General features: G+C 40.7%; 2 protein-coding genes and 1 long non-coding RNA gene across 3 annotated transcripts; 2 read left to right on the plus strand and 1 right to left on the minus strand.

The window, feature by feature from the left end:
- Positions 1 to 29,202: 29,202 nt before the first annotated feature.
- Positions 29,203 to 97,598, plus strand: Ano5 (anoctamin 5). The gene is made up of 22 exons (XM_036185118.1): positions 29,203 to 29,607; positions 36,775 to 36,818; positions 39,586 to 39,639; positions 44,198 to 44,239; positions 46,371 to 46,484; positions 51,403 to 51,471; positions 58,105 to 58,389; positions 65,664 to 65,777; positions 68,306 to 68,421; positions 75,333 to 75,467; positions 76,203 to 76,308; positions 76,405 to 76,465; positions 78,696 to 78,847; positions 79,920 to 79,994; positions 81,863 to 82,085; positions 84,196 to 84,365; positions 85,456 to 85,553; positions 86,882 to 87,012; positions 88,386 to 88,591; positions 90,475 to 90,653; positions 92,497 to 92,602; positions 96,481 to 97,598. Exons 1-22 carry the CDS (start codon positions 29,379 to 29,381, stop codon positions 96,700 to 96,702), a joined length of 2,931 nt encoding a protein of 976 aa, XP_036041011.1. The 5' UTR covers positions 29,203 to 29,378; the 3' UTR covers positions 96,703 to 97,598.
- LOC118582347 lies at positions 96,216 to 113,819 on the minus strand. The gene is made up of 3 exons (XR_004944758.1): positions 113,709 to 113,819; positions 111,327 to 112,306; positions 96,216 to 97,472 (listed from the first exon to the last, which is right to left on the minus strand). It is a non-coding gene; the product is annotated as an uncharacterized LOC118582347 (long non-coding RNA).
- Positions 113,820 to 128,726: 14,907 nt separating this feature from the next.
- Positions 128,727 to 171,382, plus strand: Slc17a6 (solute carrier family 17 member 6). The gene is made up of 13 exons (XM_036185131.1): positions 128,727 to 129,331; positions 129,605 to 129,822; positions 132,538 to 132,790; positions 134,205 to 134,323; positions 153,072 to 153,186; positions 154,317 to 154,404; positions 155,790 to 155,876; positions 158,456 to 158,598; positions 161,691 to 161,840; positions 166,459 to 166,591; positions 167,354 to 167,464; positions 168,293 to 168,420; positions 169,279 to 171,382. Exons 2-13 carry the CDS (start codon positions 129,737 to 129,739, stop codon positions 169,612 to 169,614), a joined length of 1,749 nt encoding a protein of 582 aa, XP_036041024.1. The 5' UTR covers positions 128,727 to 129,331; positions 129,605 to 129,736; the 3' UTR covers positions 169,615 to 171,382.
- Positions 171,383 to 288,358: the final 116,976 nt, after the last annotated feature.

A 288,358-nucleotide genomic window follows, 5' to 3' on the forward strand; every position in this document is an offset into this window, starting at 1 on the left:
TGAGCTGCTTGCAGAGCTCTGGCTGGTGAGCTAAAGACGTCTATTCCCAATGCTGCCAGAGATGAGCAGTGTGATCTTGAAGAGAAAGTTAATTAATTTTTCCAAGTGTGTAAGCTTAGCTGAGTATTGATGAAAAAAAAAAAAAGAACCCTATCAAATGAATTTCTGTGATTTTTGAAGGGACTTTATTGAAAAAGTTTAGAAGTCGGAAAAATCAGAGCAAAATTCTATCAGTTATTCCCAATTCACTATGTCAATAATCCTCAATCAGTAAATCTAAGGGATCTTGAATTTCCCTCCTGTAATATAAATTCACTATACTGAATTTATAAGTCAAAGGTGGATTAGTGGCTCAGCAGGACTCAATGTGCTGTCTTCTAAGCCTCAAGCTTCATTCTCTGTGTACATTTGCTTGTTTGGCCTTTCAATCCCAATCCTGCACTCTGCTTTGTCAATCACTCCCCATCTGATCATCATTGCATTGAATTAGACAGGAATCAAGTAGTTATTTCCTTTCCACTAGGTACTAGGAAACCTGCAATTGTTTTACAAAGCATTGCTGCAGTATTTGACATATTTTAAATGTTCCACAAACATGTACCAAATGGATGCCTTTATGAGTGAGTTTCAACTGATTTCCCAGTAATTATTATGTCAACTGACAGCACAAGCTGTTGCTGTGTGTTCTGCTAATTTTTAACAATGAACCAAGTTTACTCTGTGTGTGTGTGTGTGTGTGTGTGTGTGTGTGTGTGTGTGTGTGTGTGTGTGTAAGAGAGAGAGGGTGGATGATTGACTCTGCCACATGGGTGCAGGAACCAATGGAGGTGGAAGAGGTCTTTGGATCCCCTGGAGCCGGAGTTACAGGCAGTTGTGAGCTTCCCAGTATGGGTGCTGAGAAATAAACGTGAGTGCTCTGGAAGATTGTAAGTGCCCTTAACCACTGAGCCATCTCTGCAGCACTAAAACCAGTTTCCCCTTAACTGTCTCATTTTCTTATCTTGGAAACTGGTGAAACATCTCATAAAATGTTTAATAGGATAAAGTCAAATTCTAAAAAAAAAAGCCTCAAATTTTATTCTCATTAATGAAATTTATACAGCTTTCTCTAACTATTTTCATTTGAGCACATACCCCAACACTATAAATTCTAGACATCGTGCAAGAGACAAAATACAGAGAGGGAACCTGAGACAGGTAGGCTTCTCTTAAAGTCATTCATATCTTGTCATTTTCATAGTGGCCATTATCACCACCACCACTACCACTTCCACCAAGGACCAGAATCGTAACACTGAGTTCACAAAGGCAATATGTGGTACTTACGTGGTCTAAGCAGCTAGAAGAGGTAGGACAGGACAGGTCACTCTCATGCCACATCCAACCTTCCAACAAGTCAGAGCTCCAAGACCCTTCTCTAGAGTCTAGCCTAGTAATTCTCTCTGATCCTTCCCCTCCATGCACCCTTCCAAATCTGCCATATCTAGCCTGGGTCCAGTGTCCAGGCTTAGTCTGGCTGCCCCCTGTCTGTGTAGTAACCCATGTATAGGATTCTGCCAAAACCCATCAACCTTCATGCTGCTGCCCAGAGATCCCTCCCACAATGCATCCAACCTCTCCACCCAGCCAAACCTACCCCCACACTCACACACACATACATGGGAGTGGGGGAGGGGAATCAAGAGGGAAAAGAGAGAGAGAAAATTATAAAAGCAGTCTTTAAAAAATAAATTGCTATAAATTCAGTGGCTTATTAACAGCATAAACCCTCGTTCTGAGGGCTGTGAACATGAGAACATGGTACCAGTGCAGTCCTCAGCATCTGGATTGCCTTCTACCCACTGCGTGTGAAGAGCTTACTCAGTGGAAACAAGGACTCAGGGCTCTCCTTCTCTCTCATAAAAGCACTAGTCCACTTATGAGGGCTCCATCTCATAACTTCCTCCCAACCTCTCTCCCTTAATACTGTTGCAATGATAGTTAAGATCTTGGCAGGGATTGTGAGAAAAAGCAAACACTCAAGGAAGACATTTCCTGGAAAATCAAATCTTCTGTTTCACTCCATATTTTCAAAGTGAATTTTAAAAAAAATGACAAATCAGCTTAGTTTATATTTTAACAGAGCCAGTGAGAAACCCTGGTAAAGAAGCAAATGCGTCACTGCCGGGGACTTCTGCCCACGCAGAGCACACCCTCACCACTGGGTGCCAGGAACCTTGCCATGACACAAATGGGCCGAGTATCTTCCAAATACTGACCCCACAGGGCTCCCCAAAGCCATGTGTGACTTGTATTGGGTAGAGCTTTTAATCATCATGTTCCTAATCACTATCCCCTCCATGGAATAAATATCGTCAGTTTCTCTATGTAGCATCTCTAGGTAAAGGTTATAAGGAAAGACTGGTCAAGAGTTCTCCACAGAATTCTAGAGAGCAATGCAGCAATGTGAATGCAGGGACACACATACATGTAGATCAGTTTACACAGTTAACAAAAACAGTCCTTGAAGGCAGTGAATCTACAATATAAACATTTACAGGTAGTACGTTTATCTGCATATAAAGACTCCAAACAAAAAAGGTCTAATTACAATAGGACCTGGCACCCGTTCATTGCCCCCCAGCCCCCAAGCACAAACACTCAGTTCACATGATAGATCATGTTTCTTGCAGCAACTGGGCTGCTTTCCACGTGTGGATGAAAGTTCAGGAGAAGAATTCCCCTTGAATATTTCTAACTGTGTCAATGCTGGTAATGGGCCTTGGTGTTGTAGACCAATGAAAGCTAGGGCTGGAAGGACTGTGACAATTTAAAATTGCTGACCAGACACCCAAAGCTGGGTTGCTGCTCTTAAGAATTGTGTTGTTTTGTTGTTGAGGTTGTGGTTGTTCTTCTCCTTTATGGATAAATCTTGAACATCTATTCCTATAGTTCTGAGTCACGCAGTCTGTGGGTTCCCCCTGCTGGCTCTTTAACTGTTAGAAGCTTGAAACACTTACACCCGAATGCTGAGTATCGGTTCTAGAGAGAAAAGGGGCACCAGAAGGGAGCCTGATCCCGGGAGCTTCCAGTCTCTGAGGAAGAGTGTTGTGGAGGTAGAATCACGTCTCTTTTAGGTGGCAAGCACTGAGACATGGCCCACTGGTCCACATGTCTCACGTGTAAGGTTTGGGGACTGACTACTAATATTTAATGTTGCTGGTTTTATAGGAAAGGAGGCTGATAATGAACAGTTACCACCCTAGGGTACAGTGGTGCTTATCTATCTTAGATGGAGCTCACTCTCTGGAACGGACAGCCATCAGTCCATCTGCTCAGCAGCCTCATACACCGGTCCCATCTTGTACATGGTTTACCTCTGGATTCCACCAGTTGTTTGAGTCTTGAGTTTCCGCTTCAGAGCACATTCTCCAAAGCCCACTATGGTTTATTCCGTATCTCATATTACAACTGGTTCCAAGTGTTTTCGTTATTTTGATGAAAAAGAGAAAATGTGCCTGATGGTGGATGCTATAAGAACTCTAGTCTAGGATTTAACTGCTTATAATGACACATCTCACGTTGCTTAATATTCAAATATGTGAAAATACATATAGAACCTATTCACAATAAAGAGACTAATAAAAGAAAGCACCCTACCATGTGGATTCACTTTTGAATCCATTTCTACAGCTGCAACAGGAGAGAACAGAGATTAGTAACTCATAGAACTTATCAGGCAAAGAGCAGAAGAAAAACCTACTATCTGGGAATGGAATGAAAGGAATAGTTGAGGTCATTTCAGTAAAGACTTCATAATCTCTTAGAGAGCAGTCTGCTGCAGGCTGGAGTGCAGAAACCCAAACCTCCTTTCACACAGTTTTGGTAAAAAGCAAACCTTCATTCAGTCTGTTAGGTGCTGCTGAGAAACCTGAAGCTGCCTTCTGGCTCCTTGATAATAGAGATCTCAGGTACCCGGGAACTCACAAAGCACTAGTGACCTTTATGCTGCTTGGATATTTAGCATGAAGCAAAGCTTATTTGGAGGGGTGGAAATGGGCTAAGAACAGTTAAATAATGGTTTCTGAGAATTTTATATAATGTTCCTTTCCAAGTTCAGGTTCTTCCCTTCATCTGCCCTCACTCCAGAAGCCCCCTTTCCTACATCTAATGGACCTGGCCCTTCTTTTGCAACAAGATTACAGACTGACATGGTAAAGACTTCTGCTTGGTGAGGACTCCTGGGTCTAAACTATGACTCACACTGGGAGGTAGAGACAGAAGGATAGAGAGTTCAAAGCCACTCTCCACTATATTAGGAGCCCAAGGTCAGCCCTCTTTGGAAAACAACAATAACAACAAAAATAAGTAAGTAGATAGATAGATAGATAGATAGATAGATAGATAGATAGACAGACAGATAGACAGAAACAAAAGCAAATTGTGACTCAGCCACTGAGCAGCTCTTGGGCTAGCTCCTAGTGCTGGCAAAACATAATTTTGAAAAACAACATTTTTCTTTGGTGACAATTATATCATAATATATTTGCATGGAAACACTTGTAGGCTTTTCCAGCTATAGTGTTTTAAACGACAATAAACACAAGCCATAGCAACCACAGCTGGGGTATGAGTGTTCAGCACAACTCAAACATGGGCAAGGCCCATGCTCCCAGGATTTCCTTTGGGTGAGGATCTTGCATATGGACCTCCTGCTTCTCGTTAAATGCCAGTGAACTGAAACGTCAAAGTCCAAGCTACGTTATGAATAACTGACAGCATGGATAACTGATCGGCCTGAGCCATTTCCACAGACAGTGGGCAGCTGGTGTCAGAAGGAAACAGCTGCTTAGGTCACAGCTGCTTGAAAGAGCACACAAGTCCCCAGGCTCAATGCACCATGGGTGTGTCCCACAGGATGAGTGTGCTCCAGGTGTGAAGGGATCATGAATGTCCTCTTACATTTTGATATTCATATCCTGGCCCTTTGAACAAAGCTGAATTTATCTAAGGATGTTCTACAGGATGTCACTTGGTGCCTTAAAGAGAAACAAAGGAGATGGGGGAGGTTTCCCATAGTTATTTGAAGACTCTTGAATGAAATAAAAGCATGGTTAAAGGGTTTCTTCCAAGGCTTTCATTTTCTCAATGTTCAGCGTTCGCTGTGAATTTACAGATGACTGCAGCTACATTTGTATTTAATAAGATTTAGTACCATATGCTAAGGCCATTCAGAAATGTATTAGGGCAATTTTGATTATTGTGAAAGCTGGGAACCTTCCTTTGTGTTTCAAGGTCAGGCACCGTGGATAACTGCCTTCAAGTAGTTGGAGCAACCCCACGTAGCAAGAATGGCCATCACTGCCAGTAGCCTCTCCTTGGCATCAGAGTAGACTGACACTTTCCAGAGAGATGTGACTAGTGTGCCTTTGATTTAAACAGTAAGCTTGATCTGGAGAAATGGCTCAGAATTACAAGTGATGCCTGGACTTTCAAAAGATTAGAGTTTGGCTCTTAGCATCCACATTAAGCGACTCACAACCACCTTCAACTCCAGTTCCACGGGATCCATCATCCTAATCTGGCCTCCATGGGTACCAGTATTCCAGTATTCAAGTACACACACACACACACACACACACACACACACACACACACACACACACACACAGACAGAGAGAGAGAGAGAGAGAGAGAGAGAGAGAGAGAGAGAGAGAGAGAAGGAAAGCAAACTTATTCTGCATACCTTAAAATATAGGTTGTAGCACTAACCAACACTCTTTCATGTACATATTTCTCTTTAACTGGAGTTCAGAGTAACCAAATTATTTCAATATCTGAAATTAAGATGGGGAAGTGGAAGAAATATTCAGTGACCCTGCCTCAGACTGAGTGGGAAGATGAGTTTTACCTCTTTATATTTAAATACTAAGATAAATCTGTAGTCAAAGTCCTCTCTCTCAAAAGGTGAAGAGCTTTAGTGGTTTTTCTACCACTGGGATTGGAGCTGGGATTCTGACCAAGGAAAGAAGATACAATTAAAAAGAGATTGGAAAAATCTGTCCACACAGGCTGGTGAGCTGAACCTGTCATCCCAGCTCTTGGGAGGTTGAGGCAGGAGGCTCCACGGTAATGGTCATCTTTGCCTACATAATGAGTTGAAGGTCAGTCTGGGACACAAAGGATCATTCTTCAATTTTTTTTCTCTCTTTTTGATTTTTTCAAAACAGGGTTTCTCTGTCTAACAGCCCTGGCTGTCCTGGAACTCACTCTGTAGACCAGGCTGGCCTCGAACTCACAGGGATCCAACTGCTTATGCCTCCTGAGTGCTGGGATTAAAGGCGTGCACCACTACACCCCGCCTCAAATTGTTTTCAATTAAATTTTTTTAAACTAAACCCATGGGAGGCCTGCCCCTTTCTGAATAGAAGCAGAGGAGGAGTGGATTGGGGGTTGGTGGGGGAGGGAATGGGAGGAGAGGAGGGAAGAGAAACTGTGGTAAGGATGTAAATGAAATTAATTAACTAAATTAAAAATATAAAAAATTAATTGAAAATATTGACACTCAAATACTTGTGCAGCTAGTCCCCACTGTCACCGCCTCTCTACTGTGAAACCTGCTCTCTGCATTTTCACAAGGTTGTCTCCAACTGTCAGTATCTCCAGCTTTCTCCCGGGTTTCCTGCCTGGTGTATAGGCTGTGATCTGACCTCATCACTAAATACAAAGAGGATTTTTTAAGACAGTAAAAGGAGGGGAAGACAAGACAGATGAAGTCTGTATTCTGCTGACCTCCTCCCCCAATAAGAGCTGTGGAGTCCCTTACAGCCAGCTGAGTCACCTTGGGAGAACCACTGGTACCGCTGGAGGTTCTGTTTCCTCTCTGAAATAGAATTACTAAAAATATCTGCCTCACTGATTACAGGCAACATGAGATCCTCTGCTGTTAGTCCTGCCATATTCAGTGCTCAGTGATGGAGGAATCTTCTGTGTCCACTATTAAGAGTAACCAGGCAGGGATTCTAAATATTATCCTAAGTCTCTAGCAGGAAAACTCCATTAAACTAGCTGTACGCTTGGATTCAATTCAGAATTTGGATCCTTTACATCAGGCCGTAAACAGCTCTATACTACACACAAGCCAATGAAATAAAGTAGAATAAAAATCAATAAGCCGGATTTAGACCCAATTACTCTTCTCTGAAAGGACAGCCTAAAAGAAAACTCACCAAAGAGACCGCAATGCTCCTTCATTTTGGTGTAGATGGTGTGTGTGGGGAGGTGGGGACAGAGTATCAGATGCCCGTGGGCACTTGCTCTAGGTCATGCTTCTCACACCTGCTGAATCCTTGGGTGTAAACATGTAGACATTGGTCCTTGCTCACCTTAACAGAGAGAGGCCTGCAGAGGATATCTTAAAGGCTTTACATACTTAGATGGGAAGAGAAAAGGAATTATAGCTCCCCTATCTACATGGGGCCCAGCTCTTCTCTTGGGTTTGGTTGCTTCTTAGGGCATTTTCAGAAGCCAGGGCGTGGGTGCTTACAGCCCCAGGAGCCATACACCTCTGAGCCTCTGCCTCTGCCTCTGCCTCCTGTTGTCCACATCCACTCTGTCTGTGTCTAGGCAGGCTGCACTCTTCCTTCTTGTATTCTTCTGTGGATTTTTCTGGCTCATCACACCCAGGGCCCAAGTGACTCTCCTCTCTGTCTCCTTGAGACACAGGGGACTCCGTCTTCAAATCCTCCCAGAGTGTGAATAGAAGCATGGGATCCTGAAGGACATCAGGGAACAGCAAGCCAGGCACCTGCTTACACCTCCATCACCAGATCTTCAGAAGTCTTGCTCTACCACTGCTACAGAAGTGAAGAGGGTGTTTAGGGAGGTGTCGGGGCCAGACAGAATTCCTCATTGCTCAATCCAGTTGTCAATCTGAGGCGATCTAGATTCACCTGGGCCTCCATGGAGGATTATATTAGTTAGGTTGACTGAACTGGGAAGTCCCATCCACTGTGGAGACCATTCCCTGGGTGAGATCCTAGACTGTATAAATAGAAAAGGTGTGCAGAACATTGGCATTCATCTTCCTGTGCTTCTGCATCATGGGCGCATGATGTATAGCAGCTGCTGCAGGCTCCAGCCACGTTGACTTCCCTGCCAGGATAGACTACCCTTGAACTATGGGTAAAAATAAGACATTTCTTCCTTATGTTTTGTTGTTGTTGTTGTTGTTGGGGTGTTTTACCAGGGCAATGGGAACCATCACCAAGATATTCATTTTCCTACAAATATGTATCTGCCTGCTTTCAGTTTCTGAACTCTTTGATAGGGTGTCTAGCTAGTAAAGGTCTTCAGTTTGTCTAATCTCTAGTCTTCTCCTTGACACATACTTTTTAAGGCTTATCCATCCTAGAGCTTCAAGACTTACAGGAATAACAGAAGGTGACATAAAGTCTACCAGCAAAGTCTAAGATATAAACAATCTCAAGTCATAATATAACAGGAGCAGAGACAGGGTCCAATATCTAATGACATTATGAACCTTAAGTAAAAAGTCTGACATTAATTTCAGCATGGTACCTAAGGGTCCATGAAGGTTTACTCTCAGCATGCGACACAATCACCTCTTGATAGTAGCCATCCAGTTTCTCTCTCTAGTAACAAATTTGTCTGTTCGTTATGATATGATTTATCTGTGTAACAGTTCTGGCTGTCCTGGAACTTGCTTTGTAGACCAGACTGGCCTCAGACTCATAGAGATCTGCCTGAGTCTGCCACCTCAGTGCTGGGATTAAAGGCGTCGCCCGCCGCCGCCACCACCTGGCTTCCAGTGAAGAATTTCCCCTCCACAAAACCGTCTTCTCCCTGTGACACTAAATGTTCAAAATTATTAGTAAAATATATTAGTTTGTCAGTCTGCTTTGGTTCTAGTTGTTATGAATTTAAAATGAAATGAAAACAGAAACTCCCTCTATGAACTTAAAAAAAGCCTGTCCAATTTTTATTAAAGATTTATTTTATTTTATGAATTCTGCACATGTCTCTGTTTGTGAGTATGTGTGCATGGGTTTGGGTACCTGTGTAGACCAGGAGACAGCACTGGATTGCTTGCTTGCAACTGGAGATACAGTCAGTTGCACCACCCAACCAGGGTGCTGGGAACTGGACCTGGGTCTTCAGCAAGAGCACCAAGTACTTTAACCTCTGAGTCATCTCTCTCCAGCTCTAAGAAGGGCTTCTCAACCGAGCATCACAGTTTACCCTTGGCTTTCTCTTACTTGATGTGTACTCAAAGTGGAAAGAAGATTTCCAAAGGAAAGTATGCTTCTGAAGCTTTGCTTTCTGAGTCTTTTAGCTTCCAGTCCTTTGCCTACCTCAGGAAATAGTCACCAAACCCTGATTTACATAGTTCCTGTTTCTGAAATGATCCTGTTTGAATGGAATTGTACTGAGCTGTACATATAAGGTAGTTCTCATAAATGTGTTTTTATTAAAAATTAGACTCAGAAGACTTTACTCTCCAAGTCAGTAAATTAAATGTAAGTAGGCAACTGTTTGGGTGTCTTTGAATACACATATACCCTCACAAAGCTATATATGTGCAATTGCTATAAAACACCAAGTGAAACACTGCATAAAATTTAACTATATTATTAAATTGTTATTGCCAATACAATAATAATAACAAGACAGACCTTAAAATACTCAGCTGTAACTATAAAGCCATACCAAGAAGCTCCAAGAGAACCATAAATTCAAGATGAAGTTCCAAGAAATAAAATTCTGCTTCCATAAACAATTATGAGCAAAAAATAAAGGGGGCACCAGAAGGGCTCAGCTGGGGCCTCTCAAAGTATTGCAATGATTTCTAATTTTGAAGATGGATCCCCGAAAGGGAAGTTTTAAAAGCTATCTTGGATAAGACAAGCAGGCAGAGGACTGCATTTTGCCTTTTTGAGACAGTCTTATTCTATTGTCCAGTCCTGAACTCACTATGTAGCCCAGCCTGGCTATAAACTCAGGAATCTTCTTGCCTCAGCATCCGGAATGCTCGGAGGACAGGCATGAGCCACCAGACATGACTTAGAAGTTGATTGTTGTAGCTGAAGTTTTCTCTGGTCCTGCCCAGCCCTGCAGACCTCCCAGCTGCTTATAAAATAATCACTCAGAAGCATATATTAATTAAAACTTCTCAGCCATTAGCTCAGGCTTACTACTGACTAGCTCTTACATTTAAATTCAGCTCATTTCTGTTAATCTATATGTCGCCATATGTTCCATGGCTTTACCTGTGTGCCATTACGTGCTGCTCCCTGGACTGCGGGCTGGCATATCTGACTTCCCAGAATTCTCCTTGTCTGCTTATACCACCTATACTCCCTGCCTGGCTACTGGGCAATCAGCATTTTATTAAACCAGTGTACAAAGCATTATCCCACAGCAGATTGTAGTCCACAAGTAGTATCAGTGATGGACCAGGGAGTGTAGACTACATCCTTATACTAATGCTCCACTCCACTGAGACAAAGGCTGAATTTGGTTTACGGAGTGGGGTGGTAGCATCAAAGGCCTTCATGACTAATCCATCTTAGTCAAAATAGTTACTTATTCTGGCATCTTCTGACAAGGGCTGCTTTAAAAGGTTGGGAGAAAAACACAGCTACTGGATTGAGACACCTGACCTCCCATAATCACTGGAAGATGGAGTGGTATCTTACTTGATAATTATCTGGCAAAGGGATAATTTCCCTATCTTCACAGAGGCAATGTTTGGGTCATAAAACTATCAGGCAGCTTTTTAAGAGATAACTTCCCAAAGAGAATGGAAATGGTTTAGGATTACAACTATTCAAAAATAAATACTAGTAGAAAAGGCAAGATGAGTGGACATTAAGACCACCTTGGCCACAGGACATTGGGTCTCCCTGGTCAGGGCCATTCTTTGGCACACACACATGATGACCTTGTGGGAATAATGTCAGAAAGAGTAAACCCCAGTGACAACAATACATAACCATTACAGAAAGATGGCTAATGTCCTGGAAAAGCCTCAGACAAGTCCTCATAGGTCACTGGCTCTCATCCTGCACTTAGATTTAAGAAGTGAACACACAATTTCAAGAATGAAAACTTTGACCTAATTTCACCTCAAAAGTAAGTGCTCAGAGTTTGCTGCAAACTGAAAGGCTTATCTAGACATCTTAGTTTTATTTTCTTGTGTTACTTATATTTTACTGCATGGGTGCAAAGCCTTTCTCTGAGTGTCTATACACGTTCATGTTTATAATATACAATATACTTTTATCAAAATGTGTGTTTGGGATAGTAAATCAATTTCAAGTATGTAAAAGCACAATGACAAATAATTATAAGTACCAAAAGAAAGAATAATGGAGATGAGGCAGAGGTAGAAGTAGAGACAGAGCACCCCCAATGACGTCCCCTCACATACACTCTTCCTAACTGAATTTCCCTGGCTGTGTCTCCCTCACTAGCCTACCATGAAGAAGATCTTGTCCCCTGTACCACTTACACTTCTGAAAATTGTGTTATGATCACAGAAGACACACTGAGATCAATAATCTGTTGTTCCATCTATAAAAGGTTTTGGCTCCTGAAATAGATGTCACATTTCTTATAGCAAGGACCAGCCACTGATGATGTTGCACCATAGACTCTCAGGATTTGTAACATATACCTTGTGGTTGGCTTTAAATGATGCTTGATGTCAGTTCTAAAAACTCAATGGAAGTATAAACCATAGTCAGAGAGTAGATTTATCTAAGTTTCCTTTTAAATAATACAAGACATAATACCCATAGAGTACTGATAGTTTAAGATTTAAAATGTTCATTTTACATCCAGGAATATTTACAAGTTTATACTTTGTATCTTTGGGGGTGTGTTAATTAATGTAGTTGTCACAAAATTATTATTCCTATTTAAACAGAAAGAAACAAAGCTGCTGATCATATTGCCAGAGTATCATGCGAACACAAGCACCTTTAGTGGAAATGGAGAGAGAGTCTGAAGTGCTAGCTTGGAGCAGGCCCCATTTTGATCAATCTCTCTGCCTATTTAGAATTAAGGTCTGAGTGCATGAAATTGGGGTCCCTTTTGGCAATGTGATTTTGCATTGTGTGTGTGTCTGTCATTTCTATTTCAGCATCCTGTCCTCATTGACCCATATGTGGCGACGGCCTCGGTTTTAGGAGGCCAAAGTTCTTTATCAAAGGGGAAATTCCATGTGCACATACAATCACATGAAATGCAGAGATGGATGGGAAAGTATCTGAGATGTTTTCCAAGTGTTTTCTTTTAGAGAATGTTTAGACTGAGTTTTAATATTTTCTCCTAATATAAATCAGTTTGCCAAAATTTGTGCATTTTCTGTATATTCACAAGAAAATGTGCTTGCATTCCTTAAACACACATCCCCTGGTAGTTTCAGATCCTGCAGTTACCCATCAGAGCCCATAGAACAGTAATGAACCAGATATCTGCTTTCATTTACTACACAGACTAGTGTAATACCACCAATTCCACAGCATGAAAGTTCTTTCCAAACACCACAAAACCTGCCTTGATTTTACTGACTGTATTTCCTACCTGGGGACTTAAGTGAAAGGTCATTCAGAGGAAAGGTCATAATCAACATTGCACCTGTACTCTTAGGTGGACAACGGACATGAAAGGAAGATCTGAGACAAAGAGTCCCTCAAACAGTCCAAGCCCCATTTCTTGTTTCTATAGCCTGCCAGTCTGTTCTGAAACCGGGGCCCAAGACTTCAATACAGAACCTCACTTTTAAAAAATAACAATGTCTTAACCTTGGAGCAGCAAAATACCTTTACGAGCATGTAGTCATGAGCCAAGAAAACCACAGGGATGCCTTTTGTCTTGGGCACCCTCTTTCCCAGTGGCTAAGCATCTCCAAGGCTGCAGACAGATTGCTCTGGCTTGTATTAATTACTTTTCTCATTGCTATGACAGGACACCTGGAAAAAGCAACTGAAGGAGGAAGGGTTTATTTGGGCTCACAGGTTTGAGGGTATAGTCCATCACGTCGGGGAAAGCATGCAGATGGGATGTAATGAGGCTGGTAACCCTGTGTCTACTGTATGGAAGAGACATGCTTTGTTTTACTTCCTTTCTCTGTATTCTATATTTTATTTATTCTTTGAGAATCTGATACTATATATAGTGTAATCTGATCTTTTCCACCCTACATTCCTTACCTCCAACTCCCCCAACCCCTTCCCATGTCCCAATGGCATGTTCTCTTGCTGCTGCTGCTGCTGCTGCTGCTGTTTTAGTAACCCATTAAATCCAACTAGTGCTGCCTATGTGCAACATGGGTTAGGGCCATCTACTGGAGCAAGAACAACCTACCAGTGACCACATATCCAGAGAAAAATTATTCTCCCTTTCCTTACCCAGCAGCTATCAATTATGAATAAACAGCTCCTTATTTAGGAGGGGGGCTCATGAGCCGCTCCTCCATTCATGCTGTTGGCTAGTTTGATTTTATGTTGGTAACCATGGTTTCTGCAAAGTCATGAGTGTAACAATCATGCCATGTCCAGAATACTGCAGTCCACAGTGCTCCTCCCCACCTTCCAGTCCTTACATTCTTTCTGCATCCTTTCTCAGAATGTTTTCTGAGTCTTTGGGTTGGGAGGAGACTAATACATTTGTCCCATTGAGGCTGAGCCTGACCATCACTTACCCTCTTGCCGTATCTTTTGTATATAATCCCCAAGCCAAATGTGGGTCTTACCTCAATTAAACCTCTCTGGACACACCTTCAGGAATATGCTCAGAAGTGTGTCCAAACCCAGTCAAGCTGACCATGAAGATTAACCATGATAATGCTATGCAAACACTAAGCACCTGAACATGTTCCCATGTGTGTACATTAGAGCAGGATGTGCATCTTCAAGAGGCCTGTGTAGTATCACTTGCATTGTGGGTTTGACCCCTCTCTTTTGTGGCCTTTCTACAAGATCATGGAAGAAATACCCTAAAAGGAATATCTGGTCCACTATGGTTTTAAAAGGCAAACAGTGTCACTTTACCTCATGAATATTCCATGTGCCTTATAAAAACTTCCTTAAAATCCACAACATGAGTCCCCCTGGGCTGCTACCCTGCCCCTCTGAACTTGCCACTCCCATCTCTCTCTAGAGTGATTTGCTTTGGTAGATAAAGTTCCATTGAAACCATGTCTCTGCTCTGAATTTTTCCTTTTGAAGAGACAAGAAATGAGAGGGATAACTCTCTACATGTATGCTGGAAAACTTGGCCATTTATAGATGCTTCTGTTCTAACAGTGGGATTTGTGGTCACAATATGAATCGGAAGAAATTGCTCCAAATGAACATCTTTACTTGGATCATGTAGCTACCCAATCCTAGGTTTAAAGATAAAATTCATAGTGCACAGCTAAAGGAGATAGAAGCAAGGACACTTCACTGGGCAATGGATTTGTATTGCAAGGTAAGCAAGCAGCCAGAAGGCATTAACGACCTGTAAAGAGATCTTTCCTGCAGATTGCCTCAGTCCCTATTCACTCTAATCTGAACATTCTGCTCAGTTTCCAGGAAATGGTGCCCCTGTCCTCCAGTATCTATAGCCCTCTACAGGACATAATGTCATGTATATAAGTTATTAACCAGCCAATGCTGGTACAGCTCTTCCTTATAACAGTCCCTTTTGCTTTAATCCTAGAACATTGGGATATGCCTGTAGGTAGGGAGAATTTTAAGTAGCTGATGCAAGAGGTAGATTTTGGAATTAGAGAAAACATTCTGCCACTTATAATGGGACATTAATTAAACCAAGGAATCCCCCCCAAATGCATGCCATCTTCTGTTTTGGTATATTATCTTAACTATGTAAAGATGTGTTACATTTGTTTATGTTAAAGAATATTACTTTAACTGTGTAAAGATGTGTTATTTTGTTTACACTGCTTTTGTTTAATCATGTAAGGATGTGTTGCATTTGTTTTACCTTGCCTGCCTAAGGCACCTGATTGGTCTAATAAGGAGATAAAGAGCTGAACAGCCAATAGCTAGGCAGAGAAAGGATAGGTGGGGCTGACAGGCAGAAGGAATAAATATGAGAAAAAAATCTAGGCTTGGCAGAGGAACAAGAGAAGGAGAGGAGAGGAGAGAAGGAGGGAGACACCCAGGAGCAGGCAGGCAGCCACCAGCCAGCAGACATGAGAAACAGTGAAAGTAAGATCTACAGAGGAAAGAAAGGTAAAAAGCCCAGAGGCAAAAGGTGGATAAAGAGAAACAGGTTTAATTTAAGTTAAAAGAGCTAGAAAAAAAAAAAAGCTAGGCTGAATTCAGAATGAATAATAAGTCTCCGTGTCATGATTTGGGAGCTGGTTGGTGGCCCAAAAGAAAAAGCCGGGTACAGCCTTCTTCACTGTGCCCAATCGTGAAGGGAACTGCTTGGCTTTCCCTGTTCAGAGGCTCTCATGCTCTTATTATAAAGTGAGGGTATTTCTCACACATGCAGTCATTCTTTGTTGTTATCTCTTTAAAAGAGAGAAAACAATTCTAGGACGTGATTTGAATTTTTTAAAACTCTGTTTCTGTTGCATGACCATGTGGTAGCAAAGCCATACACTTGGTTTAATGTGGGGGCATCTGAGATCTAGCCTTGGTGGCCCCTCCTAACTATGGACCTTTAGGCAAGTTCCTTAACTCTCAAGTTGGAGAAAGATTAAAAAAAACAAACAAACAAACAAAAAAAAAAAAACAAAAAAAAAAACATTACATGCATTTCACCCTTTCCTACTTGCCAATTAACTTTTTTTGTAGGCCCAAATTTCTAATTTATTACCTATCCTATAAAAATGGATCCAGGCCCTTTGAAATCTGGCATAAGATTTATCAGTAGAGGGTACATGAGGAGCAGTTCAAGGTTGAGGAAGTCACACATCTTGGACCATCTCCTTCAGTACAAAGGCTCCCCAGATGTCACATCCTGATGTAGGGAGTACCAATGGCTCCCGTGTGCAGAACCCCAGCATTTCTTCATGCAGGCACATTTGCTGAAAGGTCTACCTAAAAAAAAAATTCCCAGGAAAACACCCATAGCCCCTGGAGAGTAATTTTCTCTTAAGTTTCATAGGAGAAATTCTTATTAATTTCTAACTACTGAGGCATCACAGTACCATACACTGGTCTCCATCACAGTCTCCTTCAAGGAGTAGCTCAGTCTAGGGGTGGGAGTGGGGCCTCTACCTAGACACTGCCTCATTCCTGGAGCTTTATGGTGCTCTGTCCCACCTTTCCTGAGTCCTTCAGCATCTGTTTTACCTCTTCCTCACCAAACTCTACTTGCTCCTGCACCCTTGGTGCTTAATAATCTTTAAATTATTTTCTAGTTGAAGTTAGCATGTGCTTGTGTCTTCTGATTGGATCTTAATTGATGCACAGCTTCACAATGTTTGAGAGTCATCAGTTCTGTGCTGATGGTGTTGCTGTTAGGAAAGGGGCCTTCTAATCTCACTGCTAAGCCTCCCTGAGGCCCATTGTTTGTGGACTGAAATGTCAATAGAGCAAAGTGAGATATCAGCCAGGCCTTTGGGAGGGGTAGACTGTTTTTCAAGGATGGATAGGCCTTCCTGCTATCCAATTGAACGCCCCCCCCATAATGAAGAGTTTTAACTTTGTTCCGAAGTACCTGGAGTTGCCCCCTAACAGCACACTGCAATATTTTGAGCTTTAGATAGTCACATCTGCCTAAATTTTTTATAGTAATTCTGCTTTGGGGAGGCTCCACAGGCCACTGCTGGATCCAATAACCTACTGTAAGGATTCATGTTACTTATTGAAAGCTGCTCTGTTAGTTTGAGGGATAGAAACAAAGGGAGATGCATCAGATCTCATCAGATGAGACCCACAACACACAGCTTCCTTCTTGTTTTTGTCCTGTCCTGTTGAGTCAGAGACAGACAGCGTTGTTTTGTGGACCAAAGTGTCTACATATGTACATATATGCATGCATGAATGCAGACAGTGAGGAGAGTTCAAATGAGATCTGATGTCTAGAATTGTTATTGGTGTTCATTACCTGGACAAGATCAATGGAGCTGCATACGGTACTGGATCCCTGGCAGCCTAGCCTGTCTGGATGGTGAAGAAACATCATATGGCCCGAGGAGACCACCATGAACAACCTTGGTAGCATCAACTGTCAAGGCACTCAGCATGGATAACAAGTTTTGCAAATGCGTAGGCCCAGCAACCTGGGAAAAAAGCCAGACCCTGGTCTGGACAGGCCCTGTGTATGCATGCATGTGTGTACGTGTGTGTGTGTGTGTGTGTGTGTGTGTGTGTGTGTGTGTGTGTTTGAGTGTGATGACTCTTCTTGGTTGTCAACTTGACCACATCTGGAATTAACCAAAACCCAAATGTCTGGGTACAACTGTGAAGGTTTTTTCTTAATTCATTCATTTGAAATGGGAAGACCTGTCTTCGGTCAAAATCATTTGCAGTGGGAAGATCCACCTTAGGTCTGGGCCGCAGTTCCTGCTGGCAGCTTCTATAAGGATGTGGAAGAAGGAAGAATTTGCTCTCCGCATGCTTGCCTTCACTCTCACTGGCAAGTCCATTCCTTCACTTTGGGATTCTGGCCTATACTAAAGACCAGCTGAGATATCAAGCTTCATGGGCTGAACAGCTACTGGGTTCTTGGACTTTCTGTTAGGAGCTCACCATTGTTGGACTAGCTGGACCACACCCAGAGATGTGATTCCCTCAATCCTGGGCACATATAGCTCTCTATATAGATTTGTTCTCTCAATTCTATTCCTACAAAGCCTAATATAGTGTGTTTATATTTACATATGTATGTACATTTATGAATGTATGTACATCTATGCACATGTATGTTTTCTATGTGTGTGTATATGTACATATGTGCATTATGTATGCACATTTATGAATGTATGTACATAGGTGTATACACATGTGTATTTTCTATATGTGTATGTTTGTATGTATGTATGTATGTATGTATGTATGTATGTACATATGTGTGTTTGTTTGTTGAGGTAGGTGTCACTTCGTAGCCCAGGCTGGCCCCTAACTCACTTCATATCAAAGTTGATCCTTCTCTCTCTGCCCTCAGATGCTGGGATTGCAGGAACAAGCCACCATACTTAGCTCAAATTTCTTTTTTATTCATTTTTAAATTTATTTTACATACTTACCAACCACAGTTTCCCTTCCCTCCTCTCTTTCCATTGCCTTTCCCCACCTCCCATCTACGCCCATCCACTCCTCCTCCATTCAGAAAGGTAGTCCAAATTTCTTAATACTAATGCAGCAAATATGCTGAAGAGCTAAAGCAGAGGAAACCCTAGTCATCCTCCTATTAAAGGTCTGTTTACTCCATAGGCCAGTGTCACTAATAGATAATAGATTGCATACATAAAGCAGAAGCAGCAAGAAGTAGAGAGGATTCCTTTACCACTTTTGACATATTCCTCCCTAGCTTTGGGACCCAAGGTCTCCCAGGGTGTAAAATGTTATTTAGAGCCAAGTCTGTTCTGTGGAATGTCCTTCCTTTCCGTTGTATAGAAGCGTTTTCATTCGTGTGAGCTCAGGTCTTGGAGATGAACCTTCAGAAGCATTGTGCAAGCCTCCACCTCTTTCAGCCCTCCCCCACTCCAGGAAGGGTCAGGAGATCAGGATGCCACTGCCTCGCTGGATTCTGTGGTTCCATGGTCTCTGATGTCCCCTTTCTTCTTCTTCTGAATATTTTCAAACGTTCACCAACTAGATCATTGGCTACATTTGTATTAATGTATTCAATTATGTTAGGAACAGATCCAGGGAATTTCAAAATGTAATTGTTTATGGTGAGTAGGCAAGAGGACACAGTGCTGACTATCTGGAACAAATGTAAAAAAATATTGTTTCCATGGACACCTTCTTATTGGATTTGGCTCAGCTACACTGTGTTTTGGGGAAAAGCAAATAGAATTAGAGTGAGTTAGTCAAGGAAAGCAAGCAGACCACCCAATACACTAGGTAACCCACCCTGATACTCTCTTTGTACTGCTGGCCCATCCTTTGGTGTCTGTCTAGTTAACTGACTTATCCCTTATTTTGGTCTTATGTAAACCTTTATCCTTCCTTTCCCACGTAAAGTCAGGCAGATGAGAAGAACATTGACTTTGAGGAGAAAATATAAGTGCTCCTTATACACCTGTGCATGATCCTGCCTGCAGACATATATCTTTTCCTTCACAATATCCACATCCTCAGTGGTCTGGCCTTGCTGCTCCTATCCTATATAAAGGCATCCCCTACCTACCTGAGTTCAGTTCTATCATTACTCTTCTGGAAGACCATGCAAGTGATTAGCCCTCTCTTGCCTTTCCTCTCTGACATATTGCTGCATGTTCTTGGATCATCCCATTGGTGTTTAAACATACCCACACTAATTTCCATTTAAATACAAAGATTCATCCCCCGAGGCTTCATCTCTAGGTGGTTACCACATATCTCTTTATATCTCAGGCAGAGTTTAGTTGACCCCAAACACACAGCTCTCACCCCAAAGACAAGATTGTATTACTGAGACAAGTCTGGGGAGCCATGGCCTGGACCATGTGTTTAAGTGGCCTGGAATAACATGCTCCTCCATGAAGATTTTATTAGTTAAAGAACAAAAGAATCCAAATCAAGGCATTTACCAAGCACATTATTGGGAACCACAGGTAGGCGGGTTGTTGCAATACAGATACTTCACCACAGGTCTCAGATGTTGTGTGACAATGTACTTAGAACTGAATGTAGGTAGGAAGGGAGTACCCTTAGATAGGATGGAAGCAGCATGGTTGGACAAGCTGTGAGGATGTGGAAATCATTGGGGTCAGCTGAAGCTAATAAGAGTACATTTCAAAGGTTTTGATAGTCACACAAATTTTAGCCAGACATAGGGATTGACAATGAATGGCCAACATGTAGACTCAAGACAGTGCAAGATCATGTGCCTTTGCATTACAACATTCTTGCTAGTCATAATCACCAAGTTCTAAAGAAAAATATATATATATATATTTGGGGGTGAGGTGCTCATGTCATAACCCATATGTGGAGATCAGAGGACAATTTGTGGGAGTCAGTTCTCTCATCATGTGAGACCCAGGAACGGAACTGGAGATAACAAAATCACTTCCAGAGTGTAGATTCATTGTATTTGAAGGCAATGTTTTATAAAAAACTTGCAGGAAGTAGCATTTTGTGAATTTCAATCTTGCTTCTGCTGTTGACAGAACAGTGTGTCTTGGGGAAGAGAAATGTCTCAGGTGGAACAGAGAGTTAAGCTAGGGTTTGACAGGAATTGACAAATGGCAGGGACGCAAACCAACACAAGCTCTCTACTTTCACCAAGTTAGCCTGGGTCACAGGTTAGAATCCAGGGATGCTCTGTTGTTTCACACATGTGTCAGTATCTCCACTGTGTCCACTAGACTCGGAGTTCCTGAGTAGCTGAGCTCAGGGCACAGATGGGAAAACTGAAGCCTGTGTTAAAACTTGTGAAACAATCAAAAAACTCTGTGAGGGCAGGTGCAGAGCTCTGGAATTAGAGGAGAGAAGGAAAATTTCTTGGAAGGGAAGTCCCACAGAAATAATGCAGTACTCATGTAACAGCGGAAGCTGACTCCACACCTTGTCTGACCTCCATCAGCTGCTTTCACTTGTACTCCTGCTACACCATCAAGAGATGAGATTTGCAGAGGAGGGAGGAGGGGCTCATTTCCTGACTCTGTAAATGAAAGTCGCCCCCCCCCCCACCCTGTAACTGTCCTAGCAATCTTCATTCCTCATTGGAAAATGGGAATTTCGGGTGGTTTTTAAATTCCTCTGCCTGAATTCAATGTCCTGCCAGTCCTTCAATTTTTGTAACAAATTTGCGAGTACTTGAACCCTCGATAAAAATTTTATAGATAAAATTCACTTGCACCCAGAAATCTTAAGGCAAAGAAAGCGGGAAACAAAACTCATTGTGACTGCCTCTTTTTAAACACCAGAGGGCACTAAATACTGAAGAAAAAGGCAGAAATTTGGCAGACCTCACTAGAGGGATTATAGACAAAGTCAAGATATGAAAGTATGGAGACCTCGGAGGAACCCATCTGTATACAGTATTTGCTGCTTCAACACAGAGGTGCATGTGGCTTGCAATCTAGAGAGACATGCTACTCCCTGAATGTGATGAAAAGTAGACATATAACTGAGATCTTCTCTTAAGGATGGAGAAATCTCCATCTGGATTGTAAGTCTTGCCCCCTTCTCCTCCCTGTTCACTAGCTTCCTGTCATGGAGCCTTGTTTCTTTCTGTCTCTGGCTACAGTTCACCCCCTGGCCCCACCATCACAATATAGAAGTGAGGAAAGTATCAGTACAGAATTGTAGCTGCTCCCAAACCACTAACACCCAGAATATAGATTGAAAATTTTGTTATTACTAGAAGTCATGAAATGCAGAACCAGACAAATGAACATTTACAGCATTGAATGTATAAAGCATTAGTTCAAGTCTGTAACAAAATGGAAATTAAAAAAAACCAAAAAACAAAAACACGGTGTTGGTGTGACAATATTTGCTTTAGAAAGAAAATTGGTGTCTGGGAGCTATTTTTAAAAAAGGAAGGGGAAAAGGAAGCCATGAAGTTAGGAGGGGTGGGGTAGATTGGTGAAGACTTAGGGGGAAAATTTGGGGTTGAATATAAACAAAATATATAAATGTCTCAGAGAGTAAAATACTGTATTAAAGTAGAAAAATAATCCTTTATAATTGTATCTGCATATAATATGATTATAAATATTTTCTTAAAATTTAATTAAACTAGCTGGACATGGTGGCACATGTTTTTAATGCCAGCACTCAGGAGGCAGAAACAGGAGGATCATCTCTGTGAGTTCAAAGTCAACCTGGTCTACAAAGCGAGTTCTAGGATAGCCAGAGATGTTATATAGACCAGAAACACTGTCAAGAAAGAAAGAAAGAAAGAAAGAAAGAAAGAAAGAAAGAAAGAAAGAAAGAAAGGGAAGGGAAGGGAAGGGAAGGGAAGGGAAGGGAAGGGAAGGGAAGGGAAGGGAAGGGAAGGGAAGGGAAGGAAGGAAGGAAGGAAGGAAGGAAGGAAGGAAGGGCGAGCTATTGACAGCTTGATTATATAAAATGATAGTAAAATATTATTTTAAAAAAAGGAAAGAAAGCCCTGTGTTCTGCTTTCTCCCCTTCTGCTCATCATGTCCTCACTAACAACATCACCTCTGTATTCCTGTAGTGGATGGATTGAAATCCACCAACCTAGCAATGCTACTTCTCATTTTGAGCCTCTCTCCTTCCTTAGCTTTGAACCTCAGGAGTCACTTGGGGACATCCCCATTGTACTCTTGACATGCCCTGCTAGTTTTTAATTTTCCTTTGGACACTTCCTTACATGGTAGTACCTAAACTGTTCCACACTCATTCTGTACTTTTTTGTCGTTCTGAGAAACTGGAAACTGCCAAGTCAGCGCTGCAGGGTCCTCCTAGCTTCCCATTCCCTATGTGCCCGGCCCCTGTGCTGAGAGTGGAGATGCTGCTTCCTACAGCATCAGCATCGTTCTGAATCTCACACCAACAACAGCTCAGGAGTCTTTCATGGTCCTTTCTGTTCTTAGAACATAGGGATTGAAGAATAATGCCCCAAATTTCCTTTACTTAAGCATATATGTTTAAAATCATTGGAAAAAAGTCATTTGGCAAATACTTTTATTTCCTTCAAAGCAGTTATAATACTGAAAGATTATTTTATACAATGATAGTTATATTTGATTCAAATTGGCTTAATGGAAAGAGCTAAATTGAAGATCGTTATATGCTTTTAGTGTATTTTAATGTGACTCCAAATTAGAAATACTTTCATTTCCTGCCTTGGTTTCTTACAATGCTTAAAATATTAAGGACTTTTGTAATAGCATTTATTTGTTTATTTTGTATATGACTGTGTTTGTGTTGGGGAGCTGTGCATGCCATGATGTGTCTGTTCTTCCTTTTACCATGAGGGTCCAAGGGCTTGAACTCAGGCCATTGGGGCTTGACATCAAGCACCTTTACTGGCTGAGCCATGTCACTAACCTTAATTTTTTTGAAAATAAAAAAAACACTGTAATTGAATGTATAAAATAAATATCTATGATGCACTGATACAAATAAATCATGGAATGAATGAATCAGAAACAAGAGACAACTTTTCTATGCAGAAGAATTCTGAATAACTTACATAGTTCCTTAGTCTTGAGAAAGTGAGGCATAGCTTCCGAGCCTAAAGTTAAGTTGTGTACTGTGATTTCCTTCCAAAAGATGCAATATATCACAGGATGGGGCTACTAGCATTCTCTTGTTAAATGAGCAAGGGATCACTAGATGGTTGGTGAAGCCCTTACCCTCCCCACCGGTATTTAAGCAAAGAGAGGAAAGAGAGGCACAGGGCATACATTTGTGGATTATTACCCTTCTTTTATTCTAAAGTATTAAACTGAAATCACTCACAGATTTTCAAAGTCTCAGAGATAAACACCCCATGATCACACCAAATAAAGGCGTGCCACATGGAGGTGTATGGTACACAGCTGGATGGCACTCATGCATTAAAAAAAGTATCAACCAAGCCAAGTTCAAACACCTGTAGCAAGTTCTCCCTCCCTCTCTCCCTCCTTCCCTCACTCTCCACACCTTCCTACCACCATCCTTCATCTTTTCTCCTATGATCTGATGGTCTGAACATCTTTAAAGTCAAATTCACTTTGGGAAGTGGAAGGCGGAGGAGGGAGAGCTGCCAGCCACCGCCATGACAAGCGAGATGTAAGGTACCGGTAAGCCACGAGCCACGTGGCAAGTTATAGATGAATAGAAATGGGTTAATTTGAGATAGAAGAACTAGATACCAAGAAGCCTGCCATGGCCATACAGTTTATAAGTAATATAAGCGTCTGAGTGATTATTTTATACGTAGGTTGTAGGACCGCAGGGGCTTGGTGGCACCTGGAGAAAGCTCTCCAGCTACAAGGAAGAGAGAAATATATGCCATTTATAAACAGCCACATGAAGGACAGCGAACTAGGGGGTGGAAATAACTTCATAGAAAAAGAGTGAGAAAGCCCAGAGTTCCTGTTCATGCATGCCTAGGCTTGGACAAGTGTTCAAGAAAAGGAAAAAGATAAAAATAATTAAAAGGAAAATTTAAGCTTTTCTTCATAATTCAGAAAAGCAAGTGGGCTTAGCTATTAGCATGGCTGGAAATAGGAAATGCCTGGCTGAATAATTGCAGATGGGCATACTCTGACAGGAGTCATCAGTTCTTTGCTCTTGGTGGCTAAAAGCCCTACCCATGTATGTCTGGCTGTGCAGACCCAGCCCTGAGATTGATCTGCTGGCAGTGACTGACTTCAGTGAAGTCTGATGACTTACCAGCACTTTGCACTGAGTATAAAAGTCTCCTCTTCGCTGTCTTTGGACTTTCTTATGATAGGGCTGGATCATAGCCTTGCTCTCCATGTCAAATTAACATATAATTAAGTAGGGTGGGCTCCTGTTCTTTATGAGAGACCGTTATTACAAAGAGAAATTTGCTTGAAGGGACTAAATAAAGAATTTGATGAGCAACTGTCTACTTAAAGCATGAAATTATGAACTACAGCAGGCTCAATTAAAAGTGTGCCCAACATTTGGAGAAATCAAAAACATCCCTGCCATTTCAGATGCCCCTGGTAGACACGGTGCTATCACTGGGTGGAGCACACACATGAAGATTTATTTAGAGTAGATAAACCCCAGATTTAACCACCGGGTCACTGAAACTCTTTAATTTCACTCACTGGGTATCACTTACTGAAATTGCATATAAATTATAAACCTTGAAAATGATCTGTCTTTATTTAAACATACTTTATAAGTATTCTGATCAATTTCCTTATACATAAAATACATGTTCTCACTAACTTGGAGCTCTTACATTGTATTCAAATTGGTTTTTTAAACTTAAGTTTGAAAGACACTTTTGGGATTTTAATAGTAAGTATATTTGGGGGAGCCTGAATTGGATGACAGCATATTTGAATCAAGCATGAGGTCATCTTTGATGGATGTCTACTGTTTCTCAGAGGCTTTAACTATATTGCCACAGTGCCAACATCCACTTGAACACTGAGTTAATGAACACTCTAATCAACATAGAATCCACTGGATATTAAGAATTGGTTCCAATATTCTAAAAAAATGTTTGTATTGACATTTTTATGTGTCATGTACTTAATTTTTTAAGTTTGCAAACCTTCATGTTTGCACCATGGATTGTAATAAGTATGACATACTGATCAAATCAATCTCCTTGAAAAAATTAAAGGTATTAGTAGTAAAAAGTTACAGCATCTCCTCAATAATAATAAATACAACAAAGTGAAGACACTCTAGGTTTTATTTATTTTTTAAGGTTTTTCAAAATTTTATATGTATACATGTATGTGTATGTACATATGTGTGCAGGTACCTCAAAAGACCAGGATAGGGTTTTAGACCTCTTGGAACTAGAGCTACAGATTGTTGTGAGCCACCTGACATGAATGTTGGGACCTGAACTCAGATCCTCCTCATGAGCGACAAGAGCTCTTAAGCACTGGAATATCCACCTGGCTCACTCAGATAAGTAAAGAACAGTGAACAACCTTGTGCAGGATGAACAGTTTTCTTCATTTTGTAAATAATAGAGCTGCCACTCAGAAAGGTTAAAAGACACGAAGGCATACTGCTAAAATGTGAATGGGACAGTGTTTGTAATTTGCTCCACTGAGCCATCAAGTGATTAAACCCCCATTAGAGAGCACTGCTTGGGAGAAAGAAAATCAACTTGCAAGGATGGGCCAGCAGCAGGAATGTGGAAGCAAGGATAAATCTGGGGTGGTTTCCCAAATTGCCCATCGTGGCTTCAAACTAAATAGAAAAATGACAAAAAAAATACTCTAGTTATAATTTTAAAATATTCAACAAAATTAGAACTGGCTTGTTTCCATTTTAAGTAGTGATGTGAAGATGACGGCCTGTGCTCTTGGGACGCCTGGATCCTCTTCCTTTTTCTTTTTCTTTTTAATAGTGTTGTAATGTGCATAGTTCTTTATCCTCTCCTCAGGCTCAGATTTCTAAATGCTTTTTAAAGGATACACTGGCTACATTAGCCTGGATTTCTCCAGTCACAGAGCCTGGAATGAGACACACTACAAGAAGACTCCTCAGGGAAATGAGAGCTAGGAAGAGCATGCTGTCAGCTGGGGACAGTCAGTGGGTGTTCTGGCCTCACAGGGATCTCAAGTTTTGTTGATTGTACCAAACTCCCTTTGTTCCCATGTCAGCCTGTAACTCCTATCCCAGCTACCAAGGTGTGACAGAAGTTGTTCTTGGTTACTTCACATTTAGTTCCTTGTCTATGAGATGGTCAGGATCTCTTTCCTGAAATAGGTAGAACTTTCTTTTTTTGGGGGGGGGTAGGTGTGGGGGTTGGAGCCAATGCAATGGCTAGTCTTTTTAGCGAGAAATTTTCTATCATGTTCTGAAAAGTTAATGCAGGGCTCAGTGGGCCAGCTGCTGGGACACCAGCTTATAATGAGTTCCGCAGTTTGGTCATCACTAAGTCTAGCCTTTGTGCAGCCTAAACCAGATGACAGTACAGTTGTCCTCTTCAAGATGCTTCACTTGTTGGTGATGGATGGGACTAAAATAGAATCATGGTGCCTGAAGCTGCCTTTGGAGATAGCATATTGTATGGATCCAGTCCCTTCTCTGTTGCTATCATTATTTTCCTTTCCAGCCCCTGCAGCCTGTTCCTCATCAGTAGGAACATCACCTCCAGAAGCCATGGAGCATGTTGCAATGGCACTAGGCAGGCCCTTAGGGTCTCCAGAGCACCCACTCAACAAGTAACCTTGAAATCAACTTGCCTGAGACAAGTTGGTGGTGCTTTCTTAGAAGCTGTCTTTGCTTTGTTTCCACTGTGATGTGGCAAGCTGGTTCAAGTCTCTGCTATGTCTTCTCTGCTACGATGGACTAAAACCTGCCTATAGATTCAATGAAAGCCTTTTTCCTCTAAGTTGCTTTTTGTCAGTGTATTTTATCTTAGGAAAAGAGAGGAAGCTAGAACAAATAGCAGGTTAATCTTGAGTGACAACGTGTCTGGACTTAGAATCACCTAGGAGACACATCTTTGCATGCTCCTCTGATGATGTTGCCACAAAGATTTAACTGAAGTGTGTAAGGAGAGGACAAAGAGGAAGAATCAAACAGTTCTGCCACAATTAAGTTTCAAACACAGGTCCAGGTGCCTATTTAACATATCAGAGCTGACCTGGCCTCCAAGTTCTCCCAGCATCCCTCAGTCCCTACCTGTTACAGGATGTGGCTCTCATACCCCACCCTCGACCCTGAACTCTTCAGCCCAGGGACTGGGCTGCCCTTCCCCCAGAGACTCTTCCCTATATAATCCAGAATTTTGGTTACCCACCTTTTGTACCTTTGACCTCCTGGCTGCTGCACCCGATTCCCCTTTCTTCCCTTTTTCTTCTCTTCCTGCCATGACAGGAGTGTTTCTAGATGCTCAGCAGGAGAAAATCTGGACTGTACAGAAACAGAGCCTGGAGCAAAATCACAGCCATCCCAGAATCTCCAAAAGGTGATTCTCCATTTCAGAACATCCTAGAACAGAGAAACATACATAAGCCACGCACCCAAGTCACGCCAAGTTTTTTTTTTTTTTTTCTTTTTTTTGGTCGACTATTCCTTAATTCTCAAATCACCTCAATCTAGCCCTAGACAGTCTAGCCTGCTGCATTGCCAAGGTGCTCTGCTCAGGTGCCTGACCACCTCACCTTCAGCCCATCATTCATCTATTACCCTGTCAGTAATTCTTATCTCCTAATGACTATGGGGCTGCCAGGTCCAAATGTGTTCTCTGGGGATTCCTCTGCTTCATTTTCAAGGTAAGGAGCAGAGTGAATTTAACATTCATCCCAGCATGCTCTATGGAGTGCTCCCTGCATACCCTAGAAGGTATTATTCTTATCTAGACTGTAAAAGATGTTCCCATATTTCCCCCATCACATGCATCGTGAGTGTACATGTAACTAGTCATACCCATTTAACTTTGAAAGAACACAGACTTGAGTCAAACTCTAGCCACAATGGCTAACCTTTCTCCCCACTGTAGAAATGCCCCTGGTTCAGGATCCAGGAAGCGTCCTTTAAAGAACTAATGGCCGAGTTGCCGCAGACACCTAGCCAAGAGTCTTCTGGAACCTTGGAGAAGACCCACGTCACGCTCATGCCTTAAAGGGAGAGGTGCTTTAAGGGAAGTGACTCTTTTTCTCACCCGACAGAAAATAACTCCCAACTGGGAAGAAGCTTTTGCCCTAGTCGGCCTCACATTGAATGGAAGGCCAAGCAATCCAGGGGAACCAGGCCTACTAGTAGGCTGAGGCTGCCCACCAGAGGGGATGTGAGGAAGGTTGGAGACGGCGAAGTGTGGGTACCTACCCTGAGTGGGTGGACCGGTTGAAACAGGAAGCTCTAAGCCTGTTGAGTATGGAGCTGGAGGGTCAAGAAGGAAGGGAGCCAGGAGATTCCCAGGAGTCCACCAGGGCTGGAATTCCCAGGGAAGCTGGTAGGGTGGAGGGGCCAGGAGTCCCAGAAGATGTAGATGTGGTGAGGGCCCCTGAGGAGGCAAGACAGGTGGAGGGGCCTGAAGTTGCCCCGGATGAAGACATGTTGACGGTCCCCGAGAGGGCAAGTCAGGTGGAAAGGCCTGGAGTCTCTAGGGATGTGAACATGGTGAGGGTCTCCAAGGAGGACCAGTTGGAAATCCAGGAGGAAGGAAGAAGGGTGCAGTTGCTGAGCATCCAGGAAGCAGAAAGTGGAATGGAATCTGGGCTGTCTGGAGAGGTCAGCGAATCGGTGGTCCCTAGGCACAAGTTGCTAGCAAGGCCTAGAGGGAAGTGGAGGAATCACCTGCATGAATTGGAGGAGCAAGTGGCCAGGCAGCAGGATCAAGAAAGCTATTCAGACAAGCCTAGCAAGGACCAAGAGCAGTACATAGAGCCCTACTTGGAGGGGACAGAGCAGCGCTATCGCTCACGGATAGTGAAACACAAGGACTTAACTTCCAGTCGCTACCGTAAGAGTCTGGGCAAGTACAGCCTGGAGAGGAAGCCCAGCCTGAGACACCGCCAGGAGTCTTTGGCTCAGTGCCGCTTTTCCCTGACTCCTCCTCGCTCGTCCCTGGCTCCCCGTGGGGCTGGAGCTCCCTGGGCGTCCCAAGTGCCTCAATCGTCCCGGATGCCCCAGACGCCCCTGGTTCTGGATTCAGCGCAGAGGACGAGCTCCAGCGGGATACAGCAGCCTGGGCTGGGATACCGGCGGCCTACCATCCGCTTCAGCCTCTACCCCAAGTCATCTCGCCGCCTGTCGCAGAGGTCTGCCTCCCCTTGCTTCTCATACATCAGTGCCTACAACGAGCTGGCAAAGATGGGCGACCCGGACCTGCTGGAGATGGTGGAGGAGGAAGGTAGGACCTCAGGCCAGCGCTGAACAGGCGCGTGAAACTTCTCCGCGAGCGGTTTCTGGGGGACGTTGGCAGCTGTGGGTCTCTGTCCCGGGGACGTTCGCAGCGTGGCGAGCCCCGTGCTGCGCCCACCGTGCCTGCCAGACGGTGGGTGACATTCTGCGGCCCCGCGATGTCCCCTGATGCACCTGAGCGCCCGGTACCTGCAACCTGTGACTCCCTAGGATATCCGGGCACCTGTCTTGGACTCCACTTCCCCGGAGTGATTAGCGTGGTGGCGCCCTGGCCAGGGGATCCCACTCTGGGAAGGTGGGTTTTCCAAGGAGAGTGCATAGATGGTGACCCTCCTGTAAGGATCTGTCTGGCCCTGAGATCTTCCGGATGTCAGCTCTTTGCAGACCTTCAGACATGTTTTGAGATGGTGATTATGGGGTGGACAGACCTTAAGGTCTAACGGCTTTTGAGAACTCTATGGTGTGTGTGTATGTGTGTGTGTGTGTGTGTGTGTGTGTGTGTGTGTGTGTGTGTGTGTGAGAGAGAGAGAGAGAGAGAGAGAGAGAGAGAGAGAGAGAGAGAGAGAGAGAGACAGAGACAGAGAGAGAGAGAGAGACAGAGACAGACAGAGATGGGGAGGGGGGGGCTTTAACTGAAGTCTTACTTCTGTTAAGAACACTTGTCAGTTTCTACTGGGGTTTGCACTGTCTGTCGGTTTATAGTTTAGTTAACACATTTTTCCTAAACATTCAGTTTTCCTGCTGGAATCACCAAGCCTCAATTTTCTTAGTATTCTGTTTGTTTGTTTGTTTGTTCTATTGTTTTTTCCCATTATTTAAAAATAAAATGTGTTTGGGTGTTAGAAGAGGGGAGGGTAAGATCTCTCATTCTGTGGCTCAGCCAGACTTCCAACTCCTGGCAGAAATCCTGTCTCAGAGTGAGTGCTGACATTAGAGACCCAAGCCACCACCCCTGGATCCATTAAAGAGAAAAATTAGAAGATACAAGTATAGTCTTACTACTAGGTCTTAAAGGGACCAAGAAATATTGTTATTGTCTCCCACACAAACACCCTTTATTTTTCTTTCTGAAACTGGTCATGGCGTAGACCAGGCTGGCCTCAAACACACAGATATCTGCCTGCCTTTGCCTCCCAAGTGCTGGGATTCAAGGCTTGGGTCACCATCACACTGCACTTCTCTCTTCCCTTTTAAAAATGGCTTTTTTGAGACATAATCTACATCCCACAAAACTTACCATTAAAGTGGACAGTTCATGGTTTCTGTGTATTGATGGAGTATTGTGACCATTGCCACAGAGTCATTGGACACCATCCTCATCATTTCAGCTGATCCCCTCTTTGTAGCCATTCCCCATCCCCAGCAGGCAGTGTGCTTCTTGTCACTGTGGGTTTCCTTAGCTCAGGTATTTCAAGTAAGTGGAATCATGAAGTTTGTGCTCATGGTATGTTTTTGAAGTTCAGTCACATAGCGTATGATTCCTTACATTTGACAAGTGGAGGAAGGCCACACCCATTCATTTGTCAAATCCTGGACATAAAGCTAATTTCCCTCTTTATGCTTACAATGAATAATACAGCAATGAACATCCATTTGTCAGTTATTGTTTAGACATTGGCTTTTTTGTTTTTCTTGCATCTATCACAGGAAGTCTATGGAATATGTAGTCACTCTGCATTGATTATTTTAAGACATGGCTACTAAGTGTCTACACATTTTTTAATCCCACCAGTGGCTTCTGTTTCTCCTTTGAAGGAAACATAGGAAACAAAAAGTATATATGATGTGGTACTTTCTGGGTAATGAATAGAAAATATCTCATTGCACCCACATGGAGATGAAATATTTCAGTCTTTCAGGTATTTGCAGCTCAATGTGATTTAGTCTCAAAGTGAGGCTACATAGTGGAAGCTGTGGAGTTAGCAACCCTGTGGCAGGAGGATATAAGTAGCTTCTGTCTCCCTTAGAAATTTCATAATGTAGTAGCCAGGCAGTGGTGGCGCACATCTTTAATCCCAGCACTCAGGAGGCAGAGGCAGGCAGATCTCTGTGAGTTCAAGGCCAGCCTGGGCTACAGAGTGAGCTCCAGAAAAGGCTCCAAAGGGACACAGAGAAACCCTGTCTCAAAAAAAAAAACCCAAAAAAAAAAAAAACACCAAAAGAAAAAGAGAAAAAAGGAAATTTCAGAATGTTCATGAAGCTCATATCTTTTCACGGCAAATGCCACTGTGGTGCATGTAATCACAGCTATCCCTCTGATTTGAATGGAGGTGGGAGAAAATTGTATTGCTTGAAAGTCTAATGTCTGCACCCTGTCCATATCTCTGGACTGGCAGCACGAGGGTCCAGAGGTCAGGACTGGGCAGCAGGGTTCCTTGCACTCTTGGTTTTCTGGGAATGAAATGAGAGTGCCCATGCGTTGCGGTACTGGTCCAGCTGCCCGTATGTCATAGTCACTTTCCTATTGCTGTGAAGGGATGCCATAACCATAACTTATAAAAGAAAACATTCATGGGGCTTCGAGTTCCAGACGGTTAGAGTCCATGACCATCACAGCACAGAACGTGCCAGCAAACATGACATTGGAGCAGGAGCTGAGACCTTACATCCTGATCCACAGGCATAATTCGGGGAGGGGGGGAAGGGGGAGAACTAAATGGAATGGAAGTGGTGTGATCTTTTGAAACCTCAGAGCTCACCTCCAATGACATACTTCCTTCAAGAAGGCACACCTCTTAATCTCTCCCAAACAGGTCTACACGGACTGAATTTAAGTGTATGAGCCTACAGGGGCCATTCTTATTCAAACTACCACACTGTTGTTTGTGCTTCTGTGACTGCTATGGACAAGCTAGCACTGGAAAAGGGAGATTAAACGTTTCGGGTTGGAAGTTTAAAAGCTGAATGTAACGTCCTATTATTATAGCTATATTCAACAGTGTCTCTAATAAACCACCTGCCCCTTACGAGGTTAAGTTCCCATGCAGTTGTCAGTTGTTCTCAATAGGAATACACTTAAGAAATCTGCTGTTAGGTGACATCAAAAGCCTGAGTGGTACAGCTTCCTCCTGCATGCCAGGTACAGCACAAACTTGGGAACACTAACCCATCTGCAGTCTGATAGTGACCGAAACACTGTTTATGGTGCTGTGTTTTATTTTGTGCTGCTGGTAAGCATGTAATGTGAGATGATCTCTTGGCAAATGCAAGAGCTATTTGGGGCTTTGGTTTTGCAAGAGAGCATGTTCTTAGTAAGGTGCTTTCAGTGGAAACTTGCCACTCAGTCTGTGCTGGCTTTCCTCTTTAGTGTGTGAATGATGAGTCTCCTCAGTGGTTAGTACCACCCTTCTCAGCTCTGGTTGCTTGCCTATGGCAAGTCTCCTGTGCTGGGGGAATCTCAACGTGCTCACATGTTGCTAGCACCAAGTTTGACTGCCTCAGGCCCCTTGATTTTTTTTTAAACATTAAAAAAATTGTTTTTATTTATTTTAAAGATGTTTTTAGATTTGTTTATTTAATATGAATGAGAGTTTTACCTGTGTGTATGTGTAGCACATGCATATATGGTTTTGTCAGAAACCAGAAGAGGGTATTATATCCCCTGAGACTGAAGTTACAGATGGTTGTGAACTGCCACATGAGGCTTAGAGTTTCAGAGGGTTAGAGAATGGAACCTGATCCTCTGCAAGAGCAATATGCGCTCTAAACTGCTGAGCCATCTTCCCAGCCCCTTATTTTGTTTATCTTTAATTGCATGTCTATGTGTCTGTCATGTGTACGGGTGCCTATTAGATGCCAGAAGACAGCCTCGGGTTCCTTGGAGCTGGAATAACAGGCATTTATGAGCTGCCTAATATGGGTGCTGGCAACAGAACCTTGATCCTCTGGAGGAGCACTGTGTACTTTGGACCTCTGAGCCTTCATTCCAGCCCCAGGCCTCTTGTTTGGGGTATAAGTGTATCTGAGATGTGAACATTTGTGTGTGAGATGGCTAGCAATCTCTGTGTTTGGTTGTGTGTTCATGTGTATGTATGTATAACATATTAGGGGAAAAAATCTATCCTCCTCAATATTGCTCCTCAAAAGATTCCACACACAGAAAAGCACTCATGAAGTGGTTTGGGGCAAGGCTAGAGCGAAGAATGTCTGAACCACCACAATGTGAAGTAGCAGCTGGGCAGAGCCAGTGGGAAGCAGTTTACTCTGGAGAAGGAAAGTGTGAGATTAAAGGGCAAAGTATGAGGGGAGCACAGGGAGATCGGGAGCCGCACAGCATCCTTTGTCTCATGTCAAGTTCAGATGAGAGTTTGAAAATGTCTATTCTGCCTAATTGTGTGTTAAACAGAGCAAAGGAAGCAACAGGTAAAGGAGGGTTTCCTGTTTAGAGTTTTCGCCTTTCTCATTATAAAAATGGAGCCATAAAATGCTCTGTGCACCTCACTGAAGGATGTCCTCTTTGATGACTCTGTGCCAGGACCCTATTTGTGTATTGCACTGTTCTTTGGTGTAATTGTGACAATTTTTGTCTTCAAGAAAACAAACCTTCCTGAATTGGTGTCCCCTGTTATCATAACTCGAGAGACAAATATATATCCCTGAGAGTCTTGCCTCACCTCTTTGTCATAAGGCTTGTTAATTAATTTTTGTTACTTTAATGGAATGTCTGATAGTGATAGTATATGAGGAGCAGAGTAATATTTAGATGTGCAGGTTGAGGGCTCTCTGGCTATGCCACATGTGACGATGGCTGATAGATACCATTGCAGGAGCAAATGCAAGATAACAATTTGTGGTCAGACACAGTGCCCGAAGGACTCAGGGCATTGACGTGCTCTTATCCTGACAGTTTGCTCTCCTAAGGAATGACTGAAGCTCCTCTAGAATTAAAGTAACTTCTTCCAAATGTGATGCCTGTGGTGTCCCAATGTGTGTAGAGACTCTTGCCTCCCTCTCAACATTGTCATACTAGAAGCCAGACTCCTGGCATGTGAAACTCTGGAAGACACACTCAGACCATATCCAAACCTTAGCACAAAGGCATGTAAAAATGAGCAGTCTTCAGTCACAAATCTAATGAGAACTGTTTGTGGCACTGTTGAATCTTGAGCTACATATTGAGGCAGTATTCACTGGGAAAGCCCTTGCAGTGTGGTTTTGTATGTGATATACCTTTCAGAGTATTTGTTATTTCTGTTTTCCTCTCTTGCATGAAAAAGTCCACACTCAGCAAAATGCAATCATTGTTGGTTGATGTTCATGTTGTGCCTACAAGTGTCAACATTTTAAGAGCACCTCCTGTAACACAAGACATGAATATACAAATAATTATCAGGACTTTATTCTGAAACTTAACCCAACTAATTAATTTATGTAACTTTGGAAAATGATTTAGGAACACAAAATATCCCAATAATAGCAACAACATCAACAAGGATCTCCTACACACCAAGTGTACACATCAGCTCATTGAATGTTCACACACCTTATGGGATGAAGATGGCATTGCACCATTGATGTGTCAGCTAAAAGCTTTGTGTTCATACCGTACTCTTACAAAGGAAGCTATGGATGCTGTGTTTGTTTGCCAGGATGCATTATCTCCCTGTGTATGGTACCCAACCTTTATTTGTAAGGAACACAGTCTGAGGACGAAGTGGGAGCCTGAAAATGTAGTTAGTAGAAAACCCTATTATCTTTCTATATCATGACTCTGTTTAAGTTTAAATTCTAAATTAGTCAATATGAGATGATCACTATAGCTAACAACAAAGAATGACTGTCACCACATACTGTAATGTTATGTGAATATGGTCTGTCTCTTTGCCTCATAATGATTAATGCTGTTGTGCTCAGCCTTCTGTGAGTCTTTATGAACACCATTGACTTGCACAGCTTCTGAAAAGGTATTGAGATTCCTACATCACTGTCAACTGTGAGATTTTTCTGGTTTCTATTGTTTCCTAGATTGTGAAAACCCCACATAACTGGTAGTTTTATATTTTCTACATTTTCAGAACTTTTGCTAACTCTTCCTGGAGTTATATTTGTTGGAGATGGTCAGTAAGTGGTAACATTTTATATCACTTCTATTGAGATATTTCTCTAAAAATATATTGTTGTATAGGAAATTATTGATTTGAGAGATATGTTTCAGTGTATTCCCAAATCGCAGTCCTCTGAGATTAAGAATCAAATCTGCATGTGACAATCTGTAGTGTTAGGACCTTGCTGAGAATGTGTGTCCAAATGACTAAATACTTGACCACTATGAAGATGTCTGGGTGCTTAGAGAGTAATTTTGTCTACTTAAAACATTACAGAACTCAGATAAATCCAGAAAATAACAGTAAAATATATTATCTCTCACAGAGCAAGAGGTAGACGTCTATGATTCCCACTGGATGGGCTTTTCCAAGGCTTGGGCTCTGGTTGATGAGTGTATTGTTCAGAGTTACATCTGTTTCCTGGTGAACGAGATTGTGTCTTTATGATAATGAGTTTTTAGAAAGAGACATCCTTTGGAGGTTGATTTGAACATTTTAGCTCCCAGAATATCTTACGTTATTTCAGTCATTTTTCTTTGAATTTTGTTTGGTTTGTTGAATTCCTGTTTCTTTCTTATGAAGACTTTTGAACAAGAGTAGTCTGTAGATTAAATTCTAAATGGTCTTAGTAAATAAGAAACACAGAGCCAAATACAGAGTTACAGCCTAAGAGATGAGAGCACTAGCGCATCCCAAGACTACCTTTAGTTTACCAGTTGCTGCCATCTCTTCCCCTGAGAGAAACCTTCTCCTGTGTGACCTATCTTTTTAATGCCTTTCTGTTCTACCTTCTCATTGGCTCTAAACCCAACCACATGACTTTCTCATCACTGCCTGTCTATACAGACCTCCAGGTCTCTATGGTTGGTACTGGGATTAAAGGTGTGTGTCACCATGCTTGGCTGTGTCCTTGAACAGAGACTCTGCCTGCTATATGATCGAATTAAGGGTGTGTGCCACCAGCACTGGACTTCTGCTAAATGACTTGCTTTTAGCTCTGACCCCCAGGCAACTTTATTTATTAACATACAAATAAAATCACATTTCAGCACAAATACAATATCACCATAGTGGTCAACATAACAGATCTTTCTTTTTCTTATTTCTTCTAGGCTTAAGATCCAAAGAAAAAGAATATGCTTTCCAAAGTGCTGAGGTAAGTCCAATGTCTGTGTATTAGCTCACTATATGTAAAATACAAAGATGAAGTCAAGGTTAGCACCTCAGCTATGTAGCTGTCTTGGACCCTACTTATCCACTCCTATACTATAGTCTCTCTTCTCCCACTTGCTCATCTTTTAGTGTGAGACAGATCCCATGCCTCATTTACTATTTAAATTTAACACATTTGTATTCTCACTCAAGAAAACCTACCCTTTCTGAATAGTTTGGCTGTCAGCCAGTTGCTTGATTTAAGAGTTCCACAAGTTCGAAAATTCCTTTAAGAACTAAGTTTTAAACTGGAGAGGAACATGCTAGTGTCGTATTGGGAAGCAATCATAAGTCTGAATTAATATTGAGGTTTCCTGTATAATAAGTTCAGATGTGTTGGGATTTGATCTGCAAGACGATGACTTTCAGCCTAACACCATGGGGAAGTGTAATGCTGTTTTGTATATGACATCTGTTTACACCACGGTTGTTAGTGTGGAATATATTATTATCAAGGGCTATGTCTGGTTCAGGTGACTCAAAAGAGAGGAGACCATTTTAAACTAAAACAATAAAATCAGATACAGTTGGTCTCTGTATCTGCAAGTCACAGATGTGTGTAGTCACTTGGAGAGAGGAAAAGAGAAATAATCCTATAACAGCATGTTGTGCATCTCAAATACACACAATGGAGTAATGTGATGATTTGTGAGTCTTCTGAATGAATAAGACCACATTTTGTTTCTTGCAGAAGTTTGTGACATCCATCCACTTATCACTGTTGTTCCATTTTGTACCACTTAATTGGTTAGTGGCTGGGGACTGGGAAGGAGGCACATGTAAAAGGCATGCCACTATTAAGGGGAACCATAGGCTTGACCATAGGAAGGATTCTTCTTATGCATAACAGGTCTAGGTCAAGGGAGACAATGAAATGCTTAGAAAAGAGTTTTTAAAAAGAAGAAAACTATATTAGTTTATGTTTCAAGGTGAAGACATAATTGTAGTTTGGGGGGCCAACTCAGAACAAGTTTATCTTTTCCCTAAGGCTAGAGAGACTGAAGTTTGCTGGCAAGTTCCTGTGAGGTTACTGTGTGGTTCTGTTCAGCCATTTCATATGTAAAACAACTGTTCTTTCTTATGATCAGAGAATGCAGATGTGGAATTGCAAGGCTGTGGGAGAGAGTAAAAACAACCTGAGTTCCTTTATTGTCGTCATAGTAGAAATGTACCATTTATTTTTACTTACTTTTATGGTTTTTAAAAGATTCCTTTTGTTTTTATTAAAATGCGTATGTGTGTGTGGTGCACACATGTGTTCTGGTGCCCATGGAGGCCAGAAGAAGGTGCAGGAGTTACAGGTGGTGCTAGGAACCAAGCTCAGGTCCTCCAGGAGGGCAGCAATCATTCTTAACCTTTGAGACATCTATCTCTTCATCATTTGTTTGTAGAGGCTACCATTTCAGAACTGTCTGATGGGTTAATTTTACTTGATATTTTGTTATAGTTTGATGAACAAGTAGAATTCACAAGTGTAACTTAGGTAGGCTGAAGTAGTTTGAATTTACCTGTGCTTAGCACTGTCTTTCTTAATCCTTGCTAGGAAGGCAGAGAGACTGGTGTTGTTTCCTGGCAATTTCACTGTGTAAGCTCTACAGCACAGGAGTGCATTCCCAAAAGCTCCTGAGGTATCCTTAATCCATACTAACTGTTTTTCAAAACCAATTTGCCCAGAACCAACCAGTCATAGTGAGATGCTAGATATGATGCTCCCAAAAGGAGATAACTGAGTACCCAGTGTGGATATGGACTTCAGGTTACTTCTGTTAGCTGGGGCTGCTCCTGATCCCATTCCTGGAAATTCAGAAAGTGGGCAGGTGAGACCTCAGGAGCCAGTTCTGTGGTGTGTGGACCACTGAAAAACAAGTGGATTGAAAGCCTATGTGCGGGCTGGAGAGATGGCTCAGGGGTTAAGAGCACTGGCTGTCCTTCCAGAGGTCCTGAGTTCAATTCCCAGCAACCACATGGTGGCTCACATCCATCTGTAGTGAGATCTGGTGCCCTCTTCTGGCCTGCAGGCATACATGCAGGCAGAACACTGTATGCATAATAAATAAATAAATCTTTAAAAGAAAGAAAGAAAGAAAGAAAGAAAGAAAGAAAGAAAGAAAGAAAGCCCATGTGCAAGAAAGCAGAAATGTTTTTAGTTGCAAGTTGCTTATGTGTATCATATGTTCACAGGGATTTTTCTGGAATTGTGTGCTTTAAAAAAAAAAAATGATGTGTCATCTTCAAAGTTACAAATGTTTAATTTCAAGCCAATGCCAAGAAGCATGAAATATCTAGCCAGTGATGCATATTCCCTGTTGGTACTGCCCAGAATCCTAAAACTTCTAGAGCTCCTGGTTGTTTTACTGTGATGTACAAGTTTTTAAGCATTTCACCTGTTGCAGATTGTCTCATGAATTAGTAGAACTTCCTTTACAATAGCCCTTTTCCTTTCTCCGTCCCTCCCATCTCCCTTTTCCTTTCCAACCATACACAGACACATGTACAGATACATGCACACATGTACACGCATGTACGTATATTTGCAAATTTTTATACCATTTCAGATGGGGAAATAGAGTTCAAATTTTATGGTGCAGTATTTCTACAGAGAGAAACCTGCTGTTCTTGCTTTGGAAAATTAAATGCTATGTTTTTTTAATCAGGCTATCCTTAACAGCTCTGTATCTCCCTCTCCCTCACCTACTTCTTGCTATTGACAGAACCTGGACACCAGAGAGACCAGCTTCCTCATCTCTAGAGAGCTACAGACATTGGTAAGCAGTGATTCATGCTTCCTTTCTTGGATGAACAGACAAAGATGTCCTTCTGTGGCCTGAACTGGAGATACTGTCTCTTAAATCCCAGGTCTTCATGTGTGCTATCTGAGAATGTATTACTTTTGGAAAAATTCTTTAAGAAAAAAATTACATCAGACATGGTCATGAGAATGGCATACAGAGGGCATCAGTTTTCACTTTAATAAGTCCTGGTGTTGCAGAAACTTCATCAAAGCCAACCTGTGTTTATGGGGGTGGGGGGTCTTGGACTTGGAACCTTCTTACTCCATTACAGTATGCTTCCTTATAAATTGATGACTAAGAATAATCATAATTTAAACTTTAAAAATTAAATTTATATCCAACTCAGAAGTTATTTGTAGCTGGTGTTTTCTCTCTGGGTCCTGCCAAGCCCCAGTAGTCCAACAGCCCACTTACAAAATAAACAGACATTTATATTCTTTAAACTGTTTGGCCTAATGGCTCAAGCTTTTTGTTAGCTGTTTTTATATCTTAAATTAGCCCATTTCTATTACTCTATAAGTTGCCATGTGGGTTGTGGCTTGCAAGTACCTTACATCTCGATTGTCATGATGGCAGCTGGCAGCATCTCCCTGCCTCAGCCTCCCAGAATTTTTCTCCTCCTTGTACCACCTGCCCTATCCTTTTTGTCTGGCTGCTGGCCAATCAGAGTTTTATTTATCAATCAATTATCCACAACAGTTATTGAACTTTAATTTGATTAAGTTTAGGATTTTTATTTTTTATTTACTGACTAAATAAGGGTGGTATTTGGGAAGACAAGCAATGGAGTTCAGGTTTCCTCTGGCATTGTCTTTGAGGGTCCTTAATTATGCTTAGTAGCCATGTCTCCTCTACATGATTTAGACAACTCCAAGTACTTTCTTGTATCTGGTGACCTCCAGGGTCTATGTTGCCTTTTTACTTCATAGAGTGCGCCCCAGCTGCAGCATTCCTAATGTGTTTCTTGGGACTCAAACTGGAGATGAAGAAAGTAAAAACTGTTGCCAGCTTGGCATCATATCCTGGGCACATTGGGATGCTTTAACCTTGATTATTTGGCTTAAAGTGGGTTTGCTCTTGGGTTTCTCCACTACAATGTTTCTGTGTGTTTCTCTTCTCCTATACTGTACTAGACTCTGGGTCAGTATGCAGTGTGCACGTAAGGGCAGAGGTTGTGCTTAATCTTGAGGGTAGATAATAGTAATTTTTTTTTTACTGTCACAAGCAGTAAAAGCTTGAACCCAGGGCATTCTAGATAAATATTCTACCATTAAGCTTCATTCCCCTTCCCTAGAGTTCTTCTATGGCCTTCCCTTCCCTTCCCTGCCCTTCCTTCCTTCCTCTGCATCACAGATATTTATTTTATATCTTGTGTTACAAACTCAGAAATACTCTAATTCATTGCATTAGAGAGCTTTTTAGTGAATTCTGTATAACTTCAACACACTCCATTATTGTGTTCTGTTTTATTTTTGATGTTTTCTTCATTTCTGATACTACAAGATACTGCAAGTTCCTCTTGTACATTTCTTTCATTAATCCTAGAATGAATCCCTCCTTTGGTTTTCATTACGACCAGTTACCACGAAGTGTATCTGTCTCTGTCAATATCTTTTTAGACATATTCAAAGTTGGATGATTTAAGGTGCACTTGTTCAGTGAGATTCCCAACGTGCACATCTATACCAGCCTTGAACCCAGTACTGTGCATGGGACTAGGGAACAGTGGAAAGGGACTGTTTCTGGAACCCAGAAGGAGAATATCAAGCACATGAGACATTCTCGAATTTAAACATAGGAAGGTGAGGAGGGCTGGAAAAATGCATTCTAGTTTTCAGTTAGAGTATCATTGGGCTCTTTTCTTTTTCTAAAATAAATGTAAAAATACTTTTAAAATTCAGTTTTCCTTCTTTTTTCTTTAATGGCATCTACCTTTTGTGTTCTCTTTAGGAAACATTTTCTTGCATCAATATAAGGGATAATTTCTCTGATTTTCTTCTGCAAAACAGCGTTTAGTTGTGTTTAGTCTATGGCCCCTTTTGGATTAACTTTCATCACCTCAGAGATTAGAAGCTCACCATGCCACCCTAGTGTATGATGATGTACTGTGTACCCTAATAAAACTTGCCTGAAGATTAGAGAACAGAACAAGCCACTAGATTAAACATAGAGGCCAGGCAGTGGTGGTACACACCTTTAATCCTAGCACTCAGGAGGCAGAAATCCATCTGGATCTCTGTGAGTTCAAAGCCACCCAGGCAGTGGTGGCATACAACTTCAATCCCAATACTTGGGAGTCACATACCTTTAATCCCAGCACTAAGAAGGAAGTGATATGGAAGAGCAGAGAAAGGTATATAAGGCATGAGGAGACAGGAACTAAGGCTTTTTGGCTGGAGGCCTTTTCAGGCTGAGGATTCCTTGAGGTAAAATGTGGTAGTGGCTTGTTCCTTTGTCTCTCTGGTCTTTCAGCATTTAACCCAATATCTGGCTCCCAGCTTTTTATTATTAAAAGACCTATTTAGATTTCACACTACACTAGTGCCCCCAGGTCTCTTAGTAAATCTGTAGTCAATTCAGGGAAGTCAACAGTGATTGACAATAATCTTCAAATCTCACCAAAGGTGCCAGGAAAATCAAAGCATTGAGGGGAATAACTTCAGACCAGCAGAAGAATGTAGTTTATGCAATGTCTGACATCCAGCATGCACCCATGAGTCAATAGCAGTAACCCTTCTATCTGCACACACAAAGGCTCCTTAGTTCTCAGAATAGCAATTTCATACTGTCTTAGTGTTTCTGTGGCTTCAATGAAACACCATGACTCAAAAGCAAGTTGAGAAAGAAAAAGTTTGTTTAGCTTATACTTCCATAGTGCTGTTCACCATAGAAGGAAATCAGGACAGGAATTTAAGCATGGCAGGAGGAGACAATGAAGGAGTCTAGTAACTGGCTTTTTCATTATGTCTTGCTCAGCCTACTTTCTTATAGAACCCAGGACTACCAGCCTAGGGATGGCCTCACCACAATAGGCTGGGCCCTCCTCCCCATCAGTCACCAATGAAGAAAATGCCTTACAGGCATGCCTACAACCTGATCTTATAGAGGAATTTTCTCAATTGAGGTTTCCTCCTCTCAGATAACTCTAGCCTGGGTCAAGTTATCAAAAAACTACGCAGCACAGGCACCAGCAGCTTAGGCCTCCAGAGCCTTGAAGCAGACCTCTTTTAATGATAACTTATGTGATCATTTGTCTTTTCACTTTTATCAAATATGAGCAATGTGGGCCTTTGGATGCTATGGGTTTGATTTTTTTTTTTCAAGTTTTCTTCCCACAGCAATGAGGATTGAATACAGGGCCTGCAGGCAAGCTTGACCAATGAGCTGTTTCAGACAGTGACCATTGTCCCTGGCAACTTCAGGTAATTTCCTTGGTGTCTTAAATGATACCATGGTAAAAGATTGAAGACAATTCATTATGCCAATAGTTGAATGCTATTTCCTTTGCACCTCAGTATTTGGGAAGTCACAGAATATTTAAAATTAAGCCCTATGCATTTTTTTTTCCTTCTTAATCTCCTGGAGACAAAGTGTAGCTATGTTCCCCAGGCTGGTTTGGAATATCCAGTCCTCCTGCTCCAGCCCTGCTGGGATCATAGGTGTATATCACCACACTGTACTACCATGCAAATTTCCCACACTATGAATCACCCAGAGTAATGTCAGGGTTTTGCTATGTTTGTTGGTAGAAGCAAATTTAACAGACTACATCACTTGACGTTTCTGTTTTTACCACATTTTTGTTTATCACTTCTTTTCTCTCTTAACTAAGTTCCAAACATATTTTAAGCATGGTTTTAATAAAGGATTTGTAAGTTTACAACTTTTTCCTGTTCATTATTTTCATTCTTTTTCTCCCCATTTTTTCCTTCCTTCCTGTTCACTTCCTCTGAGGTTGGACTTTAAATGCTGTAGACACATACTGAAGGTTTGTGCTGTACCAAGGGTAGGACTGACAGCCCTGTAGTATATATAATGCTTAAGAGGTGAAAGGATTCACTGAGACACACATTAAGCAGAAGTGGAGAGTTTATCGGTTTCCCTGTAGCACAGCAGCAGTGGGTAAGGTGAGAGAGAAACTCACGGACACAGGCTTTCTGAGGGCCAGCGTCTAGGCAGGCATTCAGGCTGTTTTAGTGTCATGATGATTTGAAATAATTAGTGCTGGGGCTTGTTGTAGCTAGCAACACCTAGAGTAGGTCTTGCTAAGTCAGAAATGTCTCAACTCGCCCTAGGCTGATGGTCACACTGTGAAACCAGAGCTTGCTATGATAAACTCTTTCCAGGTAGGTGGTGGCTATACTTCGAGGAAGCAAATCCCTCCTATGAGGGAACAACAGCCTTGCTCCAAGGCTGGCATATCTCGACATAGTCATCCACTACAGAGCATAGCTTTATTCATGTGTGCCTGTGTGGTGGAATCTTGAAGCCCAAGTGGAATTGTGCTCATGCTCCGTTGGTTGCTTCACAGCCTGAGAAACGATTCAATTTGTTCCTGAGGAGGCGTCTTATGGTAAAACAGTGCTGGCTGCTGATGCCTGTGCCTGAGTGTCTGCAGTGACAGCCTGGTGCTTTCTGAATTCTGAATTCAATTCCATGAATGCCATAAACACAGGGTGGAGAGTGGGGGAGGTCTTGATCACTGATTCTCAGTTCCCAGGCAGCTGGCATTTAACCATGGCCATTTTCAGTCTTTTCCATTGGATGAGCCCACTTCCTAATAGCATATGTGCAAACACAGTGTGAATGGCTTCAGAGGCTCAAGAACCATCAGTTATGTAAATCACAGTAAGCTAGATCCTAGCTGAGTATTGCTTTGTAGTAACTGGGCATCTCTAAGGGCAAATAAACACACAAATATATATATATATATATATATATATATATATATATATATATATATATATATATATATATATATATACACTAAAACGTGTTCTTTATGACATGTTTTCAGCAAAATAAAAGCATGGTGTGTTTTAATAGCGTCCAGTTGTCTGTGACAAAATGAATGGATGTTTTTCTGCTCCATTGAGCTCTAATCGATTTTTGTTAAGAATCTGAAGACTTGGGACTGGAGAGATGAGTCAGTGTTTATGAGAACTGGCTGTTCTTCCAGAGGTGGTGGGTTTGAACCTCAGCAACACATAGTGGCTCACAGTCATCTCTAACTCCAGTCCTAAGGAAATCCTAGGGTGAGCTTTTCTGAACAACATAAATGCTCCTAAAATCATTAATGATGAACTAGAGAAGTATGGATATTATTTTGCTTTCTGACTTTGTTCTTTGATTATATGTAGACCAATGATGTCTCTCTTGCCAATTGGCTTCCATACATTTTGATAAATTTTATCAAATATGTTAATTTTATAATCATGTACAACAGTGCCAGTGAGTATTTTATTTATTTTTCCTTTTTAAAAACTGACTTTCAGCCAAGGTATAGCAGGTTAATTTTTCTCAGTTTTTTTTCACATTCTTTTATGAAAGAGGAGAGGCTATACGTTTTTTTCTAGAGACAGGCAGAGAAATCAAGCCTATCATTTGAATTACAATATTCTGACTTAGTCTGCTCCCTCTAGAAATTTCTGTCTCTTTGTTCATTTCCCGACTCTTATCCTCATATGCCTTGAGAACCTCTTTCTCCCCCATGACAACCAGCAGCAATCCATAGATCAATAGAATTACTGTGTTCACAAACCACAGATCAGCATGAGATTTCTGTCCTGTTTGTGGCCGGGCACCACTTGCGCCTTCTATGGGGACTCTCAGCTGGGCTGACTGGTGTAGCACAGGGGCTGCAGAAGATGCTCCCAGGCTAGCAGATACACCTGTGGAGAAAAATCCAGGGATCTAGCTCCCATCCACCAGTTCCAGGAAGACCTCCCACCAACCATTGCATGATGCTCAGCCTCTCACAAGGGGCTGTCAACTCAAAAGCACAAAGTATCCTACTTTTCATATGGGTGGTGAGGAATACAAAATCAAATGCGAAATCTCTTTTGTTTCCCCTGAAATGCTCAGTAATGAGTTTTGTTTGTTTTATTTTGTTTTGCTATCATGGGCTGGACATCATGTAAAAGATGAATTGTAAATTTGATTATTAAATTGAGAAAATTCATAAAATCATAACAAAAAGATGAATTGTAGCTCATCTGAGACATAGATGGCAGATATTCATAGGACTTAGCTTCGGTGAGGCCACTGGCCAGCTGCCTGCTTCTGATTCTTAACTGTACCTTGGTTTTTGATTGTGCCCTGGAAGAAGTGTGTAAAAATGCATTGCTTAGTAGACTAATTGGTGTGGCTGGCGTTTTATTAAAACCACACATTTCTGTCTGAGCTTGCATTTTACTGTCAATGTATAAGTATCTTCATCATACATTTTGTCCTGATTGCAGCATTTTTGTGAGAGCATGTGGTTCATGTGTTGAAGCATGCAACTAATATGTTTCAGCCTTTCCCAAGTATGTATCATTTAACCTTCTTTGTGGACTCTTACCTTATAAAAGGGACCTAATTTCTGTTGTGTTTCATCTTGACTTGTGTGTTAAGAGTGGAAAAAGGGAAGTGGTGGCCATCGCAGCCGCTTCCCTTCATGTTTTTGCCTTCATGTAAAATCCTATCACTTATGTCTTCTACAGTTTCAAAGAAGTGAGCAAAGCAAAGACTCAATCTTCTTCAGAGATGGAATTAGGCAGATTGACTTTGTCCTTTCCTATGTGGAAGATACAAAGAAAGACTCAGAGATAAAGGCAGTAAGTGCTTATCTGGGAGAATCGGGAAAGAAAGGAAGACTCTATACAAAGAACCCACTGAGAAGTCACTACGTGTGCAGTTCACATATATCTCCTGAATGCTCTGGAGACAATGACAGCAACAACTTTTTTCTCCCCCCACCCCCGTCCTCTCCTCCTCTCTCTTCCAACTTCTCTTTCTATGTGACTGATACCTATTTCTTTTCTTTCTTTTTTTTTTTCCGAGGCACAGTTTCACTGTGTAGGTTTGCGCTTTTCCTGGAACACACTCTGTAGCCCAGGCTAGCCTAAAACTCACAGAGATCTGCCTGGCTCTGCCTCCCAAGTGCTGGGATTAAAGGTGTGTGCCACCACCGCCTGGCCGACTAATACCTATTTCATACACCTTGCCTTAGTGTGACCCCTCACTCTAATGCAGTGGTTCTCAACCTTCCTAATTCTGTGATCCTTTAATACAGTTCCTCATGTTGTGATGATCCCCAGCCACAAAATTATTACATTGCTGCTTCATAACTGTCATTTTGCTACTTTTATAAGTTGTAATGTAAACATCTGATATGCAGGATATCTGGTATGTGACCCCCAAAAGGTCATGAACCACAGGTTAAGAACCACTGAGCTAGTATCTCCTTTTTATATGCAGTTTTCATCTTCAAAGTGTATGGTCAACCGATCTAATGAAAAACTTGCTTTTGTGCTGAGCTCTAATCCTGACTCTACCACTAATTACTTTCTGAGTTTGTTTATTCTATTTGCTTTCCTGCCTCTCAGCCCACAAGCATGTTGTCTTGTTCCTTGTTCCATGCCCAGGTCCTCAGAATGCTGGTAAGGTGTGATAAGTGCTCAGTATTTGAAATGATGGCTAAGAAACTTGATCTGCATGTGTAATGTATGTATGTATGTATGTATGTATGTATGTATGTATATATATATGTATATATATGTATATATATATACACATATATATTCATTTATATGCTGAAATGTCACCAAAATAACAAAGGAGTGTTATCCCCAGAACCTGAGCTTCCTTTGCTTTGTATCTTTCTACCCTGTCCAAGTAACCATCCACTAATGCCTCTGAAATTCACAGACAATGGTCATTTTTTTTTATCTTTTTATATCTTCTATGGATGATCCCTTCACACCTGGCCCTTCTTTGAGGATTTTTGCTTCTCATATCCATCTTCCTTTTCAGTAGGGACAGTATAGGCTGAGTACCTTGTTGACTTGATTCTTCCTTTTTGGTTTCTAAAATTCCTGAGTTTTGAGTCTCATCAAAGAGGCTTAATTGCTGTTTCCCCACCCCCAGGCCTCCCTTTATTTCTGCCACTGTTACCTCTGGCTCACTGTCTCTCTCCTCCACCACTCCTTTCTGATGACCCATGAACACAACACATGTGTAAGTGTTCATATTGGCATTTGTCATTTCTGTTCTTGAATGTCCTTTACCAATGATCTTAGCTTTTACTTAACCATCCATCCTCCTAAATTAGATCATTGCAAGTGACTGTAACTCTGTAACTTTATTCCATTTGTCTGTTTAATTCACCTCTTGAATTGTTCTTGCCCATACCTTTTTTATCACACAGACCAGAAAAGATACTATAATATATTGCCATATTTTTTTCTTTCTTCCTCCCTCCCTCCCTCCCTTCATCTGTCCATATCTCCCTTGCTTCCTTCTTTCCTTCTGTAAATTTTCATTAGCATATGTTGGTTATGGAATGTGTGACATTCTCATACATGCGCATAACATGCTTCAGTCATATTCACCCAGTCTGTTTCTTTCTCCATGCCTCTTCCACATGTGTAATGTTCCCCTTTTTTTACTTTCACACCCCTCCCCAACTCCACAAGCCTTGTTAGTCCAGATTTCTCCCCTTAACGTGATGATCTGCAGTTTCAAACATAGCCATGCAAATGTCATAATTTCATTCTTCTCCATTATGTATAGACCATTTTTCCTTGTCCACTCACTCATGTGTTATCTTAGTCAGTATTTTGCTATGAAGAGACACCATGACCACAGCAACTCTTATAAATGAAAGCATTTAATTGGGGCTTGCTTATGTTTCAGAGTTTAGTCCATTGTCATCATGACAGGGAGCATGGCAGCATGCAGCCTGAATGGTGCTGAAGAAGTAGCTGAGAATTCTACATCTGGATCCACAGGCAGCAGGAAAAAAAGAGAGCTACTGGGCCTGGCTTAGGCTCTTGAAATCTCAAAGGCCACCCTCAGTGACACATTTCCTCCAACAAGGCCTCCTAATTCTTCTAAGTAGCGCCACTCCCTGCTGACTAAGCATTCAAATATATGAGTCTGTGGGGGGGACATTATTATTCAAAACACCACATCTGTTGATGAGCTTGCAGGCTGACTCCATAATTTAGCTGATGTGACAGAGCTGTAGTAAGCGAGGTCCCGCAGGCATCTTCATAGTTACTTCTCTTTACCCCTTCATCCAGTTTAAGTCTAATAATCAACAACTGTAATCACTCTACTATATGTGTCTTCATGTCCTTTCCTCCATATTATATTTAATTGCCAAAAACCACTTTAAGTAAAACCCTTAGTGTACTGCATGCAAAGGTCCTTGCACCCCAACCTCAATGTCCATCTCCACATACAGAGCAATAGCCAAATCTCAGTTCTTGTCTTGCTTAGTCAGTGTGTTAGTCAAGGTTTTCTAGAGTAGCAGCACTTATAGAATGAGTATATATATATATATATATATATATATATATATATATATATATATATATATAAAGGGAATTTCTTAGAATCAGTTAGTGTCCTAGGACATTGATACCCTCTTCAGTCCTCCACAGCCACTGTATTCACATGTACAAACACACACACACACACACACACACACACACACACACACACACACACACTATACAACTGAATTTTGTAAAAATATAACATATTATAATTTACCTTCCAGCATAAGTCTATAGAAAGTGAATTACATGAAAATTGGGCACATGCTATCATTCATTGTTTTTAATCTGTATGAAGAAACTCTCTCACAGCTAAAATTTTTTTCTCATCTAAAATTTCCATACTATTTTTCACACATTTTCCTTCTCATGTGAATGGCTACCCTTGTGCATCTTCTATTATTCATTAAATCATAACTTTGCAACAATAAACATAAGTAGATTGATTGAAAATTTTTATCTTTAACCATAACATTCTAAGTCTTAATTTTCTCTTGGTATTGATTAATTTTACAACTATGTAAAGTTATGATTATATGAGTGCATAATTGATAAAATATCACTGATATATTACAAAATATGTCCAGAAAAATTTTAACATAAGTAGCATGCCTATCATAAATGCATTGATTGATGAGGTACAAGGACTTGACATTGTTTTCTTCATTTATGCATGAATAAAATCATTCCTAGAATCAAAGGGTTCAGGTTCAAATATGTTCTTTTGTTCTTATATATCAAGGTGCAAAGTAAGGTGATTTTTGGATCAATAGGCTGGAATTATAGATTTCTTGAAACCCCTGAGTTTTGTGCAAGTATTTAAAAAAGGTGGATGGAGAGGTGGCTCAGTAATCAAGAGCATTGACTACTCTTGCAGAAACCTTTGGTGTGGTTCTCAGCACATACATGGAGGCTCAGGACTGTCCATAACTTCAGTTCCAGGAGCTCAAAGTCCTCTTCTGTCCTCTCTGGGCACTTCACACATATGGTGTACATGCAGGCAAGACACTCATACACATAAAATAAAAATCAATAAAACCTTTTAACCAATCTAGAACAATCTCATTACTTACAAAGCATTAATGTTTAAAATAATCTTTAATGATCTGGCATTCATTCTGAGCTCTGCCATCAGTCCTGTTGAACTCTGAAGGTGGGCGATGCTCTAAGTTACAAAAGCCCATGTCTTTGCAACTAAAGATTCAGTCACTCTGTTGGTGCTGGATACGGCATTTTAAATTATTCTCCATGCCTACTGTTGTTTTTTTTTTTAATTTTTTAAAAAGATGTATTTAAGTAAAGATAGCTGAGGAAGGAGGGTTTTCAGACATAGGCCCCTTCATATTAACAATGGAAGGGGAAAGGACATACTAAAGTGATTCCTTATAAAGTTTGCCAGAGCCTCAATGTAAAGGAACCTGTTGCTCATAAATGACTCAGAACATCCTAGTGAAGCTTTTCAAATTTCAGTATTTCTGAAAATGTTCACACTTCAATCACAATGGAGGCTGGAAGAAGCTTTACTCATCAATGCTTTGTCTAAATCCTACAGTAATTATTATTTGTAAGCCATGACCTGTAGTGAATCTTAACCTTTCTTTCTCCAAGTGAAAGCCCTCTTGCTATTTCAAAAGCAAAGGCCGTGCTGAGATTATGGTCTGTAGTGACATTAGAATAATTGATTTGAGGATTGCTGGTTTTTGTAATATTGAGTACTTACCAGCTAGGAGCCTGTGTGCCTTTGTTCTGAAAGGCTTCTCAAACTTTCAAATCACTCAGTTAAATTTTGTGCATATCTTCAAATAGAGCCTGTGAATCTTAGAGATTGTTCATATTTTGTATTTCCAGAGTTTTGTCTATTGTGGTATAGGTCAAAATCAGCCCACGGCCTGAAGGTAGGGATATTTTGTTGGGTATTTTTACGTACAACCATGGAAGGTCCTAGAACCCTCTGGAAGCACAGCCTTGAGTCTGCCTAGCCCTTAATAAGCCATCATTAAGGTTAGCCAGGCATGCCAGCTAACATAGAGTGTTGACCTGTCACTGTGCACTAACACAGAGAATTGCCCTGGCACTATGAACAAACCCAAAGGGTTGGCCTGACATTTCCAGCTACCACAAAGGGTCAGGTTGGTGCTGTCCACTGATATAGAGCACCTGCATCACCCTTTCCATTTGTTTTTTACCATAGGAGAGAAGACAGGAATTTCACCTAAATCTCAGGAAAACAGGTCTTGAGTTGGAAATTGAAGACAAAATGGTAACTATATTTGATAAATTATTCAAGGTTCTTATTTTAAGTGGGTCTTTCTCCTATTCCTGTATTTGGCTATCTAGATGATGGGTTTGGAACAAGACATGTATCTTTTGGCTACAGAAATGTGCATAGAGACAAGAAGACCTGCATTGTCACAGGTCAATAGTCAGTGAAACTTTTTAAAAGTCAGTAGGATCATAGGAAGTGGGAGAATGGCCAGTCTGCAAAGTGCTTGCCATACTAGAGTGGATACCCAAGTTTCACCCCGAAACCATATACAAATCTGGATGTGGTAATATGTACTTATAAAGCCAATAATGGGCAAAAAATGTGGGTCCCTGGGACATACTGCCCATCAAGTCTACCCTCATTGGTGAGTCCCAGGCCCACTAAAAGACCCTATCTCAAAGCAAACAAACAAACAAGGTGGATGGCTTCTAAGGAACTATACCTAGTATTGACTTCAGCCACTACACACATCTACACACTACATATGCAACATCAGACAGACAGACAGACAGACACACACACACACGCTTTCTACTTGGTACAGAAAGGTGAAGCACTTTGTGTACATATCTGTCTTTCCTTGAAGCAGCCTGTCTCATTCTGCACTGAACCTGGCTGTCTTTCAGGGTAGCCCACCATTTAACCCAGGATACTCTGTTCATGGATAGGTTACATTATTTTATTCTTTAACCCATTCATGTTCATCTACTGATTTTTTCCCAATTACCTTTAAAGTTGCAATTAAAGCCCTACTTAAGATCATATTCTATCTGTGACTCTTCTAATATCCTCTAACTTTGATTTTATTTTCTAATAATTTTTCTCTTCAGTTCTGAACCAATAAACATGTGAAATACAATACAAACTGTAACTTATTTTCCCATGTAGTGGACTTTCAGGTGGGCTCTATGCAGTAACTGTGTAAGAAGAGTGAGAATATCTAACAGCATGCATATAATACAATATAATATATATTAATAATCTCATATAATCATCTAAACAAAATCCTGAGCTCAAGCTCACTATAACTATTATAGTGTCCAGAATTATACATATAGCTATAAAATTGTTATTATTATTATTATTATTATTATTATTATTATTATTATTATTATTGAGACAGGGTTTCCCCATGTAACAGCCCTAGCTGTCCTGGAACTCACTCTGTATACCAGACTGGCTTTGAACTCACAGAGTAAAATGATTTATTTATGGTTTATTACCAAACAACATCTGTGCACAAATATTAAAGAACAAAGGGGAACCTGAGCCGAAACACAAGCCACTGCTAAAACCCACCATGGCTCGCTCCTAGCTCAAAAGGGCTGCTTCTTCCCTCAGTCACGTCCATCCCCAATGAAAGCCCCACCTCTTGGACCAAAACACTCCTCTCAATTGGCTAACAGACAGGGGACAGAATTCCCATAACATTTCCCCCTTTTGTCTAATTAAGAAGGAACGGTTCTAACTCTAATGTAGTAAAACTATATACAATAAGAATTATTATTGCCAGGTGGTGGTGGCACATGACTTTAATCCCAGCACTCAGGAGGCAGAGACAAGTGGTTTTCTGTGCATTTCAGGCCAGCCTAGTCTACAGAGTGAGTTCCAGGACAGGCTCCAAAGCTACAGAGAAACCCTGTCTTTAAAAAAAAAATAACAAAAAACAAAAAACAAAAAAACTTATTATCACGTATTGTCCAAATAAAAAGGAAAGGTAATAACCTTAATAAAAATTAAACTACATACAAGAGCAATTATCAAGCAAGAAATACATTCTCAATGTCTAGTCCATAAGTAATTGATAAATTTATAGTGATTACTCCATTAGCTGTCCTTTCCTGAGGAGTCCAAAGTTTTATACCTAATATGCCTTTTGCCAGGATTTGGGAAAACTGTAACTACAGCTGCCTAGTCTTCAACTCCATCAAAGACCTGAGAAGGAACTAATATTACCCGGGTAAGCAAGAAGTGCAAGCAAACGACTTCCAAAAAATGTGAGAAATGACAGAAACATTTGGCTACCTGGACAGTCACCCAAGTTTCCTCTGCAACACTGTGGCATCCATCTTTGGCCTATAGGCCTAAAATATGTGACAGACTCTTTTCAGAAGCAGGAAATTTTGAAGAACTGTCATAACCTGTCTGGCAAAGTTCAGCAGTCAACTTTCTTTGTGTCCTACTTGTCCAGTTTGGACAGCGTACTGTCAACAGTCGAGGCAAGGGCAGTTTCTTGCCCTAATGGCTAGCTTATGCAACAGAGAAAGCAAACTCCATATTGGAGTTTCTTTGATGCCCATTGTCTTTAGAAGTAGATCAGTGCAAAAAAAAAAAAAAAAGGTAGACCAGTGCTGCCAGGAGCAGATATGTCTCATGTCAAGAAAAGTCTAAGTTATTAAAACATTTTAAATGCCATATTCTGTAGGTCTTTGAAGTGTTTGAAGATTATCTAGCTACCTGAAATATATCTCTGTATACCTAGAAAACATAACTAACGTGACTGTAAGTTTGATAGTTATGGGTGAGTATTAGCCTGTATTTCTTTATTAGCCTAAATAGCTTTTAAGGACTAAAACTTGATATTGCATAAGTAAACAAGCTGTACTGGTAATACCTTAAGCAAAAATAAAAACAGACATACAGCATAAGGACAATAACCTCAAGTTTGTAACAATATACAAAAATATCTTCAACAGAAGTAAAAACATACGTACAGTATAACAAAAATGACCTTAAATTTGTATTAATATACAAAAATATCTTAAACAGAAGTAAAGACATATATTCAATATAACAAAAATAAACTTAAATTTGTATCAATATACCAAAATCAATACCAATGTAAATTAGTTAAGACTAGTAGTTGCTTTTTAGTTTGAAAGTAGATTCAGTAATCTACCTTTTTATCCTATCATATCTATCACCCCCTTTTTTTGTTCATACTAAATAACAACTTGTAACCAACCCCCCCCCAACATGATAACAAATATCCATAACACAGTGAAAGACCAAAATCCACCCACCCAAGGTCTTGGGAATGTGGGTGTCATGTTCTTAAAATTACTTCCTGCTGTCGGGGGGTGGGGGTGGGGGCGCGACAGCATCTCCAGGGGACCCTGAGAAAATGAAACAATGGTCATGTCCTGGGAGAACTACCTGTATCATTTGTTGCCAGTCTCTGAGTAATGGGAAAGTGTAGGGCTTATCTGAAGCCCTAGCTGGAGTAGTGCAAGAGGGTGGACCATCTCAGCTAGCCACCTTGGAATTACCCTCTGCAGTTTGCAGTCCAAAGCTAATCATTGGGTGGTTTATCAGCATAGTGATATTATCACAATCTAAGTAGAATTGTTGTTGTGGGGTACCATCATCTTTATGCAGACTTCAGAGATCACTGTTAGGAATGTTTATTGTTCACTGTAGAAAACTTAAGCATATTAAACGTCATATGCTGTAAGTCTTAGAGAGGTTAAAGTACCATGCTCTATTAAATACATTTGGGATAGCTAGGCTTAATTCCTAAATATCTGTTTAAACTTAAGACTGAAATCATGTACAGGAAGCTACATGAAGCCTAAGGTTAGAATTAGTTAGTACTTTATAATATCATTAATGTCAAAACAGAAAATTTAAATTTTGAGATAGTACTTACACCTTAAGAAAAGTTTTAAAGAGTCAAAATAAGTCAGAGGGTTATGAGATTAGTGACAATATAATAGTCTCTAGATTTTGGTTTTCTTCTGTCCCATACCAGGTGGCTCTTCTGATATGAGACAGGATTTGAATTTTCTTTTAACAAACATTCTGGGGTTAGAGAAGAAGAGAGCCGCACACCAACTTCAAAGCCAGCTTTAGTTTTTAATGGAATCAAGACTATGTGAAGACTGCCTATTTAACATGTCTGTAGAGTCCAGCAAAAACAGACATCTTGAAAGATTTATGAAATTTACCCTGTAGGAAGTATTCTATGCCATTAGGCCAGATTACTCCTTTACTTGGTAATTTTTTCTGGATGGTTCTTCCTTCCTTTTTTGATGCTTCATTTGTCCAAAGGAATCTTTAGATTCCTCAGTTAGATGTTTTTATTTTCCAGGAAATAAAAAAACAAAACCCTGACCTGACCCTAATTTGGTGATTTTTCCACTTGTCAGGTTGAATCATCACATCAGTTGATGAACTATCACCTCTCCTAATCAAGAGGTCTCTCCTGCTTGCATCTAATCTTCAGCAACTTTGATGGTATCCATAGCTTTTCTTCTCCTGTGGAAACAAAAACAAAACCTCTTCCTCAAAGCAATACATATCCTGGTTTCCATTCTGAGGTCAAACTTTTTTTACACATCAAAATACCCACTCCCTCTTTTTTTCATTATTAAGAATTTTTTTTATTCATTTTTACATACCAACCACAGATTCCCCCCTCTTCCTGCTCCCTGTCATCCTCCCCCTCAATCATCCCCTATTCCCTCCTCTGAAAAGGTAAGGCCTCCCATGGGGAGTCAGTAAAATCTGGTACATTCCATTGAGGTAGGTTCAAGCCCCTCCCCCTGCATCAAAGCTGTGCAAGGTGTCACACCATAGGTAATAGTCTCCAAAAAGCCAGCTCATGCACTAGGGATGGATCGTGATCCTACTACCAGGGTGCCTATTAAGCAGACCAAGCTACACAGCTGTCTCACTTATGCAGAGAGCCTAGTCCAGTCCCATGGAGGCTCTACATCTTTGGTCTAAAGTTCATGAGTTCCCACTAGTTTGGTTTGGTTGTCTCTATAGGTTTTCCCATGGCCTCAAACTCACAGAAATCTATCTGGCTCTACCTCCTGAGTGCTGGGATTAAAGGCATGTGCCGTCGCCGCCGCCGCCGCCACCGCCACCACCACCGCCGCCGCCACCACCACCGCCATCACCTGGCATATCTGAATAATTTTACTATCTGTTTTAATAGTTTTTTCTAAGGCTTATCAGTCAAAATGGTATTATTTTCTTCAGTAATTATTTGTAAGGCTTGCATATTATCAGTAATAGCCTTTTTAAGGCTATTATCTTTTGAATAGTAAGCTTTTCTACAGTTTGCATATTATCAGTCACCTTTTTACTCTCTACATCAGTAAATATTTCTAAAGCTTTTATTATCTTATTAGTCGAAATTGTATTATTCTCCTTAGTAATTATTCGTAGGGCTAGTATACTATCAGTAGTAGCCTTTTCTAAGGCTTGTATCTTATCAGTCAGTTTCTCATATTTGGCACAGTTATTAAATTTTAAGGATAAAATATGAATTCCCAGACTAATAATAATTATGACCGACATTGTATCGATCCCAGCTAAGTGGTTTATCTCCTCATTTAGTTTTTCTATTTATATCATGTCCATAGTAACAGTGAACAGGGTCCTAATTCCCTGCATTATGATATTTCCAATTTTTAACAAGTCAATTTTTAACAATCTTAAAGTTTTAAGACTGTCCTTTCCCCTTTTCTTTTTTAATTGTTTTTTATTTAAATTAATTTATTTAATAGCCTTCTTTACCATTTAAAAATTCCCAAGTGTCTCACCAGTTCCAGTCCTCAGAAGATTGGATAACAGAGATGGAGTGATGAGGTTTGACCAGCAGGTGGAGCCTGTGCGGCACCAAAGGTAGCTCAGGCTCAGCAAGCAGCTAGAGTGAACGCTCAAGGTGGCTGGACCATACTCTGTCCCAGTGCCTGTTCGGAAAAGCCCCCGTATGCTGGGGCAGATGCAGGAGGCAGCAGGACCAGGACCTGCTCCAGCACCTGTGCATGCCTGGCAGAACATGTATGGGGTAGCAGCGGTGAGCTAGGAGTCCGCATCTGAGAAAACAGGAAAGCTGGAAGGCACGGTGGGGTGTGCACCCTCCACTGGACAGCAAAGCAGCCTTTCAGGAAGACAGGGGTGGGGGAACAATGATCACCCTCCACCATGAAGGACACAGTTTTGAATTTTCTTGCAAGGCTGTGTTGGGCACCAGATGCAAAATTATTTCTTTACTTTTATTAACAAACGAAATCCACACACAAATATAAAAGAACAAAAAAGGGAACCGGAGCCAAGTCACAAGCCACCTCTAACACCCACTGTTGCTCGCAGGAAAGAGCTACCTCTTCCCACAGTCACATCCATATTCAATGAAAACCCCACTTCTTGGACCAAAACGCTCCTCCCAATTGGCCCTCGGGACTGGTGACACAATTCCCGTAACTTATAGCTGTGAATCAATTTAGTGCCGAGTGAACTAGACACACTGAAGTATACTTTAGATGACATTGAGCATATTCATGATAGTATAGCCATAGACCTGAAGTATATTTCATACGAAATTCTCTCTCAGTTTCCATGTGTCTCTGTGACTCTCTCTCTCCCTGTGTTATGCATATATACACATGCATATAATGTATATATGTTTATTCCTATGTTAGCACATGTCTTAGTTTCTTTTCTTTTGCTGTGGTAAGATGCCATGGCCAGGGCAACTCATAAAAGAATGTTTACAAGTTCCTCGTAGAGAAATCTCATTTCCTAAAAACTTCGCTGAAAATTGATTAAATTGAAATTTTTGAGTTTTGTTTCTTTAATTTTTAACTTTCATTCGGTCTCTTTTTTTTTATGCAGAACTCTGAAGATGGAAAAACCTTTTTTGTGAAGATCCACGCCCCGTGGGAGGTCCTAGTCACTTATGCTGAAGTACTGGGGATCAAGATGCCTATTAAGTGGAGTGACAACCAGGAGCCAAAGTACCCACCCCTGAGTTACATGCTTGGACCTGTGAAGCTCCCAGCCACTGTGAAGTATCCTCACCGTGACTATATCACGGCTCAGTTTAGCAGATACCGTCAGGATCTCTTCCTCATCGAAGACCAGGCTACTTTCTTTCCATCCTCGACGAGAAACAGAATCGTAAGTAGTAAAGGCCTTAGGCACCTTTCCATGTGTGGTGTGTAAACTCTGAGCTTTTGTGCTTGTACAGGCTCAGTAATAAAGTTTTCCTGGGTATAGCATAATATAATCATCTGATAGCACTATGCAGGGCTGAAAGCCTGTTAGGTCCAGTTTTAACTTGATAAGATCCCTATTTCTCAAATATTGTTTAAGAGCAAGTGATTGATGGTAGGCACAACCATGAAAAAGGCATTCTGTAACCCCAGAGCAGCCCAAACGTTCGTCACTGTAAACTGATCTTCAAATGAGATTTTGTAAGTTTAAAGTCAGAGGACGTCGATCACTTTAATTCAGTCTGAATATTCAAAGTTCTGTATATGTAGGTAGGCTTCAAGGAGCCTCAGACATGTTCTCCTCTATGACAATTGTCTTCAGCCCTGTCTGCAATATTTCTTCTCCTTCTGCAGGCCTAGGTCTTGCAAACTGATGACGGAAAGCCCCACATGCTGCTGTTTCCTTGTGTTAGGTGGAGATCACACACATTTATGTTACCCTGAGAATTAAGTGAAAATCTGCAGAAAGTTTGGACAGCAGTTAACACACAGCAAGTGTTCAGTGAGGAGTGGCTGTCACGGTCATTAGTCACCTGACTTCAGAAGAAAAAATGTGGTCCTGTGTTGTTCTTGTACTTTGTATCCTGTTTGTGTGTGTGTTTTAATTGCACCATTTGAGTCTCAACCACTACAGACCTGTCCCCCTAAAAACCACACACTCTCCCTTTGTAAGTAGAAAAGATGACTCATTCCACTTTCTGCCCAGTTCTTAAACAAATATTTTTTATTTAAATTCACAGAGATATCAAACAAAGTGTAGCTCCTAGAATTTTGGTACAATACGAATTGAATATGAATTGGGGGGAAAAAACCTCTCTTTTCCCACCAGGATTAAAAGATAAAGACCAACACTTCAAAGCAGCACCTTTCGGGAAATAAAGAGGCCCTACTGTTGTTTCAGAAGGCCTGTTTTCAAGCCAGAATGCTGCTGTTTCCTAAATAAGATAGCTTCTCTGGAAGCAGAGATCCTACTACTGTCCTGTGCTATTATGAAAGTTTAGTCAATGACATATTCCCTAAATATTTGCTGATAATAACTGAGGATGCTACTCATTGGCAGAATGCCAGCCTATTGTATACAAAGCGCTGTATTTAGGCCTCATCCCACCTTCTAAAAAGATGGACCAGGAGGCTGTTCAGCATGAGAAAGGATGCCATTCCTTCGCCACACCCTTGGCTTCTTGTTGTCACCAAAAAACCTTGCCAGCATGTTTTCTAAGTGAGAAGTCTGGACTTCCTTCCTTCTGCAGAATAGAAGCACCATGCTCACTATTTAGAAGGCTGGTGTAGAAAGCATCCCTTCCTTCCTGTCCCACTCAACATTTTAGTCTGTGTATGGACACACTGAATAGATCACTGGAGCACCTTACAGGATAGACTCCCAACTTGAAAGCATCTTCTCCAGCACCACAGTAAGAATTTATATATGCATACATGTGATGCACATACATAAAGTCCAATCTAGAGATTTCCCCATGACTTATATGTATGCACACACCGTCATAGTAGAAAAAGGACGGAATTTTTCGGCATGAATGAAGCTGTAGATTTAGCCACATGTATGGGCAAAAAGGCTTACACAGTTAGCGAGAGTTTTAAATTGAATGTCTGATTAATGCATCTGCATGGAGAGCGAAACAATTAAGGAATTTGATGTCACTTTGGCCATAAGGACAGAGCTGGTTCTTAGAGCACACTAAGGAAGGGCAACAGCCTCCTGTCCACCTATGGCAGACACATTCCATTGCTATAGTACATGCATATGCCACTTGGCTGTGCTTCGCAGACACCATGTCTTCTGAATATTGGTGGAGCCCTGCCCTGAGAAGCTCTGTAAACAGCATTTTCCAACTGTATGTAACTCTTCTGTATCTCTGTGTATCTGTGTGACTGTTAGAATCCTCTGTGAACATCACATGTGGACCATGTAATGAAGTGAACTTGCTGGACCTGGTGGTTCACACGTGGGATTCTGGCCCTTCAAAGGCTGAGGCAGGAAGATTATCAAGAGTTTGGGACCAGCCTGTGCTACACAGTGAGCTCTAGCCACGCCTGAGCAATAAAGTTAAGACCCGATCTCAAAACAAATAAGTAAATAAGTAAATAAATAAATAAACCCAAGAAAACAATAATCATACACACAAAAGATGGAGGGATAGAGAATGCTGGATATGTTCTGACTCTCCCCTTGACCAGCATTTCCCCCATCTCTCGGGCATCCCTTAGGACCCCTCTTCCCTGAGACAAAACACTGTGGTCTACAGTGTCATGGTGGCCTCTCTGTGTGATCCAGTCCAAGTCCCTAGACTTGAATCAAAAGCCAGGAGTGAGAAAGCTTAATAAGAAAGGTATGTGAAATGCAGCCAGCAAATGGCCGGTGGCTAGACCGCCTGTGCCTGTCCATCAAATTTTGGACACCAAGCAGCAATTCTTGAAGGAAATTGGAAGTGTACTGCAGTTGACAGACATACAATAAGACAGCCTTTCAGCCTTAGGGCTGAGCATTTTGTAGTCTGGATAGAAGACCAAACCTTTAAGCCAACATTCCCTTACATCAAAACCTAACGCAGATTTAGACCCTACCCTCAATCTATGAGTCCAGAGCAATGTGAGGAATTTGCTACAGGAGAGCTTGAAGCCTGTGAAGATGGTTTCTGGAGGTTTAAGGGAAGAAGCTGTCTCCTGTATACCCATACAGGAGAAGTCACAGGTGCTGGGGAAGGAGTTACGGCTTCAGGCCCACAAGATCTGAGTGGGGTGAGGGAACTGGTGAAGGCAGCTGTGCTCTTAGCAGATTCTCAGTGTAGATGCAGCAGCTTCATGTCAGACTGTGGGGGTGCGCTTTCCCCCTGGGCCTATTGGCCACCAAGTGGAGAGGGGAAAGAGTCAGAAAACTTTGGCTGCCCTTGAGCACGCACAGAGACAGCCCTCTGGGAGACAAATTTTGGTAAATCAGGCCAATTTTATTCCAGAGTATAAGGAATATACAGGATTAGAGAGCCTGGGACAAACCCTAATCTGCGTTAAGTGGCACACTCCTATCCCAAGGCTTAGTCTGTGGCAGTCGGGGCCTAGGGCAGAGCTCCTAGCACAAGCCTTCTTAGCAGGGCTCTGTGCCGAGAGTCTGGCTAAAGATGACTTGGGCGTGTGGTTTAGAAACAGCTTTTAAATAAGGTCAGTCCTCCAGGCCCAGGGACATTCTCCAGATAAGGGCAGGTAGAGAACAGGAGGCTTTGCTGGGGGGAGGGAGCTCCATGTGGCCAACCTAATGAGTGAGCTGCCAGACCATGAGAAGACTCCAGCCTCTGACCAAGCCAGCAATGTCTTCCAACATCAGACATGTCCTCTAGGACTTCACTGTAGGAGTGGAGATGCTGCTGGCTTCAGAGCATCAAAGGGCACACTGACTGTTTTGCTAGGGGCTCAGGCAGTTGATGACTTTAAATCGAAACCTGCGCTCACATGGGATTCTGAACATCCTAATGTGGTTCAGAACTGTACTAGAGTACCTCCCGCTGTGCTCTGTAAACAGAACCACAAAGCCCAGGGCCAGCACATCTGCCTTGAACTGAAAATGTTAACCCACAGATAAAATATACTTCACAGGAAAACAATTCCTCTTGTTACCTCAAGAATAATACAGCTCGGCTCCCTGCAGCTCAGAATGAGAAGAAGCATGAGATGACTTGTTTTCATGCTGCTAGCAAGACCTGCATTCATCAGCCTGTGGATCACTGAGTTTCAGTCCCTTTGATGCAACAAATGTGTTTTATAAGGCTACAGCTGAGAGAGATAGTGATCATTCTGATGAATTGAAAATCTTCTGGAAATGATTCACAATCCTAGATGTCATTAAAACATTCACAGCTCATTGGAGGAGATCAAATATTAAAATCATGAAAGACTCAAAAGGAATTGATTCCAGTTGACTTGAAGGGCACAAGATTTCAGTGGGGAAAGTAACTGCAGATGTGAACAGGTGGGCCAGAACCAGAAGTGGAGCCTGAGGCAGATTTGAATTGCTGTGGAGGCCAAATATGGTCACCAGGAGTTTTAGAGTAAAAGCCCCAGGATTGAGGCTCTAGGAGTCTCAACAGACCAAGCTCTGCCAACAGTCCCAGTATGTTAAGTAGTGAGGTAAACAGTGGTGAGTGAGAAGCTCACATTATTTTGCTTTCCAGGCTGAGGATTACTGTCCACTGGGAGTTAATTTTTGTGCGTGGTAAAAGAAAAATATCTATTTCTTCTCAAATGTATAGTCCACCAACTTGGAGCAATTACAGAGAGCATCCAACTTTCTGCTTCATGGGGCAGCTTTGAACATAACTAAAGCATATTTTGTCAACTTAAAAAAAATAAGACTTCTTCAGAGTATGTATGTACACACATATGTGTACATCAGGAACATATGCATATACATTAGCAGAGCATTATGTCTGTAGTACACATACCATAGTAAACCATGGGCATATTCAGAGACTGAAACAAAGATGAGAACGAAAATTGAAATAATTACATATTTGAAACAATAATCATTATTCACTACAATTATTAAAGAAAATGGCATCAGTGTGAGGCAGATGTCACTGTAGAAGCACTTTCTATGTAAGGGTGTGGTGGCTGTCAGTCCTTTGTGAGAGTGAATATCAGGCAGTCAAAACATGATTGCTGTGGATGCTTGCTATTCTGACAGTAACCTCTATCAGCTTTCTCTTTTGTATCAATGCTCACAAAGTTGAGCTTCACAAGTTCTGTGATTTGCAAAAGCAAGGACAGCTGAAGAAGCACCCACCCAGTCCCCCTGTGCTTCTCCTGGGACCTGCTTGCTGTAGATACCTTTCTCCCTCAGCTAACCTAAAAGATACCATGTACACCTCACCACCACCTTGACTCCCTAACACTATCTCACATGGTCACCATTGGACGGACTCTCAAGTCTTTGAGATATCCAGCTTAGTTTGTCCATTGCCAGCCTTCCACATTTAGAGGAAATAGGGCTAAAATATTGAATACTACTGCTAATATTCCGACCCGCCTCTTGGGGCCGCCATGCATCCTGACACAGAAGCCTCTTCTTAAGGAAAAGCTCTGCCCCTTTCTCTCTCTCCCTCCCTCCACTCCCACGAGGTGTGCGTAATAATTCATGACAACTATAGTTTCTAACAGTGAGGAGAGGCTTACTGAGGTTTTTGCTTAGACTTCTGTTTATCTCAAAGAAGAAGTCATTTATTTATAAATGCAAATTTTCTTAAAGAGTGTCCTCAGAAAAGAAGAGAGTGAGAATTAATTCCTTTTTTGGCATCAGAGAAAGTTCAGGTGTTTTGGAGCCGTGTTCATGCTCACATCTCTCACTTTGTTGAGACGTTTTAGTAACAAAGGCCAACAACAGACTCATTCCACATTCCTGGTTTGTCTCACAGATGGTTAGCAGATGGTTACACCCATCAGAAGAAAGCACTCTCGATGGTCAAGGCTACCCACTGGATGATGCTTCTCTGACCCTCTCAGGAACCTGACCATGGGCTACCCTGAGCCACAGTGAACAGGAACATTAGCATAGAGTTTCCCTAAACCTTCCTGTCCTCTCCATAAGAGAACAAACAGCCCTCTGCCTTTCCTGATGGGTACAGATCTGGCTAGATGCCCTTCCCATTGCAGTGGCCACTGTCCTCCACAACAATCTTTCTGAATAAAGCCATTCTTAGCCAGGTCCAGATTTTCTTTGACAACAGTATGTATAACTTGTTACCTCTGTATTGTATATTTCAATGCACATTAGAATAAATTTTCTATTTTGTTAATGCCCGAGGCAGAGCTCTTACCTTGGTGACCATTTTCTAAGGTCAAAGCATATAAAATTATTTTTTTTACCATATGATTCATAACCATCAAGCTGACATTAGCAAGACTGAATATTAGGTGCCCTTAAGATGGATGATTACAATTTTTTGGAGAATATCCACCATAGGCCCCATGAGTCTATGAGAAATGAAATGTGAGAGAAGAGGGCTGGGCATTGTATTTAACACAGTGACAGAAGGCCGGAAATCAGAAAGCTGAAAAAGGAGGCATTCTGACAAGGTCCTGGAGGACAAAGCAGATTAAGGCGAATTAATAAAAATACAACCACAGGAAACACCAAAAAGAAAGCTGATAGAGGTGATTAGAAAGAAAGTGGTAGAAGAGACATTACTGAAGCGTGAACCTAGTAAGTCTTAACAATAAAAATTCAGAGTCAGATGGATGGTGAAAGCTGAAAGATCAGAGAAGCAGAGCAGCAGCCACTCGAAACTTCTTATCTGTATGAATCCTCAGAAGAAATGGGGCTGTGATCCTGTTTCCACCCACCTTTTATTCCTTGTTTCCACCTCTCTAGTGCTGGGATTAAAGGTGTGCCTCACCACCACCTGGCTCGGTTTATCATTTAGACTGGTTCAATCTTGTGTAACCCAGGGTGGCCTTGAACTCCCAGTCTTCCTGCTTCCTCCTGCCAAGTGATAGGATTAAAGGTGTGTGCCACGACTGCCTGGCCTCTTGGTTAACTAGTAGCTAGCTCTGTCCTCTGATCTCTAGGCAAACTTTATTTGCCAGAACACAAACAAAATATCTTACAACACGGGACCAACTTAAGTTAATAAATTTAACAAGCTGATGTCAGGCAAAGGCCCCTTATAGATCATCAGTGTGATTGGCTGAAGAAATACTGAAAACAGCCTGGCTGTTATCAATTTGGTCTCCTGTTTCTTCAGGTGAACTATTATAATGGTACCTGAAATGCCGGTTCTAGTAAAGAGCTGTGGCATGTGAGCACCTCAGAGGAACTTGAGACAAGAGGAGAAAAATAAATGATGATTCATGCACTCCAGGCCCCCAGCAAGGCCATGGGGGTATTGTCAGAACCCAGGAATGAATTGTCTATGTCTCTCACAGCCCATGAAGACAAGTGTTCTTCTGCAGTCAGAGCCTGTGTCCATTCAGAGTAGACACCGTTCACTTGTGATTTCCCAAGTGTGAAAAGGCATGAAGTTCCACAGGGTGCTGAGTTCTCTTCACACTTGGCTGATAGGTTCAGTGTGCTTTGCCCCTGCACTTTTACCGCATAGATTTGATGTGCTGAGGTCCTTGCATGCTTCCCTGTTGGGGTTCATGTGCTGACTTCTCCTGGTACCTCCCTGGCAGGTTTACTATATTCTGTCACGATGCCCTTTTGGAGTAGAAGAGGGGAAGAAAAAGATTGGGATCGAAAGACTGCTGAACTCCAGCACGTACTTATCTGCCTATCCACTCCACGATGTGAGTATCAGTGACCTCCGTAATGCCGAGCCCATTCCCCCTCTCACAGTCAGAGCCTGACTTCCTGGGCAGTGGAGCAATTGTCCAATATCTTTCGATTTCTTTCTGAGCTGCTTAGTTTTCCTTCACAATGGGAAAATTTCCGGATTCCCTGCTTCCAGCTGGAGATGTGCACTAGCAAGGCTAACTAACGTGTTCTCAGTTCATTTTTCGTGTTGGCATTTCAAATGCAAAGTCTTTTTAATGGTCATTTGTATTTGCACACAATATTTTTCATTAGTAGCTATTCTGGAAATAGTAGTTACATTTAAAAAAAAATGCATGACATGTTTGTAGATGTAACCATCTTGTTAAATAAGAAACACAGAGCCAACTGCAGAATTAATAGCCAAGAGGTCAGAACAATAGTCGAGAGCTGAAAAACCTTACCCTTCACTGCTTCTGCTGTCTTTCCTCTCCACAAGAAATTACTCAGAAATTTCTATCATATCTTTTTCTCATAGATTTTGAATTTTTTAAAGAGTAAATGCACTCATGCTTATCCATCAGATGTAGAACTGGCTTCAGTCACAGGGAAAACATTTTTGCTGGCCATTATTTTTACACAACCGTGAAACCAAGTTCGAAGATCAGGGATTACCTAAAATGAAGCAGATGTCTAGCTGGGGGTGCTGAGGATGTCAGTCATCAGAAGTATTTCCACTAACAACCAAAATTCCAAAGACTTTTTCTTTGGGATTGATGACTCAATGCACAAAAATAGAGGGCCTTACACGTTCCACAAAGAAGTAACTGTTCCAGGTGTTAAACCCAGTTGTCAAGCCTGATAATAGCTTGGCAACCTTGGGGGGGGGGAGGAGAGGTGGGGGGGAGGGAAGTTGGGAGGGGACGTTTGCATTTGAATGGTGAAGCACATTCAGTTTCACCATGGCTTCATGGTAGAAACCATGTAGCTGGAGATGTCTATTCTACTTTGAGACCATCTGTTGGATCTCATTTCTGTCTCAGTTGCTCTGTCCTAGCTGGAAAAGACTTTTGTATGATGTATTTCCTCAGCAAGGGGAAGAAACAGATATTTCCATGAGAACAAACGAGAGAGGTTTTTCTCCATTTTGAGTGCTGGTTGTTTGATGGTTGCTCTGCTGAAGTGGTATTTTTCCTATTTTTATTTTATTGAACATAGATTTCTTTTGTACACTATATTCTGGCATGGTTTTCCCTCACCCAAAGTCCCCCAAGATCCTTCCTACCTCTCCTTCCATTCAAGTCCACAGCCTTTCTGTCTCTCATTAGAAGTGACTTTTAAAGGCCTTCAGCCAAGCTTTTCCACGTGACTTAAACTGCAACCAACCAATCAGCACTGTGAAATAGGACTGTAAGTTGGTTCTGCAAGGATGACAATGATCTCCTGTAGGCTGCAGCAACAATTTCATAGAAGCATTTCCCCTTTTAACTCACGTGAGATCCTTTAATGCAAAGGAAGAGAAAATGTCTGTTCTCTATTGCCTCCCACCCCAAGAGGGCCACAATCTTCCAGAGAAGAACTGTGTGGGGATTACAGAGTCAAGATACCAATAATATACAAAGATCCTGTTAGATGAGTACACATGTTGCCGGGCATTCTGTGTCTGTCTTTCTTTATAAAGGTGATTATGTCTTGCACATGTTGAGGATTTTTGTTCTTTTACTTACCTGCAAGACATTGATTCTTTTAACCCATTGCCCTGTTATAAATCCATCTCCTGCCATGGTCTTGGGGTATTTTAACCTGTACATACAGCCTTTCAGCACAGCCTTCCTTGTTTATTGGAAGTGAATAGCGCTGAGTTGTTTAGAAGCAGCTAGACATCACTATCTTTGACATCTGTAAATTTGGAAGTGGTGGGATTCCTCTTGTGTGCTTTTTCTTTGGTTTTTTGAGACAGGGTTTCTCTGTGTAGCTTTGCGCCTTTTCCTGGAACTCACTTGGTAGACCAGGCTGGCCTCGAACTCACAGAGATCCATCTGTCTCTGCCTCCCAAGTGCTGGGATTAAAGGCGTATGCCACCACAGTCTGCCTTGTGTGCTTTTTAGAGTGGTGTTTTATACTATCCCCAAATACCACCCTAAGGACACTGTCAAGTTTCACTTCTCCAAAGTCAGTGGTGTTACCTACAGAACAACAAAAAGCTTGAATTAGTAGGATATAAAATATCATACTTTATCATAAATCTTTACTCGTGTTAAACTTGAAGCTGGATACTCACTCTATCCTCAGCAGTCCTTAAGTACATATAATTTTTTAATGGGTTCAACAGCTACTGGTATAAGTGGCACTTTGTTTACTAGGCCAACTTAATAAATAAATCATTCTGACTGGGTTTTTGGATAATGTTAGCAAATTATTTCATATGAGTGGAATATAAATTGGAAATCCTTCAGTAAAAGATGGTGTCACCTTTGTCCACTGGCTGCCAGTCCAGAGAGGCTCCTCCCCATCAGCTGTGTCTCTTGCTTTCTTCTCTTACATTCTCCTTAACTGTGCACAGGGCCAGTACTGGAAGCCATCAAGAACTCCTACTCACATCAACGAGAGGTACATCCTTCGCCAGAACTGGGCTCGGTTTTCTTACTTTTACAAGGAGCAACCTTTAGATTTGATTCGGTAAGTACATTTAGCATTGTGGCCATTAGAAGCTCTACAGTAAGCTCTGTTCACTGCTTTTGTGATGGTGTCTCATAGTCCCTCTCTTTACTATTAATGGCTATCAAGGGTCAAGACATAGCATTTAGCCAGGACATGATCAGCCTAATTCCTGCTTTGTATAAGCAACACACACTTGGTCATGGTACTGAATTGCTATGGGGTTCATCTTCAACATGGAAATGATGCTTTATTTCCTTTGAAAATATGATGTGATTTGTCTACATTTTAGTTTAAGTATCCTAATTTTGTTTTACTTCCCAGTAAAAGAATATAGAATATAGGAGAAAGTAGCCTGTAAATGTTGATGTGTTGACCTCAGAGATCTGTACAGTTCTTGGTTCTATAATCTTAAAATTTTAAACATGCATGCAATCAATGCACAATAAATAATAGAATAAAAGGCTATATGTCAATGTTCTTTAATTACTCATAACTTTTCTGTGTATTTGAAATTGGTTCCAAATGAGAACTATAATAAAAAAGAGAGCTCAGAAATAGACTCATATATAATAATGACTTGATTCTCAGCAAAGGTGATTAAGAAGGCCATGTGAGAAAAAGGCAGTTGTGAGTGTAAACAAAATTGACACAGGTAGATAAACATGTACAAGATGTGTATCTGGACCATTTCCTGTGCACAAATATGAATATAAATTTAAATTAATCAGAGAAATACATAACATAGCTAAAAGTATCAAAACAAAAAATTAAGAGTATAGAAGAGAAGAATCTCTATGTCTTGAATGGGGCACAGACTTCTCAGATCAGACAGAACACACAATATAAAGAGTGTATTTGATTAAAGACATAGTACAGCCTGGAAATGTGTATAATAAACATATCAATAAAGTACATTTATCTAAAATATCAGAGAGATTTAGGTGATAATGTAGACTCTGACAAGAAGGTATAACAGATGCCTCATCAGAGAATTATGGTTAAGGATGACAGCAGCACACCAGGAAACCTGTGTGTAGTCATCCGCCGGGAATCTTGGAAAAAGGGATTAAAGAAAAGTTTAGGACCAGTCATAGTGGCGCACACCTTTATTTCCAGAACTCAGAAGGCAGAGGCAGGTGGGTCTCTGAGTCTAAGGCCAGTGTGATCTACAGAGTGCGTTTCAGGACAGCCAGGCTTAGGCAGTGAAGGAAATCATCAAAAACAGAAAGCAGAGGAAAATGTATTTGAATGAGGGAGCCATGTTCCAAATCCAGCAAGCAGTCGAACTTGGCAGTTTCAGGCATGTATTTCTGGCTTTAGAGTCAAGGGTAGAAGAAAGAGGTTATGGAATGTCCATTTGTGACTAAGGAAAGCTGGGCCTGTGTCAGGGGTGTCCCTGCATGGAGGTCCAGAGAGGCCATTGTGTGAAGCTATGAAGGCAAAGCCTCAATTGCCTGAAGAACCCAAGGAGATGCCAGAGTTGTGGGATATTTTCAGGGAAACAGGGAGTAGAACCAGCCCATGAGAAAGAAGTGAGGTAAAGTCAACAAAGCTGGAAGGAGTTGGAGAGCTTAAGAGCATTTGACATACACAGAGATGCAGGGTTGGAGTTCACCTGGCTGGGTTCCGGTCTTGCTTTGCTCCAGTTTTTCCTCGCTATGCTCCCTTTCCTCCATTTTGCAATAGTACTCTATATTCTGCGCCATTGTATATTGGAAGTATGTGATCTACTTTTTCATTTTGATTTTATAGGAGATTTCAGTTAAGAAATTGCCATGAATCTCAGAAGAGACCTTACAGACTTTTAAACAGGGTAGAGACTGATAGACTAAGGGGACTTTTGAAGTTGGATTGGATGCATTTCTGTATTATGATGTGGCTAAAAATCTATGGGGGCCAGGGAGTGGAATGTGGTTCAAATGAAAAAGGTCCCCATAGGTACATAGGGAATTAGCAGGTATGGCCTTGTTAGTGCAGGAGTGGTCTTGGAGAAAATGAGTCACTGGGGATGGGCTTAGAGGTTTCAAATGCTCAAGACAGGTCCAGTGTCTCTCTATTCCTGCTGCCTGCTGAGATGTAGAACTCTCAGCTACCTCTCCACTACCATGTCTGCCTGTGTACTGCCATGCCTCCCACCATGATGATAATAGACTAAACCTTTGAATATAATCAAGCCCCGATTAAATACTTTTTTTTTTTTTTAATAAGAGTTGCTATGGTCATGGTGTCTCTTCATAGCAATGGAAACCCTTACCAGGACAGTTAGAAAGCTATCTTTATGACAGACCTATGGAAACTGGTGGGTGACTGGATATGGAGAGAGGACAAATAGAGAGGATTCCAATGCATAATCCTACTGTCTCAAATATCACACAACTCATGTGAACTCTATACCATGTCCAGATATTTTAATTTTTTTTCTGCAATTTTCAGTGATAACTTTTTCATATTCTAAGAAAAATATTAATGCCAGAGTTGCTGTCACGGGTGTCTTCATCTCCAGTTGCATGTGCTCTGTCAGCACCTTTTCCTTTACAATTTCACAGCTTCCTGTAATTTCTCTTTCATGTGCCTATTGTTCCTGTCTTGATGCTTAGAGACAAAACTGACAACTGCTCCATACTAAATAATGTAGAACAAATAGATCAGCAGTGACTCTAAGGTATGTTCATAATACCATAGCAGTGGAGTGTCTGATCCTCAGATGCCAATGAACTTACATGCAAAGTAATTATTTCAGAATAGATATTGACTTTTGTTCATTGATTCCTCAAGGCTTTATTCCAATCATTTCTGCCTAATGTTTTTCATGTTATTTCATTGTGGAAATAATAAATAGACCTCTTCACACACATCACAGACATCACTACTATACCTTCTCTGTCTACAGAGGGTATATAGATGGTACGAGTCAGAGCTCCCCAATGGAAAATGAACATCTTAAGAAACACAATATACATACCCCTTTTATAAAAGGACTTAGAAGAAAGGAATGTTTGTGTGTTTGAGTCTTTTAAATATTTCTTATTAGATTTTTGTTACAAATAATGAAAAGGTTAATGTCTTAATACTTAATATTAAAATGATATTTCCATCATCTACATTTTTACTATAGTACAAATGAGGTGCCTTTTGCTTTCAGTGCCCTCAAATAAAATGTAGTTGGAACAGCCCCTGGTGGCTCAGGTCTATAACCCTAGCTATTCAAGTGGCTATGGGGGTGGGGGGTGGGGTGGGAGGTGGGGGAGTGGGGGAGGGGCTTTGGGGGGAGGATCACAAGTCAAGGCCTGCCTGAGGTACAGTCTAAACTCAGGAACAGTCTGGCCAGCTTTGTGTGGTCCTGTGTCAAAACCTCAACAGAAGCTGGAGCAAAGCTCAGCAGTTAAGAGCATCTGCTGCTCTTCCAGAGGACACAAGTTCAACTTCCAGCACCCACATATGAGCAGATCCAGAGACAACCGCCTGTAGCTTCAGATGAGATCATCCAGTGCCTGTTTCCGGCCTCTGTGAGCATTGCCCTTCTGTGCACAAACACAAAGACCATACACACTCTCAATTAAAATTGAGACTAATCGCCGGGCAGTGGTGGCACACGCCTGTAATCCCAGCACTCAGGAGGAATAGGCAGGCGGATCTTTGTGAGTTCGAGGCCAGCCTGGTCTACCAAGCGAGATCCAGGAAAGGCACAAAGCTACACAGAGAAACCCTGTCTCGAAAAACCAAAAAAAAAAAAAAAAAATTGAGACTAATCAAAACCACAGAAAACAACACCAATGAAGCCATGAATGGGGGCAGGGGATGTAAAGTTGGGATGAAGGTTACAAAGGAGGGTTAAAATAATCAGAATGTACATTTTCCATGTATGAGATTGTCAAAGAACAAACAAACAAACAAAAAGGAAGAAAAGTAAGATGTGGGCCATGACTGCAGCCTGGTGTTAAGACACTTGCTTAGCATGTGAGTTGTGTAACAAAGGCTAGTTGTTACTCTGTGCTTTTAAGTTTATCCATCAAGTCCACGGTCAGGAAAAATACTTCCTATGCTTCCTCATTTTGTAAACAATAAATTCTTGTTTGCTCCCATTTAGGAAATGGTTCAGCAATTTCCTACATTGAGACTATTTTAATAATAATTATAGGCCTACAGGCCTTTTAGATTTTCAATATCAAGGAAGATTATTCTTGAAAAGTGAAAGGGAGATGAAAGTGGTCATTTTAAACTAGGCTCAAAAGTTGTCCAAGTAACCACCATGGTCTGATTTGAATAAAGGCCCGCTCAACAAGAGAGAATCCACGCTCAACACTGCCAAAATGGCCAAGAGCCTGACAGTAGACAGGTCAGGAGCCTAGGGGAAAACTAGATCCTCCTTTTCTGCTAAAGGATCACAGCAATAAAATGACTCCTAATGACACTGTGCTACACTCACAGATCAGTGTCATGCTCAGTCATCATCAGAGAACCTTCCTTCTGCAGTACATTGGAACAAATACAGAGACCCACGACTGCACAATGTGAGAGACCCTGAAACACTCAGTCCCTAATGGGATGTCTCCATCAAATTCCTCAGGGAACTGTGCAGAAGAGGCAAAAAAAAAAAAAAATTGTAAGAGCAGGTGGATGATACCAAGGAAACAAGAACCTGTAAACACAGCAATACCATTGGACAGGGTAATTCACAAAGACATGGCAGCCTGCACAGGTCCTGCACAGGGCAGACAAGGTCCAAGTGTTAGGATGGGGCACGAGCCCCAATTCCTAACCTAGAGATCATATACAGTTGATAACTACTATAAAGGAAAAGTTAGTTTCCTCCAATAGAGATTCACTGGGTGCACAAACCGTCCTTAAGGGCAGGCCCTTTGCCTGGCGGTAAGTATCAAACCAGCTCTACAGTATTTTTTTGGAGGTTTTCAGTCTCACAGTGTTTTGACAGCATTTTTAGTTTTTTATGTTTATTTATTTTTACTGTACAGGTCTTTTGCTTATGTATTATGGTTTCTGACTTTGTTTTTATGTGTTTTCCATGTGTGTGTGTCTGTGTGTGTGAGTGTTTGTGTGTGTGTGTGTTTGTGTGTGTGTGTGAGTGAGTGTCTGTGTGTGAGAGTGTCTGTGTTTGTGTGTGTGAGAGAGTGTCTGTGTTTGTGTGTGTGTCTGTGTGTGTGAGAGTGTGTTTGTGTGTGTGTGTGTGTGTGTGTGTGTGTGTGTGTGTGTGTGTGTGTGAATGTCTGTGTGTATGAGTGTCTGTGTGTGTGTGAGTGTGTATGAGTGTCTGTGTGTGTGTGAGAGAGTGTCTGTGTGGTGAGTGTCTGTGTGTCTGTGAGTGTCTGTGTGTGTGTGAGTATGTGTGTGTATGAGTGTCCCTGTGTGTGTGAGTTTGTGTGTGTGTCTGTGTGTGTGTGAGTGTGTGTGTGTGAGTGTCTGTGTGTTTCTTTTGCTTTTTTCTTTGACTATTTTTTTCTCTCTGTTTTGTCCTATCCTGCTTTGTTTGTTTTTATTTTATCTTATGATTATTTAGATTCCTGTTTGTGTTCTAATGAGGGAGAGAGAAAGAAAAAGTGTGTATTTGGGTGGAGGGAGATGAGGACCTGGAAGGAAATGGGAAAAAAGAACCATAATCAAAATATACACTATGGAAAAGAAATCTATTTCCAGTTTTTAAAAACAAGAAATTCTAAATAAGGAAAAACAAACAAAAACCTAGTTTTTTAAGACATCTAGTTTCCTCATGAATTCCTGAGAATTCTTGTGCCTGGGGCAACATATGCTCACTGTACCTCCTAAGATAGATTCTTTAAACTTTAATATGGCAAAGGAAGGTCAAATAGAATATGTTTTTTAAAAATAAAGTATTCAGTACTCAAATATCATGCAGGCATCCATTACAATCCCAGCATGGCAGAGGCTGATGCAGGAGGATTGCTGAGAGACCAAAGCTAGTCTAGGCTACAGAGTAAGACTATCTCAAAAAGGAAAGACAGAAAGAAAAATAGAAAAGAATATTAGTGTCTTTCTGGTGATATTGATGTTGTGCGGTACTATAGAAATTGCTTTATTCTTTAGTAAAATCTCAGAGAGATGCAGGTTTGTTCACATGTGCTGTGGGGAAATGTCGACAGCAGATTGCTAAGGGACTGTGACAGACAGCATTTCGGAAAAAAGCAAAAGCAGAACTGCAAAAATGTTTAAAAGAAAACACAGATGCAAGACACACAGAGAGACACCTTTGTAATTAGAAAGGTTTCACAATTTACTTAAAATCTGCTCTTAACGGACTCCCTGGGAGATGACATTTATGTCCCTGTTGCTCACTCACTGTTCCCTCCTCCCAGGGCAAACTTGGAAACTGCAGGTCACTCTCTGTAGTTCTCAACTTATTGAACAGAAAACTCTCAGACCCTCAGGGCGGTCGAATCTGTGGAAAGGTCACAGACTCAGTGATGAGTTCTCTGAGGCAGGGAGGGCTGTCCTTAGGTCTCTGAGTGTAGATGTGGCTAAACCTGCCTGCGAGGACAAGCAGGTGTCTGGAACGACACTGTAAACTTCTCCACTCTGTGAAGCTAGGGTTACAGTCACACCTGAGCACCACCGGAGTACCCACTCCAACTGTAGAAAGAAGCAAGACAGCCGTCCAGGCAAATTATGTCTGCCACTTTAACTTGTCAGTTGATATAGGCTACATTTCTTTGTTTAATAATTTGTTATAAATTTGTTTAATATTTAATAACTTACTTAAAACACATGGAAACTTTAAAACTCTTGATAGTTCTCAATACGATATTATTTAAAATTTAAATTCTGTCCTAGTGGTTTCCTTCTTACATAGCTATTTCTTTTCCTCTCTACTACTATAAACTTTACCTGCCACAGCGGGGCCAATGCACCTGGCCCACCATTTCCCCCCAGCCTCTGACTGTGTCTCTCTTTCACAGGAACTATTTTGGTGAAAAGATTGGTATCTATTTTGTGTTTCTCGGGTATTACACAGAAATGCTGTTGGTCGCAGCTCTGGTTGGCTTAGCCTGCTTCATCTACGGCTTGTTATCAATGGAAAATAACCAGACCAGGTGAGCACAAGAGACTGGCCCAAGTAGAGGCTGCCTTTGTCTGAGCTTCTACCGCCTCTTGATTTTCCCCACAAAATGCTTCCTTGTGGCAGCAAGCAGTACTTTCAAAGCCGACTCCCATGTAGTGCTTCTCCTTTCCAAGGACTTTATGGAAACTACCTTTTCGTGGTTGATTTGGTTTTAATTTCACTTATTTTAACTTCATTTATTCTTTTTATTGTTTGAGAATTTTATAATGCATACAATATGTCTTGATCAAATCTACCACTACCCCTTCAATTCCTCCTCTGTGTTCCATCATTTTCCTTCCCAATTTCTTATGTTCATTTTAAAATGGAGCCCACTTGGTGATGACCTCGTGTACAAGCATGGAGGACTATGTGGCCTCTCAGGGGCCACATCCCCGAAGAAAACTGACTCTCTGTTCCCCAGCACCAGCCATCAATTGTCAATAGCTCTTCTGCTAGGACTGGTACCTCATGACCTCTCGCTCCCCATCCATCCTAGATGCTGTCTCGTTTGATCCTTCTTAGGTCTTCTATGTCAAACTGTTTTTAAAAAATGTAGTCTAAGGAGTCTGTTCTCTAGACTATGTAGGACTTATACCACTATAGAAATATTTGCATCATTCCCACTTTTTTGTGAGTGGAAGCTCATTAAACAGTGAGTCTGGTGAGAGCTGGTTAGATTTTTCACTCTAAACTACATTGTTATTTCCGTGACTTCTCTGGGTAGCACTGAAATCTGCGACCCTAACATTGGAGGTCGGATGATCATGTGTCCACTTTGTGATGAACTGTGTGATTACTGGAGACTGAACACCACATGTTTGCATTCAAAGGTAAGTGTGCTCTATGGTGGGATGAAGACTGGAGCTTCCTTCCTGGGGTGACCTGTCTCATATTAAGTGGTTTTTATGATGGTGTTGCTTTTACAGTTCTCCCATCTCTTTGATAATGAGTCAACCGTGTTCTTTGCGATCTTCATGGGGATCTGGGGTGAGTACAAAGTCTCCTCCAATTTAGCTGTCTTTGTATTATGACCGCTCATGAATTTGGAATACACTTTTCTTTTTTAAGACAGGATTTCATAAAGTGTAGGCTGGCCTTGAATTCTCTGTGTAGCTGAGAATGACCTTGATCCTCTTGCCTCTGCCTCCTAAATTCTGGAATTACTCGTGTGCACCAATGACACAGAGTCTCTGTGGTGCTGGCGATGGAACCAGGGACTTGTGCATGCTAGGCCAGCACTCTAGCCATTGAACAATATCTCCAGCTCCTGGAACAAATACCTTTATATATTTATACAACAACCTTCTAAGAATAGTACTTAGCATATGAATTTGTGGGAAAAATTTTTATTTACAACTTAAAAGCTTTGCTATATTTTTATATGACTTACATAAAATTGAACTTTTATACACATTCTGTTTTAGTGTGTGACACTGGAGATGCAATTTGATGGATTAGGTATCATCTCGTTCTAGTTTTGATTTGCTGTTATTTGGTCACAATTTTTTTTTATATTCACTAATGATTGGACCTCCTTTGCCACTGGAAGCATTTTTAGCACTATAATTCTTTGCTAGTATTTATGTAATAAGCAAAGAAATTCTTTGCATCATATATTTAAGATATTTCTAAACTCATCATTTACATTTGAGAAGCTTGATTATATAACCAAGCCATAAGCATTTTTTCTAACTTTTCTTGTGCTGTGTGTTTCTGTAGCTCACGTAAGATGTGCACCCACACAGAGTTTATGCCAGAAATGTAGGCGTTTCATTTGACTCAGTCTTGACTATAGTTTAATGTGTTCTGCAGTGTCCACTGTAGGGCAGATAGTGTTCTACCTGGCAGAGGTGAAAATGTGCCTATGCATTGCCTTTATCACAAAGCAGGTACACATGGACTCATGACTCCAGTCACTGGTCTACCAGTTTTAGGACAAACATACTTAAGGCTTTAGTTTCCAAAGTTTCAGGGCTGGGTGTGTTGTGTGCTCAAATACATATTGAATGCTGTCATTTCCCTCCCTTTTTCTTTTTCTCTTCCCTTCTCCCTGCCCCTCACCCCCATACAGAGAACTGAACCCAGTTCCTCACACATGCTGCACAGGAATCTGTAACTACACTTCATCCCTGGGCCTCTTTTTGCTTTTTTATATTGAGTCAGGAAGTTACTCAGGCTGGTCTTGAACTTACTCTAAATAAAGCAGGCCTTAAGCTTGCCACCTTCCTGCCTCAGCCTGCTGATCAGCTGAGAGGACAGGCCTATCCTCCATGGAGTCCACAGCACTCTTTCTTGTATGGAAAAATATCAAGACCTATTTAAGCTCAATCCAAAATGCATAAGCCAGGAGTTCTATAAATTTACGGAAATCCCCTTCCAGGGATATTCTTGGAATCCTTGTGGATTTATGTAATCTCAAGAAACCCATGGAAATCATGACTCTAGTTTGGGTTTTAGAATATATCTTTTCTGTTTTCATGTAATACTCTTTTACTAGATTTTTTCAATTACATCTTTTGTCCCTGCCTGTGTTATCTTGTTTTCTTAATTTTTATTCAGAATTTCAAACTTTGACATGAGAAGGGTGTAATTGTTCAGTATGCCTAAGATGTCACCACACCATGGTCACTGAGTACTGTTTCTAAAATTCATACCAGTTGTTAGTGCTTAGCAAATGTCAAGATGAAATATTGTAACAGATTATTTGCATGAGGAAGCAATGTAGACCATATGGAAATTTGCAGCTTTAACTACTAAGAAATTAACTTGAACATTCATAATGAATAATTTCTATTACTACTTAGTGTTACAACTGTAGTCACTGATAAACACACCATAAAAATTGTCAATATTTCCAACTGACAATATATGAAGTGCTTGACAAACAAAATAATTAAAAGCAGAAGTGAAAGTTTCTTTTTTAAGATTTACTTTTATTATATTCAATTGTATGTGCACACATGCAGATGCATGTGCATGCCATATGTGCACATCAGGTGCCCAATGAGGCAAGAAGAGAGCATCAGATCTCCTGGAGCTGGAGCTAAATGTGGTTGTGAACCCCTAGATGTGAATGCTGGAGCCTGAACTCAGATCTTCGGCTAGAAGAGTGGGCCCTCTAAACTGCAAGCCCCCCTCAGCCCCTAGGGCTGCTCTCTTGCTGCTCTTGTTCGGCCTTTTATTGATGGTCCCACCCTGATGCTTTCTTCTACTGCAGTCACACTGTTTCTGGAGTTGTGGAAACAGCGACAAGCCAGGCTTGAGTATGAGTGGGATCTGGTAGACTTCGAAGAAGAACATCAGCAGCTCCAGCTGAGGCCTGAGTTCGAAGCCATGTGTAAACAGAGGAAGATAAATCCTGTGACAAAGGTACAGACATGGAGTAGGGGTTTCTTTGGGGAACCCTTTGCTATTGGCTGCTCTGGAATAGTCATGTGCCATTGATGCAGACCACAGGTGAGAGTTCTGGTTGTGCTCAGACACTATCATCTACTGCCAGAAATGAAAAATCCCTGCCTCATCATTTCAAATCTGTTAGCGCTAAATGAAATGAAAGAATCAGGGAGAATCTATACATACTTCTTGCTATAACATCCAAATGTAAACAGTCTATCTTTTATTTTGTTTGTTTGTTTGTTTGTTTTTGATGAAACCAAATGGCATGCCTCTGCTGTCTTTTTATACTATGAAGTAGGAACCATCAATGGGCACTAGCACACAAAAACACACATCCATTGGGTATACACAGGGACAGTGCAAAAGATCCTATGTGCACACATGTGTGCACACCCTACATCTCCAGAGAGCTCTTAGAAGGCTTCTTAGCCCAGGGAATGTTCTGTAGCTCTTGGTCCAACTTGAAAATTCATAAATGTGGAATCTTGTATTTTGTATAATTCTGTGGTTTCCATGTTCCCTGACAGCTCTTCTTTACTTTATAGCAACCTTTGTAAATAAAAATACAAAAACACATTCTGACTGTAGCTCAGAATGTCAGCAGACCCGATTAGTATCTTGTGTATTAAAGGCTGTGAAGACTGAGGCAGAAGGGCCTGATCTGCTGAGTTTTGGGTAATAACCCAGAAACTTTACATGCTCTAAAGCAAGTAGGAAGCATTTCAGATGGAATGAAATTGTACCTCATCATGTATCAGTGGTGAGGTTTGGACTTTGTCTTGTCTCTGTCAGGTCCTGGAGGCCACCACAACCCAACACTTAGGAAGCAGGTTGCCTCAATTAAGTCTCTCACCTCATGTGGAATGTCACTTCAGGGTCTGATGGCCTTCTCTTCAAGGGAAGGAGCTACTTTCCATGGACTATGGAATGAGAGAGCCCATTGTGAGGTCTCTACCTTTAGCGTATTCCTTGATTTTTCCTACTGTCATTTGGAGCCCTAACTGTGAAGACAAAGTGTGACTTTGTTATTTCTCCAACATTACAGGAGTTGGAGCCACACATGCCTCTGTGCCATCGCATCCCATGGTACTTTGTGTCAGGGACCACAGTGGTCTTTGGGGTAAGCACCATTTTGGAACCTTTTACCATTTCTTTAGAGCACAGTCCTCTATGAACCAGCGTCTCTCTACAGCTCTGATGCATCAGCTCTTGGATCATTCCTGCAATGCCCCATTCTTCCTACATTGACTACACCTCTCACACAAAGCATGCATAATTTACAAATATTTTCCCCAAGAGTGAATTTCATAGAAAGATGCATATGGCGGGGCGGGGGGGGGGGGGGGGGAGCAGAGTCCTGATTTCACAATCTATCCCTGTCTGTCCCATTGACTGATACCCTGAAAGCAAGGCAGAGTGTCAGGTTCATATTCATTACAGTCTCTGGTTAGTGTTATCAACGTTACCCATCTGTCTTTATCTTCCTCAAAATATCTACACATGTGACCAAGCAATTAAACTACTAATCTTCTTTTTCTTGTTGGAATAAAGTGAATAAAATCCAAGGAAAACAAATCTATAGGAAGGAGTTGGTTTTTCTCCATATATATAGCTAATACATTTATTCACCCCAATGATTTTTTTCCTTTTCTTTCTAAATTTGTGTACTTGTCACAGTTACCTTTTATTTTGGAGAAGAAGTGTGTGTGGGGGGGAGGGGATTAGCCCCTGAGAGAATGTCATATTGGGGTGTAAACAAATTAACTGTTTTAGACTGTGGTTTAACTTCTCCAGTGCACATACACTGTACTTTTTAACAGTTCTTACTAAAATATTTTTTTATATCTTGAAAGAGTTAGTTGGGACATGTTTTCTTGGCTTATAGAACAACTTTTAGAAGAAAAAAGTAAATAAAAGGAGGACAGACAGCCACACCAGAATCAATTCTGAGAAATGAACTTGGAGACATGGATCCAGAATGGTTGTTCCGTTTTCATTTTCTACTTATCACTCAATGGAATTTGCTTCCTCAAATTTAGAATCAAGTTTTCTAGTCATTGAATTGATATAGAGCCACCGTACTTTGCAATATATACAAAATTGATGTAGGAACTACATAACTAAAGCCTAGATCATGTTTTGGGGAATTTTACCTGAAAGGGGGATTCATTAGTGGTGACATAGTCTCTGGTTCAGATTTATTGTTTTTATTTTCTTTACAACATTAAAAATTAATCTATATTGATAGAGGTTTGATAAATAGATAGGTACAGACAGACATTACATACATACATATCTATATACAAATATATAGATATATAGATGTATATACATGGGTGGGTTAATGAATGGATGGATGGATGGATGGATGGATTGATAGATGACAGATGTAGATAAGGATTCAGAAATATGGCTGTCATTTGTAAACACTGAGAAAATGAATTAAAAAGTTGAATGCAGTAGTCACTTCTCACATTTTATGATGAAGTAACTGGTAAGAATCAACTAAAGGGAAAGGAATTTATTTTGGTTCAGTTCAAGGACACCATCCATCATGGCAGAGACTGTGTGGCAATGGGAGCTTGAGGCAGCTGGTCACATTGCATTCAGAATCACCAAGCAAAGAGAAATGAATGTCAATACTCAGCTCAGCTTCCCCTTTTTATCCTGTCCAGATCCCAGTCCCATGGAGTGGTGTCACCCCTGGTTAAGATGGGTCTTCCTGTCTCAATTAATCTAATCTAGTTAATGCACTCATCATCCTGTCTCCTATCATGTTGGCAATGTTTTCCATCACAACAGGCAATGGTTTTCCCCTATTTTATGTTTAACCCATAGCCACCACAATATTTTTCTTTAAGCCCCCTACCTTGTGGTGACTTCTCTGATGCCTCTATGGTCAGAGGAGTCGCTCTGCATGAGCGGCTGCTGAACAGTATAACAAAATGGGACAACAGCATATCCAGTGGATCTCGGTTTTCCCCTCAGATGGCTCTCCTCCTCAGCAGCATGGTGTCCATCATTGTGTACCGCCTGTCTTTCTTTGCCACTTTTGCCACCTTCATGGAAAGTGAAGCCACTCTGCAGAACATGAAGAGCTTCTTCACCCCCCAGATGGCCACCTCTCTCTCTGGATCATGCCTGAACTGCATTGTCATTGTGATCTTGAATTTTTTTTATGAGAGGATATCTGCCTGGATTACAAAAATGGGTAAGCTGGCCAAATTACGAAAGTGATTTAATCACAGGTTTCAGCCAACACTGCACATCCAGCTTTGGACCTTCTCCCAGGGAATTGGCCTCTGAAAAGCACAATTTTCAGGCTGCTTTGTTCAGAGTAGATCCACACCTGATTTTTAAGAATTTCTTAATATCCACTGTAGACAGAAGATTTCCTGTGTCCTTCCCAGTCCTGCAGGCACTCGGTTCCAAGTAAACACACAGAGGCTTATATTAATTGCAAACTGTATGACCTATGGCTCTGGATTCTTGATAGCTAGCTCTTTCATCTTAAATTAACCCATTCTTATTAATATATTTGTTACCACATTGCCATAGCATTACAGGTCTGTTGGGCATCTTATTGCTACTTTGGTGGTGGCTGGAGTCTCTGTATCATGGTTCACATGAGAGACACAACCAGGAAGCTGTTCTTGGCTCCATTTTAGAACCCCCTTCTAAAGCATTCTTGGGTTTTAGGTGGAAATTCTTGCCCCACGTTGGAACACCAGATGTTGTACAAATTCTAAATGGTCTTATAATAAAAATCCACAGCCAGAGATAGACAAGGCTAGCCACTTTGGTAGGAGTCAAGGGCATCTCTCTTAGGGCTCCACACAAAAGCAAGCAGCAGGCAAGCACTTTTGGAAGCAGCCCTTGCATCACCTTCAAATCTTGAGTTCTCGGTAAAGTTTGCTTTTTCTCTAGGCAAGAGCAAGTGAGTGAATCAGAGCTGATAAGGTGCTTTCAAAGACACCAAGGAGGCATGGCTTTCTTCAGTAAAAATTATCCCTGAGCTCCTAGCTGAGATGTTTTTAATAAATTCAGCCACACTTCACCAAAAGGAAGTTATCTGTGTCCTTAGACTATTTTGTTCTCCTCCTGAAAGTGTCATGGGAGTGTCTTCATCAGCTGTTCTACTTGGAAATCCCCAACCCATGAAAGAAAGCATGTTCCCTTGCTCTTGCAATCCTCCCAATGCTCTAATAGTCTTTGGAGAGAAATTAATAGTTCTGATCTTTAGAATTTGTTAAACTATAAGCCACAACTGCATTTTATTTATTTTATAACATTTTTTATTATTATTATATTTGTGTTTTAATTTTACACATCAGCCATGGGTTCCCCTGTCCTCACCTCTCCCGCACCCACCCCGACAAATAACCAAACAAATGGAAACACATGAATTATGAACCAAAGGCTGTGGAGCCCCCAGCAGGATCAGGCCCTCTGGATAAGTGAGACAATTGAATAGCTTGAACTGCTTGGGAGGCACCCACGCTGTGGGACCGGATCCTGTCCTTAGTGCATGAGCTGGCTCTTTGGAACCTTGGGCTTACACAGGGACACTTTGCTCAGCCTGGAAGGAGGGGACTTGACCTGCCTGTACTGAATCCACCAGGTTTAAATGAATCCCTAGGGGAGTCTTGGCCCAGGAGTAGATGGAAATGGAGGGGAGGGGATGGGGGGAAGGTGGGGGTGGGGGCGGAAGGGGGGAGGACAGGGGAACCCATGGCTGATGTGTAAAATTAAAACACAAATATAATAATAATAATAATAATAATAATAATAATAATAATAATAAAATGTTATAAAAATATACAACTGCATTTTAATTAAGAAAAGAAGAAGCACATGCTATCTCTGCCAGCATTTGCAAGCACAGTTTAGTTCATGAGGAGAAAGTGCAATATAGTTGGAAACTGTCTCAGCTCTTGACACAAGCCTATCTGGTTTACACCACCAGCTTAACCAGGGGCAAAGGAGAGAGAAGCATGATGGGACTTGCTGCAGTGTCTAGCAGCGATAGCGAGGAGCACATCCAATTTTGTAGGGATTCAAGCCCCACATTCAGACTGTCTTATACCTAGAGAAATCCCCACCCTTGAAATGCACTGACTGCTTCCTAGACTCTCCCAGCCATGGGGTCAACACAGTATGACCAACAGGAAGCCAGCACAAACACACAGCTCTTCAATATTGCTCAGCTGAGGTCAGAATGAGGAGCATGTTAACACACTTTGAAATGGTGTGGCTCAATAGCACTTCTAAGTGCAGCATTCGGGGAACGTGCATTTACCCTTGGTGATCTTTATTGGCAGAGATTCCTCGAACTTACCAAGAGTATGAGAGCAGTCTCACTCTGAAGATGTTTCTCTTCCAGTTTGTGAATTACTACTCAGCTTGCTTTTATGTGGCCTTCTTTAAAGGGAAGCTCATGGGCTATCCTGGGAAATACACATATATGTTTAATGTATGGAGAAGCGAAGAGGTAAGGACTCTCTTTTAGCTCAGATCTATGGTCTCAGATAATTAAGGCCTGCCTTTCTCCCTAGCACTAACTCAGACATTGTCGAGTTGTAGAAGTCCCAACATTGGCTCCAACCATTGACCCGTCTTAATCATCTGTTAGATTTGGGGTTTCCTTTGAGCAAGAATTTGTATGAAACATGTCTTGTTTCATTTTCTAAAACTTTTTTTTTTTGAGCTAAGGATCAAACCCAGGGCCTTGCGCTTGCTAGGCAAGCACTCTACCACTGAGCTAAATCCCCAACTTGTTTCATTTTCTGTTACTATGATAAAATACTGTGCAAATGCAACTTAAAGGAGAAAGGATTTCTTTCCTCTCACAGTTCAAGAGTATAGTCAGTCCATCATGGCAGGAAAGTCCAGGCAGCAGGTACTTTGAAGCAGCTAGTTGCAGGGAATCCACCGTCAGGAGTCAGAGAGCATTGAGTGCCTGTGGTTGCTCAGTCCCCTTTCTCCACTTACACAGTCCAGGGTCCCATCTAGAGAATGGTGTCACGCACAGTGGGCAGGTCTTCCCACTTCAATTACCATAATAGAAATGATCCTCCATGCAAATGTCCAGAGGCTCATTGCCTGAGTGATTCTACTACATTCTAACAGGGTGACAGTTGACACTAATCTTCAACAAGCCTATGATCTGGCAGTAAAATATAGAGTAAGTAAAATAGAACTTGTATTCTTGAAAACATCCTGCAAAGGGTCAAGAGTCAAGAAATGGTTCTTCTATGGTCTAGTATACATGACCAATGGTTTTCAAACTGATCACATGAAAATTATACCACCTTTTAATCCTAGCCTAGACATAGGGATTCACAATTTTCTAAGACTCAGAAGTCTGTGTTTCTAATACAGTCCACAAATGGGCATGATGCAGCTACCCTGGTAGTAGTCCATGGTCTGTGGGACTGAATGGCCCCCAAATCCCATCATTGCCTCTGATGACCATATTATAACTCCTTACTATACTTTCTTGAGTTTCTGATATTCCATATGTTGCAAAATTCCATTTCTCCTCCTCTATCTCTGTTTTCTCCTCTCTTGTTTCTGAACAGTGTGATCCTGCAGGTTGTCTGGTAGAGCTGACAACCCAGCTAACCATCATCATGATTGGGAAACAGGTTTTTGGAAATATCCATGAAGCCTGTCAACCGTACGTATGACTCACACATTGCATGTTTGATTTAAATAGCACTGCAAGAAGATGGGTATATATATATATATATATATATATATATATATATATAAAGCTTTTCTTCTAGGCCAGGAGATGGTGCATGCCTTTAATCCCAGCACTTGGGAGGCAGATGCAGGGAGATGTCTGAGTTCAAGGGAAGCTTGGTCTACAGATTAAGTTCCAGGACAGCCAGGGCTATACAGAAAAACCCTGTCTCAAAAAACATGGTGGTGGTGGGGTTCTTCTTTAGTTCTCTCCTTTAGTGTTATAATCAATTGACAAATAACTCACATATACTCACTTGTATGTACATATTTACTGACTGCAGTGTGATGTGTCAGTACAGGCTTTTTTGTATGTGTTTTTGAGATACCATCTAACCATGTGGCTCTGACTGGCCTGGAACTCATAACTCACAGAGATCTGTCAGCCTCTGCTTCCTGTAGTGTTGGGATTAAAGACTTATAAGCCTCACACCCTATGGTGCTTTTAAGTGACCATTTCTGCTGTTGAGTGAAACGGTAAAGATTTAACTGGAGACTCTCCATATTAGATCCCCGGTCGGATATTCTGCATGTTGCATGTTATACTTTTATAATTTAATTTTTAATATAAAATTTGTGGTGATTCTTTGAGAATTTCATGCATGGGTATACTGTACTTTAATCCTATTCAGTTCACTCTTCCCCCTAACTCCTCCTACATCCACTACTATCTGTCTTCCCATCCACTTCCCACTTCCTAGACTTTCTTTCACTTCTCTTTTGCTATGGTCCCCTGAGCTAAGTTTATACTCATAGGTATATGGCCACCCACTGGAGGATGGTCAACCTACCAGGAGCCACAGTTTTAAAGACTCTCCCTCTCCCAGAAGCAATCCTAACACGACCATAATCTACCTTATATGGTGCGGAATTTGGTTGGTCAGTGGTTTGTAGTATTATTGAATTTACTCAGATAAGCCTCTGCTTTTCCTTTCGTGTACACATTCTATGATACTTAATTTCTCACTTCTACAATTGTTTTCCGAGCATCGTAGTGGTGTGGAGATTGGCCATTGCCCCCGGCCCTGACCACTTCCTTTGCTGAGTGAGAGCTCTTCTTGTCAGTGGGTAGAGGCAGATCGCTTGCCTTCTCCTCACTTCCATGTGTGGCAAAAACAATACTAGGTTTTCCTTTGGACTTTATCTCCTATTGTGCTAGGTTAAGGTGCTTAGCCTCCTCCCTTTCTGACAGTTTCCAGACTTGACATACTGGCTCTCTTGCTTCTTTCTCCAAATGTCAACTTTTATCATTTCTAACAGCCTGATTTTTAATTGGTGGAGACGTCGAAAAACCCGAACCCATTCTGAGAAACTATACAGTCGCTGGGAGCAAGATAATGACCTTCAGGTTTTCGGACAACTTGGGCTGTTCTATGAGTACTTGGAAACAGGTAAGTTCCAATCATGATTTCGAGGCAGCAACAACACTAATAAAATGAATAGTTTCCATCTCTTGCAATTTCTTTCTTTCTTTCTTTCTCTCTTTCTTTCTCTCTCTCTCTCTCTCTCTCTCTCTTTCTCTCTCTCTTTCTTTCTTTCTTTCTTTCTTTCTTTCTTTCTTATGTATAGTAGATGTTTGAATTACTGAATAAAAAATAGGTAAATGGATGGATAAATGGTGGATATATGGATAGGTGACAGATGGACTGACAGATGGATAGTTGGGTTGTATATGTGTAGATGAATGGTGGGTAGGTAGATGGATGGATAAGCATGTAGATGAATAGATGGCAGATTTACATACACATATGGAAGAAATAAAGGTAGATGGATGTATTGATGGTGGAGAGATGTATAGATAGCGGGTGAATATATATACAGATGTCAGGCATGTGTATATAGGCTAGCAGATGGATGGAAGAAGATACAGGGATGGATAGATGGTGGTTAGATAGATTAACAGATGGAAAAAAATGATTCAGTTTTCCTTTGTTCCCTTAGAGAAGTAATGCTCAGGTTGTTTGTGTGGTCTGCCAAGGCCATTTCTGCTCACCAATATCCCTTGCTTTGGTGGAACTATAGAGGGCAGTTTATGTCCTTACTATCAAAATCCTGGTGCAATAAAGGTGATCTGAAAATGACTAAGTAATTAATATTTATCATATATGCTATATATTTTATCTTAAAAATCTGCTAATGTGATAGAAAATATTTTTATCCTTCAAGATAAACCAATGTAACCATAATGTACTTTATATTGTATGCCATTAGTTGGGTAATACTGTATACATTGCTGTATAAAAAGATGTGAATTCTTGTTTCATGCAGCTCAGTGTACAATTAGGTAGTTCTTGCTTTCGAGAGTGATGAAACAATATTTTTCTCACTGTGGAAGTTCTGCATGAATGTGTACATACAGGCAGGGGAAGTTAGTACTGACACAGAGGTATAAAATATCATTTATAGCAAAATTAGCTCCTGTGTCTTGAGAGCCAACCAAGACTTAGTTTACACTGAAAACTCTCACACCTTCTTCTAGTCAGGAGATAACTATGCAGTGAACTATGCAGTCATTTATGGTATTGAAGATGCTGAAGTTAGATGGATGGATCAGTTTTCTAGGTAAAGCTCTAACACCTTGAAACCCACACTGCTTCTCCCTCAGAGTAGCTGTAGTTTCCTTAAGAGGAGTGAGGAATGGCTCAGTGTTGCTTGTTCACGTCATCATGAGGCAGGTGAAAAGAGGTGAGGGTCTAAGTGGCAGGAGCTAGGTTGAATAGCCCTTTATCTCCTTGGTAATGATGGCTGACCTGTGTCTCTCCAGTTATTCAGTTCGGGTTTGTCACATTGTTCGTGGCCTCTTTTCCCCTGGCCCCCCTGTTTGCTCTCATGAACAACATTATAGAGATCCGCGTGGATGCCTGGAAGCTGACGACTCAGTACAGGAGACCTGTCGCTGCAAAAGCTCACTCCATAGGTGTCTGGCAGGACATTCTCTATGGAATGGCCATCCTTTCTGTTGCAACTAATGTAAGTGCCTCTTTCCAGGGGACGACTTTGCCCTCCTTTTTGTTTCTGTGGGGGGCAGAGCAGGAATGACACCTGACTCAATCCTCGTTGGCACCAGTTTCACCACAGTGAGGATTTGTCAGGACAAGCCAACCTCAACTTTATTTTCTGAGCAAGAACAATAGGAAGAAAATGATATTTTCTCATTGGAATTTTGTGATGATGGTGTCTTATAGATGGTGTCTTACAGAAAACCAGTGACAATACAACATGTTTGAACAATGGAGTCAAAGATGGATTATACACAAATATGTATAATATCGAGTATAAATTTATTTATATTTACTTACAAAATGATTTTTAAAACTAAATCTCACAAATGCTAATTTTACAACCTTCATATTCATCTAAGACTATGTTTTATCAATTTTGAAGCTTTTACTGAGATAATCAAAAGGAGATTTGACAACTGAATATGTGTGATTTATTTTAGAAAGCTTTATGTTAAGGAAACATGGTTGAAATTGTAGAGTTTAAATACATTCGGAACATGAAAAAATGAGGTGGAACACAGTTACAGAAAAATCCATGGCTGGTAATGCTATTTAAAAACCAAAACAGAAAAAGCTAACCCAAGCATGTGACTTCAAAGGAAAACTCAGAGACACAACACACAATTAGAAGCAGTAAAAAAATTAAAATCAAAATTAATAATAGTCAACTTAAAAATGAAATAATAAACATAAATACTGAATAAAGCAAGAGTTAGTTTGCTAAAAAAAGACATAAATAAAACAAACAAATGCCAGGAGGTGGTGGCACAGACCTTTAATCCTGGTACTCAGGAGGTAGAGGCAAATAGCTCTCTATGAGTTCAGGGCCAGCCTGGTCTACAGATCAAGTTCCAGGATAACCAGGACTACACAGAGAAACTCTGTCTTGAAAAAAACAAACAAATAAAATAAAACAAACAAAAAACCCAAACCCACTAAAACAATGACAGACTTCTCTATACCAGATTTAAAAAAAAATTTTGAAATGACCAATATTAGAAATAAAAATGGCAGATGTATTCAATAAGCAACAGAAATACCAAATGTCCTCATAGTCATAGAAGTAACAGAAATGGCTTTAAAAAAAATCACTAAATGCACAGGTGCCAGAGTCAGATAGATGGTTATAGTGTACTCATGTGGTCTAGAATAAACAAACAATTTCTGTGATCATTGGAATTAGAAAAAATAGCATCCCCACAGGATGCAGTTCTGAAATTAATTGTGATAAGCTCCAAGAAAGTGCCAACCCACACTCTTTCCTTTCATTCATCAGCCTTCTATAGACACACTCAATACACATACATAAGGCACAGATACACACAGACACACAGAGAGACACAGTCATAAATACACACTGGTATATCCATACATTAATATACACAGATATATACATACAGAAGCACATATACAGAGATTTTATGGATATAAACAGACACACACAAATACAAATAGAAACACACACATAGATTAAAAAAAACACACAAAGATACAGACACATAAATTCCCCTATCTCCCACCTGTCTCTCTCCTAGCCCAGACAAGGGAATTTAAGGACAATGAATGTGTCAATGAGGAACATGAGCCATGACAAGACCAAGGAGAGAGAGAGAGAGAGAGAGAGCATGCTTTGGGGCAGCAAATACACATAGGTTCAATTCCCAACTTAGCTATTCTGTAGCTATGGAATTTTGGAAGATCAATCCCAGTCTACCCATTAGCCTTTCGAATGTTTCTGAGTGGTATTGAAGTCATCTTAAGTTCATGTGGCTCACAGAGGTGGGCTTGCATACAAATCAGACTTGGAGCACTGGGCTGGGCTCATCATTGTCCTTCCTCTTTGTCCATCAGGCCTTCATTGTTGCGTTCACATCTGACATCATTCCACGGTTAGTTTACTTCTATGCCTACTCAATGAATTCCACGGAGCCTTTGAGTGGATATGTGAATAACAGCTTGTCAGTGTTCCTGATAGCTGACTTCCCCAACCACACAGCGCCAAAGGAGAAGAAAGACTTCACCACTTGCAGGTCTCCTCTGTCTACATTTTAGCATTGTACTTTTAATGTCTTTTTTAAATTATCTTTTCCCTAATGTTTGTCTTATAGTGTAAAAGGTTTACTTGAGACAATACATTTCCTGGGTTAATATCATGCATCAGTTCTGGAATACATATATCATATGACCTGGCAGACTATACAAAAGGAAGGAATATTATGGGTGGAGGTCACGTTGTTTTTAAATAGTTTCCTGGTTTTGAATTGCTAATACAAGCTTCCTGGACTTGAGCCTTGACATCTACCAGTCAGTATGGTTAATTTACTGAATTTTACCATTTATCCCCAGAAAATACACCAAGAAAATAGAGGTAAAAAAGTAATAATGGGCCTGTTCACCAGCATTCTACTTAAAGGCTGTTCAGGTAGAATGTGTGAGGTGGGATTTGTGAATTGTTATTACCACACCCAGAGTATCCGTGTTCTGTGGGGATCTTCATACCATAGAATATGAAAACAATAGTCAGCAAATAGGTGGGTAGATAATAGAGATAATATAGATGATAGATCACTGATAAAGATAGGCAGGTGGTTGAATGGATGGATTGGTAGATAGATAGATAGATAGATAGATAGATAGATAGATAGATAGGTAGGTAGGTAGATGACAGACATAGATGGTAAGTAGATGATAGATGATAAAAATGGATTGATAGATAAATATAGAGATGATAGACATATATAGTAATGACGAATGATGGATATATATAGATGATAGAGATATACGATAAAGATAGATTGATTGATAGATAATAGAGGTAAATAGGTAGATGGTATTGATATATGGTAAAGATACATATTCATAGATAAATAGATTGATATATAGAGATAATTTATAATAGATGATACAGATAGATCATAAATAGACAGTAGATAGCTAACAGACAGACTGATAGACATATGCACACATTTGTACACACAAGGGCCTTTAATCTTAGCTTCAATCTCACACTAACCTCTCCCTTGGGGATTCCAAAAAGGAGCAAGAAAACCGTTTCAGGACAATAAGACCAAACACTGTTCTATGGCACATCTGGACACAAAGGGATCATGGCACAGTGTTCAAAACTGAGGTCTCTGTTGTTTGATTTCTTGGTTTCACCACTTTCTGAAAGCTGGGGTAAGTTTTTGAAGAACATCAGTCTAGAGGGGGGTTGTAGAAAGGAATAATCTGAAAGTCCAAGCACAAGAAGAGTCCAGAAAGAGAACACTGCCTTATCTTGTCGGTACATCTAAAAGGAAACAGAGTCTCTGGAAAACAGAAATGGTCCACATAGCAAGTTGGATGGGTCAGACAGGAGGAGGATTTTGACAAAATGCCATGGTAGCTTGGCCTCTCGTGGGAGAAGTTACATGAGGCCAATGAAGTTGCTCTGGTTTTTCTCCTGTTTGGGAGGTGATATGGGTAAGTAATACAAGCCGGAGCTGTGAGAACAGGAAAAGGTTCAATATTATCTGTTACTTCCCTGTGACCTGTGTTTGTTCTCAATTTCCTAAGAGAAATAATAAAAGTTTATTCCAGGTCTCTTTATTAAACTTATTGCCAAATACGTCATTCTGTCTACCTGTCATATATATCTAACATCTATCTATCTACTTATCTATCTACCACAGACTGTCTCTCATCTACCTCCATATCTGTTTATCTACCTGTTATCTATCAAATATTTATCATCTATGTCTATCATTAGTTATCTCTCTCTCCATCTATCTACCTGTCTATCATCTATCATAGTTATCTGCCATAAATCATCTCTATTTATAGGTCTACCTATTTATGTTCATTTTTGTTCTTTTTGTTTGTTTTGTTTTATAGGTACAGAGATTACAGGTACCCTCCTGATCATGAGAACAAGTATGCCCATAACATGCAGTTCTGGCATGTCCTTGCTGCCAAGCTGATCTTCATCATAGTAATAGAAGTAAGCTGGCCTGGACTTTCCCCCATCTCTCTCATCTCTCCCATTTCCTTTGCCACTCCCCTAAGCAGCTGTTTCTAAACATACCCACCATCAGGAAGTCAGCTTCCTCACTTTTATTTTGAAGGAATCATTTGTTGTCGTAAGTTGCAACTTCTCTTTGGGAGCTTGCCATTCACTTACAATGGTAAAGGCACCTGGGCCACAGGAAAAGAAAGGAAATGCATGACAAGGTCATGAGAAGGCTGACTTGCAGAACATCTGTTCTGAAGGCTCTGTTCTAGAGCATTCTCATCAACTGGCCTTACTTTTTTTTTTTAACCTTTAACAGATGAACCTGATATTCATCAAAATATGTCATTGGCTTAAGATGAGTTAGCTATAATTAGAGCTGGGATTTGGTGTCTTCTGTGCATCAGTCAAAATCTTTGGTTCTGCCCACTGCAGGGCACTCCTTCGATGTGTGATATTTGGAGAGAAAGTTCACAAGAAAATGTAACTGCCACAGAGGAAGGATGGATACAACTTATTAAATAGGAAGAGAAAAAATTAAGATGTGGTCCCCCTGGGGAGTGCCCAAGTACAACACAGGTCCAACCTGAGCACATACTGTTCAATTGGGATTTCTCAGACTCACTATTGCTATACAGGACTCATTATTGCTATACAGGCAATGCATGCATATTTAAAATCAGATAATTCTATGTAGCTAATGGAGCCTTACACATTTCTCACTAACCTCAAATCCTGATCTCCAAAGGCAAACACTTTCAGCCCATTTGTGTCACAGTTTAGCTCTAGCAGAACAATATCCCAACAGACCCAGATTTTAGTGTTAGGCTGTGGTTGTTGACCTCCTACAGTGACATGTAGCACACAGGAGCACACTTGACACTGTCTTCATATATACACCATCATCTTCCTCCTACTCCTCGAGATGATTATAATATATGTATACATGTATGTATATTTGATTTATAGAGCCCCATAATTCTTCTCCTAAACTACAAAATCTCAAAAAGCAATAGTTTTGTGAGTTAGTAGCCATACATCCTGGATCTGGTACCATTACAGTTCATCAGTAGCCTTTATTCATTCCCTTTAGAGTGACTGTTGATCAGAATTACTGGTATGTGCTTTATACACTAAATGATACAGTTTTGATATTTAACCATGCTCAACTCTGAAATGGTGTATTCGTCAGAGTTTCACCTAAGATTTTAATTAAGGTTTATATACTATGACTTTATAAATATTAGTAATCTTTGTTTCATGCCATAGGCTCCTAACTTCTCTTTGCTTAGGTTTATGTTCTCCCTACCCCTGTTCTTTCTTTGCCCTCTCTCCTCCTCCTTCCCCTACATCAGATTTTAATTCTTCTTAAATTTATTTCACATTTCCCATAAAATGTTTAGATCACTCTTCTAACCAGTAAGCGTAAACCTCTTGGGTTTGCTACCTAATTTTGAGGTTCATCTTTCAGGAACTCTCTGAAGAAAGATTGTAAGTGGTTTGTTTTTGAGACCTTGAATATTATAATGTTCACCCACGAATATGACAGTCATTTGTTCTGAAATCAAAATTCTGAGGTTGTTTGCCATTAAATTTTTAACCATAATTTAGGCACTCTTGAAAAACATTTAAGACATTGCTCCATTTTGGTCCAGTTTTTGATGCTGTTATAAAGGACAGGCCATCCAGTCCCTTGTTAATGACCTTTAGAAGAACAAACATTGAGTGTTCTCTCAGCAGCTCTACCAGTCTAAAACTTCATAAACAAGTTGTTGGCTACTGGACTGCATAGTTGTCCTGGGTGCTGACTGAGGTCCCTAGATCTGTAAGCACACCCTTCAGGTTTGGGGTGTGTGTGGAAAATGTCTGTCTCTGTGATTTCCTGCTCACAAGCCCCCTTTCTCGTTGCTTTCTCTGCTGTAATGTCTACCCTGCTCCAAACTTCAGTGATCATATATCCTCACCTGTGAAGAGATGAAGCCGTCCCTTTGTTCTTTTCATTAGCTTTCTTTCCTCTTGGTTCCAGTCTGTCTTGTTCTTTTTCTTTCTTGTTAGACAATTTATTGCACAAAGGATAGAATTGTACATTCACGAATCAGGGAGTTAAAGGGATAAGGTTACAAGTCTAGTGTGCGGAGGTGTGTGCCTACCTTTCATTAGAAATCGGTCTGCAGTTCCCTATCTCCAATGGGTCCATGCAGAAAGGGTTTCAGGCCTAGCCAGTATAAAGCAGTGTTGGGTTTGGTTTTTATTGGTTTTCTATTTTTAACAGCAAGAAGGGAGCTGGCAAGATGTCTCCATGGGTAAGGGTGCTTGCCTCCAATCCTGATAATTCAAGTTGGGTTTCCAGAACCCATGTGATAGAATAAGAGAACTGGCTCCTCTAAGTTGTCCTATGACCTCTCCATGTCATCCACATGCCGGCACATGAACACCATCAGTCAATAACTAATTTTAGAACTACGAGGAAAAGCACTCAATAAATGCATCCACGCACACTCAAGAGCATGGTGCCAGCTTCCTTGGAGGCTGCCACTGTTTATTCAGAATGTCCATTTTATATTTATTTAATTTAGTTTATGTGCATGGGTGTTTTGCCTGCATGTATGTTTGTGTACTAGATTAGTGCAGTGCCCACATAGGCCAGAAGATGGTGTCAGATTCCCTGAAGCCAGAGTTAACATTTGTTAGCTGCCCTGTGCTGGGAATTGAACCCAGGTCCTTTGGGAAAAGCTGCTGGTACTCTTAACGACTGAGTCATCACTCAGCCCTGTACTAAGATGTTTTTAACATATATTTTAAGCACATGAGTGAAGAGAAAGAAAGACACTCAGGGAAAGATCTTACTTAAGTAGGTATGGGATGCACACAATTGAGTGTCTGGGCATTGCCACAGTGACTCAGAAGCTCTGACGTTCATTCTCAGAGCTTACAATGGAACTTTTTTCTTTCCTTTTAATACATGAGATTAGAGAATGGCTCTGAAGGATGTACCTTAGATGGGATTATAGATGGGATGATTATGTAAAATCAGGAGCTACTGGGGCTGTACAAGGGTTTCCTGGTGAGACTCCTAAGTGGAAGTTCTAGCTGAGAAGGGAGAGAAAGCTTTAGTGTTAACCATGCTGGGACTTTGTTCTCAGCTGGTCAAGGAGAGCAGCCCGACCCCTAGGTGAGAAATTTCTCTCCCTTCCTCTATCCCCACAGTATTTGCTCTTTCTTTCTTGTCCATATTCCGTATTCTGGATTTCACTTTTTAGAAACTTTGCTTTCAATGCATGGCCCCCCCACCACTCTATACCACAGCCTGTGCCTCTGGGCTCACAGCTTTCTGGTATTAAAAAAAAAAGAACTCTTTGCATAACCCCTGAACATTCTACTGTGTCTCATAGAAATGCCAAACTGATGCTCTTGTTTTTAACTCTACACTACACTACTGGTGACCTTCATTCCTGAAAACATTCTAGGAATCTAAAACAAAATGGTCAGTATGCTTCAAGTTTCTCCTTCACACTAAATCACCCATGACACGGTTGAGTGTGAATTTCTCTGCCTAAAGGAAATTAGGATTATATTAGAGATGATTTATTACATTATTAGGATGGGGTTCCAATAAAGAGCAAGCTTTTTTATACCCATGTCCCATTTCTCTAGTTGCTTATTTAAATATAGTTATTTAATTCCATTGTGTGTGTGGAAACTACAGGATACACACATGCACACATACACCTGTATGTGTATATATGATTCAACTTTGTGCTTCCTGTGTCCAATAGAGTTTATCAGATTCTCAGGGGGACCATTAAGGACTCCTTTCTAAATTCTTGATAATCCTAACAGTATCTATGATCTTCTTTTATCACTCCTAGCACGTCGTGTTTCTGTTAAAATTTTTATTGGCCTGGATGATACCGGATGTTCCAAAAGATGTCCTAGAGAAAATCAAACGAGAAAAGTTAATGACTGTCAAAATTATTCATGAGTTCGAGCTCAACAAGTTGAAAGAAAACTTGGATATTGAATACAATAACATCATTAAGCATGACACAGTGGAAGATATCAGATCCCCGAGGGACAGAATCCCCATCTAATCCACACACGAGGCGAGGCATGTAGCTCTGTGCCCTTCTCTGTTCACTGTGGCCTCTGGACTTCTGGCTGGATGCTGGAATTCATGTATCCATTTGTTTTGCTTTCTTTCTTTTATTTTTAACTCGGAGTCTTTATGCCCTACGATAGAGGCAGGCATCAGAAGAGAACACAGGTGGGCATCATCCACTGGGCTCTCCCGGGGTGTGACTCATGGGGTCCTGTAAACACCTGCAGGTGGTGCCTGTGGATTCGGAATCTGGAAAATCATGAAGTGTTGCTACTTAGAGTGAAACACTGGTGTGGGAGATGCTCTGTCACTTCCCAGGGCAACTGAAAATCTTTGCTGTCTTCTGTTGAATGTCTTCTGTCTCCCTCCCAACAAGAAAAGGGTTGTATCATAAAGAAAGCTAGAAAAGAGACCCACCATTTCATAGAACATCTGCCATTGTAAAAGCACACATGTAAAGCCAAAATCAGAAGAAGTCCTGAGAAATCTCACCTATTGACAAATGCTGGGTATAAATCATAGCAGGAGTGTGCTCTTGACAATGTCAGGTGAGAGTTAGCTTCGTCAGAATCCCAGATAACCTTTCCTGGTAAAGGTAGAATCAGTTTTTCCCTGAGACTAGAAGAATTTTCATGAAAGACTCTGAGAGGGCTTTTGAAGGTACTGTTTCCATTTCCTTGACTAGCTTCAACAACATAGTGTCAGGTGACTACAGGTTTCCAAGTGAAGGTACTGTGCAAAGCCGATGTGTCTTCTTAGGATCTAAAGAATGCAAGAGAGTGCATAGACATTATTCAATGATAAAGTGAAACTTTTAAATTTCTCTGAAATGCTGATTTTTGCATCATGAAGCTTTTTTGAGCTCTAGCCATTTGTATAAGTTGGGCACAAACTGTTTACAAAATGTGATCTCTTCGCTCTGAAAAACCCTCCAAACCTTGTAATAAGTTTACAGTCTTTTCATGGACTACATCACACCTACAATGTCCAGTGCATTCTTTCTATGCCTTTGACACATGAAAAATTGTATGTGTGACTGGTAATTTGATATGACAGAGTATTTCAGAAGTCAACTTGTCTTAAAGAAAATATAAGTGTTGTGAGCACAGAGTTTATCACCAAAAGATCATTGACCAAGTAAGAAGGTGATAATTAGGTGGGAAAGGTATATTTGTTGAAGTATCCCTTCCACATTTAGGCCTATGCAGATATACAGCAATTCTTGCCATTGGGTTCAGTTAATACAATATCACATATGTGCCTATGTAACTTACCACTAGAGTGGGAGATATGGTCCAGCTGTAGAATACTCAAATCTTTGGGTATAAATTAGAATTCAGCTACAAAGGAATATTTTTTTTAAATCACATAAATACAAATAAACTTGATCACAAGATTTTTTTAAAGTAGTGTTCCCTTATCAATAACCCAATTTTACAGCATAGCTGATATTACAGTATTAACTAACGACTGATAGACACTAAGTATCTAGAACTAGGGATTATGGATTTTATAAAAGTAACAAAAGAGTTATCACATCACATTATTAGCAATATTTATTTGTTATGTAGTAGGTAGATTACATGTTTAGGTCACTTGAAATGATTTCATAATTGAAAGGTACTTTCATAAGTGGAGATGGTCAGTTTAAGAAAACCAGTCATTTTGAGCATGATCAAGCCACAGCTGTGGTTTTTGTAGACTGTCAAATTACACTGCAGAGCTTTTCACACACAACTCACATTGCCTTCTTCATGGGTGCTAATTTTTTTTAAAAAGGGGGAGAGATTATAGGTTTTTTGGAAATACACTTTAATTTTGTGATTTCAAAGTATTATGGAGCTAGACAGCAAGATAAGGACAAAGCTGACTTGCAAAGCTGTCCATACATTATAGGTTCAAAACCACCTCGAGCACTGAGTGTCTAAAGTAATGGTAGAAATGAGCAAAACTAGAAGTGCTTCTTATAATTTATAGATGTCTTTGCTTCATATTTGCCTTGTAATTTTCCACTGATAACTTTCTTCCTGTTTCATGTTTTACCCTGAGATACTAGAGTCACTGGAAAGTCTATTAGCCCAAATCAGATGGAGTTTGTTCAGGCAGGTTTGCCTCCTTCCATCAACACAGTGGTCATTGAGCTAGATGTAGCCAGCCACCAGATGTATGTTCATATTTAGGAGTATGGTTGTGGGCTATTTTGTTTTTGGTCTTTGTTGGTTTTTTTTTTGGGGGGGGTGTTTGTTTGTTTGTTTGTTTTTTATCTTTCAGTCAAGCAAGTGGTTTACTAATTTCCACTGATATTCCAGGGAACATCTGAGACCTTATGTGAAAATAGAATCTTCAAGTGCCAAAGCCCCAAAGCACACAACTTTTTCCAAAGGTCCTGTGCAATCATCATCTTCATTGTTTCTTTTCACACAGGAAGCAAAATCCTTCAAATTACTAACTCTAGACATCAAGGGGGGACTGTCATTAAATGAAAAATGTTTTAATTTTGCACTACTTCTGGACTTCTGGATTTCACCTTTTTTTTTTTTTTTTTTTTTTGTCAAAAGAAAGGAGAGAGTTGTTTCCTCTGGGTCTCGAATGGAATTCTTTGGAGTACAGTTGTGGGTAGGAAGATGAAAATCTCTTCTCAGTGCCAGTCACTAAGGGTGAGAGAATATATCTGGAGAAATTCCAGGTTGACAATTATTGTGTGTCACAAGAAAGCCTTTGCTTGCAAAGTGTGTTTGTAGGGTCAGGTACTATGACCAATCATTGACCCTGCGTTCCAGTGACAATGATACTGGTCATTCAAAAATATAGTCTATTGCTTTGGAAAAAGACCTCTCATAGTTATTATGTAATTGAATGATGCCATGAAGGAAAACATTGCATTGCCAGGCTTTGGACTCTGCCACAGGAATCAATAGAACTATTGTGTTACTGTTCTTCGTGCAATTTCAATCTACTTTTCTGTGTAGTAATTAGAGTATGTCAGTTATTTCAGCATTATGTAAAAATTAATGACAATGTTTAAAATGTAATGTATAGTATAGGATGATCTGTGTGAGATACAACTGCCCATTCCTCTAAATATGTCATTGGATACAGGATGCAGCTCTCCTGATAAGAGATGCTGTGTCCTGAAGTTAACTCAGAGTATACAAGCTTGCTTTTTCCTCCCTCCATCCCTCCCTCTCTCCTTCCCTCTCTCTCTACCTCCACCCTTCCTTCTCTCCCTCCCTCCATCCTTCCCTGTCTCCCTCCACCCTTCCCTCTCTCCCTCCTTCCATCCCTCCCTCTCTCTTTCTCTCCATCCCTCCTTCTCTCCTTCCCTCCCTCTCTCTTTCCCTCCTTTTTCTTTCTCTCCTTCCCTTTCTTTCTCTTTTCTTCCTTCCCTTTTCACTCCCTTATTTCCTTCTCTTCTTTCTTAAGGAAGTACACAAGTATTTAGGAAAAATTGTCTTCATTTATGAACCCAAACCTCAAAAGCCAAATCACTCAGTGATTAAAGTAAGTAAATAATTTCAAATACCTTGACACAAACATTATTTCTTTCCTCCATTTCATTATTTGAGAATTTCATACATGCATCTAATGTGTCTTGATTAAATCCACCTCCTCATTCCCTATGCTACAGTTCCTCCTTATTCCAACCACTCTTCCTTCCCAACTTCACATACTTTTTTTTAAACACTCGCAATTCGTTGAATGCTCTGTGTGCGCATGTGTGTGTGTGTGTGTACACACACACACACATGCGCACACATTCTTACTTTGGTTTAGAACTGAGATAATTTCTGAAATCAAGAACTCTAGAGAAGGTTTTCCATCAAATGTGTTTCTCTGCAGCGACTTCTGAGCACACCCCATCCTCGGGGTTAGCCCAGAATGTCACTGTGCTGCCTGCCAAGTACAGACAGAGCCAGTCAAGAGCAGCTGCCACTCTAGAGAAGTTGCAGAAGGTAGAAGCTTTTCCTGCATTGCCTACCTGCTTTCCTCCCCCGACCCCCACCCCCCACTACTTTGGAAGATGTTGCTTGGGGAGGTGAAAAGATGATTGAGAACATTATAAAGGACAAATTTGCAGCTGAAAGCACTTTAACAAATTCCTGAACAGGTAGCCAGTCCCACCATGGGTTGGGTAAAGTCACTTAGCATCAGCACAACCAAGTCTTAGTCCTGTCCTTTCTAGGTATATCTGGAGACTCACAGTTGAGAAGTTTACACCTCTAATTTCCACTTGTTAAAGACATTAGGTTCATTTCATTCAACCAATATATGTTTTTGAAGTGCAGAATGATCAGAAAGTCAAGTGATTTTATCACATTCTAAGTATTTCATGGATCAACCATGCTATCATACAGGACTTAAATAGCAAAGCAAAATTATCAATATTACAGGGAAGGTGTTTCTTTTGAAATTATAGAGTCTGGGATGAAATGTGGATAAACCAGGACCATCAGGTACAGGCTTGAGACAACAAAGTTCCTGAAATTCCATACAGCCGCCTGTGTCTTCTGCTTGTTTTAATCTACAGTCATGTTTCACTGATGGGAACCCAGTGCCGGCCCAGAAGGGGCATGAGAAAAGAGAGCACTCAGGTTAGATGGGTTGTGTGTGCATTGTCCCACATAGACCTTCAAGAACAGTCCCAGAAAGATGCCTTTGCTCTTTTATGCTATCACTTTGTAAGTAGGCTCTGGTTACTTTTTTGTCTCTGGACAAAATACCTGATCAAAGGAAATGAAGGAAGGTGGGATTTCTTTGGGCTCACAGCTTGAGGATTCAGTTCACCATGGTGGAAAGTCCTGATGGCAGAGCACCAGGCAGCTGGTTACATTGCATCCACAGCCAGGGGAATGGATACTGGTTATCAGTTCATCCCTTTTTATTCAGCTGGGAACACCAGCCTATAGGAGATGCCACCCATATTCAAGGAAGGCATCTTCCCTTCCAGGTAAACTTATCTGGAAACTCCTCATAGAAAAATCCAGAACTGTTTTTCTAGTGATAATCCTAAGTCCAGCCAAATTTACAGGATTGGCCATCTCAGACCTCAGAGGGGAAGACTTCACAGGCCTACTTACCCAGCACAGACTGTATTGACCAAAGGCTGCCGAAGCTTAGTAAGGTTAGCAAACTAGATTTAGTTTATTTCCTTAAAATGTTTCGCTCTCATTCGAAACATTTTAACATCTGGTCATGTACAATATCAAAACCAACACACCTGTAAGCTTCAAAGTACTAAAATCGTTTATATTTTTTCTCTACAACAACAACAAAAATAATAAAATATAACCAAGAAAAATGCAACAAATCCTAGAATATCTCATGAGTCAGAAAGCAATGAAAATAAAATGTATATGCTATTTTAAGTTATGTATTTCCAAAAGTACTTCACAACTTAATATTTATGGGATAAATTAATGTAATCTGGTGAGTCATTTTATGGTAAATGTGTAGCTACTTTTAAAAATGTAGAAAAGCCACGGTTAGCCTCCTAGGAACTGGGGATAAAACAAGACAAAGGAAAAGGAACTGAACTCGAGGAGAACCCAGAGAAAAATGTCACTTTGTCACTGCATCCTGGCAGGTTATTGGAGCTCTGTCTTTACAAATCAGCAGTGACAGATCTCAGGCCCATCAGAAATAGACTGGACTTATCCAGTCTGTTGTAACCGTGAGAAGAGGTTGCTAAGAAGTGAGTCAAATATTTAAAAGCAGATTTAGTGTATTCATTGTATTGTGTTACATAAGGGCATCTGTATGCATGTATATTTTATATGTTGAACACATTCTTGCCCCACTCAAATAACCTTGTAAAAATATGTGCTTTATTTGTTCATACTTCATGGACTAATGCAGATATGCAGTTTGTGAAGAAAAAAATAATCAGCCCTAAATACTTGATCAAAAACATCAAAAAAGTGTAAGACAAAGGACACATGTAGAATGAGTAACAGTGAGAAGAAAGTCAAGTGGAGAGAAATAAGCCCACTGTGTGGTCGACTTCTCATGAGAGGAACTGGTGATTCCCAAGAGGAAAGGCAATGGTTGAAAGAAAGCAAAGTTGCCAGGCAATGGTGGCGCATGCCTGTAATCCCAGCACTAGGGAGGCAGAGGCAGGCGGATCTCTGTGAGTTCGAGGCCAGCCTGGTCTGCAAAGCAAGTTCCAGGAAAGGCTCAAAGCTACACAGAGAAACCCTGTCTTAAAAAAAAAAAGAAAAAAGAAAAAGGAAAAAGAAAAGAAAAAAAAGCAAGCAAAGTTTAACTGAACCCAGACAGATTTAGGGTGTGTTTAAAAGAAAAAATTACGTATTGGATCTACCAAGGATCACATGTCCTCATGAAATCCTGAGCCATCTCTGAGGACATGAAGTGTAAAGACCCAGAGAGGTCGAAAAATAAGAAGATGGATAAGATATGAGAAATAGTAAAATAAGTAAAATCAACCCCTGTTCATACCATGCAAAGATAGCTATGAGGCAAGATATAATACAGAAATTTGAGATTTTGATAATGAAATGGTAATTATAAGAATGTATAACTATTTCAAATATGTATCCATCTAATAAAAACAGGCAGAAAGTCTATAAAAGTAATACAGAGCTAAATTGTAGGATTAGTTAAACCTGCAGTTGTGTTGGGAGCTGTTAACCTGCTCTTAATGAGTGACTGACTGGCCGCTTGGGGAGCCAGATGTAGTAAAGATATGCACAATTCAAGCAATGCCATCCATCCACGTGACAGCCAACATGGCATATGATAGTGGCAGAACAAACACTCCTTCTAGTGTTTGTAGATTATTGTTCAAAGGGAAATGCATCTTGGACCATAAGGCAGATAAAACTAACCTCAAATGAGGATTTGTCTCACTGTAGTGAATTAAACTTATCAAGAGAAGAAAATGGAGACTCAGAAATGTTCGGGAATGAGCCATATGGATGAGAAGAAACCACAGTGCCTTAGTGACTCCCCAACCACAGGGGAGTCCTGTTGAAGTGTGGGTGGCGAACAACTGAACACAGTCTTAACACAAATACGTAACTCTTTTAATCTTCATGTTATTAGGAAAGGAAGCTATGGAAACGAATTAGGCTTTTTTGGACATATATGGGTGGGAATTAGCTAAATAAAGCCAAAGAATGAGGGAAATTAATGAGAAAACAGTGAACTAACTTCTGGAAAGTAGTAACACAAACGATGATTATTTGAAATAATTGAAATTGTGAGAGAGGAAGAGAAACAAGCAGCTGCCCAGACAGGAGAAAAGAAGGTTGGATAGATTGAAAACAGAACAAGAATGGTAGATACATTGACTTCTTTAAAAACTAGAAAATTCTATTCAACAATTCACTACCTGAGAACGTGGGAATGCATACCACAGATGAAGGTATTTCCTAAAGAAAAGACTCATCCAGATTAAATTAAGAAGTCCTATAAATCAAATTTTAAAAGATGGTCAACTTAACAGTAAAAGTAGGCAAAGAACATAACAGCGTTTCACAAATGATCCTTAAAGAGATGTCCTAGACTGAAATGCACTAAAGAAATTTGACAAGCACAGTGTGTGATTATGATCTGATGCTTTGGCTGGTGTGACGGCTAAGGGTCCAATGCAGTCCGAGGGTTAAATAGAAACTGTGTGCCACGTGAAATATCTTACAGTAGAGGTGTAACTTGTGTGAAGCCATGTCCTTTTGGTTTTTTTTCCCCTAAAACACACACTTAAATTTTTCAAAGGAGCAATAAATGGTATTTGGGCATCATGAACCTGCCTGAATCTTACTGATTTAAACCAACACATCTTCCTGCCTCCATCTCTTATTGTACTGCCTACATATTCAAAACACCATATTATACATGATTGATATGTGCAGTTTTATTTCTTAAATAAAAATAAAAAGAGGAAAACCTAATAACTGCTTACCCAAGAGTGATGAAGGAAGCAATTTCAAAAGTTTAAAAATACGTGTCTCTGATGATAGCTTTTCAGGGACATTTAAGTTTTCAGTCTTATAAATGTTTTTTAATTTTAATGTATTTTATGTGTATGGATGTTTTGTCTGCGTGTTTATTATAGACAAAGCAAAAAGAAACACTAGTACATGCTTTTAATCAGCACTTGGGAGGCAGAGGCATGGGGACCTCTGTGAGTTCGAGGCCAGCCTGGTTTACAGGGCTAGTTCCAGGACAGCCAGGGCTACACAGAAAAACTCTATCTCACAAAGAAAAAGAAAGAAAGAAAGAAAGAAAGAAAGAAAGAAAGAAAGAAAGAAAGAAAGAAAGAAAGAAAGAAAGAAAAGAAGGAAGGAAGGAAGGAAGGAAGGAAGGAAGAAAGAAAGAAAGAAAGAAAGAAAGAAAGGGAAAGGAGGGAGGGAGGGGGAGGAAGGAAGGAAGGAAAACACTAGATGAAACTTTAGCAACCTCATAAATAAAAAAAGGGAACTCTTATTTTCATCTAAATCTACAAATTCACAGAATATGGATGTTCGAGGATCATGTTAACAAGACAAAATGGCCAATATTCAGACTGAGAAGATCTCCACTGGGCTAACACCTAGTTTTCCTATGCAAATGAATTAGCTGCAAAAAGAGATGAAGGAGTATCCACCAGCTAGAAGCTTAGGAGCCATGACTCAGATGCCTTTTCTATAGCATCTGACTTCAATCATCCATCAACACTAAATGAATGGATAACCAGAGCAGGTTGAGAGCCAGGGACACCCTACACTGAATCGTGGATCATTTCTAATATTTTCCCCAAAAAAACATATTTTTGTTAACTATTTGGGAATTTCATACAATGAATCCTGATCACACTAGCTTCCCATTCCTCCCAGGTCCACCCTCCCATCCTCTCTCTCACCCTCTCAAAAAACAAAAAAATACATTTTCAGGCAAAGTACAAAAAGGTTCAATTTGTGTTGCCCATTTTTCGTGTGGCATTACTTGGATTTTGAGAGTACGGTTATTTCATGGTATGGTGCCTGGAATCTCTTTCATATAATTCTATATGGGAGATGGGAGATTAAATCAGAAGGGAGCTCAATAAAACACAATTCCCTGGTGTTCACACGTTGTTTATCTCTGCAAAAAACAAAAAAGACCTGTCGGTTCTGAAAGCTGATGTTTCAAATTCTGTAGTAAGAATACACACACACACACACACACACACACACACACGCACACGCACACGCACACACACACACACTGCATACCACCTGCTGAGTAATCTCATACTATAAAGTTGACCATCATAATACTCCTATTTTAGAAATACAATCTTTGAGCTACAGGTAGAAGGTTGATATTAGGCAAACACGTGAAATGACAACCATAATTCATTTTAAAAATTTTAAAATATATTGCCATTCTCTCAGAATTAATGTGACAGTGATGGTGCTTTGTTGAGAAAACTAATTGTAGAGTAGTCACAGTTACAGTGTGTAGTGCAACACATGAGTGTACCGCTGAGCTCCCAACTTAAAACCCAATACAGAGATAAACAACACTTCGCAGTTACGGTTTTTTTTGTTTTTGTTTTTTTGTTTTGTTTTGTTTTGTTTTGTTTTTTTGCTATCTTGGTCGCCACCTACTGGCTATGAAGGAGAAAGGAGAAATAAAAATTGGTTTCCAACTAAACTAGGAAGCTAAGCAACCCCTTCACCTGGATTAAAAGTTTAGTCTTTGGGAAACCCTCCTTACTTGTTCTCCTATTGTAAACACTGTGTCCAGATCTACCAGGAGAAAAATATGGTATGGCTAAAGAGGGTGTATGGTTCACAGTTTGGGAGTGTGCGTGAGCAGCAATCCACTGTTACTTGGCAAATAACCCTTGAGATTCTGATATCCTGTGGTGAGTGAAGAGGCAGCATACATCTCTCTCTCCCTCCCTCTCCCCCTCCCCCTCGCCCTCGCCCTCTGTTTTGTTTGAGACAAGGTTTCTTTGTGTAGCCCTGGCTGTCCTGGAACTGACTCAGTAGATCCTGCCTCTGCCTCCCAAGGGCTAGAGTGCTCCACCACCGTGGGACATTTTTTGTTTGTTTGTTTGTTTGTTTTGAGACGGTGTTTCTGCATAGCCCTGGCTATCCTGGAACTCACTACCTAGACCAAGCTGGCCTTTAATTCAAAGAGATCCTCCTGCCTCTGCCTCTGCCTCTGCCTCCTGTATAGAGGTATCAGAGGCGTGCATCACCATGCCTGGCTGAGTCATATTCTTTGATTTGTACATAACTCTTGTGGAGCAACAACTGCATTGCGCAGAGCAGCTCCACTGCGCTTTTGGAGTATGTTGCCTGCAATCCCCCAGGCTTCCCTCATGTCCCCCACGTAAAGCCCAGTCCTTCTTCCGCTACCATCTGCTTTCCTTCACGGTTCGTGCCGTGGAGCTTCACACATTATAAGACTGGTATACACAGGAATTGAGGAGAAGTCAACAGAGATCTTGTCTGATCGTCTTGACCTACTACTCCTTAGTGTGCCAGCAGGCTGGGCAGGGTCCTGTGCAGTATCTTCCAGTTCCCGAGTAGATTGCCCAGCCAGAAAGTCAGGGAGGAGCTGCCCAGCTTGATACGGAAATCTGTAAGGTTGTGGGTGAGGTGCTGTGCTTAGGAGGGGTCCTAGGGGTTGAAAATTGGACAAGAAATACAGCAGAGGTCTACCAGTGTACTGTCACCACTAGAAATTAGAAACAAGTCCCACTGACAAGTCTCCTGAGACTGCTTAGCGCCAGGCACAGAATTACTGCAGTGAGAGACAAGTGAAACCCTTCACGACTGAAGATCTCAACAAGGAAAGAAAATCTTGCTCCCAACCAAGCCAGGGACGAACTCGGGGTGAGTGAAGAGGGTGAGGAGTGGGGTGAGTATCAGGACACGTGTTCCCATTTGTGCTGAGGCCTAAGAAAAGAAACTAGATCCAGGTCCAGTCAGCAGGACTTTCCGCTTGCTCTCTGTCATTTTATCTCCATTCTCCACAGCAGTAAGCGGTGAGTTTCTTCATTTCCATGCTTTGCTTCTTCCAGCCTTACATCCGGCTGTGCTTAAGCTTTCCATGAACAACCCCCCCCCCCCTTTGTGCACTGGAAGCACTCTCTGGTGGCTGTGCTGTGCTCATCTCTTCATTTGGGAGATTAAGATATGAATGTGTTTGCTAACAAATATGTACAACAGAACTCACCCACCTAAAGCCTTTTATTTTTTATTTTTTTATTTTTCAAGACAGAGTTTCTCTGTGTAGTCTTGATTGTACTGGAACTCACTCTATAGACCCGGCTGGCGTTGAACTCACAGAGATCCACCTGCCTCTGCCTCCTGAGTGCTGGGATTAAAGGCGTGTGCCACCACCTGGCTAGCCTTTTTTTTTTTTTTTTTAATTTTTCCTTACTGATTCTTTGGGAATATCACATCATGCACTCTAATTCTGCTCAACTCCTGATCCCCCATATCTTCATCCCTGCAGCACTCCTCACAGAACAAAACAAAACAAAATAAGTGATAAAGCAAACAAAAATAAGAACAAAAAACAGAAACAAAACCTCTGATTCTCCTTTCCCACCTCTCCAGCACCTCTTCATTCATGTGGTGGCATTGGGGACCTTGGTGTGTCATATAGTAAGTAGACCCTTTCGTCATATCAACTTTACTAGCAAATGTTCATTGCAAGGAGTCACTGATCTGGTTCAAGTTCTCTTGTTTCTGGTACACCATCATCACAGGATCCTCACCGGAACTCCTCTGGGACATCCCATGACTGCCCTGAGTGTTGGAGATCTTGTGGGTATTGTTCCACAGGACCAGTCCCCTCACAAGCTCCAGCAGGTTCTAGATAGGGAAGATGTTAGGGTGGGCCAACCCAAGGCTTGGCTGTTGGCCTGGGTGGTAGCCGAGTTGGTCAGTCTAGGCCACTGGGGGCACCTGCCTCAGGCGAAAGGGCAGAGTCAGCTCCCCATGTGTTGTAGAATATTATTTTAGGATATGTTACATTTGTTTATGCTGTGGAAAATTTGTTTTAATGATGCAAAGATGTGTTGCATTCTTCTATGTTGCATTTGTTTAACTCTGTGAAGCTGTGTTACTGTGCCTGTCTAAAACACCTGATGGTCTAATAAAGAGCAGAATGGCCAATAGCAAGGCAGGAGAAAGGAGGAGGGTTGGCAGACAAAGAAATTAAATAGAAGAAGAATTCTGGGAGGAAAAGAAGAAAGAGGAAGAGAACAAGGAGAAAGGACACTAGGGGCTAGCCACCCAGCTACACAGCCAGCCATGGAGTAAGGGTGAAAGTAAGATATACAGAACTAGGAAAAGGAAAAATCCAAGAAGCAAAGATAGATGGGATAATTTAAAGTTAAGAAAAGCTGGCAAGAAACAAGCCAAGCTAAGGCTGAACATTTATAATTAAGATAAGCCTCTGTGTGTGGTTTATTTGGGAGCTGAGTGGCGGGCCCTCAAAAAAAGAGTAAAAGAGTGAAAACAGACAACACCCACACCCTTGGGGTCAGTCACTCTCACCTGTGTTGAGGGGTTGGGCCATCTCTCCCAAGTGCAGGCAGGGGCCAGCAAGAGGCAAGGCCAGCTGTCCCTGGGCCAGTGAAGGGCGGGACTGGCTCGGCCTGGCCCTCTGATTTCATCTCTGCATGGTTCGTAAAGCCCCCTAAGGTGACACAGGCTTCAGACATCAACACAGATCCCAGCTATAGCAGACCTAGACGTGGCCCTCCAAGTCACCTTGGGCCCGAATGACATCTTGGCTCTGGGAGGAAGCACCATCCACTCAGGTGGCAGCATGGCCCTGGACACCACCAAGGCCCCAGCCTGCAGGCCCAACTCTGGCCTTTTAGGTGACCTTTGAAGGCAATAAGGGACTCAGGTTTCAACACAGAACCAAGCCACAGTAGAAACAGAGACCCAGACATGGTCCTCAGCAGCAGCCAGGTTACTCATCTGCACTGGCCCCAGCAGCAGTGTGGCCCCCAGATACCAATATGGCTGCAGACTTCAGGTGTCTGCATGGTCTTTGATGGTAACAGGAACCTCGGACATCAGCACAGACTGGCTGCAGTAGGGCCATGGACCCAGACGTGGCCTTCAGCTGCAGCTCTGGCCTGGACACCACCATGGCATTTGGTAGCAGTGCAGGTCACTCAGATCTGCATGCATCATGGCCCTCAGACACCAACCTGGACTCAGGTGGCTGACCTAACTCTGAACATCCTCATGGCCCTCAGTAGCAACAGGCGCCATATACATCAATCCAGATCATGGCCTATTGAGGCTTTGGACTCAGACATGGCCCTCAGCAGCAGCCTGGGCCTGGATGACACCATGGCCCCGGATGTCAGCACAAGCCACCCAGATCTGTATGGCCCATGCTGTGGCATGGCTCCCAGATTCCAACAAGGCTGAAGGCTGTGGCCTAGCCTGGGTCTCCATGTGGGCCCTAGTGGCAACCTGGGCCACAGACTTCAACACAGTCCAGCTGCAGCTGGAACACAGACCCAGACATGGCCCCAGTCAACATTCTAGCTCCAGGTGGTAGCCCTGGCCAGTCAGATCAGGATGGCTCTGACAGCAGCATGGCCCCTGGACACAAACAAGGCCACAGTTTGCAGCCCAGACCCCAGGCTTCATGTGGCCTTTAGTGGCAACATGAGCCATGTGGGGTGTTTACCCACCAACCCCACAGCTGCCCTGAGTTTTCTTTAGTGACAACAGCAGGAAATATTAGATAGAAGGATTTAGATTGTGGAGATAAACAGAAAATACAGGATTGCCTCGAGAGGGCCTGGAACCTATTCCAACAAGCCCTGACTGTCTCTGCCCTAAGGTATTTATAGAAATGTCAAGGGGGTGGAGCAAAAGACCTCCCCCCAGCACAGCCAAGTGCAGACCATCTCAGACACCTGCACTCAGGCCCGTGGTCTAATCCTCCTCTCTATGAAGACCTGCTGGGTAAAGCCACAAGGAACCTGAAAACAGACTCCCACAGAGTCATAGAAGACATCAACCCAGACCTTGGCTACAGTAGGACCACCGACCCAATTATGGTCCTCAAAAGCAGCCCGGATCTGGTTGTCACCATGACCCCAGGTGGTGGTGAAGGCCACCCAGAATGGCACAGCTCCAGTGGCAGCATGGCCTCGGGACCCCACGGACCAGATATGACTGACTCTTGAAGACCAGCAGAGCTGATATGATGAGGATGGTGAATACAATGGCTGTTTTGCTGTAGGGGAGCGCTACAGAACCATAGCAATGGGCCAATGATGTTTTCCATTGTACACGTGAGCTCACAGCAACTGTGATCTGCACAATATTGAGTCACCCCAAGCCTGCATGTGGATGGGGAAAGGGATCACAAAGTCCCACTCTAGCCAAGGATCTGTGGAAATTTGAGAGCTGCTGGGGGAGGGAGTTGGTTTTCCTGAGGGAAGCCCCTGAGTGGCTACCCATACCCCAGTTGATGGTCCTACATGCAAGCATATAAAAACAGCACAAAATGGACCCAGTGACAGAGAGAGGGAGAGAGAGAGAGAGAGAGAGAGAGAGAGAGAGAGAGAGAGAGAGAGAGAGAACATGAAGAGTTTGGAAGGGAAAGTATTGCAAAAGATAATGGAGGACTTACAATATTTTCCCAGTGCTCTCACGCCTCAAGGTCTGAGTAGTCTGAGTGCTTGTTTCATCCTTTGTGGATTTTGTAGTGTATGAGCCTTTCAATAGGGCTTCAGTTACACAATTTAAATGATGCTGCTTTGGATAATGGTATGCTAAAATGTGATGAACAAATACCATTTTAAAAATTGCTCAGAAATAGAACTAAGCAGCTACTCCCTAAAAGTCACTTTCATAGCTGGGATTTCCATCACCATGGTCATTATTTATGAAGGCTGCTCAAGTAGGCATGTGAGATGCTTTACCATTCTGGGTTCTGGCAAACATTGCACGGTGAAGAGGTAAGATACAGAAAGGCAGCTGGGAAGGAAGTGGACACACCAGCAAGAGGCTGTGAGTAGTGACAGTGGCTTCAGACCCAGTAACTAAACACTTCCTCCTCCTCCGCAGTGGATCCCTACTGCAGTTCTGCAACAGACAATGGCCCCGGGGAGCAGGAACTGTCAGGTAGAAAGTGACATCTACTTTACTTTACAGTTGCTGCAGACAGATTCCAGGCTAGAGAGAACTTGGCCATAAGCACTGTGCCTTGAGAATAGCATCTTCCCTTGATAAAATGTTCTTTCTTCCAACACTGAGGTCACCTTGCATTTCACAGAGTCACTGAGCTGAAGGGAGGAAATGATGAAGTTAAAAGAAAGATTTCTTAAAAACTAAGATAACAAATGAGGTCATAGCTTATCATAAATCACAGGTTGCCTGTCTGTGATGCCCTGCTTCTTGTCTGAGAACTCAGTGTTATCTCTTCGTTATTATCTACCTTTCATTATTTGTGTTGATTAATTCTTTCCCTCTTCTTCATCCATTCCTTCATGTCACTCTTTATCAATCTTCTCTCTTGATCATCTGATCCAGTAAAACTTCATCCAGCCAAAAACTGTCTTCCCTTTGTTTGGGAACAAGGGATTCTGACCATCTCTTTGAGGACCATTTCTGCAAAGTCATAACACAAACAAGAAAAGATGTGAAGTAATTCCCAAGTTCCATGTAGCTATGAGCTTCCACAGAAAGCAACAAAAGCTTCCCAGCAGACTTTAAACAGCAAATTTTACTATCATTCCATATCCAATGTTTATAAAACTTTGACCATATTCTCATATTTTATCCAGGATCATCTATGATACATGAAAGAATTAGAAAACACTTCAAAGCATAGACGAATTGGGGTAAGCATTGAGGGAAATGTGGGGCTTGCTTTCCTAGAAATCATAACAACAGTTTTGGCAGAAAAGTTCAAAGCTGAATCCTACTAAGTGATGAAAAATGCAGGTCATATCATAGCTGCTTAAATTGAGCCAGCATGTTTTGAGATAGCTTAAAACCATTTGGCTCTTTTTCTAAAACCATACATAGTGATGGAAAGCCAGACATTTATTTCTTGGATTAAGGGAGGTCATAGAAAGGCAATGCTTAGACTTGCCCATTGCTTCAATGTTGCCTCAGTGCTGGTTGACTTTTGTTAGCTGGACACAAGCCAGGGTCATCTGAGAAAAGGGAACCTTAGTTGACAAAATGCCTCCATAATTTCTGGCTATAACCCAGTCAGTGGAGCATTTTCTTAATTAGTGATTGATAAGGGATTGCCTAGACCATTGTGGACAGTGCCATTCCTAAGCAGGTGGTCCTGAATTGTGTAAAGAAATCAAAATGAGCAAGCCATAGAGGGCAAGCCAGTGAGTGGCATTCCTTCATGGCCTCTGCTTCAGTCTCTACCTCCAAGTTCCTGCCCTGACTTCACACAGTGATAGAGTGTGATCAGGAGGTTGTAAGCTGAAATAAACCACTTCTTGTACAAGTTTCTTTTGATGTTGGTGTTTCACAACAGCAACAGAAACCAACTAACACATCCAGGAAGAACACAATTCATCCTTTCTTTTCACTCAGCCATCTTTCAGTGTTGGTTTTCACCCTAACTTTGTGTTACATCTGACTACTCTAACTTCAGGTGCCAAGGAAAGACTGGGAGAGAAAGATAATGTATTAGTTAGAGGCTTTAACTGGAAGCTACATGCCTAAAGGTGTTTACATACTATTCACCAACTCATGAAAACACTGGAAATATGTAAGAAAGACCAAAGACTCAGCTTCTGGGAGGAAACAGCCACATCTACCACAAACTGTAACAATGATAGAAACTTTGTCCACTGTCATCAAGAAGCACTAAATCCAGGAATCTGTTCCCAACGGCTTTAGTGTCTGAAGTGTATGCTGAAAGATAATCCTCATTATGAGTGATGGAGAGCAGCAAGGAAGATCTTAGGAGGCTGTTTGAGCTCTGCCTTCATGAATGAGTTGATCAGTTCATGCAGTTAATGGTTAGTGAGTCCTAACTTACCTATTGGTTAGCTCTCTTCCAAGTTCCATCTTCTAGCCTGCTGTGTCTTCAATTCATTCATGACTCTGCCTACAAGAAGGCAACTTCTTGGCCTCTCAACTTTGGAACAGAATAAGCCCCATTTCTATAAATTATCCTTTCTGTGATTGCATGTACAGAGAGAAAATAAATTAGAATGTACTAAAGCTTGCTTACGACCAAACTTGCTTTGGGAATGTCACCCTAGCTGTAGGTAACCAAGTATCCATGCCTCTCTGAGGTTATAGGGCTTTCTAGGGACATGCACATTTCAATGGTAAAACAACAAACTCCAAGCAAACTGAGATGGATCCCATATTTCTTCTTACCACCACCAGGAAAGCTCAACCACTCCCCAATGCATAGCACCACATTTCTGAGTTTTTAACCGTACATGGTGAGATTTGACACCCCATCACCTTCTCCCTAACTATAATCACTTCCGTGTCTCAAGATAGGGTTAGATGGGATTGCTCAGTGATGTGACCCTGACTTACACCTAGAGAGTTCAAAAGCAATAGATACTCAGAAATTTAATGAGCATCTTCTCCAAAGAAAGAGGACACAGTGGCAACTTTCCTGGCCTTGTTCTGTTCCATGCGTCTTTCTGTGCAGTCTAGATTTCTAAGGAGGCTTTCTGCCCAGAACTTGGTTATATGCCCAATTCAGCCTTAGCTGGAATATAGAACAATGGGTTCTGTTCTAACAATGCTATTCCCTACAGAAAAAAGACCACAAGAGAGAAGTGAGTTGAGAATGTCCTGGGAGGACTCCACCAACTAGGTCAGTTGCAAGAACTTATAAATCTGTATATGTTTCCTATACAAGCACTGAGTCTTGTTTGCAGTAGCACTTTTGTTATTATTAGTTGAATTTTTGCTTGATCTGTGTCATTATTTGAGCAGAATATCTTTCCTTTCTCAAATACACCTTTTGAGACTTTCCACCTGTCTGAGGTGGAGTCCATCGTACCTTGGCTCATGTTCCTATAGTAACACCAAGAACAACTTTCCATCATTATATATGACACTTGTCTCCACTACTTTCCAAACATTCCAATCAGTGTCACACCACACTCAGGTGGTTTGATGTGACAGATATTGTTCTAGAAATTTCTGCTTCTACAGAGCATAAGAGCCCCACATGAGATCATCCTTGTTCTCAACATTGTACATATCTTGAAAAGAATGAAAGGAAGAGAGGGGTTATAGCAGAGGAGGCTGTGACCAAGGACTAGTTTTAGAGTGAGTAGCCTGTTTCACCCTGAGAGCACTGCTTCCCAGCCTGAGGTTCCAGACTATGTGGAGCAGAGCAGATGTCTGCCCTCCATACCAGTTCAGCAATCCTCTGCTAGATACTGGAGTGCGGCCTGCCTCAGAGCTGGTCTGCAGTCCCCAGCCAGTACTTAGCCCCTGAGTGGAGGAGGAATCACCAGTGGAGTCACCCGGCTGTTCTTCCATAGTTACTTTAAAAAGGAAAATAAAAGCAAACTGTGCAACAACAAAAATATCTTTAATAAACTAAAGGAGACTATTGTGTTGTTTTGTTGTTGCTGTTGTTGTTATTGTTTTATGAGAGAACCTAGGTCTGATGGTATAGGCACATATTCACACACTCATGAATTTAGTCAAATTTGTAGATTAAAATAGAAGCTGACCTAAGTCTTAATTACCCAATATTTTGGTATTTTCCAGAGAACTATGTTCTGAATACTGAAGCACATCTAACCCTTCAACATTAGTTCCCAGCTTTTAGAGGCTGACTGCAACACTCTCCTTATCTAAGTCAGCAACTGAGATGCCAGGACTCATTTGTTCCTTCACAAGTCTTTCTAATTCTACTGCCTGTCTGTTGCTGTAGAAGGACTTTCTTGGCCACTGGGTCCAGGTGGCCAGTCTGGAGAAACCACTACATAGCCACATCCCTTACCATATCAGCACCACAGGAAAAGAGTGTGGCTAAGACAGACTCAAGGCCTTCTACCAGGACTTCTCTAGCTGACCTAGAAAGGCAAAGCACAAAACAAAACAGAAAAGACATGCAGACATGATGGTGGGTGGGATAGCATCCACCATAGAACAACTCTTCAAAATCCGCACAGCCTATGATCACACTGCATGGAGCAAGCAGACAAGGCTTTAGAATTCTGTATGTGATGCTCAAAGCTGACCAAGAACAAGGATCCCTGTCTGTATACGCTGTGGCAAACACTGTTACGGTTTTCCTAACTCTGGAAAAGTGAAGCATGGACTTTCTTCAGGGTTTACCCAATCAAAATAGTTTGTTTCATTATTAAATCTGAAAGGTTAAGCCTATGACCTTACAAACCATTTATCCTTGGACCTTACTAAAATAACAAGACAGAAGATTTTTTAAAATAATTTTTACTTTATGTTTTGCTTGTCGGTGTTTTGCCTATACACGTGTCTAAGTGCATGTCTGATGCTCTCCAGGGGCAGAAGAGAGGTGGGTCCTCTGTAACTAGTTACAGATGGTTGTGAGCCAACGTGTGGGTTGTCAATGGACTGTGGGTCCTCTTAAAGAGCAACAAGTGCTCTTGACCACTGAACCATCATCTCTCCAGCCCCAGTACATCAGTTTTTAACTGCAATATCTGGCTCTGTGTTTTTTTTTTTTTTTAATTAATAAGACTGTTTAGCAATTCGTCTCACATCTGGCTCCCTAACGTTTGTGGCACAAATTCACTTAAAAGCCGCTTGCCTGGGACTCAGACCCAAACTGCACATGACTGGATGAAAAAGCTGCCTGAAGCTTTACAAGGCCCCTGGCATAGGCCGCAGCTGCACATGATCAGAGTCTCCACCCCACACGGGCTGGAGTCTCTCTGGCTTCTCTCCTGGTGGGTGGTGGGCTCTCTCTCTTTGGACCCCCATCTGGATTGCTACCGTACCAGGTAAGCTGCCTTGAAACTCCCTTGGACTTCTACTCTTCTATGCAGTTGGCAGACTTGGTGAATCAATTAAGATAACTTAAAGGGAGGAATTAGTTAAAAGAGAAATTTTTTCTCACATTAAAAATTGGGAAACATTTTTACAATAGAGGGAATTTAGTCTCTGTTTGATAACACATTAGGCAGTCTGAAAAATGGAAAAATTAAATGAGAGGATAATTAATGTTGATGGGATTTACATAACATCAATTTTGAATATTATTTGTTTGATCATTTTTATTTTAGCATTAAAAAGGTTGGTTAATTTGAGTGCCGAGGCAAAAGTTTTAGAAGAACTTGTTACAACAAATTATAGAGAAATTCTAATCCAGACAGAAGAATTTAAAGGTGAACCTATCTCAGCAGTGAATTATATGGTTACAGAGAAATAAAATAGCCTGTTTTCAAACAACCAACCTTAATCTATCCGGTGACATTACAGGAACTGCCAAATGCTCAAGGCTATGGGTAAACAAACTGGACTCCAGTGGAAATGTTACATTTGAGGAGATTTAAAGAAGCTGTAGTCTCATATGGTATGTGTTTTCCATTTGTAAAGCAGATGTTAAACTCATGATCAACTTGTAATAGAATTATCCCTCAGGATTGGAAAGATTTGGTTACAGCAGTCCTAGAAGCTGGTCCACAGTGACAATGGAGAACCTGGTGGAAAGAGGTGGCTAAGACTATAGAACAACGATGTAGGGCTAGAGGTATGGAAATTTCCAAGGACAAACTTCTTGGAGAAGGCAATTATATTGATACACAATGACAATCTTTATATGATGACCACACCCTAATTCTATGCTGGATGGCAGCCATGAGAATACATGGGACAGAATTGAAGAAGCAAGGAAGAAAATTGAGTCATTTACAGAAGTTATACAGGGTCCAAAAGAAACCATTATGAATTTCTTACAAAGGCTATCTTTACAAGTAAATAGAATAATATCAAATTCAGAAGCTAGACAAATAATAATTGAATCTCTGGCTTTTGAGAATGCCAATGCAGCATGCAAAAGCATAATTAGGCCATTGAGAAAAGATCAGCACCCTTGGAGTAATGGATCTTTGATACAATTAATATTGAATCTCCTGACCATGATGTTATGTGGATAGGAAAGTTGATTTCAAGAGGTTTGAAGAAAAATAATAATGTCAGATGCTTTAATTGCAGTAAACAAGGCCACCTAAAAAGGGACTGTAAACAGAGAATTCCTAGAAACAATGTTTCTTCAAGGAACAATGGTAATAGAACATCCCTCCCTTCTGGATTATGCAGAAGGTGTGGTAAAGGTAAACATTGGACTAACAAATGTAGATCAACAAGGGACAGGCAAGGTAATCCTTTGCCTTTGCTGTTGGAAAACTCCCTGAAGGGCCTCTCATAGGCCCCCATGGCAAATTCAGTTCAGTTCTTTCCTGCCATAGTAGAAGAAACCCCATCTCAGAGCAATTAAATAACCTAATGCCTATTGTAAAAAAAAACCAAGGTGATAGAACAGCTCTAGCAGAGAGAACAAAAAATTCAGAAAAAAATAAAGCAAATTTTTGGCATACTTCTATAATGAACGAAGACCAAAATTAAAAATATGGATAAATGACGTTCTCATGGAGGGTCTCATAGACACAAGTGCAAATGTAACAAAAATTGCACCAGAATCTTTGTATCCAAATTGGCCTCTTCAGGAGGTAAATGTTTAGCTGTTAGGGATTGCAGCATTATCTAAAGTGAAACAGAATGCAAGATGGATCAAATGTATAGGACAGAGAGGAAAATTAAAGCCATAAGTGGCTAATATAGGTATGAATTTATGGGCCATGATCTATTACAACAACGGAATAACCAGATTAACAGTCCTCCAACCTCAGAAACAAACCATAAACTAACACATGTTTCTGAGAGAAATATCAGAAGATATTATAAACAACAGTCACCAGCCATCCAGATTATACAAGAACAGGGCACAACAGCTACTGATCTTTCAAAGACACCAACAGCTCTACCTTTAAAATGGTTAACAGACAAGCCTGTAAAGGTTCAGCAATCGCCTTAAACAACAGTAAAACTGCAGGCCTTGGAAGAGCTGGAGCAAGAGCAGTTAAATGCTCAGCATATTGAAGAATCAACCAGCCCTTAAATTCTCCTGTATTTGTTATTAAAAAGAAATCTGGTAAGTAGAGAATGCTAACAGACCTAAGAGCAATTAACAAGGTAATTCAGGCAATGAGCTCTCTACACTCTGGAATTCCTTTGCTTACTCTGTTACCTAAAGGATGGCCTCATAGTTATTAATTTAAAAGACTGTTTCTCCTCAATACCCTTACAAGAAAAAGATGAGAAAGATTTGCCTTCATAGTGCCTACTATAATAATTCTCAGCCTGTTAAGAGATATTGATGGAAGATTGCTTTAGATATCACTCTGTATAAATAAAATGCTGATTGGCCAGTAGCCAGGCAGGAAGTATAGGCAGGACAAACCGAGAAGAGAATTCTGGGAAGTGGAAGGCTGAGGCAGAGAGACACTACCAGCCACTGCCATGAGAAGATGTTAAGATACCTGTAAGCCACAAGCTATGTGGCAACTTATAGATGAATAGAAAAGGGTTGCTTTAAGATATAAGAACAGTTAGCAAGAAGCCTGACATGGCCATACAGTTTGTAAGCAATATGAGTCTCTGTGTGTTTACTTTATAAGTGGGCTACGGACTGCCAGGGTTCAGCGGGATCTAGAGAGAAACTCTCCAACTACAAATGGCGCCCAACGGTTTGAGTTTCCACCTAAAAGATTCTCACACAGGGAATGTTAAACAGCCCAATTCTGTGCTAATATTTTGTACAACAGCCATTGGAAGTAATACATAAATAATTTCATCAATCTATAATTTATCATTACATGGATAACATTTTAATAGCTGATTCAAATGTAGATACTTTAAAAATAATGTTTGAAGAAGTAAAGAAAATTTTGCCTTGTTGGATATTACAAATTGTTCCTGAAAAGATACAAAGAGGAGATTCTATTAATTACTTAGGATATAAAAATCTACAAAAAATTAGACCCCAAAAGTTACAAATTAAGAGAGATCAATTATGGACTCTTTTTGTTTGTTTGTTTGTTTGTTTGATTTTTTTTCCAGAGCTGAGGACTGAACCCAGGGCCTTGCACTTGCTAGGCAAGCGCTCTACCTCTGAGCTAAATCCTCAATCCCAATTTTGAAATCTTAGTGACTTTCAAAGATTATTCAGAGATATTTCCCATCTACAGACTGTTATTGGGGTAAAAAATAATGAACTGAGTAATTTGTTCAAAATCTTAGAAAGTGACAAGGACTTACATCATTCAAGAGAATTATCAGCTGAAGCTGAGAGAGAATTGGCCTTGGTGGAAAGGAAAATACAGGATGCACATGTGGATCATGTGGCTCCAAAGATTGATTGCATTTTGGTTATTTTACCCTCTAAGCATTCTCCTACTGTAATTTTAATACACAGGGAAGATATTATATTAGAATGGATATTTCTACCAAATAAACAGAGTAAAAAATTGAAAACTTATGTAGAAAATATCTCTGAGTTGATTTTAAAAGGAAAATTGAGGCTTTGTCAACTAGCAGGAATACACCCAGCAGAAATTGTTGTACCTTTAACTAAGGTACATGGAAAAATTATGGGCAGAAAGTGAACCTTGGCAAAGAGCTTACACTAATTTTTGGGGAGAGATTAACAGGAAATATCTCAAAAGCAATAGAATTGATCTTATGAAGAGAATTGATTGGATTTTGCCTCAAATTGTACAGGAACACCCACATCTAGAGCTTGTACATTTTATACAGATGAAAACAAACAAGGAAAGGCAGGTTACAAATCACAAAATTTAAGTAAAGTGGTTCAAAGTCCTTACAAAGTCCTTCAAAAATCAGACCTGTATGCTATGCTGTTGGTATTAATGGATTTTTCAGAACCTCTCAACATAGTTACTGACTTTCAGTATGCTGAAAGAGTGGTATTACATATAGGACTATAGAATTTATTCCTGATGAGTCAGAGTTAACTTCACCAATTATTCAGTTACAAGATATAATCAGAAATAGGAAGCATCCCTTATATATAACTCACATCTGATCCCATATGGGTCTGCTAGTCCTCTAGCATGAGATTGATAAACTATTGATAGGAAACATGCTGGAGGCCTCAGAATTTCATAAAAAAAAAATCATGTCAATAGTAAGTTTAAAAAGGGATTTTTCCATAACCTGGCAACAAGCCAAGGAAATTGTAAGGAAATGTCCTACTTTTTCTTTTTACAGTCAGATTCTATTACCAGTAGGATGTAACCCAAGGACTATTCAGAGGAATGAAATCTGACAGATGGATGTGTTTTACTTTGCAGAATTTGGAAAACTGAAATATGTACACCATACCATTGATACTTATTCAGGATTTCAATGGGCAACTGCTTTGAGTTCTGAAAAGGCTGATTCTGTAACCACACATTTGATAGAAGTTAAGGCCATCATGGGTATACCTGCACAAATTAAAACTGACATTGCTCGAGCACATGTCTCTGGTAAAATGAAACAGTTTTTTGCTTATTACAATATAAAGCATATTACAGGTATACCATATAATCCTACAGGCCAAGCAATTATAGAAAGGTCAAATAGAACTCTAAGTACACATACACAAGCACACATAAATATACACATATGCACATACACATAAAAATACAAGCACACACAGAGACACACACACAGAGAAGCAAAGCATATGCATACCTGTACACAAATACAGACACAAGCATACACACATATGTACATCCATATGCATATACATATACACACAAATACACACACACACACACACACACACACACACACACACTGTCTTCTACACAAGGTGTCTGTAGTTTGGTTCAAGTTAATAATAAAAACTACCCATTGTAATAATTTATCGGGATGCACTACAAATAAAGAAAATCTAACTCAAATAGGCTAAAATATTAATTAAAAGAAACTCTTTGGCTCTGTCCAGTTAAAGATAGCATTTCAGCATTTCAGCACGGCTTGATCAGCCCTCTGCCTCCCTCTGCTTCTTCATCACAAATGCTCGACAGGACTGTCACTGCCTACTGAAATTATTCTAGTGCATTGCCAGTTACTGCAGTCTCTAAAGCAGATGCTATGCCAGTGATGGCACACCTTATTTATAACAACCTATTGGTGCACGTGTTTATTTTTCTAGGGAAAATTGTGCATGAAATGTTAGCATTCCTGGAAACCTGTTCAACTATCACTTTCCAGTTATTTCACATTTTTAACATAATTCTTTATTGATTCTTTGGTAATATCACAGTATGCACCTCTATCCCACTCACCTCTCAATCCCTCCATATCCACCCTTCACCCCTGCAGTGTCGCCCCTTAAAAGAAATCTCCACAAAATTTTCAAAACAAAACAAAGCAAGAAACCCACCTCACTCTCCCATCTTCCTGCCTCTCCAACACCTCTTCATTTGTCCTAGTGGCAATAGAGCCTGAGGTGTGGCACACACTACACCCTTTTGTTCAATCAGCCCCATTGCCAAATGTTCATTGAAGTGAGTCATTTGTCTGGACCAATCAAAGTAATCTTTTTTAATGCCACTACAGTGCAGCAGCTAGAGAAACACCACCACCAATCTAGAGACCTTGTTTTCTCTAGTTATGGTTAGAAAATACTTGCAGCCTGGTTACATTGTCTGTTCAATTAAAAAACAAAAAACAAAAAACCTATGTATTTCGATCTTTGGTTTGGGAAACATTACTGTAATTATTCTGAAAGTGGGAAAGACCTCCACCCTCTGCTTTTGGTGATATATTCATTTATTTATTTTGTTTTCTTGAATTTTTTGAGAATTTCATACATGAGTACTATGTTTACATCACTTACACCCTTCTCTCTCTTCCTTTGAGTTCCTTCTGTATCCCCTCAACTCCCTCTCAATTTTATGACCTCTTTAATTAGTGGTGTATGTGGTGTGTGTATGTGTGTGTAAACTGAATAGTTTACTGATGTTCATATGTACATATGTTTAGGGTTGGCCACTTGAGTTTGTATAACCTATCAAGGCTCATCATGAAGAAGACTTTCTCTCTATCTCTTAGCAGCCATTGATTACTTATAATTCTTCATCTAAAGTGAGGCCCTGATTGGTTTACCCATCCACAATTGCACATCAGCTGGTATCCGGATTGCTCAGGTCTTGGTTGGACAGCCATATTGTTAAGATTTCACAGATGCAACTTTCCCTGTCATATAAAGAAGACACTACCTCACAAAAGACACCTTTGTCCTCTGACTTTTACCAATTTGCTGCCGCCAGTTTCCACAATGTTGCTTGAGACTTGGGTGTAGGGGGTGTACTGTAGATGCATCAATTGGCACTCAGTAGTCATTTGTTATAGTACAAATAATGTAGAAGATAGAGTGAAATTATAAAATCTCTGGATGCTGACTGACAGGTGGGAGATTTCAGTAATGTTGGATAACTTCTTTCAGGGAAGGTAGTACAAGTCAGTATGTGATGGCAAGAGAGAGAGAGAGAGAGAGAGAGAGAGAGAGAGAGAGAGAGAGAGAGAGACTCAATAGCCCAGGACAGAAAAAGAATGAGATCATTACAGAGTCCAAAGGGAGAGAAAGACACACCCTAATACCAGCACATCTTCTTTGTAATTGAATCTTTTTAATCATCTGTGAAACACCAGAGCGCCAAGCACGATGGCATACTCTTTTAACCCCAGGCCTCAGTAGACAGAAGCAGGTGGATTTCTGTGAGTTCAAATCCAGCCTGGTCTACATACTGAGTTCCTGGCCAGTCAAGGCTACACAGTGTGACCTTATCTAAAAAATAAAAAAAGAAAGGAAAGAAAAGAGAAAAAGAAAGAAGGAAGGTCAAGAAAGGAATATCATAAGCCATGATAAACCCTGCCTTGGTTTCTTTAATAATAGGATTTTATTTATTTATATTGTTTGTACCTCTTTTTTTACTTTCCACAAGTCAATCCTTATGTGATCATAACTTTCCCTCTAAGGAAATACTTTGTAGGGGTTCAAAGAGACTAATGATTTCAAACTTCTTTTAGAATGTGTCAGCAGACTCTGGAGAATGGTGACTGAGGAATTCAAACTTGGAAGCTATTTCCTGGCATGGAACATAATTGCTATTCTTATTATGTCCGCTAGTGGTTGCTGTTTGCTTTAAAACATGCTATTCCAGGCCCAGGGGCATAGTCTGAAGTATGTTAATTTTCTCTTGAGAGTAGGAAGAATAAGATATCTAATTCTTTTTAATGATAAATGCAGATTTGGGTCACACAAAAGGGTTTGTTTTACATGTGATTTTATGCATACATTTTTCATGATTAAAATATATAGCTGGGTGGTGGTGGTACACACCTTTAATCCCAGCACTCAGGAAGCAGAGGCAGGTGGATCTCTGTGAGTCTGAGGCCAGCCTGGGCTACAGAGTGAGTTCCAGGAAAGGTGCAAAGCTACACAGAGGAACCCTGTCTGGAAAAACCAAAAAGAAAAACAAACAGATATAGATATAGATATAGATATAGATATAGAGAGAGCTAAGGCAAGAATACATATTCTTAGAGATTTATTTTTACTTATATGTATGTACTTATGCCTGTGTGTATATATTCAAGTGAATGCAGATGCCTGCAGGGCCAGAAGATGGTGTCAGATACCCTAGAACTGGATTTACAGGTGGTTGGTTGTAAGTTGTCTAATGTAAGTGCTGGAAATGGAATTCTGGTCCTCTGGAAAAACAGCAAGAGGTCCACTGAGCCATCTCCCCAGCCCCAGGAACGTATATTTATTTAACATTTCCTGTTTATATATTTTTACTTAGATGACAGAGAAAATGAAAGAGATATTATATTAGGCCACTGAACACAGTAGCATAGTTGTGCTCTGCACATGGAACGCAAAATGAATTATTTCTTCTGTTTCTGTCACTCAAGAAATTGTATAATGATAATTTATTGTAAAAGTCTCTGAGGATAACACTGCAAAGCAAAATTAAATAAAGCTGAACTAAAAACTGTCCATTTAAAAGCCCTTGATAAGGAAAGAGTCAAGCTGAATCCTGGATCTTACTTAGCCTAAACCTGAACGATGTGTGGGGTTATTACAGTGAACATTTACTTAAGCATCCAGAGGCAAATAAAGCCCCACTATTAGAAAGCATTGAAATGTATTTCTCTCTTTGAGAATATGCACTTTATGCTTTTCTCTCTGAACTCATGAGTTTACTGTGACTAAGCAAAGGGTGAAGCCAAAGTAAGGGTAAATGTCTACAACACACAAAATGTTTCCCTTGAGATACTTGGGAGAACTGATCATTTTGCCTTGTGATAACAACACCTCAGGCATGATTTATATATGACTCTCAATATGATGCCAAACATGACACCTATAATATTTACACATATATATTGCTACACATGTAAATGTGTATATAGTGATATGGGAGGAAACACAGCTTACAAGAGAATAATAATTTAATCTATTGTGCAGTCAAATTTTAAGCCATCCCCCTGTGTAAGATTAGCTGGCATTTCTAAACCTTAGTACAGTGAAATTTCCTTTTTGTTCAAGTGAGAGATTCTCAAACAATCAACTTGTCTGTAGCAGAAATTTAGTAATCAGTTTGACATTGCAAACACATTGCCCACAAGAAGACTCTACACTTTTAGTTGTAAATTTAATTTTAACAGATACTAACAAAGAAAAGCATAAGAAAGAAAAGAAAAGAGGAAGCAGTAGTGTAAATTACATAATTAAGGGATCCAATTGTTTTTAATGTGTTAATATATCCTTCCACCAGAGGGCAACATTTACAAGACAGTTAAATAATCCTTCCAAGTATTTCCTCACATCAACAAATGTAAACCTGCCTCATTATGTAAATATCAAAGTATCCATGCATACCGTTATTTGAACAATCACATATGAATTGCCTATCAAGTCATGGACAAGAAGCAAATCTATATAAGAAAATAGAATTTTCAAAAAGAAACCTGCTTTTAAGAAAGGACTTTTGTTTTTGCTACCCTCTCCTTATTTTATTATTAACATTAAACTTAAATATTGAAACACCTTAGTACTGGGGGAAATAAAAGAATTCCCATCAATGAAAAATAGAAACTATGTGATTTTTGCAAAAGGAAGACATGATAGAGATAACCTACTGTAAACCTTTCTTTGTACCAATGAGGAAATGGAAATTTATTCATGTAAAGTCATTGAGCCTCTTATGACATCAATACAATATAAGCCAACCCCAAACCATCTGCTCTCAGCTGCACCCTCCAGGCTGCCTGTGTTCAAAGTGTGATCTGGAGAGAGATGTGTCCTGGAAATTTGGTAAGCTTGCCTCATCTGGGGCTCCACTCAGACCTCTTGAATGATTTCTCTATTTTAACAGACCTCTGACTATGGTGAAGTATCTCAACCCCTTCTGTTTCCTCATCCTCATTACCAGGTACACAGTTTACTGCAATGTATAGACATCATAATTCTCCTCTAGAAAATAGAAATAGAAACCAGCTCAGTTCAGAGAATTGCCAGGGATGAATGAGGTCACCTGAGTGTGAATCATTCATAAACTGCAATCTGTTATGCATATGAGTTATGTGAATGAAAGGAAAGGGTGCTTGCTCTCAGAAGGAAAGAATGGTGGAATAGAGGAGATGGTTAAAATTAGATAGACTATTTATTTACAGGGAAAAGGAGAGTGCCCATAGAAATGAAGGCTTTTAAAACTATATATAAGTCATATTCATAAGTATTACCAGATAATTGCCCAAAGATGAATCTAATGCATTCACTAGGGCCCAAGGAGTTCATGGTCATTGTTTGGGGTTTTAGAGCATATAAAGAAGGCTGAAGAAAATCTATGGGGTTGGTATATAGATGTGCTGTGGTGGGACCAGCTACTCATGTGAGCAGAGCCTGAGGATGCCACTCCAGTCTCTGGAGACCGAGCAGCAATTCTCATAATTTTTTGTGTTCACTATATTTTGTCTTGTCACTGCTGGGAATCTTTTCCAAGTATCACCAGTTCTCTTTGTACAACCTCACTGGCTACTGGGCTGTCATCATTTTCTAGTTTTAAATGTCTTTTAAACTATTAAGACAGACAAGGGTGCCTTGCCTCCTGAAATGCTTCCTGTACATCTTTACACAGAGATTGGTTTTTTTTATTGTATCTAATTTTATCTTTAATTATTTCTAAAGACATTTATGTGTATCTGCCATGTGGCTTGTGAAATAGTGCAAGGGATGTTTCCAGGCATAGTGCAATTGTCGGCTTTCAACAAATGTTTTTAGAATGAGTAAATCAATATTAGCTCTTATTTCAATTCAGACACTCAGACTGTTGCTGGGAAAACCTAGGCAGTATTTCTCAATGCCAATGAATGCAATTATTTATTCTAGAAGCAATATCTTCATTCCAGAGTACTATTGCTTGGAATAAATATGAATGATGCAGCCATCTTGATTTTTGGTAGTTTTGACTTCTAGTCAACTGGGATGAAACTTAAGAAGAAATGCTAAAGAGAATAATATTTGCATCATCATTATCTCAGCCTCACAGATATTTAATGTAACTTCAATTTTTACAGATACTTCCAAAATGAAAAAATCATGGATATTCCTAAATCAGTAGCTAAAGATTTGTGAAACCTGTATTCTGAATATGACTGTGTGATACAAGTCCTGAGGGGCATGAAATTTTGTTTGTGATGAGACAATTTGATAGGTTTTTTCCTTTATATCCATTTTTTGAAGATGAATGACTTCACAGATTTTTAAAACATATATTTAACATAACATATAATACATTTACATAATGCTTATGTACCAAAATAGCAGAAATATGCTACTGGTATCCTTTTTCAACCATACTTCCTAATGTAATATAATTTTACCAGCACTGGATTTAACAACTGCATAAGTGTTTTAGCTATTTGTGATTTCTTTTTCCATCTCTATCTTTGGGAAATACATTTTCCACATACCATTTGAAATAGAGAATGTTCTTATGTGATTCTGCATGTACAACTATACCTCTGGGATGTAGTCCAATAGTCCCTATATAAAACCCAACACCCCTGTTGGTTTAAATACCATCCAAGGTTTGACCTTGGGGATGTAGCTCAAGGCCAGTCTGTTTCATAAGCACTTGCCTGACCTGCATTTAAGAGGACTATAACCCATGTGAAAAGCATGAATAATTCACATTAATTCATTACTATTTAATTGTTTTGCTTAATGAAATAAGCTCACTGGTGATATACATATGCAACCAAATGGAAAAGTTTGTGTGACCATCTCCCAAAACAAACATCAATAGCAAAAAAAAAAAAAAAAAAAAAAAAAAAAAAAAAACCATAAAACAAAAAAACAAAAAAAACCTCCCCCTTGGGAGAAGATGTCATAAAGCAGAAAAAAAAAAAAAAGATTTCAATGGGGTGTAAGTATAGTGAAGTAAATTTTAAAACATTATCAATTACTATTTGCTGACAAGTATAGGCATAAATTTATTTTTTACCTGTATGGAGATAATTCAGTAGTGTGCTGTGTATTAGTTAATTTAAAACAGCTTAGAATTCTGAAGAGTTCATATTAAACTGCCTGTCCTTGACTGAACAGAGTGCTCTAAGATTACAGCTTCCATTTTCCTTCTTCTTATCCTCCTCCTCTCTCCCAACTCTGCTTGGTCTCCATCCATTCCTTTCTCTCTACATCCTTTCTTGTTTGCCTTAGGGGTTGAATCAAACACACAAGCAATATTATTATGCACCCCATAAACATATGCTTTATATCCGAGGGAGACCAGGTGTTCACCTGGATACCACACACCTAAGTAGAAGATTCTGCAGTGTTGATCCCCCACCATGCTGTCAGAGCTGGTGTGGAGGAGCTGGCCAAGCAGAGTAACTTGTCAGTGACTAATAAAGCCCTCCTCCTTTCTTGCATAGCCAAATGCAGCCTTCCTCCTGAGAACTCTGCAGACGGTGACATCTCCCCACTTGGTTTCCATAGCATCGGTGCCTGAAGAGCCCTAGAAAGACCCTCGGTCAGGGCAATCCGCCCAGCTCCCCTAGGAAGTTGGCGAGCAGGCTAGCCAAAAGCAGCAGTCTGGGTTCCTGAACTTCCTCTGTCCGTGGTGCTGAAATGCTCAGCGGCGACACGCGCACCGACGGGCGCGGTCAGCTTTTTTGGAAAGTCTCCCCTGATGCTGCCTAAATCACAGCTGTGTGTCTGTTATTCACTCACGTTCGCAAAAAAGCAGCTAATCTCAGTCTTAATTCGATTCTGCCACTCTGCCGCAGAGCACAGTTACGCCGGCGCGATGGGAGGAGACGACGCTAAGGCAGGAAGCTAACAGCAGCATCGCTCACCTGAGGCCTGGGATGCTCCCAGGGGTTCTAAGAGCTATGAGCTCTGATCAGCAAAGTCACCATTTTAGACAGTAGAATTCTTTTGCTTTTTCTCTAATACAAGGGTTCGATGACGTTTCTGGCCCCTCTGATTAAAAGCCAGCGGATTCGATAGCAATAAGCCTTCAAAACCTGGAATTTACGTTGTTTTCGGTGAGTTGACTTCCAGAACAGGGACTCGTCAGCACCCGCCCAAATACCACGGCACTGCGCGCGCCCTCGGCCACCGGATCCTCCCCTTCCAATGAGACTTTGTGACTCTGTGTACCAATTCTCCTATTAGGAAACCCGTGGGCTGCATGCAGCTATTCTGTTGTACTCCTCACCTCTCTCTCTCTCTCTCTCTCTCTCTCTCTCTCTCTCTCTCTCTCTCTTGCTCTCTCTCTCTCTCTCTCTCTTGCTCTCTCTCCTCTCTCCAACTCACAGCCTTGCGGGGAAAGCTCACCTCTGTTTGCTGAGAAGAAAAAGCCCTACCTTAACCGACTAAGACTATGCGCAGAACTCGCCTTTAACATCACAATTTAAATCTGGCAAGGTTGGACACCAGTCTTTACAAGAATGGAGTCGGTAAAACAAAGGATTTTGGCCCCGGGGAAAGAGGGGATAAAGAATTTTGCTGGAAAATCCCTCGGCCAGATCTACAGGTAAGAGAAAGCAACCCCATGCTCACCTGGGCCTCACTATGACAGAATCTGCAAAGCCATTTCTGTAAAGCTTGGTTATTTAGAGAGATTGTAACATGGTGGGAAATTCTTTTTGTTGCTCATTGCTGAATCAAGGCTCCACTGGAAACCTGCTTATGAATGCAGGAATGTGCCACTAAATGAACCTGCCTTGTGTGTGTGTGTGTGTGTGTGTGTGTGTGTGTGTGTGTGTGTTGTGTGAAAGAGAGAGAGAGAGAGAGAGAGAGAGAGAGAGATTGATTTTGTTTCATTACCTGAGGATTCTTATGTCTTCCAATCTAGCTCTTAATCCTCCTTTACAATCCTGAAATGTTCATTCAGCACCTGTTCAGAATACCTGCCATTTTTGCTTTTTTGCTCATAAATTCCACAAATTAAATTCCTTTGACCCAGACAGGTGAATAACAAAAGCTAAACTCCTTTAAAAAATAAATATCAAGGACTAATGACAAAAATACAAAAAGAAATCTAGATCTCAGCTGCAAAAACATAGTGAAGACTCTCTCATGGGAAATTCTGCGTTGAATGAAACAGGATCAAAATATATCAATAGTTGATCATTGATTGATGTTTCTGTCTTGTATCTAAAATGCTGTGCATGCAATTTTATTTGTTTGCTACATATTTTTAGGAATCTGTCTCTTGTGTAGGAAATGTCACAGTAATTTAAAAACAAACAGAATCATAAACTGCAAAATTATTTTGAAAGTAATAGAAAAATGTTTAAATGCCATTCTTTATGTAATCTACACTAAGCATACTGTAGTTTACATGAATTCAGGTCCTTCCAAATGTGTTATATCTTCTATGAATACTATTTTTGTTAATGATATCAGCAAATAAACAAGACAGCAGGCAGACACAGTAGGAAAATGGATTTTGAAAAGCATTTATTTTCACATTTGGAAACTGAAGCCTTGGTCAACCATGAGAATTGTAACCAAGATAACCAGTGTACATCTCTATTTGTCGAGTGGCTTGGTTCTGGTGGGCTTTGGTAGACACCATCACGTACCTCTGCGGCAGTAGATGCCGCAAGCACCCTGCAGTCCTGCAGCTGTTCAAAGACCGGTTGTGAGGTGGGAAATTCAGGTGCAGAGCTCAACTTTGCAAATGTTGGTGTAATAAACCAAGGCTGAAATGACCAAATCCCTTAAATGTCTTCCTTGCAGAAAGAAATTCAGTGTTTCTGGTACTTGGGTTGCACATCTATGATAAACACTCACAAAGCCTAGCCACAGACACCTTAGGACCAGTTTTGCAGTGGAATTGGACAAAATTTGTAAGATAGCTTCAAGTTTCTTGGCAGCCATATTCCAAGCTATACAGGCCAGGAATGAATTGATGTTAAAATTCCACAGGCTTCGTGTGTGTGTGTGTGTGTGTGTGTGTGTGTGTGTGTGTGTGTGTGTGTGTAGGTAGGTAATGGTGTGCCATTTAATGGTGGATACGGGATTAAAAGTAACTAAAAGATGAATTGAGAAAACGTTTGCCAATTGTAAGTGAGGACACTGTTTAAATATCAAAAACACTAGTTTCAGTGAGAAATAGCTATTACTTTGTACCCTATTCTTTTATAAAGACAGACATTTTATGGATGTGGTAGGTCTGAGAACAGCACCCCCACCCCACTCCCCACCCTTACCTCTCCACCTCCCCATAAGGCTGTCCTAGCCTTCCACTTCTCTTCCTTCCTCACTTCTTCAAGGATCAGAACTGATTGAGAAGAGTCAAATTTTATGAAATAAAACAAGATTTCCTTTTAGTGGTACAGAAGTCGGTGTGGGCGCCCCTTGGTAAATCCGGGAATCTCATTTTCTGCATCTGGAAATGGGCCCGTAATATTTTTCAGTGTGTTGTAACGGAGATAGTAATGACGCAAGATTGTGAATGATTAATTATTCATGTTGTAGGAAGGAAGCTGGGGTGTCGCGCATATGCTGCAGAGGCCTTTGTTTTTGACTGGAGTAAAGAGAAGAGAAAGGGAGGGCACACACACACACACACACACACACACACACAGACAGAGAGAGAGAGAGAGAGAGAGAGAGAGAGAGAGAGAGAGAGAGAGAGAGTAAAGGGGAGGGAGTGGTGAAATGATAACCAAGGTAGAGAATTGGGAAGTGTTTGACAGGGTACTAGCATCCTACCCTGGGTCAGTCCAGTGAAGGGAAGGATGGAGGAGGTAGTCCTCAAGCAGCTGCATCTGAATAGAGTTGCCTCTGGTCCTATCAAGCCCCTGAGTTGTTGGAAAGGACCCGCAGAATTCTGGATTAAAACACCAAAGAGCCCCGACAGCGTCCTGCGGAAGGTATTCCTTTCCCAGCTTGCTCCCTTTCACTCTGATGACCTCCAAACTTAGGTCTAGGGGGCCTCTATATGAATGGAGACACAGAAAGGTGATAGAACTGGGGTTCACTGAGTTAGGCCTGAGGGTTTTAAGGTGTAGGTGTTGCTGCCCAGGGAGGAGGGAGGAAGGGGGCGTAGAATTTCGCAGAACTGAAGAGATCTGAAGCTCTATATTGCCCGCATTCTAGGAAAGAGGTCAGAGCCCAACTCCCCAGCTCCTGAGGGTTGAGGAAATCGAATGCTGAAGCTTAGAACACCTTTGTCCCCTATACTATCTGGGGGAGATGCCTAACCATAGGCCTCCTTGCTTCTTAATCTGACGTGCAGGGTGCTGGAGAAGAAGCAAGACACCCGGGAGACCATCGAGCTGACAGAAGATGGCAAACCCCTGGAGGTGCCTGAGAAGAAGGCTCCTCTGTGCGACTGCACCTGCTTCGGCCTGCCGCGCCGCTACATCATAGCCATCATGAGTGGCCTCGGCTTCTGCATCTCCTTTGGCATCCGCTGCAACCTGGGTGTGGCTATCGTGGACATGGTCAACAACAGCACCATCCACCGCGGAGGCAAAGTTATTAAGGAGGTGGGCATTGCCCAAGCCCTAGAGGCGGCTCCCTTCGTTGGGCACTCGCCTGTCTAAGATTGTTTTCCCCACTAAAAGCGGAAGGTTTGCATACTGTCTAAACCTTCCCTCCGTCCCGCCATTCTAGAAAGGACCACAGGAGTGCTATTATCTCCCTTTTACACTCTGATCCCGGCCTTTCCTCCCTTACTTGCAAGGCGTAAAATAATGTCTAGCTCACTAGATTTTGTATAAAGAATGACCAGCTGAGAGCTAGCAATGTCTGCTAAATCTAAAAAGAAACATTTTTCTTTTACTGGAAAGTTTAACATTACAGAGTTCCCCTGGCGTCATTCAGATCACCCTCCTCCTCGAAAAGAAAAAAAAAAAAAGCATAAATAGTTATCAAACTAAAACAAACAGTAAGTCAAATCAGCATTTGTATATCAGGTTTGACTAACAGGCCTTTGGGAAGGCGCAGGACTCCCACAGAGAGATAAGCTGCTGGGCACCAGAACCTCACTAGAGTGCACGCTGAGGTAACCTTAAAGTGTGTATTCCACAGTGATGCCTGAGGGCGAGGATGAGCTGAAGGTCACAGAAATCTTCCAGGGAAAAGCAGAATAAAGCTGCTTGGTTTGGTCGCAGAACTTGGAAACACTCTGAGGAGCCGAATTAGAGTCCTTGGGTCCCCTGGAACCCAGGATACCCAGAAAATTTTCATTGCAACAAAGGAAAATGGCATTCCCAGTTTCCCGGGCAAGGCAAAAGCTTGAACTTTTGCAGTAACTTGCGGATATTTGGCTCGAGTTTCTTAAGAGGCTCATCTTGTGCTATGGACCAGTGTGGTCTAGGCGGAGTCAGGATTTGACATTCACACTGCTCTGAAACAGAACCTTAAGCAGTGCGCTCATCACCACCACATAACATCTCCAAACTCCCTGTCCAACCCTTGTCCTGCTCACCCAGATTTGGTGGGCGGGGGAACCTTTCCAACCCCTTCTACCTTCTTTCCCTTGCGTGAGTCATGAGGGTTGCATTACATTCTGGGAGGCACTCCACTACTGCATTCTTACTGGCTGGCAACAGCCCAAAGGACCTTAACCAATATTCTTTTCCGGAGAGTCCTACTGTCTTAGGGCCTAAGATTCCTCCACCAATTGAGGAGGTCCCAGGTTCACTGACAGCAGTTCAGTCCGCAAGGAAGCCTGGGAGCCAGTACTTCATTGTGAATCACTACACCTTTTTAATTGCTCTTGTCAGAAGCAATTTTGTTACAAAACGAAAATTAAGCCCCTGACCTAAGTATCGCAGAAAATGCCCTACATGTTTAAAGGTTCATGGCTCACAAACCACCGTAAGGGAATTTTGTGCACTGACTCTGCCTTGCCCCCCTGACCTATTGTTTCTTTGTGGTTTTCCTCTGTTCCTACAGAAAGCCAAATTCAACTGGGACCCTGAAACCGTGGGGATGATTCACGGCTCATTCTTCTGGGGGTACATCATCACCCAGATTCCGGGTGGATATATCGCATCGCGGCTGGCTGCCAACCGGTAATGCTGTGGGAGTCTGTGGTTGGGTCTCCCTGCTCGTGTTAGCGCGGGTTCTAGACCTCTCGAGGGAATTTGGAAACTCCCCCGGGGCGTCTCCTAGTGGCTGGACGTGCCCTCCAGAGCTGAAAGGGCTCAGGTTCTTCTTTACTTTCGTACCAGAGTAGACCACTCTAGGCCACTAAACAGGCTTGTTAGAGAAGCGGCCCCAGTGCCTTAGAGTAGGGTGCACGCGTGTGGGGGGGGGGGGGGGGAGGATGGGGGTGGTGTGGTGTTTGTGTTGGATACTGCAAAAATGAGGCAGTGCTGTAAGGTGCATATGTGGGGGAGGAGGGGAGTGCCCAGATAGCTGACCCTGGGGTGCGGACCTCCTGCCGGGCGCGTGAAAGGCTAGCCCCTGACCCAGCCCACAGGGTGTTGTGAGCCGGAAGGATTTGTTTCTATGGAGGCAAGCGGGATCTAGGGCTCTCGAGTGCGATTCCACCTGTTAATGAGCTTTGTGCTTAGGGGCGGGAGTGAGCTGAGCAGCTCAGCTGTGTCCCGCGGCCTCCGGCCTTCAAGCCTGCAGCGGTGGCGGGAGCCGAGGTCCTAGTGCCAGCTTTCAGGGAGCACTCCTCCTCCAAGATCCACCTACAGAGACACCCGCAGCGTAAAGACATGTGGGTGGAGATACCAAGGAGCAGGGCAGGGCTACCGGAGGTCGAGAGATATTTCTGCTTGCTTTACTGAGTGTATTTGAATGAAAAATAAAACCAACAAAACTAAACCTCCTTCTTTGGGTCTGAACCCAGGCTAAGCACTGTTTCCCACCGGGCTCTGCGGCTTGCAGATCCCAAGTAAAGATTTGGGGCCTTTCTTCAGAACTCTGGCGTGGAACATCTCCCCTCCTCCCCGACCCCAGTAAATGTTTGGGAACTAGAAAGTGACCCGCACTTGCAAGTCAGTTTCTGGGCTTCTCTCTATCCTGTCTTCTCCCCAGCGCTCACCTGCATCTCCCGGCCCCATCCCCGTGCTTAGCCTCCAATCCAGCCGGAAGAGGCTGACGAGTCTCCAGGCCTCTAGTAGAATTCTTGGCATTTTATTTTAGGCGTTTGGATCGTAAAGTGAAGATTTCAGGGCGGCTTATTAAAATGCCAAAGGGAGAGCGCAATAGATTAGTTAGAATGTCTTTTGAATATCATCTACAAGGGGTGAGGTCAGCCAGCACTCCGCCCCAAAGGTGGCTTTCTTTCGGTAAAATGAAACAAGATTAAAAGATTAGCTGTGTAAAAATCCCAGTTTTATGGACTTGATACGGGAAAATTTAGTATTAAGAAGAAATTTTTAAAGAAAATATTAAGTTCGTTGACGCTTAGTAATTAAGAGCACCAGCAACATTCTGGATTTTCCCAAATCTCTAATAAATGGTTTCTTAATTTCCCCCCAAATTATTGCTTTAAAGGATATATTTTCCGGAAAGATACTCTAAACATGTACATATGAAATATTTTAAACCAGGAAAAAATCAACAGGGAATTCACGAACAAATGACTAAACAAATAATTCCAAATGATATCGAAAATCTCAACTCGATGTCATAATTACCATAGCCTTGCCTTTAAGAGTTGTGATGGATGGTCTGAGTTCTCCGCTTGCCAAAAGGAAAGGACTAACATGCTCCTGCCAGGAACTAGCACCAAGGATTCCAGTCTTCCCCCTTTGTGAGAGCAGAAAGACAGGTTTTCCCGCTTTCTTTTTCTTTTTCTTTTTTTAAAGCATACTTATTGCTTAAAATGACGAGCCGCTGACTAGGTAGCTGGGATGCTTTCCTCAAAGGAAAAACTTCGAAGCTTTAGAAGTCTAATTTGGGTCGAATTCTTGTTACCTTTAGACGTATTTTCAAAAGGGAGACCCTCAATACCTCCAAACATGATATTTTAACCCCTACCAGCCTGAAAAAAGTTGATAAATGTAGTCAAGTAACATGAAGACACAGATTTAGAGAAACCCGCATCCCAGAGTTTCGACACATTCCCTTCAGTTTTAATAGCGAAACAAACCTAAGCCTGGTAAGCTTCCTGTGAAAACAGGTCAAAGTGCATGGACATTTTTTTTTTTTCTGCTGATAAAAGCCTTACTTGCTCAATAAGAGAAAGCAAAAACCTGTCTTAAGAGATGACCAAAATCATAAATAATGCAGCCACCCACATGCGTCTGTTTTAAATATGTTTTGAATGTTCAGCTGGCGTTAGAAACTGTAAGGAGGATTTTTGTCCCAGAAGGCTTTCTCCACGCGAATACATGAGACTCTTGTAGAATTGATTGGGGAAAATGAATATCTCCTGTTATTTTCTTTTTCCAGAAATAGCAAAACACCACGGGGCAGGTCTCCGTGCCTAGAGACTTGACAGCCTGTTCATTCACACTGCTCCTCCTAGTAGGCTGAGATTCCCTTGGGGCACCCCAGCAGCCTCTTTTCCTTTTTGAGGCAGAGAGGCTCTTTGGAATGTGTTTGCTGTTGCTGTTGGGGGGAAGGAGGTGTGTGGAGACAGCTCCTGGGGGTGGAAGGGGGTTGGGAGGTGGAGAAGGGCTCCTAACTATGCTCTCTGCTCAATTCTCAATGGAAATAAACAGCCCATTGGACTTCTCCATTTTGTTAAGTGACTGCAGCTTTGCTCTTGGTCGGGATTCAGACTCTGGGTCATTTTATTGATCAAATTCTAAGTATTTTTCTTTCCTGTTTATTAAGAGGTGTTGCTGAGGGAGTCAAGAGGGAAGACCTTCGGTTCAATGGAGCGCTTCTTAAGCTCCACTCCTTGTTTTTCCTTGAGTCATCCTGGTAGTGGTGGGAAGATGTTAGTCACCTCCATGGAGGGCCTTAAGGTGGATTTCAACAGACTCCTTTTAAAATTTGTAGGGTTTTAAGATGAGACCATATTTAAAACAGGGATAAAAATGTTGGGGCGAATTGATTTTCTTCTAAATAGTACAGGACACGTGAGACTCAGAGTAATTTAGATGCTTACATATATGGAGCTGCCCAGGACTGTATTTGTCCTGTATCTAGGGTATTGTAAAGGGCTGTGGCACCTCATTAATTACAGGGACATAACCTGGTTTTTGTTTGTTTGGCTGGTTGGGTTTTTTGGGGGACAGGGGGTTGTTTGTCTGTCTGTTTGTTTTGCAAAACATAACTAAAGAAGGCCAAAGAAATTTGGTGGGTATGTTTCAAAATATAACAATGTAATTGTATGTGTCATTATCATTGGAACATTTTTTAAAGTTCCCCTAGCCGCTCTATCCTTTCTATCTCTCACCACACTATACCCACCAGCAGTAGCACAGGCTATCTTCTTTTTCTCTTGGTCTAACACCCTCTTTTTCCCCAATAAGTGTTAGCTACATCATTGCAGAGTCTTATCTGTGCTTCCTTGTTTGTATTTTAATGCTGACATTGCTACTATCTTGAAGATTACATGACCATCATGCATATTTGGCTAAAGAAATAAATCAAGATTCATTCTCCAAAGCCAAACCTTATGACTTCAAAATCCTGAATATGCCATTTAATAACTTTAGGACACAAAAGTCTTCCCCCTTTTGTCTTCTTGTCGAAACCGAAGTACCAACCTCATTTTGCTGTTCTGACAGCTAAAGGATAGGGTACATCAGTAAGTAATCATTGGTTGCTGTCATTTGTTACTGACACAACCCTAAATTTAAAAAATAAAAAAAAAATGAAGGAAGGAAATACTCTCCAATCATTGATCTTCTTTGTCTCAGAATTCACTTCGGCTCTTTCCACTGTGGTAGCAACATATTCATATGTTGCATTTCTGCTCTAAGAATCCATTCTCCCAAACTGATTATTTAGAATTAAATGACTGTTTACTAAAATTATACAAATTTCATTTGAAAGGGTAAAAATAGCTATTTTTAAATGGAAGTTTTAGTCAAACATGTAGAGAGTGCTGGGAATTCTATGCATTTTGTCTTTGAGTTCTAGTCTGGTATAAACACATCTAGAGAAAGTCTTGAAGTGGGGGTCAGACTTCTGCTTGGAAAACTGAAGTCATTTCTCTCTTCTGTCCTCTAAGAAAGATCACTCCACAGTGCATCATTTTGTCTTTTTCAGGCATTTCTTGTCTTTATCACTTGACTTTTGCTGCAGAAAAAAAGTTTCAATTTTTAAAATGTTCATTTGGCTAAGCGATGGTGAGCTATATATACTTCCTTGCAGCATGGTCTTCTCTTCCGATGGGAGATCCTGTTAAAGCTGGACAGAGTTCATCGGGCCCAACTCTCCCATCTTACAGAATTGAGCATGAAATACAAAGTCAGCGAGGTGGTGTTTTTTTCTAGGTTGCAAAGGGACCCAGTCTAGAGCTCAGGCTCCTGCAGTGCAGGACTATAAGCTAATTCCAGGAGTGTAGCATCTCTGCTTACCATGGTGTGCTCCATTGTGAAGTTCCCTTGCAGCAGCAGGCTGAGCCATCTGCTCCTTGAATGAAGGACTCCAATCTGTCATGCCTCAAATCCAGGGGATAAATTCATGAATTAGGGATCACAAGCCCAAGGGATGCTTAGATTTGTCTCTTCTTGTTGTTGTTTTGTTTGTTTTCTTTTTGAGTAGAAGAAGCACACATACACACTGTGGGTGTATGTGTGTGTGTTTCTCTCTGTGTATATCTGTGCATATGTGTCTGTGTCTATGTGTCTCCTGTGTGTGTGTGTGTGTGTGTGTGTGTGTGTGTGTGTGTGTGTGTGTGTGTGTGTGTGTGTGTGTGTGTGTGTGTGCTGTGTCTGTGTCTCTCTGTGTGCCTCTATTGTGGCTGTGTGTGTTGGTGTGTATGTGTGTTGTGTGTGTGTGTGTGTGTGTGTGTGTGTGTGTGTGTGTGTGTGTGTGTGTGTGTGTGTGTGTGTGTGTGTCTGGGTATCATTGATGTCTAAACTCCTTTGCTACAGTGTGAATCTGTTTTCTCTGAAGAGTTGGACTTGACAACGGCTCAGAGGAGTGGTTGAAGTTCCATGGAAGCACAGAGGCATTTTGTTCTTTTGCTCCCCACTTATTTATCCCTTTGCCCAGCTGAGCTCCTGGAAGATTGCAGCATGGCTGGAAGAAATTTAGACCTTTTATATGCAAAAAAGAAGAGATCCTCCCTTGGGGTGATGACTAATATAACTCCATTCATTTTCTTAATATAAAAGAGACAGGAATATATAGCAAAAAGATGAAAATACCAAATGCATGCTTTAGAATTCTTTACCAATGTGCATTTTCCTTTATAAAAATAAAATATTTTAGGTAGATTTTTCCAGCTTCCCTGATTCTAAAAAAATGTTTTGTTAGTTTGATTTTTAGAAAGAGAAGAATGACATTTTTAACATTAACAACTTCACATTGTCTCGGATCTAGATCTAAACAATTTTTGCTAGTTCTTTCACCTAAGAAATCAGGCATCAAAGGCGCACTCAACTAATATATCAGAATGAGCTCTGGGAATGAATTCCTACAATCTGACACCAAATGTACATAGTCACTATAACCCATGTCTCTATCTATGTATGTATCTACTGGTATCTGCTTTCTTTTTTTTATCATGTATTTCTATCTTTCATCCATCTATCTATTACCTACCATCTATATCTAACATTTGTCTGTCTCTCTCTTCCTGTATGTCTACTTACCCTTTCATTGCAATGTCCAGATGTCCTTTCTTAGCCCTCAGTGAGAAATATTTTCAATGTCTTCTGCATGAGAAAATCGTTCAAGCTTCAGGCATAAAGCTTGCTGCAGGGGTCCACCATCCTCAGTGGTGGAAGTGGTTTCTAGGGTACCCAGTCTTTTGGGGCCAAAGGTTAGCTTTTCTATCTCATTCACCTAGTAGCCTATCACATGCCTAGCTGCTTTGCCATTGTGGGCCCAATAGGTTAGGTACCTGGGGTAATGGAACCTTTTATTATTTTTTTCTAAGAAAAGAAAATACCCTTTACCACAAGATGAATGATGAAAAGATAGACCGGAGTGGGAGGAGTCTCCAAGGACTTGCCCAGGCTTTGCTGACAGAGGCTTTTCTTTCTCTCCATTCTGCAAACCCCTCACCCCCTCCCTGCTCTGGTTTCTACATTGTACCATTCTGTCGCTGCACTGCAGTTCCTGGGCGGGGGTAGCGGGGAGGGTTTTACAAGAAAGTCAGGTAGGCAGCTGGTAGGATAATTTTCCCGCTGCCTTATGCCACCATTGGGGCAGTCTAATTTCTCTGTCGTGAGTGATGAAGTCATTTTTACAACTTAATGATGTACCAAGGGACCTAGAGGGCTGCCTCCAGCCTGTGCAATCCTTTTTTTTTTTTTTTTTTTAATATGGAGACAAGCATCAGATGTGACAAAGGGAGGTGCCCAGGCCCTGATTTGATTAGATTAAATAGATTAAAACTGCCTGAATCAGTCTATTCTTGCAAACTCTGCAGGAGGGAATTAGTCCACACCTGGGGTGAGAACAGGAGTCTCCTCTTAAGTGACAAGCCTTACCCAAATGGCAGCGAGCTGATTGACTTAGGGAAGATGGATGTCCTCTGCATGGGTGACAAGCCACCAGCTTTCCTGTCTGCAGGGCAAATCTTTCTGGGGTACAAGTGATTCTCCAGGGTGTTGGGGGCAGGAGATCACAGAAATGTGTACAACTGAGAAATTTCCATCTCCCCCCTAGCAGCCGAGGTGCATGTCAATCATGCATGGGTCATCTATGATGGAGAGATTGTTTGCATCTCCAAAGTTTCCATTCTCCTGAGGGGCACAGAGTCTCCTCCCATTACTCCTAAGCCAGTCCTGCATGTGACTGTAGAATGTGTGACCATTTCATGCATTAGAAAAAATGGAATGTGGGGGAGGGGCTGGGAGGAGTTGGGGGAAGGGAAGGAATATGATCAAAATGTTTTGTATAAAATTCTCAAAATTTTAACAAGTTCTTTTAGAAAAGAGAAAAAATAGTGTGTGCCAGTGCCTGTGTGTGTGTGTGCCTGTGCCTGTGTGTGTGTTTGTGTACCTGTGTGTTCACATGTGTAACATGGAAGTGAAACTCAATAGAAATTAGCCCTTCACTTGAAAGGACTCAAAGAATTCATTTTTTCCGTGTTATTTGAGATAAGGAAACAATAAGGAAACCAAATTTAGGTTGTTTTTATATAATTAATCATTTTGAAAAACAACTTCAATAAGCAAATACCCTTGTTTATGTCATAGATTTTCATACTATTCTTTGAAAAATTAAGAGCACCCATAAGTTTCTAATGCTTTTGTAGAGCAATAAAAACAATAGATTACACATTAGTTGATAAATTTCATTCCATTTTGTTCTGATTAAATTTCTAACAGCCATTATCTGACTCACAACCACACCATGTGTGGGTTCCTGTCTTAGAAGTTGGCTGTGGGCTATCCAAAAGAAGTTGAAACAACACAAAATGTCTGTCTACTTTAGATCCATCTTGCTTTCTATTTCAGAAATTTATTTAGTAAAGAAAGTTCTTTGGTTCATTATTGAAATGTGTACTTTATTGGAAGCTTTTATTTACAGTTGAGAGATTCCAGTATATATTTAAATATGTGATAGAAACATAACACATTTTTACATGCTATGGAGAAATGACTTTTACAATTCAAAAACTAAAAGTGAACCAAATTGACAAGCATTCATTTCAGATAAATTTCCTTATTTTAGAAAATACTTTTAATATGAAGTTGAATATTTCTTTTCCTGCTCATTCTTCACCCTCACATAGAGAAAAAGACAGACAACCTCAATTTCTTTATTTAAAAGGACTACTAAGCAAACAAAAAGGAGTACTAAGCCCTTGAATATATATCCAAATTCAAAGATTAATTTATAAATATGCAATTAGTGAGTCATATTACCTTAAAATTCTGTAACACAAATTCATTAAAATGTTCTTAGATAACTATCTTGTTTCGAATAGTGAAATGCATTGGTCTATGGAAAAACATTTAAAGCACACTTTAGAGGAACTTAAAAACACCAGGATCATGAAAGTCAGTTGGTAAGCACTAAAAACCTGCATGTGGGCCTAAGGATGCCCAACAGTGATGTCACTTAACGAAGAAGGAAAGAGACTTCACAGCTGAATCAAATAGAACAAGAATCTAGCTTTTCAGGAGCTGCAGAGATAGATGGCTCGGAAGTACGAGAACCTCTGTTCCTGCAAAGCATGGGTTTGGCTCCCAGCATCAACACTTAGCACATCAAGATGGTCAGTAATTCCAGCGTCAGGTCATCTGCCTGCCTCTAAGGGCTTCTGCACATATGCCAAGCACAGAAACTCCTAAAGGCACACACAGTTAAAAATAATACATAAATTCCTCTTTTAAAAGCATCTAGCTTTTAGACAAAAGCAAGGAACAGGGGTGGCAGCCCCTCTGAGTTGAAGCACAGGAGCTCTGGCAAGCAGAAGGGAGTGAGTGTGGCTGAGGAACTTTCCAGGCCTATGACTGGTTACTTAGCAGCAGGATTTACCTCCTTCTACAAAGTGTGGAGGGCTTTAGGAAGGCAGAAAGGGAAAGGAATTTGGTTTACAAACCATGTTCCTAATTGTTCTGCTTTTCCCCCAGAGGAACACGTAGACTTAGAGGCAGACACAACTGTCCACATCACTTTGTGTTCTTGTCCTTCTCCCTCACAATGGCCCTGTCTGGTGAAAATCTGGACACTTCATTTGCTCATGAAGGAAACAAGCATACAATTAGCTGAGTTACTTTCCACAACATGACTGAAGAGTAAGAGATGGAGCCAAGTGAGACCCTAGGAGGTCTGATTTCAAAATGATGTTTTTTTGCTAAGCACACTGCTCCTATTAATTTAATTGTGTGGTCTGTTTATGCATCATTTGGAACAGGATCTCTAGGTTGTCACATCTGTTTGTTAGCTATGAGGCATCCTCTTGTCTCCACTTCTTGACACACCACAGGCAAGATGACATTTCTGAGTCTCACTGCCTGGAATTTCTGGGTTCAGGAGATTTGAACTCAGGCGTTCATGCCTGTACTTTAACCCAGCAACTATATCAAGCAAAGTCTTTTTCACCAGGCATACCCTAGATTCCAATCCAGTCCTGGCAACCTGCAATCATCTAGGGAAAGTAGTTCAGCCTCCTAGAATTGACAGGACATTAGAACAACAGCCTGTCACTTTAAAAGTTAAAAAACAGGCTGGGCGGTGGTGGCACATGGCTTTAATCCCAACATTCAGGAGGCAGAGCCAGGCAGATCTCTGTGAGTTCAAGGCCAGCCTGGTCTACAGAGTAAAACCCAGGACAGGCACCAAAACTACATGGAGAAACCCTGTCTTGAAAAACAAAAACAAAAACAAAAACAAAAACAAAAACAAAAACAAAAAAAGTTAAAAAACAGAAAAATAAACAACATGTTAGAAGGTATTGAGGCAGAGAAGACTCAAAGAGCAAAGATTTGTTATTGCTTACACACCAGGTCATTGATACACGTTTGTTAGGGTCTTTGCACAAATGTATAATTGCTCATTTCATAAGAACATGTCCTCTATCCAAAACATTCTACTGTCTCACATAGCTTGAACAAGCACATACCCAGGCTGTATTCTCCCAGACATAAACTCGAGAGGGGATGGAGAGAAAAAGAACTTATTGGTTAAGTCTTATTAAAAAAAAATGTTGTTAAGCACTTTAGGAACATCTGTCAAAGAAGACCAACTTGAAATCAAAGTATTTGTGTGTGTGTGTGTGTGTGTGGTGTGTAAGAGAGAGATATAGATAGATAGATAGATAGATAGATAGATAGATAGATAGATTAAAGAATAAATGAATTAAGGCAGAAAGACAAGTGGAGGGTTACAAAGCACTATCCACTTTCAAATATCATTATTTACTTTCTGTCATATGTGTTTGAGAGACCATAGGGCACAGATTACGAGACTAATGGATCTCAATCGATTGAGTGTTACTTAATGGGAAATAGTATTCCCGCTACATTTGTCCCACGCACTTTAAGCATCTAGAACTTCAGTAGGACATGAAACCACTGTGCATTTTGCAGTCATTGAAAATAATTTAATCTCCATGGTACTCCCTTGACTGGACTTTAATGTTGACACAAGTATAAAAAGTGAGACCTAGAAATGCCAGTGATGACCACGAGCGTCCTCTGTAGGAAACTAGTTTGTATTTGAATTCTTTCACTGTAACTACTGAATTTATGTTCTTTTAAAAAAGATTTATTTATTTCTATTTGTATACACACATACCTACATGGGCTAGAAATGGTGACAGATCCCCAGAAACTGGAGTTATAGTGCTTGTCAGCACCAGCACAGATGCTGGGTACTGAATTCAGGAGCTCTGGAAGAACAGCAAGTGCTCTTTACCACTGAGTTATGTCTCCAGCTCCATATTTAATTGGCACAATGTCAGGTGGTGTAAGTGTCTCAAGCAAAATATGCTTGCTGTTTAGCCACTCTGACTAGCAGCATAGGCAAAATCAGGCTGGAAACATGGTTCTTACCCCTCTTTTACTATGATAATTTTGTATTTTGAAGACAGCTCAGTCGGTAAAAAGCTTGCTGTTTTCAACAGGACCTGTGTTTGATCCCCAGAACTCATGTAAAAATGCTAGGTGTGGTGGTAGGCTCTTGTAACCCCAACACCAGGGAGGCAGAGACAGGTGGAATCCTGGAGCCTACTTGTTGGCCATCTGGCCTAGCCTAACAGTGAGTTCTAGGCTGTTTCTGTCTCATAAAACAGGGATGACCCCTGCAGAACAACACCCCAGGTTGTTCTCTGGCCTCCATCTCAATGTACACCTGTGTGCACAGGCACCCACAAGCACACAGACACACACAGACACAACATCTTTCATTCCAGCGTGTGCTTCTGTTTTCCCTTGTTTCTGCCCTCTGTGAGGAAAGGCCCATACTGTGGGCCTTCCTCTACATGGACCGACCCCCTTTTGTGGTGACTAGGGTTACTCAGCACTGTTCAACCAGTGTCTCTCAGGGCAGAACCAGCAAGATCACTGGAATTCTGAAAAATGCAGTTCTCAGGTCCACACATTCCCCTGAGTCTGAAACTGAGCCTCAGAATTTACTTTAGCAAGCCCTTCTCCCATCATCATGCTGGCTGCCATGTAGATGCCACAGTGCTAAACTGTTCTGGGCATGTAGCTCCTTCTCCCAGTCAGCTCTCTCTACACCTGCCATTTCTTTACAGAAATCTAGACTTCCTTCACAAAACGTCAACTGCATTCATAATGATCTGTTCTGACTGATAGTGACGTCCAGATGTCCTTAGAACTTCATCAGGGACAGGGACAGTTCTGTATGCGGGTATGTGGTGTGTGTGGTGGGGGTGGGGAGCATGCTAGACTCCAGTCCTCACTCCCAGCTCTGCCGCTACCACCTTCCTCTCAATAAGGCTGTTGTTTGTCAAAGGTTTTGTTAACATCTCTGCTTCTGGCACTTTTAGTATTAGTGCATCACTGCTGCTCTGACAATATAGTTGAGTTTAGTGATAGAATGTCTGAATTCTACAAATAGACCCAACAAGTATAAGTCACCATTCTCCGCTTTCTGTCGTTATGACCTGGGGAGCTGTTAAGGTTCTCTGTGTGCTAGTAGTAGCATTTGTGCGGGAGGGCTAGCAGGAGCAGCTTTCTTAACAACAACAACAACAAATCCTGAAGGCTGCCATGGTGCACATATGAAAATCAGAGCACAACTTGGTGACGTTAGTTCTCTCTTCCCAACATGTGAGTCTCAGGAGTCAAAGACAGTCTTGGCAGCAAGTGCCTTTACCCTCTGACCCATCTCTATGGCCCCAGGACTAGCTTTTGAATGTCATTGCCAATGGGTTAAAGTGAGAATCTAGAGCTGACTCACACATTCCTTTCCATAATTGACTGACTCACATTGGTGGATACATTTTGTGTGCCAGACACCTGACGTTCATTTTGAACAACCTAGGAGCTACGTCAGCACACTTAGTTCCATGCTTGCCTTCTAAAAGCTAATACTCCTCAAATTCTTAGGATGCACTCAACACCCTTCTGCATGCATTGTGTATGGTCACAAATCTACACCACTGAGCCTGTTAACATTCATGTTTTGAAGACAGTGAATGAATCACAGACCCTTACACAAGCTGCCTTAGGTCCGTCTCTTGGTAACAAAGGTGACTTTTGAACCCAGACCCTATGGGGTTCTTAACCATGGCACGATGCTGATCTTTTTATTTTAATCACTACATGGTTCTTTTTTATTTATTAACCTATGATTGTTGAGTACATATTAATTTCATATACACATGGTTATTGCTATCACTCTCCACACAAGCATCCAATGTGCTTTGATACTCTTTGGAGTGCCTTTTACCTCTGCCTCCTGCTACTCTTCTTCCTCACAGTTCTTTCTGTACTACTGACTCTTCTGTACCTTTTATTTTGTCATAGTTGTTTAAGGATTTTGAACAGTGTACTTCAATCATATTGTCCTCTTCCACTAACTTTTCCCAGATCTATTGCCTCTTCCACACCCAAGACACATCAAAAGAGAAACAGCTTTGTGTTCTCTTTCTCCCCAAACCATTGAGTCCAACTTGTGCTGCCCATACACTCATAGGTATATCCCTTCCACTGGGTGTGTGGTCAACCTAGCATGGGATGCATCTTTAGAGAAAACTGACTCTCCCTCTCCAGCAGCTACTAAGTGCCAATAGTTCCTCAGTTAAGGATGGGACTTCATGCCCAACCCTACCTCCCATACTAGGATTTTTGTCTGTCTTGAGCTTGCAAAGGTTTTGTGCATGCTGTCACAATTGCTATGTGCAACTACCCTTTTGTTTTTCTTTTGTTTTTGAAAAACATGGTTTCCTTGTAGACATCTATTATCACAAATCTTTTAGAATTTTGTTTCCACATAGTTGAAAACCTGTAGAAGTTGCTTGCTTCTCCATGTCTGCCTTATTTCCCTTAATGTCTTCTATTTTCATCCAATTTCCTAAAAGTGGCATGATTTTGCTTTTCCTGTGGCTGAGTTACAGTCCATTGTGTATACACCTTATTTTTTTCAACTTGCTTTTGTTAGTGGGCATGAGGACTAATTCTGAATTTCAGCTATCTTGCATAGTTATGATAAACACATAAATACGTGTTTACAGGTGTCACATTTGGATGCTGCCATCATTTCCTTCAGATGTATGGCCAGGAGTGCCATAAGGTTCAATTCTAGCTATAGGCAATGAATCAGAAGCTGAGAGGTTTTCAGCTCGCCTGTCATACAGTTATTAAGTGACAAGACAGCATATTGCAAACATTGCAAACATTTATTTGCTATATATATGCCAGCCTTAATCTCCTACCCCCACTGTCAGTGGGTTTGGCCATTTGCTTCAGTGATATGAAAATATGATCATTTTTTTTTACCTCCTGGGTCATAGATCTCCAACCCTGATATTTTAGTAAGCCATTTACTCATTTCACCTTAGGGTCTTAGTCACCTCATCTGGTATGATCATTCCAAACTGTCACTTGTATGTATGATGTGACAGCCTTGGCCACATCCCCAGCCTCCTGTCCTATCCAAGTTCTCCAATCCTCTTCACTCATCATCTGCTCTGTTTCTCTTGGTTCCCTAATATCTTGTACCACATGTTCAGCCATCTTCAACAGTGCAATGTTTTCTGGCCCAGTCATGTGTCCTACAGTGACATTTCGGTCAAAGATGGACTACCTACTGTTTGATTATATTGCTAGAGCTCTAGCCATCCTTCACCTGTGTAGATGTGCTCTCTGTACAACGATAATGCCAGTCCATGCAGTTCTCAGACTAGTAAGCCAGGTAGGTACTTTATAGTACATACACAATACATAATACCATATGTGTGGTTGTCCATAATACATATGTCCTTATGCTTCATACCTTCCTTTCGCAATTTCTTTCTTCTTTGTTGTATTCATCTCCAAGACCCAGCAAGAAGGCTTTTCTGTGAAAGCTTAGCTTCCTGGTCACCCTCAATAGAGTATGTTTTCCTCTTGTGTTTGTTAGACTTTGGCGGATGCTGCTTCTGGATTTCTTGTTTTTCTCCTTCCCTCTCCCAGTGCATGATGGTCCTTACTCATGCTCCTTAAATATCAGTAATATCCTTCACCAAAGAGCAAGGGCTATGTTCAAATGTCAGCTTGACTACTTGCCAGCTTCTTGGCCAATCTTTCTGAGGCACTGTCCTTATTTGTAAAATGAGATGAAAAGGGACTCTAACTCAGGAAGTTAGTTCCTCAGAAGATTAGCTGAGTTCCTAGAGTTGGAGGCAGTACAGCCAGTGCTCTGAGAATCTTCCTTCCCTATCCAAGCACAATACACTGCTCTATATCCAGCCAAACAAGGGTTTGAAGCAGTGTATATAGGGGACCATGGATAGAAAAGCCTCATCGGTTCTGGTACAGTGTGAAGAGAAAGTACAAAGGCTTTCCACACAGGGCGAGAATCCTGCTGCTTCAAAATTGAATTACTTTGATACTCATTTGCATAGCAATTATATAAAATTAAATAAGATCCTAATTTCATTTACCTTCAAAAAGTTTGATACACTTTATCCTACTCAGTGAGAATGAAATCGACATCCTTTCTGAAGCAACGGCAATGATTAGAATAACAGGTGAGGGATGTATAACTTAGACACATTCGGAGATTGTTGTGTGGTTAGAGATCTAGAAACCCTAGAGGCTGAAGGTGGACTCTGCAGGAAAGGAAATGTACAAGGACTGTGTTTCTAGGTGTAATATGAGTGAATTAATACCTGTGCTGACCAGACCTTTAGTGGTTGTGGAATTACAACCTGTGAGTTCTTACCATGCTTTCCCTCAAATAAGCTTTTATTAAATTTATCTCTGATTGTGGTTGGCATTCAGCAAATAGTTCATAACTGATTCCACTTTGGGGCTGATTTTGTCCCCTAAGTAAAATTTGGTAATTGCTGCAAACATTTTCTGTTGGGGTTGGTTGGGAAGAAGTATGCCATTGGTATCTCTTGGGTAAAGTTCAAGGATGTAACCAAACATCACTTCATGCATGAGCAGCATCTTACAACTGAGGATTATCCCTACAGAATGTCAGTAGTTCAGAAGCTGAAACTCAGAACTAATGAAAGGTATAAAACTTCACCTCTTTCCAATGAATTTAATGACAGTGCCATTTTGAAACTCTTCCCAACAGAAAGAAGGTCATGGCAGGAAGTTATTTTCATAGAAAGTAAATTTAATCCAAATTATCCCCAAAATAGCTACAAGAAGACAAATGTGCTAGACAAACCAGATAAAACTGTTTACCCCTCCCCGATCTTAGCATACCATATCATCTTTGAGTCCAAATGGAGCATGCCTATTCAGCAGCTGTGGCAGAGCAAAGAGGGCACAGAGGTGGGACAAGCAATCCTCAGTTCCAGAGCAGGGGTGGGGGGGGGGGGTGGAGACGTGGTTCCAGATTTTCAAGAAAATTATCTTTATTTTTTTATTTTATTTTTTTCTTTATTATGTGTTTTAAATTTTATACATCAGCCATGGGTTCCCCTCCTCCCCCCTCCAGCCCCCACCCCCACCTTCCCCCCAGGCCCTCCCCTCCATTCCCATGTCCTCCAGGATCAAGGTACCCCTGGGTATTCATTTAAACCTGGTGGATTCAGTACAGGCAGGTCCTGTCACCTCCTTCCAGACTGAGCAAAGTGTCCCTGTGTAAGCCCAAGGTTCCAAACAGCCAGCTCATGCACTAAGGACAGGTCCTGGTCCCACAGACTGGGTACCTCTCAAACAGATCAAGCTATTCAATTCTCTCACTTATCCAGAGGGTCTGATCCAGCTGGGGGCTCCACAGCCTTTAGTTCATAATTCATGTGCTTCCATTCGTTTGGCTATTTGTCCATGTGCTTTTTGCAACCTTAGATTCAAAAATTCACACTCTTGCAGACCCTCCTCTTTCTCGACAGTTGGACACCTGGAGCTCCACTTGGGGCCTGGATGAGGATCTCTGCATCCACTTCCATCAGTTATTGGACGAGAGTTCCAGCACGACAGTGACAGTTAGGGTGCTTGGCCATCTGATCACCAGACTAGGTCAGATCAGGCTTTCTCTCGACCATTGCCAGCAGTCTATAGAGGATGTATCATTGTGGGTTTTTGGGGACCTCTCCAGCACTCTGCCTATTCCTGTTCTCATGTGGTCTTCATTTATCATGGTCTGTTATTCCTCGTTCTCCCTTTCTGTTCTTGATCCAGCTGGGATCTCCTGCTCCCCTAAGTTTTCTTTCCCTCAAATCTTGCCCTTCATTACTCCCACTGTTGTCCAGGTGGTTCATGTAGATCTCATCCATTTCTCTGTCATTGGGTGATCCTTGGGTCTTTCCTAGGGTCCCATTTTCTAGGTAGCCTCCCTGGGGTTGTGTAGCAGTCTAGTCATCTTTGTTTTACATCTAGTATCCTCCTATGAGTGAGTACATACCATGTTTGTCCTTCTGAGTCTGGGTTACCTCACTCAGGATGGTTTTTTCTAGATCCATCCATTTGCCTGCAAACCTCATGATGTCATTGTTTTTCTCTGCTGAGTAGTACTCCATTGTGTATATGTACCATATTTTCTTTATCCATTCTTCAGTTGTTTCCAGGTTCTGGCTATTGCAAACAAAGCTGATACAAACATAGTTGAGCAAATGCCCTTGTGGTATGATTGAGCATTCCTTGGGTATATGCTATAGCTGGGTCTTGGGGGAGATGGATTCCCAATTTTCTAAGGAAGTGCCATATTGATTTCCAAAGTGGCTGTACAAGCTTGCATTCCCACCAGCAGTGGAGGAGAGTTCCCCTTGCTCCACATCCTCTCCAGCATAAGCTGTCTTCTGTGCTTTTGATCTTAGCCATTCTGACAGGTGTAAGGTGGTATCTCAGAGTCGTTTTGATTTGCACTTCCCAGATAATTAGGGATGTTGAGCAATTCCTTAAATGTCTTTCAGCCATTTGAACTTCCTCTGTAGAGAATTCTCTGTTTAGTTCTATAGCCCATTTCTTAATTGGACTGTTGGGCATTTTGATGTCTAATTTCTTGAGTTCTTTATATATTCTGGATATCAGCCCTCTGTCAGATGTGGAGTTGGTGAAGACCTTTTCCCATTCTATAGGCTGTTGCTTTGTTTTGTTGACCGTGTCCTTTGCTCTACAAAAGCTTCTCATTTTCAACAGGTCCCATTGATTGATTGTTTCTCTCAGTGTCTGTGCTACTGGTGTTATATTTAGAAAGTGATCTCTGGTGCCAATGCATTCAAGAGTACTTCCTACTTTCTCTACTATCAGATTCAGAGTAGCTGGATTTATGTTGAGGTCTTTGATCCACTTGGACTTAAGTTTTGTGCACGGTGACAGATATGGATCTATTTGCAGCCTTCTATACATTGACATCCAGTGATGGCAGCACCATTTGTTGAAGATGCTTTCTTTTTCCATTGTACATTTTTGGCTTCTTTGTCAAAAATTATATGTTCATAGGTGTGTGGGTTAATGTCAGGGTCTTCAATTTGATTCCATTAGTCCACATGTTGGTTTTTATGCCAGTACCAAGCTGTTTTTATTATAGTAGCTCTATAGTAGAGCTTGAGGTCGGGGATTGTGATGCCTCCAGAGGTTATTTTATTGTACAGGATTCTTTTGGCTATCATGGGTTTTTTGTTTTTCCATATGAAGTTGAGTATTATTCTTTCCAGATCTGTGAAGAATTGTGTTGGTAATTTGATGGGAATTGCTTTGAATCTGTAGATTGCTTTTGGTAAGATCGCCATTTTTACTATGTTAATCCTGCCTATCCATGAGCATGGGAGATCTTTCCATTTTCTGACATCTTCTTCGATTTCTTAAGAAAATTATCTTTGACTGCCCCCATCTTTGACTGACAGCAAGAGAGCTGCCCTTCCGCAGGCCTTTGTGAACTCATTTATCAAGTTTCAGTAGCAGGTTAATAATCATTATGGCTCCTTCAGAAATTCAAGTTATTAACTGTTATACTAAACACATCTCTGGAAAAAAATTATAACATCTCTGAGGCAACCAACCCAGACTGAACTGAAAGGTCAAAATATGACTTGGTTAACCCTTTGGGTTAGCACATTGGGAAGAATGTGATCCTCAAAATTCTCTGCATGTGACCATTTCTGACATTCTCACTGAGAATGTGTTTTTATTCTTTAGAATGAAAATTATGGAAGCTTTAAAAAATGGCTAAATTAAATGAGAATTTTACTTGCAGAAAGAAAAAGTAACTTGAACATTTTTACTTCTAATTCTTTCTTACGTTGTTGTGGATAAATGGTCCTGTGGGTGTACTTGAGACAGAATCTGTTCACCTCTGTATCCCATAATAAAGAAAAAGGAGAGAAAAAAAGAGAATTGACATTGGTACATTAAGTAAGATAAACACCTGCTGTGAGGTGTAACCTTGACATGTCTGGAGCATTAAACGATGATTGCTTTTGGCCCATTCTTGTGTTTCTTGGACACCAAATAATGTATAACTTTCAGGTAACTCAAGGATCCATCTATGACAGCAAGGCGGTCTATATAAAAGAATTATTTTATTCTTTTAGGAGAACATCTACTTTAAAACTGGTTGTAGTGTTTCTCAACTGCTTAAGTTGACCTGAGAAGTTTCAAGCTGTCTGAGTCATGTTCAGTCACACGTGTTCCTATCTCTATCTTCCAGGGTCTTTGGGGCTGCAATATTGCTCACCTCTACCCTCAACATGCTAATCCCGTCGGCAGCCAGAGTACATTATGGATGTGTCATCTTCGTTAGGATATTGCAGGGGCTTGTGGAGGTAGGAACTACAGGGCGGCACCATTTCAACTTTGGAAGAAACTGAAAGCTGCAAGTTTATCTTTGTCTTCATAGATAAATAGATATTAACTGAACTGCATAATGTGAAAATAAAAATGGAAGCGTTGGGAATGTAAGGTGATCAATCTATCAGGTGCTCAAGCCCAGAGCTCTATGCATGTATGCTAACAGACAAGTGTTCCCCTACCACTGAGCTGCATCCCTAGGACTTGAAAGGATTTTTTGAAAGACTAATTTTTCAATGATTTTTTATTATGTGTAGGTAGGTGTGCATGTCTGCATGTGGGTATGAACATGTGAAGGCAGGTACCAGAGGAGGCCAGAGGCACTGGATTACCTGGAGCTGGAGTCATAGTCTGTTGTGGATAGAAGCAGGGAACCAAACTCAGGTTCAACTTGACTGCTGAGCCATCTCCCCAGCCCCCTTGAGAATTTTATCCTAAATCTCTGCTTTCATTTAATATACTGAAGTGTTTTGTTTAGCATATTCTTAGTCATGTAACTATACAATTGCTTCTTGATGTAGTATACTAAAGACTTTGAAGGAATGCCATTTAAAAACCCAAGTTTGACCAATGACCTGTCCCTTCTCTACATGGAGTGTGATGGAAACAGACAAATAAGATAAATATAAAAACACCAAGAGGATTCTTTCTTCTTCCAAAATGGAAAAAAAAAATATGATAGAATCAAAATGATAGAAAGGGCTAGTCATTGTTAATGTTAATTTCTAGAAGGCTGAACTCTTATTTACGGTCCTTATATTTGGGGATCAGTCATTGGAGTGCCTCACAAAAGGTGTCCAACTTTGACAAAGTGTTTAGAATCTCAGGTAAATCAGTTGGTAGACAGTCTTATCTTCTGCTCTAATAAGAAGAAAGCTAGGGTGAAAGAAAAACCTGATGGATGGGAGCATCTGAAGAGGCTGGGCAGTCATGCCTGGGTAAAAAGTCTCAAACGGAATCTCATGGGTTTGGTAAGAGTCTGTTGGTACCAGGGCCTCCCCCACCCCCAGCCAGTACCATTTGATTAGAATCAGGCTCAGGGGAGAGGATGTGCCAACTTCCAAATGGCCTTGCATTTTGAGTGCCCATGGTTGTTTTCCTACAGGGTGTCACCTATCCAGCCTGTCACGGGATATGGAGCAAGTGGGCCCCTCCTTTGGAGAGGAGTAGACTGGCTACCACCTCCTTTTGTGGTGAGCATTATGTTGCTGTGGGGGCTAACAGGAAAACCATGGAATGATTCACAATTTGATAAACCATTTGCAAAAGTATCTGCTGTTGACCTCTAGCTTAATTCTGTAATTCTCACTGGCATCTTTAAACTAGCTTTTCATTGTGCTTTGTATTATTTTAGAAGTTGGACCATTTTCAAACATATTAATTTCTGGTTTTATTCTTACTTGTTTATTTTTTATTTTTGAGATGGCTATATAGCAGTGGCTGGCCTGAAACTCCCTTCATAGACCAGGCTGGCCTTGAACTCATGGAAATCTATCTTCCTTTGCCTCCTGAGTGTTGAGATGAAAGGCATATGCCACCATACATGGCCACCTTTAAAAAAAAAAACAAAACCAAAAAAAACCACTTTTAGAACCAGATAGGCTGGGAAAGTTCCATTTCTAAATCAGACCAAGAGACAATAAAAATTCACTTTAAACTTCAAAGCTACTGTAAATAATGCACCAAATAACAAATTACCAGCAATATTATTACCTGTAGATACTGAATTTATAAACATTAAGGCTTACATCATAGACTTTAAATATTGCAGTTTTTGTTTCTGAGATACTGTTTTCACAATCATTTTTGATAATTTTTTTGTTTATTTAAATTTTTTTCATTTTACATGCCACAGCTCCCTCTCCCTCCCTTTCTCCCGCCCCCCCCTCCACGCCTCATGGAGGGTAAGGCCTCCCTTAGGGAGTCAACACAGGCTGGCATACCAAGTGGGGCAGGTCCAAGCCCTCCCCCACAGACAATTTTGATAAGTTTTTCAATGAAAGTGGAAAACGCCATGTGAAGATAAAACTACATGGCTGTATACAAGATAATACATGCCTTTCTAAAAGGATTTATTTATCTTTATCTGATCTGTTGGAGTGTTTTTGTGCATGGATGTAAGTGTGACATCTGTGTACTGAGCGCCCTTGGAGGGCAGAAAAGAGCATCGCATCCCCTAGAGTCGGAGTTATGCATGGTTGTGAGTCACTGTGTGGGTTCTGAGAACAGAACACAGGCCCTCTGCAAGAGCAATAAGTGCTCATAATATCTCTCCAGTCCACACTCTGGTTTCAGTTCTTTAAGTAGGTTATGTCCTGTCTACCCAGGTGGGATCCAAGATGTGGTCCTGTGGTTTTGTGTAAGGATGGAGGGTGGATATGTTTTGGTGAGGTGGAGTGCGTGCATGTGCGTGCATGCGTGCATGCGTGCGTGCGTGCGTGTGTGTGTGTGTGTGTGTGTGTGTGTGTGTGTGTGTGTGAAGCTGTTGTGTGTGTTTGTGTGAGCCAGTCCTGGGGCATGTGAAGAGAAAACTTATATTGCTCTCTCTTACCCACCTCTTTTGTCCCTTCCGCTCTAGGTTCCTATGCTGGAGCGGTCATTGCGATGCCTTTAGCTGGTATCCTCGTGCAGTACACTGGATGGTCGTCAGTATTTTATGTGTATGGTATGTTGCGTTTGTTTACAATAGAGTTAAGCAGAGGCTAAGGTGAACATGGTAGCCTACAATGAACAACCATGTTGCTTACTGAGACCCTGATATTGTATGGAGTGTTTATGCTTGTTATTGTGGGGAGAATAAGAGGCTCCTCTTTAAAAGCTGCTTAAGGAGAAGGAGCTAGCCCACCTCACCTCTCTTTTCCACTGTTGTTTCTTGGCCATTTTCCTGATCCTGCCTCCTCAAGCTGAAGGACTGTGGGAGGCAGGAAGATGGGGCTAATTCATCAATCAGTTTTGATACAGCATCAGTACTAACCAGTCACAGAAGGAGAAACTAAAGCCCACTGAGTCTGGTTGCTTCTGACAGATTTTTGTATCTGTGAATGCTCTGTATGTAAGCCATATATGTATTCCCACCCCCCATCCCGTGTGTGTGTGTGTGTGTGTGTGTGTGTGTGTGTGTGTGTGTGTGTGTGATGTGCATCATGTGCATGCCATGGCATGTGTTTGGAGGTCAGAGGTACATTTAAAGGAGTCAGTTCTCTCCTTCCACCCTGTGGATTTTGGGAATGGAACTCAGATGTAATAGAAAGTGCCCTCACTTCCTGGGCCCCTAGAGAGAACTTTTCCATTAGGTTTTCACAAGTGTCTGTGATTCAACACACTTTGTACTTTGTATAGCTACTTGCTACCCTGGTTTAGCTTAGTTTATGGCTCACTTGAAGATATGATGGGACTCTAAAGTCATAGACACATCTCAGATGTTAGCTGTTTCTTTACATTGAAAAGGAAATTTTCTAAAGAAAGAAAGGGGATGGGATTGGGTGGGTGGGAAGGTGGAGAAGATCTGGGAGGAGTTGGGGGAGTGGAAACTATGATCAGAAAATTATTTTCAATAAAAATATATTTTAAAAAGAATAGAAATGCTAATTTAAGTAAGCCATATGTCTCCTTGAATCTCATTTCATACTTACCATTAATGAAGAATCAAGGGATAAGCATTAGATAACTGAAAAATCACACAAAGAAAGCTTGCTTGTTGTCTGTGACAAAAACTGGATCTTGAATAACACATTCCATTTTTGTTTGAAGTTAATGGGCTAAAACTTGGACAGTGGAGTAGATGGGAAAAAGTAATAGGTACACAGCCCTAAGGGGCACAGGACACAGGACATGAATCTGGTTCAGGACAGTGACGAGCAGAGTGGCATACAGGACATGTGTGCTGAGTTCAGCTAGCTAGAATGAGCAGTTAGAGGCATGCTTGACCATTACATCAGAGGAACTCAGTGCTAGCCTTCATCAGACTGTAGAACTCTCAGTTATTATTATTTTTTGGGGGGGCGAAAACTTATAGGTGTTACTTTCCACTGGGCCTTGTAGTACGCACTGAAATCCCAGCACTAGAGGCTGAAGATTCTGATTTAGAGGTGAGGCTATAGCATATAACAGGACCCTGACTAGGAAAACTAAGGCCTATTCCATTTTGTAGTAGAGGTCTGGAGGGACTCTGTTGTTCATTGAATCATATAATCAATGAATGACACAGTTAGGATTTAAGTCTAGGAAAATCCTGCAAAAGCAATTCGAGATATATATATATATGAGATTCACACAACATCTGTCTTCAAATCACATTTGCTTCCATGTTCAGTAATTAAAGAAAAGAGAGCACACCAGAAGCCTTATACAGTGTTAAGGAAGATGTCTTAGAGACTAAGTAGACAAACGTGAAGTATTAGTGAGATCAAGAGCATTTAGATTGTTACCCAAGGGATAAAGAGAAGAGACTGAAAGAAAAATGCAGTGGCCAGCGGTGGGAAAGCAGGATAAATCAGTTAGACTTCCTCCTCCTGTTAATGCTTACATATTTGTAATGTACAGCAAGAATGTGTGTTCATAGTGAGGGTGATAAATAAAGAACAGGGTTGGAAGGGAGAGAAAAAAAAGATCAACACAGTCTGTGCTAGGATACACAGTATGTAGTCACATTGTTTGAAGTGCATCCAAATTAACTGTGGAGGCCTGTGTTCATCTAATATGGTTATTTAGGCTAGAGGACTCTTCTGTATTTTACTTCAAAACTGTTTATGACCTTTAGATGTGCTAGGTGGAGAGGGGAACAGACATTTCTCCCTTTCTGGAAATTTAAGCCACTTTTATATATTGAAGATCAGCAAATAAGAAAAGGGTTCACTTCTCACTCTGTGGGGTCCTCCGAAATGAATAACTTGATTTGGTCTTGTTCATATTCTTCTGCTGTATGGCATTGTGTCCAGCCTGGAACAGCTCAGTAACTGAATATGATGAGATGTCTACCTAAAATCCCACCTTCTATTATTTAATAGTTGCTTTTGAGTTTTTTGTATATCAGTGCTGCTTAATTAAAGACACAGAGATGAACCATGGCATCAGCTTTTGAGAATCCTGATGTCCAGAGGCAGAGGACAGGAAGCAGTAGCTAAAGTCAGCTACCCACACCACATCAAATGGTTCTCGCTGAGATTATTGTAGATCTTCAACCTTTAACTGTTAACTGTATTTCTGGTGACTGCTTTTGTTCTCCTTGTCAACCCTTTTTTGCAGGAAGCTTTGGCATGGTCTGGTACATGTTCTGGCTTCTGGTGTCTTATGAGAGTCCTGCAAAGCATCCTACCATTACAGATGAAGAACGTAGGTACATAGAGGAGAGCATTGGAGAGAGCGCAAATCTGCTAGGGGCAATGGAAGTAAGCATTTCATGATGGTGTCTATGGTTATTTTTACTGCTCATCTCACCTTCCTGGATTAACTGTGTTACAGTTCCTTATTAAATAACAGAGTCTGGCACCAATCTCTCTCTCTCCTCTCTGTTTCTGCCTGTCTCTGTCTCTGTTTCTCTCTCTCTCATTTCCTCTGACCTTCCTCAGGAATGATTGCTATCTTTTCCATTTCTTTTTCAAAGAAAAGCAGATGGGTTAGAGCAGTGATTCTGAACCTATGGGTTGTGACCCCTTTGACAAGCCTCTATCTTCAAAAAAATTCACTTTACAATTTATAACAGTAGCAAAATTACTATTATAAGGTAGCAACAAAAATAATTTTATGGTTTTGTGGGTCACCACAACATGAGGAACTGTATTAAAGGGTCACAGCTTTAGGAAGGTTGAGAACCAGTGGGTTAGAGGAACGGTGTATCTGGGTTTCTACATCCCATTGCCTTAAAGGCACTGCATCTTTCTTCTTATCAGGTTTCACATGTTCCTGTCACTTCCAAATAAATTTCAAAATAAGATCAAATGAAAGTAGAACTTGTATTTCAAGTTCTTTTGAACATTTCTGGACCAAATTCTGCATACAACAAAGCAGGCAGCATAGTCACATATTGTTTTGTCTGAACACTGCTAACACAATCAACAATGGTTCTCTGACATCAGCAGCTGCATTGCCCCAGATATCTGTGGCCAGGGAGTTCTCACAGATAGCACCAAAAATACCCCAGAGAGAGAACTAAAAAAGGAAGAGAGAAAACCGAGTACCATGGACAGCATCCCAGTGTGCTTCTTAAAGGAGCCAAGAGCCATGCATGCTCAAGTGGGCAGGAGAATGTGATGTATTTTGACCAGCAGCAAGGGAATCAGCAGACAGGGAGTACGGGAAGGTTCAAGGAATGTGTCTCAGGGATGTGGCCCATTTCTTTCAGACTTTGGGAGCAATAGCCTGGCCTGAGAATGTTCAAGGTCTGGGCTTGAATTATAGCCTGCTAAAAAGGTGTGCAGTATGGGCCACAGATGAGGACTGTGTTCCTCAGGTCCCAGAAGGCTTGGAGACAGGTACAACCATAGCTGACACCTTGTCCTGTTTACTTTTATTTTTCTGGACAGTGTCAAACTTTTGTCCCATGAATGTGCCATATTCCCTTCTGTAGAGATCTACCAGAGCTAACACAATCAACATTGACTCAGTGACACTGCCCAACTCATGGCCATATTCAAACTTCTAATACTCAGTCCACCTAACACCTGTAGGAATCATCCTGCCTTCAAAGTCTTATGTAGTAACTTGCTCTGGGTGTGGATCTGATGAAAGATCACAGGTCACAGCCAACTGTATGACGTAAATTTATTATGTTGTTCTCCAAGGAATAATTTTGAACATGATATAAATACAGGAAAACATAGGGATCATAAATGGACAAGTTGCTGTCATAACCACATACCCCAATCAGCTGAATAAATAGCACATTGTCAGAATGCTATACGTCTGCTTGTAGTTCCCAGTGATTTTTAAGGCACAAAGTAAGATAGTTGGGGCTGGAGAGATGACTGTGTGGTTAAGAAAGAATACTGGCTGTTCTTCCAGAGGACTAGAGTTAAATTCCCAGCACTCACAGTGTAGCTCACAGCCCTCTGTAATTCCAGTTCCAGAGGATTGGACACCCTCTTCTGGCCTTGGTGGGCACCTGGCGCACATGTGGTACACAGACATTGAGGCAAAATATGCATATATATAAGATAAATTAATCTTTTAAAAATTAATACTTTTCTCTTCCTGTTGGGAAAGTGATTTACCATATGAAGAATATAATTTCAGGGAAGATCTTGCTATGAGCAAAAAAGTACCCTCCCAGCAGAAAAAAAACAAACAAACAAAAAAAACCACAGTATTGACTCTTACTTATTTATTCCACACACAGAGGTATCCCAATGCACACATTTCCGTCTTTGGCCATGTTTATTCACCTGTGAAGTGTTTTCATCATTTATTACGTACAGGATTAAATTACCTATCCCTTGGAGCTTACCTAATCATGCTCTCAGAAAACAAGTGCTTACCAAAAGCCACAGTGTTTATTATATATTATTGATAAAGGTTGCCGTCTCTCTTTTTGGTATTACATATATTTCTGTTCATCAAAACATGAGTTCTTCTTATTCTACATTTAAAGTGATTTTTGAATATCTGAGCACAGACAGTTTAATACTAACAATTATGGGGTTCGACATTCAGGAATAATTACTAAATCTATCAAGAAAATCTGCTTCCTGTGTTGATCATTTTATCATGACAAGTACATGATAAAACACTGAATGAAGTTATTTTAGGAGATTATTTCTTTGGCAGCTAGCTATAGTTTTGGTCTTCAAGATAAGGTAATTGAGAAAATATTTGTGAATATGAGAAATAGTCTGAAGTCTAAAATATTAAGTGTATGAAATCTAATTTTTTAAAGGTATTATAACCACAGCAAACCATCTCCGGGTATTATGTTCTTATTTTAAAAGGACTCAAGTGTCATAATTAGCTGGTAATGATGTCCTGGGCTGTACCTGGTGAACCCCAACAACACAGGACTGTTTAAGGAACTTATACTACAGTGTCTAACATGAATTGATCTCCACTAACTGTCAAGGGATTTACAGATAGATGATAGCTTGGCCAACTTCAGAAGAGGTGGGCAATAATGCATTCTTATTTTTTCTTTCTTGTTCAAGTACGTTCAGCTTTCAACATTTTAGATATTATAAAACCACTTATTTGGCAATATTTTGCTGGGGGGAAACTGCTTTAAAATCTTAGAAATTAAAACCCATGGTTTTGGAATTTATTTTCTAAATACATGAATTTTGCACACTTTAAAAACTAGACTACTTAATCAGAGGAAGAGACTGGTGTTTCGTTTTCTCTTTTAATGAGTATTCACACACCTAAGGTTAACTGGGAAGCTGTCTTTACCATCTTATCTCATACTTGTGCTCCAGCCCACACATGTGAAAACAGAAAGCACTAGATTAAGACTGAAAATGCTAAAACAGAGTGACACTCTTTTTTGGACTTTCAGAAATTCAAGACCCCGTGGAGGAAGTTTTTCACGTCCATGCCCGTCTATGCGATAATCGTTGCAAATTTCTGTAGGAGTTGGACTTTTTATTTACTGCTCATCAGTCAACCAGCTTACTTTGAGGAAGTTTTTGGATTTGAAATCAGCAAGGTCTGTACAAGTTCACCTTATTAAAATATTGGATGACATCTGTATTTACATGAACATTCCTTCCTTTAGTCAAAAATTTGTCTTCTAACCTTCATAATTTGCTTCCTGGAAGTGTGTGTGTGTGTGTGTGTGTGTGTGTGTGTGTGTGAGAGAGAGAGAGAGAGAGAGAGAGAGAGAGAGAGAGAGAGAGAGAGACAGAGACAGAGACAGAGACAGAGACACAGAGACACAGAGAGAGACACAGAGAGAGACAGAGAGAGACAGAGAGAGATAGAGAGAGAGCATGTGTGTCCTCTACTCTATTCTGTTGCCTGCTAGAAATAGCTCTCTAGTTCTGGAGATCCAGGCAAAAAGAATATCATCTCTGCCTTCATGTAGCTTGCATCTCAATGGGTCCTAGCAACAATGCAGCCCTTTCCCTACAAACACATACAAAAACCTTTAGTTGAAGGCAATGGAACTACTAAAGAGAAAGGTAATCCATTCTAATGGAACTGTGTTTGGTTACTATCAGCTTCCTCCCCTTCCATGTTTTCAGAGATCTGTCCAATTGAAAGAGACACTTAGCAAATCAAAAAGCTGAAAATGTCCTTGTAATTCGTTCATCCAATGTAATCTAACAAGCATTTGCTGAGTCTATTATAGACTCTTTGTGTTATTTAGAAATACAATACTGCTTCTCTCCCCTAATATTTGCAACTTTGTAGTATAGACAAAAATCATGTGTTACTAATTCACACACAGAGAGCTTTGTTTATAGATACCGAAATAAAACCGTTTCCAGATTTTCTATAAGGGAGAACTCAACTTTAAGTACTCCTTTTGTATAGAGATATGAAATTCTAGACGTTTCTTTCATATTCATGACCTCATCGCTAGATGGATAGCTGTCAACATTTCTGTTTGATAGTAAAACAGAACTGAGGATACTTATTGAAATCACCTAAAGTATATTAACTAGTTACACACTTAGGACATGGATACACCATTTCTGTTCCAACTCCCTTTACAGGGTCATACATCAGGTGACCTATACATCTAGTCACACACTTAGCAGGTCAGTGTTGAGTGCCAGCTCTGAGCTCTGTGTGCAGCTCTCTGCTGAGTCCTGAATCCATTTATCTTTGCTGGCAACGACCGTGCCGGTTCTCCTTGTGTTGTTACATAAGTCCAGCTGGGCTTGGGCTGTTCATATTGTGTCTCTACTTGAAAGGCTATCCGAGAGCTGGGTTAGAGAAAGCCTGAGTCTGGCAGTTGCTGGCCTAAGAGCTCTTTTGAAGCAGCTGTTTCTAAGGAAACAGTCCCCCTCTCTCTGAGAAGAATGGCTGCTGTAGATGGGCCTCTTCTCCCTGGAGCTGATCAAACATTGTAGGGCAGCCTGGGGACCTCTGAGAGTGTCACACCTCTCAACAAAGACTGCTGGAGGTGTGAGTCCATTTTCATAATCTAGGACAAATGTGACACTCAGAGGCTATTAATAAAGCCAGGATTTGTGGGGGTGGGGGGAGTTGCCAACTGATGCCAATGAAATGATCTTCCTGAGCTTGTGTCTCCAATTAACTGAAAATACTTGAATAAAATCAGGGGTAGTTTGCAAAAACTAAATGAACTTACGTATGGATTGACTAATTCACTTGTTATCTTTAAGCTAAAGATGCAGTTACATTCTTTATGCAGCATGGCCTGAAGATTTTTATTAAACTGGTAAAAAGAATACTTTAAATTCTCCAACTTGAAAAAATTTAGAGGAGTTCATGGTGGGCCTAGGAAGTCCAGGAGTGTCCAGGTCATGTGGCTTTGAAACTAAGCTTTACAATGAAGTGTTGATTTACAACTTGGGGCTGATTTTTGAATAATTATTGTTCTTAATTTTCTTAAATATGAATGAGAGCTTTACTACTATTTTTCAGAAGTGAAAAAAATTTTACACAAAATAATATGTTTGCACAGAAGGTGGATTTCCTGAAGCTCATTAGAGTGGATATCCTGTAGATTGAACCACACAGGGAACACCTTAACCTTCATTCCAAATATGCTTGGTTAAGACAAAATGAGTTCACGTGAAGACTCACACGCATGCATGCTCCGTGTACAGCATCACAGAGTTATATAGAGGACCTAATGTATGCACACACATAAGTGACCTACATTAGCTAACTCTCTGTGTGTGTATGTGTGTGTGTGTGTGTGTGTGTGTGTGTGTGTGTGTGTATGTGTATTTCCCTATGGTAGTATGTAAGTATTTTCAGCTCCTCTGAGACTGGCAAATCAAAGCAAAGTCAATTCTAGGATTTTAACGAGCACCGTTAACCCTCAGAATACAGGGACCAATCAAATGAGACTAGACATTTGTTTCCTTTGAGTTCCTCAGGGGGCGAGCCTATGCTCCATGTTCTGCTTCCTGACAGCTTCAAAGCTTGGTTCAGATAGAGCTGACACAGGAGAGAGAGGAGGAGTGTGTGATGACCTAGAAGTACTAAGAAGAATAGGTGATGGACGATAAACAGCCATCTTCCTCTGGTAGAACAGTAAACAATGAGCAAACTAAAAACAATCAAGAAGGACAGATCAGTCAGAGTGTGTGAAGTAATTATTCATCATAAGTCACCAGAGCTGAGAAGACCTACACATAAATAACTTCCAGGAAATTTTGCCTAGGAAACTGGAAGATCCCATACTCCAAGTGCTAAAACAGGCACCAAAACTTACCTCTCAGTGGCCTCTAGCTGTTAGCTCCTTGTACTTTTATTCCTGACTCTGTGAAAGAGTAATACATGAATGTTTTTCTGCTTTGCTCTTTGCTAATGCAAAGTGAAAAAAATGTTTGTTCAAACGAACAGTAGATAGCTGAGACTGTCCAGTGCAAAGCTATCTTCAGACATAAAACCTCTCACGTGGACAGGAAACGTCACTCTCAAGCAGAGAGCCTGCATTTGTAAAATGAAACATGACATGGGGTTCTGGGAAAACCTTACGTGTGTTTCAGCACCTTCCTGATTTACATTGAATTTTGATGCATAGCTCTGGTGAGTAAGAATAAAGGACCATTGTACTTTTTCAACATGTTGTTCTCAAAACCAAGAATACTTTCCATAGACTCAATTTACCTTATATTTTTATTTGTGTCACATTTACTGAACACCCACATGTAAGCAAATAAGCACACTTACATACAATATCGGGTATAATTCCCCTTTCTTTCTCAGGTGGCATAGTTGCTGAGCATATGCACACTCTGAGTGCAGTCTTTGGACATGGTTAGAACTATTTAAAAATTGCCCCTTTCCATCTTAGTTTCCTCATTCAATAATAAAATTATAAAAACTTCCACCCTAAGTAGAAGAGAGAACTCAACAATTTAAACATTTACTCCATCTCGGAACACTTCCCTCTCTCAACTAGTCATGATCATAACAACATTCTATATGTCATTGTAAAATAAAAAATTTAAAACCTGCATCTCACAACTCCAATAATCCACTTAGAAGATGTTCTTAAACACAAGCAGTATATCCCAGCCCTTCCCTTGTCAGAATCTGTGCTTCAAAAATATACTCAAGTGAGGACATCCATTCATGTGGCAATAGTGTGTTTTTTCCATATGTCCTCTCCCACTCTCACGACCAGGGTACTCTTGAGCAGGTAGAAGTGGGGAATATGTAGAAAGAAATATAGAGGAGATAGACAGACAGAAACACAGAATATCCTTGGGAGGGCCTGGGTCAAAACCCATCAGCCCAGAACATTCTTCCAAAGGTCTTTTTATAACAATGCCAATGGGAGAGGCAAAAGACCTCCCCCTTGCTAGATACAGCCAAGTGTAGACCCTTCCAAACACCTGGTACTTAGGCCTGTGGCCCAATCATCCCCTATGTAGCCCTGCTGGATAAAGCCACTAGGAAACCTAGGTGGGCTCCAACACTCAATACTTAGGGAACTGTCTCTTGTTCATAGTTGATTGTTAAAAATGTGTGTTGAAGGCATGCTAGATTTGGGATTGTCCTAATTTCTATGAAATCAGTTTAGAGGCTGCATACCACGGTATAAGAATATGATTGAATTTGACAGTAAATGAGTCAAACTGAAGAACGCGTGTGAGGTTTCCATAAATGAAATCTATGCTATGAAATTTAGAAGAGGTGTCTTAAAATGTAAATGTGGAGTCTTTCACCTTTTGAATAAAACAGAAAATTTAAATACAGCCTTTTTGAGGGCCAAAGGCATCTTTTCCTCCCTAGGTCCTTCTTCCTCTCATTAATGATGCATTAGTGCAAATGCACTTAAGAATACAAAACGGATAAACAAATGTGACTCACTCACTGACAAGATTCAGGAAGGTTGATTCATGAACTCAGAACACACTGAATCGCAATGTAGCAATAAAATTTTTCTTCCTTTAAGAATACAGAAAAAGGATCAAAGTAAATTTACTTAGCTTTCACGATTTGCTCTGTGGACATTACTGCTTATTCTAAGAGAGTGAGTGTGCATTTGGAAATAATGTGTTGCCTTCCTTGGCTCATAAGGAGCAGATGAAGACAGATATAGAAAGCCAAGGTCACTCAATTGCCCACTTCCTTTATTTTTTCAAACTTCTCTCCCACTTTGGCTTTGTCAGGTTGGCATGCTGTCCGCAGTCCCACACCTTGTCATGACAATCATTGTGCCTATCGGGGGGCAAATTGCAGATTTTCTAAGAAGCAAGCAAATTCTTTCAACAACTACAGTGAGAAAGATCATGAATTGCGGTGGTAAGTGCATGTGGAGTGGTAAACATATGTTCCCGTTTGAAGGTCCTGTGATCTACATACATGAATGTCTGAAGGTGTGTGTGTGTGTGTGTGTGTGTGTGTGTGTGTGTGTGTGTGTGTGTGTGTGTAGTACATATGTTCTGCTTGGTGCTGAAAATCCTGTGGTCTCATTCTCTACACCTTGCTCAGTTGTGGGTCTCTGTGCTGATGATGATTTACTGTAAGCAGAAGCTTTCTCTGATGAGGGTTGAGAGATAAGTAAATATGTGGGTTTAAAGGTAAGTCATGAGGAGTTGGCTTAACAGTATGTCGATTTAGCAGAGTAATAGCAGAAAATTCTCCCTTAGGGCCTATGACTTGTCTAACCTCAGGTTCCTGGCCAAGAATAGTGCCACATATGGGTTAATCTTGTGAAGTGGGATTTAAGTTAAATCAGTGGTTGTTAATCCAATACTGTTTGTGAAACTTTTGCACTGAGAAGAGATGAGCACCAAGTCCCACCCCTAGCTGAGGAGACATTGGTGATTGATAGTTGCTGGGAGAGGGAGAGTCAGTTTTCTCAAAGAGTGTAACTGCTGTTAAGTTGACTATAATCCAGTGGAAAGCCACATATCCAAGAATGTATGGGTACCACAAATTTGACATGATAGGTTTTAAAAAATAAGGACACACAATTGGGTGGGTAAGGAATTAGGGGTGATTCTAGGAAGATTTGGGGAGGAGATGAATATGATCAAACTTTTCCTGTGCTCGCCTCCAAAGGTTTTGGCATGGAGGCCACTCTGCTCCTGGTTGTTGGCTACTCTCACACCAGAGGGGTGGCCATCTCCTTCTTGGTGCTTGCGGTTGGGTTCAGTGGATTTGCTATCTCTGGTAAGAGTCTATAGTGATATTTTATTTGTATTGAAATGTGATTTTATTTGTATGTCAATAAAGTTGCCTTGAGGTCAGAGCAAGCCAGAGCAGAAGCCGAGAAGTAGTGGGGCACGCCTTTAATCCCAGCACTTGGGAGGCAGAGCTAGGCGGATCTCTGTGTGTTCAAGGACACAGCCAGCATGGCAGACACACGCCTTTAATCTCAATACCAACCATAGACGACCTGGAGGTCTGTACCAACAGGCAGTGACAAGGAGGTCATGTGGCTGGGTTTACAACCAATGAGAAAACAGAACAGAAAGTCTTTAAATAGACAGGACGCACAGAAGTAGGTCTCTTGCAGAGAGGAGGAACCGCAGAAGCAGTGAAGGGTAAGGTTTTCCGCTTTTGCTCTGACCTCGTGGTTTTTAACTCTGCAATCGGTTCTGTGTTTCTTATTTAACAAGCTGGTTACATCTACAAGAGTCCTCTTCTTGTCTGTATAGAACATTTGGATTTTGCTAGTAATTATCTATGTGCTGGGCAACAATTAGAACATTGAGAAACATCATTTAGGATTATTACTGTTCACCTTTCACCTTACTGACTGTTTCTTTCTTTATTGTACTTGATCAATTTGCTAAGAGAATGTGTCAGTGAGCCATAATAAGTATTGGGGAAAAATGTACATCCTTTCTTTCTCATAATGTCCTTGAATGGAGTTATGAAAAGCACATGGTATGCACCTAGTGTTTTTTGGGAAGATGTGATCTGATGTTCTGTACCAGGTACTTGGTTCTTAGAAGTTTATACTGCCTTGAGCCAAAGTTTCTGTGTATATTTCAGGCTTCAATGTTAACCACTTGGATATTGCTCCACGATACGCCAGTATCTTGATGGGTATCTCAAATGGCGTTGGCACACTGTCGGGGATGGTCTGCCCTATCATTGTTGGTGCAATGACAAAGAACAAGGTAAGAACCACAAGAGGGGTTCCATCATAGAAGATTCTCTCTTGTGGTTGGGAAGGAGCTGTGGTGGTCTTGGAGTGCTCTGTCCACTTCTACGTAGGCAGGACAATGAAGCCCAGAGAGACAGATCTCTATAGCAGCTCTGAGAAGGTCCACCTCCCCAACTATTAGGCAAGGTGTTTCTCAAGCCCTTCCAACAGCCACGGGTTATCTATTTCTTTGGAAGTGTTAAGTAGCCAAGCTAGGGCTTTATACAAAAACAAATTGCCTATTTCTGATATCCCCATTGTGACAAGAACATCACCCCCAAGCCCCCAAAACTTTTGCTCCTATATTAAAAAATAGACAAACAGCCTTCCCCAGCTTTATTTATTAACTTAAATTCAGATTCTAAGGCAGTTTTATGAGGAATGCTAATATATATGTGGCTTCAGATTTGAGGTTTTACAGACGGAAATGAAGAGAATGAATAAGAAAGAAAAGCCAGTGGAGAGCTGGCTGAGCTAGTGCATGCCTATCACTTCAGCATTGAGGAGAAAGAGTCAGAAGACTCCTCAGTTCAAGACTGGTCTCAGTTACAGAGTGAATGCCCCCAACCAAAAAACGATAAAAAGCTAAAGGATGATTAATAAATGTAAAGGAATACTCTTGAACTCAGCAGACTAGAGATGTATTTAAGATTTTATTTTCAAATCTTTATCTTAAAATTTAAATAATAAAACAGTTTTATTTCAAAGTGTTTGCTTGATATGGGTAACCCCAAAGGTAGCGCCTCACAAAAAGCATGATGGTAGAGCATGCTGTCAGGGCGGCTCTCCAGCTATGGAGTTTTCTCTCATACTCCTGCTTTTCTCACCACAGTCCCGTGAAGAGTGGCAGTACGTCTTCCTCATTGCTGCACTGGTCCACTACGGTGGAGTCATATTTTATGCAATATTTGCCTCAGGAGAGAAACAACCTTGGGCAGACCCTGAGGAAACAAGTGAAGAAAAATGTGGTTTCATTCACGAAGATGAACTGGACGAAGAAACAGGGGACATCACGCAGAATTATATAAATTACGGTACCACCAAGTCTTATGGCGCCACCACCCAGGAGAATGGAGGCTGGCCTAATGGCTGGGAGAAGAAAGAAGAGTTTGTGCAGGAAGGAGCACAAGATGCGTACACCTATAAGGACCAAGATGATTATTCATAACAAAGCTAGTTGCTCGATTCATTTTTAGTGTTGTGATCAAATTAATTGTGATTGCACAAAATAATTTTAAAAAATGTGGTGTAAACATGTTAACATATCAACCAAGCAAGTCTTGCCGTTTAAAAAAAAAGTATGAATTCAAAACAGCCCATGAGATTCCCATCAAGTGCAATCTGTGGAAGCTGTCACGTTATGTCATTCCCACTGAGGTTGTTCATCCTTCCGTTTGTGATTTAAAGGTTTACTGTGGATAAGTAGGTGTTCGTTGGACCCATCTCCATGTTAGAGAGCACAAGAAATAGTTGGCACATGTCATCCTACAGAAGTTAGGAAGCCAAAGCTACTTGATCATGCAAACTGCACTTATTTATTTATTATACCGGACTGCAAAATATCCCAGGGAAATCCTGTCTACAGACATAGTGAGATTGGAAAGCTGGTTAGATCAGGTATTGACTGTAATCATTATGTGTATATCATGGATTGGCTATATCTTTTCATTGAAGAACTATATTGTATACTAGCAGCTAGCAACTCATACTGAATTGTTATTAGGAGTGCACAGTGTGTGATACTTTGTGGTCTTCAAAAAGCTTATCTTGCAGTGTTTTGTGAAATGCTTGGGCACAAACACTTATTTTTTATGAAAGAGAACTTGTAAAGGGAGGGGAGTATGCTCCATGCTCTCCCATTCATTACCTGACAGTATCAAACCCCTCACATTTCAATAAAATTCAACTTTCATGTAACATATCACATAACTTTTTTTGCAAAAAAATATAAGAAGAAATAGACTTCAATGTATTTTTTATTACAACTTTGTACTGGTTGTAACTTACATTAGGAAAAATTGATTGATATATATATAAAATCATAAAGAATCTAATAAAAATTTACTATAAAGCTGTAGCCCTTAAAATGCAATATTAACAACAAAATATATAGAAAATGATTTAGATAATCTTCCTTGATAGCTAGAGACTATATGAAACTCATGCCACAAAGATATATATAACATGAAAAGATATACAATAGAGAGTCTATATGTAGACAATTTTATTATCTAATACCCCATTTAAGAGATATTTGTCTTGAGTATATAGGACAAAATATATTGAAATTATACCTATATCCCTGTATATCTTATACATATCCACTCACACAAACATAACAAATACTTTTCACACAGAACCAAAAATAGCATACACCTAATGTTGGGTTAGGGGATTGCAATTTCTACTTTCATAGAGTCATAGAATTTTAGATGGAAAAAAGGCATTTTGCTCGCCATTTCTTAATATATTTCAACAGGAACTGCAACATTTGTGTACCAAGCAATAAGTGCAAAGCTTAAAACCTCCTGTTTGTAAATTATCCCCATGTTGCTTGTGGTAGCAATGATTTATTTCTTTTAAAGACTTTAACATCAGAATTCTTTATAATGTTCTGCGGTGATAAGAATGCATATCCCAATTTAAAGCAAAACGTCACCTGGTGTGTTTCTGTGTCTGCTCTGGGTATTTGATCTGTTCAGTGTCCTGTGCTCTTGACTGGAGGCCCTGCTACTGCAAATATAGAACATGAAGTTTGTTTCTAAATGCAAACCACTCCTGACCTTAAGAACCTGAAACTCCTCTCTGCTATGTGTCTCCAAGTACTATCATGTGACCATTGCCTTTGCTGTGCTGAGTAAAGAGACGTGAACTGTCCTTTTGTTGCTGCAAAACAAGTGTTAATAAAATGTTCTATTTACCCTTTGGTAAAATCAGTACATTCATTTCGGTTTGATTTGGTGTGCAGCTTTAAAGCGTATGTAGCTTATGGATGTTCCAATGAAGCCAAATATAGGCTCCACAGAAATAGCCTTGCTGGTTAGTACCTCGGGATTCAGTACTCTTCCTTAGATGGGGAGACCTGATTATGTAGGGAGAGTTAAAGCTGAGAAATTCATCTCTGAGTCCAACTCTATCTTTCAATGACTGTCATCACAACCGCTGCTAAATTTAAAGCAAAGTTTGGAAATAAACCTCAGCTTGTCAGTTCAACAGTGCCACCTCGTTTTCATTGCCCACGTAGCCTGGACTAGATACTGCCAGTCATGTATAGTGACTGTCACTGGTGTTATGTAAACCCACAGACGCTCTCTAAAGCAGGCGTTCATTTATTCCAAGTCTAGACATTTTAAAAAGGAGCTTGGAAAGCCCAAGTTTGCCAAAATAAAATACAGCAGTAACATTAGATGTGTTAGTCAAACTATTTAGCAGTGAGCAAGACAACCCATGGAATGTGTGTGTCACTGGAAATGCAGTCAGAGCTCAGAGTCCACATTTCACAGATGTGAAAACAAAAGCCTTGCTGTGTTTCTCTATCTATGTAGAACCTAGTGGAGGTGAGGGAGATGGATCCCAGAGTGCTGTTCCCAGCACCCATGTTGGGTGGCTCACAACAGCCTGTAACTTGAGCTCCATCTAGGGGATGTGGCAACCTCTTCTGGAATCGGTATGCACTGCACTCACATGTCAGAATGTGTGTGTGCGCGATTTCAATTAAATATTTAGAATCTGTGTGTGAAATGAACATAGAATCAGACTTCTGATACCATAAGTACCGCTTAAAGGCTTGTGTGACACGTTATCTGACACTCCTTGTTTAGTAGATGAGAGCACTGGAGTCTGCAAGGAAGATCAATCAGACTTGGTCAAGGCAGCATAGATATTGCCAGAAGTTTTAAGCTTTGGAATAAATTATAGTTGAGTGTGCTATAATTTTTAGCCAGTTTTTCATTGTGTATAGTAATTAAATAGGCATTTGTCAGTTCAAACACTAACTGCATACCATGAACTCTGATAGAATTTGTGGGAGTTAGAAGTGGAGGGATACAGATGTTTCCCATGGCATCATCTGCATGAGGAGACAGACACCAGACCCAGCCTATTGCCCACGGAGGCTCACACACCATCTCTTTATATCTTGAAGACAGCAATGTCTCTACACTCGCCCAATTCCATGGCACAAACTTTATGTTTTCTCTAAGAATATCCTTTCAGTACTGTCTCCAGAGGCACCTTCATTTCTCTCCTCCTGTTTAGGCAGCCCCCGATTCCCTTTCTCCTCTTCATCCATTCTTTTTCTGTATTTTACTCACCATGATGACATGCATCCAGTATTTTGCATCTCTGATCTCGTTTAGTTCTCTTATGTACCTTCTGAAATTGAAAAGTCTGTTTCTGTTGTTAGTGCTTCTATTTTCTATGTAAGAAATTATGTATAAGATAGTACTTAACTTCCTGAAGATTCTGCAGACTAGAATCCAAACTGTGGCCACTGCAGGAACTTCCTTTTAATTTTAAAGCCCTTTTAATCCCAAATACTACAAATCCATTACCAGGCCAGAAGCTTTGTTATGTAAAAGTCGTTGTGAAAAGCAAATTCTCAAGCCTGTAAACCCAGCTCTTGGGAGTCTGAGGCAGGAAGATTGCTTCAAATTTGAGGCCCTAGTTCTCTGAACTGAGTCAAGAAATGGGCTCCATCCCACTCAAGGAGCCCCACAACAGAAGGAGAGAACTGATTCCCTCAAGTTGTTCTCTGATCTCCACAAATGTGCCAATATGTAAGCCAAAAAATATAACTGATGCTAAATAATATTTATTAAACTATCATTCACAATGTACAGGAAGAAGACAAAGATGTGACTTGTAGATAGTCATAGTTGTCTCTACAGAGAAGGGGGACAGGGCGTAAATCAAATTTCATATTTGGCATTTTTACTGGAACTGCAGTAAATATGACAGTGTTAGTGTTTGTTCTGGAAATTCACATTAAGATTTTAATTATATTTTTCTTGACTAGTATTTTTATAAACAAGAATTATTAAGCTAGATATGACATTTCCCTTCGAAAACAAGCCTTATTTCTCTCCAGTCTTTTTCTTTATTTAGTTTTATCTCTGAGTTGCCAATGGAGACACAGTCATGTTCTTCAAGGACATTTGACACTTTTATAAATCTACAAAATTTAGTGTAACTGCTCCTGGGAAATGCTCCTGGTTTATGAAGTCAAGGCAAAAGAGAAATTGCCCACACACTTCCAGAATTCTTTGGCACAAAGACAGCCAATGCATGCCTGAGACAATGGCACTGGTGAGGGTGGTCTTTACAGCACACCTCATCCAGTCTGAGGATTGCTTTGCAAACACTTGAGAATAAAGGGACGATTATGGTGATATTATGGAGCCCATGTCTAACTCCAGACCACAGTGTACAAATTAGTATGTGGTGGCCTTTTATCCCAGCACCCAAGAAGCAAAGGTAGGCAGATATCTTGAAGTTCCAGGCCAATAGGGGCTGAATAGTGAGACCTGTCTCATAATAAAATCAACAACAACAAATCAAATTAGCCCATCCACATCAATGTGAAAACACAATGGTTCTCAGTTCTAATTGTAATAGATTAACAGAGGAAATAAATACAGTTTGGAGTTGAGCTAAAATATGATGTTTCCTGTTTTACGTGCTCCAGTATAAGCCATGTCTGGTTGCTTGGTCTTGAGTCCCCTAACCTGTACTATAAAAGACTTGGGTGGTCTTCACGGCACCTAAAAATGTCTCCAAGATGGTTTGTAAACTCTTCTCATCTCCAAAATTTTCTGATTTTATTCTGTCCTTTCTGGTAAATTACTGAGTCCTCAAGTTGACTGTTACAATTATTCTCAGAATTCCATGAAAGATGGATGCTTATTTTCTATTTACATTCCTATTACATTAAAAACATCAGCTACCTTTTTTTTTTAATCTCTGGAAGGGTGAGTATCACAGAGAAGGACTTTTTTGTCCTGCTAGGTTTCTTTGTGTATTTGTGTGGGTACATGAATGTGAGTCAAAGTGACCACAGAGGCCAAAAGAGTGCACTGGATCCCATGGAGCTGGAGGTTGTAAGCCACCCAACATGGGTACCAGGAACTGAAGTCTAGTCCTCTGAAATAGTATGCATTGTTACCTACTGAGTCATCTCTCCAACCACAAAGCAACTACTCTTAATGTCAGTCTTTCACTTCCCTTTATTAAGGACAATGAGGTTCTTGACCAACACAGTCAGACTTGGCTAAATATAGGCATTGGTTTCCCAGCACTGTTTTCAAGGTGTGAAGAAGTGTGACCATCTGACCCCACCATCTAGAACGGGACATGTGGAGTTCCAATCAGCAGTGGCAAAGTGAACACAGATGCCACATAGAAAGGAAGACATCATAGAGATGCTGAGCCGAGGTCCTGCTGACAAGAAGCCTATCTGAAAAGACATGCTGTTGACTCCCTCCAGGACCAGATGACAGAAATCCTGTATCAAAGGGCAAGCAAGAAGATGAGCATGGCAGACAAAGCAGAAAACAAATCTTGGAGGTATGACTTGAATCCCAAATCACCCAAGAGTCTGGTTTCCAGCATCCGGTGATTGTTACTATATTTAACATCTCTTAAAGAATCCAGGGAAGCCGTTCAGTGTGACTAGCAACTTTGGCTATTGCAGATGATGCAGCTGTTATTGTGTTTATTTGAGAAATAAGCAACCATATGTATACACCCCTAGATGACATCAACAAAGTGTAGCAAACTGAAAGTCAAGTAAAAATCACAATTCTTCACTCTCTGTGCCTCTGCCCAGTAGGTGCCAGAAAGCTGATCCACCCATGGACCATTGTTTGTGCCCCTGTGAAAAGTCATAGCAGGTACTCATACAATCTCCCATGATGCTCTGGGCTTTGTTGTCTTCCCATTAACACAGTTTCTACCTATGACCAGTGGCCAGGGAATTACAAAGAGGTGGATGAGGTAGGATACCTTTCTTTCTGGCTAAGGCAGCTTTAGCCACACTGTTCAGCACATAGAGTTCTACATAGAGCTCAGCCTTATTGATTTTTGCATAGTAACTTTCTTCATTACTTTGCACACACACATAAGGGGAGATTTGTTATAATCATCAGTTACAGCAGAACTCAAGACAAGCTAAAGTTCTTACAAAGGTGTGCTGGCAAGTTTCATATTAACTTGACACCATCTAGAATTATGAGAAAGGAGCAAACTTCAGTTGAGAAACTGCCTTCATAATATCAGGCTGTAGACAAGCCTATAGGAGCATTTTTAAAATTAGTGATTGATGAGGAAGGGCCCAGCCCATTGTGGGTGGTGTCATCCCTGGGCTGGTGGTCCTGGGCTCTGTAAGAAAGAAGGCTGAGCAAGGCATCAGCAATCTAGTGAGCAGTACCCTCCATGGCCTCTGTATCAGCTCCTGCCTCCAGTTCCTGTCCTACATAAGTCCCTGCCCTACTTGAGTTCATGCCATTACTGTTTTTGATGGTGAACTGTTCTATGGAACTATGAGTAAAACAAACCCTTTCCTCCCCAAGTTGCTTTTGGTCATGGTGTTTCATCATAGTTACCCTAACTAAGACAAAAGGCATTTATAGAAAGCATCCAGTTGTATAAGCAACTCCCAGCTTGTTACTATGGGGATTAGAAACTCAAAGCATACAAAAGCCAAATGTACTACACAAAAGAAGCCTTGGTAGAGGGTGTAGTCATGAGGAAAACCCACACTCAGATGAAGCAGTATCCAGCTCCTTGGTCCCACAGATCGTGGCCATGTGTGTATAATACTGACTTTTAATTATTTCCCCCAGAGACCCCAACTGAGTTACTTGTATCACATTTGCCTTCTTTTTGGTATTGGCATGCAATGTAAACTTAGCACAAGATAAGCTGAGTGCCCCAAGGACAAGCCCATCCTCAGACCAGCACTTGGATATCTCTTGGTTGGTTATTTTAAAGGCTCCATTGTTAGGCTTCCCTTAGGCATCTCTATAATGTCAGTCTGATTTAATGGTGAAATTCTGGGCTAACTCCCTGGGGCACAGGTCACCTGATCCCCTTATTGGCTGCCTTAAAAATAAAATCTCTCCACTTCAGGAAACAGCTTTGAGAAAGCCAAGTCCAGAGAAAGTCTTGTCCACTTCCTGTTGGTCTAAACCTACTCCCAGCTCTACCCTACTCTGTCTGTGGGTAAATGTAGATGGAAGAAAGTCAAAAAGATAATTTCATAATTGCCTATTAGAACCAAAATGAAAGAGATTAGAACATAAAACAGAGGGCTAGGGATCCAGCTTAGGACAAGCTTACGAAGGAGCCTTCTGAAGAACAATCTTCTTAAAATGTTTACTTATTTATTATTTTATGTGTGTGAGTATTTTGTAAGCATGTGTGGAAGTGTATCATCTGCATGCCTGGTACTGTTAAGCCTGAGAGGCATGAGAAGAAAAGACCAAATTCACTACTGTCCAATGAAAGCACACTGTATTTGGGGGTGCACCTGAGACTGTCTCACCCTAAGTCTGAATCTGAGAGAGCAGCCCCTGCTGGCCTTTTTAAAGTGCCTTTTATAAGAGAGATAATGTGTTCACAGGGCTAGAGTTGGCTGTTATACACTGCTAGGAAGATACAATGAAAGGGAAGGAACAAGGTGTGGAGATGCATCATGGGAATGGGGTTGCAAGTTTAGTGTAGGTTGAAAAACATGTTTTGCAGTTTACATCAGATCTAAGAAACAGAAACCTATTCTTAATTACAAATAGAAATCTTAACTTGCAAGGACTTAACACAGGACAGACAGGAACTTCTTCATTTTTTTTTTTTTATCCAACATAATATTTTTATTGATTATTTGGGAATTTCACATAATGCACCCTAATCATACTTGCTTTCCAGTCCTCCCGGGTCCACCCCACCACCACCTTTGAGACCTCCTCCCAGAACAAAGAAGAAAGAAAAAGAAAAATACCAAGTCCTTGTATTGCCATACTCAGTGGAGCATGGTTAAACTCCCAGTAGGCAACCCCTTAAAGTTGTCCTTCCCCATCCCTCACCCCCTGCCAAAAGCTATCAACTGTGAAGAGCCATGCCTCAGCATCTTTATCATCATTTTTAAGAGTTTTCTTCAATGGCTTCCAATCTAGGCTGTTTCATTTGTGTGTGTTGTGTCCCTCTTTCTCAATTATCAGTCTGCAGTCATCGATACCACTGACCTTGCACTTGTCCATGGTTTCCAGCAACAACACAGACCACGGACAACCACATGGTCTCTGGTGTCAGCATGTGCCACAGGCCTCAGCATGGTCTCCAGTGGCAGCATAGACAATGGATGTCATCAACACAGCCCTCAGCTGCATCTTAGACCATGGACATCATCATGACAATGACCATACGGGTCGTAGACATCAACATGACCTCCAGCAGCAACATGGGCTACAGAAATGAATGTGATTCTTGGCAGTGGCATGGCCCATGGACACCAACATGGCTTCATGTGGCATCAAAGAACAAGGACATCCACATGACCTTTGGAGGTAACAAAGATAGTGGACATGAAGATGGCCTCCAGCAGGAGCACAGGCTATGGACAACAACACAGTCAGCACAGACCATGGACATCAGCAGATTCTGCACTGTAGTACAGATCATGGGTATCAATATGGCCTCCAGGGATAGCATGGGCCATGGGGGAGGAGGCTTTAGAGGAGGCCCAATCCAGAAACTGAGCAGTTCTCCATCTCAGATATCCTGTAATGCTCACAGCCAGAGTAATTGTGAGGCTGGGCAGGTAGAAACCTTAACTGGCGAGGGACTTAACATAGGACAAACAGGAACTTAATCTTAATTGTCTTAACTGAAAATAGAACCCTTAACCTGCAAGGTATATTTGTCTTGTTTTGGTCTCACAGTACCAGACTGGAAGTGAGCACCAAATCCTTCAGAATGGGAATTATAGAAGGTTGTGAGCCATCATGTGAGTGTTAGGAATCAAATCTGGGTCCTCTGCAAGAGCCACAGTGGTACTCTTAATCTCTGGGCCATCTCCCTATCCCTTGAAGAGTAATCTTAACTGGGGTGAGTAGGACCCAAGGTGAGTTTTGAGTGAGCTAAGGACTGCTCTCTGGGAAAATTAACAAGGGAAAATGAAGGCAAGTGGAGGCATTTGGTCCCTGATGCAGGTCCTTTCAGGCTGGTATCCACAGTAGCTCTAAAAAAGTGAATTGCACTATATAGTTCCAGCTTGAAGCACGAGGGCCAGCCTTTTGTAGTTTCCTCCCAGCCTGTCATTGCAGGGAAAAGCACCACCTCTCAAGAAAGAGGCTGGGACCAAGTTCTTGGGAAAGGCAGAAGCTGTGAGTGACTAGCCAATGTGCCTAGCAGAGGGAGATATGCAAACCCACTAAGCCAAGGAGATCTGGTTGGGACACAGACACTCCCACAAGAGGGAGCATCAGCTAGACTGAGCTGGGCTCAAGGAGGACATGACTGCTCCTAGGCATGGTGGAGCGGAAAGTTATTGTAGATATGAGAGACAGTATAGCCAGAGGCAGAGACATCTGGAAGAGCCCAGAGTAAACATGACCCTGAGCCAGGCCATGTGAGGAGAGAGGGAGAGGGAAGAGGGGGAGATCCAGAAGCCAAGAGTCCAGGATAGTAAAGAGTAAAAAGGACAAAAAAAGAAGGGGGAGCAGGGAGGCATAGCCAAAATGGCTGGATTATGTAGAGAAGATCAGCAGAGGAGAGGACAGCCCAGCCTCTGGACTGAAAATTTCAGGGTAGGGGGCAGGGTCTGCCAGTCATACCCTGTAACAGGTAGGGACTGATGGTTGCTGGGAAAAACCTGGTGGCCAGTTCTACTCTGCTATGTTAAATAAGCACCTCAGTTAGCCGTTTGTCTTGGGTTTGAGACCTGACACCAGGGGCAGTCTGCGAGCTCTACACTTCATTCTGAGGCTATAGCATCTGTCCCTCTTGCTCTGAGGCTCCAATCCTCTGAGCATGAAGAGCTGTTTGTTTCATTTGTTTGTTTTGTTTTATTTCCTAGCTTTCTAAGGTATAGATGATTACTGTGAGACCCTGCAGGCTGTGACCATGTAATCCAATCATTTGTTCTCTGCCTCTAGAGAACCTGACTAATAGCATGGGTGACATTTCACAGAGCAAGTAGCAGCAGGGAGAATGTTTCAAGAATAAAAATCAGCTGAATTAATGAAACTGGGAGGGAATATGAGTGTGGGATGAACCATCCCTGGAAAAGCATGGAGGAAGCCAAGGCCTGTTTGAATTTTTGTTGTTGTTGTTGTTTTGTTTTTCGAGATAGGGTTTCTCTGTGTATCTTTGTGCCTTTCCTGGAACTCGCTTTGGAGACCAGGCTGGCCTTAGAACTCACAGAGATCCACCTGCCTCTGCCTCCCGAGTGCTGGGATTAAAGGTGTGCGCCACCACCGCCCGGCCTGTTGGAATTTTTAAGTTTTGTGGAGACCATTACCAACATTTAAATAGACCGAATTGATAAATGACTTAAATTTCAGGGTGAAAAATAAAGTTCTCCTGTAGAAGAGAATGTACACAAAGCAAGAATAGACAGAGGAGACCATTTGCTTTAGTTTTGGGACCAAGAAAAGAGCCCCCCCCCAAAAAAAAATCATGAACTACCAGCAGGTCATGGAATACTTTGTAGAAAATGCTGAGCAAGTTTCATGATGTATTTTTACTGTGAAGCAATGGAGGAAAAGGAATCAAGGATAACCTCTTGGATTTTGGAACCTGTGGAGGTGACACTACTATTTAAAATTTTGGGTTAATAAAGAGTACAGGGGCAGGGTCTCAAATGTGTGGATAATAATTTGTACTTACTAAGGGGTATTTGCTTATCAGACATATAAGTGAATGTGTTACTTAACAAGCTGGCTAAAAGAGCCTGAATCGAGGAGGTGGGATCAAGGGCACAGAAATAATTTTGAAAATCATCTGCCAGTTGATAATGCTTAGGGTCCTGGGAGTCAGGGAACCATGCCAGGGTATTTATAGAAAAGTGATGAAGATCTACAACTTGGCACAGCATAGACAGAAGGAACCAGTCATGGACACAAGAAAATGGTGGATGGGATGGTAGCGGCAGACCTGCTACCTGACTATGTATCTTGCTTTTTGCCCCTACCTTCCTGCTATAGGAGCTGAGGATGTGAATGGGGTCCTGCCATCTCCAGGAAGGACCCCAATTAGTGTGAACATGTCGTTCCTCATTGTGAATTGACTTTGTAGCCCTGGCAGACATGCTTTAATTCTCTTGGCAAAAGGATACCATTCTAGCCTGAACTAATCAATATGAAACTAGCAACTTACTTTCCTTTGGCAAACAAAAGTTGCTTCTTACTGATTATCAGAGAGTGTCTTAGTTAGGGTTTCTAATGCTACCACAAAACACCAGGACCAGAAAGCAAGTTGGGGAGGAGAGGGTTTATGAGGCTTACACTTCAGCAGTGCTGTTCGTCACTGAAGGGAGTCAGGACAGGGCAGGGTCCTGGAGGTAGGAGCTGATGCAGAGACCATGGAGGGGAACTGCTTACTGACTTACTTCTCATGGCTTGCTTGGCCCACCTTCTTCTAGAACCCAGGACTAGCATCTGAAGGCTGGCACCATCCACCATGGGCTGGTCCCTCTCCTGTTGATCACTAACTGAGAAAATGCATTACAGCTGGATCTTGTGGAAGCATGTCCTCAACCGAGGCTCCTTCTTCTGATAACTCTAGCTTGGGTCAAGTTGACACACAAAACCTGGCAGTATATAGAGGAAATAGCTTTTCCTAGAGGTGGTTTATAAGCTTCCTTGTAGCTATTACCAGCGTACTTTTGGAAGAAGCTCATTTGTAGATGGCAGGCCCTATCAATGGGCATAGTATTCAGATCAAACACTGTCCCTGACCGGCTTATGTGACTCCTCAACTGTCCACACCCTACTTATTTAAGCCACACTTCATTAGTGTTCCTAACTGTCAGTGTATGACTTCCTATTAACACAAAAGTAGGAGTTATTTAAGGAAAGAAACTGTGAACACTGTATCTGATGCTGCTGGGGATTGTTTGGAGGAAGGCAGAAGCCTATGCTTGAATTTTATAATGTGTTTATGTCAATGACCTAAAATCACGGTTTCTCTCTTGAAAACAGTCCAGAAGAAGCTTATGGTGTCACACAAGACTCTCAGTGTTTTCAAGGTGTAAGGCATACCACTCTTTAGCTGAATGTGAAACATCCCCTATAGGCTCATGTATGAAATCTTGGTCTAAGCTGGTCTTTCACTTTAGGAGACAGAGCTTTGTTGATGGCAGAAGTACACAATTACAGTGGGCTTTGAACTTCAATAAGCTGTCTTCGCTTGCTGCTGCTTCCTGAGTACAGTGTGGTCAGCCAGCTCTGCACACCCACCCCTACTGCTTTCTTTCCCAGCTATACTGGACTCTCCCTCTGGAACTGTGAGTGCGAATAAAATCATTCTCCCTTCAGTTGTTTTGTTGTCAGGGTAATTTCTCACAGCAACAGAAAAGAAACCCACACGAGTCTAAATCCAAACTTGATAACCAAAACTTTTCTGAAAGAAGCACTATTCAAATATGCACTTCTACCCAGCACTCACACAGATTCACATTAGCACATCAAAGAATTTATCACTTAACCTCCACAGCTTTTGTGACACTTCCATTTCTGACTTTCGTGTCTGAACCTGCAGAAGTAAATGGCCCACTGTGTGGTTTTCCAAGAATCAAGAAAAGGTGTAGGGTTGATGAGATGGCTTGACAGTAAACCATGCTTTTGTGCTGTGGAATGATGTGCTGTATGCTGTGAATCTGTGTTGCTCTGATTGGTTGATAAATAAAGCACTGACTGGCCAGTAGCCAGGCAGGAAGTATAGGCAGGGTGAGTAGATGAGGAGAATTCTGGGAAAAGGAAAGCTGAGTCAGGAGTTGCCAGCCAGACACAGAGGAAGCAAGATGACAAGGCAGAATTGAGAAAAGGTACCAAGCCATGTGGCTAAACATAGGTAAGAATTATGGGTTAATTTAAGTGTAAGAGCTGGTCAATAATAAGCCTGAGCTAATGGCCAAGCAGTTATAATTAATATAAGCTTCTGAATGATTATTTTATAAGCAGCTGAGGGACTGCACGGCTGGGCAGGACACAGAAAAACTTCTGACTACACTTTTGGTCTTATAGAGGACTGGAGTTCAGGTCCCAGCATGCACACTGGGTGATTCACAACTGCCTGTAATCCAGCCCTGTGGGCACTGGCACATTCATACACATACATAAACAAATACACATACATAAATGTAAAACAGACCCCCTGAAATGAGAAATGGCTTACCATGAAAGGGTCACAAAATAACTGTGTACTGTGTAATAGAAGTTATCTTGTAGAAGCCTGTTGTTTTCTAATGAGAGACAGGAAGGTCATGGATCTAGAGGGGAGGTAGGGAATAGAGGGAGGGAAAGTGTGATCAAGATATAATGTGTGAGAAAAGAATCTATTTTCAATAAAAGGAAAGAAAGAGAGAAAGAGGGGGAGGGAGAGAACAAGCATAAGGTACTTGGTTCTGTACCCATCCAACATAACATGGACTTGGAAACAATAAATCCTGAACCTTATAAAACTAAATGGGGCCCAAAATCAGAGAGGCCCTAAAGACTGCAAGGAAGACATTCTTATTAGCCAGAAACAAGGGCATATCTGAGTGTTCTTAAGGAGAGAAAGTAGCAGTTTAACAAGATTTCAGATTAAATCTTTTAAAGCACTGTAATCATCTGTAATCATAGTATTGAATCACAATACTTTTTCTTTTGAAAATGCCATGTTCCATGTACTTGCTAGGCAAGCATTCTACCACAAACTATATCCACAGTTCCTGAAAGCCACTCTCTAGAGGCTCAGTTGAGGAATTATGAAACCAATCACAGTGTCTTGCTCTGCCAGTGTTATAGTCACATGCTTAACATAGGAACAGAAGTATGGCTCTCCTTTTCCTGTGCTGGTGTCACTCACACAGGACACATCCTTCCCCATAGCCAGCTCCATCTTTCCAACATCATTTCTGTACTTTTTTTCCCCATGTAAACAAAAGGAGAACATGAGTCTGTCTACACCCCTGTCCACCTGTCTTCTTTGATGGCTTTCTAGATCAGAACCAGTGAAGCCTCACAGGTACAGATTACAAGCAACACATTTTACCTTTGCATCAGTAAAGGTGAGTTTACCTAAAGCAGAAAGCAAACTCTCCCCATTGGAGATAGCTGAAAATACGTTCACAGACCCAGTTTATCTTGTCAAACTCTGTATCCAATTCTAAAGCTGACCTTGAACCCTCTACTACCCTTCTCCTTTTGATTTATTTATGGACTGAAGAGTAGATAAGTACCTACTGGATATAGCCCATGCTAATCAATAGTATAAAATGCATAGAACCCAAGAAGTAGCGAGATCTCTTCCTATTTTCAAAACCTGCTAATTTGTGTGCTGATTTTTTCCAAACCATTATCCAATCTGGGGAATCTTATTGTGAATATAAATACACCATTGTTTACCATAAGCAGCATTATTCTGATATGTTGGTAGTGGCTAGTAACCAAAAGTAAGTAGTTCCACAAAATATTTTGAATTCACTCCTAGTACTTATAGAAGAGAACTATTTAAACTGTAGAAGTAATTATGCACTTCATCAGGACCATTTAAAAAAATCAACAATAAAACATTGTAGACTTTGGGGAAGTAGTTGTTCTGAGCATATATAGTTAACTTTCCTAAACTTTTTCATATCACTAAATCTTTATGTCATTAGATATTTACAATAGTTTCATATCATAATGAAACTTCAAGTAAGTGTTCATTGATGATAATAAAAAAAGAAAAAAAGTTACTTGTCCTGGAAAATTCATAAACTTCTACCAGTCCTGTCAGTATGTACATCATCAAGAGATTATGAGTTAGTTTGGGTTCATCTAGAATCTGTGCAAGAGAAGTCATGCAGGAGACATGGTTCAGCAGTTAAGGATGCTGGATGCTCTTTTGGAGGACTGCACCTCAGTTCCCAGCACCCACATGGCAGCTCACAGCAATCTGCAACTCCAGTTCTAGAGGATCCAATGTCCTCTTTTGACTTCTAAGGGGACCAGGCACACATGTGGTTCACATACATCCACACAAACAAAACATATCTAATTTTTTTTAAAGCTACTTAGCACTGAAATAGCAAGGTAATATATTTTGCTTTACTAAATCATTTTTTAAGGGGTTGAGTGTTGGGTGGATGGAATGGATTTTTGTTTGTTTTGATTTTGTTTTTTAACTTAGGAAGCACCGTGACTCAGCCAGTAAAGGCACTTGCTGCCACATCTGTTGTCTACATGGTTTGGGTCCCCACAGCTCACATGGAGAGAACTGACTCCCACAAATTGTCCTCTGACACCCACTTGTGCACAGTGGCATGCACATATATGCAATTAATATATAAATGTAAAAAAATTAATCCAGGCAGTGGTGGCACACACCTTTAACCCCAGCACTCGGAGGCAGAGGCAGGTAGATCACTGAGTTAAAAGCCAACCTGGTCTACAGAGCGAGTTCCAAGGACAGCCAAGGCTACATAGAGAAACTTTATTTGGAAAAATCAAAAAATAAAAATAAAAATGAAAGGGAAGCTATAATTGACTTTGGCATACTTATACATCTTCACTATCAAATACTACAACAAATTAAAAAGCAAGTTCCTTCAGAGGACTGCTATTCCTCTTTAATGGGGGCTCTGCATGGAAATGTTGTCAAATACATGTTCGTAGAGCTCAGACCTTCTGTCAATTCTTTACTGATCAAGATATACACGCAGGACTCAGCATTTATACATTCATTTAATTTTATAGTTTTCTTTCTCTTAAATGTTTTTTCAATTTATTTTTGACAATTTATTGCATGTATACAATGCACTATCCACCTACCACTCTCCTCTCTTGTCTCCCTCTTACTCCTTTGAACCCTCTCTTAGGGAACATTTCCCAATCTGTCCCTGGGGAATCTCTGGGTTTTCTTGCCAACTTTATACCCAATTTCTGCTCAAGTTGAGCTAGACCATTCTGTATGTTTTCTTTCATTTTTAGCCCTCACCCAGATAAACCTGACTCTCACAGAAATGGGTACAGTGTGGCTTTGTTTGTCTGACAGTTCAGGGTTTGCTTTTTCCATTGGTGAAGTTTGCCCAGCTGTGCTTAGAGGATGCCATGGCAGATGTTCAACATTCCTGGAATCAAGAACTAATTCAGCTTTGGGATTTTGTCCTGTCCACACTGGACCTATTTTGGTATTTTACCACTTTCTTGGGTTACTTTTCCTATTTTTCCACTTGATGGGTTGTCTTGACAAACTTTTTTTTTTCCTTTCATTTTGTTTTTTGTTTTTGTTTTGTTTTTTGAGATGGGGTTTCTCTATGTAGTTTTGGTGCCTGTCCTGGATCTCACTCTGTAGATCAGGCTGGCCTCGAACTCACAGAGATCTGCCTGGTTCTGCCTTTCATTTTTGATAATATGTTTGTCGGCTTTTGAACTCTGTGACAAAATATCTGATGAAGACACTGTAATGGAGGAAAGCTGGATTTCCACTCATGGTGCTAGAGGTTTCTGATGCCACGACCATTGCTCCAAAGCCTCTCATTCCCACTCCAACCCTTCCACCTGGTGAGAAGTTACCTGCAGAGGAGGCATTGTCAGGGCAGACAAGAAGATCCAGGCTGCTATAGATGGGTCTCTTGGAAGTCTTTAGTTGGAGAGTTTGTGCACAGAATCTCCCTTTTCATTCCTTTTAATATGGACATTTATGCAAACTGGACTACTCTCCTATTCATCAGCCCGACTCTCACTGAGAAATGCCTTCAGCACTGGGCCTGCTGTTTCCCTCAGGAATAAATGCTTACTCCTTTCTTATGTCATTGCCTCCTCTCCCATGTAGAATTCATCTCAGTGTGACCTTTTGATAAGCTTAGGATCTCAGTGATCTGTTCTGTTTAAATACAGAAGAGCCTGTGCTTAACAGTTTGATTAAGATGGATGGTTTAAAGTTCATCCATTTTCCAAGTCCACTTGATGTGAAAGGTATTCCCTGTAAAGTTACACTCAAGAGAGACCTCCCAATTAGTTCTTTATCTCATGGGGTGTCTGTCTTTTTTAAAGAAACAAAGCTAAAATGAAAAAGAAAAATCTAGACCCCACATAAAGAGAGTATTTTGTACCTTAGTGTTGTCCCTGACTGCTCATTAGGATAAAATGGTAATTGCTGTTGGAATTTATGCACTAACTAAATATACTTTGAACATACTCCAGTGACAAGTGTGCAATCCCTCACGTCAAGTATCTATGTTCCCTTACTAGGCCAGGTAGAAATGGCATAGCTTGAGCAAATAATCTTTTTGGTGTCTCAAAAAATCATACACAGAAATCTGGAGCACTAAAAGGATCTGCATGGGAGTTGTGTGGATAAAGTGTAAAAGCATGCATAAAAACCTAGTGCAGAGCTTGGCCTACAGTGGGTTCTAAATAAATCAGGCCTATTAGAATAAAATAATGTTATGTTTTGGGGATTCATTGGCAACAAAATGGTTTCTTGGCTTTGAGGGTCTCTGGGGGTCCAGGAATCAGGACACGAAGCCAAAGAGAAAGGGATTGAAAACATTGTTTCAGAGGAATTTCAAAATTTCCCAGCTGAGAGAGGTGAGTGCCTGGGGTTATAGTAAGAGAGGCAACTGCCCCTGGGTCCCACCGCTGGACACAGGCCATCCCGAGAGGACCTGCCCAACTTAGCCCCAGTTTCTGGCCAATCAGCAAGCCCTGCAGGAAGGCTCCCCTTTTCCAAGACTACAGGCAGACCCTGCAGTCTCCACACCCTGACCCTACACCCATCTGCCAGAGACCCCAGCCACTTCCTGAGAATCAGAGACCAGACCCAAGCTTCCATCCTGCCCTGGAACTCACATCTAGACCAGAGAGGAACTCCCATCTGGACAAGAGGAGCTCCCATCTGGACAAAATAAGGAGACCCCAGGAACTTCCCAAGATTCAGAGTCTAGCACCCCAGCTCCTATCCGGCCAGCACTCTCATCTGGCCCAGAGCTCCCATCTGGCCCAGAGCTTCCATCTGGACCAGAGAGAGGCTCCCAAAATCTGTCAGATCTCTCTGGACCAATTACACTGAGAAGACCAAGAACGAACCCAAGAGGAGATGGGCAGAGGTCAAGGCAGAAGTACATACAACAAAATAAAGAGCAATACAGCATCACCACAACCTAGCCCTTCTCTAACAGCTAGATGTGAACATCACAGAATGGATGAAGAAGAAGAAAACAACCTTATAAGTAACATCATGAAGAGGCTAGAGCCTTATATAGAAGAAATAAAAATTAAAGTGGAGGAACAGACAAACAAAAAATGGGAAGAACGCTATAAAAAAAACTAGAGGAAAGGACAATTAAAGCACAAGAAAACAATAAGTCCATGAAAGAAAATCATGAAAAAGCAAGGGAGACAGTCCAAGACCAGAAGAGGGAAATAGAAAAACTGAAGAAAACACTAGCAGAAGGAATGCTGGAAATAGAAAATCTGAGTAAACAAACAGGAACTTCAGAGGTAAGTATAACCAACAGAATGCAAGAGATGGAAGAGAGGATCTCTGGTGTTGAAGATACGGTAGAAAAAATAGATTCATCAGTCAAAGAAAACACTAAAACCAACAAAGTCATGACCCAAAATGTCCAAGAAATTTGGGACACCATGAAAAGACCAAACCTACGAATAATAGGGATAGAGTAAGGAGAAGAATACCAACTCAAAGGCACAGAAAATATATTTAACAAGATCATAGAAGAAAACTTTCCCAACTTAAAGAAGGAAATGCCTATGAAGATACAAGAAGCCTATAGAACACCAAACAGACTAGACCCCTCGCCACATAATAATTAAACAACTAAATGTACAGAATAAAGAAAGAATATTAAGGGCAGCAAAGGAAAAAGACCAAGTGACTTATAAAGGCAAACCCATCAGAATAACACCCGTTTCTCAATGGAGACTTTGAAAGCCAGAAGGACCTGAACAGATATAATGAAGACACTAAGAGACCATGGATGCCATCCTAGACTAATGTACCCAGCTAAACTTTCAATCATCATAGATGGAGTGAACAAGACCTTCCAAGACAAAACCAGATTTAAACAATACTTATCCACAAACCCAGCCCTACAGAAAGCACTAGAAGGAAAATTCCAACCTAAGGAAGGCAGATACACCCATGAAAACACAGGCAATAGATAACACCACAGCAGTAAACCCCAAAGAAGAGAAGTACACACACACTACCACCAAAAAATAAAAATAGCAACAGGAACGAACAATCACTGGTCATTAATATCCCTTAATATCAATGGACTTAATTCACCTATAAAAAGACACAGACTAACAGAATGGATACAAAAACAGGACCCATCTTTCTGCTGCATTCAAGAAACATACCTCAAATTCAAAGACAGACACCTCCTAAGAATAAAAGGCTGGGAAAAGACTTTCCAATCAAATGGTCTTAAGAAGCAAGCTGGTGTACCCATCCTAATATCCAGCAAAATAGACTTCAAACTAAAATCAATCAAAAGAGATGATGAAGGATATTACATACTGTAGTTAGAGTTTTCCTGCCTGGCCTAGTCAGGACAAATCTCTCTTACCCGCCAGTCCCACAGTCGCTCAGACCCAACCAAGAAAGCACACAGAAACTTATATTGCTTACAAACTGTGTGGCCGTGGCAGGCTGCTTGTTATCTACCTTTTCTATCTTAAATTAACCCATTTCTGTTAGTCTATGCTTTGCCACATGGCTTGTGGCTTACCAGTGTCTTTACATGTTGCTTTTCATGGCGGCGGTAGGCAGTGTCTCTCTCCAACCTTCTACTTCCCAGAATTCTCTTCTCTCTTGTCCTGCCTATACTTCCTGCCTGGCCACTGGCCAATCAGAACTTTATTTACACAGAGCGATATCCACAGCACTTCTCCTTTTTTTTTTTTTTTTTTAGGAAGGTTTTAACTTTTACATAGTACAATTACATATAACAAAACAATTATCAAGTAAGAATTACAGTTACAATATTAAAGAAGATATCCTATCTATCTTATATTTATGAGTCTAAGGTTTTATATCTAGCGTATCTTTTATCATAACTGAGGAAATTATAACTATCTAGTCTTCAACCATATCAAAGGCCTCAGAAGGATATAATATTACCTGAGAACTGGGAGAAGGATGCAAGCAACTTTTGGGAGTCTTGCAGGGTAGACAGAGACAGCTGGCAGCCTGAACAGTCACCTAATGTTCCTTTGTAAAGTTGGGGCATTTGTCTTCAGCCCACAGGGCTAGAGTCTCTCGGTCACTTTTCTTAGTGTCCTGTAGAATGTCTGGCAGTTTCCTCTGTGAAGCAGGAACCTGAAGGACCATTTTGAAAGCAAAGTTCAATGGTCACCTTTCTATGGGTCCTGTATGTCCAGGTGATCGAGCAGTCCAGGCAAGAACAGTTTCTTGCCCAAATGGCTATTTTTGCCAAGGTGAAGAATACTCCATATGAAGTGTCTTCAATGCCCATCCTCCTCTCTGAAGTATTGGTGAAATTATTAAGGCCTTAGGTGCCCGCCAGCCGGGAGGAGGCTGAGGGAGGGAGCCGCCTGGGCCTTTGGAATTTGCCCCACATGAGTGCCAGATATTGGTAAAATTATTAAGGCCACTCCACGTAGTTAAAAGGGAGGTTTATTTTGTGGGCTAACTTACAAATGAAGGGGTAGGTTGCAGGGTCTGGCAAAGGTATAGCTCAGTCCGGCGGTGTTCTCTGGAGAACTCTGCTCGGTCTACCTCCAGCATCCAGGGTCCCAGAAGAGAGACCTCTCCCAATCCTTTGTCTTTCGCTTTCTCCTCCACCCTGCCTTGTGGGCGTGACCATTACTGAAGCCTCAATGGTGGTTGGAACTTCCAGGCCAATGCTGGGATGGCTATCCACTACACTGAAGTAAATCGGTGCTGCCAGGAGCAAACATGTCTCACTGTCCAGAAAGTCTAAATTTTAAAAGTATTTTAAATGCCATATTCTGTAGGTCTTTGAAGTATTTGAAGGTTACCTATCTATCTGAAATATGTCTATGTATATCTAGAAGATTTAACTAACATGGCTACAAGTATGATTATCATAGATGACTAATTATTAATCTATTTTTAATTATCCATTTCAATTTAAAATGAGCTATACAAACATAATACCTTAAATACGATTAGAAATATAAACACAGTATAACAAAATTAACTTTAAGTTTGTATCAATAGACTAAAATTTATACCAATGTAAAACATTTTAAACAAGTTGTTGCTCTTTAGAAGTAAGTTCCTTAATCTACCCTTTCATCCTATTATATCTGTATCAACATACTCATGGCAGGAAAGATCCACCAAGATGAAGTCTCAATTCTGAACATTTATGCCCCAAACACAAGGGTACCTACATATGTAAAAAAAAAAAAACATTACTAAAGCTTAAATCACATATGAAACCCCACACATTAATAGTGGGAGACTTCAACACCCCACTTTCACTTCTGGACAGATCTGCCAAATTGAAACTTAGCAGAGACATAATGGACTTAACTGATGTTATGGCTCAAATGGACTTAATCAATATCTACAGAACATTCCACCCGAACAAAAAAGAATATATCTTCTTCTCAGCACCCCATGGAACCTTCTCTAAAATCGACCACATACTTGGCCACAAAGCAAATCTCAACAGATACAAAACAATTGGAAAAACCTCCTGTGTTCTATCAGACCACCATGGTTTAAAGTTAGATTTCAACAACAGAAAAAACTACAGAAATCCTATAATCTCATGGAAACTGAATAATGCTCAACTGAATCACCAATGGGTTAAGGAAGAAATAAAGAAAGAAAGTAAAGACATCCTAGAGATCAATCAAAATGAATACACCACATACCCAAACTTATGGGATACTATGAAAGCAGTGCTAAGAGGGAAATTCATAGCACGGAATGCCCACATAAAGAAGCTGGAGAAACCTCAAGCTAGTGACTTGACAGCACACCTGAAAGGCCTTGAACAGGAAGAAGCAAAGTCTCCCAGGAGGAACAGATGCCAGGAAATTATCAAATTGAGAGCTGAAATCAATAAAATAGAAATAAAGAGAACAATACAAAGGATTAATGAAACAAAGAATTGGTTCTTTGAGAAGATCAACAAGATAGATAAGCCCTTATACAAACTAACCCAAAGACAGCGAGAGAGCATCCAAATTAACAAAATCAGAAATGAAAAGGGAGACATAACAACAGACAATGAGGAAATCCAGAGAATCATCAGGTCATACTTCAAAAACCTCTACTCCACATAACTGGAAAAAATCTAAAAGAAATGGGTAATTTTCTGGTTAGGTACCACATACCTAAGTTAAATCAAGACCAGAAAAACCATTTAAATAGTCCAATAACCCCTAAGAAAATAGAATTGGTCATTAAAAGTCTCCCAACCAAAAAAAAAGCCTTGGAACAGATGGTTTCACTGCAGAATTCTACCAGATCTTCAAAGAAGACATCAAAACAATTATCCACCATGATAAAGTAGGCTTCCTCCTAGGGATGCAAGGGTGGTTCAACATACGAAAATCCATCAATGTAATATACCATATAAACAAACTCAAAGAAAAAAAACCACATGATCATCTCACTAGATGCAGAAAAGTCATTTGACAAAATCCAACACCCCTTCATGATCTAGGTCTTGGAGTGATCAGGAATACAGGGAACATACCTAAACATAATAAAGGCAATCTACAGCAAGCCAACAGCCAACATCAAATTAAATGGAGAGAAACTCAAAGCAATACCACTAAAATCAGGAACAAGGCAAGGCTGTCCCCTCTCCCCCTACTTATTCAATATAGTACTACTTGAAGTTCTAGCCAGAGCTATAAGACAACATAAAGAGATTAAGGGGATACAAATTGGAAAGGAAGAAGTCAAGCTCTCCCTGTTTGCAGATGACATGATAGTATACATGAGTGACCCCAAAAATTCAACCAAGGAACTGATACAGCTAATCAAAACCTTCAGCAACATTGCAGGATACAAGATCAACCCAAAAAAATCAGTAGCCCTTCTATATACAGTAGACAAACAGGCTGAGAAGGAAATAGGAGATACATCACCCTTTACAATAGCCACAAATGATATAAAATACCTTAGGGTTACGCTAACTAAGCATGTGAAGGACCTATATGACAAGAACTTTAAGTCCCTGAAAAAAGAAATTGAAGAAGATGTCAGAAAATGGAAAGATCTCCCATGCTCATGGATAGGCAGGATTAACATAGTAAAAATGGCGATCTTACCAAAAGCAATCTACAGATTCAATGCAATTCCCATCAAATTACCAACACAATTCTTCACAGATATGGAAAGAATAATACTCAACTTCATATAGAAAAACAAAAAACCCAGGATAGCTAAAAGAATCCTGTACAATAAAACAACCTCTGGAGGCATCACAATCCCCGACCTCAAGCTCTACTATAGAGCTACTGTAATAAAAACAGCTTGGTACTGGCATAAAAACTGACATGTGGACCAATGGAATCAAATTGAAGACCCTGACATTAACCCACACACCTATGAACATATAATTTTTGACAAAGAAGCCAAAAATGTACAATGGAAAAAAGAAAGCATCTTCAACAAATGGTGCTGCCATCACTGGATGTCAATGTGTAGAAGGCTGCAAATAGATCCATATCTGTCACCGTGCACAAAACTTAAGTCCAAGTGGATCAAAGACCTCAACATAAATCCAATTACTCTGAACCTGATAGTAGAGAAAGTAAGAAGTACTCTTGAATGCCAATGCATTCAAATATAACACCAATAGCATAGACACTGAGAGAAACAATCAATCAATGGGACCTGTTGAAAATGAGAAGCTTTTGTAGAGCAAAGGACATGGTCAACAAGACAAAGCAACAGCCTACAGAATGGGAAAGGTCTTCACCAACCCCACATCTGACAGAGGACTGATATCCAGAATATATAAAGAACTCAAGAAATTAGACATCAAAATGCCCAACAGTCCAATTAAGAAATGGGCTCTAGAACTAAACAGATAATTCTCAACAGAGGAAGTTCAAATGGCTGAAAGACATTTAAAGAATTGCTCAATATCCCTAATTATCCGGGAAATGCAAATTAAAATGACTCTGAGTTACCACTTTACACCTATCAGAGTGGCTATGATCAAAAACACATAAGACAGCTTATGCTAGAGAGGATGTGGAGCAAGGGGAACTCTCCTGCACTGCTGGTGGGAATGGAAGCTTGTACAGCCACTTTGGAAATCAATATGGCACTTTCTTAGAAAATTGGGAATTCATCTCCCCCAAGATCCAGCTATAGCACTCTTGGGCATATACCCAAGGAATTCTCAATCATACCACAAGGGTATTTGCTCAGCTATGTTCATATCAGCATTGTTTGCAATAGCCAGAACCTGCAAACAACCTAGATGCACTTCAACTGAAGAATGGATAAAGAAAATATGGTTCATATACACAATGGAGTACTACTCAGCAGAGAAAAACAATGACATCATGAGGTTTGCAGGCAAATGGATGGATCTAGAAAAAAATCATCCTGAGTGAGGTAACCCAGACTCAGAAGGACAAACATGGTATGTACTCACTCATAGGAGGATACTAGATATAAAACAAAGATGACTAGACTGCTGCACAACTCCAGGGAGGCTACCTAGAAAACGGGAACCCTAGGAAAGGCCCAGGGATCACCTAATGACAGAGAAATGGATGAGATCCACATGAATAACCTGGACAACAGTGGGAGTAATGAAGGGCAACATTTGAGGGAAAGAAAGCTTAGGGTAGCATGAGATCCCAGCTGGATCAAGCTGGAAAGGGAGAATGAGGAATAACAGACCATGATAAATGAAGACCACATGAGAACAGGAATAGACAGAGTGCTCGAGAGGTCTCCAGAAATCCACAATGATACATCCTCTGTAGACTGCTGGCAATGGTCGAGAGAAAGCCTGATCTGACCTAGTCTGTTGATCAGATGACTAAACACCCTAACAGTCGTCTTGGAATTCTCATCCAATAAATGATGGAAGTGGATGCAGAGATCCTCAGCCAGGTCCCAGGTGGAGCTCCAGGAGTCCAATTGTTGAGAAAGAGGAGGGACTGTAAAAGCGTGAATTTTTGAATCCAAGATTGGAAAAGCACAGGGACAAATAGCCAAATGAATGGAAGCACATGAATTATGAACCAAAGGCTGTGGAACCCCCAGCTGGATCAGGCCCTCTGAATAAGTGAGACAGTTGAATAGCTTGAACTGTTTGGGAGGCATCCAGGCAGTGGGAACAGGACCTGTCCTTAGTGCATGAGCTGGCTGTTTGGAACCTATACAGGGACACATTCTCAGTCTGGAAGGAGGGGACAGGACCTGCCTGTCCTGTATCCACCAGGTTTAAATGAATCCCCAGGGGTGTCTTGGTCCTGGAGGACATGGGGATGGAGGGGAGGGGCTGGAGGGAAGTAGAGGTGGGGGCGGGAGGGGGGAGGACAGCGGAACCCATGGCTAATGTATAAAATTAAAACACATAATAATAATAATAATAATACATTTTCCAGCTTAATCTGAATGAGAGTAAGGGATCTGAAAGCAGGACTTGACTTGACAAAAGGTGAGCGTGAAAGCTATTAGGCACTTAGCATGGGAATCAAGGGAGTTTAATGGAGAAGATCTTGTCAAAACAACTGCTCTGAAGACCAAAGCCAAGTCTGAATGGGACAGTGGTTCTCACTTCCCAAGTGTCTCATTTTCCTAGGATTTCCAGGAGAAATAATGCCACTACAATCTCCTTTATGATTGTGGGGAAATATTTAAAGCAAATGGAAGCTCCATTAACTAGATAACATGTGTGTGGTGACCAAGGGATAGGAAAAAATTAAGAACCAGGCATTTTCAGTGTTCAGAACAGTGGTGCTGCTTAACCACATTTCCACTTATCATTCTAGGAATTAATCCATTAGATGTCAGAGCTAAATACTGGGATGCTTACAAATTGACACTTGGCTATTCCAGAAAGTTTCCTCCACAATTGACTAATTTTAGTTGATTCCCCACAATGTAGAAAAGCAAACTACATTTGCCTTTAATAAGCAAGTGTGTTTAAAGCACAAGTTTACATGTGGGTACACAGAGCCAGGCTACTCAAATGGGGACAACAGAAGCACAGAAATTCATTGGTAAGGACAAAGTCACAGAGAAATAGTGAGGCACTCTTGAGTTGGTAGCCTTATGGACCAGGGAAGTTGTCGCCATCACTGCATCAGAGCAAGAAGAGGGAATACCTTCTAATGACCTGCAGACAGTAGCTTCTGCTGAGGCTGTGGGAGGAGATCCAATTAGAAGGATCATGATGAAGGTTCATGGTCATGACTGAAGCCTGGCTGTGGTGGAGAGATTCAGCTATGGTACTCTGTAGCTAGGACAGAGAAAGGGAGGAGTCTTTACCCTGACATTTGCTTCCCATCCTGTGTTCACTGTTCTCTCTTAATCTGACCAAACCCAACTGTAAGTCATTGAAAAATAACTCTAAGGATGCTATCCCTAGACATCATGTCTTCTTGTTTAATTGTCATTTTGAAGATAGTAGCTTCAGTTAGTTTTCCCTCTTGTGTTCTATTTTGAGATGTAAAATATGCTAATTCCTCTTTCTTTTGCCAAGGTCTGTGCACCCAAAGTAGCCCCAGCAGCATCACCTCACTTCTACTTTCAGATGTGTGTGTTCTTACATCTTATTTAGTTGTTCTGATATTTTACATTGTTCTTAGTAGAACAAAACCAGAAATCAAATGCTCTCTGTAATATTCATGTTATTAGCTTACCAAATGAGGAATTTGTTCAAAATAACCAACTACAGGAAAGAAAAACTTCCCTGGAGCAGGTAGGGGAGTCCAGTGTGTTTCTGGAAAGTCTGTGTAAAGGACAATTCCACATTTGGGCCTGGAACTCCCCATGACAAGAGGATGGGTACCGGGCCCAATCTCTTTATCTCAGGAAAACTTGCATAGGCTAAATAAGGGTTAATCCCAAGGAGTCCTCAACAGAAAAGAATTGCACAATGGACTTCTGGGTTGCAGTGAGGCTGGTTCACAATCCTAATGTAATTATCTAGCTCTGAGCGCTATTAACTTAAACCAGCTAGTTACATGGAAGTGCTCTGTTCAGGTTGAATAAAGTATTCCTATCATTATGATACATTCTATTATAAGCTATTTTTGATTTGTTATTTCCTGGTTGCAGCTATATGCCCAGACTCTTCCTGCTTAGCTTTCTGATATACCCTCAGAAACAGCAAAAAACATAGGTGGAAACCAGAAAATATTTACTGAGTGAATGATCCATCTGTCCATCTTCTGTAACATGCCTCACTTTTTGATTGATTCTTGTCATGCCCATTCCCTAACCACCCAGTCTCTAGTATGCTTGTTTTTTATAGAACGCTATGGTAACGTGGACTTGCTACTCTTTGGTGGGTCACACCCCATCCCATTTTTCATTTTCTTTGATCAATGTTTATACAGTGACCTTTCGCCTTGGTCTGGTTCTGCAGCTCTTGACATTGACTTGTGTACAGTGGTGCTGAAGGAGTCCTGCTCTTGGTATCACTTTTACTGGATGTGACCTCAACCACCTTAGAAAAAGAGGTCATGACTTTGCCTCTGTGTTTCAACTGTGTGACCTTGCATACTTGGAGAGACTTAAGAAACCAGAGTGAATACACTGTGCTGTGGGATAGCAGAAAAATAAGAGACCTACAGACTCTTTGTGTCTTCTACACACAAACAGAAAACAATACACAGATACAGATAATCTAATATCACAAAGCACTTGGTCCAAGTTAGAGAGAAAGGGTATGTGGAAAAATAGAGCCAAATGGTGAATATTAGATGCTGACAACTTTTAAGCCCTGTCACCACCCTTTCCTTTTTGGCTGCTCTTCTTAGCAAGCTGAAAACACAGCCCAGGTTTCCATGCAGGGGATATTGGGAGGAAGTTCAACCCAGGCAAGCTGAGAAAGAGAATATCACCTCATCTCTACCCACCATGATAAACCCTGAAACACCCTTCTGCTTTCTCAAGCCATTCTGGAAATGCTAGAAGAGCCTGCTTTACTATTGAAAAGTCTTATCTTGTGACCAAATATTTTCATCATCTCTTGGTATGTGCCTAAAGTATTAGTCTGAATATCTGAACCAAAATTTGAATAGGAGGCCCATTCTTCTCGGGGGTGGGAGGCGTGAGCAACACAATTTTACAACTTTATATAACATTTCTTCACTGTAAAGAATACCTACACATCATGTCATTTATTTAGAAAAGATTTTATTATTTACTTATGTATGTGTGTGTGACTTCAGAGGCTAGAGAGGGTTTGAACCCCTGGAGCTACAGATGGTTGTGAAACACCAAGTAGATGCTGAGATCTGACCCTAAGTCCTTTGCAAGAGCATCAAGTGCTCTTAGCCCTGAGCTATCTCTCCAGCCCTATACAGCTCATTTCCTTCCCTGAGTACTTGTGAGATTGCATCTCTGGCCTTACTAAAACTGTTTCCATAGTGTTTAGTTCCCAACAGCAAAATGATGTCTAATTATGATACTTGGTGGTCAAGCCTCTACCATGGCCCAATGGACCCTGCAAAGTATTGATCACCTCAGATTTCTCACAGCCCATTATTGGTCTTTTCTGGTTCAGTTGTATTAAATTTTGGTACAATTATATTTAAGGAATGATCTATTCTTGCAAAAAGAAACAGTGTGTAATTTAGGCTACCTCCCAACAGTAGCTACCCAGATTATAGACCAAGCTAAATCAGAAAGAATATCGGAGTCATTCATTCCCAGAATAAAGAGTATGATAAATGGGTGACTGTGTTGCTCAGATGGAAATGGTGGCCCTCCCTGCCCCAGGGAACACAGTACAGTAGAGTCATTCCTTTCAGCTGTCAGCCTTGCTGTTAATTTTGTCTGCATTGCCAGCCAAGGGCAGGAAGACACAGGAAGATGAATTATTGATTTCCACTTGCCGTTGATTGGGAAGCAGGTTTGCAGCTTATTTCCAAGTAACTCTTTTCATCTTCAATGGAAATAAATACAAACATTCATTCAATTTATCCCTTGTAGTTGGCACATTTGCGATAAGTTGTATTTTTAAAACAACTAACCATTTCCTTGTTAGACTCAGCAAATGAAAGGCTACACTTAAACAGATTTGTTGAATGCATCAAAGTTTAAAAATAGAAATTTCATTTTGAAGAAAGGAAGTGGACAGTGAATGGTGAATACAGCATGGGGAAGGTTTCATATGTAAGTCCAACAAGCTCGAGGATCTAAGAATCTTCATATAGGAAATATAGCTAACTGTGATTGAGCGATAGGTTTCCTTGATCAAATTTAATTGCCAGTCATCTAGCCTTGGTTGGTGATGCTAATTCTCTGGGCTTCTGTAGTTTGCCATTCTCCCAGCTCCCTGAGAGGAAAGGCAATATTCCAGTATTCTCAAGCCACGCTGCACTGCCCTGAAAGCATGCTCCCTGAACACTTTTGTTTGCTGCATCTGTGCGGCACTGAAGAGCTCTTACGCTTTCCTTCCATTTGCCAAGGAGACAATGCTTTCAAAGAGCAACTTGGGTAGCTGTTGGCCACAAAGTAGACCCCTCGCGGTTCAGCAGCTGTTTGAAAATTTCTGGTCCAAAACTGCATGATGATTTGATTTTTTTTCAAGATTTTTTTTTTTTTTTTAATGAGGATGGTAGCAGACTCACAGCTATAGAATAGTGTCCTGTCTGAAATTGGCACATTTTTACCAGAAACCTTATAATTCAAAAGCATGTCAGTATGGTCTTCAGATAAAAAGATACTTTCTCTTTTCCATCCAGCTGAGAGGTGAGGTGCCCCAAATTAAACACATACATACAAAAGCCCTATATCTGCTAACTCATTTTTTAAATACATAGATCCTAGAGATTAAACCTTTGCTAGAGGACTTTTCTGGGGAGAAAATCTAATTAGTTACAACTATATTCATTAAAAATTAATTTTCTTAAAATAAAAGAACTCATGGGTAAAAGTAATTACATGTCAAATTCCCAGTATTCCAGTGATGGGGTATATAAATCATTTATTTGTTTTATATGGATGACAAAACGCTTCAAAATGTTAAAAGATATTTTAATTGCTTATCAGTACACAGAACAGGTATCTACCAATAGCAAAATCAAAAGCATGAAAGAGAAGCAACAAAATGGAGAACAAGTTTTGCATTTTGTGATGTGGTCATAGTCGAGGTATCTTTGAATTCCACAGAATGACACCACAGTATTATGGTGATATTTAATTTGTGCTGAAATGTGATTTTATTTGTATGTTAATGAATAAAGTTGCCTGGGGGTCAGAGCTAAAAGCCAGCCATTAAGCAGAAGTCCAGCGGTGGTGGCACACGCCCTTAATCTGATCACATGGCAGGCAGAGTCTCTGTGTGTTCAAGGACACAGCCAAGCAGTAACCCAGACTTTTAATCTCAGTACCAAGCATAAAAACCTGGAGGTCTGTATAGACAGACAGTGATGAGGAAGTCATGTGGTTGGGTTTAAAGCCAATGAGAAGGTAGAACAGAAAGGCAATAAAAAGATGGGTCACACCAGAGAAGGTCCCTTTCTCAGGGGAAGGACAGCAGCGACTGGTAAGCTAAAGGCTTCGCTAGTGCTCTGATCTTTTGGGCTTTTAACTCTGCATTTGGCTTTGTGTTTCTTATTTAATAGGACCGTTTAGAATTGCATCTACACAGTATCATGTTTTATATAAGCCTATGAAGAGCCAAAGCTATCAAAGATTCTCAAAAGAAGGTAAGGAATCAGGCACATCGCTAGAGAAAACATGTAATCCAAAGATAGGCCTGAGAAGATGGAAAGCAGAAAGCATCTATAAACAAGACAAAAGCAATCAATAAATCAGTGGTGATAAGTCATCATCCATGAAAAATTGCTTCACATGAAAATGGATTCAATCTTTAATAAAAGAAACCCATAAGGTGATAAATGTATTAAGATGCAGCACCCAATATGTTCCCTATAAGAGACATACTATGCCTCTAGACAGAAACTAGTGAAAGGATGGAAAAGATTTTCCACACAAGTGGAAATAAAAAGAGAATGAAGTCTCTCAGAATAAATAGACTGTACATTAATATCAATGAATGGAGATGAAGAAGACCATTCTGTAATAAGGAGGGCCATCTTTCCTCAAGATGGAGCTATTATAAATATGTGTGCACAATATTGGAATGCCTAAAATATGAACCAAATGAGAGACAGAGGACTAATCCCTCACTATTCTGTTTTTATCAATGGACAAATCACCCAGAAAAGAAAGTCAATAAGGAAACATTGGCCTTAATATACCCTTCAGACCAGAGACCAACAGGCACACATGTATGACACCATTCAACAGCAGCAGAACACACACATTTCTACAAAGCATACCAACCACTTTCCAAGACAGATCACATGTAAGAACACAAACACTACAGTTAGAAAGAGGGAAATGATCTCATCTCTCCCTGGCTACAAGTAGAGAGAACAAGAAATCAGGACCATAACTTCAGAAGAAGACCTGTGATTATATGGACACAGAGCAGAAGCACCTAGACAATAAGTTAAAGGGGAAACACGAGAGGAAACTAAGCAAAGCTTAAGGCAGAATGGATACAGACTCTGTTAAAATGCCACACCTGGAGCAGGTCTGAGAGGGGTGTTTATAACAATGAATGCCTTCCTCCCAGACAAGTAAACTTTCAAATAAACAACTTATCACTAGGGCTCAAAGACCAGAAAATGGAGGAAAACTAAATCAAAAGACAGAAATAGTAAAGAGGATGCAGAAATAAACAAAATAAAGGCTAGAAAAACAACAGGAAGGTTAATAAAACTAAGAATTATGGTTTGAAAAAATAAACCAACAAGTTTAGACATTCCAACAAAGAAAAAATTTTAATTTAAAAGACTCAAATAAAATCAAATACGAAAAAGAAAACACTGAAAAATGCAACCCAAACAATGATGAGAAAATACTATAAAGAACTTCTTGCTAAATGTGTAACCTAGAAGAAATACACAAATGGCTGCACAGCCTACTGTGATCTATTAAGAGTGATCAAAAAATGAACAGATCAATAATAACTGAAGAGACTGAATCAGTTGTGTAAGAAATACTCCATCCAGAAAAGGCAAATGTCAGATGGTTTCTGTGCTATGAGACCAAATATTGAAAGAAGTAAGATACACCCTTCTTAACTTCCTCCAAAGATTTGAAGAGGTAATACTGATAAAGACATTACTTGAGGCTGATATTACCCTTATATAAAAGCTGAATAAGGAAATACAGAAACAGTCAATACCTCTGATGAACATATATGTTAAAAAATTGTCAAGAAGATACAAGCAAACTAAGCTCAACATAACATAAGGGGGATCATTTATCATGGTCAAATAGACTTTAGCACTGGGATGCAAAGATGGCCCAAAACTTTTAAAATCACTGGAAAAAAACCAACAATTGCTTATATCAATAGATACGAAAGACATATGAAAAAGCTCAACGTTTGTTCATGAGAAAAGGAAAAGTGTACTCTAGGTAAACTGGTTATAGGGAGAAATAGCAACAAAATTTGGCTACTGTTAGGCCGTGTTTAATATCAAATTCAAAGTTGAAAATGGAAAGCACTCCGAGATCAGCAACACAACATAGATGCTCATTATCTTCACTTCTACTAAACACAGTGAAGAAGGAAAAAACTGTCTCAACAGCCAGGGGAAGAACCTGAACCATTTGTTTACAGGTGACATAGCTTCATGTAGAAACCCTAATCCTAGATGCAAAGGTAATATTAAAGCTGATAAATTCAGGAAAATTGCAGAATACAGTGTCCACATACAAAAGTTAGCATTTTATGAATACAATCCAATAACCTATCCATGAAAGAAATCAATAAAATAATCCTACTCACCATGGTTTTAGAAAAACTGAAGAACTGTGTGCTGACAGTAAGTCTGTAATGAAGTAAGTTGAAGAAGACACACAGGAATGAAAAAATACATCTCATGTTCAGGGATTAGAAGTAACACTATGGACACATCAATACCATGCAAAGCAGCCTACAGATTCAATGCAAGTCTACTGTAATCTGAAAATAATTTATCACAGAAATAGAAAGATACCAATTTCTAAATTGTATATGGAGCTATAAAAGATCCTGAATAGTCAAGGCCAAACAATCAAGCGGTCCTACTACCGGCTGTACGTCCAGATGAAATTTAAATAGTATGTCAAAGGATATCTGCACTTTTTTTTAACTTGAGCACTGTCCACCACAGCCAATGGAACTGCTTTAGCTCTCCTGCAATGTACCAACAGATAAACTCAGTAGTGTTGACAGACACAGGACACAGGTCCTGTATAGACTTATATAGACACAGGTCTATATATACTTAGCTTCAAGACAAGGAAAATATCCTATCATTCATGATGTCATGGATCTTACCTCAGGATGTTATGTATACTTTGTTACATGAAGTAAGTTGGACTCAGTAAATCAAATGCCACATGAGCTCACTTGCATGTTAATCCTATAGTACTACAAGGCAAACCAGCAGCCTGGATGTTCATGAAGGAACAAGGCAGTATTGATCAGTAGAAACAATATTTTAATGATGTACTAGGTATATGCTCAGGAAATCTACTATCCACCATGGTAATTATAGTTACCAAAATTTGTTATTAAAAATCAAGAAGAAAATAAAATATTTTTGTAAATTAATATGTAAGTCAATATATATATGCATTAGATTGTATTATAGAATGTATAAATTTTTAAAATTCCCATTGTCAAATAATTCATGTAATTTGGGGTCTGGAAAAATGGCTCAGTGATTAAGAGAACTTGTTTGTCTTGAAGAAGATTCAGCTCAGTTCCCAGCACCCACATGGTGGCTCACAACCATCTGTAAGTTCAGTTCTCCTTCTGTGTGGACACATGTTGTACACAAACACACATGCTACAAATATCCATCCACATAAAATAGGATAGACACATCTTTTAAAAGGCATGAAATATTATATATTTTAAAATAAATTTGTCAAAATGTATCTTATTATATATTATGGTTCCTATTTTCCTTCCAATTTATTTAATTTTGAAGAACCTTAATAATATTGTCATTATTTTAGATTAAAATTATTTCATTTAAAATATGCATACTCTCACATGCATAGCCCTTTGTGTATATGCTTCTTGGGTGTAAAGAATGAAATACAAAAACTAGAAAATTTTTAGGTTCTGAGGTAAAGCAGTAAAAATAATAGCCCTTATTCCTGGTGAGTTCAAGGTCAGGCTGACTGAATTGAAAAGCAGGATTTTGATGAAAGTCATTATTTCCCACACAGCAGAGCAGGCATGTAATTCCCCAGTGTCTAAACCATTTCTAGTTCACTTGTCCTTTTCCATCTCACTCCTAAGTTAGGATGGAGTGACTACTGCTGGGAGCTTGGAGGAGGCTAGGTTGAGAGACTAAGAATGGTGTGTTTCATTCTGTCACTATAGGACAGGACCACTGAGTTTAGGAAAGGCAAATTGCATAGAAACCTGTTATGAGCTGGGTGGGTGGCTCAATCCTTTGTGTCATTTGGGGAGACATGGAACACCCCCACCCTTTCCTCTTCTAAATATATCTTTTGTTCATTTAATTAAGATTATATGTGTCATTGCATATATGCATGGCTTGCATTTAGCTACAGACTGTGTCTGATGTGAACCCCTTCTGCATTTAGATAGTTTATAAGCCAGTGGTGCACTTAAAAAAAAAAAAAAAAGGTTCTTGGTTTGCAAAGGAAGGAAAGACAGATGCTCTGAAAAGTGGAAAAGGGACATTTTCCTAGGTCTTGGAGTCAAGGAAAGCGTTCTGACCGTTGCTTGGTTACAGGCTGATCTGAAAGGTTCCATGGAAGTTAGTTAGCTGAAAGGAGAGAAGAGGAGAGAGCAAAATCAAGATGTTGGGCTGAATGAAGGGAGATGTCAAGTGCAGCAATCACACTCCATCCTGGTTCCCATGTTTATCAATGGTTTGACCTGGGGGAGCCACTGGTCATGTTTGAATGTCAGTTTCACTTCTGAAAGGTGGGGATGACTTGTCATTGCTGAAAAGGGAGAAACCATGTGGCCAGTGACACTGGAATTATGAAGTAACAGGAACCCGAAGCCCACCAGTCTCAGTGTAATGGGTCATGTATTGGGAGGTTATTGACAAACAATGTAAAGGCCTAAGAAATTCAGGGGTGTGGCTAAGTCTGCACCAAAGGAAAGCAGACATCCAAATATAATATGAACATCGCTGCTTCTCATGTTTACATCCATGGAAGTAGGCATTGTCCTCTTTTCCCATGGAACACTGGCTTTATACTCCCAGGATAAGATGATTCTATTCCCTTAGGAGTTGGCTTCTGTGTTTTGCATCTTTGACTAGAACTTACTCAAAGAGAGTTTTCCTTCTTCAACCCTAGTACCAAAAGTCTCAGAAGGGGACCAGTCAAATGTCCATCTTCATAACACCAGCTATGATCAGAGAGTGAGATCATATCATACCCACAGAAGAGCCCTGTTAAGACTGGTGGAGGTAGTTTCCAGAAGAGATGCACAAGGCAAAAGGATTCCAGTTTATGGTTCTTTTTAATACTGAGGAAGTGTGGGAGCTGCTCTACAGCACACATAAAAACTTCATACACAATATTCAGTTGGTTTGCAGTGAGAAAGTTACTACTACTTCTGTCACAGATGAAGAAAAGGCATCCTTTACACACACAGCACACAGCTAGCAAATGAGAAGCCAGGAAATCAAACCAAGTTTGCCTGCTTAGAGTGTGAGCTTTTGATTCTTAATAACACTTAATTTGGTTAATATTTTTTTCCCAGTAGACTTCCCTGGATGCCAGAATCCTAAACCCCAGAGAGGTGGATAGGATCCATACCTGTCTCCCTGTAGAGCTTAGAGCAGACAGAATTTTCAAGCAATTCTGCCTTGAACATGAAGCCAGAGCTAAACTCAAAGAGAGAGATTCTTTAGATGTTGTAGGTCACATACTTTGATGTAGTTCTATTTCCCACACCTATATTATCGTCTTCTTTCCCACAGAGTATAAAACATCACACCTTTCATGTTAAAAAAGTAGTTTCACAGATTTTTTTCATAACCCTTGGTGGTCATTCTATCTAAGCCTATAGATCTCAGCAGAAATTAAAGAGCAGTGGTTCTATGGTGCTAAAAATGGGGAGATTCTGACAGCATATTTTATCTTCTAGATACCATGTCTTCAGTGCCTATAAGGTAATTCCAGATAAAGAAATGTACCAAGTCTGAGCATACATTCATACATTCACCAATAATCCATTGAATTGCCCAATATGTCCTCTGAATATCTGAGAGGATTAAAATATCCACTCTACCTTCCTCACCAAATATGCAGAATGTGTGAGACTGCTGCTGTTTCAGTAGTGCAAAGGATATAAGGACTTGTGACTTATTCGAGAAGGAGGAGAGGAGATGGCAGACACATGTGTGATCACATCTGGATTCATTCAGGCACTCGTTCACTCATCCCTGGATAGTGGAGTCATTATTATGGCATAGATAATTGCAACTAAGGAGAGGAGGAGTCGATGGTAGCTCAGTTCCTATGTATGATATTTTATTTTAAAATTTGAAATAAACAAAGAAAACCATCAAGCTTTAAAGCTCATTGTGGGTACAATGGTTTTACAAAGCCAAATGTCTGAAAGATGAGGTAGGATATTTGCTTAGTAATGAAGCTAGAGAAAAAGAAATCTACTGCCCAAAGTACCAAAAATGCTCCATTTTGCTTCTATTTCTTGTGTCTGGGTTTTTGTTTGTTTTAAGTGTGTGTGTGTGTGTGTGTGTGTGTGTGTGTGTGTGTGTGTAAGTGCAAATATGTGCATGCACATGGAAGCCAGATAAAAACCAACATTGGCTGCTGTTCCTCAGGAGCCACCCATGTTGTTTTTTGAGACAAGATCTCTCATTGGCCTGGAACTCACCAAGTAGGCTAAACTCCCTAGCCAGTAAGCCCCAGGGACCTACCTGTCTCTGGTTCTCCAGTGCTGGCATCACAAGAGTGTGCCATTGTGACCGTCTTTCCTATTTTATGTAAGCTTGGGGAAAACAACTCAGGTATGTGTGACTGTAAAGCAGGTACTTTCCTGGCTGAACCACCTCCCAGTCCCCATTTCTTTTTGAATGAATGCTCATCACCATGTGGTTCATATAGACTTCCCACATCAGTACTTTGATGAATGTGTCTCAAGAAGTGTAAACTCCAGCTCCTTCACAAAAGCACTTTTGGGAAATATATTTGTGCAATTTAGCACCCAGACCTACTACCTTAGCAAATATTCAATATTCAATTTATAATACAAAACTATTAACTATAGCCATCACAGTATTCCTGGGATCCCAAGACTGACTCTTTACCATAATCACAAATTTGTACTTTTGACCCATATCCTCCCAGAATTCCCTATGGCCCCTGGTGACCATTGTTCTACTCTTTATTTCTTTTTTGCCAACATAATATTTTTATTGATTATTTGAGAATTTTATACAATGCACTCTGATCACAGTTGATTTCCATTCCTCCCAAGTCCACCCACCCACCCTTGTGCCCCATCCCTGAAAAAAAGTAGACAAAATCCAATTTGTGCTGCCCACTAAAGCATGGTCAAACTACCAGTGGTCAGCCTCTTAAAGATAACTGAGTCCTTTCCCATTCCCTTTCCTAGCCCCCAGAAGCCATCAACTGTGAAGAGCTACCCTTTAGCATCTTTATCACAATTTTTAAGGACTCTCTTCAATGGTTTCCTATCTAGACTGTTTCTTTGTGTGTGTGGGTGTGACACAGAAGCCTTCAATGTCTCTCATTCTCAATTATGAATCTGTAGTCATAGACACCACTGCAATGGAAGCTTCTTGTCCTTAACAGCCAATGGCGGGGTTGGGATTTAGCTCAGTGGTAGAGCGCTTGCTTAGCAAGCCCAAGGCCCTGGGGTTCAATCCTCAGCTCAAAAAAAAAAAAAAAAAAAAAAAAAGAAAAAAAAAACAGCCAGTGGCAGCACAGATCATGGACTTGTACATGGTTTCCTATGGCAGCAAGGATCATGGGCATCAGTATGGCCTCTGTTCTTAACTTCTGTTTATTCAACTTTGAAAAATATTCAGCATGGAAGAGAGTTCTTAGTGTTTCCTTGTTTTCTTTGTTTGGTTTATTGCATTTAATAATAGTTTACAGTTTTATCCATGTCACCACAAATGTCAGGATCTCTTCTTAAAATGTTAAATAATAGTTGCACACACACACACACACACACACACACACACACACACACATACACACACACACTGTATGTATATATGATAGTTTACCTAGCCCTTTGTCGATCAATTGGCATGCATTAGTCTGAATACTTTAATGAATGTCTCTATGTGGCTATCTCTACAAATCTTTACTTCATTTTCTTTGGATATATATACACAGAAAGGGACCTAGTCATACAGAAGTTCTATATTCTTCTCTCTTTCTTTTTATATAACCTCTACACTGGTATTCATAATGAATTTACATTCTTACAAACTGCAAACATTTCCCTTTCTCCATGCCTTCAGCAACACTTGCTGTTTCTTCTTTTCATTAGAAGTCATTGGACCATGTGTATGATGATATCTAACAGTGGTTTAGGTTTATTTCTCTGACTTTCAACAATGCTGAGATCCTACTTAATATGGAATCACAAAAGACACTTGGATACCCAACTTGGTCTGATAGAACTAGGTTGGAGGCCCCATGATTCCTGACTTCATGTTATGTTACCAAAGTGTATTGGACTCAGATGGGGTAGAACAACAGTGCAGTGCAGCAGAGGACATGCAAACAAACTAAAGCATCAACATGGAACAGATATTTGACAAATACGCTAAGATCACACAAGGAAGAGGAAGAGTCATGGTGCTGGGAGAACTGAATGTCTGTGTTAAACAAAACCGGGCTCTGCCCAAGACAACAGCCCAACGTCAGCTCTGACGTCATAAATCTTTAGAAGAAAACACATGGGAGGTGTTTCTGAACGTAAGTGTTTTGGATCTCACACCAAACACTCAGTCAACAAGTGAAAATAAGCAACAGGAACTACATAGGGCAGAAAACCATCTTCGAGTCAAAGGGAAAAAATGACAGAATTGAAACACTATGAGGCATTATAGAAATTATCTGTAACCAATGTATGTGACAAGGATTTACTATCTGAAATAGATAACAGATAAAACTGAATAGCCAAAGACAAATAACTAAACTTTAAAAAATGGGTAAATGACCTGAATAGACATCTGTACAAATAAAATACAAAGTGTCTAGAAATTCAGTGGAAGCTGTTTTAGTCTTTCATGTGAAGACTCTAGCTTGGGCTCCAGGTGCAGAGTGCAGAGTGCAGGTGCGGGTGGGTGGGGACTTTTATTCCACAGTCCTTCATCAGTAAGCTTTGGGGGTTATGAGGAAAATCTACAAGAGCCCTTTATGGCGACATCCACAAGACTGTCAAACAAAGTAATTGAGCTCTCCTGCCATGGCAAATAGACACGCAACTATTCCCCCAGATGCATGTGGAGGCCACAGTTTTATCTGGTGTTACTCCTATTGAAAAGTCAAACATGTTTGTGTTTAGTTTTATTTTGATACAGGCTCTTTGTCTGAGACTTGGGGCTTGTCTCTTCACCTAGTACCAGTGATCCTCCTGTCTCTACTGCCTCGGTGCTGGGATTACAAGCACCCCAACCTCCTCAATACTCAGGTATTTTTTTCTTTTTAATTTAGATGCTGAGGTTCAAACAAATGCTTTGGGGACAGGGTTTTATAGATTGAGCTGTCTCCCCAACCCCTTGCAGAAATAGATATGGTACAAAATACACGAATGAATGAAAGAATGAAGTGGTCATCATGCGCAATCATGTTTCCGTAGATAGCAACAGGCAGGTGAACTCTATGAAATGGCTAGCTTACTGAAGCACAGTGAATTTGGCCACATGGCAGATCAGCCAATATGGCATGGAGTCTGGTGTAGATCTTTAGTTCTCATCTTGGGCCAATGCTTTAATAGCATGTCACAAAATATGCTGACAGCTCTTGAATGAACAGTTACTGCCATAGTCTCTGTATGATCATTTTCCTACTCAGAGCAGAAGCATCAGTATGATGGCCAGTATTTACATCCTTTTAAAACTTTTTATTTTTAGCTGTGCAGTGGTGGCCCACGCCTTTAGTCCCAGCACTTGGGAGGCAGAGGCAGGTGGATCTCTGTGAGTTCGAGGCCAGCCTGGTCTCCAAAGTGAGTTCCAGGAAAGGCAAAAAGCTACAAGGGAAAACCTGTCTCGAAAAACCAAAAGAAAAAATGTAAAACTTTCTTTTTATTTATTCTTTGTGTCTTTCACATCATGCCTCCCGACCCCACCTATCTCCTTCCCTTCCCAAAATAAAACAAAATAAAATTCAAGAGAAAAAGGAAAAAAAAAAAAACAGAAACGGGAAAATCTCATCATGGAAGCTGCAGTGTGACACAGTGAGTCATGCAGGAAACACCTTTATCCATACATTTTTACGCACAGGCGTTCATCACAAGGAATCATTGGTCTAGTTCAAGACTCCTGGTCTCGTCTTCATTAAAGCTGCTCGATGATGTTGAAATGAGCAGATTTAACTTAAAGTCTCTAACCAAAGCACTTCTAATCTGAATCATCCGTAGAGTAAGACAGCATTGACCACATTCTTGTCTTTATCTTCCTTGTTTTGAACGTTTTAAGAAATCAGGACATTTCACATTTCTTTCTCTCTCACACCCTTGTGGGTGGCCATTCTTCATTATAGGATCACAGGGTGGGGAGGGGGAGGCAGAAAAATTATGTCCTGAAGTTCAATAACACTTTATTTTGCATGTGAAAAACCTGTGGGCTCACCTGAATGGGACAAAAATGAATGAAAACCACCCCACACTATTTTTCTCCCAAGATCCGGTCTTCCAAGTTCTTTGCCAGCACGAGGAGTCAAGCGTCTCTATAGGGCAGTGGTTCTCAATGTGTAGGTCATGACCCCTTTGGGGTAAAAATGACCCTTTCACAGGAGTCACCTAAGACCATTGGAAAACACAGATATTTACATCATGATTCATAAAAGTTACAAAGTAGCAACAAAAATAATTTTACAAGTGAGGGATACAACAACACAAGGAACTGTATTAAAGGGTCTCCACATTAAGAAGTTTCAGAACCACTGCTATAGGCCAAAAGGGAAAATGGCTTATGGTTGTACCTAAGTGACAATGTCAACTTGGTCACCTGATTCACAACACTATCCCTGGGAACATATGTCCTTATCAAAATGTCAAATATGTCTGCTTTTTCCATACTACCAGTCAAGACACCATAGCCCCATTCTTGCAGGTGGTTTGAATATTTGGCTTGTAATTTGCAATGATCAGATGTTGGCTCAACCTGTACCCCTGGAGTGTGAAGTCTCCCTGGTCACAACTACAGCGAATTCTTCTTCACCTCCTCTGCTCCAGTCTCTGTTCCCTGTACACTTTGAAATATGATGGGACATGACTTGGTTACATAAATAGTAAGTAGATATCACAGAGTAACATGTGTGCTGTCTGATATCTGTGAAATTTTACCCTCTCAATTATAAATGAAAGAACATACATGTGTGTGCCACTGCATGTTTCCAAAACACCGACTCATCTGGTATTTATTGGTATTAGGAAATTATATAGATATGTATATACCTTATATACATACCTCGTATATATGCCTGGCACATGCTATCAAGGGCTAATAGAGATAATCAGGCTTCTGTCTACAGAACAGACACTAATTCAAAAAGTCAAGAATTGCAATTATAGAAGCAAAAGTTACATTAAGTTCTATCAAGGAAAATGCATAGAAATATGTATGGAGTAAGGGAACCCATTTTGTTATAGTGAAAGGAAGCTGGCTGAGGCCTCAGCAAAGGCAGATCTGGAAGACTCAATAGGGGTGATTAAAGAGGGGCCCCTGTGCCTTTCTTTCCTTGCATGTCATGACAAAATCTTCCCCAACCCTGAGACTGAATCAGCCTTCAAATTCAGAGATGGGGTTTAACTTTGAGTAGAAAACAGATGTGGCCATTGCTAAGAAATTTTCTGTTTTTCACATTCATAAGGATTGTTTATTCCATAGTTCAGAAAGAAAAGATGGTTCATGGTCACATATTGAAAAAAGATCTGATGGCCAAATGCATTTTGAGAATCTCCCCAATATCTTTTCAATATGTTCAATTCAAATACTTGACATGAACTATGTTCTCCTGGGATTTTCACTGTATCTTTAAATCAAAATCCCAAGTATAAACCACACAAGAACTCCAGGCTTCTCTCTTGATTTGCACCAAGGGACGACGAAGTTATTTCCTCTCATACACAATCATTTCTTTTAAAGAAAGTATGCTTTAAATTAGGCTTCAGTTTAATGAATGAGCGATGAGCACAGCCCTTGGATACTCTGTTAACGTTCAAGAGTCTGTTCACAGTGAAAGAACAGGCACGTTTGGCATTCACATCTGTCCTTGAATTCGCTGGTTTTGGAAATACTTGTGTCTCGATCTTCTGAGTTAAACCATCATTTCAACTTCATGCTCATATTAGGGCAAATGATGAGCATTAATAGTTGTTTTAGAAGCTGGTTATGGGATGTGGGCACAGGCATTCGAAGACATTGCAATGTTCAGACTGTGATGTTTTTGAACAGGGCTGGACCAAGCTTTCCAAAAGTGAAATAATAGTTCAACTCTTAAAATTTTTCCATATATTTCTTGATATTTGATACTTTCTACAGCTTGTCATATAAAAGAAATTACAACAGATCAGCCAGCCATGTGGGAAAACTGAGGAAGAGAAATTCACACTTGACTCCCTAACCTCACAACACCCATGCAGGTGATTTCACAAAAGACATACAATAGCTATGTTTTCTGCTAAGATATACCTGGTTCACATGTGCAATTCCTCACATGAATATATTATGGCATTATACAGATACAGAACATTCTAAACTTTTCCAGCTGTTCCTTCAAGTAAATCCAGATGAGAACCATTCTTCCAGCTCACAAAGATCATTTGAATTCTATTATAATTCCTCTCAAATAAAAGCTAACATGTATACACATATATACACTCTTTCAGGAGATAGTATTTCCCCTAACAAATTTTATAGACATCCCTTCCCTTTTTCATTTCTTTGTTTATTCATTCAGGTTTTGCTGTTTTTAATTTTTTTTTTTTTTTTGGAGACAAAGATGGAACTCCTGCTGGGCTCTAATTCTTGGTCCTCCTGTGTCAACCTGAGGAGAACTAAGATTTCAGGTGTGAGCCAGCATGACAGCCTACTGATACTGTTTAAAGACACAGAACCTATCTACCAGACCTGCCCACTCCCAAATATCCAAGGTAATTACTGGGATTCGGAAAATTCTGGGGCTACCTTTTCTTCCCACGCAGTTAACTAGTAATTGCTTGTCATTCAAAGTTGGCCAGAACTCCAGTGACTACTACAAAAAATTATGTACACACATACATACATACATACATACATATATACATATTAAAAATCATTGAAGCCTTGCCTGTCTTATCCTTTTACTTTATATTTTCTGAAGAATGTTCTGGAATAATTCAGGCAAAGGGGAGCCCATTGGGATCTGAGAGTGTTAAACTACTGGTAGTAATGCTGGAGACTGCCAAAAGGTAGGGTAGGGAGGAACCCAAAGGCCCTTCCTCGTTACTAACCTCCTAGCCCCCAAGACATAGTCTAAGAGGTTCTAAAACATGAGAAGGTAAAATGTGAGAGAAAGCTGGGCTATGAAACCTAAACCTGGGGATTTTTTTAATGTAATATACCTAGGACATCTTTGGCTGGAACCATCTCCAGACCTGAGCTTTTACCCTGAACACTCTTACTACTGGTGACATGCTTGTAAGTTCAGCGTAGCATCAGAAGATACATAACAGGATATAATATCAGAAGATGAAGATGTCCAAGAAATTCCTGAGTAAAATGAGATTTTTTTCCAGGTTTGAAAATAATGTTAGATCAAAATTTAGACTAATAAGAGCAACCACTATTTACTAAGAGCTTGGCATTGGACACCCTCCTAAGATCTCTTTATTAAACGACTCTAAAGCATACCTATGAAAGCCGTTCAGGTCCTAGAATGTTCCACAACATTTTAATAGCCAAAATCATCTCACTGGAGAGACATACTACTATATTTTGTGTTTTCACACATTTCATGGTATTATGGCTTGCTGATAACGATATTGTTGTATTATCTTACACAGTTTATTGGCTCAACTAGAACATAGGTTTAAAAGTCAAGTTCCTGGGGTTGGGGATTTAGCTCAGTGGTAGAGCGCTTGCCTAGCAAGCGCAAGGCCCGGGGTTCGGTCCTCAGCTCTGGGGGAAAAAAAGTAAAGTTTCTGAACTATAGGTATAAATAAAGGGACAAATATTACCTTTCCAACTAATGTATCATTTTGTTTAGGTTGTCAATAAACATTTTTTGGGTGCTTAATATATTACAGGTACCATACGGAGACTGAAGCTTAGACAATTTTTATAGACTTTTCCTCGGGTGGCAGAAAAAGACAAGCCATCTGGGTAATGTAGGCTGTTGAGTGTAGCATTGGAGGGAAAATGTGCACACTAGGAATCTTTAGGGCTTATGGAGTTTGGGTCTGTCCATTCTCAGGGCTCATGGGAGAAAGCTGGACCAAATACAATGATTAAGCAAAAGAAAGGCACATGAAGGAGAAAACTTGAGTAGAAAGAAAAGCATTTGTCTACACAAGAAAACAGAAATAGCTTATGGCATATGAAGCCGTGATTTCTGAGTTCACATCCAAATGCTTATTAGCTGTAGGGATTAATGTCCTTGCCTCATTTTATTTCCCTATAAAAACAGAATGTCAGAGTAATGCTTAACTGTATCAGTGGGGTAAGCAGGTATCACAACCTCCAGCATATACAAAGATCCTGTCTGCAGGCACAGCTGCAGTGGCATGGTGGGCACCATGGAGATGAGAAAGCAGGCCTGGGCTTCACAGCACCTGTGAGTTAGGACGGTTTGGTAATGAATGTCACACAGAGGTGTGATGAAAGCCTTGGCCATCTGCTCTGAGAGGATAATCCTTGTGTGTTTTCAGTTATAGGATCAAGTGAACAACTATTTCACCATTTGTAAATGAGGTATTTGTGGAACCTCAGACCTCCATTCCAAGCACACAGACACTCTCAGGTGAATTCTCTGTGTTCTGAAAATCTGGTTGGGAAGAAACATGAGGTCCAAGAACTTCAGTACAGATGGATGGGTGTGTGGAATGGGTGTGTGGAATGGGTGATTCAAGTTCGTATTGGGCACTTCTGAGGATCTTTCAACTCAGATTGTGGGACTTGACTTTGTCGTGAATTGTTATGTATAGGGAAAGAAATGCCACCAGGAGTCACTAAGCAGCCATGAGAACTTTGCCAACTTCAAAGTGACCCTGAGACCTGTGCCAGCTCCAGAGTGCAGATATCCTCAACAGCAGCCAAATGAATCTTTAAATAGCCAAATCTCAATTTCTATAATTAGAATACAGGAAATGTGTTAGGATAGAATTAGTTGTTTTTCTTTCCAAATGAGTGACAGGGAGCCCCTGGGATGTTGACCCTGACCTTCAAAGTATTTGACATCTCTGAGGATATTTTAGACTCCCTTGGAAATATGGCCACAAGTAAAGCAAAAACACCAAAGCTAGCTTAAATCAGAGCCTTAAAGCATGTTTATTTTCATCTTATACATTTATTTATTCCAAGATTTTCAAAGAAAATGAAATAAAAACACAGAGATGGCAATGAGAGGAGGCGAGTATTCAGACTGAGGCATGGTGGTGTAGCTCTTAAATATTTATCATGTATCCATTTTATTGTATGAATTTCTGTCACCTTCCATTGCTTCCATCATAATCTAGCAGACTATCTCAGATGAGCAGAATCAGACCTTCTTTCCAAAAACACTGGCTTATGCACTTAATGTCAGGCCTGGACTGATGGTGTTTTGGAGATGGAAGGGATGGCATCTTAGGAGATGATCCTGCTTCTATTTATGGTTGTGACTAAAGAGTACCAATCTGTCCCCTCTTCTGATCCTCTATGGGGCTCCTCTCTTTCTTACATTTAGACACCCTCCAGCTGACCCTTTATGGGTATTTTTCTGAATAGAGTGCATGGCAAACTAAAAATTAAATTAAATGGCATTTTAATCAATCTTCTTAACATTCTCCTCAAATTTAGCCAGAATCTGGAAAGTAAAGATTGCACTCTGGGAGCTCATCTCATATTACATTGGGCTTCTGGCCATTTGTCCAGCACACCTCTTCTAGAGGTATGACTACCACTGTTGCCATATGTGGTAACCATTAGCAAACAGAAACGTATGTTCCCATTTGCTGTCATTCACAAGTACGCTGTGTGTTACAGACGTTGTTCTGAACACTGAAAGCATGAAAAGTAGCACACATGTTAATTCAGATTCTCAGGCTCACAGATTAGAGGTGGAGACTGGAAATGATTAATTATGCCCTACAACAAAGTGGTAAATACCATCAAGAGACACATAGGGTGATGGATAATCCTTACATTTGCCTGTGATGATTGGGAATGTGTATTACCTCTGTGTTTTGAAAGAAGACTCAAAATCTGGCAGAAAAGAGGGACTTTCCACAGAGAAGAATCTAAGCTAAATCAATAGCTCATTGAGACTAATGATGACAGATTTGGGCCACCTACAACGTTAAGAGTTAAAGCTGTGATTCCCAGGGTTCACAATCAAATGTTTATTAATTGTGGGTGATAGGAACTATAGGTGAGGCTGCTTAAGCATCCTTGTCTCATTTTATTTCCCTGTAAAAACAGAATGTCAGAGTAACACTTAACTGTCTCAATGGGGTAAGCAGGTATCACAACCTCCAGCATATACAAAGATCCTGTCTGCAGGCACAGCTGCAGTGGCATGGTGGGCACCATGGAGATGAGAAAGCAGGCCTGGGCTTCACAGCTCCTGTGAGTTAGGACGGTTTGGCAATGAATGTCACACAGAGGTGTGATGAAAGCCTTGGCCATCTGCTCTGAGAGGATAATCCTTGTGTGTTTTCAGTTATAGGATCAAGTGAACAACTATTTCACCATTTGTAAATGAGGTATTTGTGGAAATTCAGACCTCCATTCCAAGCACACAGATACTCTCAGGTGAATTCTCTGTGTTCTGAAAATCCGGTTGGGAAGGAACATGAGGTCAAAGAACTTTAGTACAAACGTGGAGTAGATGAGGTGTCTCGGTCATTTGTCATTTTTTAATCACTGGCACTAACAAGATGCATGCTTTAAGTGATTTGATGGGTAGAGAAATGACTCAGAAGTTAAGAGTGCTTACTGCTCTTCCCGGAGACCTACCTGAGTTCAGTTCCCATCAATAGCATGACAGCTCATAATCATCTGTGTCTCTAGTTCCGAGGGAATCTGATGCCCTCTTATGGCCTTCATAGGCACCAGGCATGCACATGAAGCACAGATATGTATTTAGACACTTATCCATATACATAAAATCCAATAAACCTTAAAAAATAAAGAAAGAGGGGGGATGGAGAGATGGCTCAGTGGTTAAGAGCACCGACTACTCTTCCAGAGGTCCTGAGTTCAATTCCCAGCAATCACATGGTGGCTCACAACCATCTATAATGAGATCTGGTGCCCTCTTCTGGCCTGCAGCGACACATGCAGGCAGAATACTGTATACATAATAAATAAATAAATCTTTAAAAGAAAGAAAGAAAGAAAGAAAGAAAGAAAGAAAGAAAGAAAGAAAGAAAGAAAGAAAGAAAGAAAATGATTCAAGCTAGGTACAAAACACATGCTTCAAAACTGATCACAGCATGGAGAACCTTGACCTAGATACTGACTAAATATATTTCCATTATAGATGCTTTATTAATAATTGTCTCATAATTACTGGATTTATAGAGTAGTTAAAAGAAAAAATAACCCACAAACTGTAATTCTGGATTGTAAAATTTCAGTTGTGTGTGTAATGTATTAAATATTGCATACAATAAAACTTATTTTTACAAAAACTGGGTCATACTTCCCATCTATTTTTACACATTGCTCATATGAACACTCCCCTTATGATGGAGCATTGCACATCTTCAGTTTTAACAGTTGCAGCATTTTTTTTTTATCAGCCAGCTACATCATTTCTCTAGCTCTTGGACATTTACAAAGATTCTTCATTTTTACTGCTGCAAAATAATGTGAAAACCTACAATTGTTTTGTAGCTAGTCTGCACCTAAATCTATTGTTTTGCTCATCCCCATAGGGTAATGAACAGCAAGGTCTCAAGCATTTATAAGCACCACTGGATTTAGTTAAAGCCACTGGTCAGGCATGGCTCAGCCTGACCCTTCCTCGGGAACAGGGACTTCCTACTCTATTCTGAGTAAGTTATGGAAGTAAGCAACTCCTTTCTTTTGATTTGAGACCCAGTCCATGGGAGGGAATTAATTCAAAGTACAGAAACCTGGTCAAAAGCCCACAGCTGGGGAAGTCACAGGTTCTAGAGGGGAACCTACTACTATTGTTTTGCTAAATGGTCATGTTATCAAACTGTCTAAATATTTATGTTCTTTGCATGTCTATAGATAAGTGTTGCCCTCAACCTTGGTCAGAGATGCTTCTTCTGGGCATCTCAGTTAATGAGCAGCAGTTAATGCAAAGGCTCCCAACTGGTCAAAGTGCTGAGAATTGATGTCTGCTCTCAGTCCTAAATGAGACTTCTGCATCACTCCTTTACTCCAACAAGCACAAGGCTCAGGCGACATTCCGAAAAAGGAGTGGAAAGAATGGAAGAACTGGCAGGTAGAAAGGGGTGCTGTGAGATGCTGTCTTCTCCACATGACTTGGCCATCATGCCCATGAACTCACTGCAGGTGCAGTCTCCTGCACAAGATAAAGCCATTAAGACAGGTTAACATGCCAGGAGGCAACACTAATTGGACTCGATGGGTTACAGAGAAGAGGGAGGAAAGAGGACAGAAAGGTGGAAAGTGGGAGATGGGATATATTAAGAGTTTCAGGGGGCAGGGGTGACCTGAGTGAGATAGGGAAGTAGTTGAGGTGGATATGATCATCCTATGTATGTTTGAGATTGTCAAAGAATAAATCAACGTTTACAGACAGATATTATTATCTCACTGCACTGGTTTCTTTTTCGTTCATTGAGACAGGACCTCACCCTGTGACCAGGCCTATCTAAACCTCACTGTGATGGCCCTGCTGGCTTGGAACTTATGGTAATCCTTCTGCCTCAGTTTCCTGTGTACTGAGACTACAGGCCTGAGTCACCATGCCTGGAGTTCCTGAAACTGATTTTTCTAAGTACACACCTGTTTTTGTGTTTAATTTGGTGTAAAACAAACACACACTCTTAACAATGGTGCTGTGAGAATATCCACAAATGCCTTTTAGTTAAACCTGTAATCATTTCTTTAAAATCTCACCTCCTACAAAATTGTACCAGATTTCTCCTACCTGATATTTATGAGCAAGATGCTGGCAGCTGTGTTAGTGGTTTATAGCATGGAAATGTGCCAGCGCTGTCTATAAACAAGAGTGGCAGTCAGGCCTTGCTTCCTTTCAGTTTGCTCTATGGCACATGGTTGGAAGAAGAGAATAGGATCCCTTGACATTTGCCCTAGGAGTAGAGGGGAGATCTCGTAAGACTGTTTTCTTTTGTTTTGTCTGTTTTTAAGCTACAGAAATAGTCTGCAGCTCAAAGAACACTAGTTAGGAAAGCAAGCTGAGTACCCCATTAACTCCCACAGTAACAAGTTCGGGGCAGTGCCCTCAGCTGTTCAATGAAGACCTCCTGAAGATGGAGGTTGCCATGGTGATAAGAGCCGCACACAAGGAGTGGGGCTGAGGTGGCAAGCTTCTGCAGAGATGCAGGGGCAATGTGAAAGTCACCTGGCCTTGGCCATGGATGCTCAGAGCAAACTGGGGTGGTTCAATCTCCAGCTGTGGCCTCGCAGGCTCTGCTCAGCCTGCAGTGCCCTGGGGAGCTAGCCGGAAGAAGGGAGCATATCCTGGCTCCCTGGGGCCTCAGGGGTGCACGAGGACAGGAGATGGAGACTGGAGTCACAGGAAGGATGCAGGCTGAGGCAGTGAAGGTCTTTCTGTCCATATTCCATTTGCATTTTGTCCCAGTTGTTGGGCAAGCAAAGCAGAGGCAGCTTAGTCTGGTGGCTCTGGCTCGTAATCCTTGTACTCTGGAGGCTGAAGCAGGGAGATTGTCCTTAGTTTAAGGTCAGCCTAGCTACAGAGGAAGACCCTCTCACAAAAATCAAAACCCACCAACACTACCAAACAAACAAACAAACAAACAAACAAACAAAACAGTGACAATCCACATAGTCATTCACAGTAATCTAACCTTCAGTGTCCGTGAGGACCATAAATCACCTCTATGTCTTCAGATTCTGGGCTGCAGGGCGGTGCCGAGCAGGCCTGGTAATGTGCACTTTATTAAATTCTGTCTCATCGCTGCTTTGGGCGCTTTGGTTTCTACGTGATAGATAGGGCGACCCTCCACACCTTTTGTTAGCTTGTGTTTGTGTGTTTGCTATAAGCCAAGATGTTTATTCCAGAACAGGAACTGCTCTGACCTTTGGACTATTGAATACAATGGCATCATAACTATAGTGACGTCATTGACTGTTAAATCTTGGAGGGAGGTGCTTAGACAGAAAAGACCATTAAAACTGTCGTGCGGAATGTTAGTGACATAAAAATGAGACAGGTATTTCTTTAAACTATTTCTTTTATTTTTCTGTGATTATACTATAATTATATCATTATTCCTTCTCATCATCTCCCTCCAACCATCCCATATACTTCCTCTTGCTCTCTTTCAAATTCATGCCCTCTTTCCCCACTAATTGTTGCTATATGTATGTATGTACATATATATACATTTATATATATATATATATATATATATATATATATATATATACATACACACATATATATATTCCTAAAAATATACATATGACCTGCTCAGTTTTACTGCCTTCACACTGGGAACAAAGGTCATTTATAATTCTTGTAGCTCTACAATCTGAGAGCTAAAAACAGACGACACTGGGACCAAGCAGTTCAGCACTGACATCTACAGGTAAAGAAGTCAATAATTTATTCCTCAAGACCTCAAAAACCATGAGGACACAGGCCTGCTCTCTCTCGCTCACTGCAGAACTGGTAAAATACCAGAAAGTGTCCCACAACTCTCAGGGTGTGGTGGCAGATGTTCTATTTCCTGACAGATTCTTAACTTCAAGCCCATTAGGGCCCCTATATCCTCATTTGTAATTTTTCTACTGTAAATACTCCCAACGTGGATGACAATCCATGCTGGTGGTCGGAGTTTAGTGGCAACAATGGTTTCTACTGTCTTTCTACCGAACAAATAGGAAAGATTCAACTAACTCAAAAACATGGGAGACATCAAAATGTAGGAAGGCAAGAAAGGATAGGTTTTGAGTTTTGTTACTTTTATTTTAAGTATGACGTATGTAATTGTAAGTTTTAAAACTTAACCTTTAATAATAGGTATATTTAACAGCTGGGCCACAAAATCTTAAAATATCAAGGACTCGTCCGTGTGACATAACGGCATTTCCTCAATACACCACTGCCTCCAAGATCACCAGTGGCATTCCCTCAACACACCACTGCCTCCAAGGATCACCAATGGCATTCCCTCAACACACCACTGCCTCCAAGATCACCTGGCCATCACTTGGGAACAGCTTTGATGTCTTATCAAATGAGAATGAGCTTGTGGACTTTCCTAACACCTGAAAGCCTAGATAGTGGGGAAAATGAGTGCCTCCTACACTGCATGCCTATGGTAAAATGTATCAATTAAGCATTGTAAACTATTAAAAATAACTAGTGTGATAAAACACTGTAGTTATAGTTATATGGATATTCTCTCTCCCTCTACCCCCTCCATATTTGACACTTCTTACTGTGGTAATGGGAGGTGATATATAGCTTCATGATGAGATGAGAATAGAGTAGGCGGATGATGTTAGCATCCTGACATAGTGTTTCCTGTTACTTAACACTAGCCCTGTTAATCACAGCAGTTGGTCATGACTGAGAAAGTACAGAGCAATGAGTATGTGTTATCTGCAGTGTGGGGACCCTGAGCAGGGTATGATTCACATCCTGGGCAGGATGGAGCAACAGCGTGAGCATTTACAGTGCTACTCAGAAGGATGTACGGTTTTGCACTGGTGTTTATGTCTGGAATTTTCCACCTAGTATTTTCAGACAGCAAAGCAACGAATTAAATCAAGTCAACAAAAATTGCAAAGCACTTAGACTGTGTTGTTGTCTAGATGTTAGTTGGGTTCAAATTGGGATATTAAAGGATTACTGTCAAGTATAGGAAAAAGAGTTTGCAGATGTCATTCAGGATTCTATAACCAAATATATACCAAACGACTGACTTGCAGGCATTTATTTCTCACAGTGCTTTAAATGAAAGACCAGGTACAGGCCAGCCAGTTCACTGTCTCTGAGAGCTGTTTCTGGGGCCCTTATTGTACAAATGTGGCTGGGCAGACAGCTTTCTGGGCATGTCTTTTTAAGTACAATAGGGTTCCGCCCTGGTGAACTGGTTGCTCTCCAGTGGCTCTGCTTCCTGATGCCATACTGGCAACTGTGGTAACCACATTAACAGGGGATGGGAACACACATTCAGGTCACAACACTTAGGATAGCTTTAAACTTCCATTTTTTAACTCAGTAACTTTGAATTTAGGATCTAGGTTCTTTAAGTCTCTCCTCTACAGTGCCCCAGGGATAATTTTCAAAGTGCTATTATTTTATAGTTTATAGTAAGGCTATAAACTAAATAAATATTTTTCATCTGAAAGCTGTGATCTAGATTTAAGCCTGCTATGGATAATAAATAATCTTCCCAACAGAAGTACCCAGACCTCTATGATTTATGAAGTTAAGCTCATCTGCCGCAGACAGCAGGATTTGCTTGGTTGTTAGTATTTCCAGATTAGAGGAACCATGGTGAGTTGCCTGACATATGTACAGGTCTGTGAAAAATTAGTCATTTAATGATTATGTATTGATCATCTGCTATGTGCCAGAAGCTGGGGAGCTTATATCCCTAAGAAGCCACTCAGTACTTAAGGCCAACATTGATCAATGCTATTTCTCTGAGCATTGGAACCAATGGGGGGTGGGAAGCTGGCATTTTTCTGAACTTTTTTTGGCAAGGTGCAGGAGGTGCAGGGTCACTCTAGTCTAGCCTTCACTTCTTTGGCTATAATATCTGTGAATACAACACATGAATATGCTTCTTACCACTAATCAAGTCACTGCTTTGGATCTCCCCCTGTAGTGTTTAGAATGATTAGTAGTTATTTTACTTTGGTGGTTAAGTGTCAAATGTAAAGAAGGTAAATTGCCAGAGAGATTTGGCATGGGTTATCCCAAAAGTCCCTGATCTTTCCTTGTTTGTATATTCTGACCATCTCTGCCAACCATTAAAGTGACCAGAATGTTTCAAGTTCTTCAGAGTGCAGTTGTCAGGGATTCTTCTGGCCCCTGGGTGTCAGTCATCAGGTCCCACCCTTAATCAACTTGTAGTCTAGATATTAATGTTGGAAAAGTAGACCTACTGTGGCTAGAAGTCAAACCCTTTAACTTAGCATGATGGACTGCATCTCCTTCATATCTTTCCTTGTCATCTCTTGTCTTAGAAAAGCAGTCTGGGGTGAAGCAGAAGAAATGAAAATCTTTTTAAGTGATTGTGGCGAGCTCCTCGACCAGAGAGGAAGAACGACCACCATTCGAGGATTCTTCTCAGATCACACTTTATTGGAGTGCCTCTTGATTGAGGGAGAGCGGGAGGTGAGGGGCCCCGAGAACAAAAGGCAGCTGCTTATATAGGGAACCAAGCGAACGGGTCAATCTGTGATTGGATCCTGCCAGAACGCAAGCACGGGGAGCCACGGGATAGGCTGAGGACATAAGGCCAAATTACCATATACGCGCATGCGCAAGCCTCGAGGCACGCAGCCCAGCAAGCACAGCCAAATATGGAGTTGTTTACAGCAAAGCCATCAGGAAGTCAGAGCCATCTTAGAATGGCGGCTCCCTACAAGTGATGCTCACAGTATTGGCTTCACACACATTGCCCAGCTAGAAGTGATGGAGGTCCCAGCAGGGCTCAATAACTTGGCTTTGTGAATAATCAACTCTATGACCATAGAGGCAAGCTTCAAAGAAGTTGAATCTGCATATACCCTATGGTTTTCTGTACTTCTAAAATGATTCCATCTCAAGTACAGAGTATCTTATAGGTTCTGGAAGGCAAAGGCTCTTGATATTAAAACTGAGTATCATTTTGACTAGCAATTTGCCCTTCCAAATTCTTGTCTCAGAGACAACTTTCTAGAAGAATTAAACTTTGAAATTGGCTGGTGCTGAATTTGAATCTTGGCTGACCTACTGAAAGCTATGTTTCCTTGGACATGGAAACTTGGTTTCACTATCCTTAATGGAGAGATGTATCCAAGTAACAGACAAAATTCACTGTTATTATATCTGAAAGTAGTATTCATTGTATCAAGGCATGTTAATGTTGGAAATATTTGCATTGCTAGCACAAATGTCAATACAGTAGGGAAAGCAAAATTTTAGTATTATTATGAAAGCCTCATTGGCATTATGGATTCCCTATGCTCTCAGGCAGCAGAGAGCCTTTTGTGAATCACTACTGTATTAAAGTCAAATCAAGGGAAGGACTACAGGGGCAGGTCAGAAAGGGCAGGCAGTGACTCAGCTCCTATGCCAGGAAAAGTATCTACACAAAGGCAAAACTTAAGGGGAGACCAAAATGACAGAAGGAATCAGTGAAAGTGAAAAGATGGAAGGAAAAAAAGAAATTCAGAGATAGCTGGCTTTCAAACTCAGAAACAGGGGATTCAGAGAGATGATCAGAGTTGTGTAGTTGTGAAAAAGTTAGTAATAGGAGACTTCATCAAGATGAGCCTGGCCCACAAAAAGCAATACTGTATTCCATTCACAGCTTTGGCACACAAATCAGATGTGCATGAGGGGTTGGCTTCCCATATTAGCCCTTCTTAGCTTCCAGATCTGGTTCATGTGGCTGTATTCTTCCTTATGAAGCGAAATCTTCGTGTTTTATCAGCTTTGAGGTGGGTTTTTCTCTAGTGCTCCTAAGTCAAGTCACAAATAACAGAGGACATTATCTTTCTTTTTAAGAAAGCTGTGTAATTTGTTGTACCCTAATATTAACCTCAGCAAACTTACAGCTTAAGCAATGGATCTAGGAAATACTGTCATTTTCTATTTAAAAAAAAAAAGAATATTTTAACACATAACTCTAAAAGTTGACAAGCAGAAAACATAGCTTAATAAATGTAAAGGCATTTGAGATGAAAAAAAAAGTTACTTGAAAGCAATAAAGAAAGTAAGAAACATTTAAGAAAACAGACAGCTGTTCTGTTCCCACTAATTAGGTCACTGTTTTCTATGAGATAATGAGTTCTTCACCAATGTCTCCACACATCAGGTGTTAACCAGTGTGATGGCTATTCTTGGTTGTCAACTTGACTCTATCTGGGTGAACTACAATCCAAAAATGAAAGGCACACTTGTGATCTGGATCTTAAATTGGGAAGGTATACCTTTAATCTGGGCCATACCTTCTGTTGGAAGCCTATTTAAGGACAATGGATGAAAGAAGGTTTTTTTCCCGTTCTTTGTCTGCTTATCAGCACCTTCATTAGAGCCCATTTCTTTGGGATTCCAGCATAGGCAGAAGACACTCTGAGACACCTAGTCTCATGGGGCTGAGCAATTACTAGATTCTTGGACTTTCTACTTACAAGTAGCCATTGTTGGACTACAGTCTGTAAATCATTCCAGTGTGTGTGTGTGTGTGTGTGTGTGTGTGTAAATGGAGAGAGAGAGAGAGAGAGGAGAGAGAGAGAGAGATCATTCATTTCATTGGCTCTGACTCTACAGAACCCTCACTAATATAAGCAGCTACTAGCACACTGCTTGGCATCGAAGTACTATGATATCTAGACCTGTCTAGCACTTTATTCATTCATGCACCACCATTAATTTAATCCATTAGAAACTAAAGCTTGTTCTAGAAGCTGAGCTACATATATTTATGGTAAATTTGCCTATTAAGAAACTCTTACTATGGGAGATGAGTCAAACAAAAAAAAGGAAGCATATTTTGTCTGAACCACATCAAAGTAGGAATTTGGAAGAAGGTAGCAAAGGCACTAAAACTTCTTTGGAGATGGTGTGTGTAGTAGTTTGAATGTAATTGCCTCCCCCATAAGCTCATAGAGAATGGCAGGCTTTGAGCTCTCATATATGATCAAGCCATGCCCAGTAACTCAGACAGACCACTTCATGTTGCCTGAAGGTAAAGATGTACAGTACTCAGCCCCTTCTCCAGTACCATGTCTGCCTGATGCCACCATGCTTCTTGCCATGATGTCAATGGACTAAACCTCTGAAAGTGTAAGCTGCTACCTCAATTAAATGTTGTCCTTTTTAAGAGTTACCCTGTCTCTTCACAGCAATAAAAACCCTAGACAGTGAGTGTGTAAGGTGACTGAAACAAATTCACACTGTCAAATCACAAACTGCACTGAAAGAAATTGGAAGTGACAAAGAAAATTCCCTTTGGGAATTCTGCAACAACTGAAAGACACCAGAACTCAGTCTATACTCAACTCCTCTGGGTTAAAGAGAGGGGAAGGTTCTGAGTATGCGGCCAGCCTAGTATAAAATGGCAGGGTTTGGAGGGAAGTCAAAGGTCACCTGCATTTGTTTAATAATTTTGTCCAAAGGCAAGAAATGAACAAACAAATACCTCCCATCTGTATGAAAGAACATGGCTGTACAACTTCTCAAAGTGGGCTTCTCCTGTCCTGCAGAGATGGGAACCTAAGCTGTTTCCCCAGTGATTAAATCTTAAAGGGGTAGCTTCCAGGTCTTTGAGAACATACTGGGTTGTAAAATGGGTAGAACAGTGAGGAAACATACATATTTCAAAGAAGCAGAGAGAAGTTGTTTAAGGATTGCTGTCAGAAAAGAAAGGGTGGGACTCTTCTTCAGTCGTGGGGTTGAGTGGGTGGAGCCCTAACGCAGAGACACAAAGGAAGCCAACTGTGTCCCAAAGCTGAGGAGAGGAGAGTCTAATGCTATTCCCTTGAGGTCTTCAAGTTATTTTTTCTCTAATATCATTATTCTTCAAATATGCTTATTCAGCAACAATAATATCTTTAGAAATATAACGCTAAAAATAAAAGTGAGCTTATCTATGTTTTCAGATTCCTGACATGTTGCTCTTTGAGATCCAATGACAATAAACCAGTATCCCAGGAATTCTCAGAAATTTCAAAACTATGATTATTTTAAACATACATATAAAAATCTTCATAGTGTTGTTTGGAAAGCTAAAATTCACATTTAAAGGCCCAAACACAATAGGTTTAGCAGAACTCGCAGAGAACTACAGCCTACAGATAGCCAAGCAATGAAAAGCCTAACTTTAATTCCAATCTCCAAGCAAGGTAATGGTTCCTCACGAAATCATGTGTGGACACTGCCCATTTAAGGACTTAACTTTGTCCAGAAAAAAATTTTTAAACCTTGAGAGACTATCCAAAGCATCCAAACTTACAGAAAGCTTGTTATATATGTGAACACACTAGTGAGGATTTTGTCTTTCTTAACTCACCCTTTCTTTCTAATTGTTATACTATGCCACAAGTACATTTGTTTACTCATTTACATGTTTATGTTGTGGGCTTGGATTTACATATGAGAGAGAATGTGCTTAGCTTTTGTTTGTTTTTCTCTAAGATTGGGTGCCCTGTTTTACTACACATTCTAAGTTCACCCATTTTCCTGTAAATTTCGTTATTTTATTTTTTTAAGAGCCAAATAATGTTCCATTTAGTGTATGTACCTGATTTCCATTATCCATTCATCTATTAAGATAAACTTTGAAAACACTCCCTTGTAACACAACTAGTCTTCTCCCATTTTTTAATTTATTTATTTATTTATTTATTTATTTATTTATTTATTCATTCATTCATTCATTCATTCATTCATTTATTTTTGGATGTCTGTGGTATCTGCCACTTGTCAGAGTCTTGTCTGGAGAAATCTCTAGAATGTGGTGGCCCACACCTTTAATCCCAGCACTGGGGAGGCAGATTTGAACAGACCCTGTGAGTTTAAGGCCAGCCTGGTTTACATAGTGAGAGACCTTATCTATGGGGACATCTCTAGGGGAACTTTTTTCCTACATCAAGGCTAGTTGTCATTTCGACATAATTTGAGTGTAACCAGTCCTGTCTTCTATGGAGAAATCACCTAGCATGAATCTATCACAGACTTGAAGCTAAGGTAGCAAAATGTTTCTGAAAAAGCATTAACTCCCATACCTTTTCTTTTAGGGTATAAAGTCCTCGTACCTCCCTCCACCCTGTGCACTACATTTTGCACACATCTGCAGGACACATTTGTTTGTTTTACATTCATGTTAGCCTGTCTTCTCTGTCAGTTCAGCAACTGAGTCTATTAGCTTCATCACATTTTGGAATTGTCTTTTCTTTTTTCCCTTTTTTCTAGTGTTTCACTGGCATGTATGCATGTGCACTACATGTGTGCCTGATGCCTGTAGAGGCCAGAAGGTTTTGGATCCCCTAAGACTGGAGAAACAAACACTTGTGAGCCCCCAGGTGAGAACTGGAATCAAGCCCAGCTCCTGTAGGAGAACAGCCAGTATTCTTAACCACTGAGCCATCTCTCCAGCCCTGAGTTTCATTTTCTTAAATAAAATATTTTAATGACTGAACAAATAAGCATTGCATCCATTCTTGTTTCTGCATAAGCCAATGCCATCCAATATCTGACAGAAAATTATTTTTAGCAAAAGAAGTGCCCAAGATCTCACCACTCTACTGCTATATACTGCCAGTAACATCAACATTCCCTCGATGTTAAAATGATCACTGCCACCCTACTTGAACACTTAGAATGCATGCCTGACAGAAGATTCATTTCCTCTGTGTGCTAAATGTAAAATGAGTTCTGCTCAAACACTCTTGATCAGGTTTACAGGGCCCCCTCTGCCTTCGATGCTCCATCCTAGTTACAACAGGACTGGGTTCCCTTTGAGGGGCTGGCTATTTTTGCTCATTGTGAATACAGCAAATCTTCATGATGCCACCATATTCAGTGGGAGATCTCGTTAGTAACGTTAGTCCTGCTCGGTTTTGCTGAAATAGTCTCCCTGTCTCATCAGCGGTGCATGCTGCTCACCAGGCATTTTTATTTTTTAAGATATGTCAAGGAGAACATGATCTGAAAGGAGAAAAAAAATCACAGGTTTCTCATTCTAAATATTCATAAGAACTCAGGGTTTAGCAACTTCTTAATTAAGTGAAAAGGACAGGAAATCCTCTGTTCCTCTCTGCACCTTCTTTGGTGCTTCAGGAGCAGTTGGAGATGAAATGTTCCAGCATTTGGAAATCAATATGCTACTGTCTAAGGGCGTGACTGTGGGTGAGTGATGGACAGCACATCCTTATTCCTGGAGTTAATGGATGGAAGCTTTGGTTTAAACTATTCGGAACTTTGATTTCATATAAATAATTGAGCAATTTTTATGAGACAGAGAATTAGAACAGTGCAGTCTAGCCAGTGAGCACCTTTTTACAGTGATAAACATCACATAGCATGGGAGACGTGGTTATCACTTCTTTCATCTGGGTTCTGTTGAACAGAAGGTGCAAACCCCTCTGCATCTTTCTGGGTTCCTTGCTGTCCCAAGTTCATGCTTTATCTTATATTTATCAAGAGATCCTCTAAGTGTTGTTGATCTATATCAAGGTAGTGTCATGAAAACTCACTGCAAGGGCAAATGTAAACCATTTATACACTCACAGATGAAAGGAAATGGTCATTTGGCATGTTCGTTTATTTGTTGATTAACTATTTACCAAAAACCCACAGTATTCTAGATGCTCTTTTTCAGAGACTTATGTTAATCTCCTCAGTGCATATCTAACACAGAAAGAAATGCACATGGTTGGTCATCATCTCTTAGCTATTCGATGTAGAACATTTCTCAGAAAAGCCTTGCATGTCTGAATGTATTTATATGTGCTTTGTGAGATGTCAGTGATAGTTAAGAACTTGGCTGGGAATTTTTGGTTATGGGTCAATAACATAGGAAAAGGGTTTAGGACAGAAGATACAGCCTCTACAATGACAGACAGACATTGGAGAACATGGCCTATTTGAGCAAGGTCTAGAAGATTAATCTAGCTGAAGTTTAAGCTTCATTAAAAAAAGAATGTGAGGCTTGTACCACCATGACTATTCTGTAAGCCGTGTAAAGCAGTGTATAGACCATCAGAGAACTTTAAACAAGGGAACATTCTGATGTTATCATCATGATGGCCATGATCATCATCATCATCATGCTCAATTTCATCATTATTGTCATCATCATTATCATCATTCTCATTCTGATCATCTTAATTTTCACCATCATCATCCTCATCACCATTAATCTCATCACTATCATCATTATGATCAACACCACCTTCATCAGCATCATCATCATCATCTTATCATCACCTCCCATCACTGCCACCTGAAACCTGAACTATCATTCATGTCTTACATACTAATCTATGCTACTGTTGAAGTAGCCCATGTACCTATGCCTACTGAGAGTTTGGAGTCAATGCTTTCTGGGTGTGAATATTAGGTTATTCCATTCCTCACTCCAAAATTGACATTGATTAGTGTATTGATTTTTCATAACCTTTTTCGTAATTCATGTCTTCTTGGAATCTCAGAATTCAATCCTATTGGAAAATTGTGTCTTTAGTTGTCATTGTGAAGAAGAGTTCAGAACCCAATTAATGTCCATTATTAGAGGAGAAAACAGATCCAGGAGGAAGATGGCCACAAGAAGTGGGAAGCAGAATTTCAACAGTCCAAGGAACGCTGAGAATTTAGGAATTACTATCTAGAAAATAGGAAAAGAAGATTATTCTCTAGAAACTTCAGAGATATCATGGCTTCACTTGTATCTTGACTATGCAATTCTAGCCACTAGAGCTTAACTCTAGAATTCTAGTCTTGGAGTCATGAGAGAAATAGTCTCATTACTTGTAACTATGTAGTTTGTAATAATTCGTTATAGCAAATGTAGAAAACAATGCAGTTGCTCATGGTCTTCCTCAAACTCCCAAACACAGCATGTAGTGCAGTCTTATTCACTAGTCAAATTCTATCTCTGTGTGGTTAGGCGTTTCTCCTTCATTGAGGCTGTTATTCAGCTCAGTCTGTACTTCCTATTTTCCAGTGAATGAAACTCCATCTATCCTTCCCAGCTCTCCTCAGCACTGAATCCTTCCCAGCTCTCCTCAGCACCGCATCCTCCTGGTCAGTTATTTGTTCACCTGTCAGTCTTCTGTAGAATGTTGGGATTATTTCTGTCTTGTGTCTCTGCTCTGTGTTGTGTTGTTTAAATGCCTATTTCTTTTACCAAACTGCAAGCTTCCTTAAATAGGGATCTGTGTCCTTGAGGCTCTTCATCTCTGTGTTGGCAGTAAGCACACCAGACCCCAAACCATGTTTATAAAGTAAACTAATTAGTGAAAGGCACAATGAATTTGGTCCATACTTTCAGCTTGGTGAGCAAGCAGATGTCTCTTTTTCCAAATCAATGACAGGAAATGTAGAAAGCCCACCTTTCATGATGTTATCACGGTTCTCATTTTATTTCTTAATAAATTGCAGCTCTGGGAATAAAATTTTAAAAGGCTGTCAAAACTAGACCATTTTCCTGAGAGTGTACTTGCTAGATCAGAGTCATGACAGAACTGGGTCATGAGAAAGAAAAGGAGGTAGGGAACTTTAAGATAAATATATTTGCAAGGTGTGGGCACAGCTGGGAAGCCTGGAAAGGGAAGCTAGTCAAATGAAGAAGGTATTTGATTCAGTGGAGCTGGAGTTACAGGCTGTTGTGAGCCACTGACATGGGTTCTGGGAACCGAACGCAGGTCCTCTGAGACAGCAGCGCATGCTCCTAACTACTGAGTCATCTCCTCGGGCCCCAGTCAGATGTTTTAAAACCCTATTTTCATGTGAGATGCAGACCACAATTCCATACCAACACCTACTCTCTCCTGTTTGACAGATAGACCTTCAAAGTGCAGAAATTTTGTTTGTTGGGGAAGGGGGGCTAGTGGGTTTCAAGGTTCAAGTCCTAGTTGGAGCTTCTATCACATACCGTGTTCCCCCAGAGAAGCCCTTGGTTACAGCAGCCATACTTCAAGTTCTTCCTTATTCCCTGTTTAGCCCAACACCCTGCCTTTTTCTGTGGGGAGCTGCTCTCAGCCTGGCCCCTCGATGCTATGAGTCTGCAGAGGCCGAGGGCACTCTGCTCGGCTGGGCAGCACATCCTCTTGTATCAATCTGCTCTGCAGACTGCAGCAGAGCAGCAGCCGGCCTTAGGGCCTTCGGAGGGGGATTTTCGGCTGAGAAGAAAAGAGGTTTGTCTGCTCCAGCCATTATATCTGATGCCCTCAAGGCAATAGTTAGCATTTTGTACTCCCCACCTGTGCCTGCCTACCAGCCTACTCCCTGGTGCACGACACGAAATTATTCACACGCCAGTGTTCAGCCCAATACCCAGATCTTTTAAATTATTTATGCTTTAATCACATTTCATTACTTCTTAACTAAAAATCTCATTTTGCTAGGGTAAAGAACCCAATGCAATCTGAGTACTTCCTGGAGCCCTGGAAAAGCTTCATTCAGCAGCCATATTTTAAGGAAGCTACAGAATTAGGACCTGTCTGCAATTTACGTAATAAGATGTCATCTGGTGATTTATGCTGCAATGAAGCCCAGAGGTCAAGTGGAGGGCTGACACACAAGGTAACCTTAAGAAACACATCTGAAGATTCTCTCAATTAAGAATGCATGGTGCTCCGGCTGTTTGTGTTTGCAGAAATTGGAGCTTTCGTTCCCCTTCTCTGATATCATGCTTAAATCCAAAGGCTGGGTGATGAGTCCCTCTCTACGGCAGAGACATCACTCTCAACTGTGATTTTGTGAAGGAGGAGGGTTCTGGCAGCGCACCCGCACCTTCCCAGTAAATTCCTCCAAACCCGTCTTCCATGGCTTAAGAGTAAGCATGGCAACCAGGTGATTTTCCTTTTATTTCAGGCTGGAATCAATCTCTCTCCCCGACCCCCACTTTCTCTCCCCAACATTTCTCCAAGGAAAGCAAATTCAATACATCCTTGGAATTCTTCCTGAAGGTATTTAGCAAGGAAATGGGATCAGCTGTAGAGACCCCAGGAGCTATGGTCCCAAAGATATCTCTGAGAGGTTTTTGTTTGTTTGTTTGTTTGTTTGTTTGTTTTTCCCATTGAAAACAAAAGACACTGAATCCAGCTTTTTTTCTTGGAATTTTATTTTATTTATTTATTTTATTTTAGTGTGTGTGTGTGTGTGTGTGTGTGTGTGTGTGTGTGTGTGTGTGATTTCTTTATATTAATTCTCTGTGAGCATAGTTGGGTTTTTAACTTGTTTATTTATTTGCGTATTTTTTGCCTTTTATTAGGCCTTTTATTATCCATCTGCCTCTCCATTTATCTATCAACTTGATGTGTGTGTGTCCTACCTCTGGTGCACTAGCTATAATTTTTTAAAAAATTATTTTATGTGTGAGTGTGAGTGGATATATGTGCAAAGCCATATGGGTGTTAGGGACTGAATCCACCTTCTTTGCAAGGTATGATTAACCACAGAGTCATCCTTACACCTCCTATACTTTTAATTTAAATTAACTTGGTGGACAGGGTATCTCACTAACTTAGAGCTCACTTTCCTAGACTAGGCTCCCTGCTCAGCAAGTCCCATTAATCTGCCTCTCCAGAACTGGGTTTACAAACACATGTTGTCAAGACTTGCTTTTAGACTTGGGTCCTCATGCTATGGAGCAAATACTTTATTGACCAAGCTGTTCCTCGGCCCCTTCACTAACTCCTTTGAAAACTTATGTAAGAAGTGTGGTAAATAGCAAATATTAGAAGCGTTTGTGAAGGTTCTTTATCTTGCCAAAGCCAAGAGACACCTTCCATGCCTGCTGCTAATTGCCTGTCCCACTGAATATGACCTTGTAGTAGACCTTTGTATAACTGTTTTGTAAACTGCATAAATAGGACAAAAAAAACCCCACTTGTTTCCCTAATTGCTTTTGGAATAGTGTAGTGTTTGACATGCTAGTAAGTACTCTGTAAATAGATACGAGGAAAAGCTTCCCATAAGATCCCTTTCTTGAATATTTCACTTTCTTTTTTTTTAACGAACTTTTTTTTTTGAGCTGAGGGTTGAGCGCTCCACCACTGAGCTAAATCCCCAACCCTCAGTTTCTTATGAACATTTCAAAGCCTTGAAAGTTTCCCCAGCATAGAAACCTGTCCCTATCTGTAGTCTTTACACTGAACTCACCTTCAAACAGGTCAGGATGTGCTAGACCATGGGGCAACAACCATTACAGCCAACCCCACATCTCCCTCTCTTCTTTGTGTTTACTGTGGTCTCATGAGAGTAAAGAGACATTTGCTTCACAGCCATTCAGGAATAACGTGCTGACAGAGTACACATCATCATGAAAACTGCAGGTGACTTTTCTAGAAAGAAAGCAATATGTATAATCCATGGTGGTTTTCATTTGGACTCTGAGCTCCCTGATCAGAATTAGTCCAAAGAGCCCAGTGGAAGTGGCCTGTAAAACAGGAGCCAGGAAGCACCCAAAGGAAGGAAGACAGCACTCCACAGAACTGACTGCTGGGATTCTTTTTTTAAACACATTTATTGTTGTAAAACTTTTTTAAAATTTTATTAGCATTTTTTCATTTATTTTACATACCAATCAGTTTCCCCCTCCTTTCCTCCCATTCCCCCTACCCATGACTCCCACTATCCTCCTCCCCATCCACTCCTCCTCCATATCCATTAAGAAAGGGGCAGGCCTCCCAAGGGCTTAAACAAAGTTAGGCATATCAAGTTGAGGAAGGACCCAGCTCTTCGCCCTGCAGAAAGGCTGGGCAAGGTAATCCAGCATTTCCAAAAGCCAGCTAAGCACCAGGGACAGGTCCTAACCTCACTGCTAGGAGCCCCACAAAACAGACCAGCGCTATACAACTGTCACACACATGCAGAGGGCCTAGATTGGTCCCATGCAGGCTCCCTAACTGTTGGGTTCTTGAACCTCCCTTATAGAGTCCTCCACTGAAAAAAGCCCTCAGTAGGCCATTCTTAGAAATCTTCCAGCACTGAAAGCTTTCAAGTCTATGCTCTAAGTATAAGAAACATCTCCCTATGTTCATGTAAATAAAGCAAACACATTGTTGTTATTGTTCATATTCTTGTTTTAAATTACGGGGAGTCTATATATATAACATAAATTATAACATCTCTTTTTATAAGCTTAGAGCTTTACCAGATGAACCCTGCAATTGGTTTCAGGAACTTACCTTGACACCTATCATTAAACAGATCATGTGGTTTTTGAGTCCAGGTCAAGTCCCTCAGATCAAGAGGGAAAAAAAGGAGGTTTTCTTGCAACTAAAGCCTATTGAAAACCAGGGTGCATTTAAGGAAAACCTGTGCACCAGTGTCCTATCACCCCCTTTCTCCCCACATTCTAGAGCAGTGGTTCTCAACCCTCCTAATACTAAGACGCTTTAACACAGTTCCTCATGGTGTGGTGACCCCCCAACCATAAACTGATTTTGTCGCTACTTCACAATTGTAATTTGACTGCTGCTATGAATCATAATGTAAATATCTGATAGGCAGGATATATGACATGCAACCCCCCAAAGGGGTCATGACTACAGGTTGAGAAGGCTGTTCTGGTGTCTGATAGATTTCCACAGTCACAGAGAAAGTACTCACTCAAGAGAAGTAAAATAGATGTGTGTTCTTATGAAAACTGACGTTCTCTCCATTTTGTATTTTTAATTAATCTGAAGCCCATTCTTTATGAAAATGAAAACTGTCTCAGGTGCTGGGCATACAGAGATAGCGCTCTCCCAATGTCTCTCATCCCCAGCATCTGTTGCTATGACCTGTATGAATTACCATGAAGTCTGTGTCTTATGAAAATCTTAAGCCACAGTCTTGTAGAAATGAGAGGCTAGTCTTTAGTGTGGTGTAATTTTCTGCCTTGTTCAGAGCTACAATATATAATATTTGGGCCAGGCGCTGAGTTGTCTTCAATAAGAGAAATTTCTATCTGTCTGCAGTTCACTCTGACCAATTGCCTGGGAAGGACCTCAGTGGCTGGGGTGATATTTAATTTGTCACAGAACAGCCTGAGGCTGTGATAAATTCATAACCTTCTACCTACCTCCCCTTAATACACATGTGACTTGCTGATGTGTTTATAAAGCATTACGGGAACAGAGGCTGGTGTATAAATATTGTGTAATGCAGAATGGAGCGGAGCAGAGCAGTAGGCATAGGCATGGTGCCTGTATGGCTAATGGGCCAGGAATCTGACTTAAATACACATTACACCCTGAGACATTAATCAGTTCCTGGAGCTGGGTGAACACAAGGCTTGTCCTTCAGGGATACAGATGCATATTTTAAAGGAAAAAAATATAATAAGGGATGCATAGCTCTTACTGACCTTGGTGCTCTTAACAGCAGCAAGCCCTTTTGTCTCAGGGTTGAATGAAAAGCATTCACAAGAAGATACAATAGATTCTGCCTGATTTCTTTTTCAAAGAGTGAATACAGTGGTTTTTCATCCTCATGAAACATCAAATTGTTTGACAACTTATTGATTCCCAGATATTCTGCCCTTGAACTCATCATAAAACCCCCTCTTGTATATAAAAATCTCTCCGAGGCTGAGTACATCATGAAAAATTAATGAATGTGGAAGTGCAAAAAGACAGAATCCTTTTTTCCCTCTTCTCTTGGTGCATGCCTGTCACATCAAACACCAATGTTTTTTCTTTCTTTACTTAGAGCTGCAAGAGACAGGTTGTTTTGTTTTCCATTTTGATTAAAACTCATCTGAAGTCCTTCAAGATCCCAAGCCCACGTGCCCAGCACCATCAACGTGCTTTGACCCGCTCAGCACCATCAACGTGCTTTCCCTCAGTGTGCTCAGCCTCCCAAGGGAAAGCACCCTCTGCAGTTCACAGATGTGACATCGAATTCAGCTTTAGATTTCAGTTAAAAGGCAGCTGGATTGGGATGGAAAAATGACACTTCCATGTGTAAGTCAGGGCTTTTGGGGCCTGTGACAGCTGCTCTAAATGTCACCAAGTTACCTAACTAAACCAAGAATGATCTGCCTATAAAATGATTAGTTAGACTTAGTAATCTAACAAACTCTGTGGGAGAACTGTCTCAGTAGGTGGAAATACATCACTCACACAAGGTTCTAAAGGAGAACCTACCACATGACAGCTACAGAGTTCAGATCTTCAGAACTGCGCTGTAGAGTCCCTGGGCCCAGGTCCAATTTAGTGTTTGGGGAGTCCTGGTGTAGAGTTGGGGCTTCCTTGAGAGCTAGAGGCTTGCTCAACAAGAGCAGAGCTTACTTAGAAACTTCTCGGTGTCACCTTTCCAACCCTAGGCAGGGAATGAGTGGATAGCTAAACAGTCCTCTTGCGCAGGCTAAGGCTCATGTATACTCAGCTGAGCTGTTGCTGTCTTTTATTGTTTTTCTTTCCTTCTTTCAGTCTGGGCTGCAACCCAGAGCCTCATGATGCCAGACAAGCTACTCTGACAACCGAACACCAGCTCCAGCCCCGGCCCCAGCACCGGCCCAGCACCGGCCCAGCACCGGCCCCTAGCCTTTGAAGCAGTCTCTCTACTTTGCTCTTGCAGGTCTAGTCCTGGCCCTATGAAAACCTGTTTCAATTCAGTGTGGGCGTGATTGAATGGCCACAGCTACCCTGTCCTTCAGTGCAGACATTAGTTATCCTGGCTCAATTTTTGTCAGTTAAATGTAATGTTGGGGTGTCTACCTGCCAATCCCTGATTTTGTATTTTGTTTAGATCTGAGAGTGATCACAAAAGTATCATTTATTAAGCACATTTAAAGATCTCAATACCATGACCCAGCATTTGTACATTTGTTCATTGTTTAAGCTCTATATTAATCTTTCATTTCAGTGTGTTTATTGGGATAATGGGTCAACAATATAGTTAAGAATAATAGTAATTGTGTTGGCACTGGTAGTATACTAAGAGCTTGGCTTGATTTATCTCAGCTAATCCACATTGCAATGGTCTCATGAGCAAGTGCATTGTCTTTAGCCCTCAGATGCACAGATGGAATCTTGAGTTTGGTACCTTTGAAGTAGAATATGTCTCTGTGTCAACAAATGAACACAAATAATCTTCTGTCCACAGCAGCAAAGGATGATGGGATGACAAAGTTCTGAGCTCTTCTTCCAATGTCTTCCTTCCCTTCCAAAGACTTCTTCTGAGTCTCCTGCAGACTTAGCTAGTAGCCCTCTTGGTAATGACAACACCAGTGGACAGGAGTCCAGCTATTCTTGCTCTGATATGAAGAGCAATTCCAAGCTGTTGGACACAGTTGACTCCATTATTCTCCCCAACACAAAGAGCATTTCACCTTTATTATTCTTCATCCTTTTAATCTTCCAGTACAGCCACAAACCATAATTAACATTGCTGTAAGAAAATGCATGAGGCTGATTAATTTATTATTATTATAATAATTTATTTGTTTTTTTTACATTTATAGAGTCTGGGAATTGCCAAGATCAAAGTGCTGTCATGTCCAGATTCAGGTGCAGGTTCAATTTCTCTGCTGTGAAAATGATGTCCTGGAACATATCACCCAGACAGAGTGAACTCACTGTCCTCACTTGGCAGGAGTAGAAGAGCATGAATCCCCTACCTGAAGCCCTTTTTATAAGGATTCCACCCTCAGGACGTAATCACCTTTGAATCCCTACCTTTAGTATTGTTACCCCATTGGCCATTTCTTTTCATCCTATAAGTCTGGGGTACACACTGGGATACAGGCAGACTCACCTCTCTGTCTTCGTGTATCCCTCTCCTGCTCTTCCTCTCTCCGGTCACATCATCCTCCCTGTCTCCATTTTTTCCCACCCTTTTCCCTCTTCCTCTGTTTAATTAATGTCTTTCTAATGTTTCACTTGCCTGTTACTAAAGCCTTGCTGGCGCCATCATCTGTTACCTCCCGTTTCTTGGCCACTTCAACAACTGCAGTTTTATCCCCTTTGTAAATCAACTCAAGCCACTGTGGACAGAAGAGACAGTGTAACTTAACCATCTGTGGAAGTCCCCCACTCTCTGTACACTCAGGGGGTAACTGGAAACAAATCTTAGGGTACAAATAATAGTAAGGTGAAAAAGATACCAAGATACTGTCACATCAAACTCCTGGGATCTCCTAGAATCTTCAACTACACTGGCTAAGTGACTATGCTTCATCATTATTTTCCACCTTCTAAGACTTATTCCTCTAAGATTTATATTGTTTGGCAATAAAACTGAACATATAGAGCAAAATATTACAGGATTGAATTATTTGGTTCCAGTGATCATAACTCATACACAGTAAATTATTATAATTATAATAACATGTGATATCATAATATGTATTATAAGATATAAATATTTATAAAATAACTATTATAAAGTAAATATAAAAATAAAACAATTATAAAAATAAATTCTTATTTCACTTTTTCAAAATTTATATTTTCAACATAATATACATTTCAACTAACCAGACAATTGCTAAATATTGTAGGAATAGATTATCAATTTCAATGAAAAATTTAAAGAACTGTATAAAGAAAATAATGTTTTATTTTAATGATTCAAATTATCTTGTCCTTAATTTCAACCTAGCTAGCTGCTTTGTAAACACATACACTATGGGAGGTGCTTAAACTTTCTGACCCTAGTTTTCTCTCTAGCAAATGGAGGTATAGTTATTCTTGACCTTACCCAGTTATGACTCAAATTAAACCAGAATAGTTCTCATCTCTTATTTTCAAGATAGAACAAGTGTCGTGGTTTAAAATGGGTCCACAAATTCAGATGTGATCCTCCTTTCCTAAAGATGCAGGTCTCTGTTCTCTGGTCTCTGTGAGTTCAATCTGAATGCATGGATCACAGAGGCTGTATGTCTAGCACCTTCTCTAGAAGAAGCCATCTGCATGTTGCTAGTTCCTAAGGCACTTGAGAGGATACACTAGGTAAGGAATGGGAGTGTGCCATGAACTCGAATCCTCCTGTCAACAGCCACACCAATGAGCTGGCAAAGGGTCCTCCAGACACCAGATGGCTTAAGTGGCTAACGTGGTGAGTGTGGCTTTGTGAGAAACTGAGCCTGAGCTACTAAGATGGCTGCTTTTAGACTCCTAACACTCAGTAACTGAGATAAGAACCTATTGTTTTAAGTGTGGGCTTCACTGGTTATAAAGTAGATGGTAGCTGATACCATTATTCTCCAGTCTTAATGGTCATCACTGGCCCTAACAATTAGTGGTTACAGCAATGTTTTAGGCACTTGGGCATATTTGTTTTACAATCAAGGCTAGCTATTTTATGTTAATACTTAACTGAATTTTGAAATAATTTCTAAGTTCAAAACCAATTATACAGTCTCACTTTACCTAAAAATAGTTTGGTAACTATATATTCCAGTGAAGAGATAGAATTGGAGAGTTCATTGAATATATTTCAATATAGGCTTAAACAAGAAGACCTAAAGAAAAAGTGGTTCCCAGGAGAATGTAAGGCACAGCCAAGTATCAGCTGCTCAGGGGAGACACCACAGAACAACTGAGGAGACTGAGGATAGTGCTCCTTGGTCTTCACTGATGTTCACAGAGAAAGAGTGTGCTCTCCATCATCCCAGCACTCTCCAGGCACCATCAGACCATTCATTCCCTTTGATAAGATGGGAACATCCAGGCTCAGCATGCAAGTGGTTCCCTAGGATGATGTGGAATTAAGAAAGTAGAATGTACTGTATGTTTCCCACAAAAGAAAACACATGATCAATGTCATGGTTAAAAATGCACCAAAATCTTTTGTCTGTCATGGAGATGAATAGTTCTAGTTTCACCTCTGTGTGCATATACCATATAGCACATGACACATGCATCATACAACCACACACACACACACACACACACACACACACACACACACACACACACACAGGACAACATACCATGTAGCACACACCCCCATAAGGAACACCACACATATACACATACCACACACACACACACACTCACACCACACACATACACATCACACACATACATAATATACTTCATAGCACATACCACACACACACACACACACACACACACACACACACACACACACACACACACACACACCTCAAACTACATAGCACACACAGAATCACAGCTCAAGACCATGTATCAGATCACAGGGACATCCTTCCGAAAGATATGCGGAAGGTGTTGGCAGAACAGGAAAGACTGGTGAGCCTGTGTGTGAGCCAGCACAGCTTGGGATAAGGGCAGACAAGGGCATCACACCCACCCACTGCCACCCAGCCAGCTGTCCCTCCGCTGTGGAGTGCTGCAAAGATTTAAGTGAGCTGATCGGACTGTATGCAGGAAAGGCATGATAAATAATTGAAGTTGTCCACAGGTTTCTGGCATTCATTAAAGCTAGTTCAGACTTATTGCATGGTATCATCAATAAAGGAACATTTTCCAATGACTTGGGGGTAAATGGACAGATCCATCTGGTGTGTTTGTATTTAGTGTCTCCACACCTTTCCAGTAGCACAGACATTTTTGTTTATTTTCCATACTAAGGCATTCAAATTATCCCTTTCTCCTCTGGCATAAGGCTTGACATACCCTGCTTTACTGAACAGCCATTCCAGCCACAAGTCACTTAAACAAAGAGGATCGTATGAAAATATTATTTCTTTGCAAATCGATTCTTGATTATTGTGACATTCCAACTCTTGCCCCTTACTGCAGACTGGACTCCCAGAGCTAGGCCTGGTGCTTGGATGTGGATCTCTATATCGGCTTCCATCAGTTACTGGATAAAGGCTCTATGATGACAGTTAGGGTATTCACCAATCTGATTACCAGGGTACGCCAGTTCAGGCATCCTCACTAATATTGCTAGTAGTCTGGGACCATCCTTGTGGATTCCTGGGAATTTCCCTAGCACCAGGGTTCTCCCTGTCACCATGTCTCCCTCTATCAAGATATCTCTTTCCTTGCTCTTCCACTCTGTTCCTCCGTCAGCTCTACCATCCCATTCCTTCATCTTCTCATCCCCCATCCCCTACCCTCTATTATCCACCCCACCCCACCCCACATCTCCAGTTTACTCATCAGGATCTCCTCTGTTTCCCCTCCTCAAGGTGATCTGTACATCCCTCTTAGGATCCTCCTTATTTCCTAGCTTCTCTGGAACTTTGAGTTGTAGTCTGCTTATCCTTTACTTTACACCTAGTATCAACTTATGAGTGAATACATACCGTGTTTGTCCTTCTGAGTCTGGGTTACCTCACTCAGGATGATACTTTCTAGTTCCATCCATTTGCCTATAAATTTCATGATATCATTTTTTTTTTACTGCTGAGTAGTACTCCATTGTGTAAATGTGCCACATTTTCTTAATCCATTCTTCATTTGACAGGCATCTAGATTGTTTCCAGATTCTGGCTATTACAAATAGTGTTGCTATGAACATAGTTGAGCAAGTGAGTGTCCTTGTGGTATACCTGAGCATATATGTCCAAGAGTGGTATCATTGGGTCTTGAGGTAGATTGATTCACAATATTCTGAGAAACCACCATACTGATTTCCAAAGTGGCTGTACAAGTTTGCACTCCCACCAACAGTGGGGGAATGTTCTCTTTGCTCTCCATCCTCTCCAACATAAGCTGTCATCAGTGGTTTTGATCTCAGCCATTCTGACAGGTGTCATTTTGATTTGCATTTCCCTGATGACTAAGGATGATAAGCAATTCCTTAAATGTCTTTTGGCCATTTGAGATTCTTCTGTTGAGAATTCTCTGTTTAGCTCTGTAGCCCATTTTTTAATTGGATTGTTCAGTATTTTGAAGTCTAGCTTCTTGAGTTCTTTATATATTTTGGAGATCAGCCCTCTGTCAGATGTGGAGCTGGTAAAGATCTTTTCCCATTCTGTAGGGTGTTGTTTTGTCTTATTTACTGTGTCCTTTGCCTTACAGAACTTTCTCATTTTCAGAAGGTCCATTTATTAATTGTTGCTCTCAGTGTCTGTTCTGCTGGTGTTATATTTAGGAAGTGATCTCCTGTGCCAATGCTTTATACGCTACTTTCTCCTTTCTCCTCTATCAGGTTCAGTGTAGATGGATTTAAAGTCTTTAAAAGATCTACTTGGATTTGGGTTTTGTGCATGGTGATAGACATGGTTCTACTTGCAATTTTCTACATGTTGACACCCATTTATGCCAGCACCATTTGTTGAAGATGCTTTCTTTTTTTTCATTGTACAGTTTTGGCTTCTTTGTCAAAAATCAGATGTTCATAGGTGTGTGGATTAATGTCAGGATCTTCAATTCAATTCCTTTGGTCCACATATCAGTGTTTATGCTAATACCAAGGTTTTTTTTTTTATTACTGTAACTTTAAAGTAGAGCTTGAAGTCAGGGATAGTGATGCCTCCAGAAGTTGCTTTATTGTAAAGAATTGCTTTAGATACCCTAGGTTTTCTGTTTTCCATATGAAGTTGAATATTGTTCTTTCAAGGTCTGTGAAGAATTGTGTTGGGATTTTTTGGTGAATTGCTTTGAATCTGTAGATTGCTTTTGGTAAGATTGCCATTTTTTATTATGTAAGTTCTACCTATCCATGAGCATGGGAGATCTTTCCATTTTCTGACATCTTCTTCATTTTCTTTCTTCAGTGACTTAAAGTTCTTGTCATATAGGCCTTTCGTTTGTATGGTTGGAGTTACCCAAAGTATTTTATATCATTTGTGGCCATTGTAAAAGGTGACGTTTCTCTGACTTCTCTCATGGCTCCTTAATCATTTTTATATAGGAGAGCCACTGATTTCTTTTAGTTAATATTCTATTCTGCCATATTACTTAAGGTGTTTATCAGCTGTAGGAGTTCCTTAGTAGAATTTTTTGGGTCACTTTTGCAGAATATCATTATCATCTGAAAAGAGTGAAAGTTTGACTTCTTCCTTTCCAATTTGTACCCCTCCGATCTCCTTTTGTTGTCTTATTGCTCTAGCTAGAACTTGGAGTACTATATTGAACAAATATGGGGAGAATGGGCAGCCTTGTCTTGTTCCTGATTTTAGAGGAATCGTTTTGAGTTTCTCTCCATTTACTTTGATGTTGGCTGTCAGCTTGCTTTAAATTGCCTTTATTATGTTTAGGTATGTTCCCTGTATTCCTGATCGCTCCAAGACCTTTATCATGAAGGGGTGTTGGATTTTGTCAAAGTCTTTTTCAGCATCTAATGAAATGATCATCTGGTTTTTTTCTTTCAGTTTGTTTATATGGTGGAGTACATTGACAGATTTTCATATGTTGAGCCATCCCTGCATCTCTGGGATGAAGCCTGCTTGATCATGATGGATGATTTTTTTTTTTTTTTGATATGTTCTTGGATTTGGTTTGCCAGTATTTTATTATTTTGAATCAATGTTCATGAGGGAGATTGGTCTGTAATTCTCTTTCTTTGTTGCATCTTTGTGTGGTTTGCATATCAGGGTAACTTTAGCCTCATAAAAAGAGTTTGGTAATATTCCTTCTGTTTCTATTGTGTCGGACAATTTGAGGAGTATTGATATTAGCTCTTCTTTGAAATTCTGGTAGATTTCTGCACTGAAACCATCTGGCCCTGGGCTTTTTTTTTTTTTTTTTTTTTTTTAGTTGGGAGACTATTATTGATTGCTTCTATTTCCATAGGAGTTATATGTCTATTTAAATTGTTCATCTGGTCTTGATTTAATTTGGGAAATGGTACCTATCCAGAAAATTGTCCATTTATTTTAGATTTTCCAATTTTGTGGAGTACAGGTTTTTGAAGTATGAACTGATGATTCTCTGGATTTCCTTGTTGTCTGTTGTTATGTCTCCCTTTTCATTTCTGATTTTATTAATTTGGATATTCTCTCTCTGCCTTGTAGTTAGTTTGGATAAGGATTTGTCTATCTTGTTGATTTTCTCAAAGAACCAACTCTTTGTTTCATTAATTCTTTGTATCATTCTCTTTGTTTCTATATTATTGATTTCAGCTCTCAGTTTGATTATTCCTGGCATCTACTCCTCCTGGGTGAGTTTGCTTCTTCTTGTTCTAGAGCTTTCAGTTGTGCTGTTAAGTCGTCAGTGTGAGATTTCTCCAACTTCTTTATGTAGACAATTAGTACTATGAACTTTCCTCTTAGCACTGCTTTCATAGTGTCCCATGAGTTTGGGTATGTAGTACATTCATTTTCATTGAATTCTAGAAAGTCTTTAATTTCTTTATTTCTTCCTTGAACCAGTGGTGATTCAGTTGAACATTATTTAGTTTCCATGAGATTGTAGACTTTCTGTAATTTGTGTTGTTGTTGAATTCTAACTTTAAAACATGGCTGCCCAGCTGGGCAGTGGTGGCACACACCTTTAATCCCAGCACTCGGGAGGCAGAGGCAGGCAGATCTTTGTGAGTTCAAGGCCAGCCTGGTCTACCGAGTGAGACCCAGGAAAGGCGCAAAGCTACACAGAGAAACCATGTCTTGAAAAAAACTAAAAAACCAAAACAAACAAACAAACAAAAAAACCAAAAAAAAAAAAAAACCAAAAAAAAAAAAAAAAAAAAAACCATGGTGGTCCAATAAAATACAGTAGGCTATTCCAATTTTTTTGTATCTGTTGAGATTTACTTTGTGACCAAGTATGTGGTCAATTTTAGAGAGGGTTCCATGGGGTGCTGAGAAGGTATATTCTCTTGTGTTTGGGTGGAATGTTCTGTAGATGTCTATTAAGTCCTTTTGAGTCAAATATCTGTTAGTTCCCTTATTTCTCTGTTAAATTTCTGTCTGGCAGACCTCTCCATTGGTAAGAGTATGGAGTTGAAGTCTTCTACTCTTTGTGTGTGGGATTTGAGGTGTGATTTAAGCTTTTGTAATGTTTCTTTTATATATGTGGGTACCCTTGTATTGGGGCATAAATGTTCAGAATTGAGACTTCATCTTGATGGATTTTTCCTCTGATGAGTATGTAATGTCCTTCTGATCTCTTTTGATTAATTTTAGTTTGAAGTCTATTTTGTTAGATATTAGCATGGCTACACCAGCTTGCTTCTTAAATCTATTTGACTGGATAGATTTTTCCCAGCCCTTTACTCTGAGGTAGTGTTTGTATTTTTATAGGTGAATTGAGCTCATTGATATTAAGGGTTATTAATGACCAGTGATTGTTAATCTCTGTTATTTTTTGGTCATAGTGCTGTGTGCTTCCCTTCTTTGGGTGTGTGGGATTATCTATCGCCTGTGTTTTTCTAGGTGCATCTAACTTCCTTGGGTTGGATTTTTTCCTTCTAGCACTTTCTGCAGGTCTGAATTTGTGGATAGGTATTGCTGAAATATGGTTTTATCATGGAATATTTTGTTTACTCTGTCTATGGTGATTGAGAGTTTTTTTTAGTATAATAGTCTGGACTGACATCCATGCTCTCTTAGTGTCTGCATAATGTTTGTCCAGAACCTTCTGGCTTTCAGTGTCTCCATTGAGAAGTCAGGCAGGTGTTATTCTTAGGGGTCTGGCTTTATATGTTACTTGGCCTTTTTTCTTTGCATCTCTTATTATTATTTCTTTATCTTTTGTTTAGTTGTTTGATTATTATGTGGTGAGGGGACTTTTTTTTTTATCCAGTCTATTTGGTGTCCTGTAAGCTTCTTGTATCTTCATAGGCATTTCCTTCTTTAGGTTGGGAAAATTTTCTTTTATGATTTTGTTAATTATATTTTCAGTGCCTTTGAGTTGGTATTTTTCTCCTTCTTCTATTCCTATTATTCTTAGGTTTGGCTTTTTATGGTGTCCCAGATTTCCTGGACATTTTGTGTTATGACTTTTTGGCTTTATTGTTTTCTTTGACTGATGAATCTATTTCCTCTGTTGTATCCTCCATGCCAGAGATCCTCTCTTCCATCTCTTGTATTCTGCTGGTTATACTTGCATCTGTAGTTCTTGTTCATTTACTCAGATTTTCTATTTCCAGCACTCCCTTGATTTGTGTCTTCTTCATTGTTTCTATTTCAATTTTCAGATCTTGAACTGTTTCCTTCACCTGTTTAATTGCTTTTTCTTGGTATTTCTTTAAGGGATTCATTGATTTCTTTCAATTTTTGTATGTCTTTTTCTTCATTTCTTTAAGGGAATTTTTCATTTCCTCTTTAAAGGCCTCTATCATCTTCTTAAAGTTATTTTAAGGTTGTTTTCTTCTGCTTCTTCTATGTTGGGATGTTCAGGTCTTGCTGTTGTAGCACCACTAGGTTCTGGTGGTGCTATATTGCTCTTTATGTTGTTGAATGCTATCTTACGCTGGCATCTACCCATCTCTTCCTCCAATTCATGCAAACAGTGTCTGTGTCTCAGGGAGCAACTCTTGGTCCAATCAGAGCTCTTGGTCCAATCGGAGCTGGCAGAGTATGTGTCTCAGGGAGCAGCTGTGGTCTAGGGTGGTGTTTGGGGTGGAGTGGGGCTTGTAGGTTACAGGGTCTGAGGTGGTGGTGGTGGTCAGATCTGCCTGCAGGAGTCCTGCTGCTGGCCTGTGCCTGGGACTGCAATGGGTAGGGGTTTAGGGGAACTGTTTGTGCCCCTGGGCCTAAAGCCCAGAAGCTGGGGTGATCAGCTAGAAGAACAAAGACTCACCTCTTGGTCTAATCAGAGCTGGCCACTATAAGTGCTCTTAACTGCTGAATTATCTTCTACCCCACACCCTAGAATACTTTTAAGGCTATCAGGGTGAATGCAATTCTTTGAATTCATATGACAACCTAGCATGCTTGTCTGTGTGGTGGTGATGGTATGTGTATAGTTGTGGTGTGTGCTGTAGGGGTAGTTGTAGTGGTGTGTAGCAGGGAAAGTGGCAGTGCTTGAGGTGGTGATAGTGATGTGTGTAGAAGGAGTATTGTCATTGTTGGTATGTGTGCATCGGTAGTGATGGTGTATGTAGAAGTAGTAGTGTATATAGGCATGGTGGTAGTGTGTGTATGGGTGGTGGCTTGTGTAGGAGTAGTGGTGATGGTGGTATGTATAGAGGTGGCAGTGTAAGTAAGGATGGTGGTGGTATGTGTACAGGTGGTAGCATGTGTAGGGGTATGTATGTGCTGCTGGTGGTGTGTTTAAGGGTGGTAATGTATGTAGGGGGTGGTGGCAGTATGTGTAGGGCTTGTGGTTTGTATAAGGGTGGTACTGGTGGTGTGTGTATGGGTGATGGTGGTGGTGGTGGTGTATGTAAGGGTGATGGCATGTGTAGTGGTGGTAGTGTGTGTAGGGACAGTGGTGGTGTGTGTATATGTAGGGATGGTGGTGGTGGTGAATGAGAAGCATTTTAAAATAGTCCCTGCTTACAGTCACTGAGCTAAACCCCTGGTGCTAATGTAGTAGGACCGGCAGACAGGCCTTACTGGTGCTTCATAGCTAGTAGAATATTTCTGGGAACAAGAATTCAGACAGAGCATGGAGACATTCCAATGGCACGAGGTTGAGAATGGCCACTACTAGACCCAATTCCAGTAACTCAGTGGAAAGAGTAGGCTCCTCAACCTACCTTTTATTTCTCAGCTGCATCCTAAGGCTCATCCTCTTTCTGACAATACCCTTCACTTAGATCCCAGGCATGCTACTTTGCTTTCTCAGTGATCCCTACTTCCCAGTGTCATTGGCTGGTTTTCCCATGCTCTTCGCCTCTTAGGACCTTGACTTGGTATTTGGCACACATTTTCTCTGTCCACTACACAATATTCTCGGTGTCTCCCAGCTGTGACAGAAGCTCCAGTCTAGAGATCCAAGATGGGAATCCTTGAACATCTGCTGTTCCCAAGTTCCAGGATCTTGCTCAGTAAACCAGTAATCCACGCATCTTCTGGGATGCCTGAGACGGCACAATGGTACCATTTCCAAAGTGCACACCCAAGTTCTGCCCTGCCCTGCCCTGCCTGCTCCTTCTGCAGCCTCTGGCCTTCCACTCACACAGATTCCAGCACCCACCATGGTCTTCAGTCTTCTCTGTCTTGTGGTGATATTTTATTTGTAGGTTAATAAATAAAGTTTGCTTGGAGATCAGAGGAAATGGCAAGCCATTAACACAAAAGTCAGGCAGTGGTGGCATATGCCCTTAATCCGATCACGTGACAGTCAGGGTCTCTGTGTGTTCAAGGACACACTAGGAAACAGCCACTTGTGGTGACACATGCCTTTAATCCCAGTACCAACCATAGAGATCTGGAGGTCTGTACAGATAGGCAGTGACAAGGAAGTGAGGTAGCTGGGCTAAGAGCCAATGAGAGGGCAGAACAAGAAGGCAATGAAGGAGCAGGTAGACAGGAAGTAACTTACTTTTGGGAGCTGCAGAGCTGTTGAGGTAAGGTTGGTGGCTCTCACTATTTCCCTGATCTCTAAGGTCCTCACCCTTGTATTTGGCTCTTTGTTTTTTATTTCATAAGACAGTTTAGAAATTCATCTACACTGTCTCACACTAAGCATTTGAAAACCAAGGAGGCTTTCATGAGCGCTATCTTCAGACCCCCAGTGTAACCCAGCAGCTGCTCACCATCACCATTGCTTCTTCTCCAGTTCTGTCGTCTAGTGTCCTATTGGACCACTGTGAGAACTGAGACGGTGCATCAGAGAGTGTTACTTTTTCCCTGTTAACTGCATAGCTCCCTTGGTTTCTCATCACTCAACGCTCCACTTTCACCATGGTCTTCAGGGCCCTGATATTTCCTCTAAACACAACCCCTTCCACATCACTCCTCACCGTCTGACTACTCCATGAGTCTGCTGTTTCAATGGAACCTTTTTTCTCGTTAAGACAAGCTGGTCTGATTCCCACAACAGATGAGCTGTCCCCTCTGCCTAACACTTCTGGCTTGTCTCTCCTTTCCCCTCTCTTTTTCATTAAGCAGCCAGCATTTATCGGCAAGGCCATTGCTCCCTCTCTGGATCTATTATAACATAGGCACACCGTCTTTATCCTATACATGTTACTGTCTGTGTTATTCTGCCTGTAAAATTGTCTTTCCATAGCACTTACCGCCCTCTGATTTAACAGATGGTTTCAAGGTAAATAGACATAGACACACATATAAATATGCACACATATGCATTGATGTACTGTTTATTATTTGTCCTATTGTTTAATTATCTGAAGGTTTTTTTTCAGATATCAGAGAGGGAGCAATGGCCTTGCTGAGAAAGTGTGCACCTAGATGGCCTTTATATATTGTTATTGATAGATTGACATGAAGAAAATGGATACTGAATGAATAAATGAATTGAGCTTTATCAAGCTTCTATTACTTCCATAAAGGACTCAAAAACACTCTCAGGTGTGGCTCATATTGTAATTTTGGAACTCAGGGCACTGAGGCAGGAGGATCACAAGTTTGAGGCAAGCCTGGGCTCTGTATAGTGAGTAGGTTGAGGTCAGCTGAGACTCCCAGGAAGACCCTGCCTCAAAATGAGTAAATAAAGAACAATCACCAGGTTTTTCCTCTATTTGGTTGAGACTAAGCAGGCATGCCCAACCTTTTAATATTGTAACACAGCTTCATCAATATAATTCATGCTGGAGAACTTCACAGTCAAGCACAAAAAAAAAAAAAAATCATCAAGGGCTGGAGAGATAGCTCAGCAGTTAAGACTAGTTTCTGGTCTTCCAAAGGACCCAAGTTCAGTTCCCTGCTCCCACACCAGATGGTTCACAACCATTTGTGTGACTCCATGCCCAAGGGGAGACGAAGCCTCTGACCTCCAATGCTTTGTACTTGTACTCATATGACATTCCTCCGTGAACACACACACACACACACACACACACACACACACACACACAATTAGAAGTACTAAAAATAAACATAGCAAGAGTTTTACATTTGTCTCAGTCATGCACAGACGTGCAGTGATCACAACATGGCTGCAGTGTCCAGATGGAGTGTGGACAATTCTAATACAATAGCTTATGTATTACACCTTCCGAACTATAGCATTTTCATGCAGAGAGATATATACTCCTCAACTTTATTTGTGGACTGTACTTTATTTACATAAAGCCACTTCCTTTTTTTAACAGTGAAAACTGAGGAAAGTATTAAAAACCACCAGACAATTCTCAAAGTCCAAAGGTGCTTTTCTGACAAACAATGACTGTTTCACAGTATTACAGTGATTAATCAAATGGTCGAAGTGCTATTTGCCTGTGTCAGGCAAGGTGCTGTAATTTTTCGAGATGTCTGCTAAGATGAGACTGTGAAGCCGCTCACATCCCCTCCCCTTTTCCCTCTGCTGACAAATAACCACAGAGGGAACACTCAGAAACTGGAAGAGCTGGGAGGGAGCTGAAGCCTTCTTCCCTGACAGGCAGCCTCCCTTAATGGAACTCTGGTCACGTAGTCCAGAGCTCAGAGCTGCCTTAGTTTAATCAGCTTGCTGAACATTGGAGTCGGGAACAGCCGTGTGGATGGAGGCTACACATACATAATTTATTTCCTCTAAATTAGGTCTTGGCTCGTTCCCCTCCTTCGGTGTTACTTTGAAAGCTTCCACGGTGGGAATAGAGCTCTGTAACAGGTTTATGTGGGTGTGTATATCCGTGCATGCTTAAAGAATTCCAGCATACACCTCCAGTATGGAAGGCAGGTCGCTAGATTCCAGGTTGCTGACACTGCGTGGCACTGGTGTTTAAAGTGAGGCCCTCCTCCTCCTCTAGTTTGAAAGAATAGTCTGGGTTGAAGAATGGCCTGCCTTCCCTGGCAGCCATGGACAAGGCAGCAGCCCTAAGCACACATGTGGTAGGGGAGTAGGATCTGCTTCATTCAGTCCTTCAGGGAGAGGACACACACACACACACACACACACACACACACACACACACACACACAAATATGCATTTCTGTGCAGCACAGCAGCAGCACAGGACAAGCAAGGCACACACAAATATGGAAAGCTCTAGAGATTCTGGGCACATTCAGCCCAGTGCTTTTAGGAACACTGGAAAACATGCAATTGGTATGTGTCTGCTCTCTGTCTATAGGTGCAGAATGACATCCTAGAGCTGGGGATTAGAGGGATAAATCATCAGGCAAGGCTGACACACTGAGTTTCTCCTGACATACATTGCTTCACCATCAGGAATCCTACAGCCTGGCCCAGAGAAGAGCAGGGAAATCTTAACTCTATTACCTGGTGAGTGGCTGAGAGAAGATGAATTTATCTGAATTCCTCCTCTGACTTCCAGTCTGGCTGAAAAATTAAAGTAACAGCTTAATAAAATCTGTTTCTTTAAGAGTCTTAAGAATTGCTTTGTTTTGGCAGCTTTATCCACATAAACCACTATGTCCATAAGGAAGACTGGCCCTGCAGTACCTCCTTGATCATCCCTGATAGGATTAAAAGGGACCTCATTTTCTAAGGCAATGATGATATTTACAGCCCTGCATCATCAAAAGGCAATTCCTTGCTTATTTGGGATTCGAAGCCTGGCCAGACCTCCCTTGTGACTCATTCAGGATTCATCCGGGCCTTTGTGCTCTGTGTGCTCATGAATCCTTAATTCCATCCAAACTCAGCGCTGCCAGAGTCACTTTCCATCAGCTTGCTCGCTCAGCTGACATGTGCCAGCCGCATCTGTGCTAAAGCATTGTACCCCTGCTCTGAGACTGAGCAAGTGTTGGGTCACTGCCACAAAGACAAAGGAAGTCAGACTCAGTGTTCATAGTCTGCCTTTAAGAGAAAATAGCCCCCTCATCCTCTCTGACTTGTGGAGCTGCTGATGAAATTTTCTGGGGTTCACCTACCTGACCCCAAGTCTTATTGATATAGTTCCATGGACCCATAAGCAAGGATTAAGCAATGAATCTCTGACAGTGTGGTATGCTTACCCTGTATCTGTACAGCGAAACCGAAGTGGTAGTGAGGACAGAGCACTCAGATGTGCAGCTAAGCTGGTGTCTTGGGTCCTTTCTAGGGATGTTACTGCAAGCATGCAAGAGTCCTGGCTGTAAGTCCAATACAGGCTTGATACCTTAGTCTGTGGAATCTGCAGCTAAGGTAGCCAGGTGACCACCAGGGTCAGAAGTGAGGCGAGTCTGAGACTGAGTTAAAATGCAACCTAAGGGCCACAAGATGAATACTCCTCTACATACTGCAACTAAGCCAGAGGATCAAATGTGAAACACAGACAATTCTTTTCAAAACAGGGTGCAGAAAAGCTGAATGTAAGACTGACACCAAGATGAGGATGCTGAATGGTGACTTAAAAAAAAAACTTCTTTCCCTCAGAGGCATATGTAGGACCCAGCTTAGCTGCAGGGAACAGGGGCTCGACAATATGAAAAGTATGTAGATAATATTGGGCTATAAGCCTGAGTTTCCTGGACCATTTCTAGCTGAAGTTAGAGACCAATCAGATGTGGCCCTGTTAATCATCTGCAAATGGAGATGGAATATAAATTAAAAACCTATCATACTTATAGGGTACCTGGGAAGTAATGGAGTCATTCTAGCATGAGGGCAATAACAATGGCTAGTATTTACAGAAAGTTCACTATGGACCAGACAGAGATCAAAAGAAGGTAGAAGCTGAAACAATAACCACCTATAGCCTCACATGTAGCTACTAGTTACATCTGACTCCTATGGCTTGTGCCTTGTCCACTACACAGTCTGTTATGGGAGACACGTACGAAGATTATGAACCAGCAGTGTTGAGAATTATCTGGAGACAGGAAGCTGTGCTCCATGGCCTTCTCAGGAGTCTACCAAAATTAAACATTGGGGGCTTCAGTGGCACATGTTGTGTCTTTGGGAACAGATGAGCAGTGGACCATAGTGAGCTCTTTATCTAAAGTTGGAAGGACACAAGATCTGTCCATGGATTCTTGGACCACTTACCTTCTTCAGTGTGTGGCAGATTCCACTGGAACAAAATGTTAGATCCTGGAGAAACACATCTCATAATGTTGTACCAGTGAACAGAAAATAAAAAGTAGAAGCATCTAAGCAAGTTTTTGCTTGAAGAAGAAAATTTATAGGACCTATGTCACATTGAAGTTTTTTTAAGTGGAAGAACAGAGTGGAGTTTGTTCAACATGACTCCATGCATGCAACTGAAACCAATGATTGGAAACCACAGAAGGCAGATTGGTACATATTTATTTTCTAAACTCCAAAGCTAACAAAAATAAGAAGTGGACCTTGTGTATGTGAGTTCTTAATGGCTAGCTGTACTCACATAGCTTTTCCATCTTCTGTTGAGAGAGTCAACTTGCAGATTTTCAGGCTCCTAGGAGTCATTTGAATTACAAGCTCATGACAGACATTGGTGTAGTGGGTGTGTTAGTCACTTTTCCTCCTCAAGAAAAAAAAAAAAAACTTAACAAAGGAGGGAGAGTTTATTTCATTGCATGAGTCCTGAGTCTATTGCTTGATGACACCATTGTGTGAGGTCTGAGGTGAAGGAAAATGCTGTGCATAAAAGTATTGATAAGAGAGTGATTGAGGGAAGCTGTTCACATCAAGGCAGCCAGGAAGCAGTGAGTACAGAGAGCACGACAACACTGAGGGGCTTCCTCCTCCTTCCAGGACCCTAGTGCATGGTACAGGCCCATTCACACTCTAGGATGGTTGTAGAGTTCTTTGTACACAGCATTCATGTCACATGGAGAAAACCTTTTAGGCACTTAGGAAGTTATTTTACTAACCTGACACCTTTCAAGCCATTCAACCTGACCATGGCAGATGGTCAGGATTAGCCATGGCAGATGTCAGTCATGGGTATCAGGTATTTCTAATATTTTTGGAGGCAAGGTTTCATGAAACCTGGAGTAACCTTGGAGTTACCATGTAGCTGAGACTATCCTTGTCCTCCTAAACCTCTTGCTTCTACCTGGCAGATGTTGGTGTTATAGGTGAGTGCTGTCGACATCTGGCCAGAACCTCTATTTTAAATAATGAATAGGTCTTGGTTCATGTAAGAAGTGTCAACATGGACACCATAAAAATAACTTCTTTTTATGAGGAAGTTACATTACACTTCTCCATTTGGTTCCCTGTATTGGTCTACATACACTCAGGGACCCTAATTTTCAGATAGCCTGTATCATTAACCTTAATGTTTGATTGCATTTATCTCCCCTTTCCAATTACTTTGCTCATGCAGTTAATGTATACTGGGCATCAGTTGCATGTCGGGAGCTGTGCTTGACTCTGTGGAAACACAAGGCAACAAAGGAACCACTCTTGTGGCACTCAGGGGAGACTCTAAAAATAAAACAAAGCAATTATCACATTTCATGAATGTATTTGTCTATGTCACCAGCAGCCAGGGTGTTCCTATCTTTGTGATACAGAATCTAGAAGACCACGTTACAGAAACAGGTGCTCAATAGTTTCATTTGTTTGAGTTTGGATGCCAGGGACTGAATCCAAGATCTTAGACTTGCCAAGTGTGCCTCTTCCCCTGTGCTACCTCGTCAAACCTCAAAAGTGCTTTTCAAAGAAGCATTTAAAGCAAGATTTGACTTAGAGATAAAGCACAAGTTATATTTTTTCTACCACAAACCATTCAGTCTCAGTGGCTTTTCTGAGAAATTGGGTTATTTATTTATTTGGTCTTTTATCATGAGAGAGTTTTTAAAGGTGATAGATCTCTGGCTGCATCGGCAGAAATAACTTCTACAAGAAGTGACAGGTGCTTCTCATGTTTTAAGGTATCAGTCTCATGAGAGTAGAGAAAACTAAAAGATGCCGAAACCAAGCATGTTAAGAGGGCTTAATACATGGTGTAGGACAACAGACAGCAAAACTGATATATCTATGGACAGAAGACACAATTAATAGTTTTGCTCATGTGGACCACACAGTCTGTCCAAGCCATTCATTTCTGCCATTGTAGCACAAGTGGCTATGAAAACTATGTAAATAATAGATATGTTCTCTTTGTAGGCCACTATGTTAATCAGACTTTTTATCACCATGACAAAGTACTCAACAGAACAACTTAAATGGGAGAAGGGTTAATTTTGGCTCATGTCAGGGAAGGCATGGCAGGGCAGAATAGTTCCCCCTGCAAAGAGGAGACAGTACCCACGACTGCACATAACCTAATTTCTCCAGATTCCATTTTTCAAGGTTCCACAACCTCCCAAATAGCACTTCCTACTGGAAATTGTATTGAACACATGAGCCCATGGGGACACTGCATATTCAGACCCAACCCCTAACAACGGTCATAAGACTAGCAGAAAGAAATGTGTTGTTTGACTTGGAGTAGACAGGAGCACACTACGTCTATTTTCAAATATTTGACTCACATCCACGATGAGCAGGAATGTGAGCTATATTGTATGACCAGGGGATTTATAAGCAATGAGTAAGATTTTATGCTGATACATTTTTGCCAAGTAAAACAATATCTTATTAATGGAAATTCCAGAGTGGCCCTGAATTTAATGAGCTTGGTATCACTGGACATCCCAGGAAAATATCAGATGCCCGCTTCTTTGAATGTTCTAGGACATCTTACCCTATATTCTTTAAATGTCCTTTTTAAATGTAGATTCCATGGTAAATAGAATTTTGTGCACAGAGCACAGCATAACTTTAGGCTGACTAAGAGGCACAGGTCACTAGGGGCCTGACAATTTCACACATGGAGTTTTCTCTCTGCAATTACTGGCTAGAAAGCAAATTTTGCTAAATATCAAGTATGCTTATTATATTAGTAAGGGATGCAAAAATAATAGTTAATAATAGGTTAGATATCAGTACAGTATGCAGAAACTTGATTTACAGAATTTTACTATATCTGGGAAGTGGGCTGTAATTTGAAAAAATAAATATATGTCTCGTAATGCACAATTTAAAAATAAAGGAATAGACTCCTTCCTTTTAGAATTAAATTTTACTTAATTTTTTTAGTTTTCTTTGAACTTGATATAACATCTTTTTATGTTGTCTTAGGATATTTTGTATTTATACTAAGTTGTAAACACTAAAAACAATAGCTCTCTCAGCTGGAAGTGTAGATGCATAAAATTAATGATACTGATTTATTTGAAGCCTATTGCCCCCGACACAAATGAGAAGCAGGCAGTGTCTGAAGGATGAACATGACAGGAAGCTAAATGGTTTAAAATTTGTGACTGTTCTTAACAGGGTACCCATGTGTGCCAAACAGGCAGAGCTCCAGCCAGGCTCAGATTGGTTTCCACCTCCCAGTGGAGGGTCGGGAGGGGTGACCAACTCCAATCAATATCCAGTTGTTAAAGTAACAGCCGTATCGGTTCTGGATGGCCGGCTGGGCAAAAACATGTTTGTTCTACTTAATGTGACAGTGTCCTGTCAAATTAACAGCCACGGTGGCAGGAGCAAGCTTGCTTTAATGGGTCTGAGGCAGTTCCACTGAGAATTTATCATCAACATGCAACCGAGAGGAACCCTAAACCTCATTACTGAGGTTTATTTGCAGATGATAGCTGAACCTATGCCTTGTACAGCAGAATTGTTTGCTTTCTCAGCAATGGCCGTGTGGTGCTCTTCATCAAAAGCTGCCCTTGGAACTCTGACACATGATGGGGTTTGGTATGGGTTCCCAGACACCCAGGGAAATACAGCTCTCAAGGAATGATGCTCAGGCGGGCACTGAGATGGGTGTGCATTGGAATGAACCAAACACCAGATGCGGAGGTGATGCTGAGCAGGCCCCATACATGTGTTCGCTTTCTCCTTCCTCTTGCTTTGCATTTTTAAAAGCACCATTTCTCCCCAGGTGGATGGATGTTTCAAAACTAGATCACAGCCCTTTCAGATTAACCATATAATAGGTTGTGTCTGGCTCACACAAAGGTTTTTAAAAAAAAAAAAAAAACAATGGATTCTCATTTGGAAATAAAACAATTTAACAGTTGATGGTGTATGCTTATCTCCTTCCTTTCCCCACCTTCCTCCTCCTTCCTCCTTTTCTCCCTCCTTCTCTCCTCTCCCCCCACCTCCTTTCCTTCCTTCTTTCCCTCCCTTTCCACAACCACCCCCTTTCTTTCTTTGTTGATACAAACTTTCACCCCCTGGAGTTCCCTCTACAGTCTCCTGATCCTTCTGGCTTTGTGTCTTGAGCATTAGGGTTACAGGGATGCTCCACCATGCCTAGCTTTGGATATTTGGTCTCAGCAGAACATGGTGGATTTCCTTATAGTAGTAGCCCATGAAAGGATAACACAGAACAGCATGAGAGCGTCTGAGGAAAACCACGTAGCAGCCACTGTCTGGCAGCCAGGAGACATGACTATAAACCAACCCTGACTCTGGAAAGGTCTTTAGAGAACCTAGTCCTCAGAATTTCCCACCTGAGAAATGAAAAACTATGTGAGATGACCCTTGAAGCATCTTAAATCTCATGTGCCTTAGTTAGGGTTTCTATTGCTGTGAAGTGCTGTGGATATCGCTCTGTATAAATAAAATGCTGATTGGCCAGTGGCTAGGCAGGAAGTATAGGCGGGATAAGCAGCTCCAGCTACAGTGAAGAGACACCATGACCACAGCAACTCTCATAAAGAAAACATTTAGTTGGGGAGGTTCACTTACAGTTTCAGAGGTTCAGTCCATTATCATCATGAAGGGAGCATGGCAGCATGCAGGCAGATGTGGTGCTGGAGCTGAGAGTGCTACATCTTGCAGGCAACAGGAAGTCAGCTGACTGTCATACTGAAGGAAGCTTGAGCAAAAGAGACCTCAAAGCCTGTCCCCACAGTGACACACTGCCTCCAACAAGACTACACCTCCTAATAGTGCCACTCACTTTAGGGGCCATTTTCTTTCAAACCACGACATTCCACTCCCTGGCCCCCAAAAGCTTATAGCCATATCATAATGCAAAATGCATTTAATTCAACTTCAAAAGCCCCCATAGTCTATCATAGTCTCAACAATGTTTAAAATCTAAAGTTCAAAGTCTCTTCTGAGATTCATGTAATCTCTTAACTGTAATCCCTTATAAAATCAAAACAAAAAAAAAACCCCCACAAGATTACATGCCTCCAACATATAATGGCACATGATATACATTCCCATTCCAGAATATAGGGAAGGGAGCATAGTGAGGAAATACTGGACCAAAGCAAGACTGAAAACCAGCTGGGCAAACTCCACACTTTGCAGTCAACATGCTCTTCAGACCTCCCACTCCTTTCAGGTTTGACTACAACACATGTTTTCCTCTTAGGCGGAGCCCACTCAGTTCCACACTGTGCTTCTGTGGTGAGAGGGTTGGCATACCCTTCATTCTGTCACTGTTTATCCCTGCCTGGGAGTTTCTGCAACATGTGACAGTCTGTCTCCTAGAACTGAAATGTTTTGGGAGAAATATATGATATTTGTGTGATGTAACTCCTGACAGCAACAATAATACTATTATGGGGTCTCGGAGGCAACACTAATGTTCACATAAGTACCCATGTACAGCAAGATTTCTCCCACATACCTTCCATGTCTTGTGGAGTGACTTTATGGACAATAACTTCAACGCAGAACCTCAGGAAGCCAAGGATATCTTTCAAATAAAAGCAGCAGTATTTATTCAAGATCATAAATACTTTTCACAGAATTTCTATCTAAGCTTTCAGAAAGAAATCCAGAAACAGACCCGATTCCTTCTAACCTGCTAGTCATTCCAGGGAACTGTGTGGCCCCTTCTGTTTACTGACTGCCCATTGATGTGGGATTACAGATGCCTGATGGAGGAGCTGTTCCTTTGTGGTAGCAACTGTGGTGTGTCAGGGAATGGCACCAGCTTGGTCAAGTTCATTTCTTGAAGCAGATACAATTCTTTTCATTCTGCTTCATTAAATATCAAATATCCCAATAGACAGAAACCTAAACCTGAGTTTCCTAAGTGCTGTTAAAGGTATATTAAATTTTCCGAGGTGAAACAGTACTTTAAAAGTAAACATGGTTTGAAATTTACCCATTATGGAGCCACCTGAGACCTTAATAATTTCATAATTTTTTTCCCTCTGAAAGTGGAAATATTCAGAAGCAAACACAGAATCCTTCATTTTGCTCTAATTTGGAACAGAGGCAAGGACACAAAATTGCTTCCTGGTAGATAATGACAGAAAAGACACTGAAATTTTTTACAGATACTAAGCCATTGTCACACTCTGCCTGGCAGGCCTCACCCCAGTTCACCCAGCTCAAGAACTCACTCAGTCAAAAGCTTGAAGCTGGGGGTGGAGACAACTAGAGAGTGAAAAACTCCTTCTTGCAAGCCTGAGGACCCAAGTCTAATCCACCCTCTGAACCTGTGGTGGAGGATGGAACTGACTCCTGAAGATGGTCTTCTGACTTCTACACATCTGCAATGGCACGATTGGCCATACATGCTTACAAACACACACACACACACACACACACACACACACACACACACACGCACGCACGCACGAAAACGCATGCACGCACGCACTCACACATGCACACTCAAACACACACTAAATTAACACGAAATTTTAAAAAGCTTGAAGATGAGTCACATTTGCATGCTATAGTGTCCAGCAGATCACAAGATAATTACAGGATTATATTGCATTTCAATTTAAAAGACAAGAGACTAAAACTATTAGGAACAAAAGTAAATTAAAATACAAAGGAGTCTTCAAATAAACCTTATTTTAACTCTTCCCCCAGTTTTGGGCTCAAGCTCACGGCTTTGGTTATGTGAAACAAACCTTCTACTGTGGAGCTCAAACCTTAGACTGACTAGAGGATGTTTTCCCTAATAAGATCTTGATGGAGTATAAGAATCTGATCAACCAAAGTTTTTACTTTGCTGAGATTTTTTCTTATATTAGTATCCTTGCTGTTGAAAATTGCAAGAGCCTGTCCTTTCTCACTTCACTGGGCCGTTTACTCGATGCAGTGCTAGGAGGCAGGAGGAATTCCCCAAGTCAGCAATCCCATCTACCACTGCGGGATTCTTAGATTCCATGGCTGAGCACTTGAAATGCAGTGTCTGGTCCTGGAGTCATTCAGACTTATGGGTTTGCGTTAATTTATATTGCATTGGCTGGAATGCAAACAGACCAGCAGAGAAATGGTATAATGAGATTTAGAGGGAGGAATCTGGAGGCTGAAATGAAGCAACCCAGCAAATGCTACTTTATAATTGAATATTCATATTAACACACGTGGAAGATATCAACTAACTCACAATTGGGGCTTGATGTGAGGAAGGGCATCAAATGTCAGCAATATATCTTCTTAATTAATCAACTAAATGGGTCTTCTAAATCTACCACAGTGAGATTAAACATGGCACCCCAAGTCATCCAGGATCTTTCTCTCAGGTTAGCTTGTTCTGGGAATACTTAGAGAGGATATTGACACCAAATTTTGGGTACCAAGAACTGATCCCTAAAGACAACTGATATTTTAAGAATATTCTGGGAGAGAGTAAATTTAAAGCAAATCATTGCACAACAGAGCAGCTGTTCCTATCAAATATATGAAAAATCAATTAGGTTTAGAAATTCAGATAACAGTGAAATTCCTAATAAACCAAGAATTTCTCAAAAACTATCAGAGTGACCTTACCTACTATGCATTCAATATGATACTGAGTTACTGTTAAATTGATAGAGATTAGAGAAAAGAGAACACACACGAGGTTTCAAAGTTGTCTTTCATCTAGGATCTATGGCTAAGATATACTTGGCTAAACTGTTAAATATAAAATGTAATAATTACATATTGGTGATAAAAAATATAACTTTGTAATTTATTTACAGATAATATTATCCTGATTTAGAGGTGATTAAAAAAAAACAACCCTGATGAAAAACTGGCAATCTTTCTGTTTCTCCACTTAGTTATAATAATTTAAAATAATTTTTTATTATTATTATTTCCATCCCAACTGAAGTCTCCCCTCCCTCTTCTCCATGTCCCCTCCCTCCACCTCTCTTCTCCCCGCCTTCCACTCCTCCTCCTCCTCCTCCTCCTCCTCCTCCTCCTCCTCCTCCTCCTTCTTCTTTTCTCTTCAAAAAAGTGCAGGCCTCGAATGGCTATCAACCAACCATGGTTTATTAAGTTGCAGTGAGACTAGGCACCTCCTCTCCTGATAAGGCAGGACAAGGCAACCTGCTAGGAGGAAAAGGTCTCCAAAGCAGGCAACAGAGTCAGAGATAGCCTCTGCTCCCATTGTTAAGAGTCCTGCAAGAAGACTAAATTACACAACTGTAACATATATGCAGAGGGCCCAGGTGAGTCCAATGCAGGCTCCCTGGTTGTGGGTTCAGTCTCTGTGAGACCTATGAGCCCAGGTTAGTTGATTCCATGGGTTTTCTTGTGATGTCCTTGACTCCTCTAGCTCCTACAATCCTTCCTCCCCGTCTTCCACAGGATACCCGAAGCTGAGCCTAATGTTTGGCTGTGGGTTTCATAAACTGCTGCGTGAAGCCTCTGATGACTACTGGGCTAGGCAGCAATCCATAAATATAGCAGAATATCATTAGGCATCATTACGTTGATTTTTTGTTTGTTTGGTTGGGTCTATCATCAATCTCTGAGCTATCCAGTCTCTGGGTCCTGATGCTCGAGGAAGTGACAGGGTGGGCCACCTCTCATGGCATGGGTCTCAGGCTGGACCAGTATTTGGCCATGCCCACAATTTCAGCACCACCTTTACCTGAGCCCATCTTGTAAGCAGGACAAATTGTAGGTCAACGGTTATGTGGCTGGGTTGGTGTCCCAGTCCCTCTACTGGAAGTCTTGCCGGGTCACAGGTGAAGTCCAGTTTAGGCTACATATCCCCTATTGATAGGTGTCTAAGCTGGGGCCAACCTTGTAGATTCCTGGGAGTTTCCATTGTACTAGGTTTCTAACCTCACCGGAAAGGCCCCCATTTTTATCTGTCTCTTCCAATACTCTCCCCCTCAGTACCCTGCAACCTGATCCCTCCTGTTCCCATCCCCACCTGCCACCAGTCTGCCCATGAAATCTATTCTATTTCCCCTTCCCAGGGAGAACCAAGTGTCCTCGCTTGAGCCCTCCTTGTTACTTAGCTTCTCTGGGTCTATGGATTAGATCATGGTTATCCTTTCCTTTACAGCTAATATCCACTTATAAGTGAGTACATACCATGTTTGTCTTTCTGGGCCTGGGTTACCTCACTCAGGATGATATTTTCTAGTTCTATCCATTTGCCTGAAAATTTCATGATGTCATTATTAGCTGACTAATAATCCATTGTGTAAATGTACCACATTTTCTTTATCCATTCTTCAGTTGAGGGACATTAGATTGTTTCCAGGTTCTGACTGCTATGGACATAGTTGAGCAAATGTCTTTGTGGTATGATGGAACATCCTTTATATACCAAGGAATGGTATAGTGGGGTCTTGAAGAAGACTGATTCCCAATTTTCTGAGAAACTGCCATATTGATTTCCAAAAAGTACAAGTTTGCACTGCCACCAGCAATGGAGGCAGGTTCTTCTTGCTCCACATACTAGCCATCATGAGCTGTCACTTGGGTTTTTGATCTTAGCCATTCTGACAGGTGTAACATGGAATCTCAGAGTCTTTTTGATTAGCCTTTACCCTAAAGCTAAGGATGTTGAACATTTCTTTACATGTTTCTCAGCCATTTGAGATTTCTCTGTTGACGATTCTCTATTTAGATCTGTACCCCATTTTTTAAATTGGATTATTTGGGTTTTTGATATCTAGTTTCTTTAGTTCTTTATGTATTTTGGAAATCAGCCCTCTCTCAGATGTGGAGTTAGTGAAGATCTTTTCCATTCTGTAGGGTGCCATTTTGTCCTTTTGATGGTGTCCTTTGCCTTATAGAAATTTTTCAATTTCATGAGGTTCCATTTATTAAATGTCAATCTTAATGCCTCTACTTAGTGTTCTGTTCAGGGAGTTGTCTCCTGTGCCAATGTATTCAAGGCTATTTCCCACTTTCTTTTATCAGGTTCAGTGCATCTCTATTTATGTTGAGGTCCTTGATCCATTTGCACTTGAGTTTTGTTGTAGGGTGATAGATAAGGATCTATTTGCATTCTCTACATGACAACATCCAGTTAGACCAGCACCATTTGTTGAACATGTGATTTTCCCCCATTGTATAATTTTAGCTTTTTTGTCAAAAACCAGGTGTCAATAGCTGTGTGTATTTATAAGTGGGTCTTCAGTTAAATTCCACCTGTCTATTTTTAGGCCAGTACCATGCAGATTTTAGGTTTTTATTACTCTAGCTCGGTAGTAGAGCTTGAAATCAGAGATGGTGATACATCTAGAATTTCTTTTATTGTACAAGATTGTTTTAGTTATCTTGTTTTTTTTTTATTTTTTCTATGAATTTGAATATCCAAGGTTCTTTCAAGGTCTGTAAAGAATTGTGTTGGGATTTTGATGGGGATTCCACTGAATATGTAGATTATTTTTGGTAAGACATCCATTTTTACTATGTTAAACCTATTGATCCATGAACATGGGAGATCTATCTTTTGATATCTTCTCCAATTTCCTCAAAGACTTGAAGGTCTTGTCATGCAGGTATTTTACTTGCCTAGTTAGAATTACACCAGGATATTTTATATTATTTGTGGCTATTATGACAGGGTGTTGTTGTCCAGATTTCTTTCCTGTCTGTTTATCATTTGTTTGTTTTTTTCATTTTTCTTTATTAAGAAATTTTCTACTCACTCCACATACCACCCACAGATCCCCCCTCTTCCCTCTTTCCTCCTTCCACCCTTAACCCTCCCTCCCAAGCCACCCTGCATCCCCACATCCCCCAAATCAAGGTCTCCCATGGAGAGTCAGCAGAGCCTAGCACACTGAGCCTAGGCAGGTCCAAGCCCCTTCCCACTGCATCAAGGGTGTGCAAGGTGTCACACCACAGGCTCCAGATTCCCAGAAGCCTGCTTATGCACCAAGGACAGATCCTGATCCCCCTGCCTAGGTGCCCCCCAAACAATTTGAGCCAAACAACCATCTTCTATGTCCATAGGGCTTAGTCCAGTCCCATGGGGGCTCCACAACCACCAGTCCACAGTTCATCAGCTTCCAATAGTGTGGCCAGTCATGTCTGCACGTCCTCCCATCATGATCTCGATGTCAATGCTTCCAGACTACTTCCTACTTTCTCTTCTGTCAAGTTCAGTGTAACTGGATTTATGTTGAGGTCTTTGAATCACTTGGACTTGAGTTTTGTGCATGGCAACAGTTATGGAACTATTTGCAATCATCTGTATGCTGACATCCAGTTATGCCAGCACCATTTGTGGAAGATGCTTTCTTTTTACCTTGGTACAGTTTTGGCTTCTTTGTCGAAAATCATATGTTCATAGGTGTGTGGATTAATGTCAGGGTCTTCAATTTGATTCCATTGGTCCACATGTTGGTTTTTATGCCAATACCAAGCTGTTTTCATTACTATAGCTCTAAAGTAGAGCTTGAGGTCAGGGATCATGATGCCTCCAGAGGTTGCTTTATTATACAGGATTCTTTTAGCTCTCCTAGGTTTTTTTTTTTTTTTTTCCCATATAAAGTTAAGTATTGTTCTTTCCAAGTCTGTGAATAATTGTGTTGAGATTTTGATGGGGACTGCATTGAATCTGTAGATTGCTTTTGGTAAGATTGCTATTTTTACTCTAGTGATTTTACCTATCCATGAGCATGGGAGATCTTTCCATTTTCTGATATCTTCTTTGATTTCTTTCTTCAGAGACTTAAAGTTCTTATCATACAGGTCTTTCACTTTCTTACTTAGAGTTACTCCAAGGTACTTTATATTATTTGTGGCTATTGTAAAGGGTGATGTTTCACTGATTTCTTTCTCAGCCCATTTATCATTTGTATACAGGAGGGCTACTGATTTTTTTTTTAAGTTAATCTTGTATCCTGCCACCTTACCAAGGAGTTTTTCAGCTGTAGGAGTTCCCTGGTAGAATTTTGGGGGTCACTTATTTAAGTTTAATCTGCAAATAGTGAAAATTTGACTTCTTCCTTTCCAATTTTTATCCCCTTGAGCTCCTTTTGCTGTCTTATTGCTCTAGCTAGAACTTCAAGTACTATGTTGAATAAGTATGGGAGAGTGGACAGCCTTGTCTTGTTCCTGATTTTAGTGGAATCGCTTTGAGTTTCTCTCCATTTAATTTGATGTTGGCTGTTGTCTTGCTTGCCTTTATTGTGTTTAGCTATGTTCCTTGTATTCCTGATCTCTCTAGAACCTTTATCATGAAGGGGTGTTGGATTTTGTCAAAGCCTTTTTCAGCATCCAATGAGATGATCATGTGGGTTTTTTTTTTTTTTCAGTTTGCTTATATAGTGTATTACATTGACAGATTTTCATATGTTGAACCATTCTTGCATCCCTGGGATAAAGCCTACTTGGACATGGTGGATAATTTTTTGATATGTTCCTGGATTTGGTTAGCCCTGTTTATCATTTGTATATAGGAGGGCTACTGATTTTTTCCCAGTTACTCTTGTATCGAACCTCTTCTCTGAACATGTTTATGAATTGTATGAGTACCTTGGTAGAATTTTTGGGGTCACTTATGTATACTACATATCATGTGCAAATAGGGAAAGTTTGACTTCTTTCTTCCCAAAGATCCCTTTGATCTCTTAGCTGTCTTAATGCTCTAGCTAAAACTTTGAGTACTATACTGAATAGATATGGAGAAAGTGGACAGCCTTGTCTTGTCCCTGATTTTAGTGGAATTGCTTTGAGTTTCTCTCCATTTAATTTCATGTTGGCTATTGGCTTGCTGTAAATTGCCTTTATTATGTTTGGGTAGGTCCCTTGTATCCCTGATCTCTCCATGACTTTTATCATGAAAGGGTGTTGGATTTTGTCAAAGGCTTTTTCAGCAACTAATGAAATGGTTATGTGGTTTTGGTCTTTCATTTTGTTTATATGGTAAATTATATTGACAGATTTTCAAATGTTGAACATCCCTAGGATAAAGCCTACTTGATCATGGTGGATGATCATTTCAATGTGTTCTTAGATTCAGTTTGCCAGTATTTTATTGAGTATTTTTGTATCATTGTTCATGAGGGCTATTGGTCTGCAATTCTCTTTCTTGGTTGAGTCTTTGTGTGGTGTAGGTATTAGGGTGACTGTGGCCTCAAAAATGAATTTGGTAATATTCCTTATATTTCTATTTTGTGAAATAATTTTAGGAATATTGTATCAGCTCTTGAGTATTATATTGGCCATGGCATTTTCTTGATTGGGTGAGTTTTAATGACTGCTTCTATTTCCATAGGGTTTTGAGGTCTATTTAACTATTTTTCTGATCTGAATTTAACTTTGGTAAGTGGTATCTATCAACAAATTTGTCTGTTTCTTTTAGATTTTCCAATTCTGCAGAGTACACATTTTTGAAGTATGACCTAATGAGTCTTTGGATTTCCTTGGTGTCTGATATTATGTCCCCCTTTTCATTTATGATTTTTTAATTTGGATGTTCTCTCTCTGCCTTTTAATTAATTTGGATAAGGGTTTGCCTATCTTGTTGATTTTTTCAAAGAACCAACTCTTTGTTTCATTGATTCTTTGTATTGTTCTTTTTGTTTTTATTCTATTGATTTCTGCCCTCAGTTTGATTATTTTCTGCCATCTACTCCTCTTGGGTATGTTTGCCTCTTTTTATTCTATAACTGTTAGGTGTGCTGTTAAGTTGCTTGTGTGAGATCTACCCAAATTCTGTATGAAGGTACTTAGTGATATGAATTTTTCCTCACAGCAATTTTTATCATGTCTTATAAATGTTGTGCATTTATTTTCATTGGATTCAAGGAAGTCTTTCATTTCCCTCTTTATTTCTGCCCTTACACAATAGCCATTCAGTATAAAGTTATTCAGTTTCCATGAGTTTGTAGGCTTTCTGTTGTTTCCATCATTGTTGAAATCCAGTTCTAATCCATGATGGTCTTACAGGATACAGGGGGTGATTTCAATTTTCTTGTATCTCTCTGGACTTGCTCTGTGACCAAGTATATGATCAAATTTTGGAGAAGGTTCCATGAGGTGGTAAGAAGAAGGTATATTCTTTTGTGTTTGAGTGAAACATTCTATAGATATCTGGTAGGTCCATTTGGTTCATAATGTCTGTGAACTCCAGTATTTCTCGGTTTAGTTTATATCTGGATGACCTGTCCATTGGCAAGAAAGGGATATTGAAGTCTCTCACTCTTACCATATGATGGTCAATGTATGATTGAAACTTTAGCAATGCCTCTGTTACAAATGTGGGTGCCCTTGCATTTGGGGCATAGATGTTGAGAATTGAAATGCCATGTTGGTGGATTTTTCCTTTGATGAGTATGAAGTGTCCTTCCCAATCTTTTTTGATTAATGTTGGTTTGAAGTCTATTTTGTTAGATATCAGAATAGCTACACCAGCTTGCTTCTTGTGGCCATTTGCTTGGAAAATCTTTTTCCAACATTTTGCTCTGAGGTAATGTCTATCACTGCTCTTGAGGTACTTCTTGTATACAGTAGAAGAATGGATCTTGTTTTTGCATTCATTCTGATAGTCTGTGTCTTTTTATTGGGAAAATTGAGTTCATTGATACTGAGAGATACTGAGACCAGTGATTATTATTTCTTTTATTTTATTATAGTAGTTGGTGGTGGTAGTGTGTGTGTGTGTGTGTGTGTGTGTGTGTGTGTGTGTATGTGTATGTGTGTGTGTATGTGTTCTTTATTTGGGTTATGCTGGTGTGAGATTATCCATAGTCTTTTGTTTTTGTGGGTGTAGTTATCCAACTTGGGCTAGACTTTTCCTTCTAGTACCTTTTGTAGGGCTGGATTTGTGGATAGACATTGTTTAAATTTGAATTTATCATGGAATATCTTGTTTTCTCTATTATGGTGATTGAAAGCTTTCCTGAGTTCAGTAGTCTGGGCTGGCATCCATGGTCTCTTAGAGTCTGTCCAGACCGTTCTGGCTTTTAGAGTCTCCATTGAGAAGTTGGGTGTAATTCTAATAGATTCACCTTATATGTTACTTGGTCTTTTTCTCTTGAAGCTTTTAATATTCTTTCTTTGTTTACTGTTTAGATTATTATGTGGTATGGGGACTTTCTTTTGTGGCTCAATCTATTTGGTGTTCTGTAAGCTTCTTGTACCTTTATAGGCATGTTTTATAGGTTAGGAAATTTTTCTTCTATGATTTTGTTAAAAAAAATATTTTCTTGGTCTTTTAGCTGGGAACCTTCCCCTTCTTCTATTCCTATTATTCTTAGGTTTGGTCTTTTCATAGTGTCCCAGATTTCCTGGAGGTTTTGTATCAGATATTTTTGAAATTTATTTTTTGACCAATGTATCTATTCCTTCTATCCTGTCTTCAGTGCCTGAGATTCTCTTTTCCCTCCCTTATAGTCAGTTGGTGATGTTTGCACCTGTGTTCCTGTTCACTTATCTAGATTTTCCATTTCCAGAATTCCCTCAGTTTGTGTTTTCTTTATTGCTTCTATTTCTATTTGTATTTCTTTATTGCCTCTATTTCTTGGACAGTTTTATTCATTTCCTTCACTGTTTGGGTATTTTCTTGGTTTTCTTGACATTCTCTAAGGCATTTACTGATTTCTTTTATTTTTTGATGTCTTTTCCTTATTCCTTGATTTTTAAGGGTTTTATTCATTTCCTCTTTAAGGGCCTCTATGAACTTGGTTTTAAAATAAATTTCTTATGTTTCAGTTGTGTTTGCTGTAGTTGGGTGACTGGGCACTAGTTGGGTGACTAGTGGTCATTAGTGCACCCCTAGACTAGTCCTGTCTGTTGTTAATTGTATTCTTACACTGACACTTAGGCATCTGGATTTGGAGTGATTATAAAAGTCTAGGTACTAATTTCTGGGTTTTCTTTGTTAGATGGATGTTTTCTTCCTTGGTTTCTGTTTCCTCTCTGGTCTTCTGGCTGGAATGGTCCATATTTGAGTAGAAGGACTCCATCCAAGTTGGGAGCTTGACTTTTGCTGGCATGGATGGCCTCTAATCATGCAGGAGATTGCCACCCAAGTTTGGGACTGGAATTCTGGCTATGTGCTTGGTCTCTGATATGGCTGGGGTCTTCTGGGGTTCAGGATGCTGACCTCGATTCTGGTGGGGTAGGAGGCTTCTACCTGGTTTTCAGGAAGGAAGCTGGCATAGTCTCTGAGGTTCAAGATACTGGTCTGGTAGAAGGCTTTCACCAGAGGTATGGACCAGTATGTCATAGTTTAAATATTTTTAAAATGACCTTAAAGCAGAATTATTTGTAAGCCTGAATATTGACTTCCATCTTTTCGTATCTGTCTCTCAGCAAAGTCTTTAAAATCCAAGCTTCCTGCCCACATCATTGCCTGTGGGTTTTTATAACCCCAAGAAGATTGTGTATTTGTTCCTCATTTTCATTCCCAAAGATTTGAATATTCAAGTTTGAGATCTGGGTGTTAGCTGTAGAACATTTTGACAAGCTGGAGGATGTTGAGCATCCTTTTGCTATGGATGTTGTTCAAGAGTGGGTATATGCTCTGTTGTGTTTTTCAATAGAAACATATTCCTGTTAATTGGTCTGTGTGTGTGTGTGTGTGTGTGTGTGTGTGTGTGTCTCACACACACACACACACACACAGAGAGAGAGAGAGAGAGAGAGAGAGAGAGAGAGAGAGAATTCACATGCTTGTGTGTTCTTTATGCTTTAATCTAGGGATTGTGATTGGTTGTATGATTTAGTCTTGCAAGTGTATTTGAGTATATGTGAGTGAGCATTTATGTTCTGTCTTGTTTTAATATGGCTGGCCATCACTGGTTAGGTGATCTTGGAAGACTCACTAAGTGGCTTCTGAGACTTGGTTTCCTCTTTAGTCAGTTTGACACATGTTTCTGGACAGGTTAGGAGAGATCATGAAAACTTTTTAAAGAATGAGCATACAGTTGTACATCAAGGTGATTAGTTTATTCTGTGGTCATTAGTGCATCCTTAGAGCAAAGAAGGAGCAGGTATAAGATGAGATTTCATCCTGCCACTCAAGTGTCATAGCCCATGTCCAATATTTTTTTACTATCTTGAAGATTTCAAGCTTTATCAATAGTACTAAAACACATTTCTCATTTTATTCTAAGAAACAAAGTTAGTGACCTAGTTGCATAAACAGCTCTGGAAAGTCAAGCCCAAAGACTTGTAAAAACCCAAGATGGTATATTAGATGAATACTACTATGTTGAAATCAGATTCTTTATAAGCAGAGATCCCCTGGATTTAAACATCCAGCCAGATTCATTTTCTCTTCTCATCTTTATCTGAAAGGGAAAGAAAGAATTCTTTTGCCTTGATATAAAAAGAACAATTCCTACGTTAGGGGACAGGAAGTTTAAATCATGTTCCTGCTCTCTACTAATTAACTATATCACCATTATGTCAGCTAATTCATTGGTTTTTCCTTTGTAAAATGAATGAGATGTCTTGGATAAACCCAGGCTTCTCAAATTTGATACTCCCTAAGTTTCCAGAGGAAATGGCGAACTTAAGTCCCAGGTAATTTCACATGATGTCCCACTTTTCTCAGACTCTCCTTCCAAAGGAATATTAGGGAACATTTGTCCCTTTACACACAAAGAATATGTTTATGCTGTTCTGCAATATATACCTAGTGGCCTATTTTCTTCCTAATTTAAGTCACACCAGGTTATTGTTATGATCCATCTGGGTGACAATAATAGAAATAGGCACCACTTTTGGACCAGTTCATGCTGGGAGCTATGCTAAGAACTTCAACATATGAACTCATTCAATACCCATCACAGCTTTATGAATTCAACATCGTGATGCTTATTTTATAGAAAAATACACTGAGGCAAAAGGGGGTTCTGCAGTATGGACAAAGTCACACCAGAATAGTCATTCGAAGTTCAATGGTATTATAACCCGGTGTCATTGTGCTAAAGTATGACGGACAGTGAGTGTAGGGGTTGTAGACGATGGTGGAAAAAGGAGGAAGGCCATGCAGTAAAACCCTGGTACTTGGATCCAGTCTATCATGGACACAGGACAGGTAGTCTCTTCACGCCACTAAAAATCTGAGTTCTGTCCCCTAGACTAGACTGCTCTCACAATTTGATCTTTGGGATTACCTGCCAAAAGATTGTGCCTATAAATATAAAGCCAACACAAGGAAATCATTTCTTGTAAAACACTTCTGCCAAGAAGATCTAACTTAACATTTGCAAGCACATGTGCTGCAGCAATTTCATGGGGTAATGAGTTGGCTTCAACTAAAGATGTTTTATTTTTACAGGGCTGGAGCTGGAACCAGAGGCATTATGGGCAGGCAGGGAAATACCTGACTTCTTCAGATGGCTTTATCAAATCACCTGAAGCTGAATTTTCTAGGAACTCTGGATTTAACTAATGCTGAGTTCAGTGGGCTGTGCCTGAAAGTCTGGAATATGATTGAATGTGAGTTAGGAACAATGGTTGAGGAGTTGTGGTTTAGGAAAAATAATTATGATTTACAATGGAAGAAATATAAAACTTTTATCACATCCTTTAAATGTGAGTGAGACTTAAATTCCATTCATCAAACTCAGTAGAAAATACTGTGATTCAAAATGCACAATAGGAGTCCAAAGCTAGGTCTGCACACTGCTATAGCAAATAACTGAGTTCAGCTATCAGCACCCATGTTTGGCAGTTCACAGCCTTCAGGGAATGTGACACCTTCTGGGTCCATGAGCATCCACACCTGCATGTGCACACACCCACACAAACACAGACATAAAAAATCTAAATCTTCAAAATGCACAATAAATCTGAATGTGATGGAGCATGCCTGTAATCCTATCAACTTGACAGGTGGGAGCAGGAGGATTAGGAGTTCAAGGTCATCCTCATCTTCATAGTAAGTTTGAGAGGCTATCCTGGGCTATATGAGACCCTACAACAAAACCAACAAAAGCACAAACAATGGTGGTGCCTTTTATCAAAGTGCTCAATATCCACTTCCCTGGTTTTCTCCTACAGATGCCAGATGGTTCTACCAACCACCCACTTTTATCCACTCATGCCTTCCTTCTGGGATAACTTTGATTTTGGTATTAACATAGCCTAGTCTTCAGGTTACCTTGCAACTAGAGGCAAGCGTGTGGTGTTATTCTGATCCAAAAGATTTTTAGGAAGTTAGCTGAGATTTCTAGCAAAAAATAAATAAATAAATAAAAAGCTCCTTCCTGATACTCTATCTCAAGCGAAAAGAATTAGTAATTTGACTTGGGATCAGGTTTGAAATTTTTACAGTTTACAGTCAGAAAGGGCCTTGAACATGGAGTGAGACTCTAGGTAGAAATTTTGGGGTAAAGTGTGTCAGTCATGACAGGAGCTCGAGAAAGACTTTGACTAACTTTACATTTCAAAGTCAGGTCTACTTTTAAAAAAGTATATTCATCAAAAGCTTGATCATTTAAAGAGATAGACTGAGTGGTTTGCAAGAATTCTGGGGGACTATAGAAAACTCTTAGAGAACTATAAATGGAATATCAAATATTATATTACATTAAAACAAGACGCTACAAGTAGAATGATTAAAAATTGGAAATACAGTAAAGAGTAGGTGAAATAAACAAAGGGTCTAAATACTGGGAAGCTTTAGTACAGGCTAGCAGTTACCCAGAGGAGAGAGACAGTGAGTCTTAATTGTGAATTCTGTAAGACTAAATTTTAGAACTAAGCAGAACATTTCAGGAATGCCTGCTAAGAATACATGTGTTGCTTCTGGACAAGTCTGCTCTTTAGAATCTTGGTTGTTGTTGGTATTTCATGTTTGCTTTGATATTTGGTTAAATATAGAAGATGTTTCTGGAATGATGTTTCTAGGTGAGATTAACATTTTAATCTGGAGAAGGAGGAAGAAGGAATGCTGCTCCAGGGTGGGTGGATTTCATTTGATCCACTGAAATCTGTAGTGGTCAGTATTGATTCTTTTTTTTTTTTTGCTTTTAAAGACAGGGTTTCCCTGTGTAGGTTTGTGCCTTTCCTGGATCTCACTCTGTAGACCAGGCTGGCCTCGAACTCACAGAGATCCACCTGCCTCTGCCTCCTGCAGCATTGATTCTTGACTCTAAAGTTACCTACAAGACAAACCTCTGGGTATGCCTGTAAGGGGTTACATAGTTTAGGTTAGCCTATGGACATGCCTGTGAGGGATGACATAGAGTAGGTTAGCCTATGGACATGCCTGTGAGGGATGACATAGAGTAGGTTAGCCTATGGACATGCCTGTGAGGGATGACATAGAGTAGGTTAGCCTATGGACATGCCTGTGAGGGATGACATAGAGTAGGTTAGCCTATGGACATGCCTGTGAGGGATGACATAGAGTAGGTTAGCCTATGGACATGCCTGGGAGAGATTGTCTAGATTAGGTTGGCCTCTGGTCACACTTGTGAGGGATTGTCTAGATGAAGCTGATTGAGGTGGGAAGACCTACCTTAATTCCAGGTGGTACCATTCCATAGTTAGATGGGGCTTCTTTCCCTCAAACACATGAGCCAATGACATCTAATAAATTTCTTAAAATATATATTTATGTGCACACATATATGTGCTGTGGATATCACGCTGTATAAATAAAGTGCTGATTGGCCAGTAGCCAGGCAGGAAGTATAGGCGGGACAAGCAGAGAAGAGAACTCTGGGGAGTGGAAGGCTGAGGGGAGAGACGCTGCTAGCCACCGCCATGACAAGAAAGAGATAAGGTACTGGTAAGCCACGAGCCACATGGCAAAGTATAGATTAATAGAAATGGGCTAAATATAAGAGTAAGAGCTAGACAATGGTAGGCCTGAGCTAATGGCCAAGCAGTTTAAATAATATAAATGTCTGTGTGTTTATTTTACAAGTGGGTTGTTGGACTAACAGGGCTTGGTGGCACCTGGAGAGAAGGTCTCCAACCACATATATGCATATGTATATGCATAATTTTCATGTATAGTCTCCCTCCTCTCATATATGCATTCTTTGGCCAACTATGACTCTAACATCTTGTTAGGAAGGAGCCTCAGGTGAGGAAATGCCTCCACGAGATCCTGCCGTAAGGCATTTTCTCAATTAGTGATATCAGTGGGGGAGGGACCAGCCCATGACGGGTGATGCCATCCCTGGGCTGGTAATCCTGGGGTCTACAAGAAAGCAGACTGAGCAAAACATGTGAAGCAAGCCAGGAAGCAGCACCCCCCCCCATGGCCTCTGCAACAGGTCCAGCTCCAGGTTCCTGCCCTGTTTGAGTTCCTGTCTTAACGTTCTGTGGTGATGAACAGCAGTGCTGAAGTGTAAGCCAAACAAACACGTCCCTCCCCAACTTGTTTTCTTGTCATGGTGTTTTATTTCAGCAATAGAAACCCTGACTAAGACAGTATCCCTTAAATGTTGGAAGTCAAATTAGGTTACCATCTCAAATAATTAAGATATATCAGTGTCTATTTGAACCTTCATCCTAGTGAATATGGGTTGCTTTATTAATCAGAAAGTTAATTAAGCTTGCATAGCCTGTCTTCTTCACCAAAACAGTATTTGTCTTAAGTTGCTGCAAGAATGCCCCACGAGATGGGTGCTATTATTGTTTCCATTTAGAGACAATGGAACTGGAGTAAAAATGGTTTGAGCCATTTTCCCAACACCAAACTGAGCTAGCAAGAGCTCCAGACGCAGGTCTGGGAACATACGCTTGACTCCCACGTTCTGCTGCTCTTCTCTGTGCATCTGTCTCCCCATGTCCTGTGAATGAGGACCCACCTTGGAGTCTTACTGTTTTCTGTGTTAATCTGACCTTTATTCCAGAAGAAGAAGGGAATCTCTTGATGTCATCCATATGTTCTTAACAGCTACTGTTTACCAAACACCTGTGCACTCAGTTTGTGGTTCAAAGACAAGCTCCTTTGGGGATGGATAAAAACCACATACACGCCACATGTCTGTATTTCTCTTGCAGTTTGGAGGACTGAACAAACACTCTATAGGCAATTCAGATGCCTCACCTTAGGAACACCCTACAATAACTCCCTAGTTACTCAGGAAAATCCTGGGAAGCAGGTGTCTTACCTTTCTACCAGCAAAGAACTAAGATCAGGAATTTGCAATAATTTGTCCAAGTTTTACATGGCCAATGAAGAAGAGCAGTGCAACTAAATCCAGACAATGTCAATCCGAATTTGGTCTGGTGTGATAGGATTGCCCTAAAGTTTGGTTTTAATTACCTTAAAAATACAAACTTCATCATTTGGAATCTAATATTTTTACTTGAATTTCAGAAAAAATTAAAAAGGAAAAATATCTCCATTTTTCATGTGTCCTGCAGCAATTATAATTTGAACATTGAAACCTGGACTATAAATGATTAAATGCCTGTCTGCTAGGACATTCTAACTTTAGAAAATAATGCCTCATTAGCTGGCACAGAAAGACACTGCCGGTGTTTGCCTTACTTTGACTTTGGAAACTGGGTTCTGGGGTTGTTTTGATGCAACCATGGGCTGACAGGGCTTATGGGAAGTTAAGTCTTCCCATATAATAATAAACCAGGGTTTATTCTGAGCTATGTCTAGGTACAAGACTTCATCCAAATTGTGTCAAAAATTTATAGCATAACACAAATACTAAATACTAGTACTAATACTAATACTAATTATCTAAAAATAGACAATGCCTTGAACGAAAATGGAAATAAATTTAGCTCACAAACTGGGGCCAGGCCTGAGGGGATTGTGAAGACTTTGGGGCCTTGAGAAAGTTAGTATGGCAATAACAGCAGTTCCATGGCTGCTTGAAAAGTTCTAATTGAAACAGAAATGTCAAAGAACAAAGAGTATGTTGCTGTTTATTCCTCATCCCATGGGGAAGAGTCTGGAAGAAAAGTGAATAAATTAATGCAATTTCAACATGAAGTTTAAAACACAGTGAAATGTTACCTACAAATGATGGCCGGGCTTCTTCTGGGTCCTGTTCATGAGTATCTGGGGTTCTAATCAAAGGTGATGACTGTACTGTGCACGGTGGGCGAGTTCTTCTTCCTGTGCTATTATAGATCCATGCTTCCATCTCCATCTCAGTGCTGTGTAGGATGTTAACTAAGGGTTTAAATTCTTATTTTCCTTAATATCTGATTTGTTTCAGTAGAATTTACCCACCAAATCACCTTGATTCCTTTGAATGAGCACCAGCTGTCTCTAAATATGAAAGGAATAAGTGTTTCTAAATTTGGTTTCATTGAATCATGTTTGTCTTTATGTCAATCCCACTATCTTAATTTCTGTAGCCTAATAATAAGCTTTGAATTTGGATGGGTTAAGTCCTACACTTTTATTCTTCTTTTTTAAAGGCTGTTATATATATATTCAAGACCCTGTATGTTCCTAGACCCATCCCTATAAAGCTGCCATGGTCATACCTGCTAACGAGGCAATCTGCACCCATTGCTACACACCTGCAGAGTACTTTCCCCCAACTACTGGACTCTCTTCTCCACACACATTAGGCCCACAGCCTCTGATCTGAGCTGGTGAAACTAGCCAGAGCATTCCCTGCCTCACCTGGACATAAATCCAAAGTAGCCTACCACACTAGCACAGTAAGACAAATCCCTGGAGAAGATCTCTTGCTACAAAAGCCACACTATGAAAAATGTCAAGAACAAAAAAATCAGGGACTTGGTGACTTTCAAAGGAACCAATTCCCTAACAACAGACCCCAGAGTAAATCGGTAAAGTCTGAAAAAGACTCCACACTTAATGTTTTTAAGAGAAAATGAGCAGCCAAGACTTTACACCAAAAACACAATCTTTCAGAACTGAAAGAAAAAGGATTTCCTAAGACAAGGCCATTTATACTCCCAAATAAATGTTAAGTTTGTCGATTTAAACACTTTCTGCTGTGTTTTTGTTTGGAATTGTCCATACATCAATCTGGGGAATTTATTTCTTAGTAATGACTCCTGCAGTATTTGAGCATGGAATTTCTTCTCATTTATTTCAGATATTACTTTATTTTTTCAGCAATTCTTATCATTAGAATATAGAATGTCCATGCAGTCCCCAGCTGGTGGTGCTCTTTGTGGGGGTTATACAACGATCAGGTAAGGTCTGATGGACAGAAGTGGTCATTGGAGGTGGGTCTTACAGCTTGTCTCTGCTTCCTGTCCAGTCACCCTCTTTTCCTAACTGGAGCCATACAAAAAGCAGCTGACCATATTCTTATCATTGAGCACTGATTACATCAAGCCTTCTAGCAAATCCTTCCAGATATGATAGCCTCTACCTCCTGAGCTGTGAACTAAAAGAATTCCCATCTCTCTGTGATTGATTCAATTCCAATGAGGAGGAAAGTAATATAGAAACATTTGTAGGTTTTAAACGTGCAAGTATATGAGTCACTCTGTTGCTGTAGCCAAATACCTAAGGCTGGAACATAAGAAAAAAGGAAGTTTACATGCCTCACGATTCCACTGACTGGCGATGATGGTGACTTGGCTTCAGACAAACATGTCAGAGGAACAGAAAAACAATCAGCCTTGCTCTTCTGTTGTCAGAAGAACGAGGTCACTTCCCAAACCAGCACAAATTCTAAAACAATGCCACCAAGGCCAATTCCTCCCAGGAGGCCCTGTTGGCTAGTTTATTGGAAACCACATATTTTAGTCACTTAACTGGACAAGTGGTGTGATGGTTCTCATTCTCTCCAGATTGTACCTTTGGTGTTTTCTCATATAAACCGTCATCTAACCTTTGAACACACATTTTTCTCCCTTTCCTACTGTCTGTGTTTTGTTATGTTTTTTCTAATTTCTCTTCAATAAACTAAGTAAAGTCAGCATTACAACATTAGAAGAAATAGAAAACAAGCCAATCTTTTGGTTGCTAACAAGAAAGGGTTACTAAATGTCTGAGCAGTGAAGATGTGTTTTTCTATAAAGGTGTGACCTTCCTCTTAGGGTTTAACATGGTCCAATAAATAAAATTGACTTATTTCTTGTCAATTCTTATTACCAAAATGAATGTAAGTTTGTAGAATGGAAGACTATTCCTTTCAATTTTTTTTTTTTTTTTTTTTTTTTTTTTTTTTTGAGATATGGTCCTACTCTGCAGCCCAGGCTGGCCTTGAACTCAGAGCAATCCCTCTGCCTTCATCTCACAAATACCAAATTACAGGTGTGAGGTGTTCTTTGTAGTAGTTAGCTTGAAGCAAAGACTGTTACTCGAAAGTGTGCCCAAGCTGGCCTCTGCTGTCTTTAGTAACTTCATTGAGAATGGACATTTCATCACTGATGTAATTGTATTTGAAGTCCTTGATGCTTGCCTTTCCTTCTGGTGTCAAAGTTAACTACAAATCTGTTTTTAAAAGTGCCCTAAAATTTCAAATTTGCCTATTTTCCACATTGCTTTGGAGTATATATTATTGTTGATATCCCTCCTCCTCTGGGAGTTGAAATAGATGTTTCTCTTCATAAAAAAGTATTTATTTTAATTAATTTTCTTGAGGTGCCTCATCAAGACTCAACATTTTTGTCTTCTTCTGAAAATGCGTACAATTAAGTTCAAGACCTAATGTGTGTGTTTGGAGACAGGGCTTGTATAGCCTTTCCATCTACAATTCTCAAAATTTAGCTTTGGAGCCTAGTTCCCAATACACTTAGCATAAAGGAGTACTCCTTGGGAAGTAATTAGGTCATTGGTGTGGACACTCATTGATGAATTAGTGCTTTGGAAGAGGCCAGAGAGGAGGCACCAAGCCCTTCACCATTTGGAGGCACAGCTAGAATACATCTGTGCAGCTGGATTCACCCTAGATGCCTAGACCCTTGCCCCTTGACCCATCCCTCACCACCTTTTAATGAATAAATTTCCATTCTTTATGAATTACCTGCTGTAAAGAAACTAAATTTAGCAGCTCAAATAAGATACAGTCTCTAAGAAAATAATTCAGGCTAAATGAGTTCGTGGTGTGAGGCCATAATCAGACAAGACCGGTGTGCTTGAATGAGACATCTTAAAGCCTCTCATCTCCTCCAGTCTGTGTGTGTGTGTGTGTGTGTGTGTGTGTGTGTGTCTGTCTGTCTGTCTGTCTGTCTCTCTCTCTTTCTCTCTCTCTCTCTGTTTCTCTCTCTGTCTCTCTGTCTCTCTTTCTCTGTCTCTCTCTGTCTCTGTGTGTCTCTGTCTCTGTCTCTCTGTCTCTCTGTGTGTGTGTCTCTCTCTCTCTGTCTCTCTGTCTCTCTCTCTCTCTCTCTCTCTCTCTCTCTCTCTCTCTCTGTCGTCCTTCCTCTCTCCTTTTGTCTTTTCCTCTCTCCCCCTCCACACAAGCACTAAGGAAGGCCCCGTGAAGACATGTTGGCCTCGTCAGGAGGAATGCCCTCATTGGAAGCAAACCAGCTGGAATCCCGATATTCTAGTCTTTAGAGCTGTGAGCAATTACGGTTTTTTTTTTTTTTTTTCGCCTAAGCTTCTGTGTCAAGTATTTTGTACTGATTCTCTGACTGACAATGCCCTGCTTCAGAGAAGCCAGCAGAAACTTATTCCACACCTGTAGCACCATGGTCCTGTTTGGGTGGCTGATTGGTGGGTCCCACTGAGTCCGAGTTGTGCTCCCTTGCTTTGCTCTAGACTGCATTGGCTTTGTTGAAGATTGTGCTATTAATGCCAGTCTTTACTCAGGGCCCTCAGTTCCTAGGTTAGGCCTCTCCTGTGCCACTGATTTATTTGTTAAAGGGAAATATCTTTAGTGATGAACTAAATATTTAGCTGGGAACCTCATGAGCAGCACAGAGAGAGAGCAGTTTGGTTCTTCCTGGTGGTTTACAGTAAACTAAGAAAACAGATAAATTGACTGAAACTGAATTGCTAAGCAAAAAGGAAGTTTAAGCCATGAGCCACGTGGAAGCAGAAAAGTATAGATTTATAGAAATGTTAATTTAAGATGTAAAGAGCTAGCTAGCAAGAAGCCTGAGCCACATCATTTGTAATTAATGTAAGCCTCTGTGTGTTTATTGGGATCTGAGTGGCTGTGGGCCAGGCAGTACACAGGAAAACTTCCAGCTACACTCAGCCTTCTACATATTGGAGGGGGGACACATTATGAATAGAAATGAACATCAAGGAGGTGACTGAACTTTTCCTTACTTTTTGATGGACTTATGTGGTTCAGGCTGGTCTCTTACTTGCTATAATTTTTTTTAAGAAAGGCAACATTTCCCTAGGGATTTAGAGACATCAGGTTTCCTAAATAGTAGTGTGTGTCCATGGGTGCTATGGGGTGAGGATTCCAGAAACTTCAGGGGTCTGTCTGACCAGGCCAGGACTTAAATTCTGGAACAAACTGGCAGAAAAATAAGTACCACTTGGAACTCTATTACTGAAGAACTCCCTTTACAAAATATCAACGAAAAAAAAAAACAAACAAACAAATGAATGAGCTTATTTTTCTAAACAAATAAAGCATTTCCTAAATTGCATTTATACCAACTCTATAGCAGAATTAGTTGCTGATTTTTAGAAACAGCTCCTGCTTAATGTCTTCATGGATAAATTTTTCTGCTTCCACTCAATTGCAGTTAAGTCATTCCAGGGTCTCTGAGCATGGATAATAGGCAGAAAAATGTGAAGAATGGATCTGAAGAGGAAACTGGGGTCATAAATATGGTAGCCTCATATAAACAACAATAACTACAGACACTCATGGGCAACGGGGATCTAAAATACCCTTCTACGTGCAGCTTAGTTTTAGTCCTCCTCTCTCTCCTACTCATTACTTTTTGTGCTCTTGGAAGACCTGTGACCCATGACTCTGAAGGGAGTTGGAATACCAGACAGGAATCCAGGGCTCAGCTTTGTCATGCCTTTGTATTCTGCCTGGAGACTGTCATTTATCTTACAGTTCTGCCGCTGAAATGGCAAGAGATGATTAAACTGTGATATTCCTGAATGTTTATATTCCTCTGGAAATGAACATCATAAATTTTAAATGTATATATATATATATATATATATATATATATATATATATATATATATATATACTTATACTGAGAGAGAGAGAGAGAGAGAGAGAGAGAGAGAGAGAGAGAGAGAGAGAGAGAATTTATTCAGCCTGGGCCAAACTTTATGTAGAGAATGCTCATTGCTCCAGGTTTCTGGAGATTGAGAGGATTTTGGATTCTGGAGGAGTTGGGGACAGAAAGTATATGGATTTGTCTTTCCTTGGTCTATGACTTTGATGCATTACAGAACACCAGGTTCTCCACCTGAGGACAGAGATATTTTATGTTCCAAGAGATTGAAACATAAAGCAGACACATAGTATGGAACCCAGCCCTAAAAGGTCAACCAGTTTTCATTCACTTCCTTATTTAATTATTAAGTATATGGCTATATATTTATAAAGCTGGAAGGGATGTTGAAGGTCTAACAACTATGTTACCAGTATGTAAGCAAACCAGAAGATACTCAGTTTGTCCAATTCACATAGACATGGACTCAAGACCATGCATACTGGACATGTAGCCAAAGCTGATGTCTTTTTTTGCTATGAAATAAAAAGATAGCTGTGGCCTCTGTCTGTGCTATCAGGGCACTGCTGTCTGCTTGGTGCTTAAAAGAATTCCATATACTCTTCATGGTGTCAGTATCCTCTCAACCTTCCTGCTGCCTGTCTGAACAGAGTCCCCTCTACCAGCCATCTTCTGGTGTCCTGCTTGCTGACCCACCATTTGCCTCTAGCCCTCTCCCTCTGCCCAGGTAGAAAAGCCCTGGCACACATGCAGGGCAAGGCCACATGCATGAAGGAGGCAGGCAGGGCTTCAGACTCCCGGAGATGGATAAAATGAGACAAAGAGGCAGAGGTCCCACCGAAAAGGTCAGACTTTCACGAATTCTAAGGAGGAAACTGTCTTTCTTTGTCTACGGGGACACACGTGAGCTTTCTGTCTAAATCAGACTTGGGAAGCCAAATAGCAGGAAAGTGAAGACTTAATAAATTCTGCTTTCAGAGGTGTGACTATAAAATTAACGAATGAGTCACACCCTACTGTTTAGTCTATGAAACCAGGACTGACTTTTCTTTTGTTTCTCTTTCTCGTTTCCTTCCCAGAGGAACACAGATGATTTAAGAAGCCTTCAAACACCACATACCTAAAATAATAAAGCAATTTAGAAGGGAAAAGAAATCTGCTGAAGGTGTAAAACCCCCTCCAGGATCCATGACTGTGGCGAATTCCGTCCTCGCTCTCTAAATCAGAGCGAAGCACAGTACAGAAATGTTTACCTTTGTCTGATCTCTAATTCCTTAAATTTATGTGGAATCATGCCCAGATGCTCTGGAAACAAGCCTGGAAAAGCCTGGCATTTTAATTGATCCCAGAGCTTCTGGCTGCACAGCTCCTGCTGAGATGAAGTCTGCAGCTGACTCCACAGAGCCCCTGCCTGGTTGCCTAGCCACCAGCAGCCAGCCAATCAAGGTGTCCATACACAGGGAGGGAAGTAACCAATCAATTTTTTAATTTCCTTCTGCACACTGAAGTGAATCAGGGTGGATTTGAAATCTCATTAGTCAAAATAAGACGTATAGTATGCATTTAACACATGTATTAGTTTAATACATTGGGTGCTTAGAGATAAATTCTGGCGAGTATTTGGAAGCACATTGCAAACAAGCACAAAGCAAAAATCAAGGACCTTTTCAAAAAAAATAATTATAATCTGAGTAGTTCAATCCATGTATACAATTTCAATACCATGGAGTCCTCCCTGCAAACTACCACTGCCTTCTTGAAAATACATTTATTGTAGAGTCTTTTTATAGAAACCATGTGAGTTCTCACTTCCAAATCATTCCAATTTGGTAAGTGACACCACATCTTAATTTTGCCATCATTACCTAATTTACACAGTTGTATTATTAATTATAATTGTTTTTAGTATTATTTAAATCCTTTCCTCCTTTACTTCACCTGATTTCCCCATTCTCATGGTTTACCCTGGTCCTTTGATGGCTTCCCCCATTGGATTCTGAGTCAGCCTCTCATCTCATATCCTTCTATCCGTCCTATAAAATTCAATTATCATCACGTTATTTCTCTTCTGGAACTTTTTTACTCAAATGAGACAGACCTAGCGAGCTATATCCATGTACTAATTGGCATATTCCTGTGTTCCTTAGTCTGTTTCCTTACCTGTAAAGATAGAGACATCTAGACAACAGAAAATAATATCTACAGTATCTAATCTGATTCATTATGTAGATTATATGTATTATGTTGTACATATTCTGCTATTTTTGTTTTCATTACTATTACTTGATGGATTATCTTCTTTGTTAACTTTAAAGGTAATTTCATGGTCCTTCATCATCTGTTAATCTGGACCCCACCCCAATCTTAATTGTTCCCAATACCATTCATCTTACACTCCAGACCTCTATGTGCCCATCACTCTTTGAAGATCACTAAGCTTCAAATTTATTATGGTGTATTTACTCATGTGACACTTACCTTTTACTGATTCTTCAGAACCCAAATTCCAGTGTGTTTTGCTACTCAACAGAAATCATATTCAATCACCTCAAAGGACTTGTCTCTGTGTGCTTGTATATGCTGCTGGCCTAGCTAATGAGCTAAGCTTGTTCCTTGGACATCATGCAAACTTCAATTTATTATCCTGTTCTTAGTACCTCATATGTTAGTATGATGTAAGCATTTGTTGAGAGAATGGTGTTGGGTTATTCTATTAAAATGGGATATATTCTTTCCTTTCTGTCTGTGTGTGTCAGGGGTGGTGGTTTAATGGAACAGTTATAGTCCATTAGGAAAATGATACTGAGAAGCAGGACTGGACATTTGATATTTGATTCTCAACAAATTCCAGGAAATCACTCCTCCTCTAAAGGCCACTGTGTCCTCATTTGTAATAAAAAATAGTACAAGCAGGTGTGTCTTTAAGATTTCAACATGTCATCAGCTTCTGTGGGACAACACTGAAGGTATTGTGGTATCAACGCAATGACTGTACTTTAAAAAAAACATTTAGGGTTTATATTGATGGATTGGTGACTTTAGTAACAGGGTCCTCTTTTGTTTTCTTCTTGAGTTCAGCAACATAAACATTTCTTATGGTACGATTATGAACTTTACTGTGTGTCTGTGAATGAGAGAGAGAGGGGGAGAAAGAGAAAGAGAGACAGACAGACAGCGACAAAGACAGAGACAGAGTCTCACTGCAGCCCAAGCTGGCCTAGAGCATGTGGTAATCTTCCTATTACAGCTTCCTCGGGGTTAGGATTATAGGTATGAGGCACCAGGCATGGCTCCCAAAACGGACATTAGAAGTATCATTTTTGTATCTTTTAAAAATGTATAGACTTTTCAGTTTAAACAAGGACTCTGACAGGTGTCATGTGACAAAATGGAGGATGGATAAGGGGAGGTCTTGGTCTTCACAAAGCTTACATTAACATGAGAACATACATTCTACATACGTGTTTTATACTAAACCGCACTGTAGACTTTATATCTCACAGGTGTGCCTATACAAAATGCAATGAACACTCTTGTACTGTGTTTCATGCTCAATAAATGTCATGGCATCTTTTAGTAGAATCCTATAATTTATTTCAGAACCATATAACTATATTTTCCGAAAAGCAGAATAAAATATGACATGATTGGCCGTAAGAAAAAAATTCAGAAGCTATGTTAGACCAACTTGTGATTATCAATTACTTTAAATGTTTGGGAATTTTCATGTTAGGTCCACAGCTACTAAACCATAGGTCAGAGTGACTTACAGCGACTGCATTTTCAAAATGGCAACCAGAAGAGAGGATGAAAGGTGGTGTCGGAGGATGCCTTTTGCGTTTATTATCCAGGGGTAAAAGTCAAATGGATATCTGAAAACTCTATGTGTTATAACACTAAGAAAATAATTTAGGCAAGTATTTTAATCTTTCCAAGTCCCAATTTCCTGCCTCTAAATAATACAGTGATAACAGCAAGTAGCTCTCAGAGTTGGTTGGAAGAGTATGTGACAGCCTCCCATCAAAGCATCCAGTCTGCTTGGAAAACAGAGTCCTTTGAAAAATTCAGCATCTTGATCTTCCTGCGAAGGGGGATCACGAATCCAATGGCACAGAATCGTTGCAGTATTGCTTGAGACATGTTTTCAGTGATGCGAACCACACACAGGACACTTTGTAGCCATCTGCTGTGCCCTCGTTTTGTCTCAGCTGGCATGACTGCCCTCTCCTCAGAGTCACGCGAAGCTTGCTGGAAGCATCCTAGTTCAAATAGACAGGAGCAGGGAATGAGATGCCTGCCAAAGGAATGAGTGTTACCGTCATTAGCTGCTATTAGATGCAGTTTGCAACCAGCACACGAGCTGGCCCTGCACAATGTCACAGAGCTGAAACCCTTACACAACAGCTGACCTTACCTCCAAATGGCTGCAAGGTTTTCATTCAGACACAAATCAAATCTGGAGGCATGCTCCCTAGAGAATTGCTACCAGCTGTGCAGCAGCCAATAGATGCCAGAGCAAAGGGCGCAGGGCCAGAGTCTATGAGTTACTGTGGGCTGAGCCTGAGCAACCTAGGAGTTGCTATAATAGGCTAAGCCTAAGGAATCTATGTCAGCCCAGGACATCTAAGATGAGCTGGTAGAGGGCAGTGAGCATGAGGTAAACTGTAACAGTCAACCTTCATGAGTTGAATAGAATGAAGAAATATTTCTAAATGATGATATGGGAGGTTTTCCAATATAAGTTCTTGCCTGTTTAAATCAATGTGTGATTGAATGAGTCCCTTTCTGGAGGCTGAGGGCATCTTCCATCTTTAGAAGCACCAGTTCATTGACTTATTAGACTTACTATATGCTGCATGCCGTATGTTCCAGAAATTCACCCACTGGCATGATACAATAGATCACAAATAATTCTTAGGTTAGTAGAAAGAGTATGGCTCTGTAATTTTGAACCAACATGGCCAGTGCAGAAATGTCACAGTGGCTCCTAGTATGAGTGACACTAGAGAAAAATTATTTTGGCTGGAGGAAAGGAAGAGAAAGGACAGTAAGATTTAGTGAGGAATTCACTTGAGTTGGGTTTTGAAAAGTGACAAATGAGTTCAAAAGGAGGGTAAAAGTGTCCTCTAGGCAGAAGGAATAGCGTTCCCACTCACATGCAGTGTGGGCAAGATACCAAGAAGTGGAGTTCACTGAGAAAGAGCATGGGCATTAAAAGGAAAGATTGGAAAAGGCTTGGACAGTCCCTAGAAAGAGAAAGGAACCATTCCTGCTAAGTCAACAGTGCTGGCGTTTGTTAAGGCTCTGAGTTTGGCTCACACTCCATCAACAGTCTCTGTCTATTTCTCTGCAATACTAAGCATGGTCTCCCCTTAGAAGTGGGGAAAGGGAAAATTGGCTTTCTGTTTAATTGGCAAATGTTCCAGTGGGGGGTATGTTTTTGTTGGGATGTGTTACGTTGTGTTGTATGTACATGTCAAGGAACCAAGTCTTCACAGTTTATGTGTGGTTCAGAAAAGATGGTTGGTAAAATCTTGATTATTTCTTTTTCTTAATTTATCTCAATAAAAGCCCACTGGAACTCAAAAAAAAAAGTGGTTTTCTTAGCTATAGGTCTTTATATACTTCCTAAGGCCATGAAACCCTTGAAGTGAGCAATTAAAGGTTGTAAAGCCCCTCTGTCATACCCTTTTCCTTTGGCAGTTTCTTCCATACAATGTTTAAGAGGGCATGACTTCATTCATTCATTTGATTCATTCATTCATTGCAGTCAATTACATGCAAATTGACTCAACAGCCACAAAACACCTGCAAAAGATGTGGTCATTCTGATTCTCTCCTGCCTTCTCTGTCTCCTCTTTTTCACATGTAATTTCACCCAATCATCTTTCCTTTCCTAAGTTATACCTCATGTGTACCAGGCCCCAGTGTTGTTTATACCCACTGGAAGTGCATGGGGTCTCAGCC

Source organism: Onychomys torridus, chromosome 1, assembly GCF_903995425.1.
Source record: "Onychomys torridus chromosome 1, mOncTor1.1, whole genome shotgun sequence".
Classification (NCBI taxonomy): domain Eukaryota; kingdom Metazoa; phylum Chordata; class Mammalia; order Rodentia; family Cricetidae; genus Onychomys; species Onychomys torridus.

Excerpts from the sequence above, each read along its gene's own strand:
- Ano5 (XM_036185118.1), top strand. The coding sequence starts at position 29,379 with ATGCCCCAGACGCCCCTGGTTCTGGATTCAGCGCAGAGGACGAGCTCC. Across the intron at positions 84,366-85,455 it reads ATGTATGGAGAAGCGAAGAG|TGTGATCCTGCAGGTTGTCT; the intron begins GTAAGGACTCTC and ends GTTTCTGAACAG. Across the intron at positions 87,013-88,385 it reads CTATGAGTACTTGGAAACAG|TTATTCAGTTCGGGTTTGTC; the intron begins GTAAGTTCCAAT and ends GTGTCTCTCCAG.
- Slc17a6 (XM_036185131.1), top strand. The coding sequence starts at position 129,737 with ATGGAGTCGGTAAAACAAAGGATTTTGGCCCCGGGGAAAGAGGGGATA. Across the intron at positions 129,823-132,537 it reads TCCCTCGGCCAGATCTACAG|GGTGCTGGAGAAGAAGCAAG; the intron begins GTAAGAGAAAGC and ends TCTGACGTGCAG. Across the intron at positions 154,405-155,789 it reads GGCTACCACCTCCTTTTGTG|GTTCCTATGCTGGAGCGGTC; the intron begins GTGAGCATTATG and ends CTTCCGCTCTAG.